General features: G+C 35.0%; 88 protein-coding genes and 7 non-coding genes across 95 annotated transcripts; 49 read left to right on the top strand and 46 right to left on the bottom strand.

Moving 5' to 3' along the window:
- Positions 1-7: 7 nt before the first annotated feature.
- Positions 8-905, bottom strand: PHYBLDRAFT_176282 (hypothetical protein; the record flags this gene model as incomplete). Its single annotated transcript, XM_018437719.1, has 3 exons — positions 8-96; positions 169-665; positions 734-905. Coding segments are annotated over 3 exons (758 nt in total), but the record flags the coding sequence as incomplete, so codon positions are not given.
- Positions 906-2342: 1437 nt separating this feature from the next.
- PHYBLDRAFT_176281 (C2H2-type zinc finger transcription factor) lies at positions 2343-3416 on the top strand (the record flags this gene model as incomplete). Its single annotated transcript, XM_018437718.1, has 2 exons — positions 2343-2856; positions 2932-3416. The coding sequence occupies 2 exons, from the start codon at positions 2343-2345 to the stop codon at positions 3414-3416; spliced, it is 999 nt and encodes a 332-aa protein (XP_018283410.1).
- Positions 3417-7398: 3982 nt separating this feature from the next.
- PHYBLDRAFT_176279 (hypothetical protein) lies at positions 7399-8125 on the top strand (the record flags this gene model as incomplete). Its single annotated transcript, XM_018437717.1, has 2 exons — positions 7399-7848; positions 7907-8125. 2 exons carry the CDS (start codon positions 7399-7401, stop codon positions 8123-8125), a joined length of 669 nt encoding a protein of 222 aa, XP_018283409.1.
- Positions 8126-8878: 753 nt separating this feature from the next.
- PHYBLDRAFT_176278 (hypothetical protein) lies at positions 8879-11304 on the bottom strand (the record flags this gene model as incomplete). The annotated part of the gene is made up of 3 exons (XM_018437716.1): positions 8879-9543; positions 9718-10218; positions 11079-11304. The coding sequence occupies 3 exons, from the start codon at positions 11302-11304 to the stop codon at positions 8879-8881; spliced, it is 1392 nt and encodes a 463-aa protein (XP_018283408.1).
- Positions 11305-11382: 78 nt separating this feature from the next.
- On the bottom strand, positions 11383-11879 carry PHYBLDRAFT_73905 (hypothetical protein; the record flags this gene model as incomplete). Its single annotated transcript, XM_018442942.1, has 3 exons — positions 11383-11504; positions 11585-11668; positions 11738-11879. The coding sequence occupies 3 exons, from the start codon at positions 11877-11879 to the stop codon at positions 11383-11385; spliced, it is 348 nt and encodes a 115-aa protein (XP_018283407.1).
- Positions 11880-12987: 1108 nt separating this feature from the next.
- On the bottom strand, positions 12988-15014 carry PHYBLDRAFT_176276 (hypothetical protein; the record flags this gene model as incomplete). The annotated part of the gene is made up of 5 exons (XM_018437715.1): positions 12988-13614; positions 13771-14262; positions 14596-14649; positions 14878-14924; positions 15002-15014. 5 exons carry the CDS (start codon positions 15012-15014, stop codon positions 12988-12990), a joined length of 1233 nt encoding a protein of 410 aa, XP_018283406.1.
- PHYBLDRAFT_t306 lies at positions 14869-14939 on the bottom strand. The gene has a single exon. It is a non-coding gene; the product is annotated as a tRNA-His (tRNA).
- Positions 15015-15912: 898 nt separating the features above from the next.
- Positions 15913-17768, top strand: PHYBLDRAFT_176275 (hypothetical protein; the record flags this gene model as incomplete). Its single annotated transcript, XM_018437714.1, has 5 exons — positions 15913-15930; positions 16075-16172; positions 16216-16273; positions 17208-17270; positions 17331-17768. The coding sequence occupies 5 exons, from the start codon at positions 15913-15915 to the stop codon at positions 17766-17768; spliced, it is 675 nt and encodes a 224-aa protein (XP_018283405.1).
- A 360-nt stretch (positions 17769-18128) lies between these two features.
- Positions 18129-19016, top strand: PHYBLDRAFT_176274 (hypothetical protein; the record flags this gene model as incomplete). The annotated part of the gene is made up of 4 exons (XM_018437713.1): positions 18129-18228; positions 18340-18408; positions 18468-18641; positions 18733-19016. The coding sequence occupies 4 exons, from the start codon at positions 18129-18131 to the stop codon at positions 19014-19016; spliced, it is 627 nt and encodes a 208-aa protein (XP_018283404.1).
- Positions 19017-20688: 1672 nt separating this feature from the next.
- On the top strand, positions 20689-21400 carry PHYBLDRAFT_160855 (hypothetical protein; the record flags this gene model as incomplete). Its single annotated transcript, XM_018434272.1, has 1 exon — positions 20689-21400. A coding segment is annotated over exon 1 (240 nt), but the record flags the coding sequence as incomplete, so codon positions are not given.
- Positions 21401-21611: 211 nt separating this feature from the next.
- Positions 21612-22907, top strand: PHYBLDRAFT_153614 (hypothetical protein; the record flags this gene model as incomplete). Its single annotated transcript, XM_018433207.1, has 1 exon — positions 21612-22907. The coding sequence occupies one exon, from the start codon at positions 21612-21614 to the stop codon at positions 22905-22907; it is 1296 nt and encodes a 431-aa protein (XP_018283402.1).
- An 85-nt stretch (positions 22908-22992) lies between these two features.
- PHYBLDRAFT_73710 (hypothetical protein) lies at positions 22993-24219 on the bottom strand (the record flags this gene model as incomplete). Its single annotated transcript, XM_018442903.1, has 5 exons — positions 22993-23148; positions 23175-23408; positions 23478-23741; positions 23800-24079; positions 24155-24219. The coding sequence occupies 5 exons, from the start codon at positions 24217-24219 to the stop codon at positions 22993-22995; spliced, it is 999 nt and encodes a 332-aa protein (XP_018283401.1).
- A 1436-nt stretch (positions 24220-25655) lies between these two features.
- PHYBLDRAFT_176271 (hypothetical protein) lies at positions 25656-27254 on the bottom strand (the record flags this gene model as incomplete). Its single annotated transcript, XM_018437712.1, has 2 exons — positions 25656-25687; positions 26954-27254. 2 exons carry the CDS (start codon positions 27252-27254, stop codon positions 25656-25658), a joined length of 333 nt encoding a protein of 110 aa, XP_018283400.1.
- Positions 27255-27527: 273 nt separating this feature from the next.
- PHYBLDRAFT_176270 (hypothetical protein) lies at positions 27528-28337 on the top strand (the record flags this gene model as incomplete). The annotated part of the gene is made up of 1 exon (XM_018437711.1): positions 27528-28337. One exon carries the CDS (start codon positions 27528-27530, stop codon positions 28335-28337), a length of 810 nt encoding a protein of 269 aa, XP_018283399.1.
- Positions 28338-28443: 106 nt separating this feature from the next.
- On the bottom strand, positions 28444-28729 carry PHYBLDRAFT_153611 (hypothetical protein; the record flags this gene model as incomplete). The annotated part of the gene is made up of 2 exons (XM_018433206.1): positions 28444-28596; positions 28661-28729. The coding sequence occupies 2 exons, from the start codon at positions 28727-28729 to the stop codon at positions 28444-28446; spliced, it is 222 nt and encodes a 73-aa protein (XP_018283398.1).
- A 252-nt stretch (positions 28730-28981) lies between these two features.
- PHYBLDRAFT_176269 (hypothetical protein) lies at positions 28982-32172 on the top strand (the record flags this gene model as incomplete). Its single annotated transcript, XM_018437710.1, has 6 exons — positions 28982-29129; positions 29194-29235; positions 29296-29529; positions 29645-30024; positions 30751-31285; positions 31520-32172. The coding sequence occupies 6 exons, from the start codon at positions 28982-28984 to the stop codon at positions 32170-32172; spliced, it is 1992 nt and encodes a 663-aa protein (XP_018283397.1).
- Positions 32173-32325: 153 nt separating this feature from the next.
- On the bottom strand, positions 32326-33475 carry PHYBLDRAFT_176268 (hypothetical protein; the record flags this gene model as incomplete). The annotated part of the gene is made up of 4 exons (XM_018437709.1): positions 32326-32466; positions 32557-32742; positions 32838-33143; positions 33182-33475. The coding sequence occupies 4 exons, from the start codon at positions 33473-33475 to the stop codon at positions 32326-32328; spliced, it is 927 nt and encodes a 308-aa protein (XP_018283396.1).
- A 776-nt stretch (positions 33476-34251) lies between these two features.
- Positions 34252-36085, top strand: PHYBLDRAFT_176267 (hypothetical protein; the record flags this gene model as incomplete). Its single annotated transcript, XM_018437708.1, has 5 exons — positions 34252-34273; positions 34452-34519; positions 34600-34619; positions 34729-34831; positions 35369-36085. The coding sequence occupies 5 exons, from the start codon at positions 34252-34254 to the stop codon at positions 36083-36085; spliced, it is 930 nt and encodes a 309-aa protein (XP_018283395.1).
- A 389-nt stretch (positions 36086-36474) lies between these two features.
- Positions 36475-36546, bottom strand: PHYBLDRAFT_t305. The gene has a single exon. It is a non-coding gene; the product is annotated as a tRNA-Met (tRNA).
- Positions 36547-40851: 4305 nt separating this feature from the next.
- Positions 40852-42056, top strand: PHYBLDRAFT_153606 (hypothetical protein; the record flags this gene model as incomplete). The annotated part of the gene is made up of 5 exons (XM_018433205.1): positions 40852-41080; positions 41132-41235; positions 41304-41609; positions 41715-41840; positions 41904-42056. The coding sequence occupies 5 exons, from the start codon at positions 40852-40854 to the stop codon at positions 42054-42056; spliced, it is 918 nt and encodes a 305-aa protein (XP_018283394.1).
- Positions 42057-42163: 107 nt separating this feature from the next.
- On the bottom strand, positions 42164-47476 carry PHYBLDRAFT_176265 (hypothetical protein; the record flags this gene model as incomplete). The annotated part of the gene is made up of 14 exons (XM_018437707.1): positions 42164-43285; positions 43400-43533; positions 44227-44658; positions 44746-44919; positions 44979-45056; positions 45112-45187; positions 45217-45245; positions 45476-45550; positions 45797-45802; positions 45874-45917; positions 46450-46503; positions 46579-46667; positions 46740-47236; positions 47305-47476. The coding sequence occupies 14 exons, from the start codon at positions 47474-47476 to the stop codon at positions 42164-42166; spliced, it is 2982 nt and encodes a 993-aa protein (XP_018283393.1).
- A 1576-nt stretch (positions 47477-49052) lies between these two features.
- Positions 49053-52105, top strand: PHYBLDRAFT_176264 (hypothetical protein; the record flags this gene model as incomplete). Its single annotated transcript, XM_018437706.1, has 7 exons — positions 49053-49146; positions 49207-49458; positions 49534-50014; positions 50374-50446; positions 50508-50992; positions 51067-51618; positions 51754-52105. 7 exons carry the CDS (start codon positions 49053-49055, stop codon positions 52103-52105), a joined length of 2289 nt encoding a protein of 762 aa, XP_018283392.1.
- Positions 52106-53826: 1721 nt separating this feature from the next.
- Positions 53827-57261, top strand: PHYBLDRAFT_153602 (hypothetical protein; the record flags this gene model as incomplete). Its single annotated transcript, XM_018433204.1, has 4 exons — positions 53827-53982; positions 54047-54069; positions 54144-54386; positions 54450-57261. The coding sequence occupies 4 exons, from the start codon at positions 53827-53829 to the stop codon at positions 57259-57261; spliced, it is 3234 nt and encodes a 1077-aa protein (XP_018283391.1).
- A 615-nt stretch (positions 57262-57876) lies between these two features.
- Positions 57877-59978, top strand: PHYBLDRAFT_153601 (hypothetical protein; the record flags this gene model as incomplete). The annotated part of the gene is made up of 6 exons (XM_018433203.1): positions 57877-58074; positions 58195-58357; positions 58553-59019; positions 59187-59462; positions 59526-59638; positions 59735-59978. The coding sequence occupies 6 exons, from the start codon at positions 57877-57879 to the stop codon at positions 59976-59978; spliced, it is 1461 nt and encodes a 486-aa protein (XP_018283390.1).
- Positions 59979-61757: 1779 nt separating this feature from the next.
- PHYBLDRAFT_71056 (hypothetical protein) lies at positions 61758-62879 on the top strand (the record flags this gene model as incomplete). The annotated part of the gene is made up of 5 exons (XM_018442401.1): positions 61758-61817; positions 61885-61979; positions 62049-62328; positions 62392-62478; positions 62709-62879. The coding sequence occupies 5 exons, from the start codon at positions 61758-61760 to the stop codon at positions 62877-62879; spliced, it is 693 nt and encodes a 230-aa protein (XP_018283389.1).
- Positions 62880-63187: 308 nt separating this feature from the next.
- PHYBLDRAFT_71055 (hypothetical protein) lies at positions 63188-64491 on the bottom strand (the record flags this gene model as incomplete). The annotated part of the gene is made up of 2 exons (XM_018442400.1): positions 63188-64070; positions 64298-64491. 2 exons carry the CDS (start codon positions 64489-64491, stop codon positions 63188-63190), a joined length of 1077 nt encoding a protein of 358 aa, XP_018283388.1.
- A 408-nt stretch (positions 64492-64899) lies between these two features.
- On the bottom strand, positions 64900-66307 carry PHYBLDRAFT_153597 (hypothetical protein; the record flags this gene model as incomplete). Its single annotated transcript, XM_018433202.1, has 5 exons — positions 64900-65276; positions 65405-65675; positions 65732-65838; positions 65997-66089; positions 66157-66307. 5 exons carry the CDS (start codon positions 66305-66307, stop codon positions 64900-64902), a joined length of 999 nt encoding a protein of 332 aa, XP_018283387.1.
- A 1021-nt stretch (positions 66308-67328) lies between these two features.
- Positions 67329-68473, bottom strand: PHYBLDRAFT_71053 (hypothetical protein; the record flags this gene model as incomplete). The annotated part of the gene is made up of 4 exons (XM_018442399.1): positions 67329-67499; positions 67617-67736; positions 67840-68112; positions 68183-68473. The coding sequence occupies 4 exons, from the start codon at positions 68471-68473 to the stop codon at positions 67329-67331; spliced, it is 855 nt and encodes a 284-aa protein (XP_018283386.1).
- Positions 68474-68976: 503 nt separating this feature from the next.
- Positions 68977-69407, bottom strand: PHYBLDRAFT_153595 (hypothetical protein; the record flags this gene model as incomplete). The annotated part of the gene is made up of 2 exons (XM_018433201.1): positions 68977-69260; positions 69359-69407. 2 exons carry the CDS (start codon positions 69405-69407, stop codon positions 68977-68979), a joined length of 333 nt encoding a protein of 110 aa, XP_018283385.1.
- A 706-nt stretch (positions 69408-70113) lies between these two features.
- On the top strand, positions 70114-71528 carry PHYBLDRAFT_153594 (hypothetical protein; the record flags this gene model as incomplete). The annotated part of the gene is made up of 6 exons (XM_018433200.1): positions 70114-70258; positions 70318-70359; positions 70421-70639; positions 70698-71003; positions 71162-71254; positions 71317-71528. 6 exons carry the CDS (start codon positions 70114-70116, stop codon positions 71526-71528), a joined length of 1017 nt encoding a protein of 338 aa, XP_018283384.1.
- Positions 71529-71845: 317 nt separating this feature from the next.
- Positions 71846-73332, bottom strand: PHYBLDRAFT_176255 (hypothetical protein; the record flags this gene model as incomplete). The annotated part of the gene is made up of 5 exons (XM_018437705.1): positions 71846-72286; positions 72329-72463; positions 72647-72848; positions 73019-73084; positions 73268-73332. The coding sequence occupies 5 exons, from the start codon at positions 73330-73332 to the stop codon at positions 71846-71848; spliced, it is 909 nt and encodes a 302-aa protein (XP_018283383.1).
- A 1403-nt stretch (positions 73333-74735) lies between these two features.
- PHYBLDRAFT_71050 (hypothetical protein) lies at positions 74736-75875 on the top strand (the record flags this gene model as incomplete). Its single annotated transcript, XM_018442398.1, has 4 exons — positions 74736-74990; positions 75047-75352; positions 75441-75632; positions 75705-75875. The coding sequence occupies 4 exons, from the start codon at positions 74736-74738 to the stop codon at positions 75873-75875; spliced, it is 924 nt and encodes a 307-aa protein (XP_018283382.1).
- A 118-nt stretch (positions 75876-75993) lies between these two features.
- On the bottom strand, positions 75994-79160 carry PHYBLDRAFT_176253 (hypothetical protein; the record flags this gene model as incomplete). The annotated part of the gene is made up of 6 exons (XM_018437704.1): positions 75994-76807; positions 76846-77398; positions 78170-78472; positions 78554-78715; positions 78774-78887; positions 79013-79160. 6 exons carry the CDS (start codon positions 79158-79160, stop codon positions 75994-75996), a joined length of 2094 nt encoding a protein of 697 aa, XP_018283381.1.
- A 260-nt stretch (positions 79161-79420) lies between these two features.
- PHYBLDRAFT_71048 (hypothetical protein) lies at positions 79421-80036 on the bottom strand (the record flags this gene model as incomplete). Its single annotated transcript, XM_018442397.1, is given in 3 exon segments — positions 79421-79759; positions 79779-79801; positions 79871-80036. 3 exon segments carry the CDS (start codon positions 80034-80036, stop codon positions 79421-79423), a joined length of 528 nt encoding a protein of 175 aa, XP_018283380.1.
- A 65-nt stretch (positions 80037-80101) lies between these two features.
- On the top strand, positions 80102-82256 carry PHYBLDRAFT_153589 (hypothetical protein; the record flags this gene model as incomplete). The annotated part of the gene is made up of 4 exons (XM_018433199.1): positions 80102-80143; positions 80494-80730; positions 80821-81209; positions 81233-82256. The coding sequence occupies 4 exons, from the start codon at positions 80102-80104 to the stop codon at positions 82254-82256; spliced, it is 1692 nt and encodes a 563-aa protein (XP_018283379.1).
- Positions 82257-82370: 114 nt separating this feature from the next.
- On the bottom strand, positions 82371-83556 carry PHYBLDRAFT_153588 (hypothetical protein; the record flags this gene model as incomplete). The annotated part of the gene is made up of 5 exons (XM_018433198.1): positions 82371-82535; positions 82660-82818; positions 82884-82922; positions 83013-83189; positions 83245-83556. The coding sequence occupies 5 exons, from the start codon at positions 83554-83556 to the stop codon at positions 82371-82373; spliced, it is 852 nt and encodes a 283-aa protein (XP_018283378.1).
- A 661-nt stretch (positions 83557-84217) lies between these two features.
- Positions 84218-90045, top strand: PHYBLDRAFT_176249 (hypothetical protein; the record flags this gene model as incomplete). The annotated part of the gene is made up of 9 exons (XM_018437703.1): positions 84218-84232; positions 84303-84370; positions 84538-84553; positions 84849-85011; positions 85078-85257; positions 85369-86336; positions 86869-86956; positions 88685-88804; positions 89783-90045. The coding sequence occupies 9 exons, from the start codon at positions 84218-84220 to the stop codon at positions 90043-90045; spliced, it is 1881 nt and encodes a 626-aa protein (XP_018283377.1).
- A 4158-nt stretch (positions 90046-94203) lies between these two features.
- Positions 94204-94275, bottom strand: PHYBLDRAFT_t304. The gene has a single exon. It is a non-coding gene; the product is annotated as a tRNA-Glu (tRNA).
- A 916-nt stretch (positions 94276-95191) lies between these two features.
- On the bottom strand, positions 95192-98241 carry PHYBLDRAFT_176248 (hypothetical protein; the record flags this gene model as incomplete). The annotated part of the gene is made up of 8 exons (XM_018437702.1): positions 95192-95543; positions 95679-96230; positions 96305-96789; positions 96851-96923; positions 97281-97580; positions 97656-97761; positions 97836-98087; positions 98148-98241. 8 exons carry the CDS (start codon positions 98239-98241, stop codon positions 95192-95194), a joined length of 2214 nt encoding a protein of 737 aa, XP_018283376.1.
- Positions 98242-99815: 1574 nt separating this feature from the next.
- On the top strand, positions 99816-101869 carry PHYBLDRAFT_71044 (hypothetical protein; the record flags this gene model as incomplete). The annotated part of the gene is made up of 7 exons (XM_018442396.1): positions 99816-99987; positions 100056-100552; positions 100625-100713; positions 100789-100842; positions 101375-101418; positions 101490-101495; positions 101745-101869. The coding sequence occupies 7 exons, from the start codon at positions 99816-99818 to the stop codon at positions 101867-101869; spliced, it is 987 nt and encodes a 328-aa protein (XP_018283375.1).
- Positions 101870-103007: 1138 nt separating this feature from the next.
- PHYBLDRAFT_70998 (hypothetical protein) lies at positions 103008-105140 on the bottom strand (the record flags this gene model as incomplete). The annotated part of the gene is made up of 3 exons (XM_018442386.1): positions 103008-103165; positions 104887-104980; positions 105045-105140. 3 exons carry the CDS (start codon positions 105138-105140, stop codon positions 103008-103010), a joined length of 348 nt encoding a protein of 115 aa, XP_018283374.1.
- Positions 105141-106861: 1721 nt separating this feature from the next.
- On the top strand, positions 106862-107197 carry PHYBLDRAFT_153581 (hypothetical protein; the record flags this gene model as incomplete). The annotated part of the gene is made up of 1 exon (XM_018433197.1): positions 106862-107197. The coding sequence occupies one exon, from the start codon at positions 106862-106864 to the stop codon at positions 107195-107197; it is 336 nt and encodes a 111-aa protein (XP_018283373.1).
- Positions 107198-109448: 2251 nt separating this feature from the next.
- On the top strand, positions 109449-111091 carry PHYBLDRAFT_176245 (hypothetical protein; the record flags this gene model as incomplete). Its single annotated transcript, XM_018437701.1, has 7 exons — positions 109449-109620; positions 109697-109767; positions 109945-110099; positions 110127-110193; positions 110257-110345; positions 110774-110787; positions 110952-111091. 7 exons carry the CDS (start codon positions 109449-109451, stop codon positions 111089-111091), a joined length of 708 nt encoding a protein of 235 aa, XP_018283372.1.
- Positions 111092-111464: 373 nt separating this feature from the next.
- On the bottom strand, positions 111465-112221 carry PHYBLDRAFT_176244 (hypothetical protein; the record flags this gene model as incomplete). Its single annotated transcript, XM_018437700.1, has 3 exons — positions 111465-111481; positions 111575-111932; positions 111985-112221. 3 exons carry the CDS (start codon positions 112219-112221, stop codon positions 111465-111467), a joined length of 612 nt encoding a protein of 203 aa, XP_018283371.1.
- Positions 112222-114372: 2151 nt separating this feature from the next.
- On the top strand, positions 114373-115505 carry PHYBLDRAFT_153575 (hypothetical protein; the record flags this gene model as incomplete). Its single annotated transcript, XM_018433196.1, has 3 exons — positions 114373-114494; positions 114554-115124; positions 115242-115505. The coding sequence occupies 3 exons, from the start codon at positions 114373-114375 to the stop codon at positions 115503-115505; spliced, it is 957 nt and encodes a 318-aa protein (XP_018283370.1).
- Positions 115506-118628: 3123 nt separating this feature from the next.
- On the top strand, positions 118629-119519 carry PHYBLDRAFT_71004 (hypothetical protein; the record flags this gene model as incomplete). The annotated part of the gene is made up of 1 exon (XM_018442387.1): positions 118629-119519. One exon carries the CDS (start codon positions 118629-118631, stop codon positions 119517-119519), a length of 891 nt encoding a protein of 296 aa, XP_018283369.1.
- A 135-nt stretch (positions 119520-119654) lies between these two features.
- Positions 119655-120809, top strand: PHYBLDRAFT_153573 (hypothetical protein; the record flags this gene model as incomplete). The annotated part of the gene is made up of 2 exons (XM_018433195.1): positions 119655-119958; positions 120001-120809. The coding sequence occupies 2 exons, from the start codon at positions 119655-119657 to the stop codon at positions 120807-120809; spliced, it is 1113 nt and encodes a 370-aa protein (XP_018283368.1).
- Positions 120810-122430: 1621 nt separating this feature from the next.
- On the bottom strand, positions 122431-123006 carry PHYBLDRAFT_153571 (hypothetical protein; the record flags this gene model as incomplete). The annotated part of the gene is made up of 2 exons (XM_018433194.1): positions 122431-122634; positions 122698-123006. The coding sequence occupies 2 exons, from the start codon at positions 123004-123006 to the stop codon at positions 122431-122433; spliced, it is 513 nt and encodes a 170-aa protein (XP_018283367.1).
- A 44-nt stretch (positions 123007-123050) lies between these two features.
- PHYBLDRAFT_153570 (hypothetical protein) lies at positions 123051-123689 on the top strand (the record flags this gene model as incomplete). The annotated part of the gene is made up of 1 exon (XM_018433193.1): positions 123051-123689. The coding sequence occupies one exon, from the start codon at positions 123051-123053 to the stop codon at positions 123687-123689; it is 639 nt and encodes a 212-aa protein (XP_018283366.1).
- A 403-nt stretch (positions 123690-124092) lies between these two features.
- Positions 124093-125094, top strand: PHYBLDRAFT_153569 (hypothetical protein; the record flags this gene model as incomplete). Its single annotated transcript, XM_018433192.1, has 5 exons — positions 124093-124279; positions 124382-124435; positions 124501-124749; positions 124817-124977; positions 125044-125094. The coding sequence occupies 5 exons, from the start codon at positions 124093-124095 to the stop codon at positions 125092-125094; spliced, it is 702 nt and encodes a 233-aa protein (XP_018283365.1).
- A 47-nt stretch (positions 125095-125141) lies between these two features.
- PHYBLDRAFT_176239 (hypothetical protein) lies at positions 125142-125688 on the bottom strand (the record flags this gene model as incomplete). The annotated part of the gene is made up of 2 exons (XM_018437698.1): positions 125142-125594; positions 125662-125688. The coding sequence occupies 2 exons, from the start codon at positions 125686-125688 to the stop codon at positions 125142-125144; spliced, it is 480 nt and encodes a 159-aa protein (XP_018283364.1).
- Positions 125689-125850: 162 nt separating this feature from the next.
- PHYBLDRAFT_153567 (hypothetical protein) lies at positions 125851-127433 on the bottom strand (the record flags this gene model as incomplete). The annotated part of the gene is made up of 3 exons (XM_018433191.1): positions 125851-126050; positions 127126-127305; positions 127394-127433. The coding sequence occupies 3 exons, from the start codon at positions 127431-127433 to the stop codon at positions 125851-125853; spliced, it is 420 nt and encodes a 139-aa protein (XP_018283363.1).
- On the bottom strand, positions 127010-127082 carry PHYBLDRAFT_t303. Its single transcript has one exon. It is a non-coding gene; the product is annotated as a tRNA-Lys (tRNA).
- A 1561-nt stretch (positions 127434-128994) lies between the features above and the next one.
- Positions 128995-130112, top strand: PHYBLDRAFT_153566 (hypothetical protein; the record flags this gene model as incomplete). Its single annotated transcript, XM_018433190.1, has 3 exons — positions 128995-129154; positions 129364-129612; positions 129661-130112. The coding sequence occupies 3 exons, from the start codon at positions 128995-128997 to the stop codon at positions 130110-130112; spliced, it is 861 nt and encodes a 286-aa protein (XP_018283362.1).
- A 1515-nt stretch (positions 130113-131627) lies between these two features.
- On the top strand, positions 131628-132506 carry PHYBLDRAFT_176237 (hypothetical protein; the record flags this gene model as incomplete). Its single annotated transcript, XM_018437697.1, has 2 exons — positions 131628-131862; positions 132127-132506. The coding sequence occupies 2 exons, from the start codon at positions 131628-131630 to the stop codon at positions 132504-132506; spliced, it is 615 nt and encodes a 204-aa protein (XP_018283361.1).
- Positions 132507-136864: 4358 nt separating this feature from the next.
- On the top strand, positions 136865-138660 carry PHYBLDRAFT_153564 (CCHC-type zinc finger transcription factor; the record flags this gene model as incomplete). Its single annotated transcript, XM_018433189.1, has 4 exons — positions 136865-136934; positions 137028-137583; positions 137736-138181; positions 138236-138660. The coding sequence occupies 4 exons, from the start codon at positions 136865-136867 to the stop codon at positions 138658-138660; spliced, it is 1497 nt and encodes a 498-aa protein (XP_018283360.1).
- A 770-nt stretch (positions 138661-139430) lies between these two features.
- Positions 139431-140623, bottom strand: PHYBLDRAFT_71011 (hypothetical protein; the record flags this gene model as incomplete). Its single annotated transcript, XM_018442388.1, has 5 exons — positions 139431-139596; positions 139724-139834; positions 139862-139902; positions 139962-140029; positions 140419-140623. The coding sequence occupies 5 exons, from the start codon at positions 140621-140623 to the stop codon at positions 139431-139433; spliced, it is 591 nt and encodes a 196-aa protein (XP_018283359.1).
- Positions 140624-140883: 260 nt separating this feature from the next.
- On the bottom strand, positions 140884-141344 carry PHYBLDRAFT_71012 (hypothetical protein; the record flags this gene model as incomplete). The annotated part of the gene is made up of 2 exons (XM_018442389.1): positions 140884-141109; positions 141199-141344. 2 exons carry the CDS (start codon positions 141342-141344, stop codon positions 140884-140886), a joined length of 372 nt encoding a protein of 123 aa, XP_018283358.1.
- A 298-nt stretch (positions 141345-141642) lies between these two features.
- On the bottom strand, positions 141643-142376 carry PHYBLDRAFT_71013 (hypothetical protein; the record flags this gene model as incomplete). The annotated part of the gene is made up of 2 exons (XM_018442390.1): positions 141643-142099; positions 142165-142376. The coding sequence occupies 2 exons, from the start codon at positions 142374-142376 to the stop codon at positions 141643-141645; spliced, it is 669 nt and encodes a 222-aa protein (XP_018283357.1).
- A 1019-nt stretch (positions 142377-143395) lies between these two features.
- On the top strand, positions 143396-145578 carry PHYBLDRAFT_71014 (hypothetical protein; the record flags this gene model as incomplete). The annotated part of the gene is made up of 6 exons (XM_018442391.1): positions 143396-143422; positions 144270-144289; positions 144373-144433; positions 144772-145120; positions 145178-145314; positions 145339-145578. The coding sequence occupies 6 exons, from the start codon at positions 143396-143398 to the stop codon at positions 145576-145578; spliced, it is 834 nt and encodes a 277-aa protein (XP_018283356.1).
- A 123-nt stretch (positions 145579-145701) lies between these two features.
- PHYBLDRAFT_71015 (hypothetical protein) lies at positions 145702-146434 on the top strand (the record flags this gene model as incomplete). The annotated part of the gene is made up of 2 exons (XM_018442392.1): positions 145702-145904; positions 145954-146434. The coding sequence occupies 2 exons, from the start codon at positions 145702-145704 to the stop codon at positions 146432-146434; spliced, it is 684 nt and encodes a 227-aa protein (XP_018283355.1).
- A 116-nt stretch (positions 146435-146550) lies between these two features.
- Positions 146551-148733, bottom strand: PHYBLDRAFT_71016 (hypothetical protein; the record flags this gene model as incomplete). Its single annotated transcript, XM_018442393.1, has 4 exons — positions 146551-146837; positions 147045-147146; positions 147177-148080; positions 148158-148733. The coding sequence occupies 4 exons, from the start codon at positions 148731-148733 to the stop codon at positions 146551-146553; spliced, it is 1869 nt and encodes a 622-aa protein (XP_018283354.1).
- A 222-nt stretch (positions 148734-148955) lies between these two features.
- Positions 148956-149462, bottom strand: PHYBLDRAFT_153557 (hypothetical protein; the record flags this gene model as incomplete). The annotated part of the gene is made up of 3 exons (XM_018433188.1): positions 148956-149137; positions 149170-149363; positions 149449-149462. The coding sequence occupies 3 exons, from the start codon at positions 149460-149462 to the stop codon at positions 148956-148958; spliced, it is 390 nt and encodes a 129-aa protein (XP_018283353.1).
- PHYBLDRAFT_t307 lies at positions 149333-149405 on the top strand. Its single transcript has one exon. It is a non-coding gene; the product is annotated as a tRNA-Thr (tRNA).
- Positions 149463-149699: 237 nt separating the features above from the next.
- Positions 149700-150369, top strand: PHYBLDRAFT_153556 (hypothetical protein; the record flags this gene model as incomplete). Its single annotated transcript, XM_018433187.1, has 3 exons — positions 149700-150167; positions 150216-150260; positions 150313-150369. The coding sequence occupies 3 exons, from the start codon at positions 149700-149702 to the stop codon at positions 150367-150369; spliced, it is 570 nt and encodes a 189-aa protein (XP_018283352.1).
- Positions 150370-152328: 1959 nt separating this feature from the next.
- PHYBLDRAFT_176231 (hypothetical protein) lies at positions 152329-153410 on the top strand (the record flags this gene model as incomplete). Its single annotated transcript, XM_018437696.1, has 2 exons — positions 152329-152754; positions 152811-153410. 2 exons carry the CDS (start codon positions 152329-152331, stop codon positions 153408-153410), a joined length of 1026 nt encoding a protein of 341 aa, XP_018283351.1.
- Positions 153411-153756: 346 nt separating this feature from the next.
- Positions 153757-156079, bottom strand: PHYBLDRAFT_176230 (hypothetical protein; the record flags this gene model as incomplete). Its single annotated transcript, XM_018437695.1, has 3 exons — positions 153757-154382; positions 154480-154996; positions 155870-156079. 3 exons carry the CDS (start codon positions 156077-156079, stop codon positions 153757-153759), a joined length of 1353 nt encoding a protein of 450 aa, XP_018283350.1.
- A 209-nt stretch (positions 156080-156288) lies between these two features.
- Positions 156289-156927, bottom strand: PHYBLDRAFT_153553 (hypothetical protein; the record flags this gene model as incomplete). Its single annotated transcript, XM_018433186.1, has 3 exons — positions 156289-156491; positions 156550-156663; positions 156780-156927. The coding sequence occupies 3 exons, from the start codon at positions 156925-156927 to the stop codon at positions 156289-156291; spliced, it is 465 nt and encodes a 154-aa protein (XP_018283349.1).
- An 86-nt stretch (positions 156928-157013) lies between these two features.
- On the top strand, positions 157014-158600 carry PHYBLDRAFT_153552 (hypothetical protein; the record flags this gene model as incomplete). Its single annotated transcript, XM_018433185.1, has 7 exons — positions 157014-157055; positions 157177-157536; positions 157605-157817; positions 157878-157994; positions 158049-158150; positions 158221-158288; positions 158348-158600. The coding sequence occupies 7 exons, from the start codon at positions 157014-157016 to the stop codon at positions 158598-158600; spliced, it is 1155 nt and encodes a 384-aa protein (XP_018283348.1).
- Positions 158601-159686: 1086 nt separating this feature from the next.
- On the top strand, positions 159687-160868 carry PHYBLDRAFT_153551 (hypothetical protein; the record flags this gene model as incomplete). The annotated part of the gene is made up of 4 exons (XM_018433184.1): positions 159687-159735; positions 159844-160151; positions 160220-160621; positions 160809-160868. 4 exons carry the CDS (start codon positions 159687-159689, stop codon positions 160866-160868), a joined length of 819 nt encoding a protein of 272 aa, XP_018283347.1.
- An 87-nt stretch (positions 160869-160955) lies between these two features.
- PHYBLDRAFT_71023 (hypothetical protein) lies at positions 160956-161899 on the bottom strand (the record flags this gene model as incomplete). Its single annotated transcript, XM_018442394.1, has 5 exons — positions 160956-161059; positions 161127-161385; positions 161475-161578; positions 161679-161727; positions 161867-161899. 5 exons carry the CDS (start codon positions 161897-161899, stop codon positions 160956-160958), a joined length of 549 nt encoding a protein of 182 aa, XP_018283346.1.
- Positions 161900-162893: 994 nt separating this feature from the next.
- On the bottom strand, positions 162894-162965 carry PHYBLDRAFT_t302. The gene has a single exon. It is a non-coding gene; the product is annotated as a tRNA-Met (tRNA).
- Positions 162966-166831: 3866 nt separating this feature from the next.
- Positions 166832-168064, top strand: PHYBLDRAFT_176225 (hypothetical protein; the record flags this gene model as incomplete). Its single annotated transcript, XM_018437694.1, has 5 exons — positions 166832-166896; positions 166972-167251; positions 167310-167576; positions 167646-167879; positions 167906-168064. 5 exons carry the CDS (start codon positions 166832-166834, stop codon positions 168062-168064), a joined length of 1005 nt encoding a protein of 334 aa, XP_018283345.1.
- Positions 168065-168131: 67 nt separating this feature from the next.
- Positions 168132-171320, bottom strand: PHYBLDRAFT_176224 (hypothetical protein; the record flags this gene model as incomplete). Its single annotated transcript, XM_018437693.1, has 6 exons — positions 168132-169204; positions 169310-169522; positions 170138-170590; positions 170662-170826; positions 170966-171106; positions 171170-171320. 6 exons carry the CDS (start codon positions 171318-171320, stop codon positions 168132-168134), a joined length of 2196 nt encoding a protein of 731 aa, XP_018283344.1.
- Positions 171321-172332: 1012 nt separating this feature from the next.
- PHYBLDRAFT_153548 (hypothetical protein) lies at positions 172333-173168 on the top strand (the record flags this gene model as incomplete). Its single annotated transcript, XM_018433183.1, has 4 exons — positions 172333-172399; positions 172480-172596; positions 172660-172827; positions 172876-173168. The coding sequence occupies 4 exons, from the start codon at positions 172333-172335 to the stop codon at positions 173166-173168; spliced, it is 645 nt and encodes a 214-aa protein (XP_018283343.1).
- Positions 173169-175181: 2013 nt separating this feature from the next.
- PHYBLDRAFT_153546 (hypothetical protein) lies at positions 175182-176454 on the bottom strand (the record flags this gene model as incomplete). Its single annotated transcript, XM_018433182.1, has 4 exons — positions 175182-175317; positions 175404-175576; positions 175641-175946; positions 176005-176454. 4 exons carry the CDS (start codon positions 176452-176454, stop codon positions 175182-175184), a joined length of 1065 nt encoding a protein of 354 aa, XP_018283342.1.
- A 2325-nt stretch (positions 176455-178779) lies between these two features.
- On the top strand, positions 178780-182918 carry PHYBLDRAFT_176220 (hypothetical protein; the record flags this gene model as incomplete). The annotated part of the gene is made up of 4 exons (XM_018437692.1): positions 178780-179635; positions 179707-181121; positions 182226-182544; positions 182635-182918. 4 exons carry the CDS (start codon positions 178780-178782, stop codon positions 182916-182918), a joined length of 2874 nt encoding a protein of 957 aa, XP_018283341.1.
- Positions 182919-183081: 163 nt separating this feature from the next.
- PHYBLDRAFT_153544 (hypothetical protein) lies at positions 183082-185287 on the top strand (the record flags this gene model as incomplete). The annotated part of the gene is made up of 8 exons (XM_018433181.1): positions 183082-183157; positions 183323-183548; positions 183665-183717; positions 183786-183902; positions 184159-184344; positions 184520-184555; positions 184872-185007; positions 185110-185287. The coding sequence occupies 8 exons, from the start codon at positions 183082-183084 to the stop codon at positions 185285-185287; spliced, it is 1008 nt and encodes a 335-aa protein (XP_018283340.1).
- Positions 185288-189828: 4541 nt separating this feature from the next.
- PHYBLDRAFT_153542 (hypothetical protein) lies at positions 189829-190483 on the top strand (the record flags this gene model as incomplete). The annotated part of the gene is made up of 2 exons (XM_018433180.1): positions 189829-190065; positions 190118-190483. The coding sequence occupies 2 exons, from the start codon at positions 189829-189831 to the stop codon at positions 190481-190483; spliced, it is 603 nt and encodes a 200-aa protein (XP_018283339.1).
- A 687-nt stretch (positions 190484-191170) lies between these two features.
- Positions 191171-192201, bottom strand: PHYBLDRAFT_71032 (hypothetical protein; the record flags this gene model as incomplete). The annotated part of the gene is made up of 5 exons (XM_018442395.1): positions 191171-191228; positions 191304-191392; positions 191457-191508; positions 191539-192004; positions 192033-192201. The coding sequence occupies 5 exons, from the start codon at positions 192199-192201 to the stop codon at positions 191171-191173; spliced, it is 834 nt and encodes a 277-aa protein (XP_018283338.1).
- Positions 192202-192894: 693 nt separating this feature from the next.
- PHYBLDRAFT_176215 (hypothetical protein) lies at positions 192895-193829 on the top strand (the record flags this gene model as incomplete). The annotated part of the gene is made up of 4 exons (XM_018437691.1): positions 192895-192949; positions 193015-193226; positions 193345-193524; positions 193551-193829. 4 exons carry the CDS (start codon positions 192895-192897, stop codon positions 193827-193829), a joined length of 726 nt encoding a protein of 241 aa, XP_018283337.1.
- A 128-nt stretch (positions 193830-193957) lies between these two features.
- PHYBLDRAFT_176214 (hypothetical protein) lies at positions 193958-195232 on the top strand (the record flags this gene model as incomplete). Its single annotated transcript, XM_018437690.1, has 3 exons — positions 193958-194236; positions 194295-194779; positions 194932-195232. 3 exons carry the CDS (start codon positions 193958-193960, stop codon positions 195230-195232), a joined length of 1065 nt encoding a protein of 354 aa, XP_018283336.1.
- Positions 195233-195661: 429 nt separating this feature from the next.
- Positions 195662-197849, top strand: PHYBLDRAFT_176213 (hypothetical protein; the record flags this gene model as incomplete). Its single annotated transcript, XM_018437689.1, has 6 exons — positions 195662-195835; positions 196819-196921; positions 197261-197357; positions 197515-197613; positions 197684-197687; positions 197709-197849. 6 exons carry the CDS (start codon positions 195662-195664, stop codon positions 197847-197849), a joined length of 618 nt encoding a protein of 205 aa, XP_018283335.1.
- A 160-nt stretch (positions 197850-198009) lies between these two features.
- On the bottom strand, positions 198010-199947 carry PHYBLDRAFT_153537 (hypothetical protein; the record flags this gene model as incomplete). The annotated part of the gene is made up of 8 exons (XM_018433179.1): positions 198010-198051; positions 198111-198241; positions 198344-198482; positions 198564-198863; positions 199086-199280; positions 199437-199509; positions 199594-199648; positions 199758-199947. 8 exons carry the CDS (start codon positions 199945-199947, stop codon positions 198010-198012), a joined length of 1125 nt encoding a protein of 374 aa, XP_018283334.1.
- Positions 199948-200301: 354 nt separating this feature from the next.
- Positions 200302-200804, bottom strand: PHYBLDRAFT_176211 (hypothetical protein; the record flags this gene model as incomplete). Its single annotated transcript, XM_018437688.1, has 3 exons — positions 200302-200457; positions 200581-200711; positions 200777-200804. The coding sequence occupies 3 exons, from the start codon at positions 200802-200804 to the stop codon at positions 200302-200304; spliced, it is 315 nt and encodes a 104-aa protein (XP_018283333.1).
- A 289-nt stretch (positions 200805-201093) lies between these two features.
- Positions 201094-201656, top strand: PHYBLDRAFT_176210 (hypothetical protein; the record flags this gene model as incomplete). Its single annotated transcript, XM_018437687.1, has 3 exons — positions 201094-201248; positions 201336-201534; positions 201603-201656. 3 exons carry the CDS (start codon positions 201094-201096, stop codon positions 201654-201656), a joined length of 408 nt encoding a protein of 135 aa, XP_018283332.1.
- A 796-nt stretch (positions 201657-202452) lies between these two features.
- On the bottom strand, positions 202453-203653 carry PHYBLDRAFT_176209 (hypothetical protein; the record flags this gene model as incomplete). Its single annotated transcript, XM_018437686.1, has 5 exons — positions 202453-202689; positions 202830-203096; positions 203143-203186; positions 203219-203569; positions 203626-203653. 5 exons carry the CDS (start codon positions 203651-203653, stop codon positions 202453-202455), a joined length of 927 nt encoding a protein of 308 aa, XP_018283331.1.
- A 540-nt stretch (positions 203654-204193) lies between these two features.
- Positions 204194-205099, top strand: PHYBLDRAFT_153533 (hypothetical protein; the record flags this gene model as incomplete). The annotated part of the gene is made up of 1 exon (XM_018433178.1): positions 204194-205099. The coding sequence occupies one exon, from the start codon at positions 204194-204196 to the stop codon at positions 205097-205099; it is 906 nt and encodes a 301-aa protein (XP_018283330.1).
- A 1995-nt stretch (positions 205100-207094) lies between these two features.
- Positions 207095-207397, top strand: PHYBLDRAFT_92117 (hypothetical protein; the record flags this gene model as incomplete). Its single annotated transcript, XM_018443782.1, has 1 exon — positions 207095-207397. A coding segment is annotated over one exon (303 nt), but the record flags the coding sequence as incomplete, so codon positions are not given.
- An 888-nt stretch (positions 207398-208285) lies between these two features.
- Positions 208286-209524, top strand: PHYBLDRAFT_153530 (hypothetical protein; the record flags this gene model as incomplete). Its single annotated transcript, XM_018433177.1, has 1 exon — positions 208286-209524. The coding sequence occupies one exon, from the start codon at positions 208286-208288 to the stop codon at positions 209522-209524; it is 1239 nt and encodes a 412-aa protein (XP_018283328.1).
- A 4438-nt stretch (positions 209525-213962) lies between these two features.
- PHYBLDRAFT_153529 (hypothetical protein) lies at positions 213963-216009 on the bottom strand (the record flags this gene model as incomplete). Its single annotated transcript, XM_018433176.1, has 5 exons — positions 213963-214040; positions 214185-214438; positions 214580-214950; positions 215019-215158; positions 215797-216009. The coding sequence occupies 5 exons, from the start codon at positions 216007-216009 to the stop codon at positions 213963-213965; spliced, it is 1056 nt and encodes a 351-aa protein (XP_018283327.1).
- A 2082-nt stretch (positions 216010-218091) lies between these two features.
- On the top strand, positions 218092-218163 carry PHYBLDRAFT_t308. The gene has a single exon. It is a non-coding gene; the product is annotated as a tRNA-Cys (tRNA).
- Positions 218164-219544: 1381 nt separating this feature from the next.
- Positions 219545-219985, bottom strand: PHYBLDRAFT_153528 (hypothetical protein; the record flags this gene model as incomplete). The annotated part of the gene is made up of 1 exon (XM_018433175.1): positions 219545-219985. The coding sequence occupies one exon, from the start codon at positions 219983-219985 to the stop codon at positions 219545-219547; it is 441 nt and encodes a 146-aa protein (XP_018283326.1).
- A 176-nt stretch (positions 219986-220161) lies between these two features.
- On the bottom strand, positions 220162-221291 carry PHYBLDRAFT_153527 (Homeodomain-like DNA binding domain-containing transcription factor; the record flags this gene model as incomplete). Its single annotated transcript, XM_018433174.1, has 2 exons — positions 220162-221046; positions 221169-221291. The coding sequence occupies 2 exons, from the start codon at positions 221289-221291 to the stop codon at positions 220162-220164; spliced, it is 1008 nt and encodes a 335-aa protein (XP_018283325.1).
- An 897-nt stretch (positions 221292-222188) lies between these two features.
- PHYBLDRAFT_176205 (hypothetical protein) lies at positions 222189-223645 on the bottom strand (the record flags this gene model as incomplete). The annotated part of the gene is made up of 6 exons (XM_018437685.1): positions 222189-222310; positions 222560-222565; positions 222637-222680; positions 223212-223265; positions 223341-223429; positions 223502-223645. The coding sequence occupies 6 exons, from the start codon at positions 223643-223645 to the stop codon at positions 222189-222191; spliced, it is 459 nt and encodes a 152-aa protein (XP_018283324.1).
- Between the last annotated feature and the right edge of the window lie 35 nt (positions 223646-223680).

Here is a 223680-nt window from a genome sequence, read left to right as displayed (position 1 = left end):
AACTTACAGCACATCTGCCATTATGGGCGACTCAACATCACCAGTTTCTGACATATCAGGAGAAGAAAGCAAAGAATCACTTATGTCTCGCTGTGTCTATAGCATAATAAAAGGAAACGATGTTGATTAAAGTTTACAATATATAGATTTGTTAATTGATAAACTTACTTTGTTCTTCTCTGCCATTCTTCTCTTGTGTGTCTGGTTGTCGCTCTTGAAGCTTTCCCGAAGAAGGCTTCTTGCACACCACATTCTTTTACATTGGTGGATGTGCAATCCACCATTCTTCGCCAAACTCTCCAAATGCATCATGTAGTATTCCCTGTTTTTCTCTGGGATATTCTTCCATTCTTTTGAGGCCGCAGGATAGTCTTTGTCAATGATATAATGATTTACCGTACGGCCTAATGTTTTGAGATGCAGTCTTTTTACTGTCAAATCATGGTCTGAAAGAGGGACTAATGGGGGCAAAGGCTGCCCTTGTGGAACTTCTTTGCAGCGCGCCTTCCAGTCCTGCTCGTGAAGAATCTGAAGCAACAGATTGTATTTTTGTGCTTCGTTTTTTCCTTTGAACTCACCGCCAGTATTGATTACTTGCTTACCGAGCTGATCAGGGTACTCTGTGAGCTGGGCTCTTTTCACAGACTCGGCAATGCGCTCAAGAGCTACAAAAAATGTATGACAATATTAATAAAGTAAATAAACATCTAAGCACAGAATATATATGACTTACAACTCTGCTCAATAATGCTTTGTTGCATTGTAGTTAGATCTTCCGCACTGACTGCTGGCGCAAATTGATTGCTGAATTGCCTTTGAAGCTCGCGCAATGCTTGCTTGATTTCAGCAAGATCAACCTCAATCTTTTGAATTGAGTTGAGGAGAGTTGTGTTAATATCGGACATGTTTAAGTTTTTTTTTAGCTATAAGCAGTGAGTTGAAAAGAAAAGGTGATAGTTTAGACAAGTAGAATAAGAGCGATTTGAGTTTGAGAAAGGCAACGATTTATTACAAGCAATTGATAGCTATTTATATGAAAAAGATACAGACAGATGTACAAACAAAACATATAAAAGAAGGGATGCTTATGCACTTGTATGCACCTGTCTGCACCTGTCTGCAGTAGCTCATGTGAACATGATACAGTCTTTTCGTGTCGACACAACAAAACTGTAAGAAATATAAAGATAAAATGAATTAGACTTTAAATCAATATTATATGTATAAATGTTCATACTTTGCACCGTCTACATATTAAACGTTTTAAAGTATATGATATAATAATATAACTCTATACATATTGCAGATATAGCATGAAATTTGGTTAAAGTTCTCGATGACAAAACCCTGTACCAGTTAAAATTATAACTTTAAATATACTCTACAGTAGCTATATAACATCTGAACATCATATAGTTAATTAGCCCCTTTTTATCAACATTAAAGTAAATGTTATGATACTCAAGTTCATATCATACTTATTATCATTATCGACTAAAACTTTTGATTGATGCTGTCATCAAAGGTAAAAATAATTTTAACTGTCATTACTATTATTTACCAACGGGCATTTTTGACTGAAACTGTACATTTTTGAAAAAGGTGTGCTTTAACTCACATCGGCACTTTCAATTAACACCCCTTTCGATCAGTAGTGCTTATCTTGATGATGTCAGTAAAAGAGTATCAGACTATAGCCCTCATTATCTATATCTATTTCTTTAAGTTTTATACATAAACAAGAAAATAATGCTATTAGCTAAATATATATTCACTATCTCAAAAATATTATTAGTACAACACAGATAATATAAATATGTCTTTTCTACCAATGTGTTTAGACAGTACTACTTTTTTTTAACTGTTAATTATTAGAAGGCTGTTTTTCTTTGCCTTTGGTATTAGAGAGTAATTGATAATTTATTTAAAAAAAAAACATAAATTATTTGGTCATTAATTATCCTAAATATACATATACTTCTTTATAAAGCCCAAAGAATATCTAATCGCTCACAAGTAAAGAGTACGTATCTGTTTCACCGGTGCTCTTTTAATGGTACCCCCTTGTCAACCAAGAAGTATTTTAACTTACATCATAATTATTAATGAAGAAGAATCTTTCCAACCACGGGAATTATTTACTGACAGATGTTTCACCTAGCATTGTCATTACTGTAATCATTGCTATATCATCATTATGAGAGAGAAAAAGAAAAAGAGCCGCAAGCATTTTGGTTAAAAAATAAAGAGTATATAAAGATGTCTTTTACATTTAATAAATAGCACCAAAATCCTCTTCGCAGCTTTATTTTATATATTACATACGTACCAACCCAACCAATATGTCTTCTTCCAACGCCAGCCAGCAGAGAGATAGAATATCTACACAGCAATACCAATGTGATCAATGTGTCTTGTTTTTTGATAACTACCAGAAGCTGCAAAACCACAAGAGAATTCACAGAGGAGATTCAGCAACAATGACTGAAATTGACCAGTCTATTCTGGATGATGTTGACATGTACCATGACGAAAATGATACTAGTAATGAAGATGAATCTGTTAGCAATTCAGGTAATGAAAAGAGCTGTAATTGTATTACAGAATATACTATGGAGTCTATGGAGCTTGATAATACTATTTCATATAAGTGCGCATGTAATTTTGAGGACAGTGAGGGTGAAGCTCACATTTACGACAGCAGCCGAATCAGTACAAATACTTTTACCAAGGCCGAGTTGATGAGTATTCATCTGTCTCAATTGATGCTACAGCATAGAATTGCTAGAGCAGCATATAGAGACATTGTTCAATTTATAAACACTGTCATCCGAGACCATGACGATATAATGATGGGTAAAATATTATATTTTCTGTTACCTTGTACTTTAATTCCAGATCACTAACATGTAGTGATATCGTTTTTTTTAGAACCTGGGGCTAAGATCAGTCATGGCAAAACTGTTGATGCTTTGCTCAAGTCAAAGTCAAGTGTCAAGGGCCATGAGTATGATGTCTGCTCTAGTGGTTGTCGATTGTATGACATTAATGACGACCAGGAATCTTGTGTTGACTGCGGCAAACCGCGATACAAGACTGATCCCGATCAAAGTCAGACACTAGCCGCCAGTATGAAACTTATGTCAGTTGGGGATATGCTTTCTCAAATGTTGGCAGATCCAGCCACAAGAGAACTCCTCTGTTACAGAGCAAACCGGGAATCTGTAGCTGGTCAGCTAACCAACATTTTTGATGGTGACAATTACAAGCAGTTGGTGCAGCAGGGCCTGTTCTCCAATCCTGATGATATTGCCATTGGGCTTTATACCGATGGGTTTGTCAATCAAAAGAAAGGCAAAAACTCATATACCATCATCCATTGCATAATATTCAACCTAGACCCATCCATCAGGTAATTAATTAATTTATTACTATTTATTATTATTATTACATTTTTTTTAAAAAAAAAATTACTAATAAAATACTTAGATATACCAACAAATACCTTTTGCAACTGGCAATCTTGCCTGGCCCCAAGAAGCCAACTCATTTGGACTCCTTTCTTATACCCATCATCAATGAATTGCGAGATCTTGAGGCACATGGCTTGGTTGTCAAGCACAATGGAGTGGAGCTTTGCAGATCCAAGGTCTATCTTCTGCTTGCTTCTGGCGATATTCCAGCTGTAGCTGATATGGCCCACATTGGTTCCCATACAAGTTTATTTGGTTGCCGTTTTTGTGAGACCAAAGGCAAATGCCCTACTAACAGACGGCATGGCATGTACTTTGATGACATTTCCGCCCGGTTAAGACCTTTGGAAGACTTCAAAGTAGGCAACCCTGTAAGTATACAAATGTTCAATTAGCCATCTTTTTTTCATACTAAATAACTGCTTGTAATAGTCGAAGAACATATACCAGCCGAGCATATATACCCAACTCTCAACCTTCTCTGGATCATCATTTTTTGCATTAGATGAACTTCATTTAATTGCAAGAGGGATTGGAAAGCTTGTGTATGACCTGATTACCGTCACCCTCACAAAGGAAACCAAATTTTATTATACCCATCCAGACAATACCCTCAATACCACCGAATACCCTTTTCATATACCAAGAGCAGACCTTGTAACAATTGGAAACTGTATTACCAGCTCACGAAAATATATACCCACCTCATTTCAAGGCAGTTTCGACAACGTATTTGCCAAGATCGATGGTACTCGCGCAGTAGACTGGCTTGACTTTCTCTTATACCTTGTCCCCACTTTGGTCGTGCCTTATTTACCAAATAGGGCTGTCAAAACAGCTCTATTATCTCTCGTGAAAGGTTGTGCGCTTGCCTTGCAATGGACGTTGACATCAGAATTGCTTGATGAGATGGAGTCGTAAGTTATTATACATCTCATATATTATCATTACAAATAGCTGATTGTTACCATTTTTTAAATATTAATAATAGATACTTCAAGCACTGGCACTCGTTTTTATACCAATAAGTCCAGAATAATACCCTGTCTCGTAGTGTTTTCCGACCAGTGCAACATTACCTGGTCCATATACCCTATATCATCAAGCAGCAAGGCCCCCTGCGATGCTACTCCACTCGCTCAATGGAGAGAGTAATTGGCATCTTCTCGAAATTGATAAAGTCCAAATCAAAGGGTGGCCGAAATGCCAGTTTTCTCGTCGAGCAATTTGCGATTCACAATTATACCAGCACAGCAATCAGCATCTGTGATGAAATCAACCTCATTTGGCCAAAGCCATATGGAAGAGAGGGCTACATGGACCTTCCTAATGATCCTAGTGGTGCGCAGTTGTGGGAGCCGTTTCATCAGTTTGTTAATTTGAATGATGATTCGGTGGAAGGTGTAGGCGGCCCTAGTGTGAAGGAAGCTTTATTGAAATACTACCAGAGAACAACAGGCTTGACTGGCCACGAGTTTGGTGACTCTGTTGTTGTTGTAGCTGCACGTCTGTGGATGGACTCAACTGTATATTCCTCATGCATGTACTGAAGAAAGAAAAACGAGACCAGCCGTGGCAACCATTACGTGATGTTTACTTGCCCCTATAGAAAGTAAGTATAATATTTTTCGATATACAATCAAAAGTTGCTTACATTCTATTTATTTATTTATTTTAGCAACCGTAATGTAATTGTTCACAGCTGGCTCGTCGGTACAGTACAGTTCTACTTTCAGCATGTAGATTTCTATGGCTTCCCACACTTTCTTGCTTTCGTGGAGGTCATGAAGGAACATGACGCGGCTGGTCATGACTCATCAGTACCTATTGTCAAACAATGGTCACAAAGCACCCATACACTAGGCCACCAAACGCAACCGACTTATGCAGTTATAAGTGTAAATGACATTTGTCATCAAGTTGGTCTGGTCCAATACCCACCGAATGGAAACCAGTTTTATGTAATCGTGCCCTATTATATCTTTAACAACAACATGCGCATTACTAAAGGCAATCTTTCCATTCTGTAATCCTTTTTATTTTTATCTTATTTTTCTATATGCTCTATATCCTTATATCTTTTATATTTTTTATATCATCCTTGTATCTTATATTCTTTTTTTAATTTTCTCTATTTCTTATGTTTTTTTTAATCTCTATATGCCCCGTCTTTCTTTTCTTCTTTATATACTCCGGTTTTTTTTCTATTCTCTATACACCTTATGCTTTTCTCTTCATTCCCTATATGCTCTATACGCCATTACGCGATTTAAATAAAATCAAATTGCCAATTCATCAAGATAAAAAGAATATCTAAAAAAAAAAGAACATAGTTTAAAAAATAAAAAAATGGCAGTTATGTTACCATTTCGTTCACACATTCCAAAAATTATTAATCTTAATAATTGTTGACATCTTTGATATTCAATAAAACATATATTTCAATACTCAAAGTGGTCATTACAACTTACAAACATTTTTTACAGTATTGAAAATATTGTACAGCAACAAAAAAAGTGTTTTCATGTTACTTTTTTAAATTGCTACGAATGACATTACCATGTTACAACAAACGGCGGAGATTTTATTGGGTTTCGACCAAAAAAATGGCAGTTATGTGCCTACTTTCGGCCCAACTGCCATTCATCCTGCCGTAGTGAACTAGGTTTTTTATACACACAAAAGCAATGAAACTAGGTTTTTTTACAATGGAAAAGAGAAACAAAGCATGGGTAGATTTTTATAAACAAGCCTCTTTGGTTTGTTTATTTATTTTACTTTTATTTATTTATTTTTTGGAAAAACATTAGGTTATATATTTTTTGTTCAATTTTGTTTTATTTGATAGGAAAATCTTTTCTAGATAAAAATCCTAATTTCGCAACAGTTTTGATACTATAGCTATTATAATTGCTAATACTTCTTGCTCGCTATATATAATTTAAAGCCTTCCGGGAGTAGACATGGAATATATACTTTAATAGCAGGAATGCTATTAAAAAATGATTAATAGAAAAGAAGAATTAGTAAATGATTTAAATTGAAATTTCTTCATAAATACTTACAAGGCGGAGAAGACTTGACATAAAATTGATATAAACATGTTCTTCAGAATTATCAAGACAATACCAGTAGTCTTTGAATAGAGATACATTCTAAAAATGAATAGTTATTAATATTGTGCGTAGTAAAGGCATATTCATTAAATATATTGTAGTTAACTTACCAAATATTACTGATTATACGTCTTCCTGCATAATATCAGACATAGCTAATAAATTGTAATAGAAATAAATATATATTTATGAGGAAGACAAAAGAATAATTTGAATTTTTTTTAAGAAAAAAACTTACCATCATGTTCGATTAAGAGATGATGAGACTCAATGGAAATGAGTAGCAATGGCTAGACAAACAATATGATGAGTAACAAAGATCTGTAAGATAATGATATCTTACCTTGATATATCAGATAGAGTATAGCCAAACAAAGAGACACATATTTGGTATTGAGCTATAAAAGAAAAAAAAATTATAAGTGAAATTGTAAAAACATAAGCAAAAGAGAAACAAAGAAAATATCAATAATAAATGTTGTTAAAAGAAAAAAAAAGGAAAAAAAAGACTTGTCTTAAAATCCAGTTTGACTCTGACAAAATGCGGGCTGTAAAAAGTAATACTCCAAAAGAAGATGACCACCGTCATCTTGAAATACTACTTTGTGCCTCATTGAGTTAGAAAAGAAGTTGTCTAAATGTGGATTAAGCGGTTGGGAAATGTGCTTAAATATCAAATGAAAGGTAGAGAGTTAATCTGCACCGCTTATCCTCTTTACTAGTATGTGAATTTTAAATATGATATAACAAGTGTAGTGAATTGTACAATATTAGTTGAAAATTATTAATATTTATTTTATTAACAGAAAATGACAAAGCGTATTCCTACTGCTCCCCGCCAACCCAACCTACGCATGAATGCTGTTCTTAATAGCACAATTGCAGGTGTTGTTGCTCCAATTGATATACCAACCCCAGAAGTAGCAGTTGACACAGCCCCTGAAGTTCAAGTCGCTGGGACCCCAATGGATCACGTCCTTACCTTGTTGGCAGCCAACAATGTGTTGATGCAATCCTTGCAACAAAATGCAAAAGGAGTGACTGATGCAATAACTCATTTGAAGAATGGCCTGGATTTGTCCAACAAGACAAATGAATTTTTGAAGAACTCGGTCCTTCAGCTCATGACTGAAAATGCTGAAATAAAAAAGGCAATGACCAGCCAAAATTCCGTGATGCCTTCTGCTGTACCAGCAGATTCTTCTTCTTCCATGAATGATAATCTTGACCTTGGAGCAAAACATCATCCCTTGATTTCTGTAAGTAAATTGATAATAATAACATTACTGATTAATATATCTAATACTGTTTTTATAGCAACTTATCAATAGTTACATCAAGAAACTGAACTTTGTTAGCACAGACCCACTCAAAGTTGCTGAGAATAATAATAGATCAGCATGGTCAATGACTGGCACGTATGGCAACAAGTACAACAAGACACTTGCACTGGCTCTCTTCAAGTACCTGAGACCTCAAAGATGTTGCACAAATGTGTCAAAGAGTGTCATTATGAATATAATAAAGAATCACTAACAAAATCAAGTGCGAGTCTTCCGGATCTCAGCAGAGAAGATTATGGCTAGAAATAAAGCTGGAAGAAGACGCAACAGAAAGAAGACCATAAGTTTTAAAATAAAGTTAATTTACTATTGATTTAATGTTTTAATACAATATTCTTTGGTAGCTTCTTGACCGTCATATTATCATGTACCAGACATACACAGAGGCTATTCATGAGAGCATGAATCGATATGATTGCGGAAATATTCTTTCTATTGACGTGATTTCTGATGACGAGTCGGATGGAGATAACAAAGTGCGGGCATATCGTCCCAGCTGGAGAACTGATGAGGTAATGTTAAACATCTATTTATGTTTTAAAGAAAATAATAATACTTTATTAATACTATTTATTCTTTAAACCAGCTCCAGACGTTTATTAGTACTATTGATAAACTTACTGTTATCCGTTTGAAGAAAAATTCAGAAAGCTTGAAAAAGCGCATCCCTTATGAGAAAGAAGTGAGCATTCCCGAGAATTTGGCAGTCACTTTACCAGATTGGTGCTTTTCAAAATAAATCTTTTTTTTCTTGCCAACTATTTTAGAGTCTTTTTTCTACTTGTTTATGTTTACGGATTAGCATGATGTATACAGATGCATGTATAGCATGCCAAGTACAAACAAAAATTTATAGAAATAATAAAAAATAAACGTGCAGCTATATATATTAGTCTGTATTAATTAATTTTTCTTTTTTATATGTGTTTTATTTTTGTATTTGAATCTAAATATTAATTTTTCGTGGCAAAGGAACTACACACATCTGAACTTTGCCTTCTAGACCAAGGTGCTTGCCTACTGCGACTACATAGCAGATTCTATGCACTGGGAGAATGCTGTTCATGCTGTCATCTTCGAACCCCACCTCATTCACCTCAACTCCTTCTCCTGCTCTGGGCTGAAGTAAAACTTCCTTGTACCATCGTACATATGCAAATACATGCTGGCTCGCATGACCAGCAAACGAGTTTACAGCAGTATTGACAAAGAGATACTGAATTTGGCCTGTGTATGGCTTGGTACTTCTACCATCACTTGTCTCAAATAAGGCTTGCATGAACAACCCACGCTGATTCTTCATTTTGCTCTTGTAGATTTGCCCAAGAAGATTGATTGATTCAAACTTCTGTATCCGATTGTTAACAAAATTATTGGAATGACCAGCATGACGATAATGAACAAGAGTTTGATCATTGTATGTCTCGCGATAGTATTCCAACAAATGCTCATACTCGGATTCATCCATGGAAATCTCCCCCTTTAGAGCTAAAGGAAGTGCGGAAGGGGGCAAAGGCTCATTTCCCTTGACAATATCAAAGTTGATCTCAGGAGAATCAAGAAAAGCATTGATATCGAATTGGATTGAGGTGGCAGTGGAAGTGGAAGTGGCTATGGAATTGGCAGTGGATGCAGTGAGCTCAAGGATGATCACCGAATGCTCAGGTCAAATTATTGGCAAAGTTTAGCGAATAAGATCTCCCTGGTATGCTTCTTCAAGATACTTATTCATATAGGTTCCCTCAAACCCATCTTTTCTATTTGTCGCATAGTTTTTCAAGATACCATTGCATCTTTTGAAACTAAAAAGCCAATAGCCATAAACCGGGCCAAAGTTCAGTACAGTCTCTTGCAGATGAAGATGGAGATGCATGTTTGGCGAAAGGAATGGGGCTTTATACAACTTCTCGCACTCTCTGCAGGAAGCCTCCAAAGATTGATGGGCTTCATCAAGGTGAGCCATGGATATGCTTGGCATTGAGAGGTACTGGCATGCATTGACAAACGCTGTCCAGTTACCGAGATGAGCTTCAGGTAGACGACCACGCAGGAGAACAGGAGAGTACACCAAGCACCAAGACTTCCACTCGTCAGCCTTCATGAATGGGAAGCCACGCCCGATCTTTGTCCCTAATGGCGTGTAGTCCTCTGGCAGTACAAGCTTGTCAGCATCCAACTGCATTTCAGCCAAGTGTGCATCTGTGATGAGACCTGAAGATCTCCATTTCTCCATTATCCTCTTTGCTTTCCAAGGTACAGGTTGTGCATCGGATCGATGACAGTGCACTCCACGAGGTTAAAGTAAACCAGGTCATGCAATTCTGACCATCGGACACCATTTTCCCTCTCCAATCTCTTTCTCTGTGCATCACGGCAGTTTTTGGCATCAGTGCGAGGCATCCACTCAGAAAACACGAACCCAGAGTAGTCCACAGCATTGGAGTCTGAAAGGCGAGGGAACTGTTGGTTGCACTTATTGCATGCACATGTGCTTGAATAAGAGGTGAACCCACAAGTCTTACGGGCAGCAGGAATGTTGCAGGCAACAAGAAGAAGGGCAGCACGGACAAGAGCACCAGATGGGCACTGTACGGTAGCCATCACCACACTGCCATACAACTGGTTGAGTTCCGTGACAAGGGGACAGAGGTAGTGATTGATCTCACTTGTCTTTGCTTCCTTGGGCCCTGGCATGAGACCAACGAGAACAACATTCTCCTTCTTGTACTGTTCCAATCTTGGCAAGTTGTTGATGCAAAGGTATATCGCACCACAGGAGTAAGTGACCCCATCAAAAGGTTGAAACCAATCGATGTTCATGGTAAGCATTATGGAGCGCTCATGATTCACAAATGGTAAACCATTGCTATCCTTCAGACTGTTCCACTTCGTACCATTGTAAATGTCAAACATCATGCCTGGAACTTGCACTCTGATTCTCCAATGGTTGATGGTGTCTTCAAATCCAGGGCGGCAAAAAAGGATAGACAATGTTTTGATTATGGAGTTATACATGTAGATCTTTTTGGGGATAGTCAAGGCTCTTGATGTTGCAAAGAAAAGAGCGTTTCCACATTCTCTACCAGAGAGTCTCTCGAAATTACATCACTCTGGAACAACATCAGACTCTTTGTATACTTTGTTACAATTGCCACATGCAACAAACCGCTGGACACCTCGAGTCACATCGCTGAGACCGGTCATAAAGTTGACACCGTTTATACTGAGGGGAAGACGGAAAGACTGTCCAAAGTGTGCCAATACTTCGTTAAGACACTTTAACAGAACAGCACCACCAGAATTGACAACATATTTGGATATGAAGAAGGCAGCAAAAGAAGCAATGAAAGCATGAGTAGGATCGACTGGCATATTGGATGAAGAAAAGTGCTCTATTTGAAAAAAAAATCAATACTTGTTGACTTTATTGATTTATATGTGCTTTTTGTACTAATCTCTAACATCGTCAGATTCATCGTCAGAAATATCCAAAATGGTTACTTCAATGACACCCTCATCTTCGCTTTCAGAATCAAACAAGGAATCAATGCCAAAAAGAGGTAAGTCTTTGGCTGTTTTGTTAGGTAAAAAAGAATCAAATTATTACATATTATAAATTATTATAAAACTTTAATAAAAATACTATGCATACCTTCAACTTGATCTTCGGCATCAACATTGTATTCAAAGTCAATCTCTATGTCATTGTCATTCGACATTACTTCTATAACTGAGGCTATATTATATGAAAATAAATATTTAATTAAAATTGTCTTAATAATAATTTTCTTAAATTTGAACTTACAAGAAGATCCTGACTGATATTGTCTCACGATATCCTGTTGTGCATGTCTTCTGAGTGTTTGGGTAGACACCAAAACAAATCCCATGCTATTGGAAGAGCATTTAGAGCACTTGCATTCTGAATTGTTGTTGTTGTTTGACATATTGTGTGTGTGTGTTTTATTTTTTAAGTCTTTAGAATTGACAAGAATAGAAAATTGTTCAGGAACACAATTTAATATATATCTTTCCAAATTATACCAGCTTCCAAAATGACATAGTTTATTCCGGCTGTTAAAATGAGCAGTTCTCTAAACAGTAATTGATTGCCTCATTCTAAAATACAATAATACACGCTTTTGTTAAAACATGTTGTCATGTACATTTTATTGGCTGTAGAGCATATACAACAAAAATATTTGTAGTAATATCACGACCATTAACCTCATCATACTTATAAATAAATATTACAACAATAAAAAGTTTTATTATCTCACTCAAAAGATATCATTTGGTTTAAGTTCCCTACAACTATTGACTCTGCGACATGGCTACAAGTCCCAAAAAGAAATCTTGCAGACATTTTTTACAAAAAAGAGTAAACTCGTTTTTTTATCCAATAAAACAGACTAAGCATTATCATCGCCATCGAAAATAAAAAAGACAAAAGTGATGGAAATTTAAGCTACCACTCCACAAATAATAGTACCCTACGCCATAGATGAAATTACCCTATTTTTCCAGTGTAGTTGGTGTGATTGTAGCTGTTTCAGAGGTAGAGACTGGCTGTATTATGTTTGTATTTGTGACATAAGGTGAAGAGAAGTAGAGAGATTGGTTTGTATGCATTTTAAGCAAATACATATGCTTACAAGGTTTATATCTTTGCTGATAATCAAAGCAAGTGCAGGAAATAATCAAGTTTGGCTCTGCAACCTGAACGACATATGCTGTATTTTCATTTACAAATGACCGAACTTGACAATTTACATCTTCTGCAGTACCAGGAGCAACAATCATCATTTTCCTGTCATCATCATCAACTTCTTCAGCTTCCATCTCACATATTCTTTGTTGTCTAGTAAAAGAACTCATTGGACCATTGTTTGACATGATGTGTTCATATTCTTGGGTGAGATAATACTCAACATCATGTACTAAAACAAAAACAAGCTTATCAAGTCTCTTGTTTCTAGATCTTTTCATGAAAACTGTTTTTAATTGATTGTGCCAGGACTCAATATAGTTATTTGTGAGCATATGGGAGAATTGTCATTCATGGTATGCTCTACTCCAGATCTTAAACTTTGCTTCTGTGCACCAGTTTCTCTCAAAGTAATCCAAGAAGCTTTCTTGGTCATTAAAGTCTTCTTTAAACTGTACAATTTTATGATGAAACTCGTCTATATCTTCTTCATAAATGATCTCTTGCCAAGACTTCATCATTACACCACGTAAAATTTGTGTCTCTGATAGTAAGGATCCAGGAATCTTCACACTGTCAGATAACTTTTGGTTCCATGCTTGGGTTACATGAAAGATGCAAAATTGAATGGATGTTGCAGGGAAAGTTGTCTGAATGACATGAACTTCTGCTGCACAACAATCAATAGTAAATTGCTTTGGGTCAACAAGCAAAGAAGATCTCTTCAAGAACTGCCGCCACTGCACAATGGGGCTTACACCTTGATCATTGGTTACCATAAAGGCAACAGGCCATCCTCTACCAATATCTTTATCACGTACCAAAAAGGTATAAAGAATCTCATTCACATTGCTAGAGATTGCATGAGTAGTATTCAAACAGAAAGAAGTTGCGGTTTTCATTTTTTCTTGCTGAACGGGTGACATAAAACCATACGCAAAGGCTGATGGATCTGGAGAATATGAAGTGTTTGTCTTAAAGATGTTAAAGTTTAAGGCAGGAAGTTTGTTGTTCATTCAGATTAAGAAAGAAGTCATTTGGTCTTTGTCAAAATGATACAGCTTTTTATTGACCTATTACAGAAATATATTAAAGTAAATGCTATAAGATATATTATTTTTAAAGCTTACTTTGTTTATCAAATTCCAGATATCATAATAGTTAACTTTTCTTTCAGACTTTCTACCATATCGATTTACAGCTCTCAACATATCAATTCTAATTTGACTAGCAGATTTTGATGACTGTTCTAATTGCTGAGTCAACTCGTGAAGATATTTATTTGCAAGAGGAAGGGTGCAAATGTCACTACGCATATCACCAGGAGTATGCTCTGCATGATCTTTTGTAACAACAAATTCATAAAACTCAGGTGTCTTAAAGAATCCTTTCACAAGAAGAAGAGCAGGATACTTGTTTTTCTTTGTTTGCTTTTGAACCACACGCAAAGCTGCCTTAGATTCATAGGTTCCCCAATGATGACAGGAATACTCCTGAGAAAAACACAACTTAATACCAGTTGCTTTGGCTTCTTCAGCAGTAATGTTGGTGGGTTGCTTATTGGTGTTGCAAATGACCCACTTGACTGCACAAGCTTCCTTAATCTCTATTAAACATTCTTTCTACTCAGATGTTTTTACTCTAATAATATTTTCTAATCTAAGTGTCATCACTCCTGGAACAGAAGAGAATTCCAAGGCTTGAGAGATTGTTGTCAAAGTGTAAATGGTTTTGTTAGATTAAGTGTTGTTGATTGACATATTTGGTGAGAGTGTGTATTTTAATAAAATGAGTAATTTAATAGATATAGAATATCTGTTTCAAATAAACAATTCAAAAACAAAGAAAAGGATTGGCAGTCACCATTTCAGTTAATATTTTATCATCTACCAGAAAATATAGACTTTCATTATTTTAATGAATCTGTAAAATTTGAAGATGGTTAACCACAGTACCTCTTTATGCGCAGTAACGTCTTCCTGAGCATTAATCGCAGTATAATGACTCTTCTTTTATTTAAATATAATATAATAGCTACTGTGGATAATGCACAGTATTAGTGTAGAAAACTATATAAGACAATTCAATTCATATCAATAAAAAGTACCTTTTATCCTCTCTTTGATTTTACATATACTCCTTGATCCCCAGTGGGTTTGACCTTTTGACTTTGTTATAGTAAAAGGAAGACCAACCCAGATCGGGAACGTCAAAATATTTGTTCAAAATGCCATGACCTGGAATCGAACCAGGGTCAGCGCGGCCACAACGCGACGTACTGCCACTATACTATCATGGCGTGATGATGTTGACAAGTTAATTTAAAATTTTGTCAGCCGTAGTCCAAAAACAATATTCTACCAAGTTCAGACATTCTTTTGAAAACCCCTTTTAATTTTTCTTCAAAATTTTAATTTTAATTTTAATTTCTTTCTTCCATTTTCACAAAATCGCCTATTTCCAAAAACTGATTTTCTGAAAATTAAAATCTTTTCCCCTCTATTTTTCCCGAAATTGTCTTCTGTTATGTATGAGGTAAAAATAAGATATAAAATAAAACAAGTGCAGATGAGAGTACAGTGAGACTTTGTTTTATTAGAAGAAGTGAAAGAATCAGAAAAGAGATGCTGTTCTATTGCTATTAGTATTGTGCGTTTATATAGACATTGTATTTAGCTTGGTGATGATATGATAATATCATGTAATGTCTGTTTCTCTACCATTATCTTCTATGATTTAGTTCTTATGTTTTTAGTGTTATTGACTAGAGTCTTAGTATTTGTCTTAGTATGTTCTTTACGTAATTTCCTTGTATAAGGGAAGATATATCTTTTAGTATCGTTACTAGTTGTCGGTAACTCAATGTACGTATTTATTGAGTGTCTGTACTTTTAATTTAAATCTACGATTATGTTGGATACAACATCTTCTCTCTTTTCTTTTTTTATTCCTGCACACTAAATGTGACACTTTCTCTTAAATATTACTTTACCAAAATTGTTAACTGAATAGTTTTTCTCTTTATTTATAACATAATTCTTTCCAATATTTTTCTTTTCTTGTAGTTATATATTATAACTTCATCTATTTCTTTTTTCATGACAAAATATTTATATAATTATTTTTCTTTATATTTTTATTTACGATTATCTCATCGAGTTTTATCTAGCCTATTTTTGCTATATATTTTATCCATAAAGTAGTATAAATATCTCTCTAAAAGCAATCAATAAACAATTGTCAAATTTTTTTGATACAAAGTTTTATTTAAGATGATTGTGGTATTTCAGGTACGAAACAATAGAAAAATAAAATATTTGATAATAGAGACGTATAGAAATACTTTGAGACTGTATATAAGTTGTTTTTATTCATAAATAAAAAGTGTCCCTTTTTATAAGAAAACACAATCTGCTCTTGTCATTACGTCTTAGTTTCTTAAGGCTTTCTTCCTTTACTATATTTGGTTATTAGAGTGTATTTACTGCTTAACTAGTGTCGGTGTTACAATTATGACATCAAGTCCTAAATCGTACTTCTTTAGCTCTTAGCTATTCTTTTCTCTTTTATACTAGAGCTTTAGGACTTCCTACTAAATTAGCTCCATATCGATCTGACACAGTTTACCCGGCAGTATGATATAATTATCTTAACAATCTTTAAGATATTATCTACAGTACTAACTGTAATAATTATTGGGCTGATTACTTAATCGTTTATATATATTTTATACTGACAAGATGATAGCTACTACGCTATCCCAATATGAATATGTTCTTATATGTGATAAATCCAACATCCGAGTGTCTGGATCACCACAATGATGTCTATTATTTCTGATCTCTTTTTATAAAATTTCTTCCGTTTTCTTTATTTTTCTGTCAAGTCTTCATAGAAGATTGACCATCCCCTTATATTTTATTATTTTGTCCCAATTTATCTTTTTTATTTATTTCTTAGTAAATTTACCATAGTAAATTTCACTTTAGTTAAATCCTTTACTCTAGTAAACATTTTTTTCTTGAAGTTAACTCTTTAGAATTGGTATTATTTACTTCACTTCTTTTAGTTTAACTATTTCTCTAATCATTCAAATTATTTACATTCTTATCTTAGTGTTAGATTCCATTTTAATTTCTTTAACTGATCTATTTAATAACAAAAAGACTATTTTATCACTCCAATTTATCCAAAATTGAACCCAAATCCTCAATTTCTCTTTTTAATTTCTCTTCTTACATACATTTATCTCTTCTTGTACATCTCTTATACATAACCACATATCACACGTGACAATGTGATGACATAAAATGATGTAAAAAATGTACATATATATTTCCTTGCATGCCAAGTTTAAATTACTTAGAGAGTCTACTTTTTTATGTTGCAAAGGGCTTTAAATTATAAGGATGTGGCTTTTTCATATAGAGAATTTTCAAGGTGGCTTTTATTAAAACTTTTTTTTGCTATGTTTTTCTTCTTCTCTCCTCTTTATTTTAATTACATATACTATCATAATACAAGCTTGCTAATGTTCAACATTATATTCAATCTTTGAAATGTACAGAATGCTTTAGTCAACTCATCTACAGAAGAAATAAAACTGCTTGCTTTGGATGTTGTAGTAAAAGTAAAAGCAAGTAAATGAGAACAATGTCTTGATCACATTCAATCACTTTGTTCAACAAAGTGGAATAAATGTAGAAAACTTCGTGTAAGAGAACTGATGTATGAAAAGACAAGAAAATGTCACCAAGCAAGATTTTATATATCAGACAAAAATGTTTGTCTTGCTCAGAAAGACACTAAGCTTTGTTATTGCGAAGCCACTATTTTCATCAAGCAATACGTCAACAACCCTGAAGTAGTTTTAATTTGTATGACTAAAGATCATACCAACTATGTTTCTGGTGACGCTTCAGAAATTAGAACATTGCTTTTACCTTCTGAGGCCATCAAAATTATTGAAGATCAGTTAAAAGGGGGCAGAACCTGTAGAAATACTAGAGTTTCAGTTTTGAAACAAATTGAAGAGTGGGGTATAGACATTAGAAAGTCTAATTATAAAGACATCTATAACAAAATGAGAAAGATGTGTGAAGAATACTATAAGATAGAAGTTATTTAAAAAGTGTTAAATAAAAAATATAGATGAAGAATTTACTGTATAAGTTTCTCCCTGATGAAAATAAGTCTCTGGATATTTAGATGCGTGAGAAGTTACCATTACAGAATTACTGTATCTTTCACTACAAAAACATCTTAAAATAATTGAATTCCACTTATCTAAAATTATCAATAATAGTAGTAAAAAAATTACAACCCAGATCATTTCCTGTGTTTAGCAGCAAGAATATATTTAAAGACATATCATTGGCCTAATATATATCAGAGTCCCTGAGAGAATTTTTTTAAAATAATAAAGACAATTATAATAAGCAATGACTGTTACACACTTCCTTTATTATTAAAAAAAATAAGTAAAAAAATGTTTGCCATTGCCAATCCCAATGAAGTTTGTTATAAATATACAAGATGCAATCGCAATCCTCTCAGATACATCACAACAGATAAAAGAACTGCCAAGCGTCATGCCCAGAATGACAACAATAGAAAATGAATAAAATTATTAATAGTAACTAAAGTTATCAATTTTTTATTTATTTATATGATGTATTCTAATTAATTGAAACAAATAGTTTTGACAGCCAAAGTAAACACTGGTGAAACTGATATGGACATAGATCAAATTGAAGAATATATTGAAGGTAATAGTATTTTATTTTTTATACCCAATGTGCACTCTATTTAAACTTGGTACCAATAGATGACAATCACTCTGTTGGTGCACCCTCACCAGAGCAGTATGTCCATACCGACTTACCTCTTTTGGTGGAAGAATCTCTTTTTGGAACAGAGGAGTATACTTCAGAGTATGAGTCTGAATATGAATTGTCGGATGATATTGAGCCAGAAGAGCAAGACAGAGAGGAAGAACAGGGTAACTATTAAAAATAAATGATAATTAAAATGAATTGATCTAGATCAAACCAAGAAAACAAAAATTAATACTATATCATGATAATCTATAGAGTCTACAGCAAACCTCCCGGAAAATTCTTGGTATAGAGTAATTGCCATTTTCACTATGATATTTATTTTGACTTTCATTGTGGATGATGGCGCTGTGATTTTGATCACGTTCATCAATACAATACTTGAACATTACGTAGAGGATTTCAAACTTCCTATAAGTATTCCTGGTCTGAAGCACTGCAAAAGACCACTGATTTTAGTTCCTGAAAATCTGCAAAAATTTTACTACAATTTTCGATTTTTAATTTTTTCAAATAATTTCTATTTTTTTCTGTTGTGATTTCAGATTGCTCTTTTTAAGCTGTAAAATCACACTACCGTCATTTTTTTTGGCCATAAAATTACAAAAGTGGGTTTTTTTTTATATTATACACTTCTTTGATATAATTCTAAATTACACTGAAAAAACACTTATACAAAAGTTAATATAATATTTAATAAAAATTATATATATTCTTAAGGTTTCACTTTTTCTATTTCAAAATAAATCATTTAAATATATTTTATATATTATAAATGTGAATATAAGAACAAATATTTAATCAATATATTTCAAGGGAACGAGACAAAAGGTTGTGATTTCATTTTTACTGTGACAATATTTTTGCGTGATTTTTCCCTTTGATATATGGAACTAAAATATCAGATTTTTTTATTTCACATGTTGTGAGAGGCGAATGTTCCATTTTTGGATTATTTTTTGTCATGGTCAAATCATTGTCATATCAAATATTATAATTCTAAAAAAAGACTTTTAAAAAAAATTGCGTACACTTTTAGTAATGTACGCAGTATTTGACTTGGTTAATGACTTAACGATATATGAGTATAATTATGATGATATGTGTGGTAGATGTATCAAAGAATTACTTGGCATACTATAGTCATGGCATGGAGCAGTATTTTATCTATTTATAATTTTTTTTTGGTATATAAAGACCTTGATCAAGATCTCTTCAAATCTATATAATTTTTTTTATAATTTAAAACAATCGACATGTCCAATAATCAAAAGAAAGACAGTTATGTTATCTGTAAATTTCCAGACTGTACAAAGTTGGATAGCCGTGGAAAGAAACAGAAAAGACAAAATGCACAACGACACTATGAGAAACATATAGTGCCTGTTGCCAAAGACGATGCAATAGGTAAATAACAAGAATAACTCGAGCTGTACATGTAAAATTAATATAAATTAATTCATAAAATAGATGTTCCTGAAGAACATTTTGACAACATGGAAGTAGATAGTATTGACAGTGACAATGACAATGATTATGATTACAAAAACAAAGGCGAAGGCGAATATGAAGATGAAAATGAAGAACAAAACATTGAATTTGATCAAGAAGGTAAGAAAATAAAATAAAATAAATGAACAAAATAATAATTGAAACTGATATATCTTTTTTTTATTTTTTATTTTTTATATGATTATAATTGTAATTATATTTTTATTTCTACATCTTTACAACAATTATTTCTTTCCAGTTGACTTACCTTTGTCCCAAGAAGAGTCCATCTTTACTACCGAAGATATAATTACAGGAGCATTTGTGGTTGATGGTGATGAGATTGAAGAAGGCGATACTGGTTTTGATTTTGAACAAGAAGAAAACTTTGATAAGACCAGTGGGACCTCAATAGTAGAATCAGGTATGAATTAATACAGTATAGACAATTAATCAATATATTAATTTAAACTAACTTAACCTTTGTCTTCATAGTTCGTCCTTTGTCTTTTGATAACATGCCCTTGTATATCTGCTTTGTTGCAGTATTCATTGTCATATTTCACTTGATCTTTTTGGTGGAAAGCAGTGTATCGATTCTCATTGAATATTGTAATACTCTACTGTCTCTCTGTGATATGTCTGGCGCCCTTCCACTGACGACCAATAGCTTGAAGCATAAGATAGGATTTAACATGGCAACAGATGGAATGACAGTATACATTGCATGCTCACAATGTCATTCGATTTATTCTCCAGAAACAAGTCAAAGAGTCTGTACATTTAAGAAATTCTCTCAATCCGCCATTTGCAACAACAATTTCTTTAAAGTGTCAACCGGAAATCATTCTCTTCCAGCAATGGTATATCCATTCAACTCTCTGAAGTACGCCTTGCAACAAAAATTCTCCAAGCCAGATTTCGTGTCCAAGATCAATTTGTGGAGAAATCGTCAAATAATTGAAAACACCAAACTTGACATTTTCGATGGTGCAGTTTGGAGTGATATTAAAGACATCAATGGCAGACGGTTTGTTGATGATAGCCGATCTTTAATGTTGACTCTGAATATCGATTGGTTTCAGCCATTTGATGGACGAACACATTCCAGTGGTGCAATATATCTCTCTATCAACAATCTCCCACGGAGTGAACACCTTAAGTCTGAAAATGTCATTCTTGTTGGTATGATGCCTGGGCCAAAGGAAGCAAGCACTGACAGCATGAATCATTACTTGAAGCCGCTCGTTGACGAATTGTTGGAGATGTACATTGGTGTAGAAATGACAGACTCGCAAAATAGAAAGATTGTTGTTCGTGCTGCATTGATGTGTGTTGCCTGTGATATCCCTGCCACTTGCAAAACCTCTGGATTTACTGGCCACATGAGCACATGCGCCTGTCACAAATGTCAACGACAATTCACGACTATAAAGAAGACCAGCAAGCTTGACTACTCTGGATCCAAGTATAGCAATTGGGTGAGACACACGAAGACAATGAATCTGAAACACGCTGTCAGCTGGGCAAATGCATTGAACAATACTGAGTGAACACGCCTAGAAAAAGAAAACGGCACTCGGTGGTCAGAGCTTCATTGGTTATCTTACTTTGACCCAGTCCACTTTACAGTTATAGACCCAATGCATAACCTCTATCTTGGAACTGCAAAGCGAATGATTCAGATATGGCGCGAGTGTAACTACATCAATGAAAAGAATCAGTTAACTATGCAAGAGCTTGCCAATGGTATTTTTGTACCTTGTGGATATGCGCATATAACAAAGAAGATTGCCAATGGGTTTTCGTTCATGAAAGCTGACGAGTGGAAGTCGTGGTGCGTCATATACTCTCCATTTGTTCTGAAGCATGTGCTCCCAGCCAAGAATCTCGAAAACTGGATTTTGTTTGTTGACACATGCTGCTTACTCACAAAACCTTCGATCAATGACAAAGAAATAGACGAAGCCCACAGTAAACTCCAATTGTTTTGTACAAGATTTCAGACACTGTATGGAAAATCGGCTGTGACACCAAATATGCATCTATATCTTCATCTTGGCGAGTGTGTTCATGACTTTGGGCCAATTTATGCTTTCTGGTTATTCAGTTTCGAGAGATACAATAGTTTGTTGAAGAATATCAAAACAAATCAAAAAGACGGCTTCGAATCAACAATGATGAAGAGATTTTTGGAGAGAACATACATTGGCAGCTTCATACAATCTTTTGTCAACCATCTTCCCCAGTTCGCAATTGACTTTCTGCATTGCATTTCAAATAGTCAAGATCAATTAGCAGCATTGCATCCATCTTCTACTGCCAGTACCTTTTCTCTGTCTGACTTTGTTGAATATTCGTTAAACCCTCACCATTCTGCTTTGGGTTGTGAGCCGTTGCCCCCTTCAGTGTTTCCAATTAAACTCGACCAAAGGATTACAATGTGCAAGGGACATTATGAATGTTTACTGGAGTTTTACAGACACGCGTATGGCAGTCACAATCTTTTTGGCCATTATTCAAACTGTGAGTCTAACCAGATTTTTGTCAATAACCGAATTGAGAAAATGAAACGGATATCTCTTCTTGGACAGGAATACTCTTCTGGATCTTATTTCCGCGCCTATTATCTTGAGAATAACAGTGAAGATAAAGCAGCGTTTCCTGGCCGTATACTGTATTTATTTCAACATTTGATAACCATCAACGAAACTGTCATCACCCATACTTTTGCGTTTGTTGAGTGGTACTCTAGTTATTCTTTGGGGAGTTACCAGCCAATGTTAAATGAAGGCATTGAGCTCTGGAATGAACCTTCTTCTGTACTTAATTATGAATGTATTATTCCAGTACATCGTTTATATTCACCAATTGCAATTGCTAAATATAGGTTTACTATAACTAGTGAATTTAAACGTTTAGTAATCCCTTTACCCTAAAAAATATAAGCTTAAATAATATTAATAAAATACCACTTTGCACTCTTTTATCAATTTATTAGAAAATGTTTGATTTATTGTCTTATTATTTCTTTGACCATGATGGCAGCTTGTTTGCCTTGGTCTTACTAAGCCGCTTATCTCTTATTCTTTTAAATTTATGCTCGAATGGACGGGTATTATTTTTCTTATCATGAGCTGCCTCATAATCCACATCAAGTTCATCAACAAACCTATCTCCCTATATGTCAATGTAAGTATTATTACACACCATCCAAAAAAATAGTTTTTTGTACTATACCTCTTTGCTTCTCCAGCTTGGGTGGAATCTCCAAAAAAACTCTTTTCTGAGGACGAATCCTGTTCCTCTTCTTCTCTTTCATCATCACTCTCAAGGTCTGACATATAATCAGCATGGAGAATACTGTCAACATTCTCTCCAAAGCTGTTCACAAAGTGTGCCCGATTGGCTTTCAAGGCAGATTGTCTTCTTTCACACGACTATATATAAATATATAATATTTCTAATTTAATATCACATCTAGTATATTGTGTGCGTGTGTTTTTTACCTTTACACATTGCTGACAAAGACAGGCCCGTCGATTCTCTTCCTGCTTCTTTTCTCCTGTTTTTTTTTGCAACTTTCTGTTGCCAATGTGCCGCACAATCTTAGTTTGAAGAGTTGGCAAGTCCACCTTTTTTCCCTCTTCTTGACAACGAAGATAATTGGTAACAGACTTCAGAACGAGTCTGTTTCCCTCACTGTTTTTATTTTCATTGGTATTGTATTGGTCATACAATTTCTCTTCACTCAAATAATCGCGCAACAATTGCTATAATATAAATGTATATTAAATTCTATCTACATAAAAACATATTATGATTACTTACATCCAATGTTGGTTGATGTCCAGGCGACATGTCTTGCTCAACTGCATTACTAGCAGTGGCTTCGGCTTTCTCAGAAGATGTGTTCTTCAAAACAGTGTTTAAGACACCATTCATGGTATCAAGTTTCTCGTACACATCATGGATGCTACGAGTTCTACCCGACGAATCACCTTCAAGATTCAACCGAGCTCTCTTTGGTGCTAGTGGTCTTTGATTGCTCACTGTTCCCTGTGAGTGTTGCAACATTATTGTCCTTATATCATTGATATTTCTTGGTGGGCTTTTTTTTGATTTTTATAAAAAACGAAAATAAAATTAATATAAGAAAATTGAAGACTGCCTGGTTTTAATCTACCTTCCTACAGAAGGTTCTTCACCAAAAGCATTGTTAACTGAATTGTTATTGAGATTTCTTGACATTGTGAATAATAAGAATATCTTGTTTTTTTTAAATCCAAAGGGTCTATTTATATTATGTTTAATTTGGGCTTTAAGTTTTATTCTTTCTCAGAGAACACCATGATCTATTACGTAACAAGAACAGCTTTGAATGTTTCCACTCTTGTTGTGAGTATTTTATGTGTTTCTTTAATTTAATTTTCAATCCATGTTTTATTCTTATATTATGTATTAGTATTTGAATAATATGATTTTATACTATACTCTGTTTTTCATATGTATTAGCTGCTGGCATAGTGCAACTGCGTTTTCTTTCAATTCTAAGTTACAGACAAAAATTATTTTTTGATTTATTTATTTTTAAAAAAAAAACCCTGAATTTGTATTTAATAGAATAACTGCGCCCCTCTTTTTTATTTTCTCTTTCTTTAACCTGCTCTTCTCGTTTTGTCTCTTTTTATATGTCTTGATAAGCTTACTCTTAAGATCTCAACTTTTATTAATACTTTTGGCTTTTAGAATCATCTTAATATATATTAGATAAACAATACACTCAACAAGCATTCAAAACAGTACAGGTAATAAACAATCTCCTAACCAAAATGAAACACCTTGCTGACTAAATATCTTTTATTTTTAAAATGATAGGACTTCTACCCATTTTGTAATAAAAGATGTTTTGCTCTTGACACTATATACTTTCTGGTATTTTCAGTCTATGAAAAGATAATATATATATAACGCAACTTAAATAATGTAACATCAATTCTTCTTAGATAAATATGTCATGTCTTTTTTTCAAGTCATACTGGTTTGCCCCCTTTTGCAAACGCGTGTCTATAATATGTAAGTAATTCAAGTGTCTTTACAATCAAAGCGTACATATTAATAAAGTTGTTTATTTTATCTCTTGCTTTTTATTTAAAAGAAAATATCAATCAAACGGATTTTTATTCTATTGCGAGATTTGTTATGAAGCCCCATAAATGATCTAGTAAGTATGTTATTTCATTTTATTTCATAAAGAAACCTGTATTAACACTTCTATATCTTTTTTTGCTCTAAGCTAATGTAGCTCCAAACAAACGTATTCTCCAAGAAAATACCAAGGATTTCATTTTCAGTTAAAGAAGTGTAAAACCAAAAAACGTGCCAAATACATGAAACCGATAAGGTAGGGAAGTATAGTATAAGTCAGGTCATCCAATGTATTCAAGCCGTCCAATAAATAAAAGTATAACATGTATATAAGTCGTACTATTCGGATACACACTTTTAAAGAAGTATTAGTGGTCCATATTAAATAGCTAAATATATTTTCCAACTATTCAAAAATCAATAAAAACCATATTTCCATGAGATTCTATTTCAAATGCGTCATCTCTTGATGATGTCAACAAGATCTATTTAAGTTTTTTTTTACAATCATTCATTTGAATGCTGGTTCCTGTAAGATTTCAGACTGATTCTAGGTCAATTTTAGTGAGATCTATCCAATAATATCATGTAATTAAAGCAAATAAAATTTTTTAAGAGGTAGAGAGTTCAAAGCCAATTCCATAACAAGTAGGGTTTAGGTACGGTTTGAAGTTATGGGTGAATATATAACCAGAATTACAAACAATTATAACATTTCAAGAAAAGGGGGAATTATAACTCTCAATTTATCTATTGATTTTAGTATCTATAATCTCATCATTTGGTTAACTAAATGAACTAATTTTTGTAACAAATACTGAACTATAATTGAACATAAACCACCGATTTTTGGAGGATTTAAACAAAAATTAAGCTACTTAAATCAGTTGTCTTTTGCAGTGAAGAAAATGACAGGGTATAATGATTTGATGAATGAGGTATCCAATTACATAGCATGCAGCAATTGCCACACCTTATATGACTACAGCAACACCACACAAACATGTTGCAATTTTAGAAGAGTCGGCAGCAAGACCTTTTGAGGAAACGATCTTTACAAGCACAGTATAAGAAATGCAATGGTTCCTAAGCGTATGTTCGTCTAAAACTCGTTGACAGCTTCCTTGAAGAAATTGTTCATGCGTCCTTCTTTCAAAAAGAATATCAATCAGTGAAGCTGCGAGCCAAAGGTTGATGATACTTTATTTGATGTTTATGATGGGAAAATGTAGAAAGAGTTTGTTGATAATGAAGGTGCCCAGTTTGTTGCAAAGGAACATTCATTGCTCTTGACATTAAATATCGATTGGTTCCAGCCCTTTGATGGGGTGACATATTCTTGTGGTACCATATATCTCATGGTAAACAATCTGTCAAGAGAAGAGTGCAACAAGGTTGAAAATGTTATCCTTGTGGGGTTAATGTCTGGACCCAAAGAAGCAAGTACTGACGAGATCAATAACTATTTGCGTCCTCTTATTGACAAGCTCATAGTTCTCTACAAGGGTATAACAGTAAATATCTATGACTGCCCTGGTGCTCTTATCCGTGCTGCTTTGCTGATGGTTGCTTGCAATATACCAGCTGCAAGAAAAACATGTGGGTTCCCCTCCCATAATAGCACATGTGCGTGTAATAAATGCAACTGCTATTTCAAACGCATTGATGGATCCACTATTGTTAACTACTCTGGGTTTAAGTTCTCCAACTGAGTAAGCAGAACCAAGGAAGAGAATATTGAGCATGCCATAATGTGGAAGAATGCCAGAACACTAACAGAAAGAAAGCGATTGGAGGTTGAGAATGGCATTCATTGGTCCGAGCTTCACCAACTCACCTATTTTGAACCAGTGCGTGCAACAGTAATCGATCCCATGCACAATCTTTTCCTTGGGACAGCAAAGCACATGATGGACAATTGGATCGCATGTGGCTTGCTTGACAGTAATGACTTTGCAGACATGCAGAAGGAAGCTGATGCAATAACACTCCCAATGGGGTATACAATTCTCTAAACAAAGATTGGAAAAGAATTTCCATTTATGAAGGCAGATGAATGGAAATCCTGGTGTCTGATATACTCTCCTGTTCTGCTGAAGACGTGCCTGCCAAGTAATCTTTTTGTAAACTGGATTCATTTTGCTGATGTGTGTAGGGCACTAACAAAGCCAGCCATTACTGAAGAAGAGATTGATAAAGTCCATCTCAGTTTGAAAAAATTCTGCTGTGGTTGTGAAACAATTTGTAAGCTTGACTTACTGCTGCCAAACATGCATCTTCATCTTCATTTGAAAGAATCGATTCAGGATTTTGGACCAATCTACAGTTTTTAGTTGTTTAGTTTTGAGTGTTTCAATGGTGTCTTGAAAGGATTATAAACAAATCAAAAAAGTGGCTTTGAGAAAACGTACATGAAGAAGTTCATTGAGAACTCTTCCAAGGGTGATTTCTATCACACACATCTCAGCACCATTACCAACCCCTCTTACATTTCTCTCTTCAGCAAACTTACCAACAGTATAACTGGCACAATTCCATTTGGCAATCATCAAAACTCGCCATCATTCTTTCATCTTCCATCATTCCTGGAATCCGCCACCAATCCAGAACAACAAACATTTGGTAATGAGCCTCTTCCACCTTCTGCCTTGCCACTGGCTTTAAAAGAAGCAACAACAATGAGAAAAGCAGAATACGACTGTCTTTTAAAGTTCTACAAGATTGAGTATGATGATGAGACTCTATGTAGTGCAAAAACTATGCTAAGGCACAGAATATTTGCCAATGACAGAATTCAAAAGATTGCATCTATCAATCTTCTTAGACAAGTCTATAAAGGCGGCGAAGGCTTGATCATGAGAGGGTCCTATATACAGGCCAAGTATATAGAGACCAACAATAATAGTAAAGGGATATACGCTGGTTGTATCAAGTATCTTTTTACACACAATTTTACACTCAATCCTATCTACACCGACCTCCATGCTTGCCACAATCCCAAACATGTTTTTGCTTTCATTGAATGGTACCAGATTCCTTGCCATCAGCCAAAAATTAATCAGGGTATCAAGTTGTATGATGCAGCGTTTTTAAAATACGACTATGACAACATTCTGCCTGTTCACCGCATCTTGTCACCAATTCCAATTGGAAGTCATGTGTCTGGTAGTGGTACAGCAAATGTCATTGTTATTCCTCTGCCAAGAAAGCTGTACGCTTAATAAAATACTCTATCTTTTTTTTAAATAATAATAATAATATAAGACAGAGTTCATAGACATAAAAAGAGATGTGGTAAAGAATGCAACTAAAAAGACAGAAATTTTATTATACGCGTTTTGACCACGCAGGCATTTTTGTAACCAAGCCACAAGGAATTGTCTTGTGTACCAACACATGACTCCGCAACTTCAACTGCGTTGCTCTTTTTCCCAAGTCATCTCTGGCAAGATTGTCAAGAAAGTCAAACACAGCATTCAACTATGAATGTATATATACATCAGAAATCAAACAATAGAAAAAATCATTTTATATAAAACATTACCTCATCACTATGCCAATCAGGACGAGATGCAACAACAGAAGTGTCAGTTTCTGTCTCATCACCAGACATTCACTGGAGAAATGACCCTGAATACCCTTGTGTGAAGGTTCATGGTTACATGTGAATATTTAGAGCAATTTTTTATCTCAGCATGTTTTTTGGTGTACATGTTCATAAAGTCATGTTGTAATTTTCTATTGGCTCGGATATAATAACCATCCAAGTTATTTTATTATTATTATTATTATAAAGTTTGAACAAATAAAGTAAATGTAACACTTGTTTCCCTTTTATCTTAACATTTATAAAAAAATAAACACCATGTCCTCTACTTCTGAACTTTATAATAAGAAGTGCTATTGCACAAAATGCAGCAATAATCAACAAGGCTACAGCTTTGTTTCTACACAAACCCTCCAGCGTCACAATAAAAGAGCAAGATATGAAGACATGGAAAGAAGTGAAAGAAGTATGTTTTATTTTTTATTTTCATTTTCATTTTGGTTATTTTATATAATGTTTTATTTCAATAGATGTATCTGTTCAAAGAAATCTCACAGATATTGATTTTGAAAGTAAGAAACGTTAATTGTGATAAAAAGAGAAGTAAACTAAAAATTGAATTCTATATGTAGCTACATCAAACCAACAAACCGGACCCATGGAAGCAATGGGCGGTCAGACCAACTCGCCTGTTTGGGAAGGAGCCCCAATTTCTGACGATGAGGTTGCTTTTAGCAATGAGTCGAATGGGGAAAGCAGTGATGGTGATGAAAATGACAATGACAAAGAAAGCAATGGCGGTGAAGAAAGTGAAGACAATGAAGAGAATATTGTTGAGATTGAAGTCGAAGAATTCGATACTGAAGGTCAGCCCGTGTTAATTAACTAATAAAAAAAGACCCAAAAAAAATCAAAAGAACCAAAAAAGAAAAATCTGAAAAAAGGGGGGGGGTTAATTTTTTTTGTTTTTTTTTACAATAGATCCTTTTGCCACCCCAAATATGCCTGAAAATCTGGTACACAGATTCATTGCTACTTTTGTGGTAATGTTTGCTTCCCGCTATGTGGTCAATAAGGGTGCTATTGTCTTGATCAAGTTCATCAACAAGCTCTTGTCGATTTACGAGCAGGATTTCCAATTGCCTGTGAGTCTTTCTGGTCTCCAAAGCATGACAGGATTCTCAGCTATGACAAAAGGGATTAAGAGATTTGTCATGTGTCAGGACTGCCACAAGGTGTATGAGGAAAGTGTACCTGCTCCTTTGAATTATGATTTCGTAAAGCTTGTTGCACATACTGTCTGTAATTGCAAATTAATGGTCCAATCATTATCTGGTGGTTTGGTTGCAAAGAAGTCTTATGTATATCAGTCTCTCACATGTGCTCTTAAAATTCTTTTCCTCCATCCCGATTTCGAGCAAAAGATCATGCACTGGAACCAAGAATTCAAGATCACTGATACATTGTGTGATGTTTACGATGGTGAAGCCTGGACCAATTTGAAGGACAATGACAATGAAATTTTTGTTGAGCATCCTCGTTCATTGATGCTGACATTAAACATCAACTGGTTCCAGCCTTTCGATGGTACTAGCTATTCCTGCGGTGCTATCTACCTGGTGATTAACAACCTGCCTAGAAGTGAGCGGTTTAAAGCAGAAAATACAATCCTTGTTGGCCTCATGCCCGGACCAAAAGAGCCAAAATCAGAAGAAATCAATCATTATCTCAAGCCATTAGTCGACGAAATGATACAGCTCTATCTTGGAATACAGATACCTACCTACCAGCAAACAGACAGTGCAACAGTTCGTGCAGCCTTATTGATGGTTGCACGCGATATACCTGCTGCCAGAAAGACTAGTGGGTTCACCGCGCACAACAGCACATGTGCCTGTTACAAATGCAACAATCAATTTTCTCGACTACCAGGCACTTCTTCTGTCGATTTCCGTGGATTTGATTGTGACCAGTGGCGCCATCGAAGTGATAGAGCAAACTGTGTACATGCTGAGGAGTAGAATAGTGCGAGTACACTCTCAGAAAGGCAGCAGCTGGAGGTCAAATATGGTGTTCAATGGTCGCAGTTGTATCGCCTTGGATACTTTGATTTAGTACATGGAACAATCATTGATCTCATGTATAATCTTTTTCTGGGAACACCAAAGAGAATGATTGAAACATGGACAAAAATCAAAAAAATGAAAAACAATGATCTGCTTGCAATGCAGACAGTTGCAGCAACGATGATATTGCCTAGTGACTATACCAAGCTAAAAACAAATATAGGAAAGGGCTTTTCCCACATGAAAGCAGATGAGTGGAAGTCTTGGGTATTGGTGTACTCTCCTGTGCTTCTAAAACCAGTTATTCCGTCCAATATGTTCAATGGCTGGATGCACTATGTAAAAGCATGCCGTATACTTGTAAAGCCGTCAATCAGTTTCATCGAAATAGATCAAGCACACAGATATCTACAAGAATTCTGTCAATCTTGTGAAGATACATATGAACCAAAAGCCCTCACCTGCAACATGCACCTGCATCTCCATCTTCATGACACAATTCGTGATTTTGGACCCGTGTATGGCTATTGGCTCTTTGGTTTTGAGAGATACAATGGTTTGTTAAAGAATAACAAGACAAACAGAAAAGACGGGTTTGAAACAACCTATATAACAAAATTCACTGCAGACGCATACAAAGCTGATTATGTACAAAATATGTTATCATGTCCAAGCCTCATTCCATTCCTTCCTCTTTTCGAAAAACTTACCTCTACGACTGCATCTATAACAACCTATGCCACTTATGCTCCAACCAACCAACAACCTTTCTGACTGCAACAATTTATAGACTCATCCTTAAGCCAAGCAGCACCTATCAAAGGCAATGAACCACTCCCGCCGTCCACCTTTCCTTTACAGTCCTTAAAAGAATTAACAATGAGTGATATTGATTATCCTCAATTGTTAGATTATTATAAAATTGCCTATGCCATGTCCAATCTCATTTCTTATCATGATGCCAGATTGTCACAATATTTTATAAATAACCGAATCACAAAATTGAAATTAATTGATCTCCTTGGCCGAACATATATTGGAAATAACAGTTCTGGTAAGCGCGGGTCACTCGTTCAAGCTTTCTTCCATAGCAGAAATGGCCAAACTTCAAGCCTATATACCGGACAAATTCAGTATCTTTTTATACATTCATTTACTCTGCCTCTTCATCCAAACCACCGAGCATCAACATTACATCAAGACCAGCATGTTTTTGCATATATCCAATGGTATAATTCGACAAATGACAATGAACACAGAGATGAAGGTATTGCAATCTACTTGCCAGATTTCTCTGCTGATAATTATCACAGCATCTTGCCTGTACATCGCATACACTTAGAGGTCGCAACTGCTGTAGATGTAACTGATATGAATGAAGAAAGAATGCTGGTCATTCCTATGCCAAAAAATATTATGCCTGAAGCCTTTATGAATAATTAAGCACTATGATTTTTTATGAGAATAATTAAATAAAAAACAAAGTAAAAGTAATGCCTCTTTATGCATTTTTTTGGTTATTTAAAATATAAGACGTTATGAATGAAAAAAAAAGAGCAAAAATATAAACTTTATTTAGGGCCCGTTTCTAAGAGCTCACTGAGGAAACTGTGACACAATTGCATCAGAAACTGGTCCTTCAATGGTTTTGCCAAAAGCATGTGACAGCAATTGATGGCTATTTGAGCCTAAATCAGCTATCACTTTCTTGTCAACAAGTGTGATGAAGTGGTTGTACTATATTAAAGACATTAATATTTTATTCAGTATAATACAATATAATATATTAACTAAATTCAATATTTCAACTTTCAAAAAACTAATTACCTCATCACTTCTCCAACCTGGACGACGAAGACGAAGCCCACTATAAGAAACATGAGGCGAAGTGCCATCGTCTGACTCACCAACAGACATAGCCTCTTCTATAATGAGACCAGAGCAATCTCTTTTCATCTCGTCATCAATAGCAGTCTTGTTAGACTGGTACGCTGTTTTGCGACGTTTCAAGTGCTGTTGAAAATATTAAATTAGTTTTCTTTTTTTGCTTTAAATTAATGACTTAGATAAGAATTATTCAAATAATAAATAAATAAAGTATAACTTACCTCCTTTTCGCGGCTACTCCTTCTGTTGCGAGCATTGTCTGACTTCTTTTTAGCCTGAGACTTATTAGCTGCACGCTTTCTGCTAGTGAAGTTCGTGTAGACAAAGTCACGAACATCACTTTTTCTCAGTCCTGCTCCTACAAAATTTCTTTCCAAGTAGGCAACGAGGTTTTCTGTCAGCTCAGTGTTTGGCGACTGGTTGAAGTTGACAGCCGTGTTCCACCTTGGCTTGCCATTGTTGGCTTGAATTTCAGCCAAATGTTTTGACTTGAACTTAGGGTCCCACAAATGCTCCCGAAGAAGTCTCTATTGAATCTTGGTAAGTTATTAAAGATATAACTTACTATATGTATGATACATACATAGGCTTTTGTTTTGTTGACTGATTTTACATCAGAAGCCATGGTGGGAGAACCAGCTACATTCATTTCCATGCTCACAGGAGCAACAGCATGCACTAAAGCCATCGGCTGACTCTGCAAAACAGCAGACACAGGAGTGTTCAAAGTTTTTGCTTTGATATCAGCAACGTCTTTCATGACAGTGGTCATGTCACGACGCAAGATGGCAAGAGAGTTTGTCATCTCTCTCTCAGCAGGAGTGCGTCGAGTGGGATAGCTTTCATTTTGGTTAGACATATTCTATTAATTTAAAAAATATAAGTTCAAATATGTATTAACTGTTAATGCTTTTATATTCTTTGAATAAATTTCTATTATACACTACAATTATATTTATTATCAAACATACCAAAATAAAAGACAGAAAAAGATGGGAAGATAGAGAGAGAAAGTGTGAGTATAAGTAAGAATAATTGTAAGAGTGCGTGAGCAAGGGTGAGTAAGATTGTAGCAAAAACGTATATTTATATTTCCAAAAAAAGGATGTCTAGTCTTGATTGATCTTGGTTAAAAGAATATATCTAAAGTAACTTCTTGTACACACACTGTGTAAATTGATACAAAGATTGCTTTTAGATACTACACCATTATATCTATTATGCTTTTTGGATATTTTTCTTGAGTTTCATTTTTTTTAATTACCTATTTTGTTTTTTTTGTATTTTATTTACTTATTTTTTTTATTTTTCCATATTTTTCCATATTTTTCCTTATCAACCATTTTCTTTTCTTTTCTTTCTCTTTCTGATTTTTGTTATAACTGTGAATTTTACTGGTAAGATACATTCTTCTTAAAAATACTTCTGTACAGACAACAACAAGATTAACACATTCTGTTGTCATAGATACATATATACTCTCTTAGTGTTTTACTATATTTGCAAACTTTTTTGGTAACATATCTTCTTTTTTTTTAAAGCAATTCTTTTCTTCAAATGTAACTAAATAATAATTATTATTTCAGTTGTCATAGATACTAGCGTGTTTTTTCCATCTGATGTATTCTCTTTACAATGGCTATCCGGATTAGTCCAGGTTAGTAACTATACTTCATGTCATCATCATATAAAATTATTCTGACTTTTCTCCTTCTTTTTTATAGACAATATTGCCAAAAATATTCCCTACAATTAAACAAGACCATCAACACGGTAATATTTTATTTTTTATTTACTTTTAATATTTATCTGACAGAATATAATTTTTATTACAGATGAATGTTCATCTGCCAAACATGCAATGCATCAAGAACCTCTATCTCTTGGCACCATCATTGACATGGTAAGACTTCTTCTTTTATTCTCTTAATATGTATGATAGTATTATTTATACTGTATATTAATATATGTTTTTTACTAAAGGTTATATCAACTCTTGACAAGTACTATCTAGGTCTACAAATAAATTGACTTTCTTTGGATACGTTCATTACATATTCTGTCACCCAATTCACTCCAACTAACTTCTCTATATTATTTTCATTGTTAAAGAAATTATACTTGGCGCCATGCCTCGAACTCTCAAAGTTTTATTTTTATCTTCTTCAGTCATTATATTGTATGTATCCTCAAATTAATATATCACTCACAACATGTAAATATTTAAGTACACATCTAACTTCTCTTCTATTATGTTAAATAGTATCTGTGCCAAAGATAACTACTGAATATGAGGGTTTACAAACATTATATATAAAGCACTGCTTGATTTGAGTCATATGAAGGATACCAGTGAAGACGGCCCGAGGCATATAATATTATTCCAATACTATCAACCTAGAATCATTCTATTTTTTCTAATAAATACAAAAATAAACTATAATTCAAACCAATAATAATTGAATATCAAGTAATTGGTGGAGCAGATAATCTATGACCTCATAATAAAGAGTGTTAATGATTGGCTTATAAGCAATAAAATGTCCATGGTTCTAACTATTCACCCAGGGATAGTTCAACAATACACATGCGACGTAGTCCCTGATTATTAACCTTTAACATGGAAACAGATTGTATTACAGCAAAAAAACAAAGTTTGAAATAAAGTTTTCTTGGTACTCTATTATATACAAAGATATAAAATTACTATTGACCCCAACTTCACTAGTGCTATCGAACTTTACACTTGTAGATAGCAGGTCTGTGCACATGTAACCAGATCAGCTTTGGTACCAGTGGAAATAGGCAAAACCCCACTGTAAAATGCGGAATATTCACAATAGTATGCCTGAATTTCCCCATGTGTATTTATTGTTATTTTTCCAGTGCTTACCTCGACAAGACTATCTCAAAAGACCCACATGTCATAGCCAACCAGACAGCAGACCAACTGGAAAATGTTGGTAGAGCCAGGGAAGCTGCTGAGTTGTGCATGAGCGTCATGAGCTCAAAGGACAAAGAAAAATGGGACGCAGTGATCAAGAAAGTATTGTTTGAGATTGGTAATCACGTCAAGCTCACGCATGAAGGTCGTTTTGGTTTGGAGCCACAGTTCAAGGGTCCATTTATTGTGATGAACAAGAACAACAAATATGGTACGTATCAGCTCAAAACCATGGAAGGAAAACCTCTTGCATCATGGGTTCACGTCGACTGGTTATACAAGACAAATGGTGATGCCCCTAATGACACTTGGTACAATCCAACCGCCTATTGCTCAGCCTGGCTTGCTGCCATGACACTCCTTGACACCAAAATTCCAAATGACGCGGTTGACCCTGTGGCTTCACCTGATGACATTGGTGCTCATGGACAATCACAAAGCCAGGAGGGGATAATGTCAGAGTTGACATTGGTAACCAAAATCGGGAGTTACAAGCAACCAGCAATGGTTGACTTTTTAGGATAAAAGTCCTTGACTTTGCTAATTGGTCTTTCACATATGTTTTAGATATTTAAGATGGTGAATATACTTGTAAAAGATATTACTGGACAACAAGCATCTAAGACATATTATCATAGCTATTCTTTTAGCCAGAAATCAATTATCATTTTGTATAAATAGTCAGGAAATACATTTAATAAAAAGACATCTTTATTCTTATCTAAAAACTATTCTTAAAAACTTAACGATCCCCAGTGATATTGATTCTGTGACTTAGTTACAAGTGCCAGAAAAGAAATACCAGATCGAGACCTGACAGAGAATTCTGTGTAATCATCATTCTGATTGGCTGACAAGAATTCGGGTACGACACAATAGTGTCCGACAACAAAAACAAAACTTTTTAAAAATTGTAGCTGAAGGAGGTTTCGATCCTCCGACCTTTGGGTTATGGGCCCAACGCGCTTCCTCTGCGCTATTCAGCTGTAATTATAGTTTTCATCTGGTGCGCTATAAAATGTATTAACCGCAGTATTAGTTCTTTTTCAATCGATTTTAACTTTTTTAATCAGTCACAAAGTCTCAAACCCCCAATTATAATTGTTTTTTTAATTTTTAATTTTAATTTTATTTATATTAATTTTATTTCTTATTCTAAAATTTGACTTCTCATTATTTTTATTTTTATTCTTCTTCCAATTTTCTGAAAATAAATTTCTCTTCCCTTTATTCTTTACCAAAATTAGTTTCTCCCTCTTTTATTTTTCTTACTTTTCTTACACACTAAATGTGACGTTTTCCTCTCAACACTACTTTACTAAAATTGTTAACTGTAGTTTTTTTATTTCTTTAAAACATACTTCTTCCAATGTTTTCTATTCTTTGTAGTTATGTATTATAACTTCATTTATTTTTCTTTCATGATAAATCTTGATTATAATTATTTTATCTATCTTTTTTATTTCAATTATCTCTGAGATATCAATGTAATCTATTCTTACCATAAATTTTATTCAATAAGTAGTATAAATAACCCTTCAAAAATCAATCAATAAACAATTGTTGAATTTTTCTAATACAAAAGTTTTTTCTAAAGATGTTGTTTACTTTTTCTGATCTCTTTTATAAATTTTTCTTCTGTTTACTATTTTTTTTGTCAAGTCTTTGTGGATGATTGACTATTTTTTATTATTTATTTTCTATTATTTTTCTTCCTCTTGAATTTTATGATTTTTGTTTTGTTGAATTTTCCCTTTATTTTTTATTTTAAAATTATCTTAAAAATTATCTTAGTTAATTTTCAATCTTCTATTCTCTAAACATTTCCCTTAACTTAGTTTATTTTACATTAGCATTATTCATTTCCTTTTGCTAGTTCCAGATATTCTTTCCCTTATAAAATTCCTTCTATTTTTCTCTTCTAGAAGTAGTTTCTCTTATTTATTTTACATTTTTATACAATTGTTTCCCAATTTAAATAACTTTACTTTATTACAGAATTCAATTCTTATTACTACCCGTACCTTGCTTTTCTTGTACACACCATACATACAATAGAGTATCACACATGTCAGTGTATCACATGTGTTATGGGCATGTCCAGCTTTTGGCCATGTCGTAGTGTCCAGTACCGGAAGGTCAGTCTGCTCAGTGAGTTTGTCTGGTGCTGTGTCATGATGTGCCGTCTCAGTTATAAGAGGCTGACATCAACGGTTTGTTTATGTGGTGCTGTGCCCTTGGTATTAAGAGGAGAATTTTTCTGTGCACAGGAAAAATCTCATTTCCATTCCCTGTTCTTTTTATATACAATACTTTTTCCTTTTCCCTTGTTAACATATTTGTCTACATTGTACTCATTTAAAATCATGGTTCCCCATGCTAGTAACCTTTCTTTTCTACAATGCACACAATTCATTTTCTAACATCTCTGCGCAACATCAGTACTTTTATTATTATATTTTTATTGTATCTTTATCCATATATTTTATTCTTGCCATATCAATTACTTATCATTTTATTTTTACTATCTTTATTTTTCTTAACTTCTATTAGCAATTCTAAATCTTATCGACTATAAAAAAGAAGCAATTTTATTCACTAAAATATTATCTTTTGATCCAATTCAGTATTTTTTTCTTGTTTTTTTTTCTTTGTAATTTATATCATCTTGCAACATAACATATTGATTTCTTGGTTTTAGGAAGATTGTTTGTTAGTTTTGGTCTCCTTGTTAGTTATTACTTTTTTCTGTTTTTGTCATTCTCTTTCTATATACCTTTCCCTCTCTCTTATTTTTAACAATGATTCTATTAGTTGTTCTTTCTTTTCTTATCTGTTAACTATTGCTGCTTGCTGTCTTTTAGTGTATCTGTCTTCTACTTTATTCTATTATCATTGTATTTTATTTGCCAAGTGATCCATTACAATCCACAACAAACTTAATACATTACAAATCAATTTTTAAATTGTGTTTTATTATTTTTATTAGCTGTAATAATATTATCTTTTTCAATTGTTTTCAACTTTTTTAATTAGTAATAAAGTCTTGAACATCTAATTTTAATTTACACTACAGAAAAAATGGCAGTTTTCTGCTTTTGTACCTTTGTTTTGGTCTATAATAATTAAAACATTACTAAAAATCTAATTTGAAGCTAAAAAAACTATGTTTTTTGAAAAGATTGACAAAAAGTAAATTTATCACCTAAAATTAAACCGCCTAATAAACAAACACCGGAAAAAAGTAAGAAAATACTGACATATATATATGGGTAAACAGTACTGAAATAACATGATATACTATAGTTGATATTTTTTCCACTAGGTTTTAAGATCATCTAGCACTGTATGTGCAAGAGTTATAAACGCTATAGTATCATAACTCATTTTTTTTGGAAATAAAAAATGGGATCCTCCAATGAAATGTCTTTATTTTTACTCCGAAATTTCTAAATATGGTAGTAGCAAGTTGATTAAACTGAAAGTCGAGTTGAGAATACTATTGATTCTGCTGGAACTTTCTAGTATTATCAACTTGTGAGTTGAAATTACTGGTTTGCCCACAGTTTGATTAACTTTTAAAATTAAATTTTTCTTTCTTTTTCAAAAACTTACACTGCAAAAACCATTGGGAATTATTATAATAATAGGTTTTGATTATCGGGATATTTTGTCACATAAAAATGAATTACTCGTAAATATTAAGGAAATCATAGTTGACAAGTTATTGAATAAAGTGTCAAAAATAATTGAATACTATCTTATTCCAAAAATAAAAACCGGGAGTTTAGGTATAAGGTCTGTGTATCAACTGTTCTCGGGGATCAATTATATAGACTATTCCAAATGCAGAACAATGTATTATCTACCGCTGATTATACCTGTAATTTGATGTAGGCCTTGTTTTTGTAATAACAGGCGTAATAACAGGGCACTTCTTTAATGTTTATTGGCTAAATGAATCGAAGAAAAAATTCTCATAGGTGCAAATGCTAAGCACGAGTTACTCAATTGGATATTGTTTTGTTTTGAAAAATGGTTTTTTATTTGTTTTTATTTTGGATAAAAAAAGCCTTTTTTTTTGGCAATAATAAGAATTCTATATAGTATTACTATTAAATACACTAATCTGTTATATTGTACTTCTTATAAATTTTGTTTCAGAATTTTTTGAATTAATAAACTTGGATAGTGAGTATATATGCTTACTGAAGCTATTTGATTAAAGGGAGTAGAAAGATACTTACATACTGTTAGAATAATTTGTTAATAATGGAATAAAACACAGATTTATATTATCAAAAGCTACGAGCCAATGCGTCATTCAAGTATATATTACAAAGAAAGGAATATAAAACATATACATACATATTTACTAAAGGAACATGTCTTGTCCTTGAGTACCGGTCATATAAGAATGTGAAGAACCATTTCAACTATAAAAAAGGAGAGTGAGAATGCTGATATAAAAAAACAAAACAAAATAAAAACAACACAATAATAAAATGAATAACACGTACCCTTATATTCTTTAAATGATTTGTTTTTACTGACCATATGTAAATCAAGGGTGAGCTATATTTAAAGTAGATGTTAGATATTGTTTTTAATACTGGGAAGAAGATGTTGATATAGATATATACGTACATGCCACCAATATGTTTTTGTGTTTTTTTTTGTCTGCACCGGTTATATCAGAGAAATATATGTAATGGCTATTTAAAGTAATTTATAGTTAGTAAAATAATGATATATTTAATAGTAAAGTACCTCTTGTATAATGAAAGACACCTGCATCATATGTATATATTAAGGGTGCCTAAAGTGAAACATAGTAGGATTAAAAGAGTGTTATTTTTATTAATATTATTAAAGAGTAGAGAAAAACAGAAAAAGGTGGGAAAATAAAAAACAGTGTTTGAAAAAGCCGTAGACCCTGAAAAAGTTATTAGACTGTTTCTCTTACTTTGAAAAAAAAATTGTCTACTAATTATAGCTTTATATGTTTCATAAAACAATTGTTACTTACTATATACCTAAAGAAGTTGTTTTCTAGCTCAATTTTTTTCAAAATAATATATTTCGATCTCCTCGATCATTTAAATAAAGAAGTATTTACACACTCATACACTTGCTCAACTTGCTCACTTAATCATTAACATAATTGTTTAATCACTCAATTACTCTACAATTCTTTACGTGTAAAGTACTCTCTTAAAAATTTATTAAAATAGAAATATCAAGCAATATATACCAGAAACTTATTATTTTATTATATAAAAATACAGATAATGGCTCCAAGAACTAACATCAACCAGAACGCACGTACCAATGGATCAACATCTAGGCCATTGATCAACGCAGTCAACACTGGGCGTATAGAATCGTCAAATCCAATGATTGCTCCTAGACCAGAAAATATGTCAATTCCAGTGTCAGAGTTTAATGATGTAGTCAGTCTTCTCGCTACACTCAATAACAAAATGACAGCCGTTAGTTCCGATGTTAGTGAATTGAAAGGTAATTAAACACAAACTATATTGTTTTCCAATAGACTGACTATTTGAACAGTACAATGCCAGGTGGGTGCTCAATCGACTGGCATGCAAGCCGTTCTGGATTCTGATATGGATCCTCAGGACATCATAAGCAGCGCAAGACACCCAAAGATCTCAGTAAGCTCAAATACTAAAATTATAAAAACAATCTCCCTTTAAATCTAACATCAATATACCTTTAATAGAGTATTATTCGGGGGCGGTTAAGAGATATTAATCTTAAGACAGATGATTTGGAGTTGATCAGAGAGAATGATGATAAACCAACTTGGGATGTCAATGTTGGTTTGTCTGACGAGTTTAACAAGAATCTTGCAAGTGATTTGATGCTTTACATTCGTCGTCAACCTGTAGCAGCTATGGTACCACCAAAAGAGCTATGTGGTATAATTGTAAACAGCTATTACAATCGCTTGGCTGCTAGTAAGCTTACTGAAGAAGACAGACAGACAAACACTACCTCAAACAGAAGAGGAAATAGAAAGACTGCTGTAAGCATTTCTATTTATAATAATTCTATTTTGACAAGTATACTTAAAATATTATATATATAGTAGCTTAATAAAAGGAGAAAAAGAACGTACACAAAGCATAAGGATGCTGTCACTGAAAAGTTTAATCGGGATTATAATGGCGTTTTTTACAGAGATGCAATGTCTGGTGATGAGACAGAAACCGATACTTCTGTTGTTGCATCTCGTCCTGATTGGCGTAGTGATGAGGTAATGTTTTATATAAAATGGTTTTTCTGTTGTTTGATTCCTGATGTATATATACATTTATAGTTGAATACTGTGTTTGACTTTCTTGATGAGCTCGCCAGAGATGACTTGGGAAAAAGAGCAACGCAGTTGAAGTCGCGGAGTCATGTGTTAGTACACGAGACAATTCCTCGTGGCTTGGTCACAAAAATGCCTACGTGGTCAAAACGCGTATAATAAAATTTCTGTCTTTTTAGTTGCACTCTTTATCACATCTCTTTTTATGTCTATGAACTATGTTTTATATTATTATTATTAGTTTAAAAAAAAGATAGAGTATTTTATTAAGCGTACAGCTTTCTTGGCAGAGGAATAACAACGACTTTTGCCGCACCACTACCAGACATATGACTTCCAATTGCAATTGGCGACAAGATACGGTGGACAGGCAGAATGTTGTCGTAGTCATACTTCAGAAATTCTGGCTCATACAACTCGATGCCCTGCTTGATTCTAGGTTGATGGCGAGGAATTTTGTACCACTCAACGAAGGCAAATACGTGTTGGGGGTTGTGACAAGGGGAAAGGTTGGTGTGCGTGAGGTTTGGTGTAAAATCGTGCAAGAACAAGTACTTAATACGACCAGCATATCTTTCCTCAGAGTCTCCACTTTTTTCAATAAATTTCGCTTGTATATGCGATCCTCTAATGACCAAGCCTTCTCCACCTGTGTAAACTTGTCCAAGAAGATTGATGGACAAAATCTTCTGGATTCGGTCATTCACAAACCAACAATTCCTGATTGTTGTCTTGGCACTGCAAAGAGAATCATTGTCATACTCAATTTTATAGAAATCGAGCAGACAATCATACTCAGATTTTCTCATTGTTGTTGGTGGCTTCAAACACAATGGTAGAGCGGAAAGAGGTAGAGGTTCGTTGCCAAATGTTTGCTTTGAAGGCTTTTCAGCGGATTGTAGGAACGTTGGCAAGTGAAAGAATGACGGTATCAAAGGATGTGGCGAAAGTGCAGGATTATAGATTTTACGACCAGACAGCTTGAGAAAGAGAGAGAGGAGTAAAGGGCTGGTAACATTTCTGAGATGCGCTTGACAAAAGTCACCATTGTAAGAACTCTCAAGAAACCTTTTCATGTAGGTATTCTCGAACCCACTCTTCTGGTTTGTCTCAAACCCTTTCAATACACCATTATAGCGCTCAAAGCTAAATAGCCAAAATCCGTAAATTGGCCCAAAGTCCTCAATCGTTTCTTTTAGATGGAGATGGAGATGCATGTTTTGCGTGAATACATCTGGTTTATAAAAGTCTTCACAACCAACACAGAACTTCTCCAAACTTTCGTGAGCTTTTTTGATCCCATTTTTGGTGATACTTGGCTTCGTCAATTCTCTGCATGCATTGACAAAATGGATCCAATTGCCAAGCAGATCATCTCGCAGGCGTGTCTTAAGCAGAACAGGAAAGTATATCAGGCACCATGATTTTCACTCATCTGCCTTCATAAATGGAAATGTCTTTCCAATCTTTATCTTCAGAGTCGTATACCCTACAGGGAGTACCATTCTATTAGCCTCTTCCTGCATCTCTACAAAATCTTTGTCATCAAGCAAATTGTTTGCAATCCAAATATCCATCATTCGTTTTGCAGTCCCGAGAAAAAGGTTGTGCATGGGATCGATAATGGTTGCACGCACTGGCTCAAAGTACACAAGTCGATGAAGCTCAGACCAACGAACACCATTCTCAATCTCCAATCGCTTTCTCTCTGTCAATGTCTTTGCATTCTTCCACAGGTTTGCATGTCTGCGATTTTCTTCTTTTGTGCGGCCTACCCATTCCAAAAACTTAAGCCCAAAATAGTTTACAGCAGTGGTCCCATCAACATGAGCAAACTGACGATTGCATTTGTAGCATGCACATGTGCTGTTGTGAGATGTAAACCCACACGTCTTTCTTGCAGCAGGGATGTCGCATGCAACCATCAACAGAGCAGCACGCACCAGAGCACCTGAGCAGTTATATGTATCAATTGTGATACCTTTATACAATAGCATAAGTTCATCAACAAGAGGACGCAAATAGTTATTGATCTCGTTGGTGCTTGCTTCTTTAGGTCCAGGCATCAATCCAACAAGAATGACATTTTCTGCCTTGTTCCGCTCTTCTCTCGGCAGATTGTTAATTGTCAGGTATATCGCACCACAAGAATATGTTACTCCATCAAATGGTTGAAACCAATCAATGTTCAGTGTCAATAGTAATGATCGTTCCTTCGAAACAAACTGGATACCATCCTCATCCACTAATTCGTTCCACATCTTTCCATCATATACATCGAATAAAGTACCGTCGACTTTTGGTTCACAATTCCATCTGTTGATCATACTCTCAAAAGAAGGACGTGTAAACATTTTTTTCAAGGTAGTTGTCAACGAGTTATAAACAAATGTGCACTTTGGAATCATGGCGTTCTTCATACTAGACTTGTAGAGATCATTCTTACAATGCGTCTTACTACCAACTCTTTTGAAATTGCAGGATGTATGTGTGTTGTTGCTATAATCGTACAATGTGTGACAATTACTGCATGCTACATATTTTGATACGCCATTTGTCAAGTCATTGTATCCTGTCATTTTCCTCAAACCCGGAATGCTTGTGGGAAGTCGGAAATCCTCTCCATAATGTTCGAGGATTGTATTTATGAATGTAATCAAAATTACTGCGCCTTCATCTACAATGAAGCTAGAAATAAATATCACAGTGAAAACCGCAATTACTTGATGCCAAATATTCTCTGGAAGGTTTTCTGTAGACTCTGTAAGTTATCATAAAATAATATTAATTTTTTGTTTCTTTAAGTCAAACCTTTTTTCTTCAATCATAGTTTATTTTTAATATTTACCCTGTTCTTGCTCTCTGTTCTGTTCTTCTTGCTCAAATTCATCCAACGACTCATATTCAGACTCATACTCTGAGGTATACTCCTCTGTTTCAAAAAGAGATTCTTCCACCAAAAGAGGTAAGTGGGTATTGACATACTGCTCTGGTGAGGGTGCACCATCGGAGTAATTATCATCTATTGGTACCGAGTTTAAATAGAGTGCGCATTGGGTATAAAAAATAAAATACTATTACATTCAATATGTTCTTCAATTTGATCTACGTCCATATCAGCTTCACCAGTGTTTACTTCGGCTGTCAAAACTATTTGTTCTAATGGATTAGAATACATCATATAAATAAATGAAAAATTGATAACTTAATTTACCATTAATGGTTTTATCCATATTCCTGTCATTATCATTCTGGGCATGACACTTGGCAGTTCTTTTATCTGTCATGCACTACGGCGGAGAAAATGGTAACATGTTACCACTTTGGTAACATAACTGCCATTTTTTACTTAATAAAAAATTACAGTTATGACTCTGTATAAGGCCAAAACAGGCACTGTTACCATTTTTTACATAGTAAAAAATGGCAGTTATTTATTATGTAAAAAGCCAAAACAAGCACTGTTACCATTTTTTTCATAATAAAAAATGGCAGTTATTTATTATGTAAAAAGCCAAAACAGGCACTGTTACCATTTTTCAAAAAAAAAATCAAGCGTCCTTCCTTTCCTCTATTACATTCTTTCTTTTGTTCTATTGCTTTCAATTCTAGCACAACCTCTTGTTTTTCCTTTGCAGCTTTAACAGAATGGTCTGTTTTTTATTATACAATATTGAATCGGGTTTAATTGAATTGAATCTTTATTTCAATGCATGTTTTATTAAATGAAAATGATAATAATAGTAATAATGAAAAAACAATTCCATTGGCCACTCGCAATAAAAAATGGTTCTGTTTAGCTACTGCAAAACGTATGCAGTAAAACACTACTATTCAAATTGTATTTCATATACTTTGGGTATTCTAATATATCTTAGATAGCACTTATTATTTTTTACCAATTTCTACAAATATACTAATATTAGAGAAAAAACTTAAAATAAATAAATAGATATAATATTATTATAATGCTTACCTTTATATAATATGCTTACTTGTTCAGTAAAATAAGCATTTACTCTAAGAATATATATATATATTAAAGAATGTATTAATATTTAAGATCTATATATAAGAAAAGCAATAAAACATAAGCACTATAGAAAGTCGTTATCATAGAAGAAGAAAAACTTGAGCAAAGATTCAAGTCATGTAACATGAAGCTAATTCGAATCTGATTCATACAACTGGAATGAGCATCTTGTTAGAAAGCTTAACGTGTTTATTCTACTCAATATACTTACATATAATAGAACGACTCCCAAGTATAATATATCAGTACAAAAATATTACTATTAATTTTTTTCCCAAAAAAAAGGCTATATACTATTTCCTTTTATATTTGAATGTAGCGGAATTGTAGATGCTGTACATTAGCTTCAAATTCTTGTAATCACAACATTAGCAATCATATGAAAGAGATCAATAAATTTTTTATATGAAAGAAAAAAGGAATAAAAAACATAAAAAGAAAAATGACGAGATAAGAAAAAAAATGCACTAAAGACAGACTAAAAAAATCAAACTTGGCCAATCACAGCAGCCAAACTACGATCTTTGGCTTCTCTTGTGAGCAGGCTCGACACTTGCTGTGGGTGGAGGAGACCTACATAAAAGAGTAAGAAGTTTATATTAGTTTTGTATTAACAGCGCATGAGAAAAAGCAACAATGGTAACTTACAGCACATCTGCCATTATGGGCGACTCAACATCACCAGTTTCTGACATATCAGGAGAAGAAAGCGAAGAATCACTTATGTCTCGCTGTGTCTATAGCATAATAAAAGGAAACGATGTTAATTAAAGTTTACAATATATAGATTTGTTAATTGATAAACTTACTTTGTTCTTCTCTGCCATTCTTCTCTTGTGCGTCTGGTTGTCGCTCTTGAAGCTTTCCCGAAGAAGGCTTCTTGCACACCACATTCTTTTACATTGGTGGATGTGCAATCCACCATTCTTTGCCAACCTCTCCAAATGCATCATGTAGTATTCCCTGTTTTTCTCTGGGATATTCTTCCATTCTTTTGAGGCCGCAGGATAGTCTTTGTCAATGATATCATGCTTTACCATACAGCCTAATGTTTTGAGATGCAGTCTTTTTACTGTCAAATCATGGTCTGAAAGAGGGACTAATGGGGGCAAAGGCTGCCCTTGTGGAACTTCTTTGCAGCGCGCCTTCCAGTCCTGCTCGTGAAGAATCTGAAGCAACAGATTGTATTTTTGCGCTTCGTTTTTTCCTTTGAACTCGCCACCAGTATTGATTACTCGCTTACCAAGCTGATCAGGGTACTCTGTGAGCTGGGCTCTTTTCACAGACTCGGCAATGCGCTCAAGAGCTACAAAAAATGTATGACAATATTAATAAAGTAAATAAACATCTAAGCACAGAATATATATGACTTACAACTCTGCTCAATAATGCTTTGTTGCATTGTAGTTAGATCTTCCGCACTGACTGCTGGTGCAAATTGATTGCTGAATTGCCTTTGAAGCTCGCGCAATGCTTGCTTGATTTCAGCAAGATCAACCTCAATCTTTTGAATTGAGTTGAGGAGAGTTGTGTTAATATCGGACATGTTTAAGTTTTTTTTTAGCTATAAGCAGTGAGTTGAAAAGAAAAGGTGATAGTTTAGACAAGTAGAATAAGAGCGATTTGAGTTTGAGAAAGGCAACGATTTATTACAAGCAATTGATAGCTATTTATATGAAAAAGATACAGACAGATGTACAAACAAAACATATAAAAGAAGGGATGCTTATGCACTTGTATGCACCTGTCTGCACCTGTCTGCAGTAGCTCATGTGAACATGATACAGTCTTTTCGTGTTGACACAACAAAACTGTAAGAAATATAAAGATAAAATGAATTAGACTTTAAATCAATATTATATGTATAAATATTCATACTTTGCACCGTCTACATATTAAACGTTTTAAAGTATATGATATAATAATATAACTCTATACATATTGCAGATATAGCATGAAATTTGGTTAAAGTTCTCGATGACAAAACCCTGTACCAGTTAAAATTATAACTTTAAATATACTCTACAGTAGCTATATAACATCTGAACATCATATAGTTAATTAGCCCCTTTTTATCAATATTAAAGTAAATGTTATGATACTCAAGTTCATATCATACTTATTATCATTATCGACTAAAACGCGTTTTGATTGATGCTATCATCAAAGGTAAAAATAATTTTAACTGTCATTACTATTATTTACCAAGGGGCATTTTTGACTGAAACCGTACATTTTTGAAAAAGGTGTGCTTTAACTCACATCGGCACTTTCAATTAACACCCCTTTCGATCAGTAGTGCTTATCTTGATGATGTCAGTAAAAGAGTATCAGACTATAGCCCTCATTATCTATATCTATTTCTTTAAGTTTTATACATAAACAAGAAAATAATGCTATTAGCTAAATATATATTCACTATCTCAAAAATACTATTAGTACAACACAGATAATATAAATATGTCTTTTCTACCAATGTGTTTAGACAGTACTACTTTTTTTTAACTGTTAATTATTAGAAGGCTGTTTTTCTTTGCCTTTGATATTAGAGAGTAATTGATAATTTATTTAAAAAAAAACATAAATTATTTGGTCATTAATTATCCTAAATATACATATACCTCTTTATAAAGCCCAAAGAATATCTAATCGCTCACAAGTAAAGAGTACATGTCTGTTTCACCAGTGCTCTTTTAATGGTACCCCCTTGTCAACCAAGAAGTATTTTAACTTATATAATAATTATTAATGAAGAAGAATCTTTCCAACCACAGGAATTATTTACTGACAGGTGTTTCACCTAGCATTGACATTACTGTAATCATTGCTATATCATCACTATGAGAGAGAAAAAAAAAAGAGCTGCAAGCATTTTGGTTAAAAAATAAAGAGTATATAAAGATGTCTTTTACATTTAATGAATAGCACCAAAATCCTCTTCGCAGCTTTATTTTATATATTACATACGTACCAACCCAACCAATATGTCTTCTTCCAACGCCAGCTAGCAGAGAGATAGAATATCTACACAGCAATACCAATGTGATCAATGTGTCTTGTTTTTTGATAACTACCAGAAGCTGCAAAACCACAAGAGAATTCACAGAGGAGATTCAGCAACAATGACTGAAATTGACCAGTCTATTCTGAATGATGTTGACATGTACCATGACGAAAATGATACTAGTAATGAAGATGAATCTGTTAGCAATTCAGGTAATGAAAAGAGCTGTAATTGTATTATTTATTTTCCAATTACTAAATAATGTATTACAGAATATACTATGGAGTCTATGGAGCTTGATAATACTATTTCATATAAGTGCGCATGTAATTTTGAGGACAGTGAGGGTGAAGCTCACATTTACGACAGCAGCCGAATCAGTACAAATACTTTTACCAAGGCCGAGTTGATGAGTATTCATCTGTCTCAATTGATGCTACAGCATAGAATTGCTAGAGCAGCATATAGAGACATTGTTCAATTTATAAACACTGTCATCCGAGACCATGACGATATAATGATGGGTAAAATATTATATTTTCTGTTACCTTGTACTTTAATTCCAGATCACTAACATGTAGTGATATCATTTTTTTTAGAACCTGGGGCTAAGATCAGTCATGGCGAAACTGTTGATGCTTTGCTCAAGTCAAAGTCAAGTGTCAAGGGCCATGAGTATGATGTCTGCTCTAGTGGTTGTCGATTGTATGGCATTAATGACGACCAGGAATCTTGTGTTGACTGCGGCAAACCGCGATACAAGACTGATCCCGATCAAAGTCAGACACCAGCCGCCAGTATGAAACTTATGTCAGTTGGGGATATGCTTTCTCAAATGTTGGCAGATCCAGCCACAAGAGAACTCCTCTGTTACAGAGCAAACCGGGAATCTGTAGCTGGTCAGCTAACCGACATTTTTGATGGTGACAATTACAAGCAGTTGGTGCAGCAGGGCCTGTTCTCCAATCCCGATGATATTGCCATTGGGCTTTATACTGATGGGTTTGTCAATCAAAAGAAAGGCAAAAACTCATATACCATCATCCATTGCATAATATTCAACCTAGACCCATCCATCAGGTAATTAATTAATTTATTACTATTTATTATTATTATTACATTTTTTTTTTAAAAAAAATTACTAATAAAATACTTAGATATACCAACAAATACCTTTTGCAACTGGCAATCTTGTCTGGCCCCAAGAAGCCAACTCATTTGGACTCCTTTCTTATACCCATCATCAATGAATTGCGAGATCTTGAGGCACATAGCTTGGTTGTCAAGCACAATGGAGTGGAGCTTTGCAGATCCAAGGTCTATCTTCTGCTTGCTTCTGGCGATATTCCAGCTGTAGCTGATATGGTCCACATTGGTTCCCATACAAGTTTATTTGGTTGCCATTTTTGTGAGACCAAAGGCAAATGCCCTACTAACAGACGGCATGGCATGTACTTTGATGACATTTCCGCCCGGTTAAGACCTTTGGAAGACTTCAAAGTAGGCAACCCTGTAAGTATACAAATGTTCAATTAGCCATCTTTTTTTCATACTAAATAACTGCTTGTAATAGTCGAAGAACATATACCAGCCGAGCATATATACCCAACTCTCAACCTTCTCTGGATCATCATTTTTTGCATTAGATGAACTTCATTTAATTGCAAGAGGGATTGGAAAGTTTGTGTATGACCTGATTACTGTCACCCTCACAAAGGAAACCAAATTTTATTATACCCATCCAGACAATACCCTCAATACCACCGAATACCCTTTTCATATACCAAGAGCAGACCTTGTAACAATTGGAAACTGTATTACCAGCTCACGAAAATATATACCCACCTCATTTCAAGGTAGTTTCGACAACGTATTTGCCAAGATCGATGGTACTCGCGCAGTAGACTGGCTTTACTTTCTCTTATACCTTGTCCCCACTTTGGTTGTGCCTTATTTACCAAATAGGGCTGTCAAAACAGCTCTATTATCTCTCGTGAAAGGTTGTGCGCTTGCCTTGCAATGGACGTTGACATCAGAATTGCTTGATGAGATGGAGTTGTAAGTTATTATACATCTCATATATTATCATTACAAATAGCTGATTGTTACCATTTTTTAAATATTAATAATAGATACTTCAAGCACTGGCACTCGTTTTTATACCAACAAGTCCAGAATAATACCCTGTCTCGTAGTGTTTTCCGACCAGTGCAACATTACCTGGTCCATATACCCTATATCATCAAGCAGCAAGGCCCCCTGCGATGCTACTCCACTCGCTCAATGGAGAGAGTAATTGGCGTCTTCTCGAAATTGATAAAGTCCAAATCAAAGGGTGGCCGAAATGCCAGTTTTCTCGTCGAGCGATTTGCGATTCACAATTATACCAGCACAGCAATCAGCATCTGTGATGAAATCAACCTCATTTGGCCAAAGCCATATGGAAGAGAGAGCTACATGGACCTTCCTAATGATCCTAGTGGTGCGCAGTTGTGGGAGCCGTTTCATCAGTTTGTTAATTTGAATGATGATTCGGTGGAAGGTGTAGGCGGCCCTAGTGTGAAGGAAGCTTTATTGAAATACTACCAGAGAACAACAGGCTTGACTGGCCACGAGTTTGGTGACTCTGTTGTTGTTGTAGCTGCACGTCTGTGGATGGACTCAACTGTATATTCCTCATGCATGTACTGAAGAAAGAAAAACGAGACCAGCCGTGGCAACCATTACGTGATGTTTACTTGCCCCTATAGAAAGTAAGTATAATATTTTTCGATATACAATCAAAAGTTGCTTACATTCTATTTATTTATTTATTTTAGCAACCGTAATGTAATTGTTCACAGCTGGCTCGTTGGTACAGTACAGTTCTACTTTCAGCATGTAGATTTCTATGGCTTCCCACACTTTCTTGCTTTCGTGGAGGTCATGAAGGAACATGACGCGGCTGGTCATGACTCATCAGTACCTATCGTCAAACAATGGTCACAAAGCACCCATACACTAGGCCACCAAACGCAACCGACTTATGCAGTTATAAGTGTAAATAACATTTGTCATCAAGTTGGTCTGGTCCAATACCCACCGAATGGAAACCAGTTTTATGTAATCGCGCCCTATTATATCTTTAACAACAACATGCGCATTACTAAAGGCAATCTTTCCATTCTGTAATCCTTTTTATTTTTATCTTATTTTTCTATATGCTCTATATCCTTATATCTTTTATATTTTTTATATCATCCTTGTATCTTATATTCTTTTTTTAATTTTCTCTATTTCTTATGTTTTTTTTAATCTCTATATGCCCCGTCTTTCTTTTCTTCTTTATATACTCCGGTTTTTTTTCTATTCTCTATACACCTTATGCTTTTCTCTTCATTCCCTATATGCTCTATATGCCATTACGCGATTTAAATAAAATCAAATTGCCAATTCATCAAGATAAAAAGAATATCTAAAAAAAAAAGAACGTAGTTTAAAAAATAAAAAAATGGCAGTTATGTTACTATTTCGTTCACACATTCCAAAAATTATTAATCTTAATAATTGTTGACATCTTTGATATTCAATAAAACATATATTTCAATACTCAAAGTGGTCATTACAACTTACAAACATTTTTTACAGTATTGAAAATATTGTACAGCAACAAAAAAAGTGTTTTCATGTTACTTTTTTAAATTGCTACGAATGACATTACCATCTTACAACAAACGGCGGAGATTTTATTGGGTTTCGACCAAAAAAATGGCAGTTATGTGCCTACTTTCGGCCCAACTGCCATTCATCCCGCCGTAGTGATGGTGTATCCAAGAGGATTGCGATTGCATCTTGTGCATTTGCAACGAACTTCATCGGGATTGGCAATGGAAAACATTTTTTCACTTAATTTTTTTTAATAATAAAGGAAGTGTGTAACAGCCGTTGCTTATTATAATTGTCTTTATTATTTTGAAAAAATTCTCTCAGGGACTCTGATATATATTAGGCCAATGATATGTCTTTAAATATATTCTCGCTGCTAAACACAGGAAATGACCTGGGTTGTAATTTTTTGGCTACTATTCACACCCACTGAGATTTTTTTAAACTCAATGTCCAAGCTAGATTTAAAGTTGGCCTGACTAAAATTTCCTAAAGCGGAATATGAAGTGTCCGCTCGAATTTACCGTGAATGGAAAAAAGGATGGATACAAAAAATCTGAAAAATGGGGGGTCCAATAATTGCAATTATAGGGTTTCAAAAAATATTTAAAAAAAAAATGTTTCAAAAAAATGTTTTTATTTTGGTTTCAATAAAAAAATAGTACTAGGATTACGCGTTCTATATACTAGTAGCTAGTCTAGTGTAGCAGCCTCTCTTATGCAATAGATTGGGAGATAGACATGGTAAAAGTAAAGAAGAACGACTATTAAACAGAAACAGTATTAGTGTTATGACCTTTGAAGTAAATAATATGGTAAATTACCTTTTTATACTAGACAGACAGTGATATATGAGACTTACCTAAAGAGATGAGGGTAAAGTTATTAACAAAAGTAAAGGAAAAGACTGCTTGTTTAGTTATGTTAGGAGTAGATACCTTATAATACCACGACAGACAGCTTGGCATAGTTTGAAGTAACTTCCTAATACAATCTCATGTTGGAATCTCCATAGAATCTAATAAAAAATATATATTAGTATCAATATGAAGTAGGGCATAATAAATATATTACTTACTGAGGGTGTTCGGTATGATGGACGCTATCATCTTGTTAGATTACGCTTGAAACTTACCTTTCAGTCATGAGAAAAAAAAAGAAAAAGAAGGAAACAAGTAAACAAAAAAAAATAGCTCACATTATTTCACATGATTTTTTTAGCAGTCATTTTTTGCATGATTAAAGATATGGTACCTCGAATTAGTTTACGCTTTTCTACATCTTTCGTTCCAAAGATTTTTAAACATGGAAAATCACTTCACAACAAAGAGGAACACATTCCTCACACCGACGGCTACAGACAACTGAACATTTGTATGCACCGTCTGCGAAACCGAAAGAGTGTTAGGGTCCTTGCAAGGCCTCAGAAGACATTATACAAAAAAACATCCAAACGAAATGGGGGAGTATGAGAAACTTCTAAAAAGAAGGTAAGTTAATCCTAAAAGTAGGATGAAAAATACTATGTAATGTAAAGCTGAAATTGAGCATACCTTAACATTAGACCTGCTATGTTTGATGGCCCTTCTTCTTCTGCAAGCACTGCCACTGCCACTGCCACTGCCACTACCACTGCCACTGCCACTGCCACTACCACTGCCACTACCACTGCCACTACCACTGCCACTACCAACCTGAACAGTAATAATGAACCTGCCCCAATGGAATTTATTATTGAAAACCCTCAGGACACGTATGGCCATGAAATCTCTGACGAAGACGAATATAGTGATGATCACATTCTATCGTAAGTAAAAATTAGTAATGCAATATTGAAATAGATAATAACCTGTTTTTTTTTGCTGAACAGTGATTCATCAGATGACTATGATGAGACCACTGACGACGAAGACATGGACACCAGAGTAGAATATGATAGCCAGGATCATATCGCTAGAATGGCAGCAGAAATGAGAACCTTCCAATCTCTTTCTCATGCCATGAATGCCTACTCGAACGAAGACAGCAGCAGACAGACATCGTACCGGCCCGATGACTTTGCTGACATTTTTACTGGACCCACCCGTCCGTTTAAATCGAAAGTAGAGTTTATCTTACATGCTCTCTTCTACGGCGATGAAGATCTTGCCTCAGAAAGATCTATCAAGAAGATCATGTTTGCCATGAAGATGGTCTTGGACGTCCGTGAAGAATCTGGAGTAGCACTGGATTTTCCGACACCAAATGCTGTGATTAACTATCACAAGCAGAAAAAGAACCAGATCCCTGTTTTTCCTACTGCCAGTTTCGATGTTGTGAACCAAGACAATGAACGACATGTACTTTGGATGAACAAACCGTCCGATTACATCAAGTTTACCATGACATGTCCCGGAAAATCATCTCAAATCTCGGCCCTTCCTGACTTCACGGAAAACCAGCGGTTGAATCTCAACCAAGGCGAAAAGTGGAAGGAGAACCCATTGCTCCAGCACCCGATGATCACTTCAAACGGAATGGACTACTGGGTGGGTGATGTCGTCGAAGTCCAAGGCTCCCCGAACCGGTATCTCCTTGAGAAGTTCTTCACCAAGGACGGATCCATACTTGCCAATGCGTTCCAGGTTTATGGTGGCCACGATCCTTGGCTGAACCATCCTGATGATACTCACTTCCTGCGGTTTGGAAACTCTACGAACTTTGCTGTCTCTACCCTGAAGTATACCATTGAAGTTGATAGGATTATGTCTACTGTTCAAAAAGACAGCGATCTTTTCCTCGGACGTGGTTTCTCTGTTTCTTATTGCCCTGCCAAAATTGTCACCTATGCTCTTACTGGTGTTCAATCTGACTTGTGGCTCAACAAATCCCGTGTTGAAGAATTCAAGAGAAGACTTCCAGGCTCTGGTTTGATGAAAGTGGTTGTCTGCCCACTTAATCTCTATTCCGACGATACCTCCGGTAATTCAACAAAGCAGTACAACAAGTATGACAGTTACTTAATGTACTTTGCTGCGTTGCCACTTGAGACGAGAAACAAACGAGAAAATGCTCTTTTCATTTGTACCTCGAATCATACACTGAATGCCATTGAGATGTTGCCCCCTATCGTCGATGACCTCGTTAGGCTGGAGAAAGGTATTGAGATGTATTCTGAGGATCATGGTGAAGTAGTTCTTGTTGTTGCGCCCCTGTTGCTCTTTATGGGTGACAACCCTCGTCAATCTCAGCTTGCCATGCATAAGGGAACATCTGCCAAGAAGTTTTGCCGAAAATGCCTCATACCTTCGCCTCGTATTGAACAGGGTTCCATCCCTGATGCTCCGCCGTATTCTCCAGTTGACCACCGTGGGTCAGAAGAAAGAACAAGGGATTTCTTGTGCGCCTTTGCCAATGCCGATTCCCAGTCAGAGCTATATCTCAATGGGTGCGAATTGAGTTATATCAAGAATGGAAGTGAGGAATTTCTTAGACTCGAAGCCTTTGACCCTACCAAAGACATGCCTGTCGAAATTCTCCACATTATTCCTCTTGGCCTGACGAAATACTTGATGACTTTTCTCTGGAAACAGAAGATGCTGACTACAAGTGAAAAGGGGAGACTCCAGGAAGCTCTAAACTCTTACAAGTCTTGTAAGAGTTACAGCCGAACATTCAGGAACAAGCTTCGCCACACTGGTTCGTTCGTTGGACGCGATTTCAAGGAATTGATTCAAGTCCTGCCTGGAATTATGAGCAAGCTCTTTAGTGACAAACCATTGGCAAGTTTGTTCATTAAAGCCTTGCATGCATTAGGCCGCCTGTCGTCTTTGGTGTACATGCGTGGAGTCGACCGGTGCTTCGACTACTATATTGCCCAGATAAAACACGCTGTCACTGATGTAACGGATCTGCTTTTTCAACTGGATGTCCAGATTCTCCAAAAAGGATTTTCTAAGCAAGACTTCACGTTCAAGCCAAAGGTCCACCTTCTGCATCATATCACTGATGACATTGTTCGTTTCGGTTCCGTGCTGCAATACGAAACTGAAAACGGTGAACAGTTCAATAAGTTCATCCGCGAACATTTATTCAAGACCAACCGCCATTCCACCTCTCGAGACGTCGCTACAAGATTTGGCAAGCAATTCATCTGTCGGCATCTTTGTAATGGAGGATCGTATGTCGTAGAGAAACCAGCTGGTAATGGAACAAGATCTGTGAGAAGTTCAATTGGTGATTTTGTCAAGCTAGCCCCTGTCAATTTCCCAGGCTTTAATCTCCATTTCTTTGGTTCTCGTGTCAACAGTGACAATTCTAGGTTGTCGACTCCCACTTTGTGCGATACACTTGCAGGTGTTTTTCAATCAAATGGTCAATTATTCCTTGGTCAGGTAAAGATCGTTCAAGCAAGAGACTCTGCAGACAGAATGAGGAAGGCGTTCTTTATGCAAAAGTACCAAATTGTTCCGAACAGCAATGTAAATTGCATCTATACCCCAGCCGTGGTAACGGACAATTACAACAACATTGTGGTTCTGCCCCTTGGAGGCCTGGTTGAAGTCAACAAAGATGACATCAACATCGTTCAGGCTGTTGATATTCACTTGTCCGTCGGGTCTTCCAATAACCAAAAGTTCCTCAACGTTGCAAAATTCGGCATGTTCTGGTGGATGTTGATGAACATTGCAAAAATCTATTAAAAAAAATGACTTATCAAAAAAAAAAGTATTTTTCCCAATGGGGTTCGTCCAATAAAATCTCTTCTTTTCCAGCTCTCTTCGCTTCTCCCCCCATTTCAGATTTTTGTACCATCTAAAATTTTATCATGACACTTAAAACATTACACTAATCCACTTTTGGCTCATTTATATCAAATTCGTACACCCAAATCTGAGCCTTAACAGGTTCAACTTAAAATTGGAACTCTAAACCAATAGAAACAGCTGTACCATTAGAAATTACCATAAATGAAAGAAATGTCAGTAGGTGTGTTATCGATAATTCCAGGTAAGTAGAATTCAATTATTTTAAGGTGTTTTTGCAATGTTATTTATTATGTTGCCCTTGCCTACTAATATCACTGCTTTTAAGAGACGCTTTGTTAACAAGCATGATTTAGAAAAACTAGAGCATTTAATTGAGTAATAAGAAGCTGAGCTTTTTAGCAGAGTTCAAGTATAAACAATATAGACAATAAATTATATGCAAAAAATGCACACTAATATTAACAATATATCTTTATAGCATACTAGTATTGCTGCAATTTCTGAAGAGATGCCTAAAAAGCTCATAGGAGTCGACCATCAAAAAGGATTATGCTGGTTGAAAATTCAACAGCTGAATCGTCCAGTTCAGCCAATTTGTCTACTTCTGTTGGCTCAAATGTCTTTGTTGCTCTTCAAAGTAGCTCGTCAATCAATGTGTCTGAGTTTGAGCTTGCACTTAAGGCTTTGCCAATGAAAGTACATGCCAGCACTGCCGCAATTTACAGAATGCCCTTAGAACATTGGAAGGTATGTCTCAACTCAATAGAATAAGAATCTATATTGTATTGATTGTATTCATTTTTTAATATTGCTTAAATTGAAGGACTTTTGCAAAACAACTGACACAGATATCCTGTTGATCTTCAGTATCCATACACTGTTGGGCCCACTGAATTTGTTATTGCCTCCTTCAAAGAATTTGTTTTCAAGCAAACATATATAAAAAGTGTTTCAGTAGAGACTGATGTTAGAACACAAATTGGCTTAAGAACAGAAGATAACAAAGAAAGACAATTGACTTTGCTCCAAAGTAATACAAAATTGCATGAAATATATAAAAAAAATCCGTCAATTATACTTAATCATCAACCCATTTTTATATTTGCTGAGAATGCTCCTTCTAACAAGAATGGTAATAAGAAAGTTATCAAAGTTCCTTTAGGTATTGAATCTGTCAATCAATACAAGAAAGTCTTGATGTTCTTGCACAAATTTTAGTCTAAAGGTCGAGAAGTTGGATGGCCATCTTCCAAGAAGACTAAAGAAGCGATTGAATTGCTCAAGTATAAACACGACCTTGTTTACGACAAAGTACAAACAAACATAGATAGAGCAGCCCATTATGTGATTCGGGACTCTTATAAGTCTGGCAAACTTATAAGAGTCCTGAAGAGCCTTTGGACTTCTGACAGCAAATCAGGCTTGTGCGAGATGTTTTCTATCTCTTCCTGCCACCATATACTACTTAGGGATCAGGATTTGAGAAATTTAAACTTTGCGTATTGCTTTTGCACAATCATTCCAAAGAAACAGCACAAAGAAATGCAACAGGCTCTTGCTTTAGTTTTTAGTCTAGACAAGGGCAAGACTCTGAAGGAAGGAAAAGTCAAATTTGCATGTGCCATTTGCCATGAAAACGTATTCAGATGTCCTTTTGGTGCATTTGCCTTTTTTATGTTCAGTTTGCTTCAAGTAGCTTGGCCAGCTAAAAAAAGGGACTTTTTTAAAATAATTTCTAACTTTCTTGACAAAAATTATAGACCAGTGGTGACTTCTTGAACGAAGACAGATAACAGAACTGGAAGGTATTGCATAGACGTACTAGCCCTGAGAAGAGTTTAACTGGCGCTTCTCAATAGAAAACTGCAAAAAAGGCACTTGCAGATGAAGAGATATACACCACACAAGTAATACATGGTGGCCGTCATGCTGGGTCAATGGAAGCTGAGGGCTTAAGGATATCTTTTGATCTGATCAAGCAAGAAGGAGGATGGAAGGATCGACTTGGTCGTTTGGAGACCCATTACTTGGGTAAACTCCCATCTCCTTTTGCCAGAGGTATGGCTGGCTTTTGGGAAAAGCCTTTCTCACTAGCAAGAAATGGCGTGTCACTGCCAATGGAATTACAAAAGATGGTATTTCCTTGGATCGAAGACTATTTCAGTGTTGGTAATGCAGAGTGAATAGCTGTCTGTGAGAAGGAGATGAATGAAGTTGATAAGAACGAGGATGAGGATGAAAACATCATAAATTTGGAGATAGATGAAAAAGCAGATTCCGTAGAATTCGTGGAGGAAGATGGAAGATTGCAGTCGAAAGAAAAAAAGAGAAAAGAAAAGCAAAGAGCAACTCAAAGCAGTATCAATACAGCAAAGCGCAAATTTTTACAACTCTTAATATGATGCAGAAGAATAATCTTACAAGATGCAGCCATTTACTTGTACTTGAACAAAGAAAACAAGCACATTCACACAAGAAACCTTCCGTTCTCAAGTAACAGCTTCAGAATGTTTCAAGAGGATATTATAGCTGCCATTACCAGCCCTTCCATTGGTAGACTAGAAGAGTATAAAAGCCTTGTTCCTAACATTGTCAATATGAACAAAGAGGTAGCCAACAGAGTGACAGAAGTAAATCATCGGATCATATAATTGCAGCAACAACAAGACAGCTGATTTGAGAAAATTGAAAACTCTTTCAACAACTTCATTGAATAAAGTAACCAGCAGAATTGGCTTCTGGTGAACATGACACAGCAACTGCACTGCAAAAAACATCCTATAATAATATATAAAATATCTGTAATAGCAGACTTAAATATAATATAGTAAGCCTATATGAATTCCATACAAGATTGTAAAAATGGACTCCTGAATTTGTCAATGATAATATTTTACATACTATTAGATAATGAATTACATTTGACATTTACATTCATGCAGAATTGAAATCTATAATTCATTAGTATTTTGGTTATATATTTATCCATAGTTACGAATCCTACTCAAATATATCTTTATATGAATCTGTTTTTTTAAATAACCACCTTTTAAAACAAAATAAACTTGGGTTCACATTTATTAATAGTAAAAAGCTTTGTTAAATAGGATTTAAATAGGATTTAAATAGGATTTAAATAGGATTTTTGGAAGATTAAGACTCTCAATTACTTTCAAAAAGCTTGCTGACATCATTAAAAGATGATGATTCAGGAATGGAATATCATGGAAAAAATGGTTTTTATTGATTTTTGGAATGGTTGAAAAAACAATTTAACTATTTAACGTTTGCCACTAATACTTCTTTACATACACATATTTGGATAGTAGCATTTGTATACATGTTACAATTTCATTCATTGGATAAAATGAGAGATATTGATGACGCGATTTATAATATACTTTCCCACCTTATTGCTTTCATATATCCAATGCCTTTTTCTCTGATTTATACTCCTTTGACCAAAAATAATTTTGTTGCGACTTTTTTAGACTTTCTTAGACTTCTTTTGTGAGAGCTATATTTTGAACATTTAAGATAAAAAAGAAATTATCATTAATATATATTGCTTCATAGATATATATATGAATACTTACATATAAAGACATTTTAGAATATCTACGGGTAGGATTTTCAGAAAATAATAACACCATTTTGATTTTTAGATACTGAATAAATCATTAAAAAACACAAAATAAATATACAGTTGTTAATATATAAAATTATAAGAGTGTATTTTACTTATATATTATAGACACATGTTTACAAGATAGATTGTTAAGTGTATTGCTTGAACTAAAATTATATTTTATTTAAAATATATAAAAATAATAATAATATATTCCAACTTTGCAAAGTAGTTAATATTACCTTTGACTGAACCATAGATATCTTAATATATCTTTTGTAAAGTACAGTGAGGCATGGTTATCTATTCAAATATTCTCTGAGATATTTTGATAATAATGAGTCAATGGGTTATATGTAGAAAATTCAAAGAATATTACCATAGTGTTTTGAATACTTGCTAATAGTACTTGCTTTCTTGAAAAACCTATAGAGTAAGCAGTATAAGAAGAGTATAGAACACACGTTGGATAATAAAAGTGCGGGTGTGAGCAGTAAACTTACCAAATTATTAAGGAAGCCAAAAAAAAGCATGTGGAAGAGAAGAAAGTGAAAGAAAAGAAAAAGGGAACGCAGTTATTCTATTAAATACAAATTTAGAAATATATGAAAAAGAAAAACAAACAAAAATTAGGGCAAGTGTTTTCTTATAAAAATCAAATATAAAATCACACATCTTTATAATCTTTAATATCTAATAATGATAAATAAAATAAATATTGTATATTTTTATATCAAACAATTATTGGTATTAACTCATATGCACTTATTATAAAAATAATGTTATTATAATGATAGTAAGTATGTTTATTTTTACCAAGTCTATAGTGAACATCAAAGTTCACTGTGTTCCCCAAGAAAATGTAAAGCATTGAGTTTAAATAAAAATTGTATATAAAAAATGAATAAATTGTATTTCTAAAATAATAGACTTTATTGCTTAATATGCTAAGATCAAAGACCAACCGCTCAAACAAATCCAACAACTCCACCAGCACCAATGGCTATGAATCTGCTGAGCAGATGTAATTATATAGATTTCATTATTATCATTATATTAACACTTATTACTCTTTTTTTAAATATCATATTAGTTCACCAAGTAATGTAGGGGAACTTTTGGATCTTATGGAGCAAAGAACCAGAGTTCCAAGCAGTGCTCCAATGGCTCCATCACCCAAAAGAGCACGCACAAACAATGAGAATGATCCATCTGAGAGCACTCATACAATTGAAGATGTGTATCAGAAAATTGACCAGGTGAGCACCTTCCTTTTGAGTAGTGCTCAAAATGTAGCTTCAAACACAATTGCTACTATTGCAAGTGAGGTCGTAGAAAATGTCCTTGCTCCTGGACGTATTTCTACTGTAGATGTAAGTATTTAATGTATTTTTTTAAAGAAATATCTAATATATAAATCATAGCAATTGATGTAGGACTACATGTTTAATGAGAGCTTGTACAGTCAGTACAATGGATCAGAAACATGTCGCTCTGATGGAAACAGACAAATAATTCAGTCTGTAAAAACCTACCTTAGCAACTAAAGCGAAGCAAAGAATCTACTACCTTCCACTCTGCATAAAAAAGTTGTGGCCCATATTGCCAACAAGAAGTCAAAGGAGAATAGGTCCAAAGAACAGAAGACCATTGACAACAAATCTTCACAGTACCATCAAAGGTGCATAGAGATAATACATCATCTCTTATAAATGTAACCATATTAATAAAAAAAAACGAAATAAATATATAGACTAGCAAAAGGCGGCTCTTCGCTTTTGCCTCAAAAAAAGAGTACTTTGTGAAGACATTTGGAGAAGATAGCAACATACTTCTTCAGGCTGATTATACGTCAGATCTGGACTCTGACAATGACAATGATTCTGGTTCATCAAGTTGTTTTTGGCAATTTTGGCCAACATAAAGAAACGATGAGGTACTATATAAAGAGATAAAATAGAAGAATTGTTCAGTAATATATATATTCTTGATTTTATAGGCTGACAAGTTTGTTGATGAACTTGATACACATTATGAGTCTCTCCCAAAAAAAAAGAATGCCAAGGCTTTTTTCCACAAGCTCAAAGAAAGAAGAGCAAAGGTGCTTGAAAAGAAAAAAACGGATATACTGCTATCCTGGTCAAAAATCAAATAAACTTTCTTTTTTTTTAAAAAAAAAACCTGATTCATAAAAATCTTTATAGAATCAAAGGTTGTGTTTATTTAGTTATATTATGCTTCTATTTTCTGAAGAAAAGGGATTACTAAACGTTTAAAGTCACTGGTTATATTAAGTTTATATCTAGCAACTGCTATTAGTGAGTATAGACAATGTACTGGAAGAATGCAATCATATTTCAGAGTGGTTAAAGGCTCATTCCATAACTCAATCTTTTCTGTCATCAATGGTTGATAACTTCCTGAAGCATAGCTCGTATACCATTCTACAAAAGCAAATGTATGAACAACATCTTTGCCATTGATGTTCAAGATATGTTGAAAGAGGTAGAGAATGTGGCCAGGGAATGCTGAAATATCTTCGCCTTTGTGTTCAAGAAAAAAGGCTTGGAAATAGGAACCAGAGGAATATTCTTGTCTAAGAAGTGATATGCGCTTGATTTTTTCAATTCGGTTGTTCACAAAGATTTGGCTTGAATGGTGGTCTGAGTAATGGGCAAAAAGATTGTGACTGTTATACACGTGACGGTAAAATTCCAGTAAACAATTATAATGTTCCTTGCACATCGTAATCATCTTCTCAAGCTTTATTGGAAATGTTGCTGGTGGTAAAGATTCCCATCCTGAGGATAACTTGCGAGGGTTTGAAGAAAACTTGACAAACTGAGGTAACTTGAAAGCACTGCTATCAGATTGCAAAGGCAAATGAGGTTGACTGTTGGAAATGCTGTGTAGGAAAGTAATAATAAATTTGTCAAGACTGGTTGAAAAGGCTCTGATATAGCTGCTGATGTATGCTTTTTCAAGAAATTGCTTCATCATTGTTGACTCGAATCCACCCTTCTGATTTGTCTCGAAGTTTTTCAGCAAACCATTATAACGCTCAAAACTAAACAGCCAAAACGCATAAACAAGGCCGAAATCATTGATACACTTGCTAAGATGAAGATGCAAGTGCATGTTTGGAGTAATTACTGGTTTTTTTTATAAAAAGCCTGACATTTGGTGCAAAATTCTTGAAGATAATTGTGAGCTTCTGCGGTTTCTTTGACAATTATGGATGGCTTAGTTAGCAGACGACATGCTTTTACAAAAAGCATTCAATTGGCAAGGTGGATGGCAGGAATTACGCACTTCAAAACAAATGGGGAATATATTATGCACCACGACTTCCACTCGTCAGCCTTCATAAATGAGAATCCATCACCAATTTTCTTTGTAATACGAGCATACCCAGAAGGTACAACAACTCCATTGGCAAGTTCTTGCATGGTCAAAAAATCCTTGTCACTGATCAGTTTGGAATCACGCCAAATGTTGATCATCTGCTTTGCAGTTCCAAGATAGAGATTGTGCATTGGATCAATAATGGTACACCAAACTGGATCAAAGTATGTCAATAAGTGAAGCTGAGACCACCGGGTTCTATTCTCTCTCTCCAAAATTGTTCTTCCATTATTGTTTTGTGCTGTTTTTCATATGAGAGCATCTCTGAGATTTGTTGCCTTTGTACGCTTTATCTACGTCTTGTAATCAAATCCAGAATAATCGAGCTTCGTGGTTTTTTTGAAAGTTTTAAATTGGCGTTGACATCGGTGACAAGCGCACATGCTCATATGACCAGTAAATCCAGACGTTTTTCTGGCAGCAGGAATATCGCAAGCAACACACATTAAGGCAGCACGAACAGTTATCTGGGTATTTCTATAGTCTGTCATTGATACACTGGAATACAGGTCTATCAATTCGGCGACAAGGGGCTCCAATTAGTGGTTCATGCTATCTGTGCTTGCTTCTTTTAGTCCTGGCATCATGCCAACAAGAATGATGTTTTCTGGTTTGAGACGTTCACTTCGTGGGAGATTATTGATGGACAAGTAAATTGCACCACTCGAGTGGGTTTGGCCATCAAAAGGTTGAAACCAATCGATATTTAACGTCAGCATCAGAGATTGGAAATCATCAACAAACATTGCATCATTGCTGTCTTGTAGCTCATTCCACATTGAACCATCATAAATATCAAGTTTTGTATTTTCTATTGTTAGGCGGTTTCTCCAAAGATTAATTCTTTGCTCAAAATCTGGCTTGAAAAATTTTTGCTGTAATGCGTGCTTAAGTAAGTTGTATGGATACACCATTACTGGAGAAGAACAGCTGGCAGTTGAGAATTTGTATAGCGGATTGTTATAGGTATTTGATTCAGGAAAATTTTAAAATTGCAATTCTTTATGGTTGTGCCTGGAGGATATATCAAATGGCATTTCGAACATGTCACGTACACTGTCATTCCTTTTGTTGCTTCGTCAAAACCAGTAATATGTCTTAGGCTGTCGATTGTCAAAGGGAGAGAACCAGCCAGGTTGCAAATGGAGAGAAGATTGTTGCAGAACTCAATGAGAATATATTCACAATTATCTACCAAAAAGATCAGGTGAGATATGACAATGAAAATAGCTACGAAACGAATATAGATGGGCATGCTATTTACTGAAAACTCATGAACTATGAAGACAAATGATAAGTTAGATTCACAATCCAGCTTTGCAACAAAAAAGAAATATTGATATCATAATATTTCATATCTCTAGAAGTTACAGAACTCTCAGTGTCAACATCCAAAGTCTCGCCTTGTTCGAAATCAAAACTTGCATTTCCTTCTTCAATTTTATTGCTATCAATTACAAGTGATTCAAGGTTGGTGTCTTCAGAAAAAATATCGACTCTTCTTGATGTGCCAATATGAAAGCTGATAGTGTATATTTATTATTAATGAGTTAGAATAATACATTAGCATCATATATAAGAATAAAAAGTAATAGATTTTAATAAACTTTTTTTAAAAATTATATTATTTTATTACTTTCTTCATTATCATTATCATCAGAATTTACATTGTCTGCATTATCATTATCAAAGATAAAGTCTTCTATATCAATATCTTCATTTTGTATGTCTATATAATATATTTATTAATATCAAATCTATATACGTAATCTTAGTTTTATTGGTTTTTTATTTACCTGTTGTGTTGGCTGCAGAAACTAGCAGACCATGTTCTTTATTATGTTGTCTTGCATTTTGTTTTCTTTGGCGCTTTCCAGAAGGGCTGGATGCTATGCATTCAGGACATTGACAGAAAACGTAATCGTTTTTAATTCGATTGTTAGACATGGTGAATATGTGAAATAATAAAAAGATATAGATTTTGAAATGCTTTTACCGAGGTCTTTATACAGTGAAAAATAACTTATAAATAAATATAATACTGCTCCATGTCATGCTTATACTTTGCCAAGTATTACTTCAAGATACCTACTGTGCACTTTGTTATAACTACCTTCACACTTTGCTAAGTCATTATCCAAGACATTTACTGCGCACTTCATTAAAGTTACACTCTTTTTGACTTCTCTTTTTTTTTTAAAAAAAACTATATTTGGAAGGATAAGAATTGTCCATTAAAGCAAAAATTCTGAAAAAGGAATATTCACATCTCACAACATGTGAGTTAAAAAAATTGCTCTTTTTGCTCCTTTACATTAAGAGAAAGAATCACTCAAAAATACTACCGCAGCAAATATAAAATTACATAACCTCTTGGTACACACTCAAAATAATATCACTACAAATCTTTCATCCAAAGAATTGCTCTTCCATTTACATTTATTATATAAAAATAAAAAGAAAAAATGTAGTTTATTTTATTTTATCTAAAAAAGGTGTATTATATAAAACATATTTTACTTTTCTTTAAGTATATAATACTTTTAATATAAATATTTTTTTGAGTGTAATTTTCGATGATATTAAAGACACATAAAATGCAGAGGGGAAAGTGTTGCTGGTATAATTTTACAGCTAAAAAAACAGATTAAAAATTATAGCCAAAAATAAAATATAATTTTTAATTTTTATTTTTTTTTGAAAATTTAACAATGCTAATAAAACTATATTAAATTGTTAAATTGACAGTCTTTTTCAGTGGGGTGTGTTGAGGAGAAGGGGGGAGCAGAGAGCGGCCGTTCAATTTGGCAAGGTTGTGTAACCACCAAGTAAGTTTCTTGTGGCAAGGAAGAGGGAGAGACACTGGAGTGTCCCAGTTGTTGGAGATTTTGATCTACTTGTTTTTGAAGAACATCAATGTCTAAGTATACAAGTTGACAGGGAACATGACAATGACAGCAGCACAGATTCACATGGCAACACTGTGTATCAGACGAGGAGTGTGGCTGGTGGCAAGCAAAATGCCATGGATTGACTTTTGCAGATCGTGCAGCTTCTTGCCCAGAAGTTTGACTGTCATGGAAACAGTATCCAACGCATACCCCAGGTAGTCAATTTCTTGGGTGGGAGTCAGATGAGACTTTTCATATTGACAATTCATTCTAAAGATGTCATGCACTAGAGAAGAAGGCGAGTATAATCTTGTGCAATTTGTGCAGTTAGAGCCATAAAAATCCAGTTGTCAAGATAGGCTGACACCCAAATTCTGTGAGCATGAGCCCAAATAAAAACCAGACAAGTGATCTTTGTGAAGAGTCATGATATTATGGAGCAGCCAAAAAGCGTTGTGCAAAACTGGAACACTTGATCTTCCCAACTAAACCAAAGGAATATGCATGAATGTGATAGATAAGAATGGGAAGAAATATGTTAGATAAATCAATCAAAGTGAGGAAATCGTCTGAATACATCATTTTGACCACTTTGCAGAGAGTCTTCATCTTGAATTTGGAAGCATCCAAGAACTGATTGAGACCCTTCAGATTGAAAACCAGGCGAGCACCTCTGTCTTTCTTGGGAATAACAAAGAGATTGCTATAAAACCCAAGAGAGGGAGAGAGAACTGGTTTGATTGCATGTTTGTGGAATGACTGCCAGATCTGTGTGGTGTGACTTCTAAAAAAACGACGAACACGGGCAAGCAGAGACTTCCTGTAAGGCCTTTGATACAACCATTTGTGAGGTAATGAAAGCTTAGAAAGATGTCTGAGTCATGATATATGTTTTATCTGGTGAATCTGCCAAAAACAAAGAGTTTGCTACCTTGAAGGCAAGATTATTGCAAGCAGTGTTCAGCCTGCCACAGGTGTGCATAGCAAGAATACGAATAGCATGCAACATAGCAAAAATATGATCCCGTTCTGTTATGGGAATCAAAGTCATCAACTCATTGGATAGAACATCCAACAGACAGAATACAGCTGTAGAATTGTATTGTATAGCCTGCAACATAGAATGCATGGATTTTTGCATGGTAGAGAATTTTTGTAAAGCTATTGGGACCGTAGGGGGAGGGGAGTACTGAATGTCTGCAATTGATGGATAGCAGTCCATTATGATTTTATTTTTATTATCTGTCAAGATTTGACTTAAAAGATCTAGTTTCTGAGCAGGAATGCGGTTTGTAAGATCCTCCAAAGGTACTCATTCATAGCATGATCGTACAGATAGACTATGTAACTCATTGTCAGTAGCCATAGCAGTATCTGTGACTGTAGCCTTTAGGTCTAGCAATTTCTAGTTTTTGAGCAGCCAACTGGTAAAGAAGAGATTAAATATAGTTTAAGATTTTGTCAGACATAATAAAGAGACAATGAAAAACGACTTTTGTATGAGGTTATAACCAAGGAAGCAAAAGAAAGATGATTGATCTTAAAACATAATCAATAATCTATTCTTTATATACTATAAACATTCTTTAAAAACATTCAAATAAAAGCTATGAATTGATGATCACAGCATTTTCAGATCTCTCTGTGTGTGTAGTCCAAGAGACTAGAACTCATTGTCACAAGAATTTAATTTGACAACAACAACTTATTTACCATTGGCTCAAATTAGTTATTTATCTTGTTGGTTTTAGGCTTCTCAGGACCAGGCATAAGTTCTATGAGAATTAAATTCTTGGCTCTAAACAGGTCACTGCAAGGCAAGTTGTTGATGGTCAGGTAGATTGCAACACAAGAGTATGTCACTTTATCAAATGGCTGGAACCAGTCAATATTGAGTGTCAGCATCAGCAAACAAGGTTGCTCAACAAATGAAATACTATTACTATTCTTGAGTTCTTTCCAAACTGCACCATTATACATGTCACACATTGTGTCAACTAATTTTGGCTCTGTATTCCATTGATATATCTTTTATTTGAAGCCTAAATGATTAAAAAGAATCTTGAAAGCATTTTTGATGAACTGGTAATAGTGTCACATGTGGTACTTGGAGATGTAAAGAAGGTATACAAGGAATAAAAGATATGGGTAATCATGGGGACTAAAATCCGAAATGAGGAAATGAAATGGACTCGAAAGGGTGGATAATAAAGAATTGTCTATTCAACAATGACAGACTGTGAGAAAGGAAATAAATTGAGAGATTACTATCACTAAGGTAAGAGTAATAAAGGAAGTTTGTAAAAGTGAGAATATTACTAAAATATAAATTACTACAGTTAGGATGTGAAATAGAATAGAAAAATATATCACTAGGGATGCTAATCAAAAAGAGAAGGGATATTGCTAGGAATATAATATAATTGGGGAATACTATAGCTAGATAGACAAGTAGGAGAAAATTTATATTATTGAAAATATAAAAGAAAGGGAAATTTTACTACTAGAAATACAGAAAATTGAAAAATAATATAACTCAGTCAATCTCTAAGGGAGCCTAATAAGATAAACAGAATAAATGAAAAATAACACTAGAAAAACATATAGAAATTACTATGTACAAAGTTAAATTATAACAATAGAAAATCTGGGGTATTTTTTCATCTCAGCTTTTTTTGTGTGTTCAAGATAAAAACACTGTTTTTCTGTTTTCTATTGGCTTGGATACAACAGACAAAAATATTATTTATTACTATTATTATAAAAACATAGCAATTCATTATAAAGACATAGTAAATTTAGTTAATATTTTACTTATTTTCTTTTTCTCTTAACACTTCAAAGTAAAAATTAATAAATATCATGTCCACAATTTCTGAACTCTACAACAAGAAGTGTCTTTATGTTGGATGTAGTCAGAACAATCTTGGCTATAGTTTTGTAGTCAGAAGAACTGCTCAACGTCATAACAAAAGGGCAAGACTAAATGTCATAAGATGTGAAAGGGGTACAATATTTGAATTTATTTAATTGTATTGTAATCCATGAAATAACGTGTTGTAATAGACATGTTTATCCAAAGAAATATGATGGAGGTCAATGATAAATGTAAGTTTTATTTAATTCAGATACCATTAGATATTAACCAAGTGATATATTCTAAATGTAGCTATCTTAACTCATCAACTCAGGGCCCTGAAAGAATTGTACACTCAGACATACTCATCTGTTTGGGAAGTAGCTTCAATGTCTGACACTGAAGATGTTTATATTACTAATGACGCAATCAGCAATGGTGACAATGATGATAGTGGAAGCAACAGCAATGAAATCAGTGAAGAGAAAAGCGAAGAAGATATTATTGAGCTTGACAACAATGAATTGAATGGTGAAGATCAGTTAGTGTTAAAAAATTTAAAAAAATAGCATTATTATTTTTATAATAGACCCTTTTGCCACCTCTGATATGCCCAAGAACCCAGTGCACAGGTTCATTGCTACTTTTGTGTTTATGTTTGCTTCCCAATATGTGGTTGACAAGGGCACTATTGTCTTGATCAAGTTCATTAACAGACTCTTAACAATTTACAAGCAGAATTTCCAACTGCCCTTGAGCCTTCCTGGTCTTCAATGCATGACAGATTTCTCAGTCATAACCAAAAGCATAAAGAAATTTGTTGTGTGTCAGGATTGTCACAAGGTGTACAAAGAAAATGTATCTGTTCTGTCCCATTGCGATTTTGTAAAGCTTGGTACACACTAATTTTGCAACTGCGAATTGATGAAAACATCAGCATTGGGTTCTTTGGTGACCAAGCGTTTATATATGCACCAGTCTGTTGTTAAGACTTTACAAATGTTTTTTCTTTGTCAAGGATTCAAGGATAAAATTAAACATTGGAATCATGAGCTGAAGATGGTAGATACGATGTGTGCATATACAATGGTGCCATGTGGAAGGAACTCAAAAACAAAGATGGCATGCAATTTACAAAGGAGTCACGTTCATTAATGTTAACTCTCAACATTGACTGTTTCCACCTTTTGACAATGTCATGCACTTAGCTGGTGTCATATACCTGATAGTAAATAATCTGCCTTGCAATGAAAGATACAAACCAGAGAACATGCTTCTTGTAGAACTGATGCTTGGTCTGAAGGAACCCAAAGACAAAGAAATAAAACATTATCTCCGGCTTATGGTAGATGATCTGATGAGATTTTATAAGGGACTGGAAATCCCAACTTTCGAGTGTCCTGGTAGTGTCTACGTCTAAGCCACATTGATGATAGTGACCTGTGACAGAACGCCTTATTTTCTGCCAGTTCAAATTTGAGACAAAAAGATGCAAAGGAATGAGTGACCGCTTTTTCTTTTGTTTCTTTTTTAAATAACAGTGTTTGTTTATAAAAAAAACACTTCTTTATAAAATACAAAATAATACATGTGTAATGTTTTTTTTTATTGACGTTGGCTATTCATATTTCTAAAACTATTTCTATTTCTATTTCTAGTATTATCTATTCTATCTATTAATTCTTTAACACGATGAGTCATATCATTTATCTCAGACACATCAATGTCAGAAATCATTTACATGTGTTTGAGATTGAGTCTTTGATGATGAAGTAAGGTAGTGTGAGTAATAAGGCCTGTAATAGACGTATCAACATTATTTTGAGCACCCACAACATCTTCTCTGCCATCTTCTTCATCAACAATCACAACTTCTTCTTCTTCAGCTAACACTGCTGGTCTTTGCATTGCCAAGTGATTGACATCTCTTTGAATTGTATATAAGATGTTAATCTTATGGTATCTTTTGAGAAGAAATACATGCTTGCAAGGCACTTGTTGGGAGATGTATCTGGGGCACAAACAGCATTCAATTAAATCATTTACAACAGTGATAGAATACCATGTTGTATCATTTGTAAAAGACTTGATTTGCCACTCGCCATCAGAGTCATCCATACTAGTACTAATCACATTTAATGGACTGATGATCATAGAAGGGAGTATGTCATCTTCTATCTTAGATGCAGCAAATTCATTTCTTGCAAGTTAGTTTTCTACCAGCCCCATCTTTCCATTATTTAAGTGAATACAATCCACTTCTTGCTCGTAGAAATACTCTACATCGTTTGTAAGGACAAACATGAGGCAATCCAGTCTTCCGATTCTAGCACAGCCAAAGTAGATAGTCTTGAGCTGGTTATGTCATGACTTGATATAGTTATTTGTCAAATATCTTCTATGCGAGTCATCAACATAAGGGCGCCCCCATCTTTTCAGCAATACTTTGCTTCCAGTCTATCATGTTTCGAAGTATCTCAAGAAGTGTAACTGGTTGGGTATATTGTGTTTGAAGTCAAGGATTCTTGTCAAACATACTTCTTCGTTCGACTCTGTCAAGATATACTTCAGCTTGTTCTTTAACTCCTGCTTGTATGCTGCCAGCTGGGCTGATGTAAATGATGCATCAAGTCTTACTTTGTTGTTGAGATTTGTTTGCCAAGCACAAAGAATATGGAATTCACAATAGTGAATTGCAACGCAAGGAAATGCAGATGTAATCGCATTAACTTTGGGAATACTACAGTTAATAGTGATATTCAAAGGACGGAAGTAGCTTCTCTCACAAAGATGCACACTGGGGAATTAGATTTCTACACATATGCGATAGTATGGGAAATTCTGAGTGACAGAATAATTAAATTCTGGAATTTGGCATTTATAGATTCCGTTCGCAATATGTTATGTTACCTGTGAGTTGTCCATATAACTTCTGAACTTATAATGATCCATATAGAGATGTAAGGTTCTTTTAAACTATTTAATCGCAGAGAGAATAATCAAATTATGGCATCTTTTTTTTTTTTGGATGTTACATTAAATTAAACTTGATTTGAAACAGAGATTCCAATAAAAAATCTATTTTTGATAGAAAACTGTCTACTGAAATAATGATATTCTATTGGATCATTTAACAGAAGAAACAGGATTTATGTATACTGTCTTCCGAATCTAAACACTTTTATTGGATAATTATGCATGGCTAAACTATAGGATTCACACATGCCATACTACTGCAATACTTCTTGCACTTCATTTCAAATATTTTTATAGGGATTGTTTTGGAAAAATTGTTTTTATTTAAAAAAAAAAGCTTCTTGCTTATAATATGTACGGCTTGACAATATATAGTCTAATCTAATATATAAGCTACTACATAATTAATATAATAACAAACCTTTTCATATATTATAATATATAAATACTTCCAATACGATAGAATCCTAAAAAGAAACGCGTGTTTACGGTATTTCACTAGTAAGAGAAGGCTAAAAAATTATTCTATTATATTAGATTATATAAATATTTATTTTTCTTTAATTTAAATAATATGGTTACTTACCAGTACTTTTGTCAGAACCAGGCATAGTGCACATTGACTGTTGTTCTGAAAGGTTTAATAAAACGCATTAGTAAAGATCATGGAATAAAGTTTGGCTTTATTACTTATCAAAGAAAACCGGTTTTCAAAGACAAGCCATTCAATCAGGTATATAGAAATGTTGGCAGTACTAACAGAGATAGAAAATAAACAAAATTAGATATAAGAATAAAACAAATAAATACATTATTCAGACTTACCGGATAAATTTCTGTTGTTGGTATGTCTTTATGATGAGCTGAAGAGAGAAAAAGAAAATAATTAATAAAGAAGCACATACACAATAACCGTGTTTTACCTTTTTGTTCTTGTCCATTAATCAACATGGCAAAGACTTGTAATACTATCAGCAACCACAATAATAATAAAAGAAAAAACATTAAGAATAAATATAACAGTAGAATAATAAAAACAAATTGCTTACCAGGGTGTGAACTTAAATACATCAACCAGAATAAAAGTAAATAAAGTGGAAAAGAAACAGGAAAAAAAGAAATAAGAAAAAAATAAAAAAAAAGAAGAAAAAAAAGTGGGCTTTCAAACAGAAGGCAGTTTAGATGAGAATTGACTCTAGTAAAATACAATAGTAATAAAATGAATAGTCCGAAATTATATTGTAACACTAAGTTCTATGTTGAATATTAAAGAAGTTGTTCAAGGTTATAAAGGATTTTATAGAAAATAATATATAATCCCTTCCTTTTCTCAGCTATTTCATAAATCTACTTTATATTAACTTATTTTGTATGTATATCTTTGATTAAACAAAAATAAATATATTTCAACCCATACATTTATTTTATTTTAATAATTTATTAATGTATAAAACTTTAATAAAAATACAATAAAGAAAAAATACCTTCCAATAGCAGCAGAAAAACAGACCGTAAAGGAAAAGGAAAAGCATCTGCAAGTATATCTACCTCTGCAAACCGTGTTTTGGCTGGCCGTGTTGGACCTCGAGAAATTGCCCCCAGTTTCTCATCCGCAACTATCTAAGATCAGCAATACGCGGAAATTGTTGAAATGTTTAACAAAGTAAACAACAATATTAACGGTGTCAAGGATGACATTGCTGCTGTCAATAGCAACATGGCAGCCTTTAAAAACAGGATGGGCGTTGTTGTTGACACGTCTGGAAAGACACATACGGCATTTGCAGACTTTGCAACTGCCTATGCCAACAATCAGACTCGTATGGCTAGTCTAGGACCATCTCTGATGCCATCCTATGTCCCCCAGACCTCCCTCAGTGATGCCGAGGTTTCTGTCATTATCTCGGTAATCAATATTAATATATGTTAGTATCAACAACTTATTAAACAACCTGTATTTAGGAAATCTTCGCGGAAAAGTTGTGGGACTGGAAGTTCGAGTCTGACAACCCTGCTCTTGTTGCTGAGAACGAGAGTAAGAAGAAGTGGAACTTGAACAAGAAGATTAACCACCACGATAACATAGCTGTTATCAACTACTTGAAGAGCTACATTAGCGCCCAGACTCGTCTAGCTGGTACTCACCCATGGGTGATAAGTGATAAAATAAAGAACAGGTACAAGCACAGTCATCGTACTTTTCACGAGTCTCCTGAGCAGAAGGCCAAGAAAAACAGCAAGGGGAGAGCAAACAGTCGTACTCTTCAGGTTTGTATATACTATATAAAAAATTAATTGGTATATTACTATTTTCTCAAGCTACAATCTATATAACCAGATGTCTATCTGACGCAAGTCGACATACATGGACAACTGGGTAGCCATTGATGCTGCAATGGGGTATAAGACTGGAAACCCTGTTGAGAAGGCCTATCTCAAACTCTTTCAGAAGGATGCCATGTCTGATGGTGAGTCGGATATTGAGATTGTGGACAATCTTCCACGATGGTGTTTGCATGTGGCTCACCCCACTTGGAGAAGTGAAGAGGTAAATAATATTTAGAATAAATAAATAAGTTTTATAACAAGAAAAATAAAGAACTAATAAAAATAAATACAGTTCAACAGATTGTTGACAATGGTTGATGACATTGATTGTACCCATCACGTGTTAAATGCGGGCGTGGGAACAAAGCCAAGAATGAACAGATATCCAGCAACATTGTTGCCTTGCTCTGTTCCTGCCACTCTGTCCCAGTCATTGCCTCGTTGGGCAATCAACGATGAATAAACATTTTCTTTTTTACTATGTTCTGTTGTAGGGCCAAATAGTAATAATTGAAATTGAATTGATTAAAGGAAATAATAATAATAGAGGATAAATATATAAGTAAGTGTGTGTATGAGAATTAATAGTAAATTTTTTTTGGTAAAGGAATCGTGAGTTTTTTGTTGACATTTTTTGTAGTTTTGTAATCTACTATTGCAACTGTTAGGAGAATCCGATGTACTGGCAGGATGCTTTGAAAATCTTGCTTGTAGAATTCATCCTGTAACAACTCAACTCCTTCTAATTCTCTTGTTTTGTCCGAAGTGGATTTGAACCATTTGACAAATGCAAATACATGCTGACTACTATGGAGATTTCTGTATGTTAGAGAAGAAACAGTTGGCCTAAAATTGTGAACAAAAAGGTACTGAATCTCTCCAACATACGCATGTTCCGACCCAGTTCGTTCAGTGAAATATGCTTGTATGTATGATCCGTGGCCATTCGTGCCAATGCACCCTTTGTAGCTTTGCCCAAGAAGATCAACGGACTTCACCATTTCGATCCAGTCATTGACGAAAGGTGAGTCATCAATTACATCTTTGCAACCTGAGATCTGTGGATTCTTGTACGCAGCTTGATAGTATCCTACAAGACAATCATATTCATGTTTTGGCATAAATGATAATGGTCTTGTTTTCAATGGCAAGGCGGATGGTGGCAGGGGCTCGTTTCCACGAATTGTCATTGAAAGATTCTGTGAAGCTTCAAGATATTTGGAAATTGAGAAAGAGTGAGAGAGGTAGGTGTTGGTGTTGGTGTTGGTGTTGGTGAACTTATCGAAAATTTCAAAACATGCAAGTGCATGCATAGCTTTCAGAAGTCGACGAACAAAATCTCCCTTCCACGACTCTTCAATGAACTGTCTCATAAATGTCGATTCGAACCCGTTTCTTCGATTGGTTTTGATATTTTCAGGACACTATTGTACATTTCAAAGCTGAAAAGCCAATAGCCATAGACGGGCCCAAAGTCAATCATTGTTTGGCGTAAGTACAGATGCAGGTGCATGCTGGGAGAGAGAAGGTCCAGGTCGTACAATGTCTCACACCCTTTACAGAATTCTTCTAAGCATTTGTGTCCTTTCTCAATGTCTTCTTCAGAAACACTAGGCTTGGTGAAGTATCTGCATGCGTTAACAAACTCTATCCAGTTCTTGAACTCTGGCAACGGCAACACATCCCTTAGAACCACAGGAGAGTACACAAGGCACCAAGACTTCCACTCATCAGCCTTCATATAGGGAAATCCCTTGGCAATCTTTGTCCCAAGTGACGTGTAATCGGGCGGCAACACTACCTTCTCAACAGCCTTTTGCATGGCAACGAGTTTTTTATCGTCGATTAATCCATCTGCAACCCATCTCTCCAGCATTCTTTTGGCAGTGCCTAAGAAAAGATTGTGCATGGGATCGATGATCATGCAGCAGACAATGTCAAAGTACTGAAGACGATGCAGTTCGAACCAGCGAACACCATGTGCAACTTCAAGACGCTGTCTCTCAGTTGGTTTGGTCGCATTTCTCCAGATCTTTGCATCTTTATGATTGTCATTCTTAGTGCGAAGGAGCCACTTTGAGAAATCAAATCCAGAATAATCAACGGAACTCGTTCCAGCCAACCTCGAAAATTGACGCTTACACTTGTGGCATGCATTTGTACTTGTATGGGATGTGAACCCACGTACTTTCCTTGCAGCAGGTATATCACAGGCAACCATGAGAAGGGCTGCTCGGATAGAAGTACCATTTGGACATTGGTGAGTCTTAATCTTAATACCTTTGTACAGCTCCATCAACTCATCCACAAGCGGTTTCAGATAGTTATTTATGACAGAAGTGCTTGCTTCTTTAGGCCCTGGCATTAACCCAACAAGAATCACGTTCTCCTTCTTGAACCACTCACTGCGTGGAAGATTATTGATTGCAAGATATATGGCACCACAGGAGTAGGTAACACCATCGAATGGCTGAAACCAGTCAATGTTCAGCGTGAGCATGAGTGATCGCTCAGTATCAACAAAAGGTATACCATCTACATCTACTATCTCATTCCACATCGCACCATCGTACACGTCAAACAAAGTGCTATCCATTTTCGGGCCGCGGTTCCATGAGTTGATGTTGTTTTCAAAATCCGGGCGTTGAAAAAACGTCTTTAGAGCTTTCTTGACGGAGTGGAATACATATGTCTTTTTGGGTGCTTTTGACCCGGGACCAGACTTAAACAAGCTGTTGCCACACAAGGAGGTTTTACCAAAATTGGGTGATGTACAACACAAAGGGGCGGCTTCATTATCATATATGGCATGGCATTCGCTACATGCAACATACTTCTTGACACCACTTGTCAACGCTTCAAATCCGGCCAAACGTTTGAGGCCAGCAACACTCACTGGAAGGCGGAATGGGTCAAACAAAAACTGCAGTATCTTGTTGATTATGGCAATCAGGATTACAGCTCCTTCATCCACGACGTATAGCGAGACAAAAAGAGCAACCGAAATAACAATGAATCGGTGAATCAAATTCAATTCTGAGATTGATTCCAACGAAGAATCTTTAATTTGATTTTTTTTAAAGAACGTTGATTAACTCTCTATTTTCTAGGATATAATATTATCTAAAGCTGTGTACCTACCTTCATCATTGTCCATCTCAACATCGGATTCATCTTCATATTCTTCTTCGTAAGTGTCACTTGTATACTGGACATTATCTTCAGGGCCAAACATGCAATCCGTTTCAGAGAAAGGTTGGTTTCTTGTCCGTATATCCAAAATGTCATTTGTGTCATTTAGGTCTACAAAAGCGGAATGTTAGACCCAAATAAATCAATGTAATAAAATAAGTTTTCTTACTTCTAAGCTCAGAATTCATTTCAACATCTTCCTGTTCAAATTCAAAACTATCTTCCTCTTGATTTACAGGCTCAGAAACAGCACTACTAATTGTATCGCATGTGTCTTCATGGGCTACACATTTATTATTATTAGTGTTAGTATTATTATTATTATTATTATTATATAAAATAATAAAAAAGGAAATGATATAAAATAAAATAAAATAAAGTAAAGTAAAGCAAATGTATTAACCGTACGCGTTTGAACATGTGTAATATCATGATTATCTTTTTCTTGATGACGTTTAAATGTTTTAACAGATACACGATCGAATCCTAGTGTCTTGCTTTTACAGATAGAGCATCGACACTCTTTTCTAACAGTTGGTTTGTGAATAGGAGCCATTTTAAAATGAAAAGAAAGGTTTACAATAGTATTTAATAGTAAAGAAAGAGACTTCAAAGAAAACACACTTTTATTTTATTTGAGTTTGATGTTGCATTCTAATGCTACACAGCTGCCAGTAGCCAATAGAGTAGCTTAAAATACTATTCAAATACTTTATTCACAAAAGTGAGCTGAACTACAATTTTATCTATTCTGTCTATCAGAACTTAGATATACTTTATATATGCGAAATTGATCTGTTTTTGCAGTGGCATAAGCTATTGGCTGATTGGCCTGACTGTCTGGTCATTTGTAACCATGTAAACAACAGGAAACCCTTTTCCAGTTATGTTGTGTTGAGTCACTAAAGAGTATATGACCTCTCCACTTCTTGCTGATATGTTATGAGTAGCATCAAGGCAGAATGATGTAGCTATTCTCATAACTCTCACTTGGGCAGGCAATTGAAAGCCAAAGGCAAAAAGATTGCTTTCAATGTTGTTAACACGAAGGTCTCTGGTAAAAATGCAATAATTTCTTTCTGGCAATTTCTTATTCATCCAGATAGCAATAAATGCCTTCTCATCAGAGTTGAACATATACAATAAATTTGTCATCTATTTTATTTCATTTTACCAAAACTGTTAAATACAAACTTCCTTTTATCATTTTTTAACACATCTTCTTCATTATATTGTATATCTCTTCATAGTTTGGCTTTCTAACACCAACACCCCAGCTGTCAATCTGTTGAAGAACAGATATTCTTGTGCTTCTACAGCTGCTTCCACTTCTCAGTTGATCTTCAATCAACTTAATAGCTTCAAAAGGCAAGGCCAAAGTTCTAATCTCTGATCTGTCTTCAGGAACATGATTGTTATAGTCCCTTGTCATACAAAACGTAACAATAGTTGGAGACTTTTTGAACTGCTTTATTTTCAAAGCTCTATTATATCCACATGCCTTTGATTCTTTTTGTGCAGGGCGTGAATCTCGCTCTGGTATATATATGTCTGCACGATGACACTGACACGTTTCTCCAAAAATATATTCTTTTGAATCAAGACGTCTTTTTTTATTTCATTTCGTTGAACAAAGAGTATTGATTTGGTCAAGAAAATGTCTCCATTCACTAGCTTTTACAGATACAACTACTTTAAAAGGAAGCATATTAATCCCCTCCAAAGACAAGTTGACTAAAACATTTTGAATGTTTGAAATATCGTAAATAATTGGGTTGGAAATGTTGAGATTGGTGTTTAATTTGTATTCAAAATAAAGAGAAGGAAAACAGAAGGAAAAGGGAAGAAATAAAAAAAATCCCCAATAGAAAATTAACTTTTTCAAAAAGCCACTTGCAAAGCCTCCAACAGAAAAAAAGCCTCAAAAGGTCAATTTCAAATTTGAACTGGCAGAAAATAAGGCGGTGCCCTGTGACATCCCAGCAGCAAGAAAGACAAGTGGGTTCACCTTGTACAACAGTACATGCCCATGTTACAAGTGTAATAGACATTTCCCTTGCTTGGAAAATGGTGTCAATGTTGACTTTTGTGGGTTTGACTTTCCTCAGTGGGTGCTTCGTGACAGTGTAGAAAACAGGTTGCATGCTGAGGAGTGAAAAAGTGCTTGCATCCCCTCAGAAAAGCATTGGCTGAAGGTTGAAAATGGTGTTCGATAGTTGCAGTTGCATCGCCTTAGATACCTTGATCTAGTATGTAAAACGATCATTGATTCCATGCATAATTTATTCCTGGAAACACCCAAAAGATTGATTGATCATTGGATCAAAGATGAAGACATTCAAGATGGCGATTTTGCGGCAATGCAGAAGACTGCAGAAACAATGATTGTGTCTGGTAGATATATCTCGTTGAACTCAAAAATAGGAGAGCAATTTTCGTATATGAAGGCAGACGAGTGGAAGTCATGGGTGCTCGTATACTCGCCAGTTCTGTTGAAAGATGTTCTTGCAAAAGACAGATTCGAAAACTGGATTAACTTTGTTGATACATGCCACCTGTTGGTCAAGCCAACGATCACGTTCGATGAAGTCAACACTGCCCATCAGTTCCTTCAAATTTTTGCACCAGATGTGATGAGCTGTACAACGCCGAAATCCTCACCTGTAATATGCACCTACACCTCCATCTTCGAGATACAATTCGTGATTTTGGACCAGTGTATGGTTATTGGCTATTCGGGTTTGAGCGGTTTAATGGGTTGTTAAAAAATTTGAAGACAAACAGGAAGATCGGGTTTGAAGAAACATTTATGAAGAAATTTATTGAAGATGTGCACAAAGACGATCTTGTCAACAGTTTCCTTCAGAGTACCCGCCAGACATCTGCATTTCCTCTCCTTACCAAACTCACTTCTTCCTTTACACTCGCCACCATTCCATCCATCCATCAACGTACCTTCCGCATACAGTCATTTGTCGAGGCTTCTGAAGATCCAAATGTACTTGTAAAAGGCAACGAACCTCTCCCTCCTTCCGCATTCCCTCTATCATTAAAATCTGCTACCACAATGAGTGACATTCACTATGTTCATCTCTTACAATACTACAAAGTTGCGTACAAGAATGAACAATTAGTTCACTTTCAACAAGCATCGGAATCACCATACTTTGTTGACAATACAATCACCCTGCTGAAATACATCAACATCCTTGGGCAGGTCTACAAGGGTAAAGGTGAATCTGGAAGTCGTGGCTCTCTTGTACAAGCAAAGTTCATTGGAAGTACTGGTGAGCATATCATTGCATACACGGGTCAAATACAGTACATTTTTACTCATTCGTTCACTCTTTCACCCTCCTCTTCATCTCTTGCCCCTTTGCTCTGCACCCATCGCTGCCCAACGCAACTCCTTCACAATTCTCAACATACTTTTGCATTTATCAAATGGTACACACCCAAAAACAATAAATGGCGAGAGTACAAACACATTGAAATCTGCTTTTCAACATTTTCTCCTGACGATTTCCAATTTGTATTGCCCATGCATAAAATTATATTAGAAGTAGCAACTGCTGAGCATACAACATGCAAAAAAGTAAAAAAGATTCTGATTATTCCTTTGCCAAAAAAAAACAATACATTTAAAAAATAATAAAATATAACTCCTTTTTTCAATGGCAGACAGAAAAAAATAATCATAGTGTTTGTATTCGTTGGTACGTCCATCATTGTCAGATGGAGAATGTGGAGGATAAGAAAACAAAATTCATTGAAACTTATCTCTAAAAGCCCAGTGAGGGAAAAGGGACATCAATCTAGGCGGGACTACTAAAACAGTGTCTTTACTGAAGAACCTCTTCAACATCTGACGCAAATTGAAGTCCATGCGATTATGCATAAAATCATCAACAACTGCAAGAAAGTGATTGTACTAAATACAAATAAGTGATTAATCAAAGTTCTGTTTCATTTAAATCCATAAAAAAACAGAAAAAGCTATATACAATAATGTAAACAAAAGAAATTATCTTATCGCTTCTCCAACTTGGACGCACTGTACGAATCGCATGGTTGCATGAGTCTCCAGGCATATCGTCTTCAGATTCGTCCTCAGACATTGCTTCTTTTTGTAAGAGTCTGTTGCAGCTCTTACCCATCTTCACATAAATTTCAGCCTTGAATGTATGGTAGGTCAGCTCGCAATGGTCAAAATGCTAGTTTAATAAATGTATTAATATGAATACATTTAATTTGCAATCAAAATATACGTCTAACATACATTGGTCTCTTGACCTGCTTTTCTTGACCAAGAATTTGTCTTTTTGTGCGATTCATATGATTCCTTGATTTGGTGTCTCGTTCCACAAAAGTTTGTGTATATACAATTGCTAATATTGGCCTGTCAAACACTAGTCCCAACAACCTTTGGAGCCAGGTATGCATGAAGGTCATGTATCAGCTGTCTGTTGGGTGTAAGTCTGTAATCAACATTAATATCCCAACTGTGCTTGCTGTCATTAACTGCAACTAGTTCCAGCTTATTCGATTTGAAGTTGTGTTTCTTTAACTCTCTTTGGATAAGAGCCTATATTTAGTGTGAGATATTATGTTGATGAACTACTGTACATCTCAACACTTACTAGAACTCTACTGCGATCCTGTTTACTAAGTTTACCAGCGTTTACACCAGTAAGAACCACTGAAACAACAGAAGGAACAACAGAAGCAGTAGCAGAAGCAGGTACAGTAGTAGGAGCAATAATTGCAAGAAGTTGTCCAGAGGTATTGGCAATGTTATCAAGTATTTTCAATGAATCTGTTTTGCCCTTAATGACAATATCAATGTTCAAATCATTGGTCTTGAGACTTTCCTCTATAGCAATGAGTCTTCTTAAAAGCTCAGCATATTCCAGAAATAAAGCCAGGGCAATTGACTGACAGTTGTTGGCCATGGTCTGAAAGCTAATAAATAAAACATTATACATGAGTTGATTGTTAATTACATTTGTTTTATATATATATTCATTGTATATATAGAATGTTATTAACATACAAAAGAAGTTAGATATTAAGCAAAAGAATAAAGTGTAGTTAATGGAAAGATAGTAAAAGTAAAAGCAAGAAATCATTTATTATATTATATCTGTTGCTTTAAATACTCAGGATTTCTTTAATATGTGTATCTCAATTAATACTTCCTGAAATTAATGGGTGCAAATTGGCTTTGAACATTCTTTTTTTAACTCAATTCAATATATAATTTCTGTCTTTCAGCCTTTTGGTCCTTTAGTCTTTTGTTCTTTTTGTTTTTTTTTCATTTACAAGTTTTCTCTCTTTTCTTTCTTTCTAACATTTATTATATTAACAATTTTTTTTGGTAAGATATCTTTTTCTTTAATATTATATATATATATAAATAAAATAATAATAATTGTTTTCTATTGATATAGATGCTTGCATTTTGTTTCCTTCTGATGTATCCCCTTCACAATATCTATCCAGATTAGCTAAGGTTAGTAAATATATTTTATGCTGTCATCTTATAAAATTAGTCTGATTTTTTTCTTTCTTTTAAATAGATCATATTGCTGAAATTACTCTCTATCATTAAACATGGTTATGAACATGGTAATATTTTATTTTATTTTAATCTATCTCTTTTTAATAAGCACATGACTTAATAATATTTCTATTATAGATGAACCTCCCTCTCATGAGCACATTGCAAATCAAGAACTTTCATTTCATACAAGTGCCATTGATATGGTAAATTTTTTTATTCTCTGTATATATAACAATATTATTTATTTTGTATATTATTTTTTTTGTAAAGAGGAACTGGTCCTTGTATTTATTGTGTGTTAAGAAAGGAACACAATTATTTTTGGATTTATTTTGTATATTAATGTATCTGTATTATTAAAATGTATCAGTAACCACTCTCTGACCGTAAGTCATGTGATCAAAGCTGCCCAATGTTATAATACACCAAATATCCAAATTTTATTACTTGATTTTATAACTTTATACAGATTATACATTCATTACAGATCACATGACTTACATTGGTTTTTTATGATTATATGATTATATATTCAGTACAGATCACATGATTTACATTTTTTTTAAATAACTGCTCCATTAATATGTTAAGAAAAAATAGCAATAATAGTAATATTTTTTCTCTAGGTTCATCAATATTTATATACTTACAAAATACCAAAACAAAAAATAAAAAATGCAGCCTTCTGAAAGCATTTGTGCCTCATGCAGACTATCTGGACATAAGCGTAGATCAAATATGCTTTGTCCTTTAAACAATAAAAACACGAGACTTTACGTGCCTGAAAAAAGAACTTATAAAGGCATCTCTACTAATGAAGAGATTTCTGCAGAAAGTAGCCAATGTAATATTTATAACTTAAATTTAAATTAATATACTTATATTTAACTATTAAATTATAACCATTTAGCTGCCGCATTGAGATTGAGACACGAAGTATCTTCTGAAGAAACAACTCAAGTTCAAGTTCAACATGTACTTGAGTCTAATGGCTCTAATGAGTCTGATGAGAATGATGAAGACATTGAAAGTGATGATACAGAAAGTGAAGACGAGACAGATGACAGTCAATCACATGGAATTGCTCGCAGTAATTTTACAACAGAACCTGGGATTGATTATCAAGATTCAATGACTGCCAAGTGTCAGTTTTGTAATGCAATGATGTGAACAAATGAGAGAGTTTCTCGCTCATCTGTAGAAAATCCGCTGTTTTCCATGTGCTGTAACAAGGGTAGTGTTCTTCTTCTAGATTTTGAGCCAACACCGTCTGAAATGGCCAGTCTTTTAGTGCATGGTACAGCCGCATCAAACATTTTCTTTCAAAAGATTCGTGCTTATAATAGCACTTTAAGCTTTACTTTGTTGGGTGCAAAAATCAATCATTCTGTTGCAAATAACAGAAGTGGAGCATACTGTTTCAGAATACACGGCACAATATGCCATAATATTGGGTCTGTTCTTCCATCCACTGCTGAAGACTTAATTAAGCCAAGATATGCTCAGCTTTATATTTATGATCCTGTCTCTCAAGTCAACTTCCAACACAACAATGCTTCACATCTCAACCAAAATATAATAGAGCAGATTCAGAGTATGCTCATAAGAGTAAACCCATTTGTTTCTCTTTTTAAATCAATGGAGCAATACTGTAGAACAGAAAACCAAGTTGTGAATTTGACCCTTCGTTTGGTTGCTGATAGTCAACAGGATCAAAGACGCTATAATGCACCAACAGCAGAAGAAGTAGCTGTTTTGATAATGAATAATGAGCCTGGGACATCAAGAGATATTGTTCTTCACACGCAATCTAATGGGCTACAGCATATAAACGAATACCATAGATCATACGACTCTCTCCATTATGTTTTGATGTTTCCTTTTGGTAAAGATGGTTGGACAATCACTTCATGTGGAACTTCAGGAAAAAAAGTTACTGCAATGCAATGGTATTCAAGCAGACTGATGTATTGCAAAAATAGTCTTCACCTACTCCATCTCTTTGGTCGACTGTTCCAGCAGTATATTGTTGACATGTACGCCAAGATTGAGCATAATAGAATTATCTTTATTGCAAAAAACCAAAAACGACTTCGAGTAGATCTCTACAGTGGCGTACAAGACGCAATGAATCTTAATGATGGCAATTTGAATAATCTTGGAAGACGAGTCATTCTTCCTTCCTCTTTTGTTGCTTTGCCACGACATATGCGCCAGTTGTATCAAGATGCGATGGGTATTGTGCATTGCTTTGGAAAGCCAGATTTGTTTATCACATTTACGTGCAACACAGCTTGGCCAGAAATAACAAGTGCTTTACTGGGAGGGCAAAAAGTTAATGACAGGCCTGATCTTTGTTCCCGTGTTTTCAACCTAAAGCTCAAAGAACTCATGCATGATCTTACAAAGAAAAATGTTTTGGGAAAGGTTTTTGCATTTGTTTATGTCATTGAATTTCAAAAACGCGGCCTTCCACATGCCCATATTCTGTTGATTCTTTGTTCTGAAGATACACAAAGAACAATAAAAGACTATAATAGCATTTGTGGTATTTCAGGTACGAAACAATAGAAAAATAAAATATTTGATAATAGAGACGTATAGAAATACTTTGAGACTGTATATAAGTTGTCTTTATTCATAAATAAAAAGTGTCCCTTTTTATAAGAAAACACAATCTGCTCTTGTCATTACGTCTTAGTTTCTTAAGGCTTTCTTCCTTTACTATATTTGGTTATTAGAGTGTATTTACTGCTTAACTAGTGTCGGTGTTACAATTATGACATCAAGTCATAAATCGTACTTCTTTAGCTTTTAGCTTTTCTTTTCTCTTTTATACTAGAGCTTTAGGACTTCCTACTAAATTAGCTCCATATCGATCTGACACAGTTTACCTGGCAGTATGATATAATTATCTTAACAATCTTTAAGATATTATCTACAGTACTAACTATAATAATTATTGGGCTGATTACTTAATCGTTTATATATATTTTATACTGACAAGATGATAGCTACTACACTATCCCAATATGAATATGTTCTTATATGTGATAAATCCAACATCCGGGTGTCTGGATCACCACAGCATTGTATCTGCAGAAATTCCAGACCCTGACACACATCCACTGCATATAACACGGTCTGTAAAACCATGATGTATAGCCCATGTGGAGATGCCTATCCAAATGCACCATGTATGATAAATGGTAAATGCAAAAAGAATTACCCAAAGTTCTTTTATGAAAACACTGTTGAGGATGGAACAGGATATCCAAAGTATAGAAGACGCAATAATAGAAGGACAGTGGTAAAAGGTGGAAAGCTACTAGACAATCGATTAGTAGTTCCTCATAACCTATATGTTTGCGCAAAATACAATGCCCATATCAATGTTGAAGTATGTACATCTGTATCAGCTGTAAAATATTTGTACAAATATATATATAAAGGTCATGATTGAGCCATGGTAAATGTTTAACCCACCACTACCATAATCTCTACCAACCAACAAGAGCCTGTTAATGAAGTCAATAACTTTTTGGATGCATGCTATGTCTCTGCTTCAGAAGCATGCTGGAGAATATTCTCCTTCAAGCTACATAAAGAGCATCCAACACACCAAAGACTGGCCATTCATCTCGAAGACTCTCAGCAAGTTTTTTTCTCTGGAACTGATAATCCAGCTGCAGTAGCAAACAAAAATTCACACACAACATTGACGGCATGGTTTTTGTACAATGTGGAAAATGCAGATGCACACAAACACTTATATATAGACTCTCCTACAAACTTTGTTTGGAATCTAAAAGACCAACAATGGAAAAAAAGAGTACGATTTGACAGAGAAACAATTGGTAGAATATATATCATATCACCAAGAGATGCAGAAAAGTACTTCTTGAGAATTCTGCTCCATAATTTTTATGGGGCTATATGCTTCCAGGATCTCCAGACTGTAGAAGACCAACTGCATGAAACAAACCAAGCTGCGTGTCGTGCATTAGGACTCTTGATGGATGATAACGAATGGGAAGAATATATGGAAGAAGCAGCATCATATCAGCTACCATCATCATTGAGACGTCTATTTGCAATTCTTTTGGTTTTCTGTTTGGTGTCAGATCCATTTGCTCTACGGATATCCCACAAAGAATCAATGATAGAAGACTATCTAAATGCTGAAAGACTTGAAACCGACAACCCTTCCTTGCAGCCTACCCAGAAAATGTATGATAGATGTATGTGGAACATTGAAAACCATCTCTCTGTCAATTCTTTATCATTAGTATCTTTCAGTGGCTTCACCCTTCCACCAGTTTCTGCAGCATCAAATCGAACTAGGCGTAGACATGGATTGTGAACATTGATGCATGAGCAAGAAGACCTTTGCCATGAAGCTGCTTTGTTGCCAGACCCTGCCACTTTGCCATTTAATATTGATCAGCAATTGGCATACAATTCAATCATAGAAGCATTGAATGTAACTACTCTTACATCAAGACTATTTTTCATAGATGGGCCAGGCGGAACAGGAAAGACATTTGTATTCAATGCTCTTTTGTGTCATGTTTGTCATCAAGGAAAGATCGCCCTTGCTGTTGCTACCAGTGGTATTGCTGCACTACTTTTGGTTGGTGAACGCACAGCACATTCGCAGTTCAAAATTACACTTGAAGTTGATATTAATTCGATGTGCTCTATATCAGCAAACTCTCAAACAGCCGATCTACTGAGAGCAACAGAATTAATTATTTGGGATGAAGCATCGATGATCAGTAAAGATATTTGTAATGCTGTGAACCGCTCTATGCAAGACATTATGAAGTCTGTAAATCCCTTACTTGAAACAGTGCCATTCAGTGGAAAATTGTTTGTATTTGGAGGAGATTTTAGACAAGTTCTTCCTGTAATTCCAAGAGCATCAAGATCGCACATCGTAGAACAATGCATTAATCATACCCACGTATGGAGACATGTCAACCACCTGAACCTTACAATCAACATGCGACTTTCTCAAGCAACAACGCCAGAAGAAGAAACTGAGCTCAGAGACTTTGCAGCCTTTTTGTTGAGTGTTGGCAGTAGTACTATTCTCAGTTCTGGTGGTGAAAACACCATTCCAATCCCTGAGCAAATGCTAATTCCCGGCTGTAGACTCCTCCACCTTGCAAATGCTGTATTCACTGATCTGAATACAAATTCACAAAATACTGATTTTCTCATGTGTCATGCAATACTTACTCCAAAAAACTATGATGTAAAAACAATTAACAACCTTCTTCTTGACCAATTTCCTGAAGTAGCCAGCGAATTCAAAAGCATTGATCGAGACAACACTGATGATAATCTTCTGGCATACCCAATTGAACTGCTGAACAAATTTGATTCTGGATCTCTGCCCCCTCACAGTCTCAAGCTTAAAAAGGGGTGCCCAATTATGCTACTTAGAAATCTCGATCCAAAAAATGACCTATGTAATGGCACTTGCCTGATATGCAATTCTTTTCACTGATTTGTCATAAAGGCTACAATAGTAACAGGATCTCACGCTGGAAAAATTGCTCTCATCCCAAAAATCAAGCTCAATCCATCTGAATCAACATCAACTATAGACTTCCAATGCTGCCAGTTTCCTGTTCGCCTTGCTTTTGCAATGACAATCAACAAATCACAGGGGCAGACACTTGATCATGTTGGTCTATACTTACCTTCACCAGTATTTGGACATGGTCAGCTTTATGTTGCCCTATCCCGTATCAGAAAACCGTCAGGAATCAAAATCATGGTGGATATCCCTGATGCCAGCACAACTCAAAATACTGTCTATACAGACAACGTCATATATCATGAAGTATTTGACGAACCAACAGACTAAGTCATATAATATATAATCTTATACAAGTATCCTAACACTTTCTTTTTGTAAGCTTTCGATTGTTTTATATATATATTATATCAATACCAATTTCAGTATTTTACTAATTATATACTCTTCTTTCAAAAACAACAAATATAGTCATAATGAAGAAGCATTATAAGTAAAGAGACATTATGTTTTTTAGGTAGATCTTATTTAGCTAAAGTACATGTAGGTAATATAAGGTAGGGTAAGGGTATGTAACGTTAGGGACCTCTTGAGGGTTGGGCTTACCAAAGCGAAGCAGCAAAGAGCCCAACCCTCAAGAGGATAGGGTAAGGTCAGGGATATCAGGGTCCCTGGGTCGGGTTTTTACCAAAGCAAAGTGGCAGTAAAAACCCTCTCAGGGCAACACATTTAACCAAAGTGTAGCATAGATGCTAAATGCTAGTTATTGTTGAAAACATAATAAGATGCAATTACATAGAACTTATTTCCATTTGGTGGGTATTGTATAAGGCCAACTTGATGATGGATATAATCGACACTTATTACTGAGTGGGTATTTTTGGTGGGCCATAGTCTGACTGAGTTTTATTCTTGCTATTTTTGGTGCGATGAGATTGAGCATAGAGATACCCTTTTTCGAAAAATTAGGTTCATTTCCCGAAAAAAAATCCAAATTTGTTAATAAAAAGAGGACGATTTTGACATTTTTATCAGAATGGATGTCTTTATTTTAACATGAATATATGTCGACTAAAAGTTATATAATTCAAGGCTAGCTACTACTACTACTAGAATGGACCTTTCTTGACAGCTTTCTTACCTTATAATGCTCTAATATATATGATTATTGATTGGAATTACTTGTATTTATAATGATTTATTACTCATACAGTTTTCTGGAAAGCCATAAAATAAAGACATATATTTTGATATAACAGTGAAAGTAGTACATATTTATTGAATATAATAAGAAGTATTTATGTAGAAAAATAATTAAATGAAGATAGTTTTATATCTTTTACGATAATCGAGCTCTATATTTATCTAGAGAAATTCCAAGCTGAACTCAGTCATTCTCCATTCTTTGAGCAGCTTCTTCAGGGGATATATTCTCTAACTCTGCTCTTTCATTAATTGCATCATACAGCTCTTTTCTTCTACTAAAAAATCTAGACTCTTTACGATCTTTTCTTCATGCAGTTCCGTACTTATTTTCTAAGGATTGAATGGATGGGCTGCCATTAAAGCCGAAAACATATTCTCTCCATACATCAGTAACAGAGAAAATTCTTCGGCTCATTGTATACTGTTCCGGCTGTTCTGGGTGTGTTGGCTGTTGAGATGTTACGGCACTATGTAATGGAGTACTTTGGGGTAGTGGCTGTAGAGGTTGTGATGTAATGATGTTACGCTGTAAAGGTAGGTTCGATGGTATTGTAATTGTAGAGTTACTGAATTGATCGTATCCGAGAGCAAAAAAATTGATAAAATTGTTGTTTAATCTATTAATGGAGGCGGCGTGTGAAGAGAGGTGGGCATATATCATGGACTGCATCGAATTCATGGTGGCGTGAACTGTTCCGAAACCAGCTCTGACACTATCTACCATCTCTGGCATAACCATATCCATCCTGTTATTGCTCATGAACACCTCTTCTTCTTGCTGTACTGTGGAGAGAACTTGCTGTTTGAAGCTTTTGTATTCCTCTGAGCTGAAGATAGCACATGTCCAAAGATAATAACCTGGGAATTTTTTTTTCAGAAGAACAGAGTCCTAAAAAAAAGCAGCAAAGAAATATTACTTAGAGAAAATATTACAAACAGTGCTTTAATAACAACATGTACCTGTAGAAATACCACTCGAAGTCGCAAAAGTAAATCCAAAAAAATTGGGCCAGCTATGTCCTCTTGGACATCTCCATTTGCAAATTTCTGTTTCCAAGATTCGATATTTGGGAAAACCATTGTTTGTAGAGAAGCCAAAGGTTGAACCACTGCTCGTGCTAAAAAGAAGTTGCTACTGTTTCCAGAGAACCCTGTTAAAGCCTTCATTGCTTCCACAGGCAATGTTGACATATAACATCCCACCATACGGTCTGTTCCCCACCTTCCAACCATTCGTTGTTGGTCGCCGGAAACATTCTCTTGTGCAATCATATTGAGAGCACTTTTGCGGTTGGCATGGGTGACCTTTGAAGTATGGATCCCAACTGATTTGAATGCCTCAAGGTATATTTTATGCTGCGTCTTGTATTGTATTGGCTTGAAGCGGTCGTCACCTTTAAAAAGAGCTGTTTCATACCATTTTTCATGGGAAGAAAAGTCGGGAAATGTCTCATTCTCATAATGAAATCTTGAGAATAAACTCATGGCCAATGCACCGACGGAACAGACTTCAAATTGACAATGACGGATTGACGATCCATACTCAATCTTTCTGTGTTGATTGGTTTTTCCAAAGGTCATGGTTGCCACCAGAGCAATGCATTGTGTGGCGCCTTGGTTGTCTAATTCCAAAGAGAAAAGGTCGGCAAATTGCATTCCAAGAACTGTTTGACTTCGGCATAGCATTGCATGACTTATAAGAAAGCAAAGGCGATCTCGACATGTGCGGGTATCGTTTTTTCCATGAAATATTGACTGATTCTTTCTAATTCTTGCTTGGTGTATCCATTGTTAAGTGTATTCTTTCCACGATCTTCGAAGTTTTTTCTAACAGTCTGTGCGCGTGCCTTATTTGCGATATCAAGGAAAGCACGGACAAGTGGTCCTCTTGCTACACCATTGGGATTCAATCCAAGAGCTTTCTGCTTGCTACATATATCGGCTACTGCCTTGACATAGGCCGCTATTGATTCTTTGCCTAATGGAATCGGGGAGTTGTTATCATCCCTCTTTAATTTACGTCCTCTATTCATGACATGATCCATCATGAAAAAGCTTAGTTTCTGATCACTCACAAGTTCACCATCTCCGAATTCTTTCTTGAGACACCATTGCTGTTTGAAATGTATAAAAACACTTTTAATATTTTTTTTATACAGAAAACTATATTATACATACTCTCCATTCTTCTTGCTTTGCAAGATATGCTTTCGTCGTATTTGTAGGGCGCTGGTCCAGGTTTTGAGCTAATACCAATTGGTTGCTACTGTACATTGCTGATGTGTTGTCCATCATACGCTGAAGACTTGGATCATTGATGGTAGTGTTGTTTCTGTTGTTTATTTGAGGCTGAATAAATAGAAATAAAATAATGTATAATATATCAACAACATTATTCATAAAGTCTTTGAAAATTTGAAGTAATAACATATTAATTATGGCAAGATATACTTACAGCTCTTTATGAGAATGTTTGGTTTGTTATAAAGGTAGTTTCTTTTTCTATTAATTGTAGTACTCTTTATATTCTTTTTTTTAATGAAAACTATCAGAGTACATTGTACTAAAATACATTATGAAGAGAACTAATCACATTCAAGTAGAATAGTGTATTGGAAGTATAGAAGACATTGTCAGGAACCAATGTCTTTGTTTGTTAAAGGTAAACCAATCATAGACTTCAAATGCCTTGCAAATAAAGATATCTTTTTATTATTAGATGAACCACTAAGGATTCATACTTCTCTTCCTAATATATTGTAGTATAACATGTAAAATAAATATAAAAATAAATATTGACTATAATAAGTAACCAAAAGTCAAAAGTTGTTGTTTATTGGATGTATCTGAGCTTGCATTTCATATGAGTCCAATATGCGATATATCATGGTATTCGTCATGGTATTTTTATGAAAATTATATGGAAACAGATAAATACTTTTCTTTTTTCAAAAAAGTACTGCCAATTTTTAAAAACCCGCCGAAAAATACCTGAGTTTTGTGTGAGTCTCAAGAATCAGATACTGTGCATTATCTGCAGTAAACTATTATACTCTATTTAATTAAGAGAGGAGTCCTTTTACTGCAGTTGATGCTCAGAAGATGTTACTGTGGTTAATCTTTACAAGACATTACTGCAGTTTGTTATCTATGAGGTATCTTTGACACACAGAACTGCTGCGATCAATTATCCCGATTTCTCGGATTCATCAAAATAATGTCCGACACGGGAACGACACATGACCAAAAAACACACATACATTTACGTAACAAGTTTTACACTTCCCCAACGGGGAATTGAACCCCGGCCACGACGGTGAGAGCGTCGGATCCTAGCCACTAGACCATTGAGGAGGTTTTATTATTGATATAAAGTGTTGCAAAAACAGGCAAAATGTAATAAAAATTTGGTTGTTTGGCAGTGTGTTGATGTTGCAGAATTCTTTGTAACTCTAGAAAAATTATATTTTATTATTTTTTTTTTATTTTCTGATGGCGGCTGAGTCTGGATAGAAAGCAATTTTTCTATTCGTAGAACAAAATACCAATAAGTACAATGAAACACTATGGCTAAAAAAGTAGTAATATGTTACTACTTTGGTAGCATAACTGCCATTTTTTACATAATAAAAAATGTCAGATTCACTACAGCAGGATGAATGACAGTTGGGCCGAAAGTAGGCACATAACTGCCATTTTTTTGGTCGAAACCCAATAAAATCTCCGCTGTTTGTTGTAAGATGGTAATGTCATTTGTAGCAATTTAAAAAAGTAACATGAAAACACTTTTTTTGTTGCTGTACAATATTTTCAATACTGTAAAAAATGTTTGTAAGTTGTAATGACCACTTTGAGTATTGAAATATATGTTTTATTGAATATCAAAGATGTCAACAATTATTAAGATCAATAATTTTTGGAATGTGTGAACGAAATGGTAACATAACTGCCATTTTTTATTTTTTAAACTATGTTCTTTTTTTTTTAGATATTCTTTTTATCTTGATGAATTGGCAATTTGATTTTATTTAAATGGCGTAATGGCGTATAGAGCATATAGGGAATGAAGAGAAAAGCATAAGGTTTATAGAGAATAGAAAAAAAACCAGAGTATATAAAGAAGAAAAGAAAGACGGGGCATATAGAGATTAAAAAAACATAAGAAATAGAGAATATTAAAAAAAGAATATGAGATACAAGGATGATATAAAAAATATAAAAGATATAAGGATATAGAGCATATAGAAAAATAAGATAAAAATAAAAAGGATTACAGAATGGAAAGATTGCCTTTAGTAATGCACATGTTGTTGTTAAAGATATAATAGGGCGCGATTACATAAAACTGGTTTCCATTCGGTGGGTATTGGACCAGACCAACTTGATGACAAATGTCATTTACACTTATAACTGCATAAGTCGGTTGCATTTGGTGGCCTAGTGTATGGGTGCTTTGTGACCATTGTTTGACGATAGGTACTGATGAGTCATGACCAGCCGCGTCATGTTCCTTCATGACCTCCACGAAAGCAAGAAAGTGTGGGAAGCCATAGAAATCTACATGCTGAAAGTAGAACTGTACTGTACCAACGAGCCAGCTGTGAACAATTACATTACAGTTGCTAAAATAAATAAATAAATAGAATGTAAGCAACTTTTGATTGTATATCGAAAAATATTATACTTACTTTCTATAGGGGCAAGTAAACATCATGTAATGGTTGCCACGGCTGGTCTCATTTTTCTTTCTTCAGTACATGCATGAGGAATATACAGTTGAGTCCATCCACAGACGTGCAACTACAACAACAACAGAGTCACCAAACTCGTGGCCAGTCAAGCCTGTTGTTCTCCGGTAGTATTTCAATAAAGCTTCCTTCACACTAGGGCCACCTACACCTTCCACCGAATCATTGTTCAAATTAACAAACTGATGAAACGGCTCCCACAACTGCGCACCACTAGGATCATTAGGAAGGTCCATGTAGCTCTCTCTTCCATATGGCTTTGGCCGAATGAGGTTGATTTCATCACAGATGCTGATTGCCGTGCTGGTATAATTGTGAATCGCAAATCGCTTGACAAGAAAACTGGCGTTTCGGCCACCCTTTGATTTGGACTTTATCAATTTCGAGAAGACGCCAATTACTCTCTCCATTGAGCAAGTGGAGTAGCATTGCAGGGGGCCTTGCTGCTTGATGATATAGGGTATATGGACCAGGTAATGTTGCACTGGTTGGAAAACACTACGAGACAGGGTATTATTCTGGACTTGTTGATATAAAAACGAGTGCCAGTGCTTGAAGTATCTATTATTAATATTTAAAAAATGGTAACAATCAGCTATTTGTAATGATAATATATGAGATGTATAATAACTTACGACTCCATCTCATCAAGCAATTCTGATGTCAACGTCCATTGCAAGGCAAGCGCACAACCTTTCACGAGAGATAATAGAGCTGTTTTGACAGCCCTATTTGGTAAATAAGGCACAACCAAAGTGGGGACAAGGTATAAGAGAAAGTAAAGCCAGTCTACTGCGCGAGTACCATCGATCTTGGCAAATACGTTGTCGAAACTACCTTGAAATGAGGTGGGTATATATTTTCGTGAGCTGGTAATACAGTTTCCAATTGTTACAAGGTCTGCTCTTGGTATATGAAAAGGGTATTCGGTGGTATTGAGGGTATTGTCTGGATGGGTATAATAAAATTTGGTTTCCTTTGTGAGGGTGACGGTAATCAGGTCATACACAAGCTTTCCAATCCCTCTTGCAATTAAATGAAGTTCATCTAATGCAAAAAATGATGATCCAGAGAAGGTTGAGAGTTGGGTATATATGCTCGGCTGGTATATGTTCTTCGACTATTACAAGCAGTTATTTAGTATGAAAAAAAGATGGCTAATTGAACATTTGTATACTTACAGGGTTACCTACTTTGAAGTCTTCCAAAGGTCTTAACCGGGCGGAAATGTCATCAAAGTACATGCCATGCCGTCTGTTAGTAGGGCATTTGCCTTTGGTCTCACAAAAACGGCAACCAAATAAACTTGTATGGGAACCAATGTGGGCCATACCAGCTACAGCTGGAATATCGCCAGAAGCAAGCAGAAGATAGACCTTGGATCTGCAAAGCTCCACTCCATTGTGCTTGACAACCAAGCCATGTGCCTCAAGATCTCGCAATTCATTGATGATGGGTATAAGAAAGGAGTCCAAATGAGTTGGCTTCTTGGGGCCAGGCAAGATTGCCAGTTGCAAAAGGTATTTGTTGGTATATCTAAGTATTTTATTAGTAATTTTTTTTTAAAAAAATGTAATAATAATAATAAATAGTAATAAATTAATTAATTACCTGATGGATGAGTCTAGGTTGAATATTATGCAATGGATGATGGTATATGAGTTTTTGCCTTTCTTTTGATTGACAAACCCATTGGTATAAAGCCCAATGGCAATATCATTGGGATTGGAGAACAGGCCCTGCTGTACCAACTGCTTGTAATTGTCACCATCAAAAATGTCGGTTAGCTGACCAGCTACAGATTCCCGGTTTGCTCTGTAACAGAGGAGTTCTCTTGTGGCTGGATCTGCCAACATTTGAGAAAGCATATCCCCAACTGACATAAGTTTCATACTGGCGGCTGGTGTCTGACTTTGATCGGGATCAGTCTTGTATCACAGTTTGCTGCAGTCAACACAAGATTCCTGGTCGTCATTAATGCCATACAATTGACAACCACTAGAGCAGACATCATACTCATGGCCCTTGACACTTGACTTTGACTTGAGCAAAGCATCAACAGTTTCGCCATGACTGATCTTAGCCCCAGGTTCTAAAAAAACGATATCACTACATGTTAGTGATCTGGAATTAAAATACAAGGTAACAGAAAATATAATATTTTACCCATCATTATATCGTCATGGTCTCGGATGACAGTGTTTATAAATTGAACAATGTCTCTATATGCTGCTCTAGCAATTCTATGCTGTAGCATCAATTGAGACAGATGAATACTCATCAACTCGGCCTTGATAAAAGTATTTGTACTGATTTGGCTGCTGTCGTAAATGTGAGCTTCACCCTCACTGTCCTCAAAATTACATGCGCACTTATATGAAATAGTATTATCAAGCTCCATAGACTCCATAGTATATTCTGTAATACATTATTTAGTAATTGGAAAATAAATAATACAATTACAGCTCTTTTCATTACCTGAATTGCTAACAGATTCATCTTCATTACTAGTATCATTTTCGTCATGGTACATGTCAACATCATTCAGAATAGACTGGTCAATTTCAGTCATTGTTGCTGAATCTTCTCTGTGAATTCTCTTGTGGTTTTGCAGCTTCTGGTAGTTATCAAAAAACAAGACACATTGATCACATTGGTATTACTGTGTAGATATTCTATCTCTCTGCTGGCTGGCGTTGGAAGAAGACATATTGGTTGGGTTGGTACGTATGTAATATATAAAATAAAGCTGCGAAGAGGATTTTGGTGCTATTTATTAAATGTAAAAGACATCTTTATATACTCTTTATTTTTTAACTAAAATGCTTGCGGCTCTTTTTCTTTTTCTCTCTCATAATGATGATATAGCAATGATTACAGTAATGACAATGCTAGGTGAAACACCTGTCAGTAAATAATTCCCGTGGTTGGAAAGATTCTTCTTCATTAATAATTATGATGTAAGTTAAAATACTTCTTGGTTGACAAGGGGGTACCATTAAAAGAGCACCGGTGAAACAGATACGTACTCTTTACTTGTGAGCGATTAGATATTCTTTGGGCTTTATAAAGAGGTATATGTATATTTAGGATAATTAATGACCAAATAATTTATGTTTTTTTTTAAATAAATTATCAATTACTCTCTAATACCAAAGGCAAAGAAAAACAGCCTTCTAATAATTAACAGTTAAAAAAAAGTAGTACTGTCTAAACACATTGGTAGAAAAGACATATTTATATTATCTGTGTTGTACTAATAATATTTTTGAGATAGTGAATATATATTTAGCTAATAGCATTATTTTCTTGTTTATGTATAAAACTTAAAGAAATAGATATAGATAATGAGGGCTATAGTCTGATACTCTTTTACTGACATCATCAAGATAAGCACTACTGATCGAAAGGGGTGTTAATTGAAAGTGCCGATGTGAGTTAAAGCACACCTTTTTCAAAAATGTACAGTTTCAGTCAAAAATGCCCATTGGTAAATAATAGTAATGACAGTTAAAATTATTTTTACCTTTGATGACAGCATCAATCAAAAGTTTTAGTCGATAATGATAATAAGTATGATATGAACTTGAGTATCATAACATTTACTTTAATGTTGATAAAAAGGGGCTAATTAACTATATGATGTTCAGATGTTATATAGCTACTGTAGAGTATATTTAAAGTTATAATTTTAACTGGTACAGGGTTTTGTCATCGAGAACTTTAACCAAATTTCATGCTATATCTGCAATATGTATAGAGTTATATTATTATATCATATACTTTAAAACGTTTAATATGTAGACGGTGCAAAGTATGAACATTTATACATATAATATTGATTTAAAGTCTAATTCATTTTATCTTTATATTTCTTACAGTTTTGTTGTGTCGACACGAAAAGACTGTATCATGTTCACATGAGCTACTGCAGACAGGTGCAGACAGGTGCATACAAGTGCATAAGCATCCCTTCTTTTATATGTTTTGTTTGTACATCTGTCTGTATCTTTTTCATATAAATAGCTATCAATTGCTTGTAATAAATCGTTGCCTTTCTCAAACTCAAATCGCTCTTATTCTACTTGTCTAAACTATCACCTTTTCTTTTCAACTCACTGCTTATAGCTAAAAAAAAACTTAAACATGTCCGATATTAACACAACTCTCCTCAACTCAATTCAAAAGATTGAGGTTGATCTTGCTGAAATCAAGCAAGCATTGCGCGAGCTTCAAAGGCAATTCAGCAATCAATTTGCGCCAGCAGTCAGTGCGGAAGATCTAACTACAATGCAACAAAGCATTATTGAGCAGAGTTGTAAGTCATATATATTCTGTGCTTAGATGTTTATTTACTTTATTAATATTGTCATACATTTTTTGTAGCTCTTGAGCGCATTGCCGAGTCTGTGAAAAGAGCCCAGCTCACAGAGTACCCTGATCAGCTTGGTAAGCGAGTAATCAATACTGGTGGCGAGTTCAAAGGAAAAAATGAAGCACAAAAATACAATCTGTTGCTTCAGATTCTTCACGAGCAGGACTGGAAGGCGCGCTGCAAAGAAGTTCCACAAGGGCAGCCTTTGCCCCCATTAGTCCCTCTTTCAGACCATGATTTGACAGTAAAAAGACTGCATCTCAAAACATTAGGCCGTACGGTAAACCATGATATCATTGACAAAGACTATCCTGCGGCCTCAAAAGAATGGAAGAATATCCCAGAGAAAAACAGGGAATACTACATGATGCATTTGGAGAGGTTGGCGAAGAATGGTGGATTGCACATCCACCAATGTAAAAGAATGTGGTGTGCAAGAAGCCTTCTTCGGGAAAGCTTCAAGAGCGACAACCAGATGCACAAGAGAAGAATGGCAGAGAAGAACAAAGTAAGTTTATCAATTAACAAATCTATATATTGTAAACTTTAATTAACATTGTTTCCTTTTATTATGCTATAGACACAGCAAGACATAAGTGATTCTTCGCTTTCTTCTCCTGATATGTCAGAAACTGGTGATGTTGAGTTGCCCATAATGGCAGATGTGCTGTAAGTTACCATTGTTGCTTTTTCTCATGCGCTGTTAATACAAAACTAATATAAACTTCTTACTCTTTTATGTAGGTCTCCTCCACCCACAGCAAGTGTCGAGCCTGCTTGCAAGAGAAGCCGAAGATCGTAGTTTGGCTGCTGTGATTGGCCGAGTTTGATTTTTTTAGTCTGTCTTTAGTGCATTTTTTTTCTTATCTTGTCATTTTTCTTTTTATGTTTTTTATTCCTTTTTTCTTTCATATAACAAATTTATTGTCCTCTTTCATATGATTGCTAATGTTGTGATTACAAGAATTTGAAGCTAATGTACAGCATCTACAATTCCGCTACATTCAAATATAAAAGGAAATAGTATATAGCCTTTTTTTTGGGAAAAAAATTAATAGTAATATTTTTGTACTGATATATTATACTTGGGAGTCGTTCTATTATATGTAAGTATATTGAGTAAAATAAACACGTTAAGCTTTCTAACAAGATGCTCATTCTGGTTGTATGAATCAGATTCGAATTAGCTTCATGTTACATGACTTGAATATTTGCTCAAGTTTTTCTTCTTCTACGATAACGACTTTCTATAGTGCTTATATTTTATTGCTTTTCTTATATATAGATCTTAAATATTAATACATTCTTTAATATATATATATATTCTTAGAGTAAATGCTTATTTTACTGAACAAGTAAGCATATTATATAAAGGTAAGCATTATAATAATATTATATCTATTTATTTATTTTAAGTTTTTTCTCTAATATTAGTATATTTGTAGAAATCAGTAAAAAATAATAAGTGCTATCTAAGATATATTAGAATACCCAAAGTATATGAAATACAATTTGAATAGTAGTGTTTTACTGCATACGTTTTGCAGTAGCTAAACAGAACCATTTTTTATTGCGAGTGGCTGATGGAATTGGTTTTTCATTATTACTATTATTATTATCATTTTCATTTAATAAAACATGCATTGAAATAAAGATTCAATTCAATTAAACCCGATTCAATATTGTATAATAAAAAACAGACCATTCTGTTAAAGCTGCAAAGGAAAAACAAGAGGTTGTGCTAGAATTGAAAGCAATAGAACAAAAGAAAGAATGTAATAGAGGAAAGGAAGGACGCTTGATTTTTTTTTTTGAAAAATGGTAACAGTGCCTGTTTTGGCTTTTTACATAATAAATAACTGCCATTTTTTATTATGAAAAAAATGGTAACAGTGCTTGTTTTGGCTTTTTACATAATAAATAACTGCCATTTTTTACTATGTAAAAAATGGTAACAGTGCCTGTTTTGGCCTTATACAGAGTCATAACTGCCATTTTTTACTTAATAAAAAATGGCAGTTATGTTACCAAAGTGGTAACATGTTACCATTTTCTCCGCCGTAGTGATAATGATATGAGTATATCATCTGATGTCTGTTTTCTTATATCATAGATAATATATTGTTAAGTTATTACCCACACTCTTGTTTGAGTGATTAGTGATGTTGACTAAGGTGTGTGACCTTATTATCAGTATATTCTTTATTTAATGATAGTGTGAGAAATAATGTATAATTGATACTGGTTGCTTATTCAATATGTCTTTGTCTTATTGTCTGTGTGCTCTATTTGAATCTACGATTATGTTGGATACAACAACATATACTCCTTGATCCCCAGTGGGTTTGACCTTTTACTATAACAAAGTTAAAAGGTCAAACCCACTGGGGATTGAAGAGTATATGTAAAATCGAAGAGAGGATAAAAGGTACTTTTTATTGATAGGAATTGAATTGTCTTATATAGTTTTCTAAACTAATACTGAGTGGGTATTTTTGGTGGGCCATAGTCTGACTGAGTTTTATTCTTGCTATTTTTGGTGCGATGAAATTGAGCGTAGAGATACCCTTTTTCAAAAAATTAGGTTCATTTCCCGAAAAAAAATCCAAATTTGTTAATAAAAAGAGAACGATTTTGATATTTTTATCATAATGTATGTCTTTATTTTAACATGAATATATGTCGACTAAAAGTTATATAATTCAAGGCTAGCTACTACTACTACTAGAATGGACCTTTCTTGACAGCTTTCCTACCTTATAATGCTCTAATATATATGATTATTGATTGGAATTACTTGTATTTGTAATGATTTATTACTCATACAGTTTTCTGGAAAGCCATAAAATAAAGACATATATTTTGATATAACAGTGAAAGTAGTACATATTTATTGAATATAATAAGAAGTATTTATGTAGAAAAATAATTAAATGAAGATAGTTTTATATCTTTTACGATAATCAAGCTCTATATTTATCTAGAGAAATTCCAAGCTGAACTTGGTCATTCTCCATTCTTTGAGCAGCTTCTTCAGGGGATATATTCTCTAACTCTGCTCTTTCATTAATTGCATCGTACAACTCTTTTCTTCTACTAAAAAATCTAGACTCTTTACGATCTTTTCTTCATGCAGTTCCGTACTTATTTTCTAAGGATTGAATGGATGGGCTGCCATTAAAGCCGAAAACATATTCTCTCCATACATCAGTAACAGAGAAAATTCTTTGGCTCATTGTATACTGTTCTGGCTGTTCTGGGTGTGTTGGCTGTTGAGATGTTACGGCACTATGTAATGGAGTACTTTGGGGTGGTGGCTGTAGAGGTTGTGATGTAATGATGTTACGCTGTAAAGGTAGGTTCGATGGTGTTGCAATTGTAGAGTTACTGAATTGATCGTATCCAAGAGCAAAAAAATTGGTAAAATTGTTGTTTAATCTATTAATGGAGGCGGCGTGTGAAGAGAGGTGGGCATATATCATGGACTGCATCGAATTCATGGTGGCGTGAACTGTTCCGAAACCAGCTCTGACACTATCTACCATCTCTGGCATAACCATATCCATCCTGTTATTGCTCATGAACACCTCTTCTTCTTGCTGTACTGCGGAGAGAACTTGCTGTTCGAAGCTTTTGTATTCATCTGAGCTGAAGATAGCACATGTCCAAAGATAATAACCTGGGAATTTCTTTTTCAGAAGAACAGAGTCCTAAAAAAAAGCAGCAAAGAAATATTACTTAGAGAAAATATTACAAACAGTGCTTTAATAACAACATGTACCTGTAGAAATACCACTCGAAGTCGCGAAAGTAAATCCAAAAAATTTGGGCCAGCTATGTCCTCTTGGACATCTCCATTTGCAAATTTCTGTTTCCAAGATTCGATATTTGGGAAAACCATTGTTTGTAGAGAAGCCAAAGGTTGAACCACTGCTTGTGCTAAAAAGAAGTTGCTACTGTTTCCAGAGAACCCTGTTAAAGCCTTCATTGCTTCCACAGGCAATGTTGACATATAACATCCCACCATATGGTCTGTTCCACACCTTCCAACCATTCGTTGTTGGTCGCCGGAAACGTTCTCTTGTGCAATCATATTGAGAGCACTTTTGCGGTTGGCATGGGTGACCTTTGAAGTATGGATCCCAACTGATTTGAATGCCTCAAGGTATATTTTATGCTGCGTCTTGTATTGTATCGGCTTGAAGCGGTTGTCACCTTTAAAAAGAGCTGTTTCATACCATTTTTCATGGGAAGAAAAGTCGGGAAATGGCTCATTCTCATAATAAAATCTTGAGAATAAACTCATGGCCAATGCACCGACGGAACAGACTTCAAATTGACGATGACGGATTGACGATCCATACTCAATCTTTCCGTGTTGATTGGTTTTTCCAAAGGTCATGGTTGCCACCAGAGCAATGCATTGTGTGGCGCCTTGGTTGTCTAATTCCAAAGAGAAAAGGTCGGCAAATTGCATTCCAAGAACTGTTTGACTTCGGCATAGCATTGCATGACTTATAAGAAAGCAAAGTCGATCTCGACATGCGTGGGTATCGTTTTTTTCCATGAAATATTGACTGATTCTTTCTAATTCTTGCTTGGTGTATCCATCGTTAAGTGTATTCTTTCCACGATCTTCGAAGTTTTTTCTAACAGTCTGTGCGCATGCCTTATTTGCGGTATCAAGGAAAGCACGGACAAGTGGTCCTCTTGCTACACCATTGGGATTCAATCCAAGAGCTTTCTGCTTGCTACATATATCGGCTACTGCCTTGACATAGGCCGCTATTGATTCTTTGCCTAATGGAATCGGGGAGTTGTTATCATCCCTCTTTAATTTACGTCCTCTATTCATGACATGATCCATCATGAAAAAGCTTAGTTTCTGATCATTCACAAGTTCACCATCTCCGAATTCTTTCTTGAGACACCATTGCTGTTTGAAATGTATAAAAACACTTTTAATATTTTTTTTATACAGAAAACTATATTATACATACTCTCCATTCTTCTTGCTTTGCAAGATATGCTTTCGTCATATTTGTAGGGCGCTGGTCCAGGTTTTGAGCTAATACCAATTGGTTGCTACTGTACATTGCTGATGTGTTGTCTATCATATGCTGAAGACTTGGATCATTGACGGTAGTGTTGTTTCCGTTGTTTATTTGAGGCTGAATAAATAGAAATAAAATAATGTATAATATATCAACAACATTATTCATAAAGTCTTTGAAAATTTGAAGTAATAACGTATTAATTATGGCAAGATATACTTACAGCTCTTTATGAGAATGTTTGGTTTGTTATAAAGGTAGTTTCTTTTTCTATTAATTGTAGTACTCTTTATATCCTTTTTTTAATGAAAACTATCAGAGTACATCGTACTAAAAATATATTATGAAGAGAACTAATCACATTCAAGTAGAATAGTGTATTGGAAGTATAGAAGACATTGTCAGGAACCAATGTCTTTGTTTGTTAAAGGTAAACCAATCATAGACTTCAAATGCCTTGCAAATAAAGATATCTTTTTATTATTAGATGAACCACTAAGGATTAATACTTCTCTTCCTAATATATTGTAGTGTAACATGTAAAATAAATATAAAAATAAATATTGACTATAATAAGTAACCAAAAGTCAAAAGTCGTTGTTTATTGGATGTATCTGAGCTTGCGTTTCATATGAGTCCGATATGCGATATATCATGGTATTTGTCATGGTATTTTTATGAAAATTATATGGAAACAGATAAATACTTTTCTTTTTTCAAAAAAGTACTGCCAATTTTTAAAAACCCACCGAAAAATACCTGAGTTTTGTGTGAGTCTCAAGAATCAGATACTGCATATTTGGGTTGTGTTTGGCAACCTATTGAGCTGTTTTGTGACCGCTATTTGACAATTGGTATGGAAGAGTTGTGGGCAGCCGCGTCATGTTCCTTCATTACTTCAACAAAAGCAAAGAAACGAAGAGAGCCAAGTGAATCCTCATGCTGCAAGAAGAATAATACCACACTAACGAGCCAGCTGTAAACAATTATGTTACAGTTGCTAAAGTAAATAAATAAATATAATGTAAGCAACTTTTGATTTTATATTGAAAAATGATACACTTACTTTCTGTAAGGACAGATAAACATCACATAATGATTACTGCAGCTTCTTTCATTTCTTCTTTGTCAATACATGCAAGATGAATATACAGTTGAACTCATTCATAAACAACCAGTAACAACAATCGTAGAATCACCAATATCAGAAATCATCAGACCCAAAGTTCGTTGATAGTATCTAGTTAAGGCATCCTTCACACTAGGGCCGCTTACACCTTCCACCAAATCATCGTTCAAATGAGCAAATCAATAAAATGGCTTCCACAACTGTGCACCACTAGAATCATTAGAAAGATTCATATAACTTTCTTTAGCATACGACTTGGGCTGAATAAGATCAATTTCGTTCTGAATACTGATGGCTGTGTTGACATAGTTATGCAATGTAACTTGTTTCACAAGAAAACTGGCATTACGGCCGCCCTTGCACTTAGACTTGATTAGCTTAAAAAAGACACCAATTACTCTCTCCATTGATCAAGTGGAGTAGCATTGAAGTGGACCTAGTTGCTTGACAATAAATGGTATATGCACAAGATAGTGCTGTACTGGTCTGAAGACACTATAAGATATACTCTTGTTCTGGACTTGTTGTGATAGATAGTGGTGCTAGTGTTTAAAATGTCTATTGTTGTTGTTATTATTATTTTTAAAAAAAGGTTGTGATTAGTTTTGTATAGTGATATAGTGTTAGAGGCATTATGACTTACACATTCATCTCATTCAGCAACTCCGAAGTCATTGTCTATTGCAATGCCAGTGCACAACCTTTGACAAGTGACAACACCGCAGTTTTCACTGCCCTGTTCGGTAAGAATAGGACAACAAGAGTGGGAACAATGTACAGAAGAAAATCAAGCCAATCTACTGCCCGAGTGCCATCAATCTTGGAGAAGATGTTATCAAAACTGCCTTGGAATAATACAGATATATATGGTCTTGAACTTGTGATACAGTTGCCAATTGTCACAAGTCTAGTTCTTGGTATGAAAAATGGATATTCTGTGGTAGAGAAGGTATCATCTGGGCGGGTATAAAAAAATTATGTCTCCTTGGTAAGGGACACAGTGATCAAGCTGTAAATGTGCTTTCTGATTCCTTTTGCAACTAAATGAAGTTCATCTAGTGCGAAGAAGGAAGATCCGGAGAAGGTTGACAGTTCATGAAAGATGCTTGGCAGATATATATTTTTTATCTATTATAAGCAATTATTTAGTACAAGAAAAATCTAATTAAACTGTTATATACTTACAGGATTGCCGGTTTTGAAGTCTTCCAAAGGTTGCAAAGGAGCGGAACTATCTTCAAAGTACATTCTGTGCCGTCTGTTGTCTGAGGCTTTTCCTTTTGTTTTGCAGATTTGGCAACCAAACAAACTGGCATGTGAGCCAATGTGCGCCATGCCAGCCACAGTTGGGATGTCATCAGAAGCAAGCAACAAGTGGATCTTGGCACAGCAAACCTCAACTCCATTGCTCTTGATCACCAAGCCATGCACCTCAATATCTTTTATTTCACTGATGATTGACATCAGAAAAGAGTCCAAGTGGGTAGGCTTCTTGTGGCCAGGCAAGATTGCCAGCTGCAAGAGGTATTCATTTGTGTATCTAAGCTTTTTATTAGTAACTTTTTTTGAAATTTATATATTAATTGATTTATTACCTTATTGATGGGTCAAGATTGAATACAACAGCATGAACGATGGTGTACGAACTCTTGCCCTTTTTTTGGTTAACAAAACCATTGGTATATAGTCCAATGGCAATATTGTTGGAATTTGAGAACAAGCCTTGCTGCACCAACTGCTTGTAATTTTCACCATCGAAAATATTGGTGAGATGACCAGCTACAGATTCCCGGTTAGCCCTGTAATGAAGGAGTTCTCTTGTGGCTGGATCAGCCAGCATTTGAGAAAGCATGTCACTGACTGACATGAGCTTCATACTGGCAGCTGGTGTTTGACTTTGCTCAGTATCAGTCTTGTATCGCAGTTTGCTGCAGTCAACACAAGATTCCTGATCGTCATTAATGCTATACAATTAGCAACCATTAGGACAAACATCATACTCATGGCCCTTGACACTTGACTTGGATTTGAGCAAAGCATCAGCAGTTTTGCCATGGCTGATCTTAGCTCCAGGTTCTAAAAAAAAAGGAACAACATCACTACATGTTAGAAATTTGAAATTAAAGTGTAAGGTAACATAAATATTCTATTTTACCCAACATAATTTCATTGTGATCTTGAATGATTGTATTAACAAATCGGACAATGTCTCTATAAGCTGCCCTGGAAACTCCGTGCTGAAGCACCAATTGAGAGAGATAAATACTCATCAACTTGGCCTTTGTAAAGGTATTGCTACCGATTCTGCTGCTATTGTAAATGCGAGCTTCACCCTCACTGTCCTCGAAACTAAAACTGCCCTTGTAAGAAATGGCCTCGCGAATCTCCATTGCATTCACAGCATAATTTATAATGCATTATTAAATGAGTATTCCAATCACTTATTAATAATTTTATACTGATTATTATTACCTGAATTGCTAACTAATTTATTATTGTCAATAATGTCATTTCTAATATCATTTTGCAGTTCAACATCCTCTGCAATATATTGTGAAATGATATTTGCTGATGCCAAGTTGCTTTCATAACCTTTCTTATGGTTCTGAAGCTGATGGTAAATGTTGAACGACAGGGCACATTGATTGCATTTGTGTGTTTGTGTAGATAATCTATCTCTCTGCTGATTGATGTTGGAGGAAGACATATTGGTTGCTTTAGTAAGTATTAAGTATATAAAATGAAACTGTAAAAAAGATTCTGGTTATATCTGCACAACATAAAAGAGAGCTTTATATACTTTTCATCTCAGGATAATTTGCTTATTTTCTTTTATTTTATTTTTTGCAATGATATCACAATAATAAAAATGATGATAATATTAGCGAAGCACATCTTGATCAACAATGACAACAAGTATTATATAAGTATAACTATTATAACATTTACTTTACAAGATCAATGATGAATGCTTAATTAATTATATCGTATTTAAACATTGTGTTACTATTATAAAGTCCATTTACACTGATGTCATTATTTTAACCAGTAAAATATTCTGGCATTGAAAATTAAAAAAATAATGTCGTAGCAATCATATGTTTATAGTTAAGTTGATTTATCTTTTTTTCAAAAAGTTAAACAAGTAAACATTATGAAATATATAATGGGAAGTACAACTTTTATTCTTTTTATCTTTCTTAAAAAATAATAATTCAAAAATGTCTGATATCAACATCGCACTCATAAACTCTATCAGAAAAATTGAAATTGATATTGCCAAAATAAAGCAAATGGTACGCATGCTTCAAGATCAGTTTAGCAAACAATTTGCTTCAACTGTTAGTGCAGAAGATCTTAGTATAATGCAACAAAGCATCATTGAGCAAAGTGGTAAGATACATTTACTATATATCTGTATATTTACTTGTCTTATTAATATGATGGTATACAACTTCCTTTTTGGTAGCTCTTGAATGTGTTGCCAAGTCTGTAAAAAGGTCTCATTTCACTGAGTATCCTGACCAGCTTGACAAGCAAGTAATTGGTACAGGTGGCGATTTCAAAGGGAAAAATGAAGCCCAGAAATACAATTTGTTGTTGCAGTTGCTTCATGAGCAGGAGTAGAAAGATCGTTGCAAAGAAATCTCAGAAGGGCAACTTTTGTCCCAATTGATACTTCTTTCAGACAACGATTTGTCTATGAAATGATTGCAGCTCAAGACGTTGAGCCGCATGATCAAGCACGATCTCATTGACAAAGACTTTTCTGCTTTAAGTAAAGAATGGAAAGGTATTCTGGCAAAGCACTGGGAATACTACAGGATGCAATTAGAGAGAATGACAAAGGATAATGGCTTTGCTATCTACAAGTGCAAGAGCATGTGATATACCAAAAGCCTCCTCCGGGAAAGCTTCAAAAGTGACAGCCAGAAGCAAAAAAGAAGAATGGTAGAGAAGAACATTGTAAGTTTATTAATTAAACGATTTCATTCATATGTTTTAATAAACCTTTAAAAAAATTATAAGGCACAGCAAGATGCAAATGATTCTTTGCTGTCTTCTGATAATATATCAGAAACTGATGGTAGTAAGTCGCCTATTATGGTGGATGTGCTGTAAGTTACCATGGTTTCTGCTGGTTTGGTGCTGTCAATACGAAACTAATATAAACTTTTTACTTTTTTATAAAGTTCTCCTCTGGCAGAAATGAGTGTTGCACTAGCACATAACAGAAGCTGAAGATCATAGGAGGTTTTGGTTGGATCAAAATATTTTTTAGTGTATTTTTAGTTCGGTTTTTATATTTGTCTTTTATTTTCTTCTTTTCTCTTTCTTTCTCTTGTTTTTTTTATTCTTTCTCTTAAAATAAAGATACGTTGTCCTTTTTTATGTGATTGGTATCTATATAGTCATCAACATTGAAAACTAATGTACAACATCTGCAGCATTGCTACAATTAATTTTTGAATGATGCATAATAGATTTTTTTCAAAGAACAAAAAAAACTAATAATACTCTTGTGCTGCTATGTTATACTTGATAGGTTTTATATTCTATGTAAGTATCTTGATATAATATACATCTCATGTTAAAATAATGTTCATTCAGTTTTCAACTAGATTCAAGTTGACTTCATATTGTATGACTCAAATCTTTTTTTTCGGGTTTTATTTGGTAATAATTTTGAGTGATACCCACTGCTTTTTTCACTTGTCTTGTAGATATACCACTACGGGAAAAAAAGTGGGGTTTTATGGCTGCTTTATGGCGGTTTGACAGGGCGGCTTTGTGGCGGTTTTTTGCCAAATATCCACTTTGCCCCCTGGAGTTTAAATACATATTACAGATCTCCGCTTTCTGATTCTCCTTTGTTGGCTCTTCTATTGGACAGTGTTTCATTCTTTATTGTATAAAGTATATTATATAATCGATTACTTTTATTGGGTACTCTCTTAAATGTCATTTATTACTTTAATATTTTAGCTTAGAAAGGAATTCTATTGGACACTAGTAATTTTTTTAATGTTACTTTTATGAAAACAGTTTTTTATTGGATAATATACATGTAAATGTTTGATCATTTTAATAAATACAAATTTTTATTAGTTATTACAATAGAAGATCATTTTTATTAATCATTTTTATTGGTTGTTATGACAGAAAAAAAATCATATTGTTTATTTTACTGGTTATTATGACAGAAAAATAAATAATATTGTTTATTTTATTGGCTGTTAAAGCATAAAAAAATCTATAGATACATTTTATTGGCTATTTACTGTTTAATATTCTAGGTTTTTATAGTAAGATATTCTATTCAATTCCACTACACTGGATTACTTACAAGACTGTAATATTTTATGGCGGTCCCTCCAGAGATGTGCAACTCTTGCAGTTGATGCCCAGTTTCCGAGACATCTAGTGAAGTCTATACCAAAATCCTTCATTATATTTGCGTGCCTGGCACACATTTCTTTCTTAAGTGCTACTGGTATAGACCCCCAGCTAGGATTAGGACCAAGAGCTATCACTGAAGGATGGGCAGCCATATCATCACATATAAGCTTTGTACACATATTGAGTGTGGCCTTTTCGTTACTTGTTACTTCAATGCCAAGGTCTTCACTTATCATCTTGAAGATATGCTTTAAAGTTATTTCACGGAATATGCTCACTGGTTTGCGGATGGTATTAGCACTAGACTATTAAATGACATATTAATATATATTCAACTCGTTTTTTTTTTTGTCTTACAATGGCAGAGACAGAAGGCGAAGTGTGTTGGTTGGAAATGTTTCTATTCTCCAGTTGGCTCTGGAGAGCAGTAATCTCCAAATTCAAATCTTCAATGCTCGTCTTCATTTTGAGCTTCAACTCTTCGATCTGTGCCTTCATTTCAAGTTTGGTCTTTTCTTGGCCTGCCTTCAAAGAGAGTATCTCATTGTACATGGCGTGTAGCAAAGAGATGGAATTGTTATCTGTGTTATTCATGTTGAGAGTTTGGTTTACCTGAGAAAAAGGATTGTTGTAAAAGAAAGATAAAGGTCGAAAAAATTTTCTATTGTCTATTATTAGTTTCATATAAACGAGTTTAACCTATTGGTCCAGCCAATATTATTATTGGGCTACTGTAGTTCTAATAACAGCTATTACGCAATGTTTTAGCTTCTGTTCCTGAGTTTATATTTGTATCATCTATGTCATTGCCTACTTGTAGTCATTAAGTCTATACAAATCTCAACGCTATTAAGTATAAAGGCATATTATTTAAAAGGAATTATCAATATTCATACCTTTATTCTTAAGTGTTTATTTCCAACTTAAAAAATGTCTTCAAATTCAATCCTTGATAGTTACCAATGCAATCAATACAAAGAGCGCCACACCAATTTAAAAAAAGCCAAGAGTTGTAGAGCTCAATGCTTTAAGAACCGTCATAGAAGACATAATGATATCCAGACTTCACAGACCACGCTTGTTCCTGGACAAGTCAGTGTTGTTTTGAACACTGTCTCAAATGACACTATCGAGTAAATCTACAAATCACATACATACTATTAGAGAGTGTAATTAATTGTATTACCTTCATAAACAAGCAGAGAACGTGCTGATGCAATCAAAGATCAGATCATGGATACACTCAACAGCGAAGATATCGATGATCCAATTATGAATATCTTTAGTAATGATGATAATGATGAGTCTATGGTAAGATATATATATAGATATACATGTCTTATTATATAATGCTAATTATTGTCTACCTTGTTAAAGTATGATGCGGAACTTGGCAACGACATGGATATCATTGAAAACAAAACATCTCCTTTGGTTTTTGACTTCAGTCAGCCTGCACCTACCCCTGACAAAGACGACGCAAAGAACCTTGAGTTTCTCAAGATCATTAAGGATTTTGGTATCTCCCACAATGCCCATGAAATGATAGTCAAGCATTTCAACAGCATTTTGGAAACGTCAACTTGTATTACATACAGAGCATATACTCCTCATCTTGGCAAAAAGCTTTTGAAGTGTTTCTCTGGTGTTGAAGAGACAGTCCATGATATCTGTCAGAGGGGATGTATGCTCTTTACCAGTCTATCCCAGACTGAGTGCTCCAACTGTGGACAAAGCCAGTACAAAACAAGACGTGGAGAAACTGAGGGTGGTGATCTGGTTCCTACTGCCACAATGATACAGCTTCCATTGGTGAGACAACTTGCTCTTGTGTTAGCCAACGAGAATACAAGAGCAGATATGCATTACCACCATAATTATGAGTCAAGCTTGAATGGAAGTAAAACCGATGTGTTTGATGGCCAGGTTTACCAGCAAGCAAAACATCTGTTTTCTGGAAAAGATGAAATTGCAATTTTGTTGTCTGTTGATGGATTGACACCACACAATGTTCCTGGTTCTGTAACGATCCTCCATGCCACCATTCTTAACCTGAATCCCATGGTCCGGTATGAGAGAAGCAGAATACTCCAGATCGCAATGATCTCAGGTCCAGGTGCACCTGCCAATTTCTGGTCGTTCATGAAACCAACGATGAAAGAGCTCCTGGTGTTGGAGAGCGAAGGGATGATCGTCAAGACACCAAACGAGACCATTCGTGCCAAGGTACATGTCTTAATGGTCACTGGTGACATTCCCACCTTAGCAAAGTTGGCATGTCATTCTGGACATATGAGCAAAGACGGTTGCCGTATCTGTCATGTTGTCGGCCAATGTCCCAAGCATGGACAATACTTCAGAACTTTGCCCAGCACCAATATCTGTACACTGGAAAGTTTCCAGAATTTTTCCCAGGCCAGTGCATCCAGCCGCAAAGGGTTAAACGGACAATCCCCCCTGGCAACATTGAAGGTATTCTCTGGACCATTGTTTTTTGCCCTCAATGAGATGCATGGACTTTGCCATGGAATAAGCAAGCAAGTCTGGGGTTTGGTTTCTGGTACCTACGGAACAGACCATTGTTTTGCTCTTTCTTCTGGTGTTCGGAAGGAGATCGGTACAGCAATGTACAAAACAAGAAATACCATCCCTACATCCTTCCATGGCGATTGGAGAGATGTATACAAGAACCCCGGGTCGTTCAAGGCCGTCGATTGAGCAGACTTTCTTCTGTTCGTCGTCCCTATGCTGGTGGCAGAGCGTATTGGAGATGCAACTGCCCGGAACGCGTTACTTGGCTTGGTTCAACCATGTAACCTACTCATGAGCTGGGAGTTATCAGCAGAGGAACAAACCTCTATCAAAAGGTATATTTTAGTAAAAGCTATGTGTTATTCTATTATTTATTCTAACTATTTTTCTTCAGTAAACTTGAAATATGGAACATGTACCTGGAATCGCTGCTTACAAGTGGAAAAATCAAAATCAATATTTTCACTATAAACCAGCATCTTCTTCAGCACTATCCTCTCATGATTGACGCATATGGCCCACCTCATGCATATAGTGCCAGATCCGTGGAACAGGCAATTGGTGAATACTTAAGGGCTATCAAGAGTAATTCTGCTATAAATGTTAACACTGGCAATATAATGCTTGGCTTAGCACAAATACAACAAGCAGAGGCCGGAGCCACTGTCATGATTACAGAAGAAAGAACAGCACGACACTTACAATATGAAGATTCCACTGCTGGTTGGCCATTGACAGATGAGGGTGAGCGTGTTGGTGCTGGGTCTGATATTGAGTTCTGGGGGCCTTTGAGAAATAGAACGATCCGAGATAGTTTTGAAGGCATTTCTTGTCTTTCAGAACTTCTTGAAGACTTCTACGAATCAAAGGGGGAAGAGTGTAGTATGATTGAAGCAGCTATACAAACTAGCCGCAAGGCATTTGTCAATGGTTGTGTGATTGACTCTGCACTCGACCAAAATTGTGTAAGGGAGGCACATAACATCAGATTACAGATTCAGGTTGATGAAAACCGAAACATAAATTCTGCATACTCCCCAGTTTACAAGGATTTCTTCGGAAAAGTTGTTGTCTTCTTTTAGCACAAGCTCAACAACAAGAGATGGCCACTTGCTCTTGTAGAGATTGCGGCAGTCCGTTTGGTAAATGGTATACCAGTTGTTAACAATGGGCAAATGAAGCCAAAGGTAGTTCACCTGGCAGATGTCAAAGAATTGGTTGGTTTGGTGAAGTTGGACGCGACTATAAATACAACAACAACAACAACAACAACAACAACATACATAGTGTGGTCAGAGCTTAACTGCGGCTCAAAATTGTCACTTGGTTCTCTTGCAGACCTATAATTTGTTTTTTTTTTGTAATACATTTTTTTTTCAAATTGTCTTAACATATTTTATTGTCTCAGCAGAAAGTTTAGATATTTTCTTCTCTTTTTCTTCTGACTTTTAATAGTCATCAAATGCGATCTACATTTACTAAAAATGTAAAGTCTGTAGTTAAAGCTTACTTTTGTCTATCAGGAGATTTAATTTTAGGTGGTCAATTTGCTTTTTGTCAACCTTTTCAAAAAACAGAGATTTTCTAGTTTCAAATTGGATTTTTAGTGATTTTTTAATTATTATAGGCCGAAAACATAGTCACAAAAGCAAAAAACTGCCATTTTTTCCCATAGTGTACTAACACTTTTTAATAACATATGAAGCTTACATATTAATATTATTTTCTAATATATATTTTTAGAGCAAAAAAATTCTTTAAAGCTATTAAATATGTTACATAAAAGTAAGCACTATATTATTATGTCTATTTATTTATTTTCTCTCTAACATTGATATATTTATAGAAACCAGTAATAATTAAAGATCGTCTAGTCTATATTGAAGTACTCAAAACACATGAAATGCTTTTGGAATAAAGGGTTTTTACTACATACCCTGCAGTAGCCAAATAATATTATGTCTTTTTTGCAAGTTCCAATAGACGGGTTTTAAGTAGTATTACTATCATATAATAAAACATAAATTGAAGCAAAATCTTATTCAATTCAATTCATTCCAATTCATTTTAATTCAATTCAATAAATGGTTTATTTAATATGGCAAATAAAAAGCGAAATGATATACTAGTATTGGATACAGTAGAGCAAAAAAAAGGGGGGGCGTGAAAGGAAACCAAAAAAAACCAAAAAAAAGGAGTGAACCTCGGTCTTTTAAAAAAAAAAGTGGAAACTGTGCCTCTAATCGTGCTATACAGACTCATATCCACTATTTTTTATTATGTAAAAAATGGCAGTTATGCTACCAAAGTGGTAACACGTTGCCACTTTTTTAACCATAGTGACGTTTTATTTTTAGATAAAAGTATAGAGAAAAGAAAAGTTATATCTGAAAAAAAAACAATAATAATAATAGAATGTGTTGGACCAAAAACATATCAGGAAGTCTAGTGAATACAAGACTGCTTTCAGTTTTGAGAATTTAAACTTATTGATTACAAGTGCCAGAAAAAAAATACCAGATTGAGACTTAACAAGACAACAATCCAGATTGGAAATGATGTCAGAGTTGAAATCGTAAATAGAAATTCTTAAGTAAGATATCCAATCGGTTATTCCTTTTAATGTATACCCTCAATGTTATATGAATTGATTTTTTATTTTGTTAACTAAGACATATTATATTGCCTTCCATAAAAATAAAACCAATATGTTTTGAGTGAAATAATTAGATTAGATAGTTTCACTTTTAAGAAATCTGTATACATATTTCAAGATTTATATCAATAAAAAACAATTCAATTCTTTATATTTCTATCTGTTCCTATTTATTTACAACGTTCTAGTTGGTGGTGATTTATTATCAAAACTTATATAAGTTAAAATAATAGAAAGATATACCCAGTTCAGACTTGACAACTGTCAGACATTCTTTTGATAAATCCATAAAAGCTGAAAATGGTTAACTGCAGTACCTCTTTATGCACAGTAACATTTTCCTGAGTATTAACCACAATATAATGACTCTTCTTTTATTTAAATATAATATAAGAACTACTGTGGATAATGAGCAGTATTAGTTTAGCAAATTATATAAGACAATTCAATTCATATTAATAAAACGTGTCAGAGTCAACATTGGTGAACAAAATTAGTAGTTATAAGTAATCAGTAAGAGTTGACTTTTTAGAATAAAAGATCTTTACTCTGTCAATTGGTCTTTCATATATGTTTTAGATGTTTAAAATAGTGAACGTACTTGTAGAAAATATTATTTGAAAACATGCATCTAAGACATATTATTGTAGCTATTCTTTTAGCCAGAAATCAATTATCATTTTGTATAAATAGTCAAGCAATATATTTAATAAAAAGTATCTTTGATTCAACCTAAAAACTATTCATAAACTAGACAATCCCTTGTGGTATTGATTCTGCGACTTAGTTACAAGTGCAAAAAAAGAAATAATAGATTGAAACTTGACAAAAGTATCTTTTATCTTCTCATTGATTTTACATATACTCCTTGATCCCTAGTAGGTTTGACCTTTTGACTTTGTTGTCAAGTCTCGATCTGGTATTTCTTTTCTGGCACTTGTAACTAAGTCGCAGAATTAATACCACTGTGAATCGTTAAGTTTTTATGAATAGTTCTTAGATAAGAATAAAGATGATTTTTATTAAATGTAATTCTTGACTATTTATACAAAATGATTGTTGTTTTATGGCTAAAAGAATAGCTATGATAATATGTTTTAGATGGTAGTTATCCAGTAATATCTCTACAAGTATATCCCTCATCTCCATCATCTAAAACATAGTCAAAAGACCAATTGGCAAAGTCAAGATCTTTTATCCTAAGCAGTCAACTGTTACTAATTGCTTATAACTTCCGATTTTGGTCACTGATGTCAACTCTGACATTGTTATAGTAAAAGGAAGACCAACCCAGATTGGGAACAACACAAAGACATTAGAGAGATTTGTGCAAGTTTGTTTTACTAATCTCTTTTCCAATGTACTAAAATGGACAGAAATTTCTTACCAATTTTCTGAAGTTTCATTTCCATATTAAGATGCACGTCACGGTCGGAGAATATATTGAGACTAAAATCACAAAAAAGTCTTTATTCAATATTATATGGCTTATAAAAACAATTTTTTTCTTTGCATGAATAACACATCTCTTTAATTTTTAAAAATGTCACAAAATATTTGTATAAACAATTTAATAAATGCAGCTATTGCGTATGCATCAGCAATGCAGATTAATGAACAGATCGAAAATAAAAACAACTGGCTTCAGGAAGAAGGTGACCGTAGACTCATTAGATTACGTGAGGCAGAACCACTTGATATTAGACTGTTGGAGAATAGCAAGTGTCAATTTCTCACCCTTTTCTCCATTAAAAATAGTTTTATGGAAATTCATATAACTGATACGAGTTAATACCAATTAACGTTTTCTGACATGAGTACCCTTGAGGGATTGAACCCACAGGACAGGGCACACACATTATGGCAAGGTAACCCACCTTACCGTGCCCAGTCTACAACACTACGTCCAAAGAACAAATCTTTGCACATCTTCACTGCTCCCAACTTTGACAAGAATATGATTGTGGATCTTGCATCCACTGCATGGGCTAGTACCATCCATCCAATGAGTGTTTTGTTTAATCTTGGAAAACTCGTTCCTGCAAGGGACATGGATGATGTTCTCTCTGACCGTGTAGGCTGGATGACCTCTCTCACTCTCCGTTATACTTGCTCAAAAGACCTTCTGGCAGAAGCCTTCTTTACTGACCCTTCCTCCCGCACCAAAGCAACGTCCAATGGGTTGACCTATCAGAACACCCGAATCATTGCTACACCAAGATTGCCTTCTAACAGCCACATTGTTAAGGTTAATCTTTACCATATTAACACCTGCGATCCTAGCACAGATCTACTTGAGCCCATCGAAAATGCATTCCGGCCTTTTGGCAAAATCGTTCAGCTGAGAGCTTATCTCTCATACCGTGGTACTTTCCGTGGCAAAGCCACTATCTATTTAGACACCTCTAGACAAGATGAAGTCCGCAGTCTCCCAAGCCGTCTCTACCTTGGTGGGTCTCTTTCCTGCCTTGCTGAGCTCTGCTCCACCAATATCACACCTGTGTGTGGATACTGCCAAGAGGAAGGGCATTATCTATGCTCCTGCACAAAACGTCCTCCCCGCGCACCTTGCTGCCAACAATGCAGTGTTCTTGGTCATGTCATAGACAGTTGCGAGTGCCCCACTCATCCAGACAATATTGAAGCCGAGCGGGCTATCCAAGAGCAGCAGCAGATTGCACTTGCTGATACTGCGCCCCTTTGAGCACACCAATACTCGGTCGCTATGATAGAGACACCCGTTTCACCAGTCACTTCATCAACCTTGACTCCTACCCATGCTTCACCCATTCTCAACCCACCTGCTACACACACAATATGTCACCATTCCATATCAGTGATGAATACTCGCGCCATGACGACCAGAAACCGGACCCCACACAATGACAATCCCCTAATTCCATTTGATACAACTATGTATGATCTGACTGGCCATGGGCTCAATGCCAGCAAGCACTCACCAGGTGCCCGAGGCCTACATAGTCACAATGATGGCATTAACCCAGCAATTTACACTGATGACAAACTTCGACAATCTCTTTTTAGGGCCACTCTCCGGACTCGCGCCCAAGGTGCATTCCCGTACACTGATCTGGATGGTAACACACCTATGACTGATGGAACTGAAAAGTCTGACCGCTCAGGTCAGCCAAGTTCATAAATGGCTGTACAACATCTTCGCATAGGAACCTTGAATGTTCGAGGTCTCCTCTCTACCATCAATAACCCGCAATCCCCAAAACTTCTTTACATCCGACACCTTCGTACCCTTTCCCCTTCCCTTTCATTACTTGCTCTCCAAGAGACTCATTTACTCCCTATATATCACTCATCTATTCACCTTACATTCCAAGCACAAGCCAGCCTATGGACCCCACATTGCGGCCTCGTCTCTTTCGATCCCCTCCTCCAATTATCTCAACTGCATGTTTCTCCTGACAACTGTGCACTCGTTGTCAAGATTACACATACCAATCATTGTGTTAATCCTTTTGTAGTTGTGGTTATTTATGCACCCAACATTCCTTCCCACCGGCATACTTTCTTCTCCTCATTAGCACGCACTCTCCCTACTGTCATTCCTTCCCTGCCTGCCTTTATTCTGGGGGACTTTAACTGTGATCTTAGCCATCGTTGCAGCCATCCACCGGACTGGAAAGGATACATTCAGAGTAATTGCGTGGATGCCATCACTAATTTTTCTTCACCCCCGTTACCCACTTTCCACAGCTCTCGCACCCGCACACGCATCAACTACATTTTCTGTCCACACAGCATTGTTACCAAACGCCCTGATGTAACATTTATCAAGCCTTTATGGACTGACCACTGCCTTCTTGCGGTCTCCATTCCTTTCTCTCGCCCACCAGGTCCTGGAGTCTGGAGGTTTAATACGCAATATCTCCTGCATGATGAATTTGATGCTCTCATTACCGACTTTCTGGATAAGGCCAACTCTTTTCTCTCTCCTGACATGTCTCCCAGTTCTTGGTGAGATCATATTAAGCATGCTATCAAACAGCTCGCCCTAATGTACTCTAAACGAGTTCACCGTCAACTCCGAAATCAGGAACATCATCTTCATCGTGCTCGAAATGAACTTGCAATTCATACTCATTCTCCTCAACTTCTCCACATTGAACATGAGCTCGCCACCATACAATTGTCTCGGGCCTCCACCTTGGCTGCCAGATCTGGTACTAAATGGTGTGAAGCTGGCAAGACTTCTTCGAAATATTTCTTTCATGTGCTCAAACAGCGAGCCGCTGCAAAAACTATCTCCTCTCTTGTCGACCCTGTCACTGGTGCGATCTACACCTCTCCCGCCGATTTGCTTGGCCATACTTGCTCTTTCTACCAATCTCTTTACTCACTGGAACCCATTGACTATCCTGCTGCACACTCTCTTATCAACAAATTCCCACCTTCTGCCTGTCTGTCTTCCACTGACTCTGCCTACCTCATTGCTGATGTCACCTTGGATGACATTCTGTCTGTCCTTAAAGCCACCCCCATCAACTCTAGTCCTGGGATGGATGGTTTGCCCTACCCATTATGGGCTCGGCTCTTCTGTCACCCAATGGTCCAAAATCTTGCAGTTCAAGTCTATAATAATGCATTGCATGATGTTTTTCCTCCATCTTGGCTGGAAACCATACTTGTTCTCCTACCAAAAGCCGGCGACACTACCTCTCTCTGCAACTGGCGACCCATATCTCTTATAAACTGTGACGCCAAGTTGTTCACCAAAATGCTTACATCCCATTTGCAATATGGTATTGGCACACTCATAACACCATTCTAAACGGGTTTTATGGCAGATTGGTTTATTGCTGACAATGTTTTGCTGACACGCCTTGCCATGTCACATGCACAAATAACCCAAGACCCATGTGTTGCCCTTCTTTTGGATCAGGAGAAGGCCTATGACCGTGTCCACCCTGCATATCTTCGTCTTGTCCTGGCCAGAGCCAGTTTCCCCACAATTTTTGTTGACTCCGTCTGTGGTCTCTTCTTTTCTACTCAAATTCATGTGAATGTGAATAGGCACATATCTTCTTCTTTTCTACAAAGCCGGGGGCTATGTCAAGGTGATTCTCTCTCTCCCTTGCTGTTTAACCTGGCCTTCGAATCTTTGCTTAGATCCATTCTTGCTTCTCCTGCCATCCATGGTTTCCGATTTCTGGTTCTGCCATCTCTCTCATCGTCCTCTCCTGAGCTCTCACCACCTCCACTCAAACTTCTTGCTTATGCCGATGACCTTCTCGCCTTTCTTTCTCTGCTTGCCAAGATGAGTGGTCTACTCAATCTTTTGCGTATATTTGGCTTAGCCTCTAATGCGAAAGTCAATCTTCATAAGACAGTTGCTGTTGCTATGTCTGGACAATTTCATCCGGATTGGGGCCCTGTATTGGATGCTGCTGATATTCACAGTCGACATGACCATCACTCCGCCACTGCCATCCGTTACCTAGGCTTCCCATTGAGCTCACATCCATCCTAGCTTGAGACCTTCCATGCGGCTTTACTGGTCAAGATTAGGAACCATTGCACGCTACTTTCTCAAAGATGCTTGTCCATTCGTGGTAAAAGTATTGTGGCAAACTCACTTCTTCTCAGCTCAGTATGGCATATGCTATACGTGACTCCTGCACTGCTATCTTTCTTTGCTGCCATTCGCACTCATATTCGCTTGTTTCTGTGACTGGGTTTTGGTAGCCCTGGCTGGCCGCTTCTCTGTCTGCCACGCAAATCAGACGGTTTGGGCCTGATTGATCCTGATCATCAACAATGAGCTCTTCAATTGCGCTGGATTCTCCCTATCTTGCATTCTCACTCTTTTTCTTCTACTTCCTTTATACTGTCATACCTCGAATTTATACTTCCTCTAAACTTTCGCGCGCCTTCTGCCAGTATTGCACTTTTGTTTCCCTGTAGTAGTGCAACTTGCCCGACTTCACTTCTTCCACTGCATCGCACTTGTACCTCACTTCTTCCAGCTTCTCTCCCATCCAACTTGCAATTGCCGCCAACTGTGGTCCAACACTTCCCATTAACTTCAATATGGATGAACGTGCCACCCTTTGTTGACTCTTCTCTGAACCTGAAAATAATTCTGGTTTCTGATGCATTTTCTCTGGAGACTGATGACCGTCTTGTCTGCAAGGTTCATGGTATATTTTCTCGGGCATGTAATTGTATCGGTCATTTCTTCCAACAGATTGATTCTGGCAGGATGGTCCTCTGTCCTTGGTTTATCTCTTGCCTTGAACATCGACCTTTTACTGACACCCCTTCCCCCGATCTTTCCTCACTTCTTTCTTTGGTACAGTTGGACAGCACTAGTTTGGGTAAAGCTAGCACCAGATCTCTTCAACGCCATCTTCACCTGCAAGTGCCCTCATCTCTAAATTTGTCTGTCCAATGGCGTAAATTCTGGTCTGTCGCTATCCCCCACCACTGTCGCACAGTCTGGTGTAAAATGCTTTGGGATAGAACGCCAACCCGAAAACGTCTCAATCTATTTATACCTCGACGCTTCCTCAGCTCATCTTGCATCTTTTGTCAAGATGCTACTGAAGATCAGTATCACTTTTTCTTTGGCTGTTCTATCAATCAGCAGGTGTGGAACGTCATTCTCTCTCACTTTTGCCTGGCCTGGAACCTTGCTGAAATCTGCCTTCTCCTTACCAGAGGCAGCTTCCCACCACGTTCCTCCCATCAAGGCCTTTGGATTATCCTTTCCGCTGTCACTGCTAAAGCGATTTGGAGTGCTCATTGGAAATTTGTTTTTGATGACCAACCCTTTCTGTCAGGCGTTGTGGCACAGAAAGCGTCCACTGTAATAGAAAAACACATCAGTACACTAGCTTAAGTATTTCCTGTCTAATTTCCTCTCCTGTTTCATTCCGTTTTTTTTTCTTATATTTTCGTATTTCCTCCCCCTTGTTTCTCTATGTCTTATCTGTTCAATTAAGTCCACTTTGATGGCATTTTAAAAGCTGCACGCAGAGCGTGACAGCAGATCAATAAAATACTAAAAAAAAAAGTGTCAATTTCTCTTTTGGTTTACATACTTCCAGATATAATCAACAGTGTATTTCAAGCTAAGAGATTTCAATAGTATATATATATATATATATATCTATAAAAAGCATACCCAGATCCAATCAATTGCTATAGTAATTGATTTAGGGGAGAGGGTACATTTCCATGATGAGACCTGATCCCATTTCTCTTTGCCAACCACGACTGTACTTGCCATTCTACTTAGTCGAATGGCATACTCTGCTAGATTAAATGAGCTAGCAATGGTTTTTGGCAAAGATAAAGATACTCTTAGTATCATTTTTAATAGCATGTTAGATAAGCTCATGCAGAAATTTGGATCTGGTCTTTACTTTGATCAAAATCAATTTTGCAAGGAAAACCTCCAAATCTTCAGTGAAGCAATTCACACCCATAGTAAAGGCGACTTGTACTCCACTGAATTTTTCAAAACTTATATTATTGTCTCTTGATTGTATGAAAAAGATGCTCCTATAGATAATTGTGTTGGGTTTTTAGACGGAACCTTTCATAAGACAACAAGGCCAGGAGATTTTCAACAGATAGTATTTAGTGGGCATCATGTGAGCTAAAAATTTTAGTACCTTGTTATCTTTGTTTTTTGTTTATTAATTTAGTGCATATGTTTGTTTATAGACACCATGGATTAAGATATCAAGCTGTGGTGACACCAGATGGGATTACGTCTTCATTTTATGGCCCAATTGTTGGTAGACATCACGATTTGTTTGTTTACAAAAAGAGTAGACTGGAAGATAGAATGCAAGAAATGTTTGACTTCAGAGGCCAGAGTGGCTCTTGCTATTGTCTGTATGGAGACAGAGCATACACAAACTCCCAGCATATCAAGTGCCCATTTAGTTGGTGTAAGTCCTGTAAACTTACTCACTTTAATGTAAACATGTTATTTAATCTTAATAAGATGTGTTTTAGTTACACAAGACACCTACCAGAGATTTGTAAATGATAGAATGTCAAAAGTGCATGTCGTAGTAGAAAATGAGTTTGCTCATGTTGCGAATCTTTTTGCATTTGTCAAATATCCACAATCCCAGCAAATGTTTCTTAGCCCTGTTGGAACCTACTATATTGTAGTAATACTTTTAAAAAATTTCTATACTTGCTGTAATGGAGGAAATCAGACTAACATAAGATTTAAGGTTGCTTCTCCTATACTGGAGGAGTATGTTATTGGTCTATTGAGAAACTAATACATATATTTTGTTTTCTTAATTTATTTATTCAAAAAAAAACAGGATCAAAGTGAGGGTTGATGGGTTATTGCAGCAAGGAGTTGTTGAAGCATGTCATTCATATTCATAACAGCACCCGCCAACCACTCCAATGTGTCTGCAATCCTGTTGTTGCTTTTCTCAATCGAGTCCAGCTTGTCCTCCATGTGATAAGCAGAATCAAGCTGCTTATACTTGACTTCAGTGTCGATAACGTTTTCCATCTCATCTTTGAAGTTCTTCAAAAAGAACAGCACATTTCCCCCTTTTGTAAATTGCTTTTCAGCACCAGAATTTGATGGGCCTGTACTTTCCACATTGACTCTTCTTTTTTTCAAAGCAGGGGCTGCACTCTGATGGGTGATTGAGTGCACCCCACCTGCAACATTCTTGACCAACGTCTTGGCTTGTTTATTCTTCTGTATCTCCACCTGCTTGGTGGCATCCTTTTTATTGTCCTCGTCTTTCAAATCTCTCTCCTTTGTAAGAAAAAGTTTGTTAAACAACAGGTATTGTATAATGTATGTAATATTGTATTTAACTTACCAAATTGATAAGCTCACCAACAAGCATATGAAGCTCTGAGAAAAGCTCGTTGCTGCCACTTGACTATCTTTCTTTATTCTCCTTCTTGTTATATATTTCTATCAAGTGCTTATGCCGATTCTTGACAGTGTTGAGCAAAACACCTTTGACATCTTCGTCACCATTATTCACAGCAGTTCTCACTTCTTCTCAAAGTTTTCCTCTTCTTCCAAGATTGGGGTTCCATGGGTGCTTGGCTAACAAGGCGTCAACCAATGCAAGATCCCTTTTCTCAGTGAAGGACCTATTCTTTCTGCCAGTTTTGCTGTTCTGATCAGCTTTTGGGGACTTGGGTGTTTTTTCAGATGCTTCTGCTGTAAATTGAATAATGTTCATTGTTTCAGGTATGGCTTTGTAAAAGATGTGTATAAGAAGAATAAGAAAAAAGTTAAAAGCAGCATTATATATAGTTTTCCAGATATTAACAAAAAATATTATTTTGAATTCACTAAACCATTATATTCTGCAAAACAAGTTATGATACTCTTTATAGAACTTCTGCTGCGCTTCTTTGCATAAGCTACTTAGTTATTTACATCTTTATTAAGGAAGATACATCTCTATTTTGATTTTCTTTTTATTTATTTTGAGTAAACATATTTCAAGCCTCTAACATCCAGGCAGTCCCAATGTAAAGGCAGTTTAGTAAGGATAAAATAACTTTCAATGATTGGCTAAAGACATTTTGTAACGCCCAAACTGGGCTTACAAAATTTTTGGAACAGGTGCCCTTTTGACAAAATCTTTTTTGGAAGTATGAAACAAATTATTCCTTTTTAGGCGGGCAATTTCCTTTTTAGTTTTGTTAAAAAAAATTGCACAAACCTCCCTATTATCAAAACTTATACAAGTTAAAATAATAGAAAGATACACCCAGTCGAGACTTGACAAATGTCCGACACTGTGTCAAGTCTCGATCTGGTATTTCTTTTCTGGCACTTGTAACTAAGTTGCAGAATCAATACCACTGGGGATCGTCAAGTTTATGAATAGTTTTTAGATAAGAATAAAGATGCTTTTTATTAAATGTATTTCTTGACTATTTATACAAAATGATAATTGATTTCTGACTAAAAGAATAGCTATAATAATATGTCTTAGATGCTTGTTGTCCAGTAATATCTTCTACAAGTATATTTACCATCTTAAACATTTAAAACATATGTGAAAGACTAATTGGCAAAGTCAAGATCTTTTATCCTAAAAAGTCAACCATTACTGGTTGCTTGTAAATCCTGATTTTGGTTACTGATGTTAACTCTGACACTGCATCACAAAACTTAAGCATTACAAAATGTAATAATAGAACAGCCCAACGGGGGGGTCGAACCCCCAACCTTGAGATTAAGAGTCTCACGCTCTACCGATTGAGCTAGCCGGGCATGTTACTTTATCACGTGTGTTGTAAACAAATTTGGCTTTAACCCATTTCTGGTGAGGGATACCGGACGGTGGATTCCTTCAGTGATTTGGTCTGGCAGTGAGCTGTGACGGGTGGTACCAGACTCGTGGGTGTTGACGTCGACGGTGAGTCGACCGAGTGACGTGTCTCGAGGGACAAGAGTGGTCCCCCAGGTTTCTTGGGAAATCTTGCTCCCAATACCCCTATACCTAAACCACTAATATAATCTCATTCCTTAAAATTAATCATTGTCACCTCAGAAACACCTGTCACCCACTAAAAACATTATACCTCTTTCCCCTAATTTTATATACTTCTTCATTGCCAACATTTATTTATACTATTTTTTATTACATTTTATTAGATTCTATTATTATATTATTATTATATTTTTTACTTTATTTTACTACATCGTTATTACATTATTACTTTACTTCTATTCTACCTCACTATATTTTTACTTTATCTTTGTTCAATTATTATATTTTTACTATACTTTTATTTTACTCTCTTTATATTTTCTATTCTACTTCTACTATCAACACCAGTTATATGTAGTAAAAATTTTCACTTGACTTTCTTTTCTTTTCCTCAAAAAATTATTTTAACTAAATATTTTCGTTTATAAAAGGAATAACCTTATCAATCAATAAAATTATCATTCTATTCTTGATCTTATTTTTTTTGTCTACTATTATCATTATTTTTCATTCATACACAGTGTCCTTGTTCTTTAGAGTGTTGTCTGTCGATTTTGATATATTTTGTTCCTCTGTTTTCCCTTTTCTGTTTTTTTTCAGACTTTGTTGTTGTCACAATTTCCATTTTAATCTTCTCCCTATTTTTCTACCTGCCTGTCACCAATTCTTACATGTAAAATTACCCATTCTTTTCCATTCTTATTGTATTCTTCTTCTTGTATTTCGTAATTCACATTACATTTATTTGCCAAGTGATACTGTTAAAATTCACAACAAACAAATACATCATGCGTCACGGATAACACAAGTGTTGTAGAATGTTTCAGCATCGACCAAAAATGTATATTTGTTTGATGTGACGTCAACTTATGGACAGACTATTAAGTTATGGACAGTGCAAAGTTGTGACTCCATCTCCAGACATGACAAAATCCGATTTCTTGGATTTATTTTCTCTCTCCCTTTTTTTCTATTTTTTCCTTGATTTTTATTTCCCTTTTAGCTTGCTTCCCTTTGCATTGCACTTGTTTCTTTACACTTCTTGATATTATTTCTTTAGTATGCTTCCCGAGAGTTCATATTTTTTAGTAGTTTGATTAATTTTATCTTTGATTATTTTTGATTATTTCCTTTTGTGATTATGCCCAAAGACCTGTACACTCTTCTAAATAATCATTATTTAGTATAAGATGTATCTAAATTGTCACCTTGTACGCAGTTGTCAATTAGTATATAAGAGAGACATTTTTATCTCAATAAAATACATTCAGTTTTCCTCTATATTTCTTTTGAACATTGTCACTGAGCTTGAGCTATTGTCCTGTGGGAAATACTAAGTTGCACACTGTTAGGATCTACAAGTACTGTCTCACTGTTTGTCTGTTTGTCTGCTTGTCTATTTATCTGTTTGTCTGTTTGTCTGTTTGTCTGTTTGTTTGTTTGTCTATTTGTCTGTTTGTCTGTTTGTCCATCTGTCTGTTGTCCATATATCTGTTTCTATCTATTTCAAGTCCCGTTCATTGTCTAAATTCCTTCTTGTTGGATTGTCCTGAGCGAAATCACAAGAATATAACTATACATATAATATATATTATATTTCTGACTAGTTGCACCACACTTCATAACTCAACACGTGTCACTGATCGCAAGTATACAGTACTATTTACACACAAACATGTAAACACTGCTGCAATGCTTAACCATGATAGATTTCTTCAGGCCCTCCAGTTCTTGCACTCTCATGTTGCTATCCCAGTTGGTCACTTCTTTTGTGAGGAAGGGTGGATCAGTGAAGATGAAATACTCACACGCACCACTCTTACCAATGCCACTGGTGGGTCTTCGTTCAAATGTCAGTGCAGCTCATCAATCACTATGTCTGAATGAGTACCCTAAACATTGGATTATGGAATGCTAATGGTCTGCAACCCAGAGTCATTCAAGATACCCTTCAACACTGTCAATTCTTACATATACTCTTTATTACCAAAACATAGCTCCTCTCTCCCTTCCGTCTCCCCACATTGTGGTCACAAATCCACTTATATAATTCTCCTGTAGCTGGCACCTATAGGAGCTCTATGGGTGTTTCTGTTCTCCTCCCACCTCACTGTCCTTATTCTGTCACTCAAATACCTATGCCTTTAAAATATGTTTTGGCTGTCAAAATTGGCTCACTCAGAATTGTATGCTTATATCTTCCACCAAATATGCCTACTCACAATGTCCTACATGTACTTTCTTCCATTCCTTTAACACATGATACCATTCTTTGTGGTGACTTCAATGCAAGATTTGGCTCTGTTACTGGTGACTATGCATCAAATTCTTGTGGACTGGCACTATGTTCTTAGATAGAAGAGAGATCTCTATCAGTTGTAAATGCAGATCTTGCACCTTGCATACCAACATATACTTCTTTCCACAACAACTATGAAATCAGCAGTATGATTGACCTCTTTATAACTAATATACCACTCATCAATCCTTCTCTTCATATTGCTACTGACTTGTCCCTTGGATCAGATCATTGCCTTTTATCACTTTCCTTTACCTATGACCTACAGCACTCTACCAATATGCTATCACTATTACACAAGACATGGAACCTCTCACGCCTCACTGAACCTGATGTCCATGCTCTTTATGCTCATATCTTCAATCAAAACTCAACCTCTCTACTTTCCACATTGCAAGACATTGTACAGAATCCGCCACTCACTAGACCCAACATTGATGCTATCACTGATGAGTTCATTTCACTCATTTATAACTCACTAAATAGCTCAATTGGACATCGGCCCTCTTGACCAAAACATTGGAAATCCTTCTGGAATGTGGCATTGCAAACAGCAGCAGACCATCATAACAAATGTTACAAAAAATGGCGTCTAGCAATAGGTATTGACAAAGTTGTTTGGTGGACTAAACACATACATGCACAGACCAAATTCCGATCCCAAGTTCAGCAAGTCAAACGTCAGTCTTAGCATGTATTTTGTCAATCCATGGAACGTGATTTCAGCAAAGTCACTTCAAAGATAAAGCAACTAAAACGACGTAGACAACCACAGCACACCTTTCAAAATAATGATGGACCAGCCGTAGCAGCAGCAACAATGTGTGATCATTTAGCAACAGTATACAGTAGACAAATACTTCCAGTAACTCGACCAGCACCACCACTGACCACCTCTAACAGTGTGCCTTTTGCCTCTGATGACTCTCTATTTAACTCATCAATTGTGGAGGAATTCATGCAATTTATGCCTAACTGCAAGGCACCAGGGCCTGACCATATTAGAGCTGAAATGCTGAAACCTGTCAAAACCCATATCTCCCCTATTATTGTTTTGTTGTTTATAGTTTGCTGGCAATGGTCATATGTTCCAAGTTTGTGGTGCCAAGCACAAGTCTTTCCTATCTTCAAGAAGGGTAGTCCAACTGACCCAGCTAACTACCAGCCAATCTCCTTGACCTCTGTTCTGCGTAAGCTTTTTGAAATGTGTATAGCCCCCCAATTGCACAAGTACTCTCCTCCTTTGCATGTGGCTCAAGGTGGTTTTCGTCTTCGTCGTGGTGCTCTAGATCAAGCTCTCTGCCTTCATTATCTGATGAAAGCCCATTATCACTGTCATAAGCACTACCCTGTAGTTGTATTTCTGGATATCAAGACTGCCTATGATACTGTAGATCGACGAATCATCTGGCATGCTCTTCAAAAACGTTATACTCCTGCACTTTTGGGTCACTTGGTTAACGTGTTTGACAATGTTTCTATCTCTGTTCTATTGGATAACTTTTCATCGCACTCGTTTTCACCTGCCACTGGAGTTCTCCAAGGTTCTGTTCTCAGCCCACATTTGTATTCAATATATATCAACTCCCTGCCCCCATTGCTCTGCACAGTTGCTCAATCACATACTACTACCTATGTTCCCTTACCATCTCCTACCTCATTGGATGCATACAATGCTCTTCTTGCTCCTTCAGGTGTGAATGGCTTTGGACATGTCTCTTTCTCAACGCCCATCAATTCTCTGCTTTTTGCAGACAATGTGGCTATTTTTGGCTCTCTCTCAGATGTTCAGGTCATGTTGGATCTTGCAGCAGAACACTCCCTTTCTCTTGGGTACTGATGGAGCCCTACAAAATGCAAAGTTATATATCCCAAAACATGGGTAAGTTCTCCAGTTCCACTTCTTCTGTATGGTCAAGTCTTTCCTGCCACTGATCAGTTCATTTATCTGGGTGTCCCCTTTGCCAATAAGGGTATTTCTTCCAAATCCATTGCCACACATAGACGTTCTGGTACACTTGCTACAATGGCAACACTAAACTCTGTTGGGGCTTGTCGGTCTGGTTTTTCTCTGCTGCTCAGTTCACAACTGTACAAGACTTTTGTTTGCCCAAAGTTTGAATATGATTTGGCTATTTCCATTCTGCTGAAGCAAGATATTAAAGTTCTGGAGTCCATTCAAGATAAGTGTCTTTGCATGATTGTTGGGGGGCATGCCATGTTCTCCACAATTGTGTTGAAGCACATCTGCAATCTACCAAGTATAAAGTTTTGTGCAAATGTTCTCATAGCCAAATTTTGTATCAGATGACGCTTTCTGTCTGGCCAGTGCCTTCTGTCTCTTTTACACCATCATCATACCATCTATTCTTCACTTGTCTCCTTGGGAAAAACCAACCTTCTGTCACATCTTCTTTCAACACTCAAACTTCAAAGCCCTAGTGCAGTAAAAAACCATTTTGAAAGCATTAGAGAAGCTGGATTTGCAATCTTCCTCCAGTCTAATACACAAGTTCTCATTTAAGCATGCTGCCCAGTTCTTGGAGTTGATCCAATTTTGTTTCTGTCAGCCTCACGTGTGGAACGTGGCCGTTTGATTCGTTGGAGAATGGGATGGTTACCAGGTAAACCAAAGGAATGTTCTTATAGATCTGATCACACCTCATGCTGCCATTCGTTGTATTGTCCACTTGTTCCTTCAGCACTATTTGAACAGTTGCCTCAACCAGATCATGTCCAGATACCCCGCATTGATTTTGCCATTACATCCTTGCCTTTATCATCTCAAGAACTACGACCTGTCTACTGGATACCACTGATGACTATTCTCTGGCACACAGATGTTATATGTAATCCTGATGGTGACTATTCATATGAAACTGAACATGGTACTCTTTGGATATAATTTAGACTTTTTTCTTTTCTTTCATAGCTCTCTACTTTTCATTTTTCTTTACTCTCTTCATCTCTCTTCTTTTTTGTCCTTCTCTGTCGGAAAAGTTCTTTGTTCTGAAATTTTGTCTTATCCCTTTCACTGTTACAACTATTTTCACAGCTGCAAAGTAGAGAGCAGGTTCAGCCATCAAAGCTAGTATGATTTGATCTTCTCTTTCACCTCTCTTTTTTTTGTCTTTTGTGATCCTTTGGGACTTTTTTATATCTTTTTTTTGTACTTTGGAGGCTATATAATCTATAGATTGCCAGCAATATCTCCTTTACTAAAAATAATCTTTAACCTGAGCTAGCCAGACACTTCTCTATTGTCACGTGTTGTAAGCAAGTCTGGCGTTTATTCATGTTGTGATGTCTGGTACCAGAAGATCAGTCTGCTCGGTGGGTTTGTCCAGCGGTTTGTCATGACATGTCATCCCAGTTATGAGAGGGTGACGTCAACAGTTTGTTGATGTGGCGCTGTGCCCTCAGTGGTAAGAGGAGATTTTTCTGTGCATAGGGAAAATCTTGTTTCCATTCCCTGTTCCTTCTACACACAATACTTTTTCCTTTTTTCTTGTTAACTTATTTGTCTACATTGTACTCATTTGAAATCATGGTCACTCATGCTAGTAACATTCCTCTTCTACAATGCACACAATTCATCTTGCCAACATCTCTGTGCAACATCAGTATTTTTATTATTATATTTTTACCGTATCTTTATTCATATATTTTATCCTTGTCATATCAATTACTCATCATTCCATTTTTACTATCTTTATTTTTCCAAACTTCTATTATCAATTCTAAATCTCGTTGACTATAAAAGAGAAGCAATTTCATTTAATAAAATATTATTTTTTGCTCCAATTCAGTATCTTTTTCTTGTTTTCTTTTTGTGATTTATATCATCTTGTAATATAACATATTGGTTCCTTGGTTTTAGGAAGGTTGTTTGTTGGTTTCGATCTCCTTGTCAGTTATTACATTTCTGTTTCATCATTCTCTTTTCATACACATTTCCCTATCTCTTGCTTTTAACAACGATTCTATCAGTTGTTCTCTCTTTTCTTATCTGTCAACTATTGCTGCTTGCTGCCTTTTACTGTATCTGTCTTCCGTTCTATTCTATTATCATTGTATTTTATTTGCCAAGTGATCCGTTACAATCTACAACAAACCTAACACATTACACATCACTTTTGACACAGGGTGTTGTAAGAATGGTCAGCTCTCAACAAAATTTCGGCTGTCTGGCAGTGCGGTGACATTTCAGAATTCTTTGTAATTCTAGAAAAATTATATTCTATTATTTTTTTATTTTCCAACAGCAGCCGAGACAAGATAGAAAGCAATTTTTCTACTTGTAGACCAAAACACTAATAAGTACAACAAAAAAACATCATCTTGTCAACAATAACTTTACTCAACCACACATCATATCTTATTTTCTTGCTATATTTAACTGAACGAATCAACTTGGAATTAACATTATTTTTATTATATTTTCTTTACAAGTATAATTATGTTCATGATTATGACTGAATAATTATTTTATTTTATTTGTACTTAATAATAGTAAAAAACAAATCACATTTAATAGATTGTCAATTATACAACTTTTTATTATATTTTCAATAATTTTATTTATTTAATTATTCAACAAGTCAATTGCAAAACTATAAATATCACAATACTTGTATTTAATAAACATTGACTTTTCTTCATCTTATTTTCTGACAACAAGTTTTCTTAATATTTAACGCTGTTGATATTTGACTTATTTGATTATCTGAGTATATTGAGTCAAGTCTATTGAGATTGATCAATAGTACTGTTTTTCTCTTATTGATATTATTATCTTTAATTCTACATTCTCTTTTGAGTTTATCTTTTTCTCTCTTGTAAAAAAGAGAGATTATTTCACATCTAAAAACCCATACAAACCTTGAAAAACAGTGATAATATATTATCTGTCAACGTTTACCACAAATACAAGCACCACAGATGTCACTTTGACATGTGGTATGGTTATATTGTCAGCCGCAGTCCAAAAACCATATCCTACCAAGTTCAGACATTCTTTTGAAAGCCCCTTTTTAATTTTTTCTTCAAAATTTTAATTTCTTTCTTTTATTTTCACAAAATCGCCTTTTTCCAAAAACCAATTTTCTGAAAATGAAAATCTTTTCCCCTTTATTTTTCCCAAAATTGTTTTCTCTCTTTTCTTTTTATTTTATTCCTGCGCACTAAATCTGACGCTTCCTCTCAAACACTACTTTACCAAAATTGTTAACTAAATAGATTTTCCCTTTATTTATAACATACTTCTTTCCGATATTTTTCTTTTCTTGTAGTTATATATTATAACTTCATCTATTTCTTCTTTTATGACAAAATATTTATATAATTATTTTTCTTTATATTTTTATTTACAATTATATCATCGAGTTTTATCTAGCCTACTTTTGTCATATATTTTATCCATAAAGTAGTATAAATATCTCTCTAAAAGCAATCAATAAACAACTGTCAAATTTTTCTGATACAAAGTTTTATTTAAGATGATGTCTATTATTTCTGATATCTCTTTGTGAAATTTCTTCTGTTTTATTTATTTTTCTGCCAAGTCTTCGTGGAAGATTGACCATCCCCTTTTATTTTATTATTTTGTCCCGATTTTTCTCTTTTATTTTTCTCTTAGTAAATTTACCATAGTAAATTTCCTTTTTGTTAAATTTTTTACTCTAGTAAACATTTTCTTTCCTGTACTTAACTCTTTAGAATTATTATTATTTACTTCTTTTCTTTTAGTTTAACTATTTTTCTAATCATTCAAATTACTTATACTCTTACTTTAGTGTTAGTTTCCCTTTTAATTTCTTCAACTGGTCTGTTTGGTAACAAAGAGACTATTTTCTTACCCTAATTTATCTGATATCAAACCCAATTCTTCAATTTCTCTTTTCAATTTCTCTTCTTATATACATTTGTCTTTTCTTGTACATCTTCTACACACAAGCAAATACCACATGCAACATCTTTGATGCAGTATGTTGTGGCTTTTATTGGCCGCAGTACCAGTCCCTTTTTCAATTGATTTCAATCTTTTTAATCAGTCACAAAGTCTCAAAACCCCAATTATAATTTTATATTTTAATTTTAATTTTAATTTTATTTGTATTATTTTTATTTCATATTCTAAAATTTTGACTTCTCGTTATTTTTCTTTTTATTCTTTTTCTAATTTTCTGAAAACAAATTTCCCTTCCCTTTATTCTTTCTCAAAATTAGTTTCTACCTCCTTTCATTTTTCTTACTTTTCTTACACACTAAATGTGATATTTTCCTCTCAACTCTACTTTACCAAAATTGTTAACTGTAGTTTTTCTATTTCTTTATAACATACTTCTTCTCAATATTTTCTATTCTCTGTAGTTATGTATTACAACTTCATTTATTGTTCTTTCATAACAAATCTTGATTACAATTATTTTATCTATCTTCTTTATCACAATTATTTTCTAGACATCAGTACAATCTATTATTGCCATAAACTTTATCCAAGAAGTAGTATAACTAACTCTTCAAAATCAATTAATAAACAATTGTCAAATTGTTCTGATACAAAAGTTTTTTCTAAAGATGCTGTATACTTTCTCTGATCTCTCTTGTAAATTTTTCTTCCATTTACTGTTTTTCTTTGTCACGTCTTTGTAGAAGATTGAACATTTTCTATTATTTTTCTATTATTTTTCTTCCCCTCAAATTTTTACGATTTTTATTTTATTGAATTTTCCCTTTATTTTTCATTTTAAAATTATCTTAGAGATTCTCTTAGTTAATTTTCAATCTTTTATTCTCTAAATACTTCCTTTAACTTAGTTTATTTTACATTAGCATTATTCATTTTCTTTTGCTAGTTCTATATATTCTTTTCTTTCTGAAAGTTCTTCTATTTTTCCCTTCTAGAAGTAGTTTCTCTTATTTATTTTACATCTTTATATAATCGTTTCCCAATTTAAATAACCCTATCTCATTACGGAATTCAATTCTTATTATTACCCTTACCTTGCTTTTCTTGTACATACCATACACACAACAAAGTACTACACGCATCATATTGATGAATAGAGTGGGATTCGAAGTCAACTTATCCCGAAAAATGAATGTGTTGTACTATGTACTCAATCAAACATGGTCAACAGAAAAAACAAGATCAATTCAACTAAATTCTTGGCCAATCCCAAGCCTTTCCAAGGCGGTAGCAAGGGCAAGTGTGCAATAGCATGATTCAAGAGCATAGACCATTTGCGTCAGGCCGTTGATATGAATGACAGCAAGGCTCTTCTGGTGGTGGCATCTTATCTTCAAGCTGCAGCTGAACTCTGGTGGGACAGTATCAAAGAAAACACCAAGACATGAGATCAGTTTTACAAGATTTCCTATTCCTGTTTTGTCTCACACCAATTGGACAATGTTTGCTGAAAAGAGATACAAAATACAAGACAACAGCATGACAAGTCAGTGAATAACTTTGTTTACAAACTGAGAGAACTTTTTACCCTGGTCAAGATTGATAACGAGTCCTTCAAGATCCACAGTCTTCTCCAGGCAATTGATCCACAAGTTGCATACGAGTTAGAACAGAGAGACAATATGCCTAAAACTTTTGAAAGTGTTAGTGAAAAGGCACGTAAGCTAGAGCTGGTAAAATCAAAATATGCATGTAATTTGGTTGATTGGCAGTTGGTTATATTTGGTTCTTCTACGTCAGATGACAGCAATGTTTCTACTTTACAAGACTTGGTCAAGGAATTCAAGACTCTCAAGGTTCACGTTGTCAAACAACCAAGGTCATTTTTTCAAACTCATACTCAGTCTCAGCCAACTTCTTTAGGTCATTCCTCAGGTCATTCTCAGGGTCAGTTTTCTCAACCTCAGGTCAAAGCAAAGCTGAAGGGTGTTTGTTGGAAGTGCAGATCGGAAGACCATATGTCTAACACTTGCCCCCAAAAGAATGAGCAGGAGAAAGGCAGCAGTCAACAGTGAGCAAGAGTCCTATTGACTATAACAGCAAGCAATCATCTCAACGACCAGTCACAACAACTGGTCAATTGGCAACTGAAATCAATTTGGTGGAGGGTGTTGAAGTTTTTACAGCACAAAAAAGAACTTAATCCAAAGCAACTTCTTCTAGGCAGCCATCTACCAGGAAGAAGGGCAAGGCAGTTGAGATTCCTATTGGTCCTCCTCTTTTGTTAGCAATGGAAGGTGTTGAACGCTCAGATGTTTCTTTGGTTCCTCCTGATTATTCAATAGTCCCTCCTGGTTCTTCGATGGGTCCCTCTGGTGTTTCTATGGTTTCTCCTGGTAGGTCAATGACTCTCTATGATATTTCTCCAGTTCCGCCAGGCACTTCGATGGTTCCACCTGGTTGGTCTGCAGTTTCTCATGGAGTAGGTCTGACTCCCCCTGTAGTCAAGAGGAAACGTAAGTTATCTCATTCTCTGCCTGTCGAGTTTTGTTGGAAGGACTTTTGGTTTCAATTGAAGGAGCTAGACGCTGGACTCAGTATGGCTGATTGGGTTGCTCTGGATCGTTCTCTTGGAAGAGACATGCGGTATGAACTGTATTATCTATACAGTCGAAAGATTAAAAAACCAATTGTTCAAGTCAATATCATTTTCTGAGAATTAGATGATGAGGAAGACTCTCTTGACGAAGTTTTGGAGGGCTCTGAGTCAGAAAATTCTGATTATCTGTCAGATGAAGGTTCTTTTGGTACTGGTACATCTGACTCCAAAGGCTATGCAAGCAACAATACCATCTACCACTATCCCTACAGTCACAGAATCATGAGTAACAGCAAGCCATTAAAAGAGTCAGTGGTGATCAATGGTCAGGTTGTACAAGCAATCTTTGATTCCAGAGCAAGTGTGTCCATCATCAGTAAGAAACTGGCAAACAAGTTGAATCTTCAAGCAAATGGCAATCAAATCCTAATTTCCGCATTGCACAAGGAATCCTGTGGTCCCTTTGAGATAACTACTGATGTTTCAATCCAAATCATTGGGAAGTTGAGACCAGAACACATGTGCATTTTAAATAATAATACTGAGTGAGTATTGTTTGGGCACAAGCATGGTCTTAGACAGCGTCTCTTCAATTTGTAATTGGAGAAAGACACAGGGTAGAATACTTTCTTTTTAAAAAAATTGAAAATCAGATCTTTTTGTGTAACAGTTTTACTAAGCTTTTTTGAGCAGAATTCAACTTTTTGAAGTGTATTAAGAAAGCTTGAAACTGACAAAATACATTATTATTTTTGATAAAGATTGTTAAGGAGAATTGTGTAAAAGATATTATGAAATAATAATATTAAATACAAAGATATAATGATCATATTATATTAACTTTAAAAGCATAAGAGAAAACATTTATTGAAGAATTGTATAAAATTATAAAAAAAAGACTAAATTAGATGGAAAGTATTAAATATATATGTATGTATGTATGTGTTGGATGTTTTTTTAGAAAGTAATGCTACTATCAGCAATTCTTTTTGCAAGTTCATTTAAAGATATCTTTAAATCATGGCACTTATTCTCAACAAGCAGGGCAACTTATTCTGTCAAATGTCTTTCTCTAGCAAGCCATTCCATCTCATTGTATATATGAGCTCTTCTGCTAAAGAATTGTGATTCTATTCTGTTATCACTGTGGATTCTCCACTTTGCCCTGAAGTTCTGTTCAAGAAACCTAATTTATGGGCTCCCAGATATTCCAACAGATTATTTGCGCCACATATTTGTTACAGTTAGAATTTTTCGGCTCATTTTATAATATGATGGTACCTATTCATTGTTGTTTGAATATGTAACTCGGGTAGAGCTTAAGGGAGCAGACGGGACAGACAGGACTGAGGAACCAAGGGAAGCAGAAGTAACAGAGAGAACAGAAGGAGCAGTGTAGCCAGAGGACGAGGGAGATTGTGTCTGTAAAACATTTCCAAGGCATTATCAGATTTGAGAAGGATAATTGCATAGATGAAACGAAGCCTGTAAAAAGGTTTCAACTAGTACATTTCTAGTCTCTAGGCCTACACTTCTGGCATTTGCAAATTCAAAATGGTTTTGGGCTTGCATTGTATTGAAGGAGATGATCATTGCATCAAATCCGACTCACATAGCAGCAGCTATCTCTAGTGCAACAACTTGAATATGGTTGCTCACTTGAAACTTCTTGGTTGATTCACCAATGGCACCAGAAAATTGTGCTTCAAACTCTTGGTATAGGCTTGCTGAAAATATTTCACTTATTTACAAGTAATGATTTGGGTACTTCTTTTGCAAAACCACAGAGTCCTATTTTTATAAATTATTAAAGAGAATCATTTATCTAAGCACTATTGCTATTTTCTTACCTGAAGAAAAACGATTTTTAAATAGGCCGAAAGATCCAAAAAATTGAGACCAGCAATGTCATCTTCAACTTTTTTCTTATGAAATTTAGCTTTCTATGATTCAATGCTTGGGAATATAATTTGTTGCAACTCGATTGGGGGAATGATGGTAGCACGGTCAAGGAAATAGTCTCCTCTGTGAATAGAAAACCTGGCTAGAATTTTGATTGCATCAACAGGAAGACCAGAAAGATAATATCCCACCATTTGGTCCTATCCCCATCTACCGACTTGTCTCTGTTGATCACTGGAGACGTCTTGATTGGATACAATGTTGATAGCACTCTTTCAATTGATATGGATAACCTTAGATAAACTGATCCCAACTACTTCAAATGCCAACTTGTATGCTTTTGATTGCTCATCGTAACTCATTGGTTTGCTTTCGTTATGGCCGGGAAACAAGTAGCTGTTGTACCATGTTTTGCGTATAGAAAAATCAACAAACGATTTGTTTTCATGGTGAAATTCGGAAAAAAATGTTGAGCTAGTGCATCAACAGGACATAATTCTTCATTGGCATGGCAAAGAGCAGATCTGTATTGGATTTTTCTATCCTTGTTGGTTTTTCTATATGTAATTGTAGCTACTAATGTAACACATGGAGAAATACACTGACCCATATTTAATTTAACTATTTTTTAAAATCCTGATTTTTCCAACAAAAATATGCAACTTCTTTACAGTTTTTTATCATTTTAACATATAGCTAGAGCTCTGAAATAATTATGAGTAATATATATTAGCTATGTAAATAGGTATATGTAATTTATTAGAAAGTATAATAGTGGGTATGGAATCCATTATTTTTTCTAAGTTCTTTGATTCAATTTAGCATTGATATGCAATGTGCTTTCACTACTTTCTTTGGTATTTTTTTTCATTATTCTTGAAGAGCTCTGGCCAACAAGTGTGAATTCATTGGCGTTATCCTTCTAGCTCTCAGCTGGCATTCCAAGTATGCCCAAATGTTTTCTATTGAACTCAGATCAGAACTGTTTGCTGGCCATGTCATCACTGGCAGATTCACGTCTTCTTTATATTCTTTTGCTAAAATATCTTTATGGCAGGGTGCATTATCTTCTTGGAAAATGAACTCGCCATCTTTCCTTCGCTTAAGATGTCAAAACCAGGGCATAAAATGAAGTTGTAAGAGTCTTATGTGCTTCGTCTGATTTAGCATGCCATCAACAATTACAAGTTTTCCCACTCCACCAGCCCAAATGCACTCCAGACCACCACAGAGCCTCCTCTGCCTTGTACTCTTGGACGTACATAGCCTCTTCTATATATCTGTGCTGGAGTGCACCAAACACGCACATTTCCTGCCCTTGAATAGACCATAAATCTGGACTAATCACTCCAGATTATCTAATTCCACTGTTGATTGTGACAACGAGCATCTCTCGCAAACTTTAACCTGTTTTTTATGTGCCTTTCCTTTAGCAAAGACTTCTTTGCAGCAAGACAAGAGCATAAACCAATCTTTTTTAAGGAATTATGAACAGCATCTTTCTTGATGGGTACACCTCAGGATTTCTGAATTTCAGCTGTAATCATATCTAATGTTGCAGTTGTTTCATTATGTGTAATATTTCCCAGAGCTTTCAAATTACAATCATTCAAGAGAACAGGTCTCCTTTCACGTTTTTTTGGTAAGGGCAGTACCCGTTTTCTTCACTCTCTCAATGGTTGCTATCACTGTTGTGTAGGGTAGCTCATACTTGCACACAATCTTAGTCATAGAAATTCCAAAGTCATAAGTATCCACAATCTTGCCTTTCATGTAACCTGAAAGTTTGGGACTCTTTTTACGAGATTGTTTAATAATTTTAGGAGACATGAAAAGATTTGATTGAGAAGAAGAATGAAAAAATAAATAAAAACAACAATGGGTACTTTTTCTCAAAATTTTCTTTTTGGTAATATACGTAAACTTATTCAAGGTCAGTGTACCTTGATCTTTTAGTTCCATTTTGAAAAGGTCGGGATATTGAGTACCAAGGGCAGTTTCACTTCTGAAAAACATTGCATGACTCATTAGAAAACAAAGACGATTTCTAACTCTCACTGTACTATTTTGCTCGAGGAAGTACTGACTGAGAAGAAGAAGTTCATTTTTTGTATATCCATCATTGAGTGTGTTTTTTTTCTGTCTTCATACTTGACTCTCTTGTGCTTTGTTTCCTTCTTCGTGTTTGTGTCTAGAAACTGTCTTACAATTGGTCCTCTAAAATGGGGGTTCTTGTTCAAGTCCAAAGCTACTTGCTTGTAATAAATATCTGTTATTATCTTAATGTAAGCCTGAATTGATTTTCTTCCAAGAGGAACAGGAGTGTCATCATCATTTCTTTTGAACTTGTGGCCATGAACCATAACAAAATCAGTGAGAAAGAAGGCAAGTTTTTCATCAGAGACAATTATGCCATCAGCAATTTTTTTTGTTTCAACACATCAATTCTAATTTTTATATATTACATTAGATAAATGAAAAAATAATGATATATTTAATCATGAAGAAGTGGTACTTTATTCAACTTACCATTCACTCTTTCTGCTCTGGTAGGTATGCATGAGCTGTGTTCTTGTGGTGGAGCAGCTGGTTTTCCATGTTGCACTGATAATATTCATTGTTAAGTACATTGGTTTAAATAGAGAAGCTGGCTTCTGTGTAGTTCATGATGAAAATGTCTAGGGTGTTTTATTATAAATAGTAAGGATATAAAGAAAAAAAGAAATTGTCTTGTATTTATACTTTTTGATATTAAATTATAGCTCAATGCTATATTCAAATATATTAATCAATGTAGTGGAAATGTAATCAGATCAAGACGTGAGCTGTCAGATAGTTAAAGCCTTGGCATTCCAGTCACCATTTGTTAACTTTCCTTTGTGAAAGTCATTGCACCACACTTCCAAAAATAAGTATTATATATCTAAAAGACAAGTATATTGTAGCCATCTTTAGACTTTTCTTTTTTATACACACATCTGCCACAGCTTCTATGTTTTATAATTAACTACCCATCATGTCTATAAAGACAATATATATTATTGGCAGATATTGATTGTATAAATATCAAGGTTTCAACACATCTTTACTATCAATTATTTCTTTTAAATCATCTCTATATGTCTTTTGTGTTTTTTATTAAAGCCAATTTAGTACATGAATACTACTTTTTTCTCCAAAAGAAAATTATTGTGCTACTAATTCCTATTAAGTCCCTATTCTACGTAGTTTATTGGTCCATTTAAATGTCTTCTTGATTTTAGACCCAAACCTCGGATTACTGTGAGTAATTCTTGCAATTTACATAGAAAAAAAAACAATTGTGAGTATTACTCACTTTTTTTTCTCTCTCTTATATGAAAAAAATTGAATAGCTTGCAACATGTGGGGACCTCAGATCTGTATACTGGTATTAATCATCTGTTTATATTATCAACTTAAGTCTTTCAAGACAAATTAGATCACAGATATGGATAATTTTTATTACTTAGAAAAAACTAATTGCTTTTATAGACAATCTTATAACAAAAATATTTTAAAGAAGGACAGTTTTTTTGAAAGAAGAAGAAAATAAAATAATAGAATAAGTCATTGTTGAAAGAGTAAGACTAGAAATATGGTAAACAAAAGTATGGTAAAATGAAGATAATAAAGTGAGAAACGATGGGTAGATGTTGAAATGAGATATCTAGCAAATGATAAAAGAGAAAATGTAAAGAAGATCACACCAAAAGAAATCAGGATCCACATTTGAACAGATTTTAAGCACTGTTTTGTCAGCATTTGCTGGAAGCAATATAATTGCCTTATACAGAATACAGTAATTTTGCTACAGAGTGTGTTTTGAATTCCAATTTTTAAAACAAATTTGTGAAAAATGGGTTTTGAAATGCAGCAATTTTATTCAGAAAAAAAATTGGGGGGATTCTACTTTTACTAGGGTGGGAATCAAGCTAGACAAGGCCACTACTACTAGGTCACTGCTACTAGACTACCATTGGACTGATACTTAGATTTTACTTGGCCTTTGCTTGATGGAAACCCAGAATTTACGTGACTACTGAAGCTACATAGATTTCATTGAGACTCACTGACATGATATATAGAAAAGAAGATTATAATGTGAAGAGACAAAGATACTAGCAGGCTATTCATAAAAATACAAATAGAGATATTCATAGCTAACATAGAAAAATAACAAGAGTTAGGAGCTGTATTTACACTTATAATTAAATAATAAAATATCTTTACTATAGGTAGAAAGCTATGCTGTTTGGTATGACTTTACTTATCTAAAATGTAAACTATGTGTTAGTATGCAGTATTTTAACTTGAAGCAGTTTGTTTCTTCTTGTAAAGCTTACCTCACATTGGCAACTACTTGATTAAAAAGCTTTGGATTAGTCAATATGTAGAAAAAGTAATACACAGTTTCATTCACTTATCTAAACTGATTACAAACATGATTTGAGCATTCTATATAAGAGTAAAGTATTAATTATTGGCCATTACAAATTCTGTTCAATAAGTAAAAATAAAGAAGAGAAAAAATTAACTAATAAAAAAGAAAATAGAGAAAAATAATAATAAGTGAAATTTAAGACTCAGAAGGTTATTTAATTTTGCATTAGTTTCATTATTGTCAGTCACCTTTCTTTACTTCTTTTCATTTAAGTAATCTTACTTTATAATGGGAAAAAAACAACTGAAATACAGTAAAATTTGAGTAAAATTAAGCTCACAAGTCATTTGTGCTAGCAAGAGTGCAGCACATCATATAACCTTCAGCAACACATTCAGACACATGACATAGCAATCTCTTCGGATTCTTTGACTGAAAACGCACCCAGCCTTAATGTTAGAAGCATTCCTAATTCTGAGAGAGAATTTAATGTTGTCAAATATAATCAAGAAGCATTGTTTCCAGCTGATATTTTGATTATGATTGAAGAAGAACAAGAAGAAGCCATGGGAGAAAATATCTCTTCTCTTAGAGAAAGAATATTCAACATGACATCATTGAAAATTAACAGTAACAAGGAATCAGATATCTCTACCCTGGCTTTTGAAGATTGCCAATCCCTTTTGGATTGTTCTGCTGCTTCAGGTGAATGGAATCGAAGCATGCCCACCTTTTTCCCTTTTTAAAATCTTCAGATCTTAGTTTTGCAAGCATTTGTTGATGGCAATGACAGCATGATCTCAGTGTCAATGCTTACAAAGGTCATGTATACCATCAATTTGTTGTTTGAGTTGAAGAAAAGAGCAGACAAGACCAAAGTAGATTTCAAGCTGCCAAAAGTCAGAACTTTGTTGAATTATTAGCATAATAAGTTCAACAAGGTCCCTCTGTTCCCTACTACTATCAAAAAAGTAACTATCAAAGCTACTTCGAATTTGGGTTCAGGAATCACTGGTCAAGTGAAAACCATAGACTGTCATTTCAACTTACCTTTGAATCACTTGCGTGTTCTCTTAGCAAACACCCAAAAGGCCTCTTATCTTTCAGCCCTTCTAGACTACACCAAAAATCAGTGTCTTTCTGTCCAGCAAGAAGAAAAATGAAAAAAAAATCCTTTGTTTCAACATCCTTTTGATCAAACAATTGGCAAAGACTTTTGGATTAGAGATGTTACCGTGTTATATAGTAGGCAATCTATTCTAATTGAAAGGTTCTATATGAAAGACATGCTTGCTCTCTTTGATGGATATCTTATTGAACAAGGCTCTGACAGTGAAGGCTATGCTTTACATAAAGTACAAAGCTCTTCTGTCACATACGGAATCAAGTATCTGGTTTCTGCTTGGCTCTCTTCAATATTCTATAGTTATCCCAAGAACTGGTCTTCTTCTGGTGAGACATCCTTGAATCCAATGCACCATGGGCTGTTGTTTAATAGTCATTCTATGAAAAAGCCAATATTCAACCGTGCCAACCAGTTCATTCAATTTCAGAAGATCATTTATCACTCCACTTGCCATCTTTTCTGATGATATTTCTGGAAACCTTACAAAAACGCATGGAATGTACAGCAATATGCTAGTCAACTTCCCTGCAATATCATACAGCATGAGAAACAGACGCAAGAACAATTTCTTTGTCACAGCCGTTTCTCAGCAAGCCAGATTCAAGTTGACCCATCTGATGCCCATTCAAGCCACAGATCTAAAGGCACTAGAAAACGGTGTTGATATGTACTCATCAACATATGACGAGACTATCACTGTATGTGCTTCCTTGCTCTTTATCACAGCCAATAATGCCCAACATACTGAACTTGTTGGCTTGAAGCATTTGACATCAAATTTTCTGTGTAAAAGATGCTACTCTCAAAACCTGTCCAGATTTGGCTTTGACAACTTTGGTATCTCCTTATTTTATCCTACAGAGAGTTTGAATTTTGAAAATCCGTTGAGGTAGTGACAGGTTTTACTTTTGGTAAATTCAATTAGAATTGTATTTGTTTATATCAATCAGAAATATTTTTTCTTATACTTTTAAGATCTTTTAATGATATATATTTATTATTATTATTATTATCTCTGAGTATTCATGTTTCTAAAATATGAAGGGTTCTTACTTCTATATTCATCCATCAACCTCAAAGTATCTGCGAGTGCTCTTTTTATAAGATCTGCCTTTGTTTGATCTAAGCCAGGAATTGTCTTCAAAGTTTGAAAATCTACAAAGCCGTGATGCATCATTGCAGAATAAGCTGCAATTTTGTCAAAGACATATACACCTCTATCTTCAGCAGTACCTCCACTCTCTAATTCCTCTTCTACTTCTTCCTCAACTTCGTTCTTGTTTGCATTTACAGCGTCTTGTTGGTTCAATACCACTCCTGCTATCTCCTGTTACTCGATGAAGCTGAATTTTGCCCCACAGTAATGCTTCAACAAATGTGAATGCTTGCATGGGATCTGGTGGGTCAGAAAGTTTGGGCAGGTGCAGCTTTGTATCAAGTCATTTGATATATTGATGGTATACCACTTATCTTCTGTTACAAAAGATCTTATTTGCCACTCACCATTATAATCATCCATGCTGTTACCAGTCTCACCCAAAGGGTTGAGAATCATGGAAGGGAGCATGTCATTTTGGATTTTTGAAGCAACAAAAGAATTTCTTGCTAACTCATTATCAATGGGACCTATCTTACCATTGTTGAAGTGAATACGCTCAACCTCTTGTTCAAAATAGAACTCCACATCATTTGTCAAGATAAAAATCAGTCGATCCAATCTTCTGATGCATGCACGACCAAAGTAGATTGTCTTGAGTTGATTGTGCCATGATTCTACATAGTTGTTTGTCACATATCTCTGATGTTGTTGGCTAACGTACGGGCACCCCCATCTTTGCAACAATTCTTTGTTCTCGGTCCATTTCTTCTCAAAATATTTCAAAAACTGAGATTGATCCTGAACCATCAGTTTAAAATCTTCAATTGCTCTTAGGAACACGTCTTCATTGGACTCAATGAGAATGTGTCTCAGGTAGTTCTTTAGTGCAGTCTTATAATTCCCAAGTTGTTCTGATGTATAAGAGGCATTAAGTTTAATCTTGCTGTCAAGGTTGTGCTGCCAAGCGCGAAAAACATGAAAATCACAGTAGTGAATTGTAGCATGAGGTAATGCTTCTTTGATTGCATTAACCTCCATAATGCTACAGTCAATAGTGATATTCATTGGTACGAAGCTGCTCTTGATGCACAGGTAGTCAAGCCAAATTTTGATGGGTATGGCTGTCTGGTTGTTTGTTACCATGTATGCAACAGTGAATCCCTTTTCTGTTTGAGGATGGCAAGTGACCAAAGTATATAATACTTCGTCGCTTCTGGACGAAATGGAATGGGTGGCATCGAGACAAAAAGATTGTGAGATTCTCATGATTGAAACTTGCATTGGTGATTGAAATCCAAAGGCAAATTGTTTTTTACTGTCATTATAAACAGAAAGATTGATTTCAAAAATGCAATAGTTTTGTTCTGCTAGCTTTACATTTAACCAGATGGAAATAGATGCATTTTCATCAGAAGCAAACATATATAACAAAGTAGTCATCTATTTCATATACAAGTATTTATTTGATATATAAATATTAATTTAATACGAAAGCTCTGTTATATTTATTGACAAACCTTTCTCATTCTGTTGTAAATTTCTTCATAATTAGGCTTTCTAACACCAACTCCCCAACTATCAATCTGTCTAAGAACTGAAATTCTTGTACTTCTACAGCTGCTGGCACTTTTCAACTGATCTTCAATAATCTTTACGGCTTCAGAAGGCAAAGGAAGAGTTCTGACTTCGTCCCAGTCTCCAGGAACATGGTTTACATGTGCCCTTGTTTGGCAAAATGTAACAACATTGGGGTTGTCGAGATGCTGTATAATTTTTAAGGCAGCTGTACAAGAGTATGCCTTTGTATCTTTCTGGGCAAGACGTAATTGACAGTTTGTTATATATTGGCCAGCACGGTGGCATTTTTTAGTCTCTCCAAAAACTAAACCTTTTCCAGAATATTTATGCTTTTTATTCCATTTTGTTGAGCATAAGACATTGATTCGCTCCAGACACTTTTCCCATTCACTAGCTTTTACTAATATTGTCAAATTCAAAGGAAGCATCTTGATTCCTTCCAAAGGTGAGTTGATCAAGACTTGTTGAATGGTGGAAATATCATAAATAGTGTTGTTTATATTGTTGTTAGACATAATTGAAGTTTGTTTTTAAGAAAAAAGGAAGTGATTATTTGTTGAAAAAAATGCCATGTGTGGGATGCAAAAGCCACTGTCTGTCATTAAAGTTAGAAAGCCATATGACTAAATTAAATACTAATTCAAACTCTCTATAAGATAAAATAAGGAGATAATCTGGGATCTTAATTGCCGCTGCAGATTAGCAATTGTTGTTCTAGCTTGATCCAATTCAGTGGTTCATCTTGCATTCTCTGCTGCAAGTCGCTCTAACTGGTCAGTTCTGTTTTGCACATGCATGATTTGGGCCTGCAATGTTGTCAGGAATGAGGTAAGCTCAGTAGGCAATCCCTGCATGTTGCCAATTTGCAAATTGACCATTGGGATTGAGAATGCAGATGGTGTGATGTTGTCTGATTGAGCTGAATTTTTTTTTTGCTGACAGCTGGGATACCAAGGACAAGGACTGCACTACTTTTGGCAATGGGAGGTGCGTTTTTTGTGACGGATGGATCGTTTTGCATAAAGATGTTGATGGATAGGTACACTTTATATGTGGATTCGTCAAAAATAAATTGTGGAACCATGTAAATCAAATGCTTAAGCGAAAGAGCAGTGCCTTCTTGGCTCAGTTGGCAGAGCGTCTGCCTAGTAAGCAGAAGGTCGCCAGTTCAATTCTGGCAGAAGGCAAGGCAACTGTCTGTATCACAGTAAAACATCTTGAAAAATATACTTTTTGTCAGGCATTTGTCATACCCGAATTCTTGTCAGCTTGTTGTGTCAAGTCTCAATCTGGTATTTCTTTTCTGGCACTTGTAATCAATAAGTTAAAATTCTTAAAACTGAAAGCAGTCTTGTATTTACTGGACTTCTCAGATTGTTTTTGGTCCAGCACATTCTATTGTTATTATTATTGTTTTTTTTCAGGTACATCTTTCCCTTTCCCTATACTTTTATCTAAAAAATAAAACATTTACACTTATAATGAGCTCCAACCACACTAACTTCAGCATCAACGAGATCAACGATAACCACATGATCTGCATTGCATCCAATTACAATAGTGCTAACCCCAAAGCAACTGAGACTTTTGCTATTGAAGAGGCCTTTTCTTTTTGGTTTGAGAACTCGGCCAAAAGACACTCAAACTGGAACATGACCAACACTCATGTATCCCAGGCCACCAGCACTGCCAGTCCCAAAGACGTTGTAACAGCTGGTTACTTTGTCTGTGACCACCAGGGTTTACCCAAGAAGATCAAACTAGTCAAAGACGCTGGCAATCAGAAAGCCAAAAGGGTTCAAACCAAATTAATTAAGGATGGCTGCAAGTCCAAAATCACTAAGAAGACCTTGCGAAATAGTAACATTGTCATAGACTACTTGTGGCAGCATCCCACCCATCAGCCTGAGAAAGTCCAGGACATGGTCTGTTCAAGACTACCTGCTGAGGTAAGGCAGTAGATTGTGTCCCATGCGGACAATAACATGGATTGGAAGGCCATCAAGATGCTCCTTTGCATCAATCCTCAGTGCTTAGAAGAGGTATTAAATAGTCTTTCTTTTTATCCAACTTGCTAACTAAATTGTGTTATAGCTTGAAGCTGGTCTTGGCGTTTCCAGTTTCCTGGTGTCTGCGCATCAATTACCATGATGTGCAGAATATCATCAATACTCGTTTGAACAAGCTTTCAAGAAAAAACGCTATTGATAAGGCAAGTGTTGAGCAATGGATCGAGTTCTTGGAAAAAGAAAGAAACTATCTAGTTCACATTGTCTTTCATCAAGATAATGGGCCATATCTTGTTTCGTGAATCTCTCCTTGGCAGAAGAAGATATATTATTTTATTCAATAAAAAGATAGAATATTACTAACCATCACTGAGGAATTAGATTTCTACACATATGCAATAGTATGGGAAATTCTGAGTGACAGAATAATTAAATTCTGAGATTTGGCATTTATAGATTCTGTTTGCAATATGTTATGTTACCTGTGAGTTATCTATGTAACTTCTGAACTTATAATGATCCATATAGAGATGTAAGGTTCTTTTAAACTATTTAATCACAGAGAGAATAATCAAATTATGGCATCTTTTTTTTCTTGGATGTTACATTAAATTAAACTTGATTTGAAACAGAGATTCCAATAAAAAATCTATTTTTGATAGAAAACTGTCTACTGAAATAGTAGAATTCTATTGGATTACTTTACAGAGAAAACTGTCTACTGAAATAATGATATTCTATTGGATCATTTAACAGAAGAAACAGAATTTATGTATACTGTCTTCCGAATCTAAACACTTTTATTGGACAATTATGCATGGCTAAACTATAGGATTCACACATGCCATACTACTGCAATACTTCTTGCACTTCATTTCAAATATTTTTATAGGGATTGTTTTGGAAAAATTGTTTTTATTTAAAAAAAAACTTCTTGCTTATAATATATATGACTTGACAATATATAGTTTTATCTAATATATAGACTACTACATAATTAATATAATAACAAACCCTTTCATATATTATAATATATAAATACTTCCAATACAATTGAATCCTAAAAAGAAACGCGTGTTTATGGTATTTCACTAGTAAGAGAAGGCTAAAAAATTATTCAATTATATTAGATTATATAAATATTTATTTTTCTTTAATTTAAATAGTATGATTACTTACCAGTACTTTTGTCAGAACCAGGCATAGTCCACATTGACTGTTGTTCTGAAAGGTTTGATAAAACACATTAGTAAAGATCATGGAATAAAGTTTGGCTTTATTACTTACCAAAGAAAACCAGTTTTCAAAGACAAGCCATTCAATCAGATACATAGAAATGTTGGCAGTACTAACAGAGATAGAAAATAAACAAAATTAGATATAAGAATAAAATAAATAAATAAATTATTCAGACTTACCAGATAAATTTCTGCTGTTGATATGTCTTTATAATGAGCTGAGGAGTTAATGAGCTGAAGAGCTAATGAGCTGAGGAGAGAAAAAAATAATTAATAAAGAAACACATACACAATAACCGCGTTTTATCTTTTTGTTCTTGTCCATTAATCAACACGGCAAAGACTTGTAATACTATCAGCAACCACAATAATAATAAAAGAAAAAACATTAAGAATAAATATAACAATATAATAATAAAAACAAATTGCTTACCAGGGTGTGAACTCAAATACATCAATCAGAATAAAAGTAAATAAAGCGGAAAAGAAACAGAAAAAAAAGAAATAAGAAAAAAATAAAGAAAAAGCAGAAAAAAAATGGGCTTTCAAACAGAAGGCAGTTTAGATAAGAATTGACTCTAGTAAAATACAATAGTAATAAAATGAATAGTCCAAAATTATATTGTAACACTAAGTTCTATGTTGAATATTAAAGAAGTTGTTTAAGATTATAAAGGATTTTATAGAAAATAATATATAATCCCTTCATTTTCTCAGCTATTTTATAAATTTACTTTATATTAACTTATTTTGTATGTATATCTTTGATTAAACAAAAATAAATATATTTCAACCCATACATTTATTTTATTTTAATAATTTATTAATGTATAAAACTTTAATAAAAATACAATAAAGAAAAAATGTCTTCCAATAGCAGCAGAAAAACAGACTGTAAAGGAAAAGGAAAAGCATCTGCAAGTATATCTACCTCTGCAAACCGTGTTTTGGCTGGCCGTGTTGGACCTCGAGAAATTGCCCCCAGTTTCTCATCTGCAACTATCCAAGATCAGCAATACACGGAAATTATTGAAATGTTTAACAAAGTAAACAACAGTATCAATGGTGTCAAGGATGACATTGCTGCTGTCAATAGCAACATGACAGCCTTTAAAAACAGGATGGGCGTTGTTGTTGATACATCTGGAAAGACACATACGGCATTTGCAGACTTTGCAACTGCCTATGCCAACAATCAGACTCATATGACTAGTCTAGAACCATCTCTGATGCCATCCTATGTCCCCCAGATCTCCCTCAGTGATGCCGGGGTTTCTGTCATTATCTTGGTAATTAATATTAATATATGTTAGTATCAACAACTTATTAAACAACCTGTATTTAGGAAATTTTTGTGGAAAAGTTGTGGGACTGGAAGTTCGAGTCTGACGACCCTGCTCTTGTTGCTGAGAACGAGAGTAAGAAGAAGTGGAACTTGAACAAAAAGATTAACCACCGCAATAACATAGCTGTTATCAACTACTTGAAGAGCTACATTAGTGCCCAGACTCGTCTAGCTGGTACTCACCCACGGGTGATAAGTGATAAAATAAAGAACAGGTACAAGCACAGTCATAGTACTTTTCACGAGTCTCCTGAGCAGAAGGCCAAGAAAAACAGCAAGGGGAGAGCAAACAGTTGTACTCTTCAGGCTTGTATATACTATATAAGAATTAATTGGTATATTACTATTTTCTCAAGCTACAATCTATATAACCAGATGTCTATCCAACACAAGTCGACATACATGGACAACTGGGTAGCCATTGATGCTGCAATGGGATATAAGACTGGAAACCCTGTTGAGAAGGCTTATCTCAAACTCTTTCAGAAGGATGCAATGTCTGATGGTGAGTCGGATATTGAGATTGTGGACAATCTTCCACGACGGTGTTTGCATGTGGCTTGCCCCACTTGGAGAAGTGAAGAGGTAAATAATATTTAGAATAAATAAATAAGTTTTATAACAAGAAAAATAAAGAACTAATAAAAATAAATACAGTTCAACTGATTGTTGACAATGGTTGACGACATTGATCGTACCCATCACATGTCAAATGTGGGTGTGAGAACAAAGTCAAGAATGAACAGATATCCAGCAACATTGTTGTCTTGCTCTGTTCCTGCCACCCTGTCCCAGTCATTGCCTCGTTGGGCAATCAACAATGAATAAACATTTTCTTTTTTACTATGTTCTGTTGTAGGGCTAAATAGTAATAATTGAAATTGAATTGATTAAAGGAAATAATAATAATAGAGTATAAATATATAAGCAAGTGTGTGTATGAGAATTAATAGTAATTTTTTTTTGGTAAAGGAATCGCGAGTTTTTTGTTGACATTTTTTGTAGTTTTGTAATCTACTATTGCAACGGTTAGGAGAATCCGATGTACTGGCAGAATGCTTTGAAAATCTTGCTTGTAGAATTCATCCTGTAACAACTCAACTTCTTCTAATTCTCTTGTTTTGTCCGAAGTGGATTTGAACCATTTGACAAATGCAAATACATGCTGACTACTATGGGAATTTCCGTATGTTAGAGAAGAAACAGTTGGCCTAAAATTGTGAACAAAAAGGTACTGAATCTCTCCAACATACGCATGTTCCGACCCAGTTTGTTCAGTCAAATATGCTTGTATGTATGATCCATGGCCATTCGTGCCAATGCACCCTTTGTAGCTTTGCCCAAGAAGATCAACGGACTTCACCATTTCGATCCAGTCATTGACGAAAGGTGAGTCATCAATTACATTTTTGCAACCTGAGATCTGTGGATTCTTGTATGCAGCTTGATAGTATCCTACAAGACAATCATATTCATGTTTTGGCATAAATGATAATGGTCTTGTTTTCAATGGCAAGGCATATGGTGGCAGGGGCTCGTTTCCACGAATTGTCATTGAAAGATTCTGTGAAGCTTCAAGATATTTGGAAATTGAGAAAGAGTGAGAGAGGTAGGTGTTGGTGTTAGTGTTGTTGTTGTTGGTGGTGAACTTATCGAAAAATTTCAAAACATGCAAGTGCATGCATAGGTTTCAGAAGTCGACGAACATAATCTCCCCTCCATGACTCTTCAATAAACTGTCTCATAAATGTCGATTTGAACCCATTTCTTCGATTGGTTTTGATATTTTTCAGAACACTATTGTACCTTTCAAAGCTGAAAAGCCAATAGCCATAAACGGGCCCAAAGTCAATCATTGTTTGGCGTAAGTGCAGATGCAGGTGCATGCTGGGAGAGAGAAGGTCCAGGTCGTACAATGTCTCACACCCTTTACAGAATTCTTCTAAGCATTTGTGTCCTTTCTCAATGTCTTCTTCAGAAACGCTAGGCTTGGTGAAGTATCTGCATGCGTTAATAAATTCTATCCAGTTCTTGAACTCTGGCAACGGCAACACATCCCTTAGAACCACAAGAGAGTACACAAGGCACCAAGACTTCCACTCATCAGCCTTCATATAGGGAAATCCCTTGGCAATCTTTGTCCCAAGTGACATGTAATCGGGCGGCAACACTACCTTCTCAACAGCCTTTTACATGGCAACAAGTTTTTTATTATCGATTAATCCATCCACAACCCATCTCTCCAGCATTCTTTTGGCAGTGCCTAAGAAAAGATTGTGCATGAGGTCAATGATCGTACAGCAGACAATGTCAAAGTACTGAAGACAATGCAGTTCGGACCAGCAAACACCATGTGCAACTTCAAGATGCTGTCTCTCAGTTGGTTTGGTTACATTTCTCCAGATCTCTGCATCTTTACGATTGTCATTCTTAGTGCAAAGGAGCCACTTCGAGAAATCAAATCCAAAATAATCAACAGAACTCGTTCCAGCCAACATCAAAAATTGACACTTACACTTGTGGCATGCCTTTGTACTAGTATGAGATGTGAATCCACATACTTTCCTTGCAGCAGGTATATCACAGGCAATCATGAGAAGGGCTGCTCAGATAGTTGTATCATTTGGACATTGATGAGTTTTGATCTTAATATCTGTATACAGCTCTGTCAACTCATTGACCAAAGGCTTCAAATAGTTATTGATATCAGATGTGCTCGCTTCCTTGGGCCCTGACATCAATCCAACTAGGATCACTTTCTCCTTCTTGAACCACTCACTGCATGAAAGATTATTGATTACAAGATATATGGCACCACAGGAGTAGGTAATACCATCGAATGGCTGAAACCAGTCAATGTTCAGCGTGAGCATGAGTGATCGCTTGGTATCAACAAAAGGTATACCATCTACGTCTACTATATTATTCCACATCGCACTATCGTACATGTCAAACAAAGTGCTATCTATTTTTGGGCCGCGGTTCCATGAGTTGATCTTGTTTTCAAAATCCAGGCATTGAAAAAACGTCTTTAGGGCTTTCTTGACAGAGTGGAATACATATGTCTTTTTGGGTGCTTTTGACCCGGGATCAGACTTAAACAAGCTGTTGCCACACAAGGAGGTTTTACCAAAATTGGGTGATATACAACACAAAGGGGCGGCTTCATTATCATATATGGCATGGCATTTGCTACATGCAACACACTTCTTGACACCACTTGTCAATGCTTCAAATCCGGCCAAACTTTTGAGGCCAGCAACACTCATGGGAAGGCAGAATGGTCAAACAAAAACTGCAGGATCTTATTGATTATGACAATCAGGATTACAGCTCCTTCATTCATGACGTATAGTGAGACAAATAGAGCAACTGAAATAACAATGAATCGGTGAATCAAATTCAATTCGGAGATTGATTCTAATGAAGAATCTTTAATTTGATTTTTTTTAAAGAATGTTGATTAACTCTCTATTTTCTAGGATATAATATTATCTAAAGCTGTGTACCTACCTTCATCATTGTCTATCTCAACATCGGATTCATCTTCATATTCTTCTTCTTCTTTGTAAGTGTCACTTGTATACTGGACATTATCTTCAGGGCCAAACACACAATCTGTTTCAGAGAAAGGTTGGTTTCTTGTCCGTATATCCAAAATGGTATTTGTGTCATTTAGGTCTACAAAAGCGGAATGTTAGACCCAAATAAATCAATGTAATAAAATAAGTTTTCTTACTTCTAAGCTCAGAATTCATTTCAACATCTTCCTGCTCAAATTCAAAACTATCTCCCTCTTGATTTACAGGCTCAGAAACAGTACTACTAAGTGTATTGCATGTGTCTTCATGGGCTACACATTTATTATTATTAGTGTTAGTACTATTATTATTATATAAAATAATAAAAAAGGAAATGATATAAAATAAAATAAAATATAGTAAAGTAAAGCAAATGTATTAAATATACGCGTTTGAACATGTGTAATATCATGATTATCTTTTTCTTGATGACGTTTAAATGTTTTAACAGATACACAATCGAATCCTAGTGTCTTGCTTTTACAGATAGAGCATCGACACTCTTTTCTAACAGTTGGTTTGCGAATAGGAACCATTTTAAAATGAAAAGAAAGGTTTACAATAGTATTTAATAGTAAAGAAAGAGACCAAAGAAAACACACTTTTATTTTATTTGAGTTTGATGTTGCATTCTAATGCTACACAGCTGCCAGTAGCCAATAGAGTAGCTTAAAGTACTATTCAAATACTTTACTCACAAAAGTGAGCTGAACTACAATTTTACCTATTCTGGCTATCAGAACTTAGGTATACTTTACATATGCAAAATTGATCTGTTTTTGCAGTGCATTAAGCAGATTCTTGAGTCAGCAGACAAGTGGTGCATTGACTTCACTCACAAGACTTGCAAATCCTTGGTGGATTCCAACAAGCACTTTTATTTGTATACGATTGTTGTGAGAAGCAACATTAAGAACAAGGGTGTCCCAGTCTGTTTCTTTGTGACTAATGCAGAATTAATCACAATCTTGTCAAAATGGCTCAGTAGGATTAAATCCAACTGTAGCCTGCATGTCAAGCTCGTGATGATTGACTGCAGTCCAGTCAAGATTAGTACCCTGGAGGAAGTCTTTGGCCAGTCGGTTCAGGTCCTTTTGTGCCACTGGCACATCAAGAGAGCATGGGAGATGCATATCAAAAAAGATGTAAATTATGTTAATACACTCATTCTTAAAGTTTACTAATAATTACTTATATTTTACTAATGCTGTAGGTAAAAATTACTGGAGCCACCTATGAAAGCAAGCATGAGCGAGATGCAGTTCGGGTGGCCCTCAACTTACTGATGTATGCCAAGACTAAGGAGGCGTTTGACCAGCAATACAAGGAATTTGTTTCCAAGTTTGCTGGCCATGAGAAATCTGTGGCATACTTTGCTATGCACTGGCATGCTAAGTGTGACCTTTGGTTAATGGCCTGGAGATTGGTAAAGCTAATATAATTATAATGTTTTATTTATGAACTGTTTTTACTGTTTTTTTATTAGGATCCCAGATTCCACACGAACAGTCTTATTGAATCCTATCATCATATCTTGAAAGCTTACTACTTGGGAAGATTAAGAAACTTCTGGGTTGACCGGTTGGTTTACATGCTCTCCCAAGTAGTTGAGCATGACTATAGATAAGAGGGTCTCAAGATTATGTATGGGTTCAAGAAGCTTGTTCTCACTCATGTTGAGAAGGCTAAGAAGAAGAAGGCTTTTGACGTTGATCACGAAGATGCTCTTTGCATGATTGAAACTGTAGAAGACAACTTGGTAAGACTATATAACTGATAATGCATTGAGTTCAATCATACTAATATCAATTTTTATATATTTATTACAGATGTACAAGTGTCGCTCCTTTACTGACAATTCAGTTTGGTACGAGCTCTTGGTTAAAGAGGAATTCCTGTCAGTCTGCTCTTGTCCAGACCCTAATCATTTGTGCAAACATATTTTTTGGTCTGCAGAATGATGGGACTTCAATACTCTTTAACTAAAAAGCTTCCTATAGTCCAGAACCCAGAAGTTCAGGTAGTTGAGAGAAATGAGAAGAGTGCTACAGCACAAAATGAGTTGCATTTGCTTGAGCTTGATGAAGTTTCTGAAAGCTTGTTCAAAAAACTTGAAGAATGGTTCTGGGATGGACATAACATCCCAGATTTTGAGAGATTGCTTGTCTCTAATGGAAGAAACCGGTGTTGCTCCTCAGCAAAAGTATAAAAAGCAATAAAAAAATAATAAAATTATTTAAACATACTTTTCTGATATTATTTTATGACTTTTTTGATGGAAACATAGTAATAAAAAAAATAAAATTATTGACTTTTTTTTGATAATCTTGAAAAAAAAATCAAAGTGCTTTATAAAACTGCTTTTTTTCTGTTTGACCCGGATCTAACAAAGTTTGGCTGTCTACGTGACTGCTCCCAGTTTTGAGAAATTAAAGGTTTTCCACTTGTAATTAAGTCACAGAAACAATACCACTGGTGATTGTTAAGTTTTTAAGAATAGTTTTTAGATAAGAATAAAGATGATTTTTATTAAATGTAATTCTTAACTACTTATATAAAATGATGATTGATTTCTGGCTAAAAGAATAGCTATGATAATATGTCTTAGATGCTTGTTGTTCAGTAATATCTTCTATAAGTATATTCACCATCTTAAACATCTAAAACATATATGAAAGGCCAATTGGCAAAGTCAAGATCTTTTATTCTAAAAAGTCAACCATTAGAAAGGGTGTTATCTAGTGAAAAATTGAATATTTTATCTATTTTCAATTTAGACGGCAATTTAATTTCCAATGATTATTATACAATTTTTTTGGTTGACGCAATTTAGTGAAAAATGTATGTGGAAAATTACAAATTTCCTAATTTTCCACTAACATTTTCTATTAATTATTTCCTCAAAATTAAATCTATTCTTTCACTCTCAAATCAAGGGATAGGGTAGCCAGAGATATCTATTGTATATGTAATTAATTTATTTGATCTTTAAAGAACAAGTTTATTTAAAAAAAGAGGTGCATATTTGATATGATTTATTAGTTTTAGTCCTTTCAATAAGTACTTTTTTGCCAGAATTTAATTTAGACTTTTATGTATATTATTATATTATTCTTACCACTTTATTAATGATAATACATGATATATATCTTGCTAATATAAAAGACATAAAAACATTAATAAAAGTATATTTTAATCTTCCTTTAATCTTACTTTGTCACATATCAACTCTTCTTATACTCTTAACTATATCTCTCTTGAAAACATTTAATATAAACTCTATACTTACCTAGCTATGAATCACAATACATCTTCTATTAATTCCGGTGCTATCAAAAAGAAAGGTAATAGCATTTTTATGATATATAATTTTGTAAAGAATAACATCATCAAATTTGAGAGGCTTTCATAAAACTTACTTTAACTACTCACTAATTATGTGCTAATGAAAGTTTCATCTCGAGGAAAATGGGATAACAAAAGAAAGCTTGCATTGATGCAGGCTTATCATGAGTTCCATCCCTACTCTCAGCTATACAGAAATAGAACACAGGAATGGAACAAAATCATAAGTGCTGTCAATGCCATGGGTGATAAAAGCCCAAAGAAATTAAAGAAGTCATGTATCAAAAACAAAAAGAACAAAATGTTCAGAGAGTACCAGAAAGTTATGAGTTTATCTCATAGCAAAAGATGGACAAAGTTAGATTCCATGTTGCAAACCACACTTGGAAGAGCTACATACGAAACAATGCAAGAAGTAAGTACTTCATATATGTAAAATAGAAAACAATAAAATAATTATTAACTTAATACTTATATTTAAAGAAAGATAAATTTAAAGAAGGAAAAATTCTGAAGAAAGTATCAGATTTTGCCAAGACAATATTGGCCAAGAATAGAGGAGATGAAATAATGCACATAGCATTATATAGTCACTCAGAACCAGAGATGCTCAACACAAATAGTTCTTCTTCTAGACAACAAGCTGTTGCTGAAACCTTGACTGGAAATGAGGAAGATGAGAGAGAAGATAAGAGAGTTGAGAGATATGATGACAGCAGTGATGTGCTGTTTGAAAACAGTGATGATGTTTACTCTGAGGCCATCATCAACAGAAAGATCTTATCTCTTCTGAAGAAGCAAGATCACCATCTTGAAAAACAAGACCAGCACATGGAAAAGCAAGAGGCTTTTTTTGACAAGTGCTTGATTCTTCTACAACAGCTTGTAAAAACAATTTTGTTGATAATAATATGTCAAAAATACTGTAATAAAATTTAATATATAAGATTTGTTAGGTTTATAACTATCATTTTTTATTTATATAGTTCTAAGACTAAACTAAGTTAGGCAAATTGTCCAAAATAGTATTCACATTATTGATTGTGTCTCTTGGTTGTCATTTACGTATGAGTCCGGTGATGTACTCCTCAATTTTTGGTGGTGGCGGCCCAAAAATTGCCGTGGTTGCTGAACCATTTATACACGTATGCATATTCTTGAAAAGAGTTGATAAAAAGTATATTATTGCTGACTTTGTACCTCTTTCAATTGAGAAAGATTAATGATATTTGCAGTATTTAAAGTACTGTGATACCTTCCCAAACTCCATCTCGACCTGCACTCTTGTTTGTGACATCTTTCTGTTAACTTCTTTCAAAGAAGCTATATATAACATAGTAGTAGGAAGTTGTAAGTCAAAAGTATAAAAGCATTATATCAAATAACTCACGATGGTCTTTTATCTCATATACTGTAAATGGTCTATAAACATATAGTAATTTTTGATATGCTTGGTCACCATAAATTACATAGTGTAAACCACTATTTCTTTCTGGAGTTAAAGTACTCAGATGCAAGATGAGACAATCCAATGTCCTGGACTCATCAAACATTCTTACATTATGAGTGAACCCAGTGAAAGGACCAAGAAGGCTATTGGTGATATCATCAGGTGTCACAATTGCCTGATACTTAAGACAATGGATGTGCTGTTCAAATCATAAGACGAATACAAAAACATACAAATGTTTTACTATACAGATGCATACTTTAATTAAATATCAAAAAAGTAACTTACTTTCCATCCATTATATATAATCTTTTGGTCTGCTTTCTCTTGTGAACAACAAATTTTTTGCATTGTTCCATCCACAAAACCGACTATATGCTTGTAGACCCAAGCTAGAAAGAAATATACATTTATTGATTAGGTTTATATTAGATATTTTAAAAAAAAATAACAGAAAATATTGTATAAGAGTATTGAAGTTTGTATATTTACATTTCTCATAAATTGCTTCAGCAAATGTTTTGCAATTCTCTGCAGAAAACTGTCAAGTATCAAACTCAAGTCCATATTTAAACTTATCCAAAAGTATCACTAAGAAGTCATTGATGATACAATCAATGTTGCCTTTTGACATTCCCCAAACTGTCTCTATGGAAATTAAGTGACGTGGAAAGGCATACTAGTACAATAAAAGAGCAAAAGCAAACTCGCATGTCATATGGATACTGTAGATTTGAGTATGCTTAAAGCTTAGCACAGGAGTGAGTTTCATTAAAGCACATATTTGCTTTATCTAATTTAAATATGTAAATACATAACTAAAAAAATTAGCAGTTTCTTGAGACTTGGCTTATAGCAAATCATAGCTTCTAAAAGGTAAGCTACCTCTGAAAAAGTAAAACAAAGTTCAATCTTGCATTTTGCATCTGACCATGTCTCAAGATTGAGACGTTTGTAAACAGTTCTCTTTTTTCTTTTAGTAATGGGTTTTCTCTTTCTGTGGCAAAAAAGATAGCAAATAGCTGCAGTATTGTTAATATTCGTTTTTAAAGAAGTGTTTTTTATTAGTAAAATTAATTAAAGAAAAAGAAAGAGAGAGAAATATTTTCTTTTTTGCATTGTTAGAGATCTGTATATCATTATCTGCATGAATTTATACATTTCCATAACTTTTGTCAGAGTATTTTTGTTTTTTACTGGGTTTGTCCAATCTTTATTTTCTAGCAGTCACCCTTTTTTCATTGGATAACACCTTCTCTATTACTGGTTGCTTGTAACTTCCAATTTTGTTCACCAATGTCAACTCTGACAAATGTCGTTTCTGATCTGGGATGGTCTTCCTTTTACTATGGCAAAGTCAAAAGGTTAAACCCACTGGGGATCGGAGAGTATATGTAAAATCAAAGAGAGGATAAAAGATACTTTTTATTGATAGGAATTGAATTGTCTTATATAGTTTTCTAAACTAATACTGTGCATTATCTGCAGTAAACTATTATACTCTATTTAATTACAAGAGAAGTCCTTTTACTGCGGTTGATGCTCAGAAGATGTTACTGTGGTTAATCTTTACAAGACATTACTGCGGTTTGTTATCTATGAGGTATCTTTGACACACAGAACTGCTGCAGTCAATTATCCCGATTTCTCGGATTCATCAAAATAATTTCTGACACAAATACAAAAATAAAATGTTTTTAAAAAATGTAGCTGAAGGAGGTTTCGATCCTCCGACCTTTGGGTTATGGGCCCAACGCGCTTCCTCTGCGCTATTCAGCTATAATTATAGAGTTGACATGGTGCGTTGTGCTATTGATCGGCCGCAATACCAGTCCCATTTTCAATCGATTTCAACCTTTTTAATCAGGCTCAAAGTCTCAAACCTCCAATTATAATTTTATTTATATTATTTTTATTCTTCTCTCAATTTTCTGAAAACAAATTTCCCTTCCCTTTATTCTTTCCCGAAATTAGTTTCTCCCTCTTTTGTTTTTCTTACTTTTCTTACACACTAAATACAACATTTTCCTCTCAATAACACTTTATCAAAATTATTAACTGTAGTTTTTTTATTTCTTTATAACATACTTCTTCCCAATCTTTTCCATCCTCTGTAGTTATATATTATAACTTTATTTATTTTTCTTTTATGACGAATCCTGATTACAATTATTGTATCTATTTTTTATCACAATTATCTTCTAGACATCAATACAATCTATTTTTGCTATAAATTTTATCCAGGAAGTAGTATAAATAACCCTTCAAAATCAATTAATAAACAATTGACAAATTTTTCTGATGCAAAAGTTTTCTTTAAAGATACTGTCTACTTTCCCTAATCTCTCTTGTAAATTTTTTCTTCCATTTACTATTTTTTTTTATCAAGTCTTCATGAAAGATTGACTATTTTCTATTATTTTTCTATTATTTTTCTTCCCCTCAAATTTTACAATTTTCATTTTGTTAAATTTTCCCTTTATTTTTCATTTTAAAATTATCTTAGAAATTCTCTTAGTTAATTTTTAATATTTTATTCTTTAAATACTTCTCTTAACTTAGTTTATTTTACATTAGTATTAATCATTTTCTTTTGCTAGTTCTAGCTATTCTTTCTCTTCTAAAATTTCTTCTATTTTTCCTTCTAGAAGTAATTTCTCTTATTTAATTTACATTTTATTATAATCATTTTCCAATTCAAATAACCCTATCTCATTATGGAATTCAATCCTTATTATTACCCATATCTTGCTTTTCTTGTACATACCATACATATAACAAAGTACCACACGCATCATTGTTGTGTGCCAGACGTGACAGAGCAGAGATACAAATAGTAAGAGAAGAGAATTCAATAGTAAGCAAAAGATAGTCTTTATTGATTGATATTTTGAATGATATTTATACTATTTGTTAATTGCTAATTGCTATATAAGTATTGAATAATGTTACTATTGGGGATAATCCCAATGATTGATATTTGGGAATTATATAGAACGTCTATATTTCCTGGTAGGTCATAAATATTTAACCAAAAAAGAAGCTTACATACCAGAAAATAAGAACTTTCATAATTTACTAAGTCACTTTGAAAATTGTTTCAATTTACAGAAGGTTTTTTTTTTAAAAAAAAGAGAAATAATTATATTTTTATTGATTATTTGATTGATGAAAATTTACTTCATATTGATCTTTTAAGGATTGAATGGAACAAAGTACACTGGAAAAATAGGGTAATTTCATCTATGGCGTAGGGTACTATTATTTGTGGAGTGGTAGCTTAAATTTCCATCACTTTTGTCTTTTTTATTTTCGACGGCGATGATAATGTTCGGTCTGTTTTATTGGATAAAAAAACGAGTTTACTCTTTTTTGTAAAAAATGTCTGCAAGATTTCTTTTTGGGACTTGTAGCCATGTCGCAGAGTCAATAGTTGTAGGGAACTTAAACCAAATGATATCTTTTGAGTGAGATAATAAAGCTTTTTATTGTTGTAATATTTATTTATAAGTATGATGAGGTTAATGGTCGTGATATTACTACAAATATTTTTGTTGTATATGCTCTACAGCCAATAAAATGTACATGACAGCATGTTTTAACAAAAGCGTGTATTATTGTATTTTAGAATGAGGCAATCAATTACTGTTTAGAGAACTGCCTATTTTAACAACTGGAATAAACTATGTCATTTTGGAAGCTGGTATAATTTGGAAAGATATATATTAAATTGTGTTCCTGAACAATTTTCTATTCTTGTCAATTCTAAAGACTTAAAAAATAAAACATACGCATACAATATGTCAAACAACAACAACAATTCAGAATGCAAGTGCTCTAACACTGCAAAAGACAACCGATTTAAGTAGCTTAATTTTTGTTTAAATCCTCCAAAAATTGGTGGTTTATGTTCAATTATAGTCCGGTATTTGTTACAAAAATTGGTTCATTTAGTTAACCAAATGATGAGATTATAGATACTAAAATCAATAGATAAATTGAGAGTTATAATTCCCCCTTTTCTTGAAATGTTATAATTGTCTGTAATTCTGGTTATGTATTCACCCATAACTTCAAACCGTACCTAAACCCTACTTGTTAAGGAATTGGCTTTGAACTCTCTACCTCTTAAAAAATTTTATTTGCTTTAATTACATGATATTATTGGATAGACCTCACTAAAATCGACCTAGAATCAGTCTGAAATCTGACAGGAACCAGCATTCAAATGAATGATTGTAAAAAAAAACTTAAATAGATCTTGTTGACATCATCAAGAGATGACGCATTTGAAATAGAATCTCATGGAAAAAATGGTTTTTATTGATTTTTGAATGGTTGGAAAATATATTTAGCTATTTAATATGGACCGCTAATACTTCTTTAAAAGTGTGTATCCGAATAGTACGACTTGTATACATGTTATACTTTCATTTATTGGACGGCTTGAATACATTGGATGACCTAACTTATACTATACTTCCCTACCTTATCGGTTTCATGTATTCGGCGCGTTTTTTGGTTTTACACTTCTTTAACTGAAAATGAAATCCTTGGTATTTTCTTGGAGAATACGTTTGTTTGGAACTACATTAGTTTAGAGCAAAAAAAGATACAGAAGTATTAATACAGGTTTCTTTATGAAATAAAATGAAATAACATACTTACTAGATCATTTATGGGGGTTCATAACAAATCTTGCGATAGAATAAAAATCCGTTTGATTGATATTTTCTTTTAAATAAAAAGCAAGAAATAAAATAAACAACTTTATTAATATGTACGCTTTGATTGTAAAGACACTTGAATTACTTACATATTATAGACACGCATTTGCAAAAGGGGGCAAACCAGTATGACTTGAAAAAAAGACGTGACATATTTATCTGAGAAGAAGAATTGATAAGTTACATTATTTAAGTTGAGTTATATATATATTACCTTTTCATAGACTGACAATACCAGAAAGTATATAGTGTCAAGAGCAAAATATCTTTTATTACAAAATGGATAGAAGCCCTATCATTTTAAAAATAAAAAATATTTAGTCAGCAAGGTGTTTCATTTTAGTTAGGAGATTGTTTATTACCTGTACTGTTTTGAATGCTTGTTGAGTGTATTGTTTATCTAATATATATTAAGATGATTCTAAAAGCCAAAAGTATTAATAAAAGTTGAGATCTTAAGAGTAAGCTTACCAAGACATATAAAAAGAGACAAAATGAGAAGAGCAGGTTAAAGAAAGAGAAAATAAAAAAGAGGGGCGCGGTTATTCTATTAAATATGAATTCGGGGTTTTTTTTAAAAATAAATAAATCAAAAAATAATTTTTGTCTGTAACTTAGAATTGAAAGAAAACGCAGTTGCACTATGCCAGCAGCTAATACATATGAAAAACAGAGTATAGTATAAAATCATATTATTCGAATACTAATACATAATATAAGAATAAAACATGGATTGAAAATTAAATTAAAGAAACACATAAAATACTCACAACAAGAGTGGAAACATTCAAAGCTGTTCTTGTTACGTAATAGATCATGGTGTTCTCTGAGAAAGAATAAAACTTAAAGCCCAAATTAAACATAATATAAGTAGACCCTTTGGATTTAAAAAAAAACAAGCTATTCTTATTATTCACAATGTCAAGAAATCTCAATAACAATTCAGTTAACAATGCTTTTGGTGAAGAACCTTCTGTGGGAAGGTAGATTAAAACCAGGCAGTCTTCAATTTTCTTATATTAATTTTATTTTCGTTTTTTATAAAAATCAAAAAAAAGCCCACCAAGAAATACCAATGATATAAGGACGATAATGTTGCAACACTCACAGGGAACAGTGAGCAATCAAAGACCACTAGCACCAAAGAGAGCTCGGTTGAATCTTGAAGGTGATTCGTCAGGTAGAACTCGTAACATCCATGATGTGTACGAGAAACTTGATACCATGAATGGTGTCTTAAACACTGTTTTGAAGAACACATCTTCTGAGAAAGCTGAAGCCACTGCTAGTAATGCAGTTGAGCAAGACATGTCGCCTGGACGTCAACCAACATTGGATGTAAGTAATCATAATATGTTTTTATGTAGATAGAATTTAATATACATTCATATTATAGCAATTGTTGCGCGATTATTTGAGTGAAGAGAAATTGTATGACCAATACAATACCAATGAAAATAAAAACAGTGAGGGAAACAGACTCGTTCTGAAGTCTGTTACCAATTACCTTCGTCGTCAAGAAGAGGGGAAAAAGGTGGACTTGCCAACTCTTCGAACTAAGATTGTGCGGCACATTGGCAACAGAAAGTTGCAAGAAAAAAAAACAGGAGAAAAGAAGCAGGAAGAGAATCGACGGGCCTGTCTTTGTCAGCGACGTGTAAAGGTAAAAAACACACGCACACAATATACTAGATGTGATATTAAATTAGAAATATTATATATTTATATATAGTCGTGTGAAAGAAGACAATCTGCCTTGAAAGCCAATCGGGCACACTTTGTGAACAGCTTTGGAGAGAATGTTGACAGTATTCTCCATGCTGATTACATGTCAGACCTTGAGAGTGATTATGAAAGAGAAGAAGAGGAACAGGATTCGTCCTCAGAAAGAGTTTTTTTTGGAGATTCCGCCCAAGCTGGAGAAGCGAAGAGGTATAGTACAAAAAACTATTTTTTTGGATGGTGTGTAATAATACTTACATTGACATATAGGGAGATAGGTTCGTTGATGAACTTGATGCGGATTATGAGGCAGCTCATGATAAGAAAAATAATATCCGTCCATTCGAGCATAAATTTAAAGGAATAAGAGATAAGCAGCTTAGTAAGACCAAGGCAAACAAGCTGCCATCATGGTCAAAGAAACAATAAGACAATAAATCAAACATTTTCTAATAAATTGATAAAAGAGTGCAAAGTGGTATTTTATTAATATTATTTAAGCTTCTATTTTTTGGGGTAAAGGGATTACTAAACGTTTAAATTCACTAGTTATAGTAAACCTATATTTAGCAATTGCGATTGGTGAATATAAACGATGTACTGGAATAATACATTCATAATTAAGTACAGAAGAAGGTTCATTCCAGAGCTCAATGCCTTCATTTAACATTGGCTGGTAACTCCCCGAAGAATAACTAGAGTACCACTCAACAAACGCAAAAGTATGGGTGATGACAGTTTCGTTGATGGTTATTAAATGTTGAAATAAATACAGTATACGGCCAGGAAACGCTGCTTTATCTTCACTGTTATTCTCAAGATAATAGGCGCGGAAATAAGATCCAGAAGAGTATTCCTGTCCAAGAAGAGATATCCGTTTCATTTTCTCAATTCGGTTATTGACAAAAATCTGGTTAGACTCGCAGTTTGAATAATGGCCAAAAAGATCGTGACTGCCATACGCGTGTCTGTAAAACTCCAGTAAACATTCATAATGTCCCTTGCACATTGTAATCCTTTGGTCGAGTTTAATCAGAAACACTGAAGGGGGCAACGGCTCACAACCCAAAGCAGAATGACGAGGGTTTAACGAATATTCAACAAAGTCAGACAGAGAAAAGGTACTGGCAGTAGAAGATGGATGCAATGCTGCTAATTGATCTTGACTATTTGAAATGCGATGCAGAAAGTCAATTGCGAACTGGGGGAGATGGTTGACGAAAGATTGTATGAAGCTGCCAATGTATGTTCTCTCCAAAAATCTCTTCATCATTGTTGATTCGAAGCCGCCTTTTTGATTTGTTTCGATATTCTTCAACAAACCATTGTATCTCTCGAAAATGAATAACCAGAAAGCATAAATTGGCCCAAAGTCATGAACACACTCGCCAAGATGAAGATGTAGATGCATATTCGGTGTCACGGCCGATTTTCCATACAGTGTTTGAAATCTTGTACAAAACAATTGGAGTTTACTGTGGGCTTCGTCTATTTCTTTGTCATTGATCGAAGGTTTTGTGAGTAAGCGGCATGCGTCAACAAACAAAATCCAGTTTTCGAGATTCTTGGCTGGGAGCACATGCTTCAGAACAAATAGAGAGTATATGACGCACCACGACTTTCACTCGTCAGCTTTCATGAACGAAAACCCATCGGCAATCTTCTTTGTTATACGCGCATATCCACAAGGTACAACAATACCATTGGCAAGCTCTTGCATAGTTAACTGATTCTTTTCATTGATGTAGTTACACTCGCGCCATATCTGAATCATTCGCTTTGCAGTTCCAAGATAGAGGTTATGCATCGGGTCTATAACTGTAAAGCGGACTGGGTCAAAGTAAGATAACCGATGAAGCTCTGACCACCGAGTGCTGTTTTCTTTTTCTAGGCGTGTTCGCTCAGTATTGTTCAATGCATTTGCCCAGCTGACAGCGTGTTCCAGATTCATTGTCTTCGTGCGTCTCACCCAATTGCTATACTTGAATCCAGAGTAGTCAAGCTTGCTGGTCTTCCTTATAGTCGTGAATTGTCGTTGACATTTGTGACAGGCGCATGTGCTCATGTGGCCAGTAAATCCAGAGGTTTTGCGAGCGGCAGGGATATCACAGGCAACACACATCAATGCAGCACGAACAACAATATTTCTATTTTGTGAGTCTGTCATTTCTACACCAATGTACATCTCCAACAATTCGTCAACAAGCGGCTTCAAGTAATGATTCATGCTGTCAGTGCTTGCTTCCTTCGGCCCAGGCATCATACCAACAAGAATGACATTTTCAGACTTAAGGCGTTCACTCCGTGGGAGATTGTTGATAGAGAGATATATCGCACCACTGGAATGTGTTCGTCCATCAAATGGCTGAAACCAATCGATATTCAGAGTCAACATTAAAGATTGGCTATCATCAACAAACCGTCTGCCATTGATGTCTTTAATATCACTCCAAACTGCACCATCAAAAATGTCAAGTTTGGTGTTTTCAATTATTTGACGACTTCTCCACAAATTGATCTTGGACACGAAATCTGGCTTGGAAAATTTTTGTTGCAAGGCGTACTTCAGAGAGTTGAATGGATATACCATTGCTGGAAGAGAACGATTTCCGGTTGACACTTTAAAGAGATTGTTGTTGCAAATGGCAGATTGAGAGAATTTCTTAAATGTACAGACTCTTTGACTTGTTTCCGGAGGATAAATCGAATGACATTGTGAGCATGCAATGTATACTGTCATTCCGTCTGTTGCCATGTTAAATCCTGTCTTATGCTTCAAGCTATTGATCGTCAGTGGAAGGGCGCCAGACATATCACAGAGAGACAGTAGAGTATTACAAAATTCAATGAGAATCGATCCACCGCTTTCCACCAAAAAGATCAAGTGAAATATGACAATGAATACTGCAACAAAGCGGATATACAAGGGCATGTTATCAAAAGACGAAGGACGAACTATGAAGACAAAGGTTAAGTTAGTTTAAATTAATATATTGATTAATTGTCTATACCGTATTAATTCATACCTGATTCTACTATCGAGGTCCCACTGGTCTCATCAAAGTTTTCTTCTTGTTCAAAATCAAAACCGGTATCGCCTTCTTCAATCTCATCGCCATCAACCACAAATGCTCCTGTAATTGTATCTTCGGCAGTAAAGATGGACTCTTCTTGGGACAAAGGTAAGTCAACTGGAAAGGAATAATTGTTGTAAAGATGTAGAAATAAAAATATAATTACAATTATAATCATATAAAAAATAAAAAATAAAAAAAATATATATCAGTTTCAATTATTATTTTGTTCATTTATTTTATTTTATTTTCTTACCTTCTTGATCAAATTCAATGTTTTGTTCTTCATTTTCGTCTTCATATTCGCCTTCGCCTTCGTTCTCGTAATCATAATCATTGTCATTGTCACTGTCAATACTATCTACTTCCATGTCGTCAAAATGTTCTTCAGGAACATCTATTTTATGAATTAATTTATATTAATTTTACATGTACAGCTCGAGTTATTCTTGTTATTTACCCATTGCATCGTCTTTGGCAACAGGCACTATATGTTTCTCATAGTGTCGTTGTGCATTTTGTCTTTTCTGTTTCTTTCCACAGCTATCCAACTTTGTACAGTCTGGACATTTGCAGATAACATAACTGTCTTTCTTTTGATTATTGGACATGTCGATTGTTTTAAATTATAAAAAAAATTATATAGATTTTAAGAGATCTTGATCAAGGTCTTTATATACCAAAAAAAAAATTATAAATAGATAAAATACTGCTCCATGCCATGACTATAGTATGCCAAGTAATTCTTTGATACATCTACCGCACATATCATCATAATTATACTCATATATTGTTAAGTCGTTAACCAAGTCAAATACTGCGCACATTACTAAAAGTGTACGCAATTTTTTTTAAAAGTCTTTTTTTAGAATTATAATATTTGATATGATGATGATTCGACCATGACGAAAAATAATCCAAAAATGGAACATTCGCCTCTCACAACATGTGAAATAAAAAAATCTGATATTTTAGTTCCATATATCAAAGGGAAAAATCACGCAAAAATATTGCCACAGTAAAAATGAAATCACAACCTTTTGTCTCGTTCCCTTGAAATATATGGATTAAATATTTGTTTTTATATTCACATTTATAATACATAAAAAATATTTAAATGATTTATTTTGAAATAGAAAAAGTGAAACCTTAAGAATATATATAATTTTTATTAAATATTATATTAACTTTTGTATAAGTGCTTTTTCAATGTAATTTAGAATTATATCAAAGAAGTGTATAATATAAAAAAAAACCCAATTTTGTAATTTTATGGCCAAAAAAATGATGGTAGTGTGATTTTACAGCTAAAAAAGAGCGATCTGAAATCACAACAGAAAAAAATAGAAATTATTTGAAAAAATTAAAAATCGAAAATTGTAGTAAAATTTTTGCAGGTTTTCAGGAACTAAAATCAGCGGTCTTTTGCAGTGTAAATGCTCTTCCAATAGCATGTGATTTGTTTTGATGTCTACCCAAACACTCAGAAGACATGCACAATAGGATATCGTGAGACAATATCAGTCAGGATCTTCTTGTAAGTTCAAATTTAAGAAAATTATTATTAAGACAATTTTAATTAAATATTTATTTTCATATAATATAGCCTCAGTTATAGAAGTAATGTCGAATGGCAATGACATAGAGATTGACTTTGAATACAATGTTGATGCCGAAGATCAAGTTGAAGGTATGCATAGTATTTTTATTAAAGTTTTATAATAATTTATAATATGTAATAATTTGATTCTTTTTTACCTAACAAAACAGCCAAAGACTTACCTCTTTTTGGCATTGATTCCTTGTTTGATTCTGAAAGCGAAGATGAGGGTGTCATTGAAGCAACCATTTTGGATATTTCTGACAATGAATCTGACGATGTTAGAGGTTAGTACAAAAAGCACATATAAATCAATAAAGTCAACAAGTATTGATTTTTTTTTCAAATAGAGCACTTTTCTTCATCCAATATGCCAGTCGATCCTACTCATGCTTTCATTGCTTCTTTTGCTGCCTTCTTCATATCCAAATATGTTGTCAATTCTGGTGGTGCTGTTCTGTTAAAGTGTCTTAACGAAGTATTGGCACACTTTGGACAGTCTTTCCATCTTCCCCTCAGTATAAACGGTGTCAACTCTATGACCAGTCTCAGCGATGTGACTTGAGGTGTCCAGCGGTTTGTTGCATGTGGCGATTGTAACAAAGTATACGAAGAGTCCGATGTTGTTCCAGAGTGCTGTAATTTCGAGAGACTCTCTGGTAGAGAATGTGGAAACGCTCTTTTCTTTGCAACATCAAGAGCCTTGACTATCCCCAAAAAGATCTACATGTATAACTCCATAATCAAAACATTGTCTATCCTTTTTTGCCGCCCTGGATTCGAAGACACCATCAACCATTGGAGAATCAGAGTGCAAGTTCCAGGCATGATGTTTGACATTTACAACGGTACGAAGTGAAACAGTCTGAAGGATAGCAATGGTTTACCGTTTGTGAATCATGAGTGCTCCATAATGCTTACCATGAACATCGATTGGTTTCAACCTTTCGATGGGGTCACTTACTCCTGTGGTGCAATATACCTTTGCATCAACAACTTGCCAAGATCGGAACAGTACAAGAAGGAGAATGTTGTTCTCGTTGGTCTCATGCCAGGGCCCAAGGAAGCAAAGACAAGTGAGATCAATCACTACCTCTGTCCCCTTGTCGCGGAACTCAACCAGTTGTATGGCAGTGTGGTGATGGCTACCGTACAGTGCCCATCTGGTGCTCTTGTCCGTGCTGCCCTTCTTCTTGTTGCCTGCAACATTCCTGCTGCCCATAAGACTTGTGGGTTCACCTCTTATTCAAGCACATGTGCATGCAATAAGTGCAACCGACAGTTCCCTCGCCTTTCAGACTCCAATGCTGTGGACTACTCTGGGTTCGTGTTTTCTGAGTGGATGCCTCGCACTGATGCCAAAAACCGCCGTGATGCACAGAGAAAGAGATTGGAGAGGGAAAATGGTGTCCGATGGTCAGAATTGCATGACCTGGTTTACTTTAACCTTGTGGAGTGCACTGTCATCGATCTGATGCACAACCTGTACCTTGGAACAGCAAAGAGGATAATGGAGAAATGGAGATCTTCAGGTCTCATCACAGATGCACACTTGGCCGAAATGCAGTTGGATGCTGACAAGCTTGTACTGCCAGAGGAATACACGCCATTAGGGACAAAGATCGGGCGTGGCTTCCCATTCATGAAGGCCAACGAGTGGAAGTCTTGGTGCTTGGTGTACTCTCCTGTTCTCCTGCGTGATTGTCTACCTGAAGCTCATCTCGGTAACTGGACAACATTTGTCAATGCATGCCAGTACCTCTCAATGCCAAGCATATCCATGGCTCACCTTGATGAAGCCCATCAATCTTTGGAGGCTTTCTGCAGAGAGTGCAAGAAGTTGTATAAAGCCCCATTCCTTTTGCCAAACATGCATCTCCATCTTCATCTGCGAGAGACTGTACTTAACTTTGGCCCGATTTATGGCTATTGGCTTTTTAGTTTCGAAAGATGCAATGGTATCTTGAAAAACTATGCGACAAATAGAAAAGACGGGTTTGAGGGAACCTATATGAAGAAGTATCTTGAAGAAGCATACCAGGAAGATCTTATTCACCAAACTTTGCCAATAATTCGACCTGAGCATTCGGCGATCATCCTTGAGCTCACTGCATTCACTGCCAATTCCATAGCCACTTCCACTTCCACTGCCACCTCAATCCAATTTGATATCAATGCTTTTCTTGATTCTCCTGAGATCAAACTCTTGTTTATTATCGTCAGGCTGGTCATTCCAATAATTTTGTTAACAATCGGATACAGAAGTTTGAATCAATCAATCTTCTTGGGCAAATCTACAAGAGCAAAACGAAGAATCAGTGCGGGTCGTTCATGCAAGCATTGTTTGAGACAAGCAATGGTAGAAGTACCAAGCCATACGCGGGCCAAATTCAGTACCTCTTTGTCAATACTGCTGTAAACTCGTTTGCTGGTCATGCGAGCCAGCATGTATTTGCATATATACAATGGTACAAGGAAGTTTTACTTCAGCCCAGAGCAGGAGAAGGAGTTGAGGTGAATGAGGTGGGGTTTGAAGATGACAGCATGAACAGCATTCTCCCAGTGCATAGAATCTGCTATCCAGTCGCAGTAGGCGAGCATCTTGGTCTAGAAGGCGAAGTTCAGATGTGTGTAGTTCCTTTGCCACGAAAAATATATATTTAGATTCAAATACAAAAATAAAACACGTATAAAAAAGAAATATTAATTAATACAGACTAATATATATAGCTGCACGTTTATTTTTTTATTATTTCTATAAATTTTTGTTTGTACTTGGCATGCTATACATGCATCTGTATACATCATGCTAATCCATAAACATAAACAAGTAGAAAAAAGACTCTAAAATAGTTGGCAAGAAAAAAATGATTTATTTTGAAAAGCACCAATCTGGTAAAATGACTGCCAAATTCTTGGGAATGCTCACTTCTTTCTCATAAGGGATGCGCTTTTTCAAGCTTTCTGAATTTTTCTTCAAACAGATAACAGTAAGTTCATCAATAGTACTAATAAACGTCTGGAGCTGGTTTAAAGAATAAATAGTATTAATAAAGTATTATTATTTTCTTTAAAACATAAATAGATGTTTAACATTATCTCATCAGTTCTCCAGCTGGGACGATATGCCCACACTTTGTTATCTCCATCCGACTTGCCATCAGACATCACATCAATAAAAAGAATATTTCTGCAATCATATCGATTTATGCCCTCATGAATAGCCTCTGTGTATATCTGGTACGTAATAATACGACGGTCAAGAAGCTACCAAAGAATATTGTATTAAAACATTAAATCAATAGTAAATTAACTTTATTTTAAAACTTACAGTCTTCTTTCTGTTGCGTCTTCTTCCAGCTTTATTTCTAGCCATAATCTTCTCTGCTGAGATCCGGAAGACTCGCACTTGATTTTGGTAGTAATTCTTTATTATATTCATAATAACACTCTTTAACACATTTGTGCAACATCTTTGAGGTCTCAGGTACTTGAAGAGAGCCAGTGCAAGTGTCTTGTTGTACTTATTGCCATACAAGCCAGTCATTGACCATGCTGATCTATTATTATTCTCAGCAACTTTGAGCGGGTCTGTGCTAACAAAGTTCGGTTTCTTGATGTAACTATTGATAAGTTGCTATAAAAACAGTATTAGATATATTAATCAGTGATGTTATTATTATCAATTTACTTACAGAAATCAAGGGATGATGTTTTGCTCCAAGGTCAAGATCATAATCTATGGAAGAAGAAGAATCTGCTGGTACAGCAGAAGGCATCACGGAATTTTGGCTGGTCATTGCCTTTTTTATTTCGGCATTTTCAGTTATGAGCTGAAGGACCAAGTTCTTCAAAAATTCATTTGTCTTGTTGGACAAATCCAGGTCATTCTTCAAATGAGTTATTGCATCAGTCACTCCTTTTGCATTTTCTTGCAAGGATTGCATCGACACATTGTTGGCTGCCAACAAGGTAAGGATGTGATCCATTGGGGTCACAGCGACTTGAACTTCAGGGGCTGTGTCAACTGCTACTTCTGGAGTTAGTGTATCAATTGGAGCAAAAACACCTGCAATTGTGCTATTAAGAACAGCATTCATGCGTAGGTTGGGTTGGTGGGGAGCAGTAGGAATATGCTTTGTCATTTTCTGTTAATAAAATAAATATTAATAATTTTCAACTAATATTGTACAATTCACTACACTTGTTATATCATATTTAAAATTCACATACTAGTAAAGAGGATAAGCGGTGGAGATTAACTCTCTACCTTTCATTTGATATTTAAGCACATCTCCCAGCCACTTGATCCACATTTAGACAACTTCTTTTTTAACTCAATGAGGCACAAAGTAGTATTTCAAGATGACAGTGGTTATCTTCTTTTGGAGTATTACTTTTTACAGCCCACATTTTGTCAGAGTCAAACTGGATTTTAAGACAAGTCTTTTTTTTTTCTTTTTTTTCTTTTAACAACATTTATTATTGATATTTTTTTTGTTTCTCTTTTGCTTATGTTTTTACAATTTCACATAATTTTTTCTTTCTTTTATAGCTCAATACCAAATATGTGTCTCTTTGTTTGGCTATACTCTATCTGATATATCAAGGTAAGATATCATTATCTTACAGATCTTTGTTACTCATCATATTGTTTGTCTAGCCATTGCTACTCATTTCCATTGAGTCTCATCATCTCTTAATCGAACATGATGATAAGTTTTTTTCTTAAAAAAAATTCAAATTATTCTTTTGTCTTCCTCATAAATATATATTTATTTCTATTACAATTTATTAGCTATGTCTGATATTATGCAGGAAGACGTATAATCAGTAATATTTGGTAAGTTAACTACAATATATTTAATGAATATGCCTTTACTACGCACAATATTAATAACTATTCGTTTTTAGAATGTATCTCTATTCAAAGACTACTGGTATTGTCTTGATAATTCTGAAGAACATGTTTATATCAATTTTATGTCAAGTCTTCTCCGCCTTGTAAGTATTTATGAAGAAATTTCAATTTAAATCATTTACTAATTCTTCTTTTCTATTAATCATTTTTTAATAGCATTCCTGCTATTAAAGTATGTATTCCATGTCTACTCCCGGAAGGCTTTAAATTATATATAGCGAGCAAGAAGTATTAGCAATTATAATAGCTATAGTATCAAAACTGTTGCGAAATTAGGATTTTTATCTAGAAAAGATTTTCCTATCAAATAAAACAAAATTGAACAAAAAATGTATAACCTAATGTTTTTCCAAAAAATAAATAAATAAAAGTAAAATAAATAAACAAACCAAAGAGGCTTGTTTATAAAAATCTACCCATACTTTGTTTCTCTTTTCTATTGTAAAAAAAACTAGTTTCATTGCTTTTGTGTGTATAAAAAGCCTAGTTTCATCACTTTGAGCATGTATAAAAAACCAACTATCATCATTTCTTTATATTGTAAAAAACCTACAATCATCTCTTTGATAGTTTTTAAAGCATTTCTGCAGCCAATAAAAAAACCCGGTAAAAATAATAATATGGGACACTAGCTCTTTATAGACCTCAAAATATAACACATAAAGAGGTAGACTCGATAGGAGTAAAGCATAACTACAATATTTATTCAGTTTCCATAGTTTGCAGACAGACAATCGTTCTATATTGGGTTTTCATATACCCGTTGTTATGATGATACGCATTAGCACCATAGATGATATCGTACCATTGCTCAAAATGATATATCACAAAAATTGTGATAATATCGGCTCAATCATCTACATTTTTAGTACATTTGATCCAGATGAAATTACCCTATTTTTCCAGTGCTACTGGACTGCCCTGCTATCTACACTTTGGCATATCGATATTCTTTGTAACCCTGAAGGCAGCTATATGCACGAAACAGATCATGGCTCCCAGTGACATTCTACATAGTTTTCTTTCTTTTACCTCTTAGCTTTTTATCTTTATACTTTCTTTTACTTGTTTTTTTTTCTATCTGAAAAGTTCCTTGTTCTGCAATTCTGTCTCCTCCCTTTCACTGTTACAACATTTTACACAGCTGCAAAGTGGAGAGCAGGTTCAGACATTAAACTAAGTATGATTTGATCTTATCTTTCACTTCTTTTTTTGTCTTTTTGTGATCCTTTTGGACTTTTTTTTATCTTTTTCCTTTTGTACTTGGGAGGCTACATGATCTATAGATTGCCAGCAATATCTCCTTTAATAAAATATAATCTTTAATCTGAGGCAAGAAGGCACTTCTCTTTCACGTAAGCTAATGTTACACACGACATAACAAAAAAAGTGGTTGCATCCATACAAAAGCTTCATCAATCCGTCCTACATCTTGTTCAAAACGATACATCCATTGTCAAAAACATTGCATCCATTACTACTGTTGCCTTATCTATCAGCAGAAACAATTTCAGCTGATTCCAACAACTTTTCATTTTTGCAATCTCAAATGTCAACATTGCTGCCATCCTCTGTCATGCAGGGAATGTTGCCCAATCTCGCCTCATTTCTGGGGAACATGCAGACCCAATTCATGTCACTGCAACAACGCACCAATAAACTTGAATCTCTTGCTGCGACTAATGCTCGATTAACTGCTCAATTAGTTAATGCAGAAAAGCTAATTGCTGATCTCAGATCTCAATTAGCATCTCAGGGCAATTGCCCAATTGCAACAAATGCACTAACATCATCTGCACCAACCACACCCAAGGAGCCTGGGACTGAGGCTTCTACATGGGCTACCACTGCTGCTGCTACTCACAACTCTGTTGTTGTTTCTACTGATCTTTCTGTTTGCAAGACTCCAAGACCTCCTTCTGTTCGCTGGGTTGCTGCTTCTGCTAGAATGTTTGCCATTCCCACTGGTCCCAAAGGATATCAATATGTGTATATTCTACGTTCGCACTGTCTCACACATAGAGAAGTTCGCAACTCTTTGAAAGCACTTGGTGTTGATACTGGCCGCATCTTGGATATCAATTTTCCTGCCAAGAATGTAGTTGGCATCCTAGTTCACAACCAGTATGCTGAGAAATTCCAGGCCACTCTGACCACAGTTGCCATTGAGATCTTAGACACGTTTGACCCTTTGGATCCCAAAAACATTGCAGATCCCAAATATAAGTCTCTTTTTGATTCAGAGCTAGAAGAAGTTGCTGCTGAACTTCATTCTGATCATTGTCTGAAGGCTCTCAAGTACCTTCGTCCTCATATTGCTGTTCCTGTTAGCTATTTCTTTTGTTACCAAGGCTGGATCTCTAAGGAAGATATTCCTGTTCATTCTGATTCTGGTCCTGGTGCTGGTATTCAAGATTTCCAATCACCATCTTGTTGTACCTCTGTTGCAATGTCTGAATGAGTGAAATCTCATTAGGACTTTGGAATGCTAATGGTCTACAGCCTCATGCAATCTATGATGTTCTTCAACACTGTCACTCTTTACATATGCTTTTTATTACTGAAACATGGTTTCTCCCTCCATCTCGTCTCCCCACTTCTTGGTCCCAGATTCATCTTTATGGTTCACCTGTAGCTGGCAACTACAGAGGTTTTATGGGTGTCTCTGTGCTTATTTCTCCATCCTGTCCTTATCCTGTCACTCAGATTCCTATGTCATCTAACTATGCTTTGGCTGTCAAGATTGGTTTGCTCAGAATTGTCTGCCTGTACTTGCTACCCACTATGTCCACCCATTATGCCCTTGCAGTTCTCTCTTCCATTCCTTTGACCAATGATACTATTATATGCGGTGATCTTAATTCACGTTTGGGTTCACTTACTGGTGACTATGCTACTAACTCTCGAGGTCTTGCTCCTTGTCAATGGCTAGAGGAACGTGCTCTTACTGTTGTCAACGGCCAGCTCTCACTCTACACACCCACATTCATTTCATTCCACCAAAATATGGAGATAAACAGTATCATTGATCTGTTTATCACTAATATGTCCCTCAAAAATGCCACTCTCAACATTCATACCAACCTCTCACTCAACTCTGACCACTGTCTGCTTTCACTTTCATTTACATATGCCATCAATTCGACATCACATGCACCACCACCATCTCGCAAAACATGGAACCTCTCACGTCTTCAAGAACCTGATGTTCTCAAACTATATGCCCACACATTTGTCACTAATTCTGCCAACCTCAAATCCACTTTGCAATCGACTTTAGAACACTCTCCTTCCTCCCGTCCACCAATTGATACACTAACAGATGAACTAAACTCACTCATTTATAATTCTCTTACTAGCTCAATTGGCAACCGTTCTCCCCGTCCTTCCCACTGGAAAAAATTCTGGACCTCATCACTTCAAGCAGCTGCAGAGCATTGTGATTTATGTTATAAGAAATGGCGGCATGCATGTGGCATTGACAGAATTCATTGGTGGGATAAACATCTCAAAGCTCAGATTGACCTTCGATACCAAGTGCAATTAGCAAAGCATCAATCATGGCATTCTTTTTGCAGATCAATGGAACGAGACTTCTCTAAGGCCACCTCCAAAATCAAGAAGCTCAAATGCCAATGCCAACCTCAGCATGTATCTCAGCACAGTGATAGATCAGCAGCAGCAGCAACAATTATGTGTGACCATCTTGCATCTGTGTACAGTGGGAGTATCCTCCCAGATCAGCGTCCTCCTCCTCCTCTTCACAGTACCAGTCTGCCTTTTGCCTCTGCCAACTCGCCATTTGTTTCTTCAGTGGTAGAGGGATGCATGCAATTTATGCCTAACTGCAAGGCACCAGGTCTAGATCACATCAGAGCAGAAATGTTTAAAGTCATTAGTCGACAAATTGCTCCCATACTCTCTCTCTTACTCACTATCTGTTGGCAATGGTCATATGTACCTGTTCTGTGGCGTCAGACGCAAGTCTTTCCAATTTATAAGAAGGGTGATCTCTCTCAAGCTTCAAATTATAGACCAATTTCATTGACGTCAGTTATCAGAAAACTAATGGAAATGTGTCTTGCTCCTGTTCTGCATAAATTCTCACCTCCATTAGATGTTGCTCAAGGCAGATTCCGTCCTAGGCGTGGTGCATTAGATCAAGCTCTCTGTTTACATGACCTTATGAAAGCCCATTTTCACCGTCACCATCACCATCACTATCCAGTTGTAGCATTTTTAGACATAAAGGCTGCCTATGATACAGTGGATCGCAGAATAATTTGGAATGCTTTTGCTCAATGCCAAATGCCACCTGCTTTACTTGGACTTCTTATCAATATGTTTGATGATGTCTCTATATCTGTTCTTCTGGACAACTTTTCTTCTCATGCATTCACCCCAACCACAGGCGTCCTTCAAGGTTCCATTCTCAGTCCGCATTTATATTCCATTTACATTAACTCTCTGCCGCCTTTACTTCGCATAATTGCATCATCTCTCACCTCTACACACGTTCTATCCGCTTCTCCTTCTTCTTTGGATGCATACAACTCTCTTCTTGCTCCATCAGATATGGACAGGTTTGGACATTCTCACTCACCAACAGCAATTAATAGTCTTCTCTTTGCTGACAATGTTGCCATATTTGGGTCCTCTGCTGATGTCAAGCTCATGCTTGACCTTGCTGCTCAACATTCCTTTCAGTTTGGCTATCGTTGGAATTCTTCTAAATGTGCCATCGTTTACCCACTACCACGTTCACCAACCCATATAAACTTAACACTATATGATGAAGTCGTTCCTGCAGTCCCAGAATTTATTTACTTGGGTGTCCCATTTCACAACAAAGGGATATTTCAAGATTCAATTGTGTTTCATTGTTGTTCTGGTGCTATTTCTACAATGACAACACTTAATTCTGTTGGTGCATGTCGTTCTGGGTTTTCCTTGCTCCTCAGTTCCAGACTATACAAGACTTTTGTGCACCCAAAGTTTAAGTACGGCCTTGCAATCTCTGTTCTGCGCAAAAAAGATCATATACTTCTAGAAGGTATACAGAATAAATGTCTTCGAATGATTGTTGGTGGCCATGCTACCTCCTCAACTGCAGTTCTCAAGCACATCAGTAATCTGCCAAGTATGCAATTCCAGTCTGATGTTCTGATTACCAAATTCTGTCTTCGTGCAAGATCTCTACCTTCAAATTGTCTGCTTTCTCTGATTTTTCAACACCACCCTCAAGCCTCTTCTATTCCATCTCTTTGCAAGAACTTTCTCCTTTGCAATATACCTGCCACTATCAATATCACAAGTAAAACACAGCTGTCTAAGCATCTTGAGTCAGTCTAGCAGGATTTGTTTAACAAATTTCGACTTACCAACAATACAATTTTGCTTCAAGCATGCCACCCTCTTCTGGAAGTTGATCCAATTTTGTTTCTGCCTGCCACACGTACAGAACGTGGCCGTCTAGTTCATTGGCGAATGGGTTGGTTGCCTGGTAAGCCAAAGGAGTATGCATGTGGCTCTGATCATACTTCAAGACGTCATCTTCAATCCTACATCACCATCCCTTCTCAGTTGTTTTCTCAACTTCCAGCACCTCTCACAGATGAAGACAACATCATTGACTTTGCTATATCAGCACTACTAATTTCATCTACAAATCCCAGCCCCATATATTGAAAAGCTCTTCTTACAATACTATGGCATATTGATATTCTATGCAATTCCAGTGTCGATTACACACATGAAACTGATCATGATTCTCTTTGGCACTAGTTATATTACATTTATCTTTGTTATTCTTTACTTCTTTTCTTGTTATTTTTGTATTTTCTTTCATAAAATGTTTCTAGATCTGCAATTCTGTCTCCTCCCTTTCACTGTTCCAACTTTTTACACAGCTGCAAAGTGGAGAGCAGGTTCAGTCTTTTAGCTTAGTATGATTTGATCTTTTCTTTCCCCCTTTTTTTTGTCTTTTGTGATCCCTTGCAACTTTTTTATATTTTCTTTTTGTACTTGGGAGGCTATATGATCTATAGATTGCCAGCACTATCTCCTTTAATAAAAATAATCTTTAACCTGAGCCAAGAAGGCGACACATGCCATTTCCCAAGTTTTACAGCTTCTGTATAATGACATTCTTCCTGCCACTGATCAGTTCATTTATCTGGGTGTCCCCTGTGCCAATAAGGGTATTTCTTCCAAGTCCATTGCCACACATAGACGTTCTGGTACACTTGTTACAATGGTGACACTAAACTCAGTTGGGGCTTGTCGTTCTGGTTTTTCTCTGCTGCCCAGCTCACAATTGTATAAGACTTTTATCTATCTAAAGTTTGTTATGGTTTGGCTATCTCCACTCTGCTGAAATAAGATATCAAAGTACTAGAGTCCATTCAAGATAAGTGTTTTTGCATGATTGTTAGGGGGCATGTTGCGTCCTCCACAACTGTATTGAAGTACATCTGCAATCTACCAAGTATGAAGTTTTGTGCAGATGGTTTCATAGCCAAATTTTGTATCCAATCACGTTTTCTGCCTGCCTAGTGCCTCCTATCTCTTTTACACCATCATCATTCTATTTATTCTTCACTTGTCTTCTTGGGAAAAACCAATCTTCTGTCAAATCTCCCTTCAACACTCAAACTTCGAAGCCCTACTGCAGTAAAAAAATATTTTGAAAGTATTAGAGAAGCTGGATTTGCAACTTTTCTTCAGTCCAACACATAAGTTCTTATCTAAGCATGCCACCCAGTTTTAGGAATTGATTCAATTTTATTTCTGCTAGCCTCACGTGTGAAACGTGGCCGCTTGATTCATTGGAGAATGGGATAGCTACCAGACAAACCAAATAAATGTCCTTGTAGATCTGATCATACCTTATGCTGCCATTTATTGGATTGTCTACTTGTTCCTTCAGCACTATTTGAACAGTTGCCTCAATCAGACCATGACCAGATACACCACATTGATTTTGCCATTACATCCTTATCTTTGTCATCTCAAGAATCACGACCTCCCTACTGGATATCACTGCTGACTATTCTCTGGCACATAGACGTTATATGTAATGCTGATAGTGACTATTCACATGAAACTGAACATGGTACTCTTTGGACATAATTTAGACTTTTATCTTTGTCCTTTCATAGCTCTCTACTTTTCATTTTTCTTTTCTCTCTTTATATCTCTTCTTTCTGTTTTGTTTTTTTTTCTATCTGAAAAGTTCCTTGTTCTGCAATTCTGTCTCCTCCCTTTCACTGTTACAACTTTTTACACAGCTGCAAAGTGGAGAGCAGATTCAGCCATTGAAGCTAGTATGATTTGAGCTTCTCTTTAACCTCTCTTTTTTTGTTTTTTGTGATCCTTTGGGACCTTTTTATCTCTTCTTTTTATACTTTGGAGGCTATATGATCTATAGATTACCAGCAATATCTTCTTTAATAAAGAATAATTTTTAACCTGAGCCAAGAAGGCACTCTATTTCACGTAAGCTAATGTTACACACGACATAACAAAAAAAGTGGTTGCATCCATACAAAAGCTTCATCAATCCGTCCTACATCTTGTTCAAAACGATACATCCATTGTCAAAAACATTGCATCCATTACTACTGTTGCCTTATCTATCAGCAGAAACAATTTCAGCTGATTCCAACAACTTTTCATTTTTGCAATCTCAAATGTCAACATTGCTGCCATCCTCTGTCATGCAGGGAATGTTGCCCAATCTCGCCTCATTTCTGGGGAACATGCAAGCCCAATCCATGTCACTGCAATAATGCACCAATGAACTTGAATCTCTTGTTGCAACTAATGCTAGATTAACTGCTCAATTAGTTAATGCGGAAAAGCTAATTACTATTCTTAGATCTCAATTAGCATCTCAGGGCAATTGCCCAATTGCAACAAATGCACCAACATCAACTGCACCAAGCACACCCAAGAAACCTGACACTGAGGCTTCTACATGGGCTACTACTGCTGCTGCTGCTCACAACTCTATTGTTGTTTCTACTGTTCTTTCTGTCTGCAAGCACTATGGCTAAAAAAGTGGTAACATGTTATCACTTTGGTAGCATAACTGCCATTTTTTATTATTTAAAAAATGGCATATTTGACTCTGTATAGCACAATTAGAGGCACAGTTACCACTTTTTTTTAAAAGACCGAGGTTCATTCGTTTTTTTTTGTTTTCTTTACTCCACTGTATTCAATACCAGTATATCCCTTTGCTTTATTTTTGCCATATTAAATGAACTATTTTTGGATTGAATTGAAATGAATTGAATAGAATAAAATTTTGCTTCAATTTATGTTTTATTATATGATAATAGTACTACTAAAAACCCGTCTATCGGAACTTGCAAAAAAGACACAATATTATTTGGCTACTGCAGAGGTATGCAGTAAAAACCCTTTATCCCAAATGCATTTCATGTGTTTCAAGTACTTCAATATAGACTAGACGACCTTCTTTAATTATTACTGGTTTCTATAAATATATCAATATTAGAGGGAAAATAAACAAATAGACATAATAATATAGTGCTTACCTTTATGTAATATGCTTGATAGCTTCAAATAATAATTTTTTGCTATAAATATATATATATTAGAAAATAATATTAACATGTAAGCTTCTTATGTTATTAAAGAGTGTTAGAGTGTCTACAAGACAAGTGAAAAAAGCAGTGAGTATCACTCAAAATTATTACCAAAGAAAATCCAAAAAAAAATTCGAGCCATACAATATAAAGTCAAGTTGAATCTAGTTGAGAACTGAATGAGCATTGTTTTATAAATATGAGATGTATATTCTATCAAAGTACTTACATAGAATATAACAATTATCAAGTATAACATAGCAGCACAAGAGTATTATTAGTTTTCTTTTATTCTTTAAAAAAGAATCTATTGTGCTTCATTCAAAAATTAATTGTAGCAATGCTGCAGATGTTGTACATTAGTTTTAAATGCTGATGACTATACACTACGGGAAAAAATGGCGGTTTTTTGCTTTTGTGACTATGTTTTCGGCCTATAATAATTAAAAAATCACTAAAAATCCAATTTGAAACTAGAAAATCTCTGTTTTTTGAAAAGGTTGACAAAAAGCAAATTGACCACCTAAAATTAAATCTCCTGATAGACAAAAGTAAGCTTTAACTACAGACTTTACACTTTTAGTAAATGTAGATTGCATTTGATGACTATTAAAAGTCAGAAGAAAAAGAGAAGAAAATATCTAAACTTTCTGCTAAGAAAATAAAATATGTTAAGACAATTTGAAAAAAAAAATGTATTACAAAAAAAAAACAAATTATAGGTCTGCAAGAGAACCAAGTGACAATTTTGGGCCGCGGTTAAGCTCTGGCCACACTATGTATGTTGTTGTTGTTGTTGTATTTATAGTCGCGTCCGACTTCACCAAACCAACCAATTCTTTGACATCTGCCAGGTGAACTACCTTTGGCTTCATTTGCCCATTGTTAACAACTGGTATACCATTTACCAAACGGACTGCCGCAATCTCTACAAGAGCAAGCGGCCATCTCTTGTTGTTGAGCTTGTGCTCAAAGAAGACAACAACTTTTCCGAAGAAATCCTTGTAAACCGGGGAGTATGCAGAATTTATGTTGCGGTTTTCATCAACCTGAATCTGTAATCTGATGTTATGTGCCTCCCTTACACAATTTTGGTCGAGTGCAGAGTCAATCACACAACCATTGACAAATGCCTTGCGGCTAGTTTGTATAGCTGCTTCAATCATACTACACTCTTCCCCCTTTGATTTGTAGAAGTCTTCAAGAAGTTTCGAAAGACAAGAAATGCCTTCAAAACTATCTCGGATCGTTCTATTCCTCAACGGCCCCCAGAACTCAATATCAGACCCAGCACCAACACGCTCACCCTCATCTGTCAACGGCCAACCAGCAGTGGAATCTTCATATTGTAAGTGTCGTGCTGTTCTTGCTTCTGTAATCATGACAGTGGCTTTGGCCTCTGCTTGTCGTATTTGTGCTAAGCCAAGCATGATATTGCCAGCGTTAACATTTATAGCAGAATTACTCTTGATAGCCCTTGAGTATTCACCGATTGCCCGTTCCACGGATCTGGCACTATATGCACGAGGTGGGCCATATGCGTTAATCATGAGAGGATAGTGCTGAAGAAGATGCTGGTTTATAGTGAAAATATTGATTTTGATTTTTTTACTTGTAAGCAGCGATTCCAGGTACATGTTCCATATTTCAAGTTTACTGAAGAAAAATAGTTAGAAAAAATAATAGAATAACACATAGCTTTTACTAAAATATACCTTTTGATAGAGGTTTGTTCCTCTGCTGATAACTCCCAGCTCATGAGTAGGTTACATGCTTGAACCAAGCCAAGTAACGCGTTCCGGGCAGTTGCATCTCCAATACGCTCTGCCACCAGCGTAAGGACGACGAACAGAAGAAAGTCTGCCCAATCGACGGCCTTGAACGACCCGGGGTTCTTGTATACATCCCTCCAATCGCCATGGAAGGATGTAGGGATGGTATTTCTTGTTTTGTACATTGCTGTACCGATCTCCTTCTGAACACCAGAAGAAAGAGCAAAACAATGGTCTGTTCCGTAGGTACCAGAAACCAAACCCCAGATCTGCTTGCTTATTCCATGGCAAAGTCCATGCATCTCATCGAGGGCAAAAAACAATGGTCCAGAGAATACCTTTAATGTTGCCAGGGGGGATTGTCCGTTTAACCCTTTGCGGCTGGATGCACTGGCCTGGGAAAAATTCTGGAAACTTTCCAGCATACGGATATTGGTGCTGGGCAAAGTTCTGAAGTATTGTCTGTGCTTGGGACATTGGCCGACAACATGACAGATACGGCAACCGTCTTTGCTCATATGTCCAGAATGACATGCCAACTTTGCTAAGGCGGGAATGTCACCAGTGACCATTAAGACATGTACCTTGGCACGAATGGTCTCGTTCGGTGTCTTGACGACCATCCCTTCGCTCTCCAACACCAGGAGCTCTTTTATCGTTGGTTCCATGAACGACCAGAAATTGGCAGGTGCACCTGGACCTGGGATCATTGCGATCTGGAGCATTCTGCTTCTCTCATACCGGACCATGGGATTCAGGTTAAGAATGGTGGCATGGAGGATCGTTACAGAACCAGGAACATTGTGTGGCATGAATCCATCAACAGACAACGAAATTGCAATGTCATCTTTTCCGGAAAACAGATGTTTTACTTGCTGGTAAACCTGGCCATCAAACACATCGGTTTTACTTCCATCCGAACTTGGCTCATGATTATGGTGGTAATGCATATCTGCTCTTGTATTCTCGTTGGCTAACGCAAGAGCCAGTTGTCTCGCCAATGGAAGCTGTATCATCGTGGCAGCAGCAACCAGATCACTACCCTCGGTTTCTCCGCGTCTTGTTTTGTACCGGCTTTGTCCACAGTTGGAGCACTCAGTCTGGGATGGACTGGTAAAGAGCATACATCCCCTCTGACAGATATCATGGACTGTCTCTTCAACACCCGAGAAACGCTTCAAAAGCTTTTTGCCAAGATGGGGAGTACATGCTCTGTATGTAATACAAGTCGACGTTTCCAAAATGCTGTTGAAATGCTTGACTATCATTTCATGAGCATTGCAGAAGATACCAAAATCCTTAATGATCTTGAGAAACTCAAGGTTCTTTGCATCGTCTTTGTCAGGGGTAAGTGCAGGCTGACTGAAGTCAAAAACCAAAGGAGATGTTTCGTTTTCAATGATATCCATGTCGTTGCCAAGTTCCGCATCATACTTTAACAAGGTAAATAATAATTAGCATTATATAATAAGACATATATATATATCTTACCATAGACTCATCATTGTCATCATTACTGAAGATATTCATAATTGGATCATCGTTATCTTCGCTGTTGAGTATATCCATGATCTGATCTTCGATTGCATCAGCACGTTCTCTGCTTGTTTATGAAGGTAACAATATAATTAATTACACTTTCTAATAGTATGTATGTGATTTGTAGTCTTACTCAATAGTGTCGTTCAAGACAGTGTTCAAAACAACACTGACTTGTCCAGGAACAGGCGTGGTCTGTGAAGTCTGGATATCATTATGTCTTCTATGACAGTTCTTAAAGCATTGAGCTCTACAACTCTTGGCTTTTTTTAAATTGGTGTGGCGCTCTTTGCATTGATTGCATTGGTAACTATCAAGGATTGAATTTGAAGACATTTTTTAGGTTGGAAATAAACACTTAAGAATAAAGGTATGAATATTGATAATTCCTTTTAAATAATATGCCTTTATACTTAATAGTGTTGAGATTTGTATAGACTTAATGACTACAAGTAGGCAATGACATAGATGATACAAATATAAACTCAGGAACAGAAGCTAAAACATTGCGTAATAGCTGTTATTAGAACTACAGTAGCCCAATAATAATATTGGTTGGACCAATAGATTAAACTCATTTATATGAAACTAATAATAGACAATAGAAAATTTTTTCGGCCTTTATCTTTCTTTCACAACAATCCTTTTTCTCAGGTAAACCAAACTTTCAACATGAATAACACAGATAACAATTCCATCTCTTTGCTACACGCCATGTACAATGAGATACTATCTTTGAAGGCAGGCCAAGAAAAGGTCAAACTTGAAATGAAGGCACAGATCGAAGAGTTGAAGCTCGAAATGAAGACGAGCATCGAAGATTTGAATTTGGAGATTACTGCTCTTCAGAGCCAACTGGAGAATAGAAACATTTCCAACCAACACACTTCGCCTTCTGTCTCTGCCATTGTAAGACAAAAAATAAAACGAGTTGAATATATATTAATATGTCATTTAATAGTCTAGTGCTAATACCATCCACAAACCGGTGAGCATATTCCGTGAAATAACTTTAAAGCATATCTTCAAGATGATAAGTGAAGATCTTGGCATTGAAGTAACAAGTAACGAAAAGGCCACACTCAATATGTGTACAAAGCTTATATGTGATGATATGGCTGCCCATCCTTCAGTGATCGCTCTTGGTCCTAATCCTAGCTGGGGGTCTATACCAGTAGCACTTAAGAAAGAAATGTGTGCCAGGCACGCAAATATAATGAAGGATTCTGGTATAGACTTCACTAGATGTCTCGGAAACTGGGTATCAACTGCAAGAGTTGCACATCTCTGGAGAGACCGCCATAAAAGATTACAGTCTCGTAAGTAATCTGGTGTAGTGGAATTGAATAGGATATTTTACTATGAAAACCTAGAATATTAAATAGTAAATAGCCAATAAAATGTATCTATAGATTTTTTTTCTGTCATAACAACCAATAAAAATGATTAATAAAAATGATCTTCTATTGTAATAACCAATAAAAATTTGTATTTATTAAAATGATCAAACACTTCCATGTATATTATCCAATAAAAAACTGTTTTCATAAAAGTAACATTAAAAAAAAATTACTAGTGTCCAATAGAATTCCTTTCTAAGCTAAAATATTAAAGTAGTAAATGACATTTAAGAGAGTACCCAATAAAAGTAATCGATTATATAATATACTTTATACAATAAAGAATGAAACGCTGTCCAATAGAAGAGCCAACAAAGGAGAATCAGAAAGCAGAGATCTGTAATATGTATTTAAACTCCAGGGGGGCAAAGTGGATATTTGGCAAAAAACCGCCACAAAGCCGCCTTGTCAAACCGCCATAAAGCAGCCATAAAACCCCACTTTTTTTTCCCGTAGTGATATAGATACCAATCATATAAAAAAGGGCAACACATATTTATTTAAAGAGAAAGAAAGTAAAAAAAAACAAGAGAAAGGAAGAGAGAAGAAGAAAAAAAAATATAAAAACTGAACTAAAAATACGCTAAAAAATATTTTGAACCAATCAAAACCTCCTATGATCTTTGGCTTCTCTTGTGTGCTGGCTTAACACTCATTTCTGCCAGAGGAGACCTTTATAAAAAGGTAAAAGATTTATATTAGTTTTGTATTGACAGCACCAAACTAGCAGAAACCATGGCAACTCACAGCACATCCACCATAATAGGCGACTTGCCACCATCCATTTCTGACATATTATCAGAAGACAATGAAGAATTATTTGCATCTTGCTGTGCCTACAGATTTTTTTTAAATGTTAATTAAAATATATGAATGAAAGCTTTTGATTAATAAACTTACGTTGTTCTTCTCTACTATTCTTCTTTTTTGCTTCTGGTTGTCACTTTTGAAGCTTCCCCAGAGAAGGCTTGTTGCACATCACATGCTCTTGCATTTGTAAATAGTAAAGCCGTTATCCTTCGCCAGTCTCTCCAATTGCATCATGTAATACTCCTGGTGCTTTGCCAGGATACCTTTCCATTCTTTACTGAAAGCAGGAAAGTCCTTGTCAATCAGGTTATGCTTGATGCTACGACTCAAAGTCTTAAGCTGTAGTCGCTTCATTGTCAAATTGCTGTCTGAAAGAAGTACTAGTTGAGGCAGAGGTTGTCCTTCTGGAATTTCTTTGCAGCATGCTTTCCAGTCCTGTTCGTGAAGCAACTGCAACAACAAATTGTATTTCTGGGCTTCATTTTTTCTTTTGAAATTGCCACCTGTGCCAATTACTTGCTTGCCAAGCTGGTCAGGATACTCAGTGAATTGAGACCGTTTTACAGACTCAGCAACACGTTCAAGAGCTACCAAAGAGGAAATTATATGCCATAATATTAATAAGGCAAGCAAATGTACTAAAATATAGTAAATATGTCTTATCACTTTGCTCAATAATGTTTTGTTGCATTGTACTAATGTCTTTTGCACTTACAGTTGGGGCAAATTGTTTGCTAAACTGATCTTGAAGCATGTGTACCATTTGCTTTATTTCAGCAATATCAATTTCAATTTTTCTGACAGAGTTTATGAGTGTAGTGTTGATATCAGACATTTTTGAATTATTATTTTTTAAGAAAGATAAAGTGAATAAAAGTTGTACTTCCCATTATATATATATTTCATAATGTTTACTTGTTTAACTTTCTGAAAAAAAGATAAATCAACTTAACCATAAACATATGGTTGCTACGACATTATTTTTTAATTTTTGGCAACAGAATATTTTACCAATTAAAATAATGACATCAGTATAGATAGACTATGTAATATTAACACAATGTTTAAATACCATAAAGTTAATTAATTGTTAAGCATTGATCTTTTAAAGTAAATACTATGATAGATATACTTATATCATACTTGTTGCCATTATTGATCAAGATGTGTTTTAACTAATAATGTCATTATTGTCTTTATTGTTGTATCATCAATATAAGAATTTGTTTTAAAAAAACATTTTGTCTCAAAAGAAAGAGTATATAAACCTCTCTTTTACATTCCAAGAATATTACCAAAAACCTCTCTACACTTTAATATCATATATTAAATACTTACTAAAACAATCAATATGTCTCCTTCTAACACCAATCAGCAGAGAGATAGATTATCTACACAAAGATATTAATGTACTTAGTGTGCCCTGTCGTTTTATAATTACCAGCAGCTTCAAAATCATAAGAGAGTTCACAGAGGCAATCGTACAACAGTAGCTGTCATTGATCAGTTTATTCTGCATGATGTTGAAATGCAACATGATGAAAACAGTACCATTGATGACAATGAATTCGTTAGTGATTCAGGTAATAATAATCAATATAATAATATTATTACTTTATCTGAATGCTTATCTGATAATGCATTGTAGATTATGCCATGAATGCAATAGAGATCGACGAGACTATTTCATACAAGTGCGGCTGTAGTTTTGAGGACAGTGAGAGTGAAGCTCATGTTTATGATAGCAGCAGAATTGGTAGCAATATCTTTAGAAAAGCCGAGTTGATGAGTATTCATCTCTCTCAATTGATGCTTCAACACAGAATTTCCAGAGCAGCTTACAGAGACATTGTCCAATTTGTTAATACAATCATTTGAGATCGCAATGAAATTATGTTGGGTAAAATATAATATTTATGTTATCTTATACTTTAATTCCAAATTTCTAACACGTAGTGATTTCGTTCCTTTTTTTTAGAACCTGGGGCTAAGATCAGCCACAGTAAAACTATTGATGCTTTGCTTAAGTCCAAGTCAAGTGTCAAGGGCTATGAGTATGATGTCTGTCCTAGTGGTTGCCAATTGTATGGGATTAATGACAATCAAGAATCTTGTGTTGACTGCAGCAAACCGCGATACAAAACTGATCCAGAGCAAAGTTAAACACCATCTGCCAGTATGAAGCTCATGTCAGTCGGTAATATGTTTTCTCAAATGCTGGCTGATCCAGCTACAAGAGAACTCCTCCATTACAGGGCAAACCCGGAATCTGTAGCTGGTCAGCTCACCAATGTTTTTGATGGTGACAGTTACAAGCAGCTGATGCAGCAAAACCTGTTCTCAAATCCTGACGGTATTGCTATTGAGTTGTATACTAATGGTTTCGTTAACCAAAAAAAGGGCAAGAGTTTGTACACCATTGTTCATGCTGTTGTATTCAACCTTGACCCATCAATAAGATAATAAATCAATTAATATATTAATTTCAAAAAAAAGTTACTAATAAAAAGCTTAGATACACAAATGAATACTTCTTGCAGCTGGCAATATTGCCTGGTCACAAGAAGCCTACCCACTTGGACTCTTTTCTGATGTCAATCATCAGTGAAATAAAAGATCTTGAGGTGCATGGCTTGGTGATCAAGAGCAATGGAGTTGAGGTTTTCCGTGCCAAGATCCACTTGTTGCTTGCTTCTGGTGACATCCCAGCTGTGGCTGACATGGCGCACATTGGCTCACACGCCAGTTTGTTTGGTTGCCAAATCTGCAAAACAAAGGGAAAAGCCCCAGACAACAGACGGTACGGAATGTACCTTGAAGATAGTTCTGCTCCTTTGCGACCTTTGGAAGACTTCAAAACTGGCAATCCTGTAAGTATATAACAGTTTAATTAGATTTTTTCTTGTACTAAATAATTGCTTATAACAGATAAAAAATATATACCAACCAAGCATCTTTAGTGAGCTGTCAACCTTCTCCAGATCTTCCTTCTTTGCACTGAATGAACTTCATTTAGTTGCAAGAGGAATTGGAAAGCACATGTACGACTTGATCACTGTGTCCCTTACCAAGGAGACAAAAAAAATTTATACCCGTCCAGATGATACCCTCTTCACCACAGAATACCCATTCTTCATACCAAGAACTAGACTTGGGACAATTGGAAACTGTATCACAAGTTCAAGACCATATATACCAGTATCATTCCAAGGAAGTTTTGATAACATCTTTTCTAAGATTGATGGTACTCGTGCAGTTGATTGGCTTGACTTTCTTTTGTACATTGTTTCCACTCTTGTTGTTCTGTTCTTGCCAAACAGAGCTGTGAAAACTGTGGTGCTGTCACTTGTCAAAGGTTGTGCACTGGCATTTCAATGGACGTTGACTTCAGAGTTGCTGGATGAGATGGATGTGTAAGTCATAATGCCTCTAACACTATATCACTATATACAAAACTAATCATAACTTTTTTTTAAAATAATAATAATAATAACTACAATACACATTTTAAACACTGGCACCACTATCTATTGCAACAAGTTTAGAACAAGACTATATCTCGTAGTGTCTTCAGACCAGTGCAGCACTATCTTGTACATATATCATTTATTATCAAGCAACTAGGTCCACTTCGATGCTACTCCATTCAATCAACGGAGAGAGTAATTGGTGTATTTTCCAAGCTGATCAAGTCTAAGTGCAAGGGCGGTCATAATGCCAGTTTTCTTGTGGAGCAATTTATATTGCATAACTATGTCAACACGGCCATCAGTATCCAAGACGAAATTGATCTTATTCAGCCCAAGCCGTATGGTAGAGAAAGTTATATGGATCTTCCTAATGATCCTAGTGGTGCACAGTTGTGAAAGCCATTTCATCGATTTGCTCATTTGAACGATGATTTGGTGGAAGGTGTAAGCGGCCCTAGTGTGAAGGTTGTCTTAACTAGATACTATCAACAAACTTTGGGTTTGATGATTTCCGACATTGGTGATTTTACGATTGTTGTTGCTGATCATTTATGGATGAATTTGACCATGTATTCATCTTGCATGTATCAACAAAGAAGAAATGAAAGAAGCTGCAGTAATCATTACGTGATGTTTACCTGTCCTTACAGAAAGTAAGTATATCATTTTTCAATATAAAATCAAAAGTTACTTACATTATATTTATTTCCTTACTTTAGCAACCGTAATATAATTGTTTACAGCTAGCTCGTTGATGCGGTGATATTCTTCTTCCAGCATGAGGATTCACTTGGCTCTCTTCGTTTCCTTGCTTTTGTTGAAGTAATGAAGGAACATGATGCGGCTTCCCACGACTCATCTGTACCAATCGTCAAACAGCGGTCACAAAACAGCTCAACAGGTCGCCAAACACAACCTACATATGCAGTAATAAGTGTTGATGATATTTGTCATCAAGTTGACCTTATACAATACCCACCAAATGGAAATCAGTTCTACGTAATTGTACCTTATTATGTTTTCAACAATAATATGCGCATTACAAAGGGCAACATTTCTATTTTATAACTTTTTTTTATTTTTTATTTTTTATATGCTCTATATACCCTATATTTTTTATGCTTTCTATATCTTCCATATATTCTATATTATTATTATTTTCCATATACCTTATGTTTTTTTTATTTTCTATATACTCTATGTTTTCTATTTTTTTATTTCTTTATATGCCCTATCTTTTTTTTATTCTCTATATAACTTATGTTTTTTTTATTCTCTACATGTTCTACATGCCGTTACGCAATTTAAATTAAAATAAAATTGAAGTAAACAAGAAGAAAGGTGTATCTTTTTTAAAAAAAGTCTTGGTTTAAAAAAACATAATAGCAGTTATGTTTCCATTTCGTTCATACTTTCCATAAAAAATTAATCCGAATAAAACTGAACATCTTTAATATTAAATAAAACATACATTTCAATACTTAAAGTGGTCATTACAACTTACAAACACTTTCTAGACTATTCGAGACATCGTACAGCAACAAAAAAAAACAGATTTCATGCTTCTTTTTTAAAATGTTGCTTATGACATTGCCATCTTACCAAAAACTGCAGAGAAATTATTGGCTTTTGACCAGAAAAATGGCAGTTATGTGCCTATTTTGGGCACAGTTGTCACTCCTATAGCCATAGTGAAATTGTTATCTATTTTATTTCATTTTACCAAAACTGTTAAATAAGAACTTCCTTTTATCTTTTTTAATATATCTTCTTCATTCTATTGTATATCTCTTTGTAGTTTGGGTTTCTAACACCAACATCCTAGCTGTCAATCTATCAAAAAACAGATATTCTTATGCTTTTACAGCTGTTTCCACTTCTCAGTTGATCTTCAATCAATTTAATAGCTTCAAAAGGCAAGGGAAAAGTTCTAATCTCTGATCTGTCTTCAGGAATATGTGTTATGATCACTTGTCATACAGAGCATACCAATAGTAGAAGACTTTTTGAACTGCTTTATTTTCAAAGCTCTATTACATTCACATGCCTTTGATTCTTTTTGTGCAGGGTGTGAATCTCGCTCTGGTATATATATGTCTGCATGATGACACTAACATGTTTCTCCAAAAAAATATTTCTTTGAATCAAGGCGTCTTTTTTTATTCCATTTCGTTGAGCAAAGAGTATTGATTTGGTCAAGACAACGTCTCCATTTACTAGCTTTTACATATACAACTACTTTAAAAGGAAGCATTTTAATCTTCTTCAAAGACGAGTGGACTAAAACACTTTGAATGTTTGAAATATTGTAAATAATTGGGTTGAACATGTTGAGATTGATGTTTAGTTTGTATTCGAAATAAAGAGAGGGAGAAGAGAAGGAATAAAAAAAATTCCCAATAGAAAATTAACTTTTTCAAAAAGCTACTTACAAAGCCTCCAACAGAAAAAAGTCTCAAAAGGTCAATTTCAAATTTGAACCAGCAGAAAATAAGGCAGTGCGGCAGGACATGCCAGAGATGTAAGTGTAATCTCTAAATAAATAATTTCAAAATATTATAGTTTTGTCTTGAGAATTTTAAAAATACTAATATAGAAAAAAACTACTATTAGAATCATACTCGCCATTTACTTGCATACATAGACAATAAAGAAGCAATTGATCTACAAATGTAGAGAGATTGTGACTTTATGATGCAAGTGGCAGTAATGTCTGATGAACAACCTGCAGATAAAGACTTCAAGAATCGCATGAAGAGCATTGTCAAGATTGTTTGGTCAGGATGGAGAAGTGACGAGATATATAATTTTATATTGATAATCGTGTCTTATTATAAAAATATAAAGTAAAGTATTAACAAAATTATTTTAGTTCAATACTCTCATTAAATTTGTTGATGATTATGTTATTGAAGCAATAGGGTCAAGTGCTTCTCAAATGAAGGAGAGGGTTTTGATCAGTGTGTCCAATACAGCAGTCCCAGATGACATAACCCCCAAATTTCCTCAGTAGGTTCTTAGAGATGAGTACTAAATAAACAAAAATTTCCTCTCTCTTTTTATCTACATATTACTTTTTACATACAAAATACTATCAATATATATATCAAAAATACGCACTTTGTTTTTTTGTTAAAGAAAAAGAAATGTTAAAGTTTACTTTATTTATTATTTCAGCATACAGCTTCTTTGCCAATGAAATTACTGGCATTTTGCTAACATTTAAACTTATTGCAATAGTAGCTGTAGCAACCTCTAATAAGATGCAATGTACAGATATAATGCTGTGGTAGCCATCAGGAGAGAACGTAGGCAAACAGAACTCAACACTGCCATCCTCATGCGATCTATCAGAGAAAATATGAAACCACTTGATAAATGCGAATACATGTTGATGATCATGAACTATACGAGTCAGATAGAGATTGTGTATGAGTGGAAGTTAGAAGAAGTGTGTAAAAAGATACTGAATTTTTTCAGCAAATCCAAGTATAATGTTTCTATTACTATCAACAATCTTTGATTGAACTAGTGATCTGCAACTGATTGTGCTGTTGTTTTTTCCTCGATAGTGTTGACTAAGAATGTCAATTGACTTCAATTTGATGATGTGATTGTCAAGTGCTAGGCAATTATAGGGCGTGTCCTGATAGCTGGCAAGGTCTAGGAGGTTTTACGCGACTTAGTAATATTCAAGTAAATGGAGATAGTCGGAATCATCCATTACTGATGGCTTTTTGTATTTTAGAGGAAATGTAGAAGAAGGAAGAGACTCGTTACCCTTGGGTGGATTATAAGGATCAGTGTAGCCTTGAACGAATGCTTGCAATCTGAATGGGCGACTGGAGAGAGTGGTGACTGTGGCGGCAGGTATGGAGGTTGTAACAAGTTTAGACAGAGTGTGAATGAAGGGGATCTGGCTAGAACTTTTAAGAACAGCATTGACATAATCACTCTTATACGCATTCTGAACAAAATTTTTCATGTAGGTTGCCTCAAAACCGTCTTTTCCATTTGTTTTGAAATTCTTTAAAATATCATTGTATTGCTCAGACCCAAAGAGTCAATAACCATACACTGGTCCAAAATCACGAATGCGTTTGTGAAGATTGAGGTGTAGGTACATATTGCAGATAAGGATAGTAGCAGTATAGTCTATGTTGCATGCATTACAAAAATTTTCTAACAGACTTTGGGCAGTGGTGATCTTATCAAATGTAATGCTGGGGTTTACATAGTATTGTCATACATCAACGAAATACATCCAGTTCTTGAATTGTATTGGGGAGAGAATATCACACAACAAGACAGGAGAATAGACCAGTACCCATAATTTCCACTCGTTGGCTTTCATGTAGCTGAAGCCCTTTCCAATTTTGTTTGTCAGCATGGTGTAATCTCTGGGCAGTACCATTGTCTCTGCAATTTTCTCTATCGATGCAAACTATTCAGATCCAATTGTCTTCTCATCAATCCACCAATTTATTAATCTCTTAGACGTCCTCAGAAAAAAATTAAGCATGGGATCAATAATTGTTTTGCATACTAGATCAAAGTATCTAAGGCGTTGCAACTGCAGCCATCAAACACTATTTTCAACCTCCAGTTGATGCCTTTCTGAGTGTGTACTTGTATCCTTCCACTCCTTAGCATGCAACCTGCTCTCTGCATTACTGCATATATTCCAACAAGAATAATTGAATCTATGGAAAACAACCTGGTTGCTGCTCCCTGACCAAGTAAACTGCCAACTGCACCTGTAGCAAGCACATGTGCTGTTAGGCTTTGTTAATCCACTTGTCTTTCTGGTGGCTGAGATATCACATGCAACCATCAGTAGTGCAGCACAAACATTGAAGTTATTTGGAAATTTGTGTGTAGAAATTCACATGCCAATGTACATCTGCTTGAAATCATCCACCTGGCTCCAAGTAACCATTCATCTCATTGGTTTTTGGCTCCTTTGGACCAGACATGAGATCGACGAAAATAATATCCTCTGGCTTGAATGTTTCATCACAGGGCAAATTGTTGATGGTCAGATAGATAGCACCAGAGGAGTGAGTGACACTGTCAAAGGGCTGGAACCAGTCAATATTAAGTGTTAACATTAGTAAGTGTGAGTCTGACACAAATAAAACATCATCTTTATCTTTCAACTCCTTAATCTATTGATGAATCTTGGCTTTGAAACTAGGGCAACAAAAGAAAATGCTCAATGCATTTTTAATGGATTGGTAAACATATTTTCATTTTGAAACCAAGGTACTAGAAGATACTGGTTTTAGCAAATTACAGTTACATGTAGACCTGGCACCAAGTTTTGAGGAAACACATTGAGGAGAAGCAGATATAATATTCTAATATACTGTATGACAGTCTTGGCACGTCACAAATTTCTTGATGCCTTTTGTAATAGCAAAAAATTGTGCTATTTTTTGTAAACCAGCAAGACTGGCTGGTAATTAAAAATCTTGGTCATAGATTCTTAGCAGATTGTTGATAAACTCAATCAGAACAGCAGCACCCTTATCAACAACATGACGTGAAGCAAACAGTATTGTAAAGATGGCTATAAATTGATGAACTTCATTTTTGGACATATCAGGAGCAGCAAAAGTCTGTAAAAAAATTAAAAAAAAATTAACACTTGATTTTTCTTATATTCTTTTTTTCTTTTAGTTGTTTTTATGTATCTCACACTGATCTTCGCTGTTGAAGTCCTCAATCTTGGTTTCATTGACTTCATCTTTAACATTGTTATTGAAATCATTGACATTGCCATCATTGTCAAACATTGAGACGGCATCCAAAAAAGGTGAGTTGGCCTGACAGTCCATTGCTTTCACAGAATCAGAACAAGAGGTTGGGATCACTACAAATATGGAATAAAGTAGTTTATTAGTTTTTTTTTCTGCTTTCAAATAAAAAATGTCTTACTCTCAGTATCTATATCCATATTTCTCATTGTGACTGTGTTTCATTAAAAGTTTGAAAATAAACAACATAAATAAAAAATAAAAAATAAAAAATTAAAGTGATTATTACACAGCAAATAAAAAACCAACATTGAATATATTAGAGTGTTTCAGCAGTTTTAGTTGTTCGATTGTTTTTGTTTTGGAGGTTTAATATTGAAAAATCATTGGCTCTCATTAATCTGAAAAAAAATATTTAAGCATAATCAACTCTGTTTTTTATGTTTTCTCTGTTTTTCTCACTACATTGTATTTTAAAAACACTATATTTTATCAAAAATGCCTACATTAAATGACAGACAAATGGTTTTTAGACATCTCAAAGAAGCAATTCTTAAAAAGCTTATAAAAAGACAACTCTCTCTTGATACTTTCTTATTGAACATCGTGAAGGACCGCCCTGAACTTGTTATATACAAGATTGTACTTGAAAAGTAATATTTCTGCCCAAGAGTCCGTGTCTCTTGAGCTCCTAGCAGAGTAGATTGGCTCATATACTAAGTAGATGATGATTGGTTCAGACAAGAGTTTCACATGAACAGAGATTCGTTCAATTATATATTAAATATGATCAAGGGGCACCAGGTATTCTGGAGTGATCCTCGCAAGAAGCAGACTGAGCCTATGATTCAGATGATGGTGGCATTAGAATGGTTAGGTGCGTATGGAAATGGTGCTTCCATAGGTCGTATTGCACAATCAATGTGTATCAGTGGTAAGGTTTAATATCCTGAAAGAATTATACATTGTGTATATACTTTAGTACTTAACTGCATTCCATTGTTTAGAAGAATCAGTTTGCCAATATACTGAAAGGTTTCTCACTGCCATTATGTGCCTAGAGAGCAGAACTGCGTTTTGGCATGATAAGCTAGAATGTTGTATTATCAGTAAAAGAAATGAAGATAAGACAGACTTCCCTTCTTGCATTGATTTTGTGGATGGGACCTTGATTGGATTGGAATATAAGCCAACATGGAAAGGCGAGGACTTCTACAGCTGGAAGTCTTACTACAGTATTTTGGCAACAATTGTATGTGATGATAAAAAGATGATCTGTCACTGCTACACTGGATGGGCAGGATGTTCTCATGAAGCCTGTAACTTTGCAAACTGGCAGCTGGGAAGAACTTCTGGCTGGTTTTTTTTAGGGGATCAATATCTTCTTGGAGATTTAGCATATGTACCAAGCCGATATGTAGTCCCTACTTACAAGAAGCTGCATAATGGAACAATCTTGGCTGAAAACGAGATATTCAACTACAAACACACCAATGTATGTGTCAAAGTTGAGCATTGCATTGGAAATCTCAAAGGGAGATTTCAATCTTTGAAAGGCTTACAAACCGTCATAAAAAACAAGTATGACATTGCAAAGATTGGGATATGGGTCAGAAGTTGTTGTATTTTACACAACTTACTGTTAAGCCATGAAGATAAAGACTTCTTGGAACTTATCAGCAAGGATGACGATGCCAACGAAGATGAGGATGAGAGTGAGAGAAATAGAGAATCTAGATTTCAAATAGAACTGTGTAAAGAAAAGAGAGAGAATAAAGCATATTATTTTGCAAATATTGATATCAAAATCATTTTTACTTTTACATATATAGTTTGCCTGGTATATAGTATATCTTATTAAAGTGTTATATTTAATTCCTTCAAAATACACTCTTTAGAAAGTCCCAAACTCTCCGACTTGGCAATGTACTGAAGCTTGATTTGAATGCCATCATTCTCCAATCGCTTTGCTTCATTCTCTGCTTGTTGTGTTTCATTCTGGACTCGTTTCTCTTTGATCTCCAGCCTTTTTCTCTCAAACATCATCTTGTTATCGTGAATGTCTTTTTGATGCTGAAGTTCCCTCTCGTGGAACTTTTCTTCTGCATCAAATCAAAATGCTCACAGTTCATCTTGATTGACTCTTCTACAACATCAGAGATGCTCAAGTCTATTGTTCTTTGGGCTCGCTTGGAAGGCCTTTAGTGATTTGAGGCTGCAGACAGACACTCAACTGGGAACGTCGTTTCAAACTGTTCAAAATCCTGGACATCAAGAACATCTTGGAAATCCTGGACATCCTGGACATCTGGGACATCCTGGACTCCCTTGCCTCCCTTGCCTCCCTTGCCTCCCTTGCCTCCCTTGCCTCCATCAACTTCTACTTGAGTTGCTTCCTTGTCATATTGGCTAGCCCTTTCAAACACATTGGAAACATCAGCTGGGTCTCTATTTGACACTGGGAAGGGAGCTACAGTTGATGGTCTGCTAATCATCACATCCTTGAGATTGTAATAGTAGGTGCGTTTTTTTTTTCACTATATTTACAAACAGAGACATAAAGCTCTTATTTATTACAAACCACTCTATTACTAATATATATATATTAATTTTATAAGTATACCTTTAAGCGTCTTTTCAGCTGCAGCTGTGGGATTGCCATTCTTGTCTACATCATTAAGAATCCCTTGACCGGTTCCGTTGATAAAATCAGTGGCATCCTTGAACTTGTCATGCAAGTACTGTATCTTGCTGCGGATATCACTGTTGGACTGGTGAGTAATATCATTCTCAAACAATATAGCTTTGATCTCTGAGCAAAGAGTCTCTTTTGTCTTTCTACTGGAATCCCCACCTTTCCAGCAACTGTAGTTTACTGCATAGGTAAGCCAGTCAATAAGGCTTTTGATAGATGATGGCTTATCCCTAATATTGGCATTGTTCCAGCATGTAAATCCTCTTTTTTGGCTAGCAGCTATATGATATTATATTAGTATGTGGTGTATTTGTAGAGACATATCTTTTACGTACACACTTCTGCAGAATTCTTGGTGCTCATGTTTAAAATTAGAAGTATAAAGGCAATAAATATGCATTTACAGTTACATTTCTTATCTTATTTAAACTGATATTTTGTATAGAAATACACTTAATAATACAACACTTATAAGTAATATCAAATCTAGATGTCTTCATCTATAGATATCTTTATCTATAGATATATTTGTCTATATATGTCTTGGGAGATAAATGTTTTCATCTATAGATAAAGAATCTATAGGCAATTATCTAATTTAGTAAAATATAGATTTTATGTAATATTTAGGGCACTCAGTTGATTGTTTAGAGATTAGTTGTTATTGCCTTATATTTTTAACTCCCGAAATAAGAATAATCAAACATCTAAAACTGCTGAAACATCCTATTATACTATTCTCAAATATTCTGGTACCTTCAACTCTAGTTCTCTTATTATGATGAGTCTCAGTATGCTTTGCAGCATAAGAAGATTTCTGAGGACTGTTGTAATATTTAATGCAGTGACAGTCTAAGATGTAGATTTGGGTAGAGGAGAACATATTGTGTATAGCTTGAATTTATGGCTCTTCCTGCTACCCAACAGGAAACGACCCCACAAGGGTCACCACACTATGGAGACAACAACTTCCCTTCTCTATCACCTAACATACATCCATCAACCCAATCAAACGCCCCTACACATGCTTTATTTACTACCACTCCTATCACCTTTGTCTCCTTGGTCGACCCTGAAAAACAACGCTCCCTCACGTGCATAGAACGCGTACTTGGTTTAGATGACCCATATGCCATTCCTACAGAATGTCCGTTCGGTACTTCCCCCCACTCTGTTTTTTACAACCTGTCCCAATCTGACGACTCATTTATGGCCGCCTTCTGGACAGCAATTCACACCACTTTCTCTGAGGAGGAAGCTTTTGCTGAAGTTACCTCTGTGCACAACAATGCCATTCCTACAGAATGTTGGTTCGGTACTTCCCCCCACTCTGTTTTTTACAACCTGTCCCAATCTGATGACTCATTTATGGCCGCCTTCTGGACAGCAATTCACACCGCTTTCTCTGAGGATGAAGCTTTTGCTGAAGTTACCTCTGTGCACAACAACACACACATCGTCGAACTTTACTTTGAATCTGACACCCTTTGCAATCGTGCATGTGCCAAACCCATTGTCATCAAAGATTCCATTATTCTCGCCCACCGTGCCATTTCGTCTTCTGTTATGATGATGAAACTCAACATCACTGGTCTTCCTCACCTCTCCCGCCCCTGCCTTAACGAACTTATTTGTTCTTCCCTCTACTCTTTTGGCACCATCAAGGAGATCATTATTTACCTGGAGAACAGGTTCTTTACTGGATCTGGCTACGTGTACCTGGAACGCCCACCTAACCAGGATCGTGTTTACTCTCCCCTGGTTCACAAGATTCCCTGCGAAGGTTATGGTCATGTTTTCAGCACTTAGGCCAAGATGGGTCCCCATTGCAGATACTGTAAGGCCATGGGCCACGTTCTGGCTGACTGCCCCACCCGCCCAATCAAATCTCGCACTTGTCACGCCTGTCAAGCAGTTGGCTACCTTCAGGCAATCTGTCCCCATATCAACAACCCTCATCTTGACAACAACACCAGTAACAAACACATCTGTAAACAGCCTCGTCGTAAATCTTAGTCCACCCCTGCCCATACACAAAGTCTTCCCCCTGTCCTTCCTGCACTGCCCAAGTGAAAGAAAAAGTCCACTCCTCTCACACTGCCTGCTAATCAGTTTGACATCTTGGGCAAGTCTGCAGCCAAGATTGAGGCCGAACTTGCACAGCTATCCACTCATGACCCTTACTGACGAGTCCTCCATGCAGCATTGAAAAACATTACCGACGAATAAAACCGTGACATTCTATACCAAGAATATGATCCTAACAAGGACGATTTGGCTATGGATACTCAAGACAGCAAAAATGGTGCTGAATCCAAATCCTCTAGCAACAGCAATAATGCAGACAATGACCAACATGGCTCACTTATGACAGGTATTGTCGTTCACCAAAATATTAACCTCCCTCAATGATCAATATAGGAACACTAAACTGTAGAGGGCTTGCAAAATTGCAAGACCCCCAAAGACGATCCTTATTTATTCGATACCTCCGCTCCCAACATCTTGACATACTCGCCCTCCAAGAAACCCATGCCACCACAGAAGCTCTTCAACAGACCTTCCAACATCAATTCCGTTCCTCATCTACATTATGGTCGCCCCATTGCGGCCTAGTCTCTCTTTCCCCCTTTCTAATGTTTACTGACCCCTTATTCACCATGTGTGGTCGCAGCATTACAGCTACTGTCACTCACTCCAACAATCTCTTCCCCCCCATCCGTATCTGCGTTGTATATGCCCCATCCACCCCAAGCCATAGACATAATTTTCTTACATCACTTCTCAACAACCCTCACTTTATCCCACCTCTCCCCTCCCGATTTATTCTTTTGGGTGACCTTAACTATAACTCTCTGCCCTCTACAACCACACCCATAACTCGCACCCCAAAGGCCCCACGTGAATGGCTTCAGTTTGTGCGATCTAATCTACATGACTGTGTCACTCCAACAGGTACGCCCCCCCCCCCTCCCTACATTTCAAAGAGGATCTTTCTCTTCATGCCTAGACTATATTTATGCTTCCCCCGATATCGCCCCATCCATAATGTCTTCCTCTGTAACATACATCCAACCTTTATAGTCAGATCACTATCTTGTGAAGGTGACATTTCGCTTTACTATGACCCAACAAATTGGCAAGGGACTTTGGCGTGCCAACCCACGCCTTGCTCTCAACCCTTCCTTTTGTGAGGAACTCGATAATCTTCTTTCATCTCTCTCTCCCCAGCTTCCCCACATAGGCTCTATACAAGACCAGTGGGACTGGATCAAATCCAAAATCGCCCAATTTGCCCTCGCTTTTTCTCGTCGTCCTTGCCGCACCCTTGCTGACCAAGAACGCAAACTACATGCCAAATGCAACCATCTCCTCCACCAACATCTGGACCCTTCGACCATTCCGCAACTTCCTCACCTCAAACGTCAAATACAGTCTCTCCAAACCGAACAAGTCGAGATACTAGCTCTTCGTGCCAGTAAACACTGGCGAGAACAAGGTGAATGTTCTGCTGGTTATTTGAAACGAACTGTCACTACCCGTCAATCCTGTACCACCATCACCTCTCTTTGCCACCCTACCACCGACCACGTCTGCACTGACGCAACAGACATGACTGATGCTGCTGCAGCCTTTTATGAGGTTTTGTACACAGCTGATCCCATCCAACCGCCCGCAGTTTCAGATTTGCTAGGCAACCTTCCTCCTGACCTTTACCTCTCTGACTCCATCCATGATCAACTCACTGCCCCTTTAACAATAATCAACATCTGTGCTAGCACCACTTGCTCCCCTAAGTCCAGTAGCCCCGGCCCAGATGGCATACCCTATGAAATCCTCCAACTCCTTATTGACCATCCCATGTACACCAACCTCACTTATGTCATTTACAATAATACCCTCCATCTTGGTATATTCCCTACTTCCTGGCAGTTGACATGTGTTATCCTTCTTCCCAAGAAAAGAGACCTGCCCTCTCTCAAGAACTGGAGGCCCATAGCTCTCATTAATGCCGGTGCCAAAGTATTCACCCACCTTGTCAACAACTGCATGATTCCTGCAGCCAGCTCTCTTGCTTCCGCATACCAAACTGGATTTATCCATGGATAGTTTATTGCAGACAATAGAATCCTGACCAAAGCCATCATGGAAAATGCTTGAATCACCAATGCCTCTGACATAGGACTGTTATCTGATCAGGAGAAGGCTTATGATAGAGTTCATCCAGATTACCTGCGAAAGGTTCTCACTCACTTTTACTTCCCCTAATCTCTCATCTCATCCATATGCTCCCTTTTTTTTTGACTAACATTACCATCAATGTCAATGGCCATATTTCTTGCTCTCTCTCTCAATCCCATGGTTTGCGTCAAGGGGACCCTTTCTCTCCAGTCCTTTTCAACCTTGCCTTCAAACCACTCCTTTGCCGTCTCCTTCACGATTCTGAATTCCCTGGCTACACACTGTCTATCTCACCACCCACCGTTCCTTCCCCCACAGACCCTAACCCACGAATTCCATTACCACTCCTCCCACCACAAGCCATCAAGTTCCTTGCCTATGCCAACAACCTCCTTGTGTTCCTCCCCAATCCTCCTAGTCTTTCCCGCCTCCAAGTCCACTTAAACACTTATGCCAACATATCCAATGCCCATATCAACATGCACAAAACACAAGCTCTGTCCCTGTCCGGTTGCCTTCTGTTGTCCTGGCAAGACATCCTACAACAGTTTCAAATTGTGGACTGTCATGATAAATGCTCTCCACTTCCACTCATTTACCTTGGCTTCCCACTTTACACATCCATCATACAACGCGACTCCTTCTGTTCCTCTCTTCTCACCAAAATCTAATCCGCCTGTCATATTCATCTCTCATGCTCTCTCTCAATCCGTGGCCATGCCACCATTCTAAACACTCATTCTCTCCAAACTATGGCATGTTCTTCGAGTGATATCTGTCCCTGTTGCCTTCATATCCAAGATATGATCAGCCATGGAACAATTTCTTCAACATCATATGTTCCCTCCAATCAAGCTTGCCACATTATGCCTCCCATCCATATCTGGTGGACTTGGGGTTTTTGATCCAATTATACAGCAATCTGCTCTACAACTTCGTTGGCTTCTCCCTCTTGTCTGTTCCCCATTTGGTCAATCCGGTCTGGTCCTTCCTTGGTTGTCCTTCCTTCTTTGGTCCTTTTCTGGGATCCTGGATCCTCGTCTACCTTTACTTTTTCCTGATCTTCGTCCTCTACCTTTCCGCCATATTGACAGTGTTTTTAGAAACATATTTGCTGCCATTGATCTCCTGCCACACTTCTTTGACTCCATTTCTATTAACCACCCCACATACCTCTCCTTGCCTCTCCCCTCTATCTGCCTACCATCCTCTCTCATACCACGGACTTGGCGACATCTTCTCGTCACTGACGCTTTTGTTGTAGATGATTCATTGCAAGTACTTTGTCATCAAACAAGACCCAAGTGTCCACAATCCCCTCGCATCATCACCAAGTTCTTCCATCAAGTTGACAATCATTCCGTTCTATTACAACCTTTCTTCTTCCGCTCTCTTCTCCTACATTCCTTGCTTGATGGTCTCCTTCCTCCACCTTCCTCTCCCATTGTGTTGCATGTGGACCCCAGCCCCTTCCTCACCAGTATGTTTCCCATAATACCTTGCAAACCATTCTTGCCCAAAACGTTCCACACCCTTTGCACCCTGTCTCCAGACAACCCCATTCCTCCTCTCCACACCCACCAACGGTGCACGTTCTGGTCCACTTCCATCCACCATTCTGTCTGTTCTTTATGGTTCCGCACTCTTCACAACAAGCTGTTGTGTTGCTCTGTTCTACATCAAACGGTTCCTACCATCTTTCCTGGCGGGTCCTGCCCCATATGTGGTGACATCAAGGAATCTACATCTCACTTTCTGTTCACTTGTTCTCCAAAGTTCTCCATCTGGACTATGTTTTGGTCAACCCATTTTGGCAATGTGCCCTCCATGCAAGACATTCATTCTGCTCTTTTTTTCTTATGTCTCCCACCATCCCTCACTCCAGACATTCTTGCCGTTTCTTTTGTCAGCTGTATTCTTCTCACAATCTGGTGCCATTACTGGTCCTTTATGTTTGACAATGCTCCTTTCTTGAGCACATCAGTCCTTGTCACTGCTGCTTCTTTTGTCACCAGTTTTCATGCGAAACTATCCCTGCCTCTTTCAGACTAGCTACTCACTCATTTTACATATAATTTAAAAACCCAAAAACAGGATTGTGACTTCCTCTTTCTCTTAGAATTGTTAAGCTCAATAAAATTTCTGAGGCCCAGCCTCCTTACAAAAAAATGTGTATAGCTTGAATTATAAAATAAAAAAGAAAACAAGTATTACAAATACTTTATTTGGTGCTTTTATAGCAACCTAGAAAAATATGAATTTTTTATTGTGTATTTAAACTAATAGAATATGTCAAAAATATATTCTTAACTTAAATAAAATAAACAGCTTAGCTGAAAAAACCTCTGACTTTTCCACTACCTTTCTGATTACTTAAAACTATAATATTTTTTTATTTTTCTAGTACTTGTTTTTCTAATATTTTGCAGTAGAAGGAATACTACTCAATGTCTTATAAGTCTGATCTTTACTGAGTAATTCATCAATACTATCATTATTCAAGAAGTCAGATGCAGCATATAGTATATTATTGAAGAGTTTTGTATTCTTTTGGAAAACTGTATTTTGGTTATTAAACATTGTGATTATTTGATTTTTTCTGTCCATATAGAGTATATACTCTACTCTTTGTGCTGCTCTACAATCAAATCTCCTTGCAATAAACTTTGTCAGGAAAGAGTAAGTCAGAGTATCAGTAGATAATTGCTAGTCACAGAAGATTTGAGGAAAAGCCAAAAAGTCACTGTCTTTATCAGTCAAAATAGATAAAGAAATTCTTTTATATTCAGACAAAAGTCTGAGAGCTTTGTGATCTGAAACTATAGCTGTTTCCTGCTCACTAGATTTATTGATTTGTGTTTGGTACTACTTTCTTTATTCCTTTCAAAGTCTTCAACACTATTAACTTCTTCTATGTTTTCACTATCATTATTGGCAACCTCTTGTATCCAATTATAACTCAAGAAGATAGTATATTTTTAAGAGAGTGTTGTTGTCTGTAGAAATAGTGCTGCTCTCCAAACTTTAACATGACTTATATTACCTCTGATAGAGTCTTTTATATAACCGATTCTACAAGCCAAACTCAAATAGATTGTATTTGAGTTGTCAAAATTACAAGAAAGTAATGAAACTGTTATATTGACATTAACAATGTCGCCTTTACTTCTATATTGTCTGGTTAATCCTTTGTGTGTTCATATAAATTAGAAAACATGTTGATGTGCAACAAGTCTTTTTCTAATCTTGTGAGATTGTCTAAGCAAATAATGCAATCAGGAAATTGAAGACTATTGAAGAGAGCAAGTGTTGGAAGTGTTTTTTTCTTAATTGTTGTTTTGCATGTGGGACATATTGGAATATTGTCTGTGATTTTCTCAACAACAAAAGTACTTGAAATTTTATAGTTATCAATTGCCTAAAATTTTTTCTCAATCAAATTATCTGTACACTCCCAGTTATCAACAAGTACACTTCTTTTAACAAAAGAGATATGTTTTTGGAAGAAAAGATCTCTACAACATCTGTATACTGATATAGAATCCTCTCTGATAGTGAACTCATATTTTCTTTGTATGCTTCTCCAATTATCTGTGTCAATATCATTTAGTCTACGTCTTCTTACTTCTTGTTCATTCTCTTCAGCAGCTATTCACTGTCAACTATGTCTATACTTGCATATATATTCTGCTCAATATCTCTGGGTCACTACTTCTGCCCCTACTAAATCTGTCTCTGTTACATTCGTTATCACTGCTTCTGTTTCAGCTATACATTGGCATCTGAGTCTATACTCTTGCACATACTCTGTATAAGAGTTGTAATTTTTATCTGCATTTACTATATCTACTACTACTATCTCAGTTGTATGTCATTGATTATGTTGATGCTCTTGCACATTGTTATTGCAAGAATTATTAATATTCTTCATCATCATAATCACTATCATTTTTCTTTCTGCAGCTTGCTGGCATCTGAGTTGGTAATCCCACATATATTCTGCTTAAGATATTAGATTTCTTTGTTCTGTCTCTGTTGGTTCCACTTGCATTGCTTGTCAGTGATTACATTGATATTTCCTTATATATTGCTGCTCTCTTTAAACTCTTTCTTCAGGTGTGAGAGTATATATAGACATTTTGTTTTTAAAATTAATATAAGAGTAAAAGTAAGAAGGGAATACAATATGTTTAGTAAGATATGAATGAAATCTTAAAGGTCACATGCCTAACTTGTTTACATTTTTACTATTAAAACTTTTACAAACTTTATATATATATATATATATCTTTTATGTTATAGTGTAAAATTGTTACAACACTCCACGTGCTTGGAATTCTTTACAGATTTTTGTCTTTTTCTTAAGCTTTCTAACTCTGTAAACTCCATATAAAATGCCAAAAATTAACTAAAGAAAATTTACTATGATAAATTTACTAAGAGGTAAATTAAAAAAGAAATTGAGACAAAATAATAAAATAAAAGGGAACAGTCAATCTTTTATAAAAACTTGACAGAGAAATAAATAAAAGAAAAGACATTCACAAATAGAGATCAGAATAACAGACAGCGTCTTAAAGAAAACATTTTATCAGAAAAATTAGATAACTGTTTATTTATTAATTTTGAAGAGATATTTATACTACTTTTTAGATAAAATATATGACAAAAATAAGCTAGATAAATTTTTATGAAATAATCATGAATAAAAATATAAAGAAAATTTCTATATAAATATCTTGTTCTAAAATAAGAATAGATGATGCTATAATATATAATTATAAGAAAAGAAAAATAGTGAAAAGAATTATATTATAAATATAAGAAAAAACTATTTAGTTAAAAACTTTGATAAAATACTGTTAGAGAAAACACGTCACATTTAGTGCACAGAAATAAAAATAAATAGAAAAAGAAAAAATAATTTTGGAAAAAATAAATGGGAAAAGATTTTAATTTTCAGAAAATCAATTTCTGGTGAAAGGCAATTTTATGAAAATAAAAGAAAGAAAATTAAAATTTAAAGAAAAACTAAAAAAGAGTTTTCAAAAGAAAGTCTGAAATTGATAGAATATCAGTTTGACACTAAAACTGATAAAGTTATTAGAGTAAGTGTCAAAAGCAATGCATGTAATACTTGTTTTTGTAGTAAATATTGATAATTAATAAGTTATCACTGTTTTTGAGAGTTTGCAACTGATTCAAAAATATGAAATAAATCTTTTTTTTGATAAAAGAAAAAACATAAACTCAAAAGAGAATATAAAATTAAATATAATAAAATCAATATTAAAAAAATAAGAGAAAAACAGTACTATTGATCAATCTCAATAAACTTGACTCAATATACTCAGATAATTAAACAAGTAAAATATCAATAGCATTAAATATTAAGAAAACTTGTAGTCAGAAAATAAGACAAAGAAAAATCCATATTATTAAATGCAATTATTGCAATATTTATATGAATTTTAAATAGCTTTACAATTGACTTGCTAAATAATTAAATAAACATAATATTAGAAAATATAATAGAAAGTTATATAATTAATGATCTATTAAATATGATTTGTTCTTTAGTATTGTTAAGTATAAATAAAATATTTAAAAATAATTATTAATTTATAATCATAACAGTAATTATACTTATAAAAAAATTATAAAAACAATGTTAATTCTAAGTTGGTTTATTCAGTTAAATATAGCTAAAAAATAAGATAGAGTGTATGGTTGTGTGAAGTATTTTTGATAGAATAATGAGCTTTTTCATTTAACTTATTGGTGTTTTACTTTGCAAATAGAAAAATCAATTTCTATTCAGTCTCAACTACCATTGAAAAATAAAAATAAGTAAAATATAATTTTCTGAAATTATAAAGAATTCTACAATGACACTGCAGTGCTAGACAACAAAAATTTTGTTGGGAGCTGATCTTTTTCTTAACAGTCTGTGTTAAAAGTATATATAGACTTATAGCTTTGATTAAAGATTATATTTTATTATATCACATAATACTGGCAATCTATAGATCATATAGCTGTGATCAGAAAATATTTAAGAAAGCTGATACAAGAGAGGAAATAGAAAGTAAATAGAAAGTATATGACTAATAAAGTTAATTTGTGGACAAAATCTTATAAAAAAGAATATATGCTTTATTAAGCTCATAACAGACATTATAAATTACAGCTACAACACAAACAGAATCAGACTCAATCAGATTAGAACAGCGGCAAAACTTAATGAGTCATGAGACAGAAGAACCAATGACTTGCAGATACAGAAAGGGTAGTAGAATAATGGCTGCACTCAGCCATTAGTGCCTATGATGCGACACTATGACAGCAAGGGCAAAGGAGGGAACCAGATGTACAGACCCTGATAAATGTCACTGTAGGAAATGGTAGGATTTATATCTCCGACCTTGTTCCAAGTGTACCTACTTATTTCCTTGTGCACCAAGTTTAAATTACTTGGGGGTCTACTTTTTTATGTCACAAGGGGCTTTAAATTATAAGGATGTGTAGAAGCAGTGACAGCTTTTACTTTTGTTGTTTCTTTTGGAATCTTAATGTTTTTTTTACATTTTTTTTCTCTTTATCAAAACATATTATTATAGAACATAATTGTAATTTTTTATTATCTTTGTATACTAAGATTTCTAAAGCAGAAAGATTTTGAATTTCTAAAAGTGTCTATATAATTCATTACTTCCCCAAGTAAACCACTAATCACTTGTAATTTGGCTTCATCAATTCCTAGAACATCCATCAACTGCTCTAAGTCTTCTGTTTGATGATGAAGTGTTATATTCTGGGCCATGATTCTTTGCAACCAAACAGAATTGTTTCTACCACTTACAACAACTGTGTTTGTTTCATTTTCAACTTTCTTATTAACAACTGTCACTTCATGCTCAGATGCAAGCAATCTTTGCAGTTGGAGGTAGTTGTTTTCCCTTTGAGCTGTATATGCAAAGTCTAGACTAATAAATCTCTTTAGAAGATATGCATGTTTACAGGGAATTTGACGTGAAGCAAAATTGAAACAAGTGCAATTTTGTATCAAATTGTTTGATACATTAACCTAATACCATTGTGTTTCACCTGTAAATGATTTTACTGTCCACTTGCCGTTAGAGTCCTCTATGCTATTGCCAATCTCATTAAGAGGATTAATGATCATGAAAGAGAGCATGTCATCTTGTATGGTATTGGCAGAAAAATAGTGTTGAGCAAGTTCATTTTCTATTGGACCTATTTGTTCATTTTGTATGTGGATTCGTTCCACTTCTTTGTCATAAAAGAACTCCATATCATTTATCAAAATAAAGACAAGACAGTTCAATTGTCTTATGCGAGTACGGTCAAAGTATATTGTTTTCAATTGATTGTGCCACGATTCAATGTAATTGTTTGTCAAATATCTTTGGTAGTCATTTGCAACATATGGCCTTCCCATCTTCTCAACAATTCTTCTGTTCCAATCCATTTACGTTCGAAATAAGCCAGGAATTATTGTTGACTTTGTATATAAAGCCTAAACTCCTGGATTTTTCTCAAAAATTCATCCTCATCTGATTCAATAAGTATATTTTTGAGATTGGCCTTGAGCTCATACTTGTATTTGCCAAGTTGTTTTGATGTATATGAAGCATCAAGCTTTACTTTGCTGTCTATATTATGCTGTCAGGCATGCAAAACATGAAACTCGCAGAAATAGATAATGATCTGTGACAATGCTGCTGTAATGGCATTAACTTCAGCAATACTGCAATCGATGGTAATATATAAGGAAGTGAAACAGCTTTTCTTGTGAAGATCTACAAGTCATTGGTTAATGGGGCCAACACTATCATTGTTTGTAATAATGTATATAACAGGAGACCCTTTTTCAGTATCAGAATGACAAGTAACAAGGGAGTATAATATTTCAATGTTGCATGCAGAGATGTTGTGTGTTGCGCCAAGACAAAACCACTGGGAAATTCTCATAAGTATCATTTGAGATAGTGATTGAAATCCAAATGCAAAATGTTATGCATTGTTGCTGTATGCAGAAAGATTGCTAGTAAAGATACAGTAATTCTGTGATGGTAACTTCTCACGCATCTAAATATCCAGAGACTTATTTTCATCAGGGAGACACTTATACAATAAATTTTTCATCTATATTTTTTATTTCACTTTTTAAATAACTTTCATCTTATAGTATTCTTCACACATCATTCTCATTTTGTTATAGATGTTTTTATAATTGGGCTTTCTAATGTCTATGCCCCACTCTTTAATTTGTTTCAAAACTGAAATTCTAGTATTTCTACAGATGCTGTCCCTTTTAACTGATCTTCAATAATTTTGATGGCCTCAGAAGGTAAAGGCAATGTTCTAATTTCTGAAGCGTCACCAGAAACATGGTTGGTATGATCTTTGGTCATACAAATTAAAACTACTTCAGGGTTGTTGATGTATTGCTTTGTTGTATCCAACATAATTATAGATTCAAATAGAGCACACAGATAATAAGACAAAGACATATTGAATAATTGACCAGTATCAATTATACATTATTTCTGACACTATCATTAAATAAAGAATATACCGATAACAAGGTCACACACCTTAGTCAACATCACTAATCACTCAAACAAGAGCATGGGTAATAACTTAACAATATATTATCTATGATATAAGAAAACAGACATCACATGATATACTCATATTATTATCTTAAATACACATGCAATGTCTATATAAATTCACATAGCAAATAGCAATAGAAAGGTATCTCTCTTTTCATCAATAAATAAAGTCTCATTGTACTTCTCTTCTGCACTTTGTTTTTCTTTCTTTTTTTTAAAATATAACATGCTTGATGAAAATAGTAGCTTCGCAATAACAAAGCTTAGTGTCTTTCTGAGCAAGACAAACATTTCTGTCTGATATATAAAATCCTGCTCGGTGACATTTTTTTGTCTCTTCATAAATCAGTTCTCTTACATAACGTTTTCTACATTTATTCCACTTTGTTGAACAAAGTGATTGAATGGAGTCAAGGCATTGCTCTCATTCACTTGCTTTTATTTTTACTACAATATCCAAAGCAAACAATTTTATTCCTTCTGTAGGTAAGTTGACTAAAGCATTCTACACATTTCAAAGGTTGAATATAGTGTTGAACATTGGTGAGCTTATATTATGATAGTATATGTAATTAAAATAAAGAAGAGAGAAGAAAAAAAACATAGCAAAAAAAGTTTTAATAAAAGCTACCTTGCAAAATCTCTATATGGAAAAGTCACATCCTTAAAATTTAAAGCTTTTTGCAACATAAAAAAGTGGACCCCCAAATAATTTAAACTTGGTGCGCAAGGAAATAAGTAGATACTACCAAGTTATGTATTTGTGACTTCTGTTATTTAAAAGTTAGTTATTAAAATACTGATCTTGTAATAAGTTACAAACTTGTAACTTTTATAGCTAATAGAATGTCTGTTTTAGCCTATTGGTTTTACTTTTTGTCAAATACAATTTATGCGATTTTTTATTATTTTGCATCTAAGCCAATAAAATATTGTAAATATGACAGATCTATATCTTTTTAAATATTTATATTCTCCTTATGATTAGTTCAACAAATGCATGATGTTTTATATTAATTTTTTTGGTTTTTATTAATCAAAATAATACAAGTTAAACATAAAGAAGTATATGAAAAAAAGATACTAATTTTTATAATATTTAGTAACAGCTTAAGCTATACATTCATTAAATAATATACATATATCTATTTTTATATAATACTTTTTACATTGTTTTATCTAAAAAAAACTATTTTCTAAGTAATATGATATTGATGAAGACATGTATATTTTTTAATTGATTCTTTTAATCAAAGAATATAAATCTGCTTTGTATTAATATTGTTATATCTGATTCCTACTTTGGAAAAAACAGAAAACAGATTCCCTGCAATTCTCAAAATCTACAAAGATCTCTAATGAGCATGCTAGCAATCTTGACAACAAAATTATACTTGATGCAGATATTTTTCTATCAATTCTTCTCAAATTACTTTCTTTTGTGAACTTTGCTGATTTGTATTTTATTAATACTAGCCTTCATAGTCATTAAGTGTGTTCTTTTTAGAGATCTTTAATAATTTAAATCTTGTGAAAAAGTAGAATTAAAAAAGACTTTTACAAAATAAAAAAACAACAATGTATTAAAAAATAATCACAGTCATTACTTTTTGGTAGCAAAGGCGTCTTTAAGTTCAGATTAAAAATATAAGTAAGCTATAGGTCATGTTTGTCCCTTTTCTAGTTTTGCAGTCTGATAAGTAGTTTTATATAATATATTCATCTAAAATGGCCTTCTGGCTTAAAAGCAAAATAATCACATTTTAATGTCAGCCTCAGAATACTAAAATAGGCTTAACACATACTAAACTTGGTAAGTGCGTGTCGGAGCTTTTCAAGTTATGAGTTTTGGTCAGAAAGTTATGAGTATCAAAAAATACTTGTAGATTTTTTTCTAGTGTGTATAGCTTCCAGAGTTGAACCCGCAATTTAATGTATTGTGTTTAATATAATATAATAGTACAAACAATCAACTATGGACTTATAGCTCAGCGGTAGAGCGTGGGATTGCAGATCCTAAGGTCCCGTGTTCAAATCACGGTGGGTCCTAAATTAGTTTTTTGTTTTATGGGTGTCGTTCCCAATCTGAGTTGGTGTTCCTTTTACTATTGTCGTTCCCGATCTGGGTTGGTCTTCCTTTTACTATAACAAAGTCAAAAGGTCAAACCCACTGGGGATCAAGGAGTATACGTAAAATCAAAGAGAGGATAAAAGATGCTTTTTATTGATAGGAATTGAATTGTCTTATATAGTTTTCTAAACTAATACTGCGCATTATCCACAGTAAACTATTATACTCTATTTAATTACAAGAGAAGTCCTTTTACTGCGGTTGATGCTCAGAAGATGTTACTGTGGTTAATCTTTACAAGACATTACTGCGGTTCGTTATCTATGAGGTATCTTTGACATACAGAACTGCTGCGGTCAATTATCCTGATTTCTCGGATTCATCAAAATAATGTCCGACACTATAAGTGTCATACTTAATTTTGGTGATACAAGTTCTAGTGACTTGTTCTTACAAAAGAAGCAGGAATTAGAATGATTATTCATCAGTTTGTAATTTTAGAAATTTGTAACCAACTTATAATAATTTGTAATATTACTAGACACCACTTGAGTGTAGTCAAAGATAAATAATCATTTCAAAAAGTATATAAGATAACACTGTAGAAAAAAATCTACAATTATTTGAAAAAACTTGCCAAATTTTGAAGAGAAAAGTCATTTTTTCAATTACCAAATATTTTTTGATATTTAGAAGGCTTTAAATTTACAGTGGTCCCTCAATAATTTCACGCCCCTTTAATTTCACGCTTCAATAATTTCAAGGCTCTGAAGACACAACTCGAAAAATAGGGCTTAACTTTCACGATTCTCGTTAATTTCACTTTCACAAAATTTTTTGGCCTTGAATCCTTAAAGAAAAAAATTAGCCAATCAGACAAGAGCAATATAGTTACAGCTTGGTTTAAATTTTTTTAATTCTAGCTTTATCACGATTTTGTAATTGACATCAATGTCAAGTGTGTTAAGTTTTCATGCCAAACACTGGGTTATCAAGTTGTCATCTAGCTTACTTTTTTTAAAATTTTTTTTTTTTCATTTTTTTTTCAGAAATAAAATAAAACTATATGTGCTATATTTTGATTAAGTTTCATTTATTAATTGTTTAGTAAAGATTATTCACTTGAAAAATATAAATATAATTCTAATTTGTTTGTTATAAAAGTTTTTATTGTAGATTTTATTATTTCTATCTGTCATTACTACTTATTGTTATTTGCAATTATTACTATTTACAAACATATTACGAAATCAAGCTTTGACTGTACTTGGCTGCTAACTTTTTTTTTCTATTTTTAAATGAAGAAAAATATATTTCTTATAGAAAATTGTTTTTATTTTATTTGAAAAAGAATAAATTTTAAAAAGACTTAAAGAAGCTGGTTACTTTAGTTTGCTTTGAGTTCGTGGTTTTCTGGAACTTGTTTCTAAGACCTTCAACCTTACTGACGAAGTCTCTGTCAATATCCTCGTCTTCCAAGATATCCAAAAGCGTGCAAACATACTCAAACTTTTCTGAAGCAGAATAAGTTCTCTTGAAAGGAACTGCTGATTCCACTTCAGCAATTTCTTCATTGCTGTTGTTGTTGGCTGCATTGTCGTCTGCGTCATACTCTTTCATGACAATATCAGCGATCTCATTCTCATTGATCACTCTATGAGTGCATTGTCTCTCATAGAGTGGATCTGATTTGCTGGTTGGACAATCTTCAAGAGACAGAATACTTGATCCGGCAATCTTGTCTAGGGTTTCTTCCAAGCCCTCAACCAGAACCTTTTCAGCCAGACTTTGCTGAATCATAGTCTGATTTACATCTATAAATTATATTTAGAATATTAAGAAAGTGGAATTAAAAGATTATAGTACTATTATAACCAATAAATTGTTTTACTAATACCTTCACTATCTTTGTCTTCAATGAAGTAAAAGATTATTGCATTCCAGCAGTTCTCAATAGTCTTTGCTGAGACAGATTCCTAAACCTCTCTTATCTCTTTCATGGCCCACAATTGATCAATTTCAAAGATTTTATCAATGGCCCCAATCTTATTTTGTTGGTCATTTTGAATCATGCCAATATACTGATATGCCTTGGCATACTGTTTACGCTTGAAATAAGCCTTAAAAGCCCAAATGATACCACTATCCAATGGCTGAAGATGGGACGTGGTGTTTGGAGGCAGAAAAAGAAGCTCAACATTTGTAGGCACATAATTTACTATATGGCCAGAGAAATTATCAAGGATCAAAAGCACTTTGCAGTTTTGCGCTTTCATTGAACAATCAAAGCGATGGAGAAAAACTTGGAAGATTGATTGTGTCATATAGGCATTACTGTTGTAATGATACATAGAAAATCCATGATCTACTGCCTCTTGTTTTTTATTGTTTTTGTTAAAACAGTTTGGTCTTCTTGCATGACCAATCATCAATATGTCAGACCACTTGTCTGTTCCATCGGCATTGCACAAAAGGCCTACTGTAAGCCGCTTCTTATTTTCCTTCCAACCAGAAAATTTCTGGCGGGAAATTGTTGTTCTTGGTGAGGCGGCATAGAAAAGTACTGTTTCATCAAAGTTATAGATGTCACAAGCACTATAAGCCTCTATCTTCTCTTTGATAGCAGTCTTGTCAATCTGAAGCGACTCTATGTCTGTTGAACCAGCCTCACCATGAATTCGATTCATCTTGATACAATGATGCTTTCCAAACTTCTCCATCCAGCCTTGAGAAGCATTAAAATCATTAACGCCTATTCTTTCAGCAAAAATAGTAGCTTTAGTCTTAATCAATTCCCAAGTGATGGGAATCTGATTATTTTCAGCAATGTTGATCCAAAGAATCACTGCTTCTTCGATTTGCTATAGTTATGTGACAATATAATAAGATTAATTTTATTTTTTATATAAAGCAAAAATGCATAATGTTGAGATATATTACATACAGGCCATTTTCCCTTTCTAACACACTTTCTGTTCTTTACGTTGGCTTGCATTATTAAGCCCTGGTCTCCTCTCTTCAAAATTTTCGAGATTGTAGAAGCATCAGAAACTTTCTGAAGGCCATAGGTTTCCTTTGCCCAGTCAGCCAATTGAGGGTTACTCATAGACAGCTTTTTCTTTTTCATATCGCAAATCTCAAGATGATTTGCAATATTAAGCGAAACGTTTTTTTTGGTCATATTTATTGTTTAGTTCTGGATTTGATAGATTTCATTAAAGTATCAGAAAAATTGAAAATGATATTAGATAAGCATTATATAATAAGCTAAAAGCATACTGAGAAGCTGTTATTATTTGATTGAATAAGAATTTGAAACAATAATTAGTTACAAGACAGAGGAGGTAGAAAACAGTAATACAGCCAGGGTTATATTTAACTAGAATGAATTTAAACAGATGATTGAAGCATATCGAATTATTACTTGATATATTTTTTTCTATTAAAGAATAATGTAAACTCCGCCCATAGTTGGCGGAAAATATATACTCCGAACTCGTTAATTTCACTCTTCGATAATTTCAAGGCATCTGGCCTTCCCTAGGCCTTGAAATTATTGAGGGACTACTGTATTTTTGTCTTATGGAGCCATTATTTTATTCTATTTTCTTATTTTTTAAATTGAATAGCCATTTCTGGTAAAAATGCAAGGACTATATATTTTTTCTCTTCCGAAATTGTCAGAAATAAAAACATAACTAATTAACTAAATATATATTCAACTTGAGTTTCAGTATCAACTCTGATTTCAAAAAATAAACTATGTCAATGTACTTCACAGTAGTGAGTAATTAGGTTAAAGAAAAAAGAATTTATATTTGCATATCACTACTGCGAAGAAAATGGTAACATGTTACCACTTTGGTAACATAACTGTCATTTTTTACTTAATAAAAAATGGCAGTTATTTATTATGTAAAAAGCCAAAACAAGCACTGTTACCATTTTTTTCATAATAAAAAATGGCAGTTATTTATTATGTAAAAAGCCAAAACAGGCACTGTTACCATTTTTCAAAAAAAATCAAGCGTCCTTCCTTTCCTCTATTACATTCTTTCTTTTGTTCTATTGCTTTCAATTCTAGCACAACCTCTTGTTTTTCCTTTGCAGCTTTAACAGAATGGTCTGTTTTTTATTATACAATATTGAATCAGGTTTAATTGAATTGAATCTTTATTTCAATGCATGTTTTATTAAATGAAAATGATAATAATAATAGTAATAATGAAAAAACAATTCCATCGGCCACTCGCAATAAAAAATGGTTCTGTTTAGCTACTGCAAAACGTATGCAGTAAAACACTACTATTCAAATTGTATTTCATATACTTTGGGTATTCTAATATATCTTAGATAGCACTTATTATTTTTTACCAATTTCTACAAATATACTAATATTAGAGAAAAAACTTAAAATAAATAAATAGATATAATATTATTATAATGCTTACCTTTATATAATATGCTTACTTGTTCAGTAAAATAAGCATTTACTCTAAAAATATATATATATATTAAAGAATGTATTAATATTTAAAATCTATATATAAGAAAAGCAATAAAACATAAGTACTATAGAAAGTTGTTATTGTAGAAGAAGAAAAACTTGAGCAAAGATTCAAGTCATGTAACATGAAACTAATTCGAATTTGATTCATACAACCGGAATGAGCATCTTGTTAGAAAGCTCAAAGTGTTTATTTTACTCAATATACTTACATATAATAGAACGACTCCCGAGCATAATATATCAGTACAAAAATATTACTATTAATTTTTTTCCCAAAAAAAGGCTATATACTATTTCCTTTTATATTTGAATGTAGCGGAATTGTAGATGCTGTACATTAGCTTCAAATTCTTGTAATCACAACATTAGCAATCATATGAAAGAGGACAATAAATTTTTTATATGAAAGAAAAAAGAAATAAAAAACATAAAAAGAAAAATGACAAGATAAGAAAAAAAATGCACTAAAGACAGACTAAAAAAATCAAACTCGGCCAATCACAGCAGCCAAACTACGATCTTCGGCTTCTCTTGCGAGCAGGCTCGACACTTGCTGTGGGTGGAGGAGACCTACATAAAAGAGTAAGAAGTTTATATTAGTTTTGTATTAACAGCGCATGAGAAAAAGCAACAATGGTAACTTACAGCACATCTGCCATTATGGGCAACTCAACATCACCAGTTTCTGACATATCAGGAGAAGAAAGCGAAGAATCACTTATGTCTTGCTGTGTCTATAGCATAATAAAAGGAAACAATGTTAATTAAAGTTTACAATATATAGATTTGTTAATTGATAAACTTACTTTGTTCTTCTCTGCCATTCTTCTCTTGTGCATCTGGTTGTCGCTCTTGAAGCTTTCCCGAAGAAGGCTTCTTGCACACCACATTCTTTTACATTGGTGGATGTGCAATCCACCATTCTTCGCCAACCTCTCCAAATGCATCATGTAGTATTCCCTGTTTTTCTCTGGGATATTCTTCC

Source organism: Phycomyces blakesleeanus, assembly GCF_001638985.1.
Source record: "Phycomyces blakesleeanus NRRL 1555(-) unplaced genomic scaffold PHYBLscaffold_46, whole genome shotgun sequence".
Lineage (NCBI taxonomy): Eukaryota > Fungi > Mucoromycota > Mucoromycetes > Mucorales > Phycomycetaceae > Phycomyces > Phycomyces blakesleeanus.
Note: the sequence above shows the minus strand (reverse complement) of the source record. Positions and strands in the feature narration are given on the sequence as shown.